Here is a 203,861-nt window from a genome sequence, read left to right as displayed (position 1 = left end):
AATAATCCCATTTCTCTTGGACTCCATTTAAATTGACAGCCACTAGAGGAGGAGTTGATCCTGCAATGTAATTATTGCAGTTTATGAAAACTGCAATAATTACAGTTGCAGGGTTAGGGTAGTGGGAGTTAGCACCCAGACCACTCCAATGGGCAGAAGTGGTCTGGGTGCCTGGAGTGTCCCTTTAATCCACTCCTCCTCCAGCTCAAGCTGACTGTAAGTGAGTGAGTATACTGCCTGTTATTGTGTGCGAGTGACTATATGCCTGGGACTGGACGCTGAAGACTGTTGTAAGGGGCTGAGCAGGGCTTTGGAGGGAGAGGCAGTTTTTGGGAGGGGGAGGGGTGGGGGATGGGGTGCAGGAGTTTGGAGAACGGGGGCAGGAGAGGGGTTTTGACGGGGGAGCCCAAACACAGGATACGCCACCTTATAAGTGAACTTAATAAAGAAGAGAAAGGCTCTGCAATAAAATTGAAACACTTAATGTCACCATATGGAAGCATGCATCATTAATCTGCTTTGTTGATTCCTTTATTTATTGGCTTAATTGCATGCTGATTAGAGGGATTACGAAAGACAAAGCAACCCATGTGACAATATAGGCCAAACAACCTAGATTAAAGAAGAATAGGCATCAGTAGTGTAGGAATCAATTTACAACTACAAAGCATCTAAACATGGCGCGGATTGTCTCTTATTTTGTTTACAAAATTATATATTTTTTTTTATAAACACTGAGGTTATGGGCGAGCTTGCTGCTAGGGGATGGCAACAGCGGGTTCTGTAAGGATGAGGGAGTCAGTTACAGTGAATCCATTGCTGTTCGGCCAGTGAACGAGTGGCAGTTGCAAATTGAATTCACTAGTAAAGGGTCTACAGAGGCTGTTACAGTCAATACATTAGATTGTGCAGAGAGAGAGAGAGAAAGTTACAATGTATCCATTACTATACGGTCAGGGCAGCGAGAGAGACAGTTACAATGTATCCATTACTATACGGTCAGGGCAGCGAGAGAGACAGTTACAATGTAACCATTACTATACGGTCAGGGCAGAGAGAGAGACAGTTACAATGTATCCATTACTATACGGTCAGGGCAGAGAGAGAGACAGTTACAATGTATTCATTACTATACGGTCAGGGCAGCGAGAGAGACAGTTACAATGTATCCATTGCTATACGGTCAGGGCAGCGAGAGAGACAGTTACAATGTATCCATTGCTATACGGTCAGGGCAGCGAGAGAGAGGCAATTACAATGTATCCATTACTATACGGTCAGGGCAGAGAGAGAGGCAATTACAATGTATCCATTACTATACGGTCAGGGCAGAGAGAGAGACAGTTACAATGTATCCATTGCTATACGGTCAGGGCAGCGAGAGAGACAGTTACAATGTATTCATTACTATACGGTCAGGGCAGAGAGAGAGGCAATTACAATGTAACCATTACTATACGGTCAGGGCAGCGAGAGAGACAGTTACAATGTATCCATTGCTATACGGTCAGGGCAGCGAGAGAGACAGTTACAATGTATTCATTACTATACGGTCAGGGCAGAGAGAGAGGCAATTACAATGTAACCATTACTATACGGTCAGGGCAGCGAGAGAGACAGTTACAATGTATTCATTACTATACGGTCAGGGCAGAGAGAGAGGCAATTACAATGTAACCATTACTATACGGTCAGGCCAGCGAGAGAGAGACAGTTACAATGTATCCATTACTATACGGTCAGGCCAGCGAGAGAGACAGTTACAATGTATCCATTGCTATACGGTCAGGGCAGCGAGAGAGACAGTTACAATGTATCCATTGCTATACGGTCAGGGCAGCGAGAGAGAGGCAATTACAATGTATCCATTACTATACGGTCAGGGCAGAGAGAGAGGCAATTACAATGTATCCATTACTATACGGTCAGGGCAGAGAGAGAGACAGTTACAATGTATCCATTGCTATACGGTCAGGGCAGCGAGAGAGACAGTTACAATGTATTCATTACTATACGGTCAGGGCAGAGAGAGAGGCAATTACAATGTAACCATTACTATACGGTCAGGGCAGCGAGAGAGACAGTTACAATGTATCCATTGCTATACGGTCAGGGCAGCGAGAGAGACAGTTACAATGTATTCATTACTATACGGTCAGGGCAGAGAGAGAGGCAATTACAATGTAACCATTACTATACGGTCAGGGCAGCGAGAGAGACAGTTACAATGTATTCATTACTATACGGTCAGGGCAGAGAGAGAGGCAATTACAATGTAACCATTACTATACGGTCAGGCCAGCGAGAGAGAGACAGTTACAATGTATCCATTACTATACGGTCAGGCCAGCGAGAGAGACAGTTACAATGTATCCATTGCTATACGGTCAGGGCAGCGTGAGAGACAGTTACAATGTATCCATTGCTATACGGTCAGGGCAGCGAGAGAGAGGCAATTACAATGTATCCATTACTATACGGTCAGGGCAGAGAGAGAGGCAATTACAATGTATCCATTACTATACGGTCAGGGCAGAGAGAGAGACAGTTACAATGTATCCATTGCTATACGGTCAGGGCAGCGAGAGAGACAGTTACAATGTATTCATTACTATACGGTCAGGGCAGAGAGAGAGGCAATTACAATGTAACCATTACTATACGGTCAGGGCAGCGAGAGAGACAGTTACAATGTATCCATTGCTATACGGTCAGGGCAGCGAGAGAGACAGTTACAATGTATTCATTACTATACGGTCAGGGCAGAGAGAGAGGCAATTACAATGTAACCATTACTATACGGTCAGGGCAGCGAGAGAGACAGTTACAATGTATTCATTACTATACGGTCAGGGCAGAGAGAGAGGCAATTACAATGTAACCATTACTATACGGTCAGGCCAGCGAGAGAGAGACAGTTACAATGTATCCATTACTATACGGTCAGGCCAGCGAGAGAGACAGTTACAATGTATTCATTACTATACGGTCAGGGCAGAGAGAGACAGTTACAATGAATCCATTACTATACGGTCAGGGCAGAGAGAGAGGCAATTACAATATATCCATTACTATACGGTCAGGCCAGCGAGAGAGACAGTTACAATGTATCCATTACTATACGGTCAGGCCAGCGAGAGAGACAGTTACAATGTATCCATTACTATACGGTCAGGCCAGCGAGAGAGACAGTTACAATGTATCCATTACTATACGGTCAGGCCAGCGAGACAGACAGTTACAATGTATCCATTACTATACGGTCAGGGCAGCGAGAGAGACAGTTACAATGTATTCATTACTATACGGTCAGGGCAGAGAGAGAGGCAATTACAATGTATCCATTACTATACGGTCAGGGCAGCGAGAGAGACAGTTACAATGTATTCATTACTATACGGTCAGGGCAGAGAGAGAGGCAATTACAATGTAACCATTACTATACGGTCAGGGCAGCGAGAGAGACAGTTACAATGTATTCATTACTATACGGTCAGGGCAGAGAGAGAGGCAATTACAATGTAACCATTACTATACGGTCAGGGCAGAGAGAGGCAATTACAATGTAACCATTACTATACGGTCAGGGCAGAGAGAGACAGTTACAATGAATCCATTACTATACGGTCAGGGCAGAGAGAGAGGCAATTACAATATATCCATTACTATACGGTCAGGCCAGCGAGAGAGACAGTTACAATGTATCCATTACTATACGGTCAGGCCAGCGAGAGAGACAGTTACAATGTATCCATTACTATACGGTCAGGCCAGCGAGAGAGACAGTTACAATGTATCCATTACTATACGGTCAGGGCAGCGAGAGAGACAGTTACAATGTATTCATTACTATACGGTCAGGGCAGAGGGAGAGGCAATTACAATGTATCCATTACTATACGGTCAGGGCAGCGAGAGAGACAGTTACAATGTATTCATTACTATACGGTCAGGGCAGAGAGAGAGGCAATTACAATGTAACCATTACTATACGGTCAGGGCAGCGAGAGAGACAGTTACAATGTATTCATTACTATACGGTCAGGGCAGAGAGAGAGGCAATTACAATGTATCCATTACTATACGGTCAGGGCAGAGAGAGAGACAGTTACAATGTATTCATTACTATACGGTCAGGGCAGAGAGAGAGGCAATTACAATGTAACCATTACTATACGGTCAGGGCAGCGAGAGAGACAGTTACAATGTATTCATTACTATACGGTCAGGGCAGAGAGAGAGGCAATTACAATGTATCCATTACTATACGGTCAGGCCAGCGAGAGAGACAGTTACAATGTATTCATTACTATACGGTCAGGCCAGCGAGAGAGACAGTTACAATGTATTCATTACTATACGGTCAGGGCAGAGAGAGAGGCAATTACAATGTATCCATTACTATACGGTCAGGCCAGCGAGAGAGAGACAGTTACAATGTATCCATTACTATACGGTCAGGCCAGCGAGAGAGACAGTTACAATGTATTCATTACTATACGGTCAGGGCAGAGAGAGAGAGGCAATTACAATGTATCCATTACTATACGGTCAGGCCAGCGAGAGAGACAGTTACAATGTATTCATTACTATACGGTCAGGGCAGAGAGAGAGAGGCAATTACAATATATCCATTACTATACGGTCAGGCCAGCGAGAGAGGCAATTACAATATATCCATTACTATACGGTCAGGCCAGCGAGAGAGACAGTTACAATGTATCCATTGCTATACGGTCAGGCCAGCGAGAGAGACAGTTACAATGTATTCATTACTATACGGTCAGGGCAGAGAGAGAGAGGCAATTACAATATATCCATTACTATACGGTCAGGCCAGCGAGAGAGACAGTTACAATGTATCCATTACTATACGGTCAGGCCAGCGAGAGAGACAGTTACAATGTATCCATTGCTATACGGTCAGGGCAGCGAGAGAGACAGTTACAATGTATTCATTACTATACGGTCAGGGCAGAGAGAGAGGCAATTACAATGTAACCATTACTATACGGTCAGGGCAGCGAGAGAGACAGTTACAATGTATCCATTACTATACGGTCAGGCCAGCGAGAGAGACAGTTACAATGTATTCATTACTATACGGTCAGGGCAGAGAGAGAGGCAATTACAATATATCCATTACTATACGGTCAGGCCAGCGAGAGAGGCAATTACAATATATCCATTACTATACGGTCAGGCCAGCGAGAGAGACAGTTACAATGTATCCATTACTATACGGTCAGGCCAGCGAGAGAGACAGTTACAATGTATCCATTACTATACGGTCAGGGAAGCGAGAGAGACAGTTACAATGTATCCATTACTATACGGTCAGGGAAGCGAGAGAGACAGTTACAATGTATCCATTACTATACGGTCAGGGAAGCGAGAGAGACAGTTACAATGAGGACCCTGCTGTGTCTTTTTTTTTTCTTGGACACATCTGGATAATCCCTAAATCCTGGACTGTTAGGGGATATTTGAGGACTGGGTTGGGAACCCCTGCTATAAGGTCAGGGCCGAGATGGACAGTTACAATGAGTCCATTGCTATACGGCCGTGGCCCAGCACGGTAGTTGCAGTACATATATTAGTCATCAATGGATGCACTACAAGTGCCACAACTAACATCAGCTTATTTTAGACTACACATTTTGTATTGCATTCTCAAATTTACAGGTTTATTTACTAAACTCTTAATTAACCATTAATCCCAAATGGAAAAAAAAAACAGATGCAAAAGCAGTTCTGGAACAGTTCACCTATTTTGCTATATTTTAAGTTTTACCATTAGTTTACTTATTAATGTTGAGAATTAGTAAAGGAAATATGGAGAATTGGACAGGAAAACTTTGCAATAGATGGAGACATTATTAATATACACTATCAGCCCCAACCTACGTACACGTTGAGAGGTCTTGTGGAGTCTATGCCTCGAGGCATCAGAGCTGGATGGTTTGTTTTATCTGGCACCAAGACATTAGCAGTAGATCCTTTAAGTCCTGCAAGTTTCGAGGTGGGGCCTCCATGGAATGGAGTTGTTGTTCCAGCACATCCCACAGATGCTAAATTGTAATGAAATCCATGGAATTTGGAGGCCAAAGCAACACATTGAACGCTTTGTAATGCCCCTTAAACTAGTCCTTAATTTTTGTAGTGTGGCAGATGCAGTTATCCTGCTGTAAGAGGCCATTACCGTAAATCAAGGTTTATGGTCTGCACCAATCTCTAGGTAGACGGTGTGTGTCAAAATAATCCACATGAATGCCAGGACCCAAGATTTCCCAGCAGTACATTGTCCTTAACATAACATTGACTCCTCTGGCCTGCCTTCTTCCTATAGTACATTCTACTGCCATCTCTCCCACCAGTAAACAAACAAAAACCTGACCAGACCAGGCAACCTTTTATTGCTCCGTGGTCCAATTCCTGACGCTCACATGCCTATTGAAGATGCTTTTGGCAATGGTCAGGGCACTCTGACTGGTACGCAGCTACCCAGCAAACTGCATTGGACTTTGTGTTCTGACACATTTCTACTATGCCCATCATTACGTTGCGTTTTGTTTTAGCAATTTGAGCTACAGTAGATCTTCTGTATGATCAGACTAGACGGAACAAACTCTCTAGAATTGCTTTTCAATGTGTGTCTCCTATGGATGTTGCAGGAATTATAGCACTGATATCTCTTATGCAATAAAGCTAGACATAAAATAGGTCATTCATAAGGTGCCAAATTTCAGCAGGATGTCCACCAGGAAATCTTTGTTGTGCTTTGGCCTATTTACAGTGGTATCAAATTTATAAGACTTTGGATCGTTATTTTTTTAATGCACTTATCTTTTCTGGTTTTGCGGTTTTACTGTGTTATATTTCGGGAACAGCCTTTTTTCTGTTTTTAATCAATATTTTTAAGGGTTCAAGAAGGATTCCCTTTTCTTTGGTTTGCTGCTTTTTTGTTAGCTCAGTAACTTAGTGCTGATCCTTTTCTCTGTTTTCCTTTTTATTGTATTTTTCATGTTCCATCACTTTCTCTTTCTCCCCTCCCCCCCCCCCACTATAACACTTTGTTAGGTGTTTTTATAAAAGCATTAACTAGTTTGTTGGTTTGTAATAGAGGTACCAGTGAGCGTCATTTGGTAAAATCAATGTAGGCTGCTTAGGCGACCTTTCTAGTAGCCGAGGTAGCTACTTTACAGCCTCATTCTTACTCTGACCGACTTTAGTCTCTCAATATTGCGTAATGTAGATGAGATCTTCATTTAATGTGTCATATCCCATAACTTGATCTAGCTAGTTAACATTTATTGTTATAATCAATACTTTGTGTATATCCTCAAGCATTACCAGTTTGACAATGTATTTAGTTTTATATAGATTGTGTATATTTAATCCATATATGGAAATGGACATACTGGCAGCCATTGGCTGTTTCGAATAACCGAAAACCTTCTCCGTTCACATATCCATTTCAGATTGGTCCTTCTATTTTATCCCATCAGTGCAGACGACACATAATTTATTTAAATTAGCAAGGAACTCTTACTAATGTAAATACAGTTAAATCATATACTGATATATAAAAATTTAAAAAAAAAAAAAAACATTTAAAAACAGCTATAGCAATCTTTATCAATCTCTGCACTGCTACTGCAACGCTGACAGCAAAATGGTAGAGTCCATTCACTCCCCTCCCTGACTTCAAATAGTACAGGAAGTTTAAATGGACTGCCTTATTTTTACAATCGGAGGGGGAAATCGACATTTTCAGCAACTTTACAGGCATTTCATTAACTAGTGGCTTCTGACAGAAATTTGGTCATATACAGGCTTGTAATCAAGACTAAAGTACACACGGGGTGAGAAATATTATCAACTAGATTATACAGCAAACTGCATGAAAATAAAAACCATGTTTATACTTGATTCTGGTATTGAAGAGGTCAATGTAGCAAGTAAATAAAATAAAAACTCAAGACAAGATCATTTTAACCGTTTATATACTAAAATTGACATGCTACACACAATTCGAATGTATGTTTTGTATTTTCTTTAAGGAAAAAAAAAAAACAAACAAAACCCCCCCCAAAAAAACAGACACTACCAAGACACGCATAAAACAATAGATTATGCAAATGTTAAAATCATACTAAATACATATTTCCTCCATCTCCTGATACAGGAATGGAAAAGAAAAATCCCCAAATGATTAAGTCTATATAAACTTTTTTTTTTTCAATAGAATCCCATCTTTAAATAAAATCACAGTATGAAGAGCTGACTTTAACTTTAAACTAATTGTAAGTCAAGTCAAAAACTTGTTTAAGGTTGCTTTCAGCAGCAAACAGGTTACCCGAAGTCCATAGCAAAATAAATATAAAAAAAAATAAAAAAAAGTTAAATTATCCCCTCTCCCCAGAAAATAAAGTAAAAATTTAAACATTCATGATGTAGAAAGAGGGAAAAAATAAAATAGTATATCCTACTTTGTTGGATTCCCAGAAAGAAAATCCAACAATCCAACATTTTTTTTTTTTTTTTTAACATAGACTGTCCTGAGACAAGAGAAAGCAGCACTTGTAGGAGGTGTTGCAAAATCTTATTCACACTTTTTTTTTCACAGAAGTTCTGTAGTAGAGAAAAAAGCTAAAAAAAAAAAAAAGTGTCAGTTGTAAAATACTTCCGGCAAAAAACAGTATTTCATCAAAAGCACCAAAGAAGTCCAACATGTTCATTGATGAAAGCCAGTCCTAGGAATGTGTTTTTTTTTTTTTTTTATTTTTTTTTTTTAAAGTTCTCCATAGCCAGTTTGGATGATTAATTGTGGAGAGTTGGGCTGACAAAAAGCTTGTAGACAATTCAGTAAATCATGATTTTCTACAAACACTTTTTTTTTTAAAAGAGGATAAAGTACCATATATTGGATGCAACAGATCATTCGCAGGAGAAAGAGTGTCCAGAAAAAAAAAAAGAACAAAAATAAAATTTTAAAATATGCAGACAGTCAGCAAGCAGGTTATAAACAATTCAGTATAGGTGCAGGTACCAAATAAGATGGGATTATTTTAACTTTTGCACACATTCAGTTGTTAGCTACCATACCACAATCCATTGTTTAGTAAATAACCCATAATATATATGCTATATTCTCTGAAGAGCCACAGTAGGGATACGTATCCGTTTCCAGCGGATGTATACAAAAAATGAAATTCCCAGAAGTTTTAAAAGTATAAATACGTTGACTATATTTAGAACGGCAAAGCATGAATGAGGTTGTAGTTCTAGAACAGGCATAGGCAACCTTCGGCATTCCAGATGTTTTGGACTACACCTCCCATTATGCTTTGCCAGCATTATGGGGGATGCAGTCCACAACATCTGGAGTGTCAAAGGTTGCCTATCCTTGTTCTAGAACATCTGGGGGTCTACATTTTGCGAAGTCTGAGGGTGGACCACACCACACATCTGAGTGCAGGCCAATTTCTGCAGATACGTACTACTTTAAAAAAAATGAATTTTCCCCAAGAGATCTTTTTGAATACATTTAGGGTTAATTACTAAAGTGAATATTGTTGGGAATTCAAAGTTAATTGCAAATTTAAGATCAAAATAGCTCAACTGGAAAAACTCCCCAAGTCAGCAATGTTTCCAGTGTGGCTAGTTTGCCCTTCAATTTTAAAAGTACTTTCTATTCATAACAATTCTCACCACTTTAGTTAATAAACCTGTTAATCTCTATGGAATAAGGCTTTATGTGCACAGTATATTTGAATAGTGAAGGACTCCATTTCTACTGCTTTCCATTTGATTTCTGGATGCCTGCTTGCAGCATAGAATATGTAAAGCGGTATATACTGAAGGCAGTCCTAATCAGTAGATTTATCATTGTTAAGTCTCAAGGAAGTTGCCTACTTGAAATGTTAACCAACACACCCAACTCTCAATGATTACTACAATTTTCACTTCTACTCCTCTATGGAGTAGATCCGTTTTCTTTTGTTTTTTAAACTATTGATTTAAAACAACCAGGAATCTTACAACACCTCATTTTCTGTTCAGATCTTTATCCAAACTTTAATGGTAATATGTTAGGCAATGAGCAATAGTTGCAATGTAAGCTTAGGAGTCACAGTCTATCACTGCCATCCAAGTGAAATGTCAACATAGTCTGAGTGGCAGTAAAGACTTTGGATGTTGGGAGACCAGTGGCTTTAATCAAATGACTCATTTAAGAAAAAACCCACAAAACAGAAGCGGAATTGGTTGTGGGAAAAATAAAAACCACAGCAAAAACAAAAACAAACAAAAATAAAACAACAAACCCCCCCAAACTAAAAAAAACTGCTCTGGCACGGAAAAATATATTTTTTTATTGAAGGAAAAATAAAAACAAAAAAAACCCTGAAAAACAGGACCTTACTTTTAGTCTTAAATGCCACATTTTCTACGTTGTAGTATGCATTAGTTTGTGTCTGGCATCATATTTTTCACAGTTCCCTAGCACGTTAGTGTATTTACGTTTTCTTTCATTCAAAACATCGATTTCTTTTTGCTTATGCAAGTCCTCAAATTTTCGCTTTTTGGAATGAATATCATTGTGGTAGTGATCATCTACATTGCTAGAATCCTCATGGTAGTACTTATTAGACTGTCGTGGAAGAGAATGAGTGTAGTATGGATTATGCCTTGGGCCATAGAAGTGCTCTCGTCCCTTATTTCGATCCGGATACTGCCACCCACTGCGGTAATCCCTGTAGGATTTGTTATGATAGTCTCGGTCATCATAGTGCCTTTCTTTGGCATCTCTGAAACCAGATGAATAATAATCAGAATATCTGTAATCATCGCATCTTCTGGTTTTATCTGGATAGTTTCTCTCATGGCTGCGAGAACGACTGTGTTTTGAATGATCAAACTTTCTAGAATAGTCGTCTTTGTCTCTACTTCTTGACCTTGCCCTGTAATGGCTGTTGTAGTCTTTGTATGAATATGAATTATTTCTAGAGTTGTTTCTATGTCTGTATTCATTACAATAAGATGGTCGGTAACGATCAGGTGTCCTACTTCCTCTATTATGGGAATGACGTTCTTTGCTATGGCCATTTGTTTTAGACTTCTCATCCACCCGATCATTACTATCAGAGCGGCATCTTTCATTTCGGAGGTGTTCCCTTTTAACTCTCTTGGTATCCGCAAAAACAATTTGCTTCTTCTCCGCAATGGCTTGCCTCTCGCTTGATTTATTTTCATGATCGCTAGTGTGTTCAAAGGGCTGTGCCTTTTGAGTTAAGTCTTGGTGCGCACAATATCCGTTTTTGGATAAGCTCACCGAAGTTTCAGTCTCTTGTTTTTGATTTGATTCTGTAAGTGATACAGAACCTTCACTTTCAGAAATATCCAATAAGTGGGTGGAAGACTCACTGCCGTAGCCATTTGTAGACGGGGCATTTATCATACAACCGTCAATTTCAGTACTGTTATTCTCACTTCTTGGTTTCTCCTCAGACCCAGAAGATGATTCTGCATTAATCTTTGCACCATTCTCAGGCTGGACTTTAACATGTTCTGATGCAAGTGAAGACCTTCTGTCGTCAATGGTGTCATTTCCCGAGTCTTGCATGCTGTATACATAGAATGAAAAGTTAACAGTTGACGACAATGGAAAGAAAACAAAAACACAAACACACACCACATTTTACAAACAATTTACCTTTTCTCGGATGGCCGTCCATTTTGTACGTTCGTAAAAGTTGACTGAAATTCTCGCTCTTCTTTAGTCAACTGTGATATAGAATTAACCTAGAGAAAGGAATAGATACAGTTTATGGACCAATACAAACATAAAATAGCAAAAACTCAAAAAAAAAAAGTGTGTATACAGTCAAGTGCTTAACAAATATAAAGTTAATATCAGCTTTAACACTTCTTTGTGGGAAAACGCTTACCTCTACTGCAATATAACCAAAAAAAGTGATACAGTGGAAAAAACGTGGAGACCTATAAAATGTGTACATACAATTGTTTTTATTTTCCTTACCCGGGCATTAAGAATATATCAGATATACATCATAAACATAAAAGTAGGCATCCTGCATTGACCATTTACACTATATTTGTCTTTGTTTTTAAATAGTGAAAGGTAGTAAGATACATTCTTATGGGTCTGAGCCTGAAAATACTGGCTTGGTACACAGCACCTTTATGCTTTTTTTTTTTTAAGGCAGCATCACACTTTCCACAGGATGGGATTCCAAGCTGGAATTAAAAACAGAAAATCTCCAATAGTGTAATATGTAATAACCACTTATTAAAACAAAAAGGGTCACCATAGCCAACAAAACAACTTTAGCTGAATGAAGCAGTTTGTGTATAGATCATGCCCTGGAGTAGGAGTTAAATCACTTGCTTCTGTTTATGCAGCCCTAGTCACAGCTGCCCTGGCTGTGACCAATACAGCCTGCATTGAAACAAAAGTTTCATTTTCGGACATAATTTACTTTAAACGTTTTTGTAAAGTGAGCTTTAATTGCATACGGGAGGCTCCTGCAGGTTCTAGCAATTACAATTTATGGGCATTCAGAAGATTTTAGGAAATGTGCGATGAGTTGACATCATCAGAAATGAGGTGGATTTTTAGCTTAGGAACTCTGCAACCAATGGGTTTAAACAAGGATTTTGAATTATACTTTTTTATAATGGTCTTCCCTTTTAATGTTTTTAACTATTTTTAGGTTTATTTCTCATGTATAATCATGATTATACCCGAGAAATATACATAAAAATTGTAAAAACATTAAAAGAAGACTTATTACGAATCTGTAGACAAAGTTTTGACATACTTTCACATACTTGAGCAGTGACATGTAATTAAGCTTAAAAAAAAAAAAAAAAACACAAATACATTTTATTGTCCTGTGATTTAATATATATATACCGTATATACTCGAGTATAAGCCGACCCGAATATAAGCCGAGGCCCCTAATTTTATCCCAAAAAACTGGGAAAACTTATTGACTCGAGTATAAGACTAGGGTGGGAAATGCAGCAGCTACTGGTAAATTTCTAAATAAAATTAGATCCTAAAAAAAATTTATTAATTGAATATTTATTTACAGTGTGTGTATAATGAATGCAGTGTGTGCGTATGTGTGTGTGCATGAGTGCAGTGTGTGTGTGCATGAGTGCAGTGTGTGTGTGCATGAATGCAGTGTGTGTGTGCATGAATGCAGTGTGTGTGTGCATGCATGAATGCAGTGTGTGAATGCAGTGTGTGCAGGGCCGGTGCAAGGATATTTGCCGCCGTAGGCAAAAAAAATTTTGCCGCCCCCTCCCCCCCCCATATGTCCTGACTTCCCCTCCTCCTCCCTCAGTGGTCCTTACCTCCCCACCCCCGTGTTCCTTCACTCCCCCCCCCAGTGGTCCTGACTCACCCCTCCCCCAGTGGTCCTTACCCTCCCCTCCCCTAGTGGTCCTTACTTCCCCCTCCCCTCCCATAGTGGTCCTTATCCCACCCCCTCCCTCCCATAGTGGTCCTTATCCCCCTTCTCCCTCCCATAGTGTTCCTTATCCCCCCCCATCCCTCCCATAGTGGTCCATATACCCCCCCCTCCCTCCCATAATGGTCCTTATACCCCCCTCCCTCCCATAGTGGTCCTTATCCCACCCCCTCCCATAGTGGTCCTTATCCCACCCCCTCCCATAGTGGTCCTTATACCCCCCCTCCCTCCCATAGTGGTCCTTATACCCCCCTCCCTCCAATAGTGGTCCTTATCCCCCCCTCCCTCCCATAGTGGTCCTTATCCCCCCCCTCCCTCCCATAGTGGTCCTTATCCCCCCCTCCCTCCCATAGTGGTCCTTATACCCCCCCTCCCTCCCATAGTAGTCCTTATCCCCCCCTCCCTCCCATAGTAGTCCTTATCCCCCCCTCCCTCCCATAGTGGTCCTTATCCCCCCCTCCCTCCCATAGTGGTCCTTATCCCCCCCCTCCCTCCCATAGTGGTCCTTATCCCCCCCCTCCCTCCCATAGTGGTCCTTACCCCCCCCCCCTCCCTCCCATAGTGGTCCTTATACCCCCCCTCCCTCCCATAGCGGTCCTTATACCCCCCTCCCTCCCATAGTGGTCCTTAACCCACCCCCTCCCTCCCATAGTGGTCCTTATACCCCCCCCCCCTCCCATAGTGGTCCTTATACCCCCCCCCCCTCCCATAGTGGTCCTTATACCCCTTTTTTTTTATTATTATTTTTTTTTTTATTATTTTATTTCTTATTTTTTTTTTTTTTCGTCCCCCCTCCCTGCTTGATATATGGCAGGGAGGGGGGCTCTCCTTCTCTGGTGGTCCAGTGGCAGTTCAGTGGGGGGAGAGGGGGGCTGGCAGAGCTGTACTTACCTGTTCTGCAGCTCCTGTCAGCTCTCTCCTCCTCTGCGCCGTCCGTGCAGCTCCTTCTGTCAGCTCACAGTGTAAGTCTCGCGAGAGCCGCGGCTCTCGCGAGACTTACACTGGGAGCTGACCGAGGTGCTGAACGGACGGCGCGGAGGAGGAGAGAGCCGACAGGAGCTGCAGGAGAGGTAAGTACAGCTCTGCCAGCCCCCCTCTCCCCCAGTCTGTATTATGGCAATGCAAATTGCCATAATACAGACTCTGACTCGAGTATAAGCCGAGTTGGGGTTTTTCAGCCCAAAAAATGGGCTGAAAAACTCGGCTTATACTCGAGTATATACGGTATATATATATATATATATATATATATATATAAAAAAATTATAATTAAAAAAAAAAAAGTCTATTTCCCTTCCCAACAGCTGCCTTCAGCTCAACTGTCTAACTCTTGCCGCCTGTGTGCCGCGCGGAGCGTTGCTATGGTAATCAGTGGAAACTCTCTGACGGGTTTTTTTAAATTAAAAGTTTAATTACATGTTACTTCTCAAATGTTATTTATGTGGCCTCAAGTATGTGAAAGTATGTCAAAACTTTGTCCACACATTCGTATAGAAGAACACATTCGTAATATTAAAAAGTCTTCCTTTAATGTTACGAGTTTTATGTCCATTTCTCAGGTATAATCATGTATATACATTATACCTGATAAATACACATAAAATGGTAAAAACATTAAAAGGGAAGAAATGGGGTATCATTCAAAATCCTTGTTTAAACCCATTGGTTGCAGAGTTCCTAAGCTAAAAATCCACCTCATTTCTGATGACCAAGACTCCTCATGATGTCAACTCATCGCACATTTCCTAAAATCTTCTGAATGCCCATAAATTGTAACCCTTTTGGATCCCCATTATGTGTTCTTCTATACGTGTGTAGACAACGTTTTGACATACTTGAGGCCACAAAACATTTGAGCAGTGACATGTAATAAAAGTATTTATGTAAAATACAGTAATATATTGTCCAATATATTTTTCATATTAAAAACTTTTTTGTAATTCCATTGTAATTCCATTATTTACAATAAATATTTAATTTTATTAAAACGTTTTTGAAATTGCCTGAAACACGCCTACGTGACTGGAAGGCGATTTTGTATAACCCATAAAACTCAAAAGATTGTCAAATTGAAGGGAGGAAAACAAATACAAATGTAAAAAAGCATAAAGGCGCGGTGTACCAGTATTTTCAGGCTCAGACCCTTGTGAGTGTATCACATTACCTTTAACTATTTAAACTTTCTGCATTGACCATCTACACTATATTTGTCTTTTTGTTTTTACTTTTTGGTTTATGATGTATATTCCTGATATATTCTTAACCCCTTAAGGACACATGACAAGTGTGACATGTCATGATTCCCTTTTATTCCAGAAGTTTGGTCCTTAAATGGGTTAATGCAAGGGTATTGGGGGGGACAAAAACCAAAAACAATGCATGTAAACATTTTATAGCACTCCACTTTTTTTCACACTATCACATTTTTTTTTTTTTTTTAATACTAACATGTGCCCAAGGGAATCAAAATGATGAAATCAGAAATAAATGCAGGAAAATATAAAATGGCACAAGGGGCATTATGCAGTTAACTGTATAAATGTTTAAGTGAATGAACTAAAAATAATACAATCCACTTACATTCTCATTATTGATACTGGGAGAAGCAGATCCTCTGAGATGCTCTTTATTGTGAATTAAGAGTCCATTTGTGTTTAGGTTGGACACTCCATTCCTTACAAAATTTACCATAGAAACAGATACCTCCTCTTTTTGGGTAACAGTTAAGGTTGTTTCATTACTAGGAGTATTATTAGAAGTGCCAAGTCCATTTGTACCAACAGGCTCGCTTGCAGAGGTGCCATGCCATTTCTTTGGCCTATTCAGTTCCTCCTCAGATTCTTCAGACGATTCCCCACCATAAGGAACCAGCATTTTAGAATGACCATTCACTATTGAAGTAGGATAGGGTTTGTGTGGCACTGGTTTATGTACATAAGGTGTAGGAGCTGCTGAGGTAGAGTGCCCTGTAATGGGTTTGGTTAATGTGGATGATGCAGTAGTAGTAGTAGATACAGAGTCTGCCTTTTGAGAGATTGACAAGGAATGTGCGTGGTGGTTCGGGAGCTTGCTTATATTTATAGTGATTTTCTGCTTCTTGGTAGATGTATTGATAGATTGTCTGTTAATGGGCGTGTTGTTAAAGGATGATCTTTTTGGATTCATGCCGTTGTTCATCATGGAATTATTAAGTGCTATTTTTGGTGACCGGTTGCCATTAACAGGTTTTCCATTCTACAATAAAAAAAAAGTTAAAAAGATGTAAACTTATGAGCAACTGGGAATCAGTCTTATTGGCTGAATTCAATGGATCATTTGTATTAAAAAAACAAAACAAAAAAAAAAAAAAAACACTAAAAATGGTTATTGCTTTCCTTGTTTGTAAATTCTAACAAAAGTAACTCTAGAAAACACCATAGCCCAAAATTCTCAATATGAGCTGGGAATCCTATTTTTTTTGAGAGGTCACTATTATGGGATTAAACAAATATTACTGGCATTTGCATCCAATAGGATTCAAAGCACCTCATTTCCGATTTTCCTTGGGTGTGCCAAGATACTGAACACCGTTCCAGTACAGTACTATCCAACGGGTAGTCATGGATTCCCTGTAATGCTATTTAAAAAAAAAAAAAAAAACACAAGAACAGACATGCAGAGGAAGTGCTCTATCACAGCATCACCAAGTCTTACCTTTATCACGTGTGTGGGTCCTATAAAAGATTTGCTGCTGCCTCCTCTCTGGCTACTACTTGGCTGTGGAGAGGTTGGCCGAGCAGTATGCACAGTGTAAACCCCGGATCCATTCTGCGTATTCTGTGAATTCTGAGACCTACAAACACAAATAAAAGAATAATATGTGACGACTGGATATTGAACACAAGGATTCCATTCGTCCCCTTTCCCTCCCCAGCAGAAAATATGAAATGTTTTTTTTTTTTTTTTTTTAACAAGAGCCAGTTAACTACCTGATGTAAAACAGCAAATAAGCCTGTTGGTTTAACACCGTACGGATATCAGCACTGGATACAACGGAATCATTCATTAGATACCACTGGTCATTGCTGGCCTGGGAAGAAAAACAGGTTTATTTGTGAAACTGTACAGGTGATCTGATGTTCCTTAAAGCAATGGAAGGATGTCAATAGTCAACATTCGCTTGATCATAGGTTTTTCTTTCCTAAAATCTAGTTTTCTTACCTTAATGTATGAATAATAATGTCCACCATGGCAACTAAAACCAGTATGAACAAGGACAGCATATAAATGATAAATAATTGGATCGCCATTGGGGTGGGAGGTGTATGGACGGACATCAAGATATTCTGGATATTTAACCTCCTGCAAAGGGGGAATAAAAAAACGGAACAGATTTTAGAGACAAAGATCAAAACCATATCAACTAGAGAAAACTAAAAACCCATTAAAATGAACAAATGATCCATGCCAGTGACAAAACGCAAAAAGGTAATTTGGAGACCCAGTCGGCACACGGCGTGATGACAATACAAGCATGCCTATCATGGAACGAGTTGACTTCCATTTTGTTTGCGCCTTCTTCTGTGACAACACACACACACACACACACACACACACACACACACACACACACACGTATTTGAAAGACTGAGAATGAGTCAGTCATGACTGTACATCAACTACATACATGTACACTAAGGGACAGAAATACTGGTTAACAGGTTTGTGAAACACTATGAAATTTTTTTAACCCTTTTAAAATGGTTGTGCATAAGAATGATATAAACCATGTGCCTTGGGATCCAAGCCCTCTGCACAGTCAACATTCCATAATAAAGCATTATGTGTTCTCTTATCAAAGTTCTACTGTAGTTTAGGATTTCAGTAAAGACTGTACACAAAATGACCCTTGTGCACTTAGTTAGAACAGTTAACAACTAAAGCCATTGCATTTTGGGTTATGGTAATAAAGTTACTGTTTTACTCTTGTAATTAGAATGAAGCAACACTCACTTTGGATAGTTTTCCTCCAGAGAAGCTTGCAAACCTCTTGAGTGACAGAGTGAGCACATTTGATGTTTGGTGGATAGTAAACCTCTTAGAAGCAGTCACCATTTGCTTACACCTGCAAAGTAAAAGAGGATAATTAAAAACACTACAAAAAAAATGGGGGGGGGAGGGACGGGAAGGAAACAGCAGGAACGCTGGAAGTATATATATAAAATGTTCTCATGTTCAACTAAAAAGGAAACTCCAGTGCCAGGAAAATAATCAGTTTTCCTGGCACTGCAGGTTCCCTCTCCCTCCCACCCCCAATCCCCGGTTGCTGAAGGGGTGAAAACCCCTTCAGTTAACTTACCTGAGGCAGCGACGATGTCCCACGTCACTGCTTCTCCCTCCGCGCCGCTCTTCCTGACTGCGTCGGCCGGTGGGTGAGACTGATCCCGCCCACCAGCCGGGGGGGGACCTAATGCGCAGCAATGCCGCGCATGCGCATTGGCGCTCCCCATAGGAAAGCATTGAAAAAGATTTTCAATGCTTTCCTATGGGGAAATGAGCGACACTGGAGGTCCTCACACAGCGTGAGGACATCCAGCGACGCTCTAGCACAGATAATCTGTGCTATAATCCAGGAAGTTCCCTCTAGTGGCTGTCTAGTAGACAGCCACTGGAGGTGGAGTTAACCCTGCAAGGTAATTATTGCAGTTTATAAAAAACTGCAATAATTACACTTGCAGGGTTAGGAGTAGTGGGAGTTGGCACCCAGACGAGACCACTCCAATGGGCAGAAGTGGTCTGGGTGCCTGGAGTGTCCCTTTAATCCCAATAGACATTGCTATAGAACACAATATTACTTACTTTCCACACTTATAAGCGTTATCCCCTTCCAGTTGTTCTGGCTTAACAAAATGCTCCAATGCTTTGTTTATGCTGTGGGAGGACTAGAAAGGAAAAAAAACAACAAAAAAAAAAAACCAGAACAACAAACGTTTAACAGAAAGTACATGGCATCTTTGTAGTTCCTACCAGGAAATGCTATTTGTAAAGGAAATAAATCAATGCATCAAATATCTTTACATGTGCTAGCTTGAGACAAAACAAAACCAAAGAAATGCGGATCCAAATTTGGCTGAATATGCTTTAAAATAAAATGTTAAAAGAAAAATTTCTACGTTTTCTTGAAAAATGTCATTAACTTTTTTTAAACTGAAGATGTATTTATGGTTCAGAACTTCAAGTGTTAAGTAGTAACCGGGTCTAAGTGGTACTTGAAAACCCAAACGCTTGCACGCAGCACTTTGTTTTTAATTTAAGAAGGGACCACAGGGTGTGAATGGAGGGATGCATTGGTATGGAGTGGCTGAATGCCTGGCTATTTTAGTGAAACCCAAACAATGCTAGAGTTCAAAGTGAATTTCACGTATCAGGCCAAAATAGCCAAACTCCTGCTTCTCCCAGTCTCCGGTATGGGATCAGGTAGGTAAAGAAAGAGGTTTTAAACCTTTATTTACCGTGGCGGAAGGCAGAGCGAAGGATGGTGCCAGAAATACAGCTTTTTTTATTACTGCCACTATAATATCCCTTTAAAAAGGTGCAGTGATTCTCTGCGGTTATTACTGGAGGTAAAGTATTCATTACTTACATTTTATTAAACAATGTGGTTCCTTTTAAGAAACACACAACCTCTTCCCTTTTCTAAAAACCAGCATGACTTTTAAAAACCTGATTAACATAAAGATTATATACGAGTTAAGTTCATAGCCAGTGAATTTACACTTTACTTACCTTAATCTCCAGAGTGAGATCAAGATACTGGTCATAGGTGTCTGAAACCGCTTTACAGTTGAGACATTTCACTACAATAGAATAAAAAGGAGTTATAAAACCATGGGAATTTCTATGTTCACAATTAATGTGTTTGTAGCATATAAACTGGGCTAGTAGATTTAGCTTACAAAACGTACTCACCTCTAGAACGAAGATAACCACCAAATATTTGGTTAACAAGAGTTGTTGCTTGTGTGTTTCTACCAAACCTACAAAAAAAAAAACAAAAAAAAAAACAATGTCCATTTGCAACTCCGATATTGGCTTATACCAAACTATTGTTCAAGCACTTTAAAAATAAAAAGGCATTCATAATTTGGCATCTGGCCTCTGAAGACGTAGAGCCAATACGGTGATGTGCTAGAGCTAGAACATACATCACACAAGTTATGCTAAAAGCAATATAAAGGGACATGTTTCTAAATGACTATATCTCAATGCAGTGGTTATTGTGAATAGATGCTATCCCCTTTCTCAGATAATATAAAACACTGTTGATTCTGCGAAATAGCAAGGTTTCCATTTGTCCGACAGTCACTAGAGGCACTTCCTAATATAAAAGGTCTTCACATATGGCATACACCGTATGACATTATGAAATCAAAATTATGCTATTGCCTGAAAGACCGTTACAAAAAGCCGTAAGAAAAGTATTGGAACCAAAGCTTTCTCTGTGCAGATCACTGGCATGATCTGTGGTCATCAAATGCAGGCTTCGTCATGACATCCATGGAGAATCAGGACCTTAAACATGGGATCCAATTTATGCAAGATCTTAAAGTCGAAGGGCCACTGAAGAATAACTTGACCTGCTGGGTCCTCTTACAACACTCTTAGAACAACAGACCAAAACCAACCCCCAACTGTACCCAGGTTTTTGTTTTCTTTGATGGTAGGTGCATAATGTAAATGAGTAAATGAATAAATGACCAGATTGGGTTTTAAAAAAGTATTTCAAAGTGTTTCTTTAAAAGGGAAACTATAAGCACCAAAAAAACTCTAGCTTAATGGAGTTGTTCTGGTGGAAATATCATGCACCTGCAGGCCAAATCATCAAGTGTTTACCGTTTAGGAGTTAAATCACTGTGTCTATGTAGCCCTAGTCAAACATCTCATGCAAGTGACTTAAACAGGCTCCCTACATACTCACTGTAAAGCGAGATCAAATATTGAAGCTTCCTTCATTACAGTGTTTAATTTGACATTTCTAATCTCATTCTCTGGTTAATAACCTGCAGGAAAATGGTGTGTGATTAAAGCCCAATTGACGGAGCAGTAGATAAGTACTTCTAAAGCAACACACTGTGCTGCTACAACCAATTGAAACTGAACAATTTTCTTCATGTTGGCGGTGTGATTAACATCAAGGGGAGATGTAGCTAGGGCTGCATAAACAGAAACAAAGGATTGCAGGGGCATGATCTATACACCAAACCGGTTTCATTAAGCTACAAAGTGGTTTTGGTGCTTAAAATATCCTTTTCATTTTATAAGCCAGGGGCTATTTGGGTACTCAGATGGGACACTATAGAATGTTATAATGTTACAGTGCGCTAGTCACCGTTTAGGTGATCAGGTCCACGCTGCAAGGGTTAGAAAAGGTGCATTTACTCACCTTTGGTCCCTTGCAGCACTGGTCTCCAATGTGCTGCTCTGCCTCTTTGTCTGAAATCATCAAGATTGACAATCTTAGCCAATCCAAAGCTTTACCATAGGAAAGCATTGGGTGGCTTGTGCGCATGTATGGCAAAGCATCACTCCAATCACGTGGTCTCTAGTCTCTTATCCACGCATTTAACACTCAGAGATGTAACTTACCTGTAGCAACCTTTAAGACATGATTTTTGAAGCTCTTCTACCGTAAAACGAAGGAATTCATGTGCATCTTCCTGACTACCGTAACGGAAGTGCTTTGCAATACCTAAAAGAAAGAAAATAAATAGAAATAAAATCGCTTTTCCTGATGTAGCAATTAAAAGCTGCTTCCTAAGGATAGGCAAAGAAGCACATTTGCCGACTTTGAAGTGGCAGCATAAGTTGTAACAGCATATAGAGTAGTTGCATTTACTTGAAGGGATACTATGAACATCAAAACAACTTTAGCTTAATGAGGCAGTTTTAGTGTATAGATGATGCCCTTGCTGCCTCACTGCCATTTAAGAGTTTAATCACCATAGTTTCTGTACCACAAGCCACACCTCCCTGGCTGTGACACAGCCTACATGAGGAAAAAAAATATATATATATATAAGTTTTCATTTTCAGACAACTTGCTTTACAAGATTTTCTCTCTTGCCCTGTAAATTGAGCTTTAAAATCACATACATGTGGCTCCTGCAGGACCCCCTAGTGCCCCTCTCCCTCCCACCCCAAGTTGCTGAAGGGTCAAAACCCCTTCAGTGACTTACCGGAGTCCAGCGCTGATGGGTCAGGCTCCACCTACGCTCCTCCCCTGCAGTCAGGGGAGACCTGATGCGCATCAATGGCGCCACGCACGCCCATTAGACCTCCCCATAGGAAAGCACTATACAATGCTTTCCTATGGAGATTTCTGTGACGCTGAAGGTCCTCACATAGCGTGAGGACGTCCAGCGTCATTTTAAACCACTATGAACACTGAAGGCTCCTAGTGGCTACTAGACAGCCACTAGAGGAGGACTTAACCTGCAATGTAAATATTGCAGTAAATTACACTTGCAGGGTTAAAGGACCACTATAGGCACCCAGACCACTTCAGCTCAATGAAGTGGTCTGGGTGCCAGGTCCATCTAGGGTTAACCCTGCCTGCTGTAAACATAGTTTTAGAGAAACTGCTATGTTTACATATGGATTAATCCAGCCTCTAGTGGCTCTCTCATTGACAGCCGCTAGAGGCGGTTCCGCGCTTCTCACTGTGAAATTCACAGTGAGAAGACGCGAGAGTCCATAGGAAAGCATTGAGAATGATTTCCTATGGACTGACAATGCGCGCGGGGGGGGGGGGGGAAGGACCTAAAGACCACTAGTGTTTCCCTGGCACTATAGTGGTCCTTTAAGGGTAGTGGGAGTTGGCACCCAGACCACTCCAATGGGCAGAAGTGGTCTGGGTGCCTGGAGTATCCCAATAAACAGACCATGCAGCAGAGGAACCTAAAATACCTAGGTCCATTTTCAGGAAGTGTTTAGAAAGGCTGTGGAAGTCACATTTGGGAAGGTGTGACAAGAGCAAATAAACAAAGTGATTTAACAGTCTGAATTTTAACTGATATTTTTATTGAAGGAGCGTGATCTGTACACCAAAACTGCTTAATTCGGCTAAAATGGTTTTGGTGCTCACAGTGTTTGTTTAAAGAAGAACCCAGAACAATATAAGAGCTACAACTAAGCATTTTACAGAATGAAATCATAAATTCTTGGTGACTCTTAAACACAATTTTGTTCAATAAGGAATTAATATTGCTCATTCATATCCTGAATGACAAAATGGCTAACAAAAGGGATGTAGTAGGATATAGTAGTAATATATTCACGTACATTTTAGGTGCAATGTCGCCAATTATTAGTTAATGCATACAAATCAAACCGGTAACACTAGATAATTGACACATGACCCATAACTCCAAGCAATTTGTTATGACTCAGCTTGTCTTTTGCATGATGTTTATGGTATAATTAAAGATAAATAAGACCAAACATCATACACACTTAATGGTACAAAGTATTACCAACAGATGGGAAGTCAGCCTTGTACTCTAGTACACAGTTGAGCTACATAAGAGTTTAGCAAGGTCCTGTTTGAATTCACCTTTCCAGGTGACTGCATGGAATTGTTATTCCCACTGAAAAATTGATACAATTCTGGGCATTGTTTAAAAGATCACTAAAGTGTCAGGAAAACTAGCACTATATAACCTTTAGGTCCCCCCCACCCTCAGGGTCCCCCTCCCGCTGGGAGAAGATAGCGCTCAGGGAGCAGCAAGCTCAGTCACACAAACCTGCTACCCACACTCCCACGGAAGGGCCGGCAGGTTCACAACACGGACGCACGCTCCCTCCAGCAGCCAGAGCCCAAAAATGGCGCAGAAAAAGACGCGGCAACCAGAGGGGCCGCAAACCAGTGCAAAAGACCCAGCCGACGGCGACATCTCACCGCAACAGGGACCCTGCAAAATATGGCATACCACTAAAGCAAGCGGCGCAGACCCTCCAGACTCGACATCCCGCTCCACGCGGGGACCAGGTGCTGCTGGGGCAGCCTGGAAGACACCCACCACACATCACGCTCCTTCCCCACCCAGAGGCAGACCCCCGAGACCAACGAAAGAGCCATACCTGCTTACCGTATGCTATCCCAGAGCACTGAGCAGAGGCATCGGCTGATACCGCCCCACTACCCTGGGCGCAGCACCTGCAATCATAAGGACATGTCCTCTTGTGCTGCACTCCCATACCAGTGTTGATGATGATGCTAATTTAACTTGATCTGATTGCATGTCACACCATAATCGAGGTTCTAGTTACCTGATCCTACCTACACACACTCCATGACACATTTATTTTATTTCTGTTATTTAGCCATGCTCTTTAGTTAAGCTTTGTTTAGCACTCTCATAATAGCCTCCCAATAACTGTATAAGTCCTCAACACAAGCATCAGTTAAACACTCAGAATGCCTGTAGCCTGCTAAGTTAAAGATGACAAGCCCGCCTGCCTGACACTGTTTATGTTCAGTTAAGTAACTTAGCGCATGGGTTAATCGCATTTACTAATCGACTGACGTAATCAATGTTGCGCTCTCATATCTATTTAAATTTTTTTTTTCTCCTTCTCTCGGACTCGAAACTCATGTTTAAATCATACTTATAAACGTGATTGAGTCAGGCAGGACTAGGCACTGTCTAAACATAAGGTGTAATCTTACTCGCTCTCTAAACATTATGGCAGAATGTATAACTTGATATAATCACTTACCTGCCCTTAGCACGAAGTCTAAGCTAGAGTACAGCACCAGATAGCTTAATCCAGCAAAACTTAGCTAATAAGCCTATATCTGTTAAAGTGTAACTCATCTTCATAAAATTAGCCTGTATTCATAAACCAAAAAATGCACTATTGTCAATGCCACGGTTTAGCCTGTTTAATATGCATATATACGCTGTTGTGGCGTGTGTCGCTGTTAATTTACTCAACTGTGCAACAAAAATTTAAAAAAAAAATAAAAAAAACAATTCGACAAGGTTATACGAAGAGGGCTATTCTGTACTCCTGTATTCCAGAGATACAGTTGAGCACTATTGAGTTATTTTTATTACAGTAGCACAAATCAACGGTACAAAATATAACACTAAATTGCAATGTGCATGTAAAAAAAAAAAAGTAAAAAATAAAATACCATAAAACTTTGAAAGAAACTGGTGCCAAGATAGCTGTATAATAAGGCTCAAAATATACTATATGACATACCCCATGATGTCTACTTTCACGAAAAGTATGCATTTATTAAGCAACTTTAACTGCCAAAGAAACCCATCAAATTTGTTAAAATTCTATCTGTACAAACTCAAAAAAGTCTTATATGGCACTGTAATTACCTTAAGATATAAAGGCACACATTTAGTTAAAATGTAATTTGAATGAAAAGAGAAAAAAAAAAAAAAACGAACATGGCAACATGTTAAACCTTATGATATGCCCTGGGGTGTCTACTTTTACAAATGGTAGGCCTTTGAGGTGTAATTTGAAAAATCAAACCGCTGTAAAAATTGCCCTTAAATGAGCTATAAGCCCATCAAATCCATCTCTGAAATTCTAACTAAAAACTGAAATGGTAAAGTCTTATACAACGCTGTTACTTCACATGGAACAAACCTATAGCACAAATTCTGTTACAAGACATTCTTTTAGCTCTGCAAAACAAAAAAAATATATATATAAACTTTGCACCTTCATATACACTACACCTCCATATACTACTCCTACTGGATAGTTACTGCATGGGTGATTATCTTTCCGCTGGCAACAAGTTATTTAACCCCAACTGATGCAATGAGTGGCTTCTCATTTCTTAAACAACCATGGCGAAAGACACATCCCGTGGTCGTGGAAAAGATGTTAGTCTGTTTGAGAAGGGTCAATTCACTGGCATTCATCAAGCAGAGAAAACATCTAAAGAGATTGCAGAAACTACTATAATCGGGTTAAAAAAAACTGTCCAACGCATTATTCTAAACTGAAGGATAGTGGGGAACCACCAGTGATGGGCGCATCAGGGTAAGAAGAGAGGCAGATGAAATGATCACCGATCATGCCTGGTGCCTACTGTACAAGCCTGTGGGGGCAGTGCTATGATCTGGGGTTGCTGCAGTCAGATCTAGGTTCAGCAACATTATGTGCCCAAAGAATGAGGTCAGCTGACTACCTGAATATACTGAATGACCAGGTTATTCCATCAATGGACTTTTTCTTCCCTAATGGCACAGGCATATTCCAAGATGACAATGCCAGGATTCACTGGGCTCGAATTGTGAAAGAGCCATTCAGGGAGCATGAGACATCATTTTCACACATGGATTGGCCACCACAGAGTCCAGACCTTAACTCCAGTGAGAATCTTTGGGATGTGCTGGAGAAGGCTTTGCGCAGTGGTCCGACTCTCCCATCAGCAATACAAGATCTTGGTGAAAAATTAATGCAACACTGGACGGAAATAAATCTTGTGACATTGCAGAAGCTTATTGAAACAATGCCACAGCAAATGCATGCCGTAATCAAAGCTAAAGGCGATCCAACAAAATATCCGAACGTGTGACTTTTTGGTGGCGATTTTCTTTTTTGGCCAGGCAGTGTATTTTACTGCACTTATGTTTCTAGAATTCGCATGGAAACTACTATAATTGTTTCTTCTACTGTTAACTGCATATTTTTTGCCCCCCCCCCCCCAAATATTTTTTATTCTGCATTTGACCTCACATACAAACATGTGGTGATTATATTATAGTCTTCTCTACATTATTTACACATTGCACAAAAATGGAAACGCAATAAAAAGTTCAATATTTCAACCCTTTTCCTTGTGTGGTGTCATACCCTCTTCCCGCCTCTCCCCCACCTTTATAAATCCAATTATAGTTGGTTAACCTATGCAGGGTGGGTTAACTAGGATCCAGTACCTATCATTCTTTTGTTACACACACAAGGAGTGCGGTTTAGTATATGTTTTATGTGTGGCAAGTAGGCAAACAGAACAGCAAATTTTTAGCATATGTGAGGATGTACAAGTTTATATTTAACTCTCTTAGTTCCGTAAAAATTGAGAGAGAGAGAATATATATACACATATATATATATATATACACATATATATATATATATATATATATATATATATATATATATATATATATATATATATACACACACACACACACACACACACACACACACACACATCCAAAATTACAATAAAAAATAAATGTAATATGTAAATATTTAAACAGCCAAAATAATCTGTAGACTTTTTTTGATTCATGATCAAAGTTTCAAAAGAACCCACAACTGGTAAAGAATTCACAGATTTCTGCAAACCTGTGCTAGGTAAACTATCCACTGTCCTCATCTAAGGGTGTTTGCACTCCCCTCCAACATAAGTGCTCAACTGCTGGAACCCTATTTTTCTATTTTCTGATTAATAAGTCAGGTACAGGAGCAGGACCAAAGTCCAAGGATTGACAGTATGTTCTTAAAAACAAACAAGTTAGCATTTTCATTCTGCAGTATTCCTTTAAATTGGAAGTTTAAACGTTAAAACCACTCACGTCTCAGGTCGTTGATCACACTAGTAGGCTTGATAACACCACCTGAGTTAGACAGAGCCTGTAATACATGTGACTGCATCACACACATCAGACAGAAATCCTGATCTCGACCTAGGAGAAAATAAAAAAATAAAAAACAGGTCAGCTCTGAAGAATAGTCAAGGCATAGAAATACACTGCACTTATGGGCATTGGTCAACGACTTTGGATGTCAAGAAAGTCATCTTCTACTCCGATTTAAAAAGGTTTATATTAGTGTTGTATGTGACTGTGCATTCACCATCAATGACGCCTTATGTGATTAAGTAAAGCACGACATACCAGGAAACCGCAGTGGGTCAGATTATCGACAGGTGTAACTTGTCCACACCTGGAACATATAAAAATCAACTGAGCCTATACAGGTTATGCAACAGAATGGATTTTGAAAACAAGCCAGATTGTGTAATGTGTAACCTTTGTACAGTCAGAAAGACAAGATTCACGACTCTCTGTTCTAACTGTGTGGATTCATTTGAGATTCTAACCGTAAACTTACGCTGTTCTTAGATTAGCACAGCCCAGTCCTCAAATAAAAAAAACCAAATATTTTTGTGATCACTGGGCACCACCAATATGTAATGTAATATATGGGTATTACATCTATAGGATGCGGGAAATAAGCCTAACACTTCCTTTGCAACATTCAAATATTGCACCCACCAAACTGTTTGTTTGGATTTTAACAAAGTATTTTGTAAAAAAACATTTCCAGAAGTATTGTCTGTTATTTTTATCTGTATATTAAAGTCTTATAAAAACACATACTTTTATATAAAAACCTCACTTCACTAACTAAATAAAATAAATTAAGGTAGGGCTTGACAAATCTCAGGGGGTCAGGAAGCCATAAGGCCTAAAAATACATCTACTGATGCCTAAATTGCCCAAGTATTTATAAATAGAAAGAGCATTATAGTAGTGTTTATAATAGAGAACTTTAGGGTTTCACCTTTTCTTTAAAGAAGAATAAAAAAAAAAAAAAAAAAAAAAAATCAATCAAGTTGGCTCCTGATTTCTACGAACATGTCAACCCATGAAAAGAATTCAATTAAGCTTAAAATATATATTTTTGGGGGGGAATTTTATTTTTGTTTGAGGAACAAGCCAGATCTTACAGTCCAGTAATATGACTATAACCCAAACGTTGTTGGATTGGAACAAAATTGCAACACAGCCTTTAAAATCGCTGTGTTCCACCAAAAGGGTACAGAATATAAAAAGATTTAAGTATTTATATATATTGTTACTTGTGGTGGTAGTAGTTGTTGGACAGTGATGTGCAGAAAATATATACCTGCCCAAAATGGTGGCTGTATCATCCAATTCCTGGGCTGCTCCGTGAGTCCAGGGCCAAAAAACGCCAAAATACCTTCAACGTGTTGAAGAGCAAGATAACGTGAGTGCATGCTCTCCAGAGACATTGCTCACACTCCCCATTTTAAGGTAGGACTTACAGTCGCAGCACAGCAGGGCAAATTTGCTGACACTGGCAAGGATTATAGTGGACAAGAGTTTAGCAATAGGTTGCAATCTTGCTTGAAGCCGTGCTGCTTAGCATCAAGAAATTACGGCTAGAAACATTAAAGGAAACGGGAGATCAGAGTAGAAATTGAATTGAAAAAGAAAAACCACTTTCCTCCAATTTCCCTCGCTTTTGTGCTTTCCCTCTGGTTCTCAATGTGGGGGGGCAATGGGGCTATTTAACGAATGTTGCAGTAAGTACATAAGAGTAAGCTGCAGGGCCAAAAAAAGTCACAGATTCTGATCCCGTCTGCAGAGTCTTACATCTGCCTTAGGATTCATCTGTGAAACTAAGTCCATAAATTGGCTATACAGACAAACTTGCCTATTGCTGGTTTCCCCTACAAAAAAAGTGTACCATTAACTCTTTGCATGCCGGAGGAGGTACGAGCCATGATTTGTGCCCTGCCTCTGGAATACAAAGGGTTAAACTACACTTACCTAAACTTACCTAACTGCTTAGGGGGGATGTGTATGAAAAAGATGCAATACTCACATGTTTTTGAGTGTTCACGGGTAAGCAGGTAGTTGGCAAGCGGTGCAGTATACGTTAAACACTGCAATACAGAGTTTACAAAGCAAGTATTTCCGAGATTTTGGAGACCAGCTCCAACTTTCTGTATTCTGTGCCACTTCATGGAGATCTTCTCTGTAGGAAAAAGGATCTTTTCCGGGGGGTCAATGCCATCTCCTGGTACCTCCATTGCTGAAAAAACAAACAAAAACAAAACTAAGGGACTAAATACGTCTGTAAGGAGGAAAGACTTCTAAGAATTATTTAGAAGCTTTAAATGCTTTATAAAGACCACTTTCTTAAACAAACAAAAATAAAAAAAATATATATAAAATGTTCAAGTAGAATAGAGAAGATGAAAAAAGAAAGTAAGCATGGTAAAGACAGTCTTACCTGCTTATACAAGATAGACCAAAAAAAAAAAAAAAAAATTATATTTACTTGAAGCTTACTACTCAAGTCCGTTTCAAAATAGCTACCCACAGTGGAAAATAATGGAATAGCCTTTATAGATGCACAGGTTCATCCCAGACGATCTTGTGTGCAGATGTAAACTAGGAGGCCACACTTAGGGCTGTGCATAAACGTGTGTGTTCTATCAATGCACAAATAGATGGCACTACTTTTATGACGGAAACACATTACACACAGAATCTTTTACTTAACTTCCTGACACTATTTTTACGTTTTGAGGGCTTTAGGCATTACTAGCAATTAAAGAAAAAACACTTTCCAGGATTTTAAATATACAATTGATCAACACACACACACACACACTTTCAATTCTAACAGAATAGAACTATAGAATATGATGGCAGATAAGAACCATTCAGCCCATCTAGTCTTCCCAATTTTTTTTTCCCAATACTTTCCTTAGTCCCTAGCCTTATCTTAAGTCTAGGATAAATTGCTGTAAGTTTTATTTCAAAATATCACAAAAATAGTGGGGGCGTAGTTCCAGTATATAATTCCACAAGTCTGTCACAACGGTAATGTACCCCTGTCTTGGAAGGCCTTGCTCTAGCAGCCAATGCCTGCTCGTTTGAGATGAATCCACTTACTTGGGAAATGCTTCCTCCTTGGACTCTCTGCAGGGCAAGGTTAAATAGGGCCTTGGAATGAGGCACCTGTGAGAAGGAGGGGTGCAAATATAACACACATTTAATGAGTTAGTGTGCAGGATTTTGTATGTTATATGAATTGCCCCCAGCAGCACCCTTATAATGTGTGTGTGTGTTCGCTCTGGTGAGCACAGCCCTTTTGGTTTACTATACATCTTGTTAAATGTAATGTAGAAAACGTCTATTTGGCCGGCAACCCTGGTTTTAAGCCTATCAACGCAGCTCAAAGGCATCATTCAATATTCTTGGAATGAAGATTTATTTTTTTAAGTAAAAAAATGTTGAATAGACTTTGAGAAACCATGCATTTATAAATGGATGGACATCTCCATATCGGTCATCCAGTCTAATGTAGAGAAACTGCTAAAATAAACATTGAGATGTGCATTTCTGACAGTGAATGCTTAAAAGGGTCTGACATGCACAAGATGTCTAGAATGGACAGAAATACACATCCAGTGAAGAAGGATATTACTATAATATGCTCTGCACATTTTACATTGAAAGAGTAAGCCAACTGTAAAGTCTTATCACAAAGCTACTTATTTATTATTTATTTATTTATTAAAAATTCTTAAGAAACGCAGTCTTATTACCCATAGGGTCTCGATGCGCATACCAGCAATCAAAAACAAGCAAAACAATATCCAGCACACAACAGCATTATAATCACATGCATTTGAACCAGGTTAAAAATTTCATGTCATCCCGTATGCCTGAGCAAATAAAACTGTTTTTAAGCTCCGGCGGAACTTCAGTAGATCATTCTCAAGTCTTAATGTCAGAGGCAGGGAGTTCCAAAATTGCGCTCCCTGAACATCACTCGTCCTCCCTCCGCACTTTCTTTTTAAAATTTGGAATCTTCAATAAGGCTAAATCAGCCGATCTCAAGGATCGACTGGGAGCATAGCGTGTGAATTTATCCTTCAGATAGTCTGGTCCCATACCGTGGATTGCCTTATATACCAAACAACCATTTTTAAACAGAACCCGTTCACGAACGGGCAGCCAGTGCAGGGCTTTTAAAGATGGAGTGATATGGTCATTGCGGGCCACACCCGTAAGTAGCCTAGCAGCTGCGTTCTGTATCAACTGTAGCTTGTGTATGATGTTCTGAGGCAGTCCAAGGTACAGGACATTGCAGTAGTCCAATCGGCTACCGATGATGGCGTTGACCACCGAGATTTGATCGGAGGGGGCAATAAATCTAAAAATAGACCTCAGAAGCTTCAGGTGGTAGTGGCAAGAGCTTACCACCTGATTGATCTGGGGCTTCAGTGTCATCCTAGAGTCGAAAATGACTCCCAGATCTCTGACCTTGGTGGCAGGACTCGGAGATGGAGAAAACGAGTCCGGCCATGAGGGAAAGATACTATTCACCTCCTGGTTACTGAAGATGATGCATTCAGTTTTGGAGCCATTAAGTTTTAAATAATTGGCTCCCATCCACAACTGGATATCCTGTAGGCAGGAAGAAAGATTGATTTGATCCTCCTTTTTCTTGGCCAGGCGAAAGTACAACTGGGTATCGTCGGCATAGATATGATAGGGAAGCATGTGGCGGCGGATGATATGGGTCAGTGGCCTCATATAGATGTTAAACAGGATTGGAGATAAAGCCGAACCCTGGGGGACTCCACACGTCAGGGCGATGTTAGAGGAGTAAAATGTTCCCAATTTTACCCTTTGAACCCTGTCGTGGAGAAACGAAGTCACCCAAGCCAGCGCCCTGTCATCCACACCAGCCACAGTAAGTAGCCTCTCTGTCAATCTATCATGATCGATGGTATCGAAGGCCGCCGATAAATCCAGGAGTACCAGGGCAATTTCCTCCCCTCTGTCCAAGGCCCACAGGAGATCGTCGTGGACTTTAACCAGGGCAGTCTCTGTCCCTCTACCAGGTCGAAATCCCGATTGGAAGTCATCCAGAATGTAATTAGATTCCAGGTGAGGCTGAATCTGCCATACCGCCGCTCTCTCGATGATCTTGGCCAAAAAAGGCAAGGTGGAAATAGGTCGATTGTTGCTCAACTCGGAGCGTGGCACAGTTGGAGTCTTCAGCAGGGGGATAACCACAGCCTGCTTCAGAATGCCAGGAACAACTCCGGTGGCAAATGACATACTAACAATGTCTGCAATATAGGGGGCCAAAACATCAGCGGCATCCTTCACCAGCTGAGCAGTGCAGGGATCCAGCGATGAGGACGATGCCCTGAGAGACTTGAGGATGATCAAAATCTCGGGTGTACTAACGGGTTTAAAATTCGAGAACATCGGGCCATCATAGGGTGTAAAAGTTTCTGTATCAGGTTCCACCACTATGTTGCTCCTAATTAGATCAATTTTTTGTTTAAAAAAGTGAGAGAGGGATTCGCAAAACTTTTGAGATGTTTCTTCTTGGGGAAGCGAACAGTTAGGATTTGCTAGGAGGTTTGTTGTGCGAAAAAGCTCTGCCGCTGAGTTTTTCGCTTTTGTAATCTTATCTGTGAAATATTGTTTTTTCGCATTTTTAATACTAGATTTATATAATTTTAAGGATTTTAAATATTCCAATTTAAGATCGGCATTGTAATCTTTTCTCCACCGTTTTTCAGCTGCTCGACATCGCCATTTCATCTCCCTGGTCACCTGATTAAACCAGGGAGGGTTTTTATTTACTTGTCTTACTAGACACGTTTTTTTCATGGGGGCTAGAAGTTCTATTGATTCTACAATCACTGAATTAAACAGTAAGATTTTCTCTTCTACTGTGTGGGAATCATGAAATTTAATGGGGTCCATTTTGCTGGAAAAAGTTGTGCTAAGAAGAGGTCTGGTGACTTTAGAAATAACTCGAGACCATGAGCAGATATTATTTCTTTTTGGGATGTGGGGGATTTTCTTCATTTCAACACCTACTGCCTCAAACTTGATCAAATTATGATCACTCCAGGCCGTGGGTTGAGGAGTAGCAGTCGAAGTAATCAACCCATTGTGGAGAATCCAATCTAGTGTGTGTCCGGTTCTATGTGTAGGGCCGGACACTACTTGGTTATACCCTATGGTTTTAGCATAGAGTAATAAACTCTGGGCATGAGAGTCCATAGGAGAATCAGCCCATAAGTTAAAGTCTCCCAAAATGATGGAGGAGGTAAACTTCAGACTTATAGTAGTTAACAGTTCGGATATCTCCTCCATAAAGACGGGTGTACTAGTATTAGGCGGATGATAAATAAGAGCAAGACCTGCCGTTTCCCTCTCAGTGCGCTGCCAAAGGAGAGAGAGAGATATTCAAATGTGGTGAAGGATGTCACCTCCATCTCAATTTCCCTGATTTTAAGGTGTTCTTTAAAGATGTTCTTTAAAGGTGTTCTTTTATCACAAAGCTACTTGTGTTACCATTGGTCTTATTTGTGTGCCCATTCATGGCTTCCCACTCATTAAAGGGATACTATTGTACCAGGAATACAAAAGCTTTTTACTCGCGCATTTGCCCCCCCCCCGCTCCCCCGCCCCACCCCCCGCTGACCCCCCCACCCCCCGCTCCCTCCCCCCCCCCCTCGCTCCCCCCATAGGAAAGCACTGAATCAATGCTTTCCTATGGGGAAAAAAAAAATGTATACAAAAAAAAAAATCTGACACTGGAGGTCCTCATGCAGAGCGTTACCAAAGATCTGTTTCAATTCAGGAAGTCTTTTAGTGGATGTCTGGTCCTAACAACATTCTTAAATTCAGAGTTAGATCTGTATCAAAATGTCCACCGTTTAACTGGTCTATATTACAGAATAATTATATCCCACTTGGTCATAAAGATTATAAATACCCTGCCAGAATATCCTACATATCCAAAGCAAACTTTCATTAAAAAAATAAAATAAAAAACACACCTCTTTATAGTGCTAGGAGAGCACAGGTGGCTCTTCTAGATTACCAAAATGTTTAAACACAAATCAATGGTTCCCCAGGGACCTGAAGCTGCCCACTTTCTGGATTGCCAATGTTAAAATTCTACTCTCTCAATGCAATCTGTTTGTGTTATGTGTAACGGATCGACGGGCACCCCGACTGGGTACCTCCGTTGAAGGATGCTCCTAGCACTTCCTGAGGACTCCAAGCACTGCAGCAGACACCACAACCATGAACCGGAGAAGCATACGAATGCTGTAAACAGCTGAACAGGAAAAGTATACACGCTTACACTCTTGGCAATCAGCATACAATCCAATTCCCCCAATAACGAGATGACACTTCGTTTTGAGGTCAAGCAGAACTGACTGTACTGGCACATACAGCCTCTTTTATTCAGAATCCACAAACCTAGTACTGCCCACAGGGTTTTGAAATACAACCAATCAATCCGTACAATACACACAGACACTCCCACACAAAATCCTCCCCTCTGCCTGTGATATGATTACTGAACACAATGGGTAATATAATTATCACAGGCAGAGAAATACAGTTTATACAAAATATTAATAATTTCCAAAATATACATGCCACAAACATAAACTTATATTCGAACTCCGCACACTTTAATTATTAACAAACAGTCAAAATTCAGCCAATTCCATCCAGGGGTTAAAAAGTTAGCTGGAGGTCCTTTATGACCGATCGCAACCACATTTTCATGCCCAAAACAGTTCCATAGATTTGGGCTGTGCAGTCGGTCTATTTCAGGCGGAAAAAAATGACTAAGTCCCATTCGAACATGCGTTCGAATCTTCAAACAGGACTGCAAAATCATTGTGGGAGAAGGTAAGGGTCAGCGGTGTTCGCGGAACTTTGTGGCAGATTTCAGTTCCATGAATTTGGCTCCACACACAGCTGACCACATTGAATGAACAAAGATGGCTGCAGCCACGTGTTGGTTTGCACGAACTGCGGCCACCCAGCGTTCGGCAATTTACCTACAGCAGGCTCCCAGCCTGGGAGGTAAATTGCCTGCACACTTCCAGTTCTGGGTGGTCCGCCTGTGCAGTGAATGGCTTGGTAAGCCCCAATTACTGAACCATAAGGGAAAAGCCATTTAAAAGTGATTTCCAAAGTCTGGGGACGCAGTCTTAAAGGAGCAGTGTCCCAAACAAGTCTGGGGACGCAGTCTTAAAGGAGCAGTGTCCCAAACAAGTCTGGGGACGCAGTCTTAAAGGAGCAGTGTCCCAAATAGGTCTGGGGACGCAGTCTTAAAGGAGCAGTGTCCCAAATAGGTCTGGGGGACACAGATTTAAAGGGGCATTGTCCCAAATTTTCTCCATGCCCCAAAATGGTTCTTAAAGGGCTAGCAGCACCATACACATCCAATATGCCCAAATATTGTACTTAAAGGGCCATATCTTCCCGGGACCATAATCACATGGCAAGAGGCTGGCAAGCAGTCCTCTCCAGGCACAAGTGGCGGGGCTGTTTCCGCCACATTATGTGCTTAAAGTACCCATAAAAAGAGAGATAGAGATATATATGTCCCCAAGGTGGATTAAACAAACATTTAAAAAGGGACACTATAGGCACCGAGACCACATCGCATTGAAGTGGGCTGGGTGCACATTCCCCTTAACCCTGCAATATAAAACATTGCAGTACTAGAAAAACTTTGATGTTTACATTGCAGGATTAAGACTGCCTCTAGTGGCTGTCTAGCAGAAAGCCATTAGATGCAATTCACTCCATAAAACAATGCTAGACGTCACATGTTGCTTCTCTATGGGTTTTCTGAAGACACTGAATGCCTACATGCAGAGTCAATGCTTTCCTATAGGCAAGACCTAAAGTTCACCCCAAGCATGCACATTAGTATCCCTCCCCTCCTCAGCTCTGACGTCAGAAGAGGCGGAGACAGAGCAAGCGCCGAGGGACTTTGTCATTGGAATAAGCAAGTGTTTTAAAGAGGTTTTTAGCCCTTTAAATACTTTGAGAGCAGGGCAGAGAGACAGTATAGTGTTTCTATAAGGCTGAACAAATTAATGTTGATTGAACATGACCAATTCATATTTTGATGAGAAAGGTGATACTCCCTTATGACATCCCAAGTGGGAGTAGTGGGCACAGAGTGCTATGAAATCAAGCATTTTCGAACAGACAAACCATGGGAATTCATATTCCAAGCTTGCTAGAACCAAAGCCCCAAATAGAAGATAATGTCCCAAAACAAGAAGGAGTTAAAAATTCAGGACTTGTACAACTAAAGGACATCTGAAGTTGTACGACTACAGTACAATATAAGAAATCTATTATAAGACTGTTCCAGGTATACAATTACCTTACAAACTTTGTAAATCAATTCAAGAATGCTTTGGATAAAACCATCCTGTGTTAAAGGAACACTCAGAGCACCATAACAACTAAAATAAAGTTGCTATGCTGCCAGGTTCTCAAACTGTTTAACCCCAAAGGTTGCCTCCCATGCGGGCTCTTAGCGGCACCAGTCTACTGAAATTGACTTTCAGGAAGCACAGAGAGCCTCGGGGCGCAGCCAGTTCTTCAAATCATCATTCTAAGCTCTGTTCTTGAGGGAAATTCTAGCTGCACCCATAAGATCTATCTAGATTTATAGAAGCATTCACGACAGAAGAAACAGATCAGTCACTAACCACAGGACTTTCTCAACATGAGAATAAATCTCTTTAGCTCAATTAGGTTCTGTAGATACTAGAGAGAAAAAATAAAAATTTTAATTTAAAAAGGAAGTCAACCTAAGTGTGTTTTTCCAGTTACAAAGACTTTGTCTTTCAGCAAAATGGAGCCTAACTCCACTTTCCTACTGATGTAGTCACTCCAATCTGCTTTGCAGACTTTTTCACTTCGTTCCTGAACAAAGGAACTAGAATCAATGGGCACAGGCTGTATTTGCCTGGGTTTTCTGACTGACCATCTTCTTTGACACAAAGTAAAGGCAAATCATGCTTTGCATCACCCATGTAAAAGAAGAATGCTTAACCTTCAACATCAGTAAAATGTTTTGGGTAGCTCCGTTAAAGTCAAAAAACGTTCATGTATAGAGCTGGATAAAACTTGGGTCTTACGTGGAACAGTCTGCTCTGAAGGCAAGGGCTCCTCAGGAACAGATGAATTTGAGAAGACAGCAGCACCAGGAATAGGTCCAAGAGAGAGTTTAGCTAGAGCTGTTACTACGCCGCATATTGCACAAGCTGTGTCCATACCTCCAGATGACGGTCTGATGGTGTTGCACACATGATTCTGGCAAGCTGCTTGAGCTGAAGATACTTTGTCTATAATAGTCATGGTTTCTCACTGCAAAATAAGAAGGTAGCATAATCAATGTCTGAGCTTTAGGTTTTTAGCCTTAAACAGGAATGCAGTACAACCACTACAAGTTATTACACTAAAACAAGGAAAGATATTCATACATAAACAACACTCTTTAAAAAGATAGTACAACGTCCTGGTCTCCACCAGTGCAGATTACATATTCTCGTTACTGGCCCTAAAACACGCAACATATCATGGGCAACCCAAGATGGCCACCAAATTGGCTGATGTACAGACCTAGATAGAGGTAAACCAGCAGAGGTGAGAGGAAGCTTTCGATGCCACATGTGATCGCTTCTGGCACAGACTAGAGGGGAGGGCACATTATCCCCCTTTATTGTCAGTTCAGCTGGCTCCTGTTTCTGCTGTGGCAAGTTGTTCCTTATCCCTGCCCAACATCCATATTCCTAAGGGGCTCTTTGTTAAAAAGGGGTCTGATTTGGGACCTTGCTTAAACAAAACGGGGTAATGGCAGTAATCAGATATTCTGCGATGGTTCCTAAACAGACCTGGAGCTGGGAGTGTGCCGGGTCTGAGGGCGCAGATGTGCCTATAACGCTGGACTGAGTCAAATCTGCCCATACAGCTTTCCCTGCCTGGGCATAGGGTAACTAACAAATACCTCCTGCTAGATATGCAGAGGCTATGGTAAAACAGCAGTCTTGGTTTTACTGTTCAATTACGCGAATATAAATTTTTGGCATAGTTTAATTGCCATCAACTACCAAGTTTTGTTTTATTTCCCCATTTATTTTTAAAATTGTGTGAACATCTTATGCAACCTACTCTGTGATATACCATATATGTAGTCAAACTATGCATATACACTACTATAACAAAAGTTACACACAAAAAAAACCAAAAAAAAAAAAAGCACTCCTGGGACCCATTGCTTGATTACACTTTGAACTGATCATACTTTTAAAAGCTTTGTATGAGTCTATATACAGGGCATAGTATGTAGTCCTATACTACTACCCAGTTCTTAAAAGTTACTCTCCACTGCAAGGCATAGAACAGGTGATACTCGAAAAATGTGATTATCGTGCATTTATTTCAGTAATGCAACGTAAAAAGGGAAATATATGAGATAGACGCATTACATGCAAAGCAAAATAGTTCAAGTCGTGATTTGTGCAATGATTATGGCTTACAGCTCATGAAAACCCCAAATCCAATCTCAAAATTATAATATTGTGAAAAGGTGCAATATTCTAGGCTCACAGTGTCCCACTCTAATCAGCTAAGTAAGCCATAACACCTGCAAAGGGTTTCTGAGCCTTTAAAATGGTCTCTCAGTCTGGTTCAGTAGGAATCACAATCATGGGGAAGACTGCTGACCTGACAGTTTTGCAGAAAACCCATCATTGACACCCTCCATAAGGAGGGAAAGCCTAAAAAGGTAATTGCGGAGGAAGCTGGATGTTCCCAAAGTGCTGTATCAAAGCACATTTATAGAAAGTTATGTGGAAGGGAAAAGTGTGGAAGAAAAAGGTGCACAAGCAGCAAGAAAAGGCCAAAGGTGTTGGGGACTTTCACAAGGAGTGGACTGAGGCTGGAGTCAGTGCATCAAGGGCCACCACACACAGCCGGATCCTGGACACTGGCTTCAGATGTCGTATTCCTCTTGTCAAGCCGCTGCTGAACAACAAACAACGTTAGAAGCGTCTTACCTGGGCTAAAGAAAAACAGACCTGGTCTGTTGCTCAGTGGTCCAAAGTCCTCTTTTCTGACGAGAGCAACTTTTTCATCTCATATGGAAACCAAGGACCCAGAGTCTGCAGGAAGAATGGAAAGGCACACACTGCAAGATGCTTGAAGTCCAGTGTGAAGTTTCCACAGTCTGTGTTGATTTGGGGAGCCATGTAATCTGCTGGTGTTGGTCCACTGTGCTTAATTAAGTCCAGGGTCGGGCACAACCGTCTACCATGGAGATTTTGGAGCACTTCATGCTTCCTTCCGCAGATGAGCTTTATGGGGATGCTGACTTCATTTTCCAGCAGGACATGGCACCTACCCACACTGCCAAAAGCACTAAAGCCTGGTTCAATGACCGTGGGATTACTGTGCTTGATTGGCCAGCAAACTCGCCTGACCTGAACCCCATAGAGAATCTATGGGGCATTGCCAAGAGAAAGATGAGAGACATGAGCCTGAACAATGCAGAAGAGCTGAAGGCTGCTATTGAAGCATCCTGGTCTTCCATAACACCTCAGCAGTGCCACAGGCTGATAGCTTCCATGTCGCGCCACATTGAGGCAGTAATTGCTGCAAAAGGAGACCAAACCAAGTACTGAGTCCATATGCATGCTTATACTTTTCAGAGGTCCGATATTGTTCTATGTACACTCCTTGTTTTATTGATTGCATGTAATATTCTAATTTACTGAAGTTGTGGATTTGGTGTTTTCATGAGCTGTAAGCCATAATCATCGCACTTATGACAAATCACGGCTTGAACGATCTTGCTTTGCATGTAATGCGTCTCATATATTAGTTTCCCCTTTTATGTTGCATTACTGAAATAAATGAACTTTTGCACTATATTCTAATTTTTCGAGTATCACCTGTATACCTTCCAGGGCTACATTTTCACTCACCAACGGCTTGTAGAAATCTTGAATGTGGAGACCTGGAGGGATTGACAAGGAATGGGGAAAAGGTGGAGCAGACGTGGGCCAGGAAGCAGTAATGGTAAATAAAAAGTTGAAATTGTGTAGGGGTTTCGAATGTGGGATGCAGTGGCAAAGGTTTTGTGGTTGCGGAAAATATGGAAAGGCAACCATATTTGCATATTTTAAATGTTCTGTTAGGACCAGACAAATCATTAACGTTACAAACAATGGAAAGTTCCTTTCAGTTTTATAATAAATACAAAATATCTGCTTAAAGCAAAACTAAATGAGAACACATTCTGAGGGCAGCACATAGCTACCAGTCACTGCCGGCACACAATGGGGAAGGCCAGTACACCCTTTAACAATATCACCTGCTCCATCAGACCTTATATTTAGTAACCATTTTCATCGATAGCATGTTTGTCAGCAGCATAGTCCAGCACAGGCACATAACTGCTGAGTGCAAGCAATTAAACTACACAGTAAAGAGAAGGTGAAGATATAAGAGAAAACTGGAAGAGAGCAGTGATAATACTGGCTTAGAGAGACCGGTTTTGTAGGGATAAGAGATTTGCCCACAAATGAATCACTTACACGACATATTCCGAAAAACAAACAAGGCTCTTGGAACACCTCATGCCAAGCACTAGCCTACAATTCTGCTAATGCAGAAATTAAATTCTGCGTTATCTTGTCCAACTTTCAGTTACCGGTATTTAACAAATGTGAGATGTCAGATATTCACAGTGAATTTCACATTTAAAGGAACAGGTTAGTTTGAGGAATACAACATGTATATCTCAACACTGTATTCCTCAGCTGCCTCCCCCTCCAGCGTTGTAAAGGGTTAAATATCACTTTATTCACTTAGCCGTTTCCAGCGCAGAGGACTCTTGGCACTGGGTCGCTGCCCGCCACCTTTGGGGGGGGGGAGTGAACAAATCTGCAGCGCACATCAGTCTTTTTACAAAGGAAAGCATTGCCTTAATAATTTCCTATGGTGTTTCTCTAACCCAGGACATCCTCATCCAGAGTGTGAGGATGTCCACTGGCATTTCACAGAGTCAAACCTGGTAGACAGCCACTAGGCACAGTCTTAGTGCTGAAATAAAAATTATTGCAGTTTCTCAATGTAATCATTGCAGTGTTTTACATTGTAGTGCTAAGGACACCTAAAGTATGAAGTACTTTGGGTACCTAAAGTATCCTTTTAGGACCAGAATTGGCAAACGGGAAATATAGCTAACTGGGAGGATTTTTGCCATTTTGACACTAAACATCAATATACTGTCAAATGGAGAAGAAAAATAAACCACTATTTAACAAAATATACTCCAATCAAAACACACACGCTTTCTGTAGCTGTCCAATCGCAGACTTTCCAATGCAGCTCAATGGGAAATATTTGCAAGGCAGTCCCCTCCGGGCAATTGCAGTCTTGGGTTTAGTGACTTCGTCCCATTCTACATGCTCGCACCACTTTTCAGAACTGACACTTTATACAGAAAACCCCACTCTGTTTCACCTCTTGCACTACATATGTTTAATGGCGAAAAGAGGGCAACATTCATAATGAAGACTTCTACAGTTTTAGACCCCATATATTTTCTGAAAATAGAGCAGAACTAAACAGAATATTCAAAATCCTTGACAGATTTCCTTTAATTCTACTGTTTAATAAATAAAAATATAGAGAGAAAGGTCAGCTTTATACAGGAGCATCCCTTGTATTCAGTCTTTAGACAAATACCAGTGGGTATTACCAAAATTGGGCATATTGCGAATACACATCTTAAACTGTGTTTCATACTGAATTGTAGTTATTTGGTACAGGTGCACAGAATACCAATGACAAATCCAGCAATACATTTTTGCTTCTACAGAGCAAAGTCAACATTCTAGTTTAGAATTCAGCCCGCAACAGGTCAGGAATTAATTTCAAACCATTTCTAATGTTCACAAATCATAGGCAACCAAGAAGGTGTTTGTACTTCTGTTGTGGAATCCTCAATCTATTCTATGCTACTGAACTATATTATATATAAATTCTGGAACGGCACTCAGTAAACATATATTTGTCCCGGATATGCTTCAATACAGTTTTGGAATTGAACATATCAGCTGCCATAGAAGATCTGCCCTTCTGACAAAGTATTGGCAACATCCAAGCATTGCAGAATGTTTAGTCTCTTCACCAGAAATTGTAGTTAACCAAAAATATTATGCCAGACCGTTGTATGCTAGATATTTCTCAGCAGTTTGACCCAAAAGCTTGCAATTAACTTGTTAGCTATTTTTAATGAATAAACATCCGTTTGTAAGACCAATATGATGCGTTACATTAATGCATTTATTCATGGAGATCCGAAAATACCGTATAGATATAAAGTATTTGACATTTAAAAGATATCCAAGGGTACATTTCATGAATGATGGGTGTAGCATAATCAAAGCCAGGCCAACAAAACTGCAATTGTAACCAAGCTCCCAACACACCACACTCCTGTATGATAAAGACATCATATAACATATGGAATAAAAGACTTTACGGATTTAGTATCTTCACAAAGCTCAAGTTTACAGAAAGAGAAAGAAAAAATTAAGCATTCACTGACAGAAAGCCATAGAAGCAGAGACTTGGTTCAACCTGCACCCCAAAATTCAAGAATACATGCTATATATAATAAATAGCAGGAACTGTACATGGCCTGAAGTTACTTTCTATTTCATGGAATTTAGCGCATAATTTACACCATTATAGGAAAGCTGAAAATCTGGTTTGAAATTTGGTAAATCTGATGGCCAAGTCCACACAATTCACTGACTGCATTACAACATCTTTAACACAAATAAGGACCACAAAACAAATCTAGTACACTAAAAGGGAACGTAAATACAACAAACCGCGATAGACTATGATGCTATAAGTAGAAGCAAAGGCCAAAACCACATAAAAAGTTTTTAACCGCTAGTACCCTCAACCAATCCAATTCTCTTTGCTCCCCTCCTGCATCCATGCACACCCGCAGCCTCCCCCCAGCATCCATGCCAGCCTCCCCCAGCCCCTGCATCCATCCATGAATCGCCCCTCCTGCATCCATCCCAGAAACCCCTCCCACCTGCATCCATGCCAGCCCCCACTGCATCCATCCCAGAAACACCTCCCACCTGCATCCATGCCAGCCCCCCACTGCATCCATGCCAGCCTCCTCCACCCCCTGCATCCATGCCAGCCCCCCCTGCATCCATGCCAGCCCCCCCCTGCATCCATGCCAGCCCCCTCCACCCCCTGCATCCATTGCAGCCCCCTCCACCCCCTGCATCCATTGCAGCCCCCTCCACCCCCTGCATCCATTGCAGCCCCCTCCACCCCCTGCATCCATTGCAGCCCCCACTGCATCCATCCATGCCAGAATTTTCCCTCCCTTCGCACCCATGCATGCCAGAATCCCTCCCACCTGAATCCATGGCAGCCCCCATACATCCATGCCTCATCCCTTCCTCCTCTCCCCCCCATACACACCAGCAGCTGTCTCCCCCTTTAGCCGTGCACATTCGCAGCTGCCTCCCCCCTCCCCATCCATACCCAGCAGCAGCTGGCTCCCCCTTCATTAACGCAGAGCAGCAGCTGGCTGCAGCCCCCCCGTGAGAGGAAGGTAACCCACATTGTTACAGCGTGTCCTCCCAGGTCCTGCCTGGTATCTGCATCCCCAGTCGCACCCCGTGCCATGCCGGTCCCCCGGCTCAGACAGGGCAGCGCCGGGCCCAGCCAGGAGTGCGGCCCCTCACAGCATGCCAGAAACCCGGTAACGATAGCAACAGCGGCCGGTGTACCAGTCTGCTCCCACCCGGGCCTACAACCGGCACAGCCCGGGACACCGCGAGCTGCATGCCGGGTAACCCGCCCCTTCCCCCCACAGCGCGCCCCCCGGGTACCTGCTCACAGTCCACACCGCTAATCCCGCTCCCGCCGAACCACAGCCGCCATCTCCGACTGCCGGGAATCGCGGCCGAACTACGACATCCTGCGCACACCGCCTATATCCGGGTTACCACGGAAACAGGGCGGGGCCACGCCGGGGGCGGAGTATGGCACGCTGCTCATTCCCGCTCCTTCACTGTGTCAGCCTGGGAATGGGCGGGGCCTGGGAATGGGCGGGGCCTGCACTGCTCACTGATAGAACTGCATTACCCATCCACTAATAATAATAATAATAATAAACCCATCCACTAATAATAATAATAATAATAATAATAAAAAACCCATCCACTAATAATAATAATAATAATAAAAAACCCATCCACTAATAATAATAATAATAATAATAATAATAATAATAAACCCATCCACTAGTAATAATAATAATAATAATAAATCATCCACTAATAATAATAATAATAATAAACCCATCCACTAGTAATAATAATAATAATAATAAACCATCCACTAATAATAATAATAATAATAATAAACCCATCCACTAGTAATAATAATAATAATAATAATAAACCCATCCACTAATAATAAACCATCCACTAATAATAATAATAATAATAAACCCATCCACTAGTAATAATAATAATAATAATAATAAAAAACCCATCCACTAATAATAATAAACCCATCCACTAGTAATAATAATAATAATAATAAACCATCCACTAATAATAATAATAATAATAAACCCATCCACTAGTAATAATAATAATAATAATAAACCATCCACTAATAATAATAATAATAATAATAAACCCATCCACTAGTAATAATAATAATAATAATAAACCCATCCACTAATAATAAACCATCCACTAATAATAATAATAATAATAAACCCATCCACTAATAATAATAATAATAATAAACCCATCCACTAGTAATAATAATAATAATAATAAACCCATCCACTAATAATAAACCATCCACTAATAATAATAATAATAATAAACCCATCCACTAATAATAATAATAATAAACCCATCCACTAGTAATAATAATAATAATAATAATAATAAAAAACCCATCCACTAATAATAATAAACCCATCCACTAGTAATAATAATAATAATAATAAACCCATCCACTAATAATAAACCATCCACTAATAATAATAATAAACCCATCCACTAATAATAATAATAATAATAAACCCATCCACTAATAATAATAATAATAAAAAACCCATCCACTAATAATAATAATAATAATAAAAAACCCATCCACTAATAATAATAACAAACCCATCCACTAGTAATAATAATAATAATAATAATAAAAAACCCATCCACTAATAATAATAAACCCATCCACTAGTAATAATAATAATAATAATAATAATAATAATAATAAACCCATCCACTAATAATAAACCATTAATAATAAACCCATCCACTAATAATAATAATAATAATAAACCCATCCACTAGTAATAATAATAATAATAAACCCATCCACTAATAATAATAATAATAATAAACCCATCCACTAGTAATAATAATAATAATAAACCCATCCACTAATAATAATAATAATAATAAACCCATCCACTAATTATAATAATAATAAACCCATCCACTAATAATAATAATAACAAACCCATCCACTAGTAATAATAATAATAATAATAATAATAATAATAATAAACCCATCCACTAATAATAAACCATCCACTAATAATAATAATAAACCCATCCACTAATAATAATAATCCCATCCACTAGTAATAATAATAATAATAAACCCATCCACTAATAATAATAATAATAAACCCATCCACTAATAATAATAACAAACCCATCCACTAGTAATAATAATAATAATAATAATAAACCCATCCACTAATAATAATAATAAACCCATCCACTAGTAATAATAATAATAATAATAAACCCATCCACTAATAATAATAATAACAAACCCATCCACTAGTAATAATAATAATAATAATAATAAACCCATCCACTAATAATAATAATAATAATAAACCCATCCACTAATAATAATAATAATAATAATAATAAACCCATCCACTAATAATAATAATAAATTATCCAATAATAATGATAATAACCTGGCTCCTTACCACATCATTATAACCAAACAATACTAATATACCAACTTATTAGTGAACAATGATAATAAACTGGCTCATTCTATAGTGAACAATATAATAATCCATCCTATTAACAACGAATGACTGCTCAGAAATCACATAGTAAACCACATCTTTACTGGATTAACACAATTTCTACTAATAAACTGACCTGTTGCTGTCATAATTACAAGAGACCAGACTGGTATTAATCAAATTATATATATATTATACACATATACACACACACAAAATAAATATATATATAAACAAACTGGTGCTTTGAGCAACAATAAAACTCATTTCATTACTGATCAGTACTACTACTAATCTGGCTCATAACTGCACAGCACTAAACAGCTCATACATCTCGATAAACAAATAGTTTAATAGTAAAAATTATTTTAAGAATAAATACAGGAAGTACAACTTACACAACAAGAATTACCATACACACATTGCTAAAAATAAATAAATATACAGGCTTATATTTGTGCGGTGGGTTAGTGAAAGCGGGAGTGTATGTAAATGTGTGCATGGTGGGAGCTCATCCGCTCATCCCTGTTGTGTATGGAGAGCAGAGCCGGGCTTATATTATAACACATTATAATACTATTATTATTATTATTATTAGAACACACAAGCCTCCAGGAAGCGGTTCCATGTTTAAAAAAAAAAAAAAAAAGTTCCGCTTGATGTGACTTTGATTCATTACACTGATAGGAACTCCGGTTGTGCAGCCTCAAAAGTCCCTGTTAACCTCCCTTGTCCCCTCTAAAATTCGCTGGCCAGGACTCAATTTCCACTTGCCCCTTTGCAAGAAAGCATTACAATTGTAGATATATTTTAAATTATAGATTGATTGTACAGATTATATAGACAACATTATCTGCTCATTATTTTAATAGACGATCATCTAGTTAAATCATATACTGCATAGCCAGAGACGACATCACCGAGATGAGCTGGACCTCCCAGGATGTAGAAACTAGTCCACTGTCTTCCAATAACGATATAGAGGAGCCGAGGAGACAGAAAAAGCTGAATTCTGTTTCCCCAGTCGTTATCTTGGCATATTATCACTGGGAAATGGGGCTGTGATGATAGCGACATGTGCTCTGCGGGAGTGTAACAGCCTCCAATATTGGGCAACAAACCCTAAACCAAGTACTAACCCCAATTAAAAAAAATATATAAATCATGTGATATAAATGATACAGAACAATTAAGCAATTTTAAATAAAATAATGAGCCTCACCGTTATTTTAATATAAAATTAGATATATTAATATAAGCAATAAAAACTAAACTGTACTTTTAAAGCATTTTTTTTTATTTTAGGAAATTAAAATGTATAAAAAAAAAAAAAACTCCAAACATTCTTTGAGCTGCATTATACAAAGAGATCAAGGCTGTTCCTGCATCCAAGACATGTTACATTGAATTAAAACTAACCCTATTGTAAATATAGAACATACACATTGTATAACATTTATATAGGATGTTCAAATCCTTCTTAAAATACATCACACTAATAGTGCCAGTGAAGAAAAGGGTAGAAAAAGTATAAAAATAAATAGGTCAGTCCTGAGAAATCATGTCTAAAGAAGCAATGTGTCTCATAGTTGGTCGTCCATGCGGGCAGTTCCAAGGATGCTCGATTTCACCCATGTGAGTCACAAGTTTCCTCATTTCATGAACATTTAAAGCTGTTCCGATCATCACCTGTGCAATGAAAATAGCATGTTACCATGGTTATACCTACACAACTAGAATTAAGAATAAACACTTTTTAGGCATAAACTTAAAGACTGGGAAATGCGCATTAGGTTTCTCCCGCCGGCTGACGTAGGCGGGGGAGGAGTGTGGGCAGAGCCTGACCCAGCGCTGAGTGACATCGGCGCTAGAATCAGGTAAGTCACTGAATGGGGTTTTAACCCCTTCAGCAACATGGGATGGGGGTGGGAGGGATATGTTTTCCTGGCACTGGAGAGTCCCTTTAACTTATAGGAGCCATACAACTGCTGCAATCAGTTAACAGAGCCCGAATCAAGCTTTTACATTATGATTAGAAGGGAGGAGAGAGATAAATTGGTCCAAGCTGTGCGTGTACCCCACACGTCCAACCTGGACAAAATTGACCCAGATAGCCTGGAATTGAGAAGTCTGGCTGCCTGAATAACAGCTCTAAGGGATTGCAAAGTTGTTATGGTGCCTTAATAAAGAAAAAGATAAACTCGAGGCTGTATCTAGGAGATTAAGTAGAGTGATGTTCATGCAATACAAGTACTTGCTATGATTAACCCACATTTTGTCTGTGGGTAAGAGGTGGGTACTGGGTACTGCAGACTGAAAAGCAAATAAAAAACTCAAGGGAATTTTTATGAATATTTTCTTAATGCCATAACTCATACAAGAAAGTAGAAGTGGTTTTGGTGCATTGTGTGTGTCATGGAAGCTCCCGTGCCACAGCCTGCTGGAGAGGCATAACAGCTAGCCTCCTGCCCACAGCCTATGGGCCTTGTCGCAGACTTTAAAATGATATATAGGATGTGGGCTACATTGTGTTAATGTTGAGTTATTATGTAAAATGTTGAGCTGGGTGAAAGCGATTGTGTTAATTATATTATGTAAAAGGTATTGTGCCGTGTGTCTTGGTGTCCAGCAAGAAATTAAATTATCATGTCTTGACCTAATTATGTCCCAGGCACCAAGACACCAGGGAGTGGTTTTCATTGTTCTGGCTAGAGACCCCTGTTGTGTGTAGGGGAATATATATACATGTTTTTTCTCTGAAATAAACAGATCTCTTGTTTTACCCAATACGACGGTCTTGTCCATTATATTGGGGAGTTTTACAAGGTTCCAGAGGGCTATAATCACTGTATTCTGTAGCACAATCCAGGACTAGCGAAGGTCTAGAGAAGCGGTGACCAAGGGACACTAAAAGACCTTGCTACCCGTGACAGTGTCTCTCTTAAATAACTAAAATGCACATTAAAATCTATAAAAACATCCATACATGTCAAGGAATTAAGAGTGTTATAGACACATTGAATAAATTCTAAGGGAGGACATTTTTCTTTTTTATACAGACTGCTGTAGTGAAGGACTTGAGCAACAATAAGTAACACTATTAAAGATGTTTAGTTACTTTATTAATTTTTTATATCTTAACGGTTAACCGATGCACATGTTGCAAAGCATCATTCTTAACTTCATCAGACTTGATATCTCTTTTGTTAGAGATACTTAGTTAGATCTGTTTTGTTAGAGATACTTCGTTGGTAATTTTGTGTATTTTTTATGTTAATTCATAAAAACAAACTGTTTACTTACAGACTTCCTACAGGCACGAGAGGCAAACATTTGCCTTACTCTCGATGGTCTGCACATAACTCCCGGAGAGTCACTCAGCATGAAGATCAGCTCGTCTATATCCTGTTGGCCAAAAGTCCAGTTTTTGCTTGTCGGTAGAGAAATTAACTTGACCCGTTCCATGACAGGTGCTGTAATACAATAAAATAATGATTCTGAATGTCGCTGTCCAAGTTTTATAAATGTTAAACAAATCCAATAGCTTATTGTTATTATTTCAATAGATCTTTCTTTATAGCAGACCACAGGTATTACAGCATCTCATCTAATATATTTATTAATGGGGTTTTTTGTGTGTTTTTTTTTTTTTTTTTTTTACCAAATACAATAATGTATGAACTGTTGTCAAATAAAACTGATAAATAAGTAAAATACACATACAAATTATTGTTTCCTATATAAATGAGGTAAAAAAAAAGTATGTACAGATGTGAAATGGTTAAAGTCCGAATTCTTTTTTTCACACCATCTTCCCACATGGACCATTTATGCTGCAGTATAGTTTGTGAAGGTAGATGGTTCACGGAAAGCTAATTCACATCTTTTATTTTCAAATACTACAGATAAGACTTCACCAACCGGTGGTATAGTGGGTGATATCCAGATTTGAGAGATGATGGAATTTGACGAGATTAAAAGATGGCCTAGTATAATTTGTTTATATCTAGGCAGGTTAGAAGGAATTTGCCTAAAGAGACAAAGACACAGGGATAAAACTACATCGAATTTTAATATTTGATTCATTTGAGAATTTTCAGCCAATAAGATTTAATTTTGCGACACAAATAGAAGTGGAACAATGGACCAGTATGACCGTAGTTTCTCCAACATTTATTGTTTTCTCTAACATTTAAGTTAAAAAGTTTAGAAGGGGTTAGATACCATCGATAAATTAATTTGTAATGGGATTTCAAATGATTTGTGCATTGAGTGATACCTTTTAATGATAAGAAATTATTCCACTCCTCTACGGTGTATATCCCACCCACTTCACCCTCCCACTTTAACCTGTAGTTCAATTTATCATACATGTCACCTGCAAAAATATTATAACACATGGAGATGCTTTTTTCCGAACAGGATCCACTGAATAAATTTCTTCTAGTTTTGTCATATCCAATTTCAACAACTTTGGATGCTGATCGGAAAAAGTGAAATGTTCACTAATTATTGTCACAAGTCTCTCATGTGTTTGGGCATCAATTAAACTTAATGTCAGGATCGTATCCTGACAACTATGATTTTATCTTCATTTATTTATGTTCCTTTAAGAAGTTACAGCTCTCCACCACTAGTGGCCTCCCTAGCCGCTAGTGTCCTCAATCACCTTATCATCCTCACCTGCCTGGACTAATGAAGAGGCTTCATAAGGCTACACCCTGCTCACAAGTTGAAGTTGGTGATTTACCTGTACCACTTCATATCCTGGCTCCTGTGAACCTGCTCCAGACTTAGCTTCAAACCTGCTCCTAACACTAACCTACTCAATCCTTCCACTGCTTTCTCTTAAGTTTCATAATATGTCTAAAATGACTCATAAAGTACCTGAAGTCACCCCTGGCATAAGTCTCCTATCTAAACTGCACAAAATCATGACACTTCATTTTTTCTTTTAGTTGATCAGAAGGCTATTGGAGGAAAATAAATTATCAATATGGACAATCAAATGAGAGACCCAGTAATCTACATTCAATTCAGGTAGAGCATAATGTATAGCTGATAATGGTGTAGCCCTTGACCATATAGCAGGTGGTCAAATTTTTCTGAATAAAAGGTTCCACATTTTAAGGTTTAATTCAGTGGAGGGAAACAAGTCTACCACCTTAGGACGTTGGGATGAAGGCAACCACAATGAATCTTTAATGGAATGAGGTCAAATTTCACTCGCCTCCATCTTTATTACAGCATCTCAAAGTACAAAAGTGCAAATCCAAGGCACATGAAAACCAAGGACTCAGCGATCCAAAATTCTACCAGTGGCTCTCAATTTAACATTATTAGACAAGCTTTTTAAATTATTTAATATTTTTGGATAATGAAATTACTTTTTCTATTATATTAAAAAAATTATAATAACTTCTTATTTAAAAATATATCAATATAACACCATTAAATATTGAACAAGTTTTCATAATATTAAATCATTCTAAAAGTTTATCAAAACATATTAAATCATTTGACAAGCTTATTCAAGAAAATATAAAAAATTGAGGCTATGGTCATAAACATAAATCCCAGATTAATAAATAAAATAAATGAAAACAATAATAAAAATAAGAAATCAACAGAAAATAAACAAATAGTCAGATTATCCTCATTTGTTGTGCACGAGTATTACAACCATGGATCCGTTTGTTTATCAAAGCTGGAAACGTGTGATTTATGAAGTTGATTTTGGATTTAAAAATATAATAGTTAATATGTGGGGTAACAAGTTGTTGTTTCTATGAGACTGCCACTGTACAGAATGTATTTATTTTTACTCATTTTGTGGCTGAATTGGAAATCACTTAAAAAAATGTTTTCCACTTTTTTTAGGTCAGCATCAAATGCTGAACTCCATAAGTTTGAGTTTGTTCAGCCTGTATTACTATTTATCTATATAATTTACTACAAGTCACAGTTAAGTGAATAACAACTTGGAGTTTAGGGTGAGCTAGGTAATCCATTCTATACTTACCATTTTCATCAAATATGAAATCAAATCCATTCTTCTTGAATATTTCTAGGTTGTCCATAAGAACACATTCATTCACAGCCGTTAAGCTCAAGGTCTGTGGCCTGGAAACACATAGAAATAACAATTATACATTTATAGGAGGTACAATAATTCCACTTTTAAAAGGATAATATTTAGATAAGTCCCATGTTTCTCAGTGGAGAGAGAGTTTATTTTTTGCTGCAAATGCTCAGTGATCTTGATTGATCATGAACAGACATTGTAAAAATGGAGGAAGGCCCAATATTTAAGAAACACTCCAAGCACCATAACCACAACAACTCCCACTGGTGCTTCTCCCACTGTACGCAGCCAAACCTTTTGCGAACGATTTCACTTCTTACTTTGGGTCTGTTGGGAGCCCGCTCTTCTTCCAGTACGGAGAGCAAAGCCATTGCGAAGATTGCACCACAGGGCTTAACTCAGGCAGAGAGATTCCAGCTGTCAGGGATGTAGGAGGGCACTCCTAATACCATAACCATGTCATGATGCCTCTCGTCTGCTCTCTGTAACCTCCTCCGTTGGACTCACACAGTGGTCTAATTCATCAACTCATAGAGCAGGAAACACTCTTGACCTCATCTTTACCAAACTCTGTACCACCTCTAATCTCTGAAATGTTCAATTTCCTTCGATTTCCATCTGACCACAATCTGCTGTCCATTGACATCTGCATACCCTGTACCCAAAGTACACCACCCTCACAACATCAGTCTTGAAGAAACCTCCATTGTCTTGACCTACAGCAATTCTTCACCAACCTCCAAAGTCTCCTTTCACCCATCTCAAATCTCACCGGCCCTAAAACTGCAATCTCCCTTTACAACTCCACTCTCTCCTCTCTCATGGCACCTCCTACACTTAAACGCACTAAACACCCTGGCACACCAAGCTGACCCGATACCTCAAAAAATGTTCCAGAACTGCTGAAGGCTGCTGGAGAAAGTCTCACTCTGCGTCTGACTTCCTCCACTATAAATTTATGCTGCGCTCCTACAGTCTGGCTCTTTCCTCTTCAAAAGAAAAACTAATTCAATACGTCCGCACGCACCTCCCACGCCTCCCCCCTTTGTCAATCCCTACATTGGCTTCCCATAAAATATAGGACTCAATTTAAGATCCTGATACTTGCTTACAAATCTCTACACAATGCTGCTCCGACCTACTTATCCTCACTAATACACAAATATGTCCCATCTAGGCCCCTACGCTCTGCCGGAGACCTACGTCTAACCTCTGTTCGTACTCCTACCTCTGATGCTTGCCTTAAAGACTTCTCTAGGACTGGACCGTTCCTATGGAACGCCCATCCCATCTCTGTTAGATTTTCTTTTTTTTTTTTTCATTCAGAGGTTTTATTAAGGTCATGCAATAGTTACAGGTGGGTGTGATCACACAGATGTCCGAGTACAGTGACACGAAGTTCAGTATGGTATACAATGCAATAACAGGTTGAGAGCGTACTGTGCATACATAGTAAATTACATGTCTAACATCGGTTGCTAAGAGAGGTTTTTCCAGTTGATAAGATATTTATGAGGTTATGTTACTCAGTGGGGTCAAGTTGTGGTTCGCAGCCCTTGCGAGCAGCGGGGTTGGTCTTTTAATGAGGTTTCGGTGAGGCCGCTTGGGGCCTATCGTTCAGGGGCAAGGAGGGCGGTAGGGGATTGGCAGTCAGTTAGCATGTGGTGGGGGGGCCGTCTCTGGGGTGTTGTCACGTGTGTGTGTGTGTGTTGAGTGGCGTAGTTGTGTCTCCGGGGGTTAGTGTAGTTGTGTGCATCCTTCCTATGTCCCGGGGGAAAAGGTGGGGGGGAGGGGGGAAGTGTGTGTGTGTGTGTGTGTGTGTGTATCTTGGTGCGTCGGTTGTCTTGTGCAATTACTTGTCTCGGCGTTGCTTCGTCCCTGGCGGGCTGTGTGTGGTCAGAGCCAGCCTGAGGAGGGCGGGGGAAAAGTAGGGAGGGAAAAGGGTAAGGAGGGGTGGATGGGTTTAAGGTGAGCAGGGTAAGGAGTGGCGGAGTGGCGGGGTGGGGGTGGGCTAGGGGGGGTCCGTGTCCCGGTCTCACTCCAGCTCTCCCCGCCCCCGGCCCGGGGTCGGCGGTCGGGCGGAGCCAAGCCACCTTAGCCAGTGGTACCAGGTGTCGTGATATCTCTGTATACGTCCCGCCGCTGAGAGGACGAGCTCCTCAATACATCTGATGTCCTCCACTCTGGTCATCCACTGTCTCATCGTCGGGGCCGTGGTACGTTTCCAGTGTCTCAAATTTGTTTTGAATTTGCTCATGGGGATTGGGGTCAGTTGGAGGAGGTAGGTTTCAGGTGTGAGTTGTAGGTTCGCTTCCGTTACGGTCTCCAGGGTTATGTGGATTTCTTTCCAGAAGGGTTTGATGAGTGGGCAGGTCCACCTAATATGGAAGAGTGTTCCCAATTCTCTCCCACATCTCCAGCATTCCGGTTCGCGGGTGGCTTTCATAACCGATAGTTTCTCTGGTGTGTTGTACCAGTGTGAGGTATGGAGGCCTTATGTATAAGTGTGAACACAGTGGTCCATTGTTCCCCGGTGAGTTTGTGTCCTAGGTCTTTTTCCCAGTATCTAGTGAAGTATGGGAAAGGTGCATCGTTGGGGGGGATGGTGGAGCATGTTCGGTAAGGGGCAGTATTCCAGCCCATCGTGGGGAGGCGAATCCAGACTCGTGTCAGGCGGTTTATGTGTGAGGTGGTGAGTATGACTTAGACGTTCAGTGGGCTAGTTGGCCTTCATGGTGGTGAAGCATGTTTGCCCGTAGGGAGCTGGATGATCCTCGCGGACGGTCGTGGGTTGTCTTCCAGGCGTGTTGCCGTTGCGCAGGAGAGGAGGAAGAAGAGTCAAATAAAAAACAAAAACAAAAAAAACACAAAACAGTCCAACCCCAGTGGTAAAAGAGAAGAGGAGAGGGCTCTTATGCCCCCACTGTAAAGGTGTATGTGCGGTAGTAATTAGGGTTGATGGTTTGCAGGGGTTGTGTGTGCCATCTTTGGCACCAGTAGAGTGGAGTAAAGTCTCTGGATGAGGAGTTTCTACGGTTGTGTCTCAGGCAGGTTGGGTCCTTCGGGTCACAGGTTCAAGGTAGGTGCTGGTCGACTTGGGGAGGTAGATGGGCAGTACCCTCCCTATTCCTCCGGTTCCGCTTGCTGAAGAGGAGCAAAGTCGGTGTTCGGTTCCTGCTGGATGTCGCGGCGGCTTGGTCTGCCTGTGGCGCGTTCGTTTACCGGGCAGTTGGTCCAGTCTAAGATGGGGGTTTGTGGGAGGTCCAGGGCCTCCTGGAAAGTCTGGACATCCCCCCCCCCCTCTGTTAGATTTTCAACCAATCTCCACTCCTTAAAAAAAAAATATCTTTGAAAACATACTTCTTTAGGAAAGCGGTGAACAGCTTTCCCTCCCCGCAACCTGGTTCATCTCCTGAAACTGTCATCAAAACAAAACACTAAGCCCTCAATAAATACTATCCTAGCAACCTACCCTTAACTTTTGTGTCATTTTACCCCACTCCCTCTAGCATGTAAGCTCATTGAGCAGGGCCCTCAATCCTTCTGTACCTGTGCATCCAACTTCTCTGGTTACAAATACATGTCTGTTAGTCCACCCATTGTACAGCGCTACGATTTCCTGTAGTGTATGAATTTTATGTACAGAAGGACGGTACCTTCTATATAACGCTCATCAGTTTGTGTCCCAAATACATTTTGGGTCAATACATTATGGGTCAGAACTTAAGCTGCACCGCCAATAGTACATCACTGTGCAATCTCTACTTTAAAAAGCAAGGTTAAGTACCCAGTACAAAACCAACTGTAACTTACGCAATAAGTCTCTGTCCTTGTAAAACTGTAGTCTGCTGCAAAATCTCAAAGTTGTATTTCTCATCTGTTGCGTGTTGATCAATTATGAATATGTCGGAGTCCATCTTGGTTATTATAAATCCCAAATTGAACTGGCCGATGATTTCCATTTTTGCAAACATTTCTTTACTACGAAGTTAAGAAGTCAGACAGTTAGAAGGCGATGCATTTCCGATTTCCCTAAAATCAGTAAAACACTGTATAAAACTAGAATTATCCATAATGATATGCTATACAAAATCTAAACGAAAGAAAACAGTGCAGAGGTTTAGAAATATGATGGCAAACAGAATACAAAATTAGTGAAAAATATAAAATTAAATTCAAGCATTTGGATTTTCACCATTATCAGTTGCCAGATAATCGTTTGGTAGCCAAAATAAAATAATCTTGTATTTCATGGAATTGTAAGGAAATCACCATAACCACTGCCATGTATGTAAGTAGTGTAAGCGTTTGCAAACGGTTTGACAGCTTATGTTGGGTCTGAAGCGTACTTTTGACAACCTCCATTAAAGCCAATAACTGTCTGCATTTATCCAAGCTCGGCGGTGCAGGGTTTGACCTCTTTACTTGGGGGTCCACTGAGCGTAGCTCTACTTTTCCAATACAGCTACAGGAGAACAGGAAGTATTTACTTTGGAGCTTCTGTTGATCTGCGGAGATAAACCATGCAATGCAGAACTTGCACATTGGTTTAGATCATCCGCGGATTGCGCTCAGCCAAGGCGCTAATACGATCACCACCGGGCTTAGCACAGAGAGAGCTTCCAGCTCCCATAAAGCTGTAGTGGAAGTGAGGAGGGGCACATGGGGGATCCCAGGTAAAGGAAACTGTTTCTTTTATGTTATTTTTACTTCAAATACAAAAATAGAACCTAATTAAGAAGTAGGAGAAACACACTGTAGATTCCTGGTCTCCGCTCTCTTACATTGCCTGTCAGTATAGCAGCATATGAGTAATGTACTGAGATAAAGTGTCCAAATGAATGAGCAAGTCTTATTCTCTTTACCAAGTGCCAATTCAATACATACAATCTGTGGAGTGTGCTGGGAAACAAGTGTTCTATTAGTACTTAGAATACTTTTGAAATACCTGCACCTGCGAGCATATCTGGAGCAATGATTCACAAGCAGTTGAAAGCTTACCATTTAATCACATGTATTTGCCTTGTATGATATTTTTTTTTTTTTTGTCAATCTTTCTTTTATTGAGACATACGAGATGGGGTACAAAATAAAGAGAGGGAAATGCAAGAACGTTTTACAGTATAGGGTTAGTACCTCGTTAACTTGGAGAAATTACATTTCCTGAATAGTGATGCCTCATTTTTTGTTGTTTTGTTATGTCGTGTAGCAAAAACATATTCAAGTCCAACAGTGTAGGAATACGTGATGAAAGTCAGATAGCTCTGCGCTGTATACACCATTCAGTCTAGATAACAGGGTGTGCTATGAGATTTTATGCTATATGAACTGAGGAATAGCGTTATTGTGCTTCTAGTGGGTCAGTGGGAGCAAAGTTAAACGTCAGGCATGCCATGTACTATATAAAAGTTGCGGTGGTAAGCAGTAACAAAGCGATACATCACGTGACATTTAAAACAGCACTTAATAGTAGTGTACAGGTTAGTATGGTTACGCACGTTATGGTACCTCATGACTAGTAAACAATTATATAACATATGAGTCAGGTGTAATGGGTAACGCTTGGACGGGCTTGCTTAAGCTCAGTTTAAATGGTAAGAAGCATTAGCTAGCCCAGGCACTCCCTCATTTGCTTTTATGGGTACCGTTCAGGTACATGTTAATTGTGTGCAGGAGTGTGTTGTGGTATTAGATTAGCTCTGCAAGAACAACAATGCTGCCCAAGCTATAAGATTAGTCACATGGCTAAGATTTGTCTCACAAAGTAAACTTAAAGTAAACAGCACGTCTATGTGGTGCGACATACCAGGAGAAAACAGTGCAATTATAACGTAGGCTGCGTTAAAGGCAATAATTATAAACATAGAGTTTCATCGTTTGTAAGTAGGATATAGAGAAATAAAAAAAAAAAAAGAGAAAGTGAGAGGAGAGTGTTAGAAATCGCTGCGTGTCCGCAAATCAGTCCCTTTCAGCCCATGCCGGTTTGCGGCAGGTTGTCATCAGAGATGGGAAGGCAAAGGGTGTCGGAGCGGCAATTGCGGAGCGAGGACCCCCTCCAGCCCCAGGCCCTTGTAGAGGGTGGCATCGTCTGGCCACTGACTCGAGGGCTCTGTGAGTTCGAGGCATTCCCATATCGGGTGCAGATGGAGCTGGTTTTCCGTCGCCGCCTGCGGCGGGCATTCCTCCTGCAGGGTGGTCGATGCTGTAGAGGCAGTCTCCTCGCGGCCCTCAGCCTGGGTGGGCTGCGTGCTTGCGTGGTTAGCTTTGGGATAGCTCTGTGTACTCGGAGTAGGTCGCCTCTTCCCCCCAACCCCAGCACCAGTCTTGCAGTCAGGCTGCCCTTGCGGTAGTATCTTTCTCCGCTCCCCGTGGGCACGGTCTAGCTTGTACTTATCTGGCAGGGAGTGCAGGTTCACTTGAGGTGCTTGCAGCAGTTTTCCTAGCCTGTGCCAGAATCGGGCAAAAGCAGCATCTATTCGCCGCTTGATGTTGCTGTGATCCTCCGTTTTAGGTAGGCATTTTGGCTCACTTGGAGTGCGTGTCACTGCCATTTTGGGTGCGCCACATGCTCTGCTGCCCTGGCGTTGCGGTTCGTCGAGTTGTATGGTTGGCTCATTACTGCCACTCCAGTCGCTTGATGTGGACCGAGATGACCCCCATCGGTCAAGAGGAGGTGACAATCTCGAGGGATCCATGTCCAGGTCAGTCAGCATGGGGAGCGTCCGTCTCCCCGATCTCTCAGTGCAGATTGTCAGGTTCCGAGGGGGTTACAGGCTTGATTTTGGTATTGGGTGATACCCCTGGGTGTCCCCTTCATGGTAGCTCCTCTCCAGTGTGCGATTGCACTGATTTGTTGGGGGATTACCCCCGAAAAGTGCAGAGTAAGCTGGAGCTGAGGTTCAGCACCGCCTTGTATGGTATTCTAATGTGCTAAAGAGTACATTTATAACATGTAGGCCAAAGTGGACAATCTGGAAAATGTTCCACTATACTATTTTGACCCTAATTTTGCAACCTGGCTGTCATGACTTGCTATATAGTGAATGAACCCCATTTGCGCCTTTCTGACTCATCAGTTATTCATGGGAATAGTGAAGCTCTGCATCGATCATAGAAACATAGAAACATAGAATGTGACGGCAGATAAGAACCATTCGGCCCATCTAGTCTGCCCAGTTTTCTAAATACTTTCATTAGTCCCTGGCCTTATCTTATAGTTAGGATAGCCTTATGCCTATCCCACGCATGCTTAAACTCCTTTACTGTGTTAACCTCTACCACTTCAGCTGGAAGGCTATTCCATGCATCCACTACCCTCTCAGTAAAGTAATACTTCCTGGTATTATTTTTAAACCTTTGTCCCTCTAATTTAAGACTGTCCTCTTGTTGTGGTAGTTTTTCTTCTTTTAAATATAGTCTCCTCCTTTACTGTGTTGATTCCCTTTATGTATTTAAATGTTTCTATCATATCCCCCCTGTCTCGTCTTTCCTCCAAGCTATACATGTTAAGATCCTTTAACCTTTCCTGGTAAGTTTTATCCTGCAATCCATGAACCAGTTTAGTAGCCCTTCTTTGAACTCTCTCTAAGGTATCAATATCCTTCTGAAGATATGGTCTCCAGTACTGTGTACAGTACTCCAAGTGAGGTCTCACCAGTGTTCTGTACAATGGCATGAGCACTTCCCTCTTTCTACTGCTAATACCTCTCCCTATACAACCAAGCATTCTGCTAGCATTTCCTGCTGCTCTATTACATTGTCTGCCTACCTTTAAGTCATCAGAAATAATCACCCCTAAATCCCTTTCCTCAGATGTTGAGGTTAGGACTCTATCAAATATTCTGTACTCTGCCCTTGGGTTTTTTGCGTCCAAGATGCATTATCTTGCACTTATCCACATTAAATGTCAGTTGCCACAACTCTGACCATTTTTCTAGTTTACCTAAATCATTTGCCATTTGGCTTATCCCTCCTGGCACATCAACCCTGTTACATATCTTAGTATCATCCGCAAAAAGACACACCTTACCATCAAGACCTTCTGCAATATCACTAATAAAAATATTAAAGAGAATGGGTCCAAGTACAGATCCCTGAGGTACCCCACTGGTGACAAGCCCAAGCTTCGAATATACTCCATTGACTACAACCCTCTGTTGCCTGTCACTCAGCCACTGCCTTACCCATTCAACAATATTCGAATCCAAACTCAAAGATTGTAGTTTATTGATAAGCCTTCTATGTGCAACAGTGTCAAAAGCCTTACTGAAATCTAGGTAAGCAATGTCTACTGCACCACCCTGATCTATAATTTTAGTTACCCAATCAAAAAAATCAATAAGATTAGTTTGGCATGATCTCCCTGAAGTAAACCCATGTTGTCTCTGGTCTTGAAATCCATGTGTTTTTAGATGTTCAACAATCCTATCCTTTAACATGGTTTCCATCACTTTCCCCACTACTGAAGTAAGGCTTACTGGCCTATAGTTGCCCGACTCCTCCCTATTACCTTTCTTGTGAATGGGCACAACATTCGCTAACTTCCAATCTTCTGGGACTACTCCTGTTATCAATGATTGGTTAAATAAATCTGTTAATGGTTTTGCTAGTACACCACTAAGCTCTTTTAATAGCTTTGGGTGTATTCCATCAGGTCCCATTGACTTATTTGTCTTTACTTTTGACAGTTGAAATAGAACCTCTTCCTCTGTAAACTCACGTGTAATAAATGACTCATTTATCCTTTTTGTTAACAGAGGTCCCTTTCCTTCATTTTCATCTGTAAATACCGAACAAAAATATTCATTGAGGCAGTCAGCTAGACCTTTATCCTCATCTACATACCTTCCTTCTTTTGTTTTTAATCTAACTAATCCTTGTTTTACTTTTCTTTTCTCATTTATGTATCTAAAAAAAGTTTTGTCCCCCTTTTTTACTGACTGTGCTATTTTCTCTTCTGTGTGGGATTTGGAAGCTCTTATAACTTGCTTAGCCTCTTTCTGCCTAATCTTATAGGTCATTCTGTCTTCCTCACTCTGGTTTTTTTTATAATTACTAAATGCTAACTTTTTGTTTTTTACTATTTTGGCCACATCTGCGGAGTACCACAGTGGTTTCTTGAATTTTTTGCTTTTACTGACAAGCCTAATGCAATTTTCTGTTGCCTTCAGTAGTGCAACTTTTAAATAATCCCATTTATTTTGGACTCCATATAAATTGCTCCAGTCTGATAATGACTCCTTTACACATATTCTAATTTTAGAAAAGTCTGTTTTTCTAAAGTCTAACACTTTTGTTTTTGTGTGGTGTGACTCAGTCACTGTTCTTATATTAAACCACACTGACTGATGATCACTGGATCCTAAACTTTCACCTACAGTAATATCTGATACCAAATCTCCATTTGTTAACACTAAATCTAGTATGGCCTCTTTACGAGTTGGCTCCTCAACGACTTGTTTTAGAGACAATCCCAGTAGGGAGTTTAGAATATGTGTGCTCCTGGCACAAGTAGCTATTTTTGTTTTCCAATTCACATCAGGAAGATTAAAGTCACCCATGATGATAACTTCCCCCTTCATTGTCATTTTAGCTATTTCTTCAACTAGTAAATTATCTAACTCTTCAGTATTACAACATACACTTAAAGAGTAACCGTATACTCATATTTACGGTCACAACATAAGAGCTAGCTAAAAGTTAATTATTAAGCTCGGCTTTATTTAAGAAAAATATTTTTTGTTCTTGTGGCGCACATTGGCATTCAATGTACACGTTTCAACGCAAAGGACCTTGAATGTACAGGCATTAATATATTCAGAAAAAAAACCTCCAAAAAACACAGGCATCTGTTCTTCGTTAATAATGAGATACAACCAGCACAAACCTGAAATAAACAGAAAGTTACCTGATTGCTTTCCTTAATTCAGTTTCAGCAGCCTGATTTTCATTTGGGTTTATTTTTGCTCTGAATCTGCGATATTTCTCGGATTCCTCTCTCTCAGTTTGCTGAAGGTTTAGCCTTTTGATTCCTTTAGCTAGATGGCTCATTGAGAACTGCAAGGGCACAGTTCTCTTTGTGATATTTATTGGTGCGTCTACTGTGTCTGCTTGCAATTTGCCTGATGTAAAGTTGACGACGGGGACTGGCTCATCTTGCATTTTTATACGCTTGGAATTTGGAATACAACCATCAATATACAGTTGTCGTTTTTCTGATACACTTTCTGCCCCATCCTCCTTGAATTCAGGTTTCAGATTTTGAGGATTGTCAAGGACTATAGGTGGACCAACTTCTTCATTGTCCACCGGTGAGTCAGAAGAGACAGTCAAAGCTTCAGTGCTATGGTTATTAAAGAACTTAGGGTTACTGCAGTCTCCATCAAAGTCTGGTGCAGTAGTGGTTGCCCTCCCAGAATCACAATCACTTTCGAAAGATACATTTTTTTGTGAAAGTTTTGGAGTCAACGGTTCTCTTTTTTCAGGACTTGTACAGGGAACAGTTTGGGAAACACCATTTTGATCTTTTGAAGAAACACTAAAAAATGCTTGAAGCGTCTTTTGACTTGGAGATGGGATGTGTCCTTTGTCGAGTTTTGCATGTTGTGAGTTACTTGGAGTTTTGTGATGAATGGAGAAGGCCTCTCTTAGTTTAGAGATAGAAAGTTTACCTTTATCAAATGCATTTGTTTGTCCTGTGATGGACGATTCAAAGCTCTCTGAGCTTACATTTCTGATGTTGCCTAATGGAAGAGGAAAAAGTGGTTTGGAAATATTCAAAATGTTCAGACAAGACAAACAGGTGAGTTATAGTTAACTATTTTAAATGTATTTCTCCAGCACCATCAGGCCAACAAGAAAGTACATGGGATATTGCATGTTTTACATCATACATATATACATACACACACACACACACTGGATTAAAAAACAGCAATGTGTTGGCTCTAATCAGTGTTCTTTTGTATTCTCATAACATGAGGTACTAAAAGAAGCAATCACTAGATTTGTTTGGCATACCTATGGCATCCTGCAGAGTCTGGTTCACATCAAGCTTATTCACATTACCGCTGTACATGGCCATCAATGAGGTTTTAAGGACTGCAAGTAACAGCTTTTCTTCTTGTAACAAAATCTGCCGCTTGTCTGGCGTGACATTGATATCAACGCATTCTGCAAATAAAATCACATTCATTTGATGAATAAACAAAACAGGTTCTAAGCGTCTTACGCTATTTGTGATTTAATTAAAATATCCAGGATGTAAGGGACAACTTTAAGGCTCTCATTTTATTATCCTATGGATGGTGAATAATGATTACAGAACAAAAACAAACCTCAATTTTCACATTATCCTCCTATAGTGGATAGAATCCAGCAACACAAGTCATTTCTATGAAGGCATTTTATGGGGCATACACGAGAAATACAATTACCCCATATATCAAACACTAATCAATTGATAAAATGTTATATTTTATTATTCTGTACTGAAAGTAAAAAACTGCTGTCAGAATTCTCTGGTGTAATAAAATTGTGATCTTCAGAACGAACCGATACCAGGATAGCACTATAGATTAGCCTGTAATTTGTCTAAAGATATTTACATAAAATGACAAGACATCTCACCTGAATTGACACAGATATTAAGAACAACAAAGGGATACTGATGCCTGTTGTACATATGATACACCTCATTCACGACCTTGGATACCTTAAGAGATGGAATAGAAGTGAGTAGCTAATTCGGATATATTTCAATGATACAGATATTATTTTTGTACTGTTCCATTCAAATATATATCGTTGATATATTTAAAGGGGTACAGAATAGGGATGTATATTTAAAGATACGGTTTACATTTCCTGACACTTATAACCACCTGAGGGCTGCACCAAAGCCTTTCCCAGCCAATTAGCAGGGGATGTTAGCGGAGGCTTGGAATCTCATTGTTAATGCGGTAAAATACAGCTGTCTACACATTTAATAGAGGGGGGCTTTAACTAGGTCTTCCATACTGATTATTCAAGAAAGAGAGAAACTAAATGCAAGCACTAACTGGCTGACTGTGACTAGGGCAGTTTGCACACTTCAATACGATACGGACATACATGCTAGCAAAGGGATAGTATTCTATTTATCTTAATTAAGTTATTACATTTTTACACCATATTAGTTGTGCTTTTACACATTTCTTCTTTAAAGAAAAGAGTGTTTAAAGAAAAATAAGAGAAAAAAAAATAAAAACCAATGACTGTATAAAAGAAAGGCGTAAAAGGAAACGCCAAGTACCATAACCACGTCTGCAGTTACACATGGTTTGAGAACATAGAGAAAGAAACACTTCTTCATCATGTTAGTGGCAGAAGGTACTTTAGGTTCTGGTTTCCCAAAAACTCTTCTGTCACCAACAAGATAAATGGTGCCAATGAGTACGTTACCTTTACAGGGTCGCATGGTCTCTGGTTAATGAAAAAAAACTGTCTGTCCGTAGAACTCCTTCCTACTCCGTGATCTGAGCGGGATATGTACCCTGTAATGCTGAAACACGTCAAATTGGTATTAAAAGCAAAACAAGCATGTATGCAATATTCAAAGGTTAGTAGATGAATTCAGAATGCTATCTAGGGCACTATACGGTCAATTCTAAATAGTCATATTTAAAACACATACGTTTCTGTTTCATAGAGGACATAGGAACATTTTAGTACGACGAGCAATTTGCATTATTGCAAAATGTATGTTGCTTGGAGCACCCTGAGCCCATTCTCATTACGGAGAGTGGCTTATAGCTGCAGTGATTTGGCCGCTTTGAAACAGTTCACCAAGGCGGTCAATCATGCAGCCCAGGTCACATATATAAGTTTTATACTTACTGTGCATGCAGCATGCGCATGGCACACACACACATACAATAGGAAAGACTGACATTTCTGGAGAGAGCTTATCAGTGGACTGGTGAAATGGATGTCTTGGCTCAAATGGTGAACTAGGCTGTGTGCTAAATTATAGAAGATATTAATTTACAGGGTACCAACAATCATCCTATGTGACCGTGGTAACTGAGTTGTAGAGAAGCGGTTTATTCCATGAAAACCTTCTGGACCGAGGTTTACAGGTTAAGATTGTTCCCCATAGATGAGAAGTTGTGATATAGTGTGTTTCTTAAAGGTAATGCTAAATTGACATATTAGATATTGTGTAATTGTTGTGTTATTAATTGTGTTATTTTAGATTTTGGTTTAAGCCTAGTAGGAGTGTAATTTCTGTATATCAATAAAGCCAATTTTATTTTAAATATCTTATGAATATTGGCCACCACCACTGCCGAGGGCTCCAAAGCATTTTACAACTATTTGTAGAAGATTCTCTATCCGTTGTGGGCAAGTAGAATATAAAGGTAAAACACAGAATCTTTATCCAGGATGACCAGAACATGTTGGGAAACAAATCACCCATGAGTAAAATTAGATTTGGAGCCAACAAAAAGATTGAATATGCAGATAATGCCTCAGCTATAAAGGCTGCTGCGAAGACAACTGATGGTTTTATTCTAAAACTAATTGTATCAATTACCAAGTTATACAATCAATAGACAGCTGTAACAGGCAGACATGCTTACCCAGCATGCCAACCTCTTGGTCTTGTACAATATGTAAAACTAGCACTGTTACTGGCTACAGCCAATTCACAACAGTCTACTCATACCTTTCACACACAAAGTTGAGCACTTGCATTAGCATTATCTGATATGCAAAATTGTTGGAATGGGTTTTGCAAATAACAAAAGGATGAGCAACATTTACAATACAAAGCTGTATTCCTAACACTATAGAGTCCATCTGACTATTCCCCCTCCGCTTCCTTTCCCCTTTCCCTCCCCCGGGATTCAAATATTTAGATAACCCTTTAAACACTCTCGGTGCTGGATCCATATCCACCTTCTCGGACATCATTGCGAGGGGTAACCTAATGCACAGTGAGCACCGCAGGCATATTAGGCCTCCCCTATAGAAAAGCATGACTGTGTGCTTCCCTATGGGGATTTGAAGACCCTCGACTTTCTCATGCAAAAGTGTGAAGACGTCCAACATCTTTTCACTGAGTCAAACTCCATGAAACAGCAGGAAGCGCCTCTAGTGGCTATCTGGTAAAAAGCAACTAGAGGCAATCTTAACCCTTCTTAATGCAAGTCTTTATGGAAACATTGCAGTTCCTCTAAAATGCAATGTTTTCACTTGCTGGGTCAAGGAGACAGGGAAACTGCACTTAGACCACTTCAATGAGAATGCAGTGGTCTGGGTGCCTATAGTGTCACTTTAAAAGGACTGTCATACATAAGTGAAACAGTTTGATAGGAAAGACCATTAGTTTTTTGGTTTTTTTACCAGCTGAGGAAAATTACAATTCCCACAGAGAAACTGCTCCAGAACTACAGGCCCTAAAACGCATTCATTTGTTAGTTTCAATGATAGCATATCAGCGTCAAACTGAGTGATATCTGTGCTACACATGTTCCTTAGTGGAGTACCACAGCAACTTCACATGCGCTGTATTTAGGGCCAGTGTGTCCATAAGGCAATACAAGTGGCCGCCTTAGGGTGCACCAGCCCAGGGAGGTGGGGGGCGCTAGATTAGAGTGACTGGCAGGAGGTGGGCGTACATGCTATACACAGAACGTATTTTGAGTTATTTCAAATTTTGTCACACGAGTGAACCACTGATGCCTGACACGCTTTTGCAACACTGCATCCAACCTAATTGAAATTAAAATAAAAGGCTTAAGGCAGAAAAAAAAGCATATTTAAAACACTCAGGAATAAACAACAATAGGATTGTTGGTGTCCATTAAGTATAATATGGTTGAAATAAAGAGGGGTTGAGACCGCTTGTATGAGAGGGTCTGAGATCAGCCGATTCCTTGGCATGGTAGATGCAGGGCAGGAAGTACTAGCTCGCTGGTAAGAGCCACAGAACGGTAGTGAGGCCAGGTGTCCCAACACCTCCGAACCTCCATAGAGCCTCGCATCAATGGGCCACAGACAGGGGCGCATATATGGCCCAAGTCCTCCTGTATAGGTAACAGCTGAGGATCAGGATGGTTAGACACCTCTGTCGGAGCAGTTGATGCGATGGGAGAGAATCCCCGGTTGCCATCTGCCCAGGTGGAGAGAGGTAGATTGAATCAGACGATTGTGGTCGGTTAGCTCCCTCAGGACCCTCTCTTAGCTGTAGAGTCGCTGCTCTTATTCTAGCTTAACCTAAAAGGCTTGGAAGACTGCCTGTAGATTCTGCAGCCTGTGCCCAATATGGTTACTTTGATCCTGTGGGGTCAGTGTCTAAGTATATCCCTGATGATGGAGTTCATCCGCCATATTGCCAGGATAGATGTATTCAGCCTTGGAGTGAGAGCAGTAGGCAGATGAGGCTTAGGGGCAACACAGTGGGGACAGGGATAACCCTCGCAGGCCCAAAGGTGGGGGGAGCGGAGCAGTGCAGAGTCACTGAGAGCAGGCAGTATTGCGTCAGCCAGGAGATCGTCCGCCTCTACCGCCCAACGCCTCACAAGAAATTCAGGGATCGGCACTATGCAATGCAGATCCATGATATTCCGCTCTGTAGCAGGAATGTCACCGCACTCTGAAAGGGCAAATGAGTCGCTGAAACTAGCAGTTAGGTGAGGATCTCCCTCGACATATGCCAGATTGCCATAAAACTCAGGTCCGGGAGGGGGGGGGGGTCATTTTTTCTCTTAAAATCTATACATTTGCTATACAAGGGCTAAGAAACTCAATTTCAGAATGATTTTGTGAAAGGTCACTGTTGCCCAGCCCAATAAAAAATAAAAAAATTATTATGAGAATTAAAGGTACATGAGAAACATAGAAACATAGATAGAAACATAGTGCTATAATTGTATACTGTATCTTACTTATAGAATCCGTGTGGCAGGTCAGCATAGCTCAATCCATACTCTTCACAGACTGTTTCGCTAGGAGGCAGCTGAACAAAAGGGATCACACTCTGCAACTGTTAAATGACAAGGAGATACAATCTTTAATTGGAAAATCAAATTAAATTAGTTGCTCAACTGCAAGTTTCAGGTCCATGTACACATTGATTTACATAAATTATTTATAGAAACATTCCGTTGTTTAATTGGTTAAAATTGACTCGGAGAGGGGGGCGGGCCGGGCCGCCGAGCAGAGCGGTCGCAGGAAAGAACAGCTCCTGCAAATAACGACCCATTAAGCCTGGAAATCACGATTTTGACTACCCACATTACTCACCACTGCGACCGTAGATGGGTAAGGGCCACCCGGGTAAGGGAGGCTTGCTCCCGGAGTTCTAGTCCCCCGGAGGGGAGATCTCTACTATACCAGGCGGGACCTTTCCTGGCGGTGAGTGGAGTGGACGGCCGCCGCTCCACTATCCTGCTCAACAGAGCCCGACAACCATGCCGCACCTGTGCGGGCCCGGCCCCGGTCCCCCCCGCCCCTGTGCCGGGGGGGTGATCCCGGTCCCCAACTCGCAGCCAAACCCAGAGGCCATATCTTGCCAGGCCGCTGTGAAGGCCCGAAGCCTGAATCCAAGATGGCGGAGGCCGCGAGTGCAAGCGCTGACTCACAGAGCCCAAAACAGGCCGCTGATCCCTGCTGGCAAGACACACGAGGGAACCAGCAGCGAGCAAACACCACGGGGCCCCAAACAGACGCTGACCATCAGTGGCAGAAGGGTGAAGAGGAGGGGAGACGCACAGCACAAGGCGGCGCAACAAACACCGATACCGGCGCCAGGCAACAAGCTATCTACCTTCAAGCGGCTCTGGAGGAGCCCTCACGCCGAGTTCCAGTTCCAAGCATACAGAGTGGGCGTAGGATGACCATCGAGACCTACCGCAAAGACTAGCCAAGCTCTCCAGTACACGGAAGCAGGCTCAGACCACTCTGCCCACAGATGACTTCCTTAACCCACATTAATAGTCTATTTTATCGCCTGAGCGTCAGTCTCCCGCAGATCACCAGTAGCACCAGATAAGAGAGACATTATCTCGAGCCCACAGGGCTCTCATCATTCTCCTAATGTACAGTTGACTCAGGTTAGCCAGCATGTGTAATAAGACAAGAAATACCAAGGTCTGGGGAGTAGATTGTCTTAGCCACTTCTCCAGGCGTAAAGTCACTGCTTTAGCACTGTTTTCAAATAATTGCCTCACTGCGGCTCCAGCCTACATTGATTAGCTTGCCTAGGTCTACTAAACGACAGAAAATTTATACGTTACTGTGGGGTTTTGGGCTAATGAACCGAGCATGTTAGACTCCGGTCTTCTACTTAATATAATTTTTGAAGCTACTATATATGCCAAGTCACGTTACCCTAATCTGTGTGCATGCATCTCTTGCTATAGATGCTCGTATTTACTAAACTTGCGACTTTCTCAGCAATACCTTAACCAAAAAAAAAAAAAATGTGCAGTTTTAATCCTGTGTCACAGTTTGTCACTTTTGAAAAGTCTGTAAATGCTGTTGTGGCACTGCAGATATGCTTGTACCTTCTTTTGCATGACAAAAATAAAGAATTAAAAAAAAAAAAAGAAATATTGACTCGGAGAAACAATGGGAAAGAATTTAATTCCCTGACTGATAAAGATGGATTTGGATTAGGAGTGATTATCTCCTGGGTGTTCTGGGGATGTGATAATCAGCAGACAAGACAAAACAGAAGATATGAGAACACTAACAGAGACATTAGCTACACTTCATCAAAGAGGATTACAAAAGATTCTCTAGGGTTGCTGAATAATTTCATACAAAGAGAGAACTTGGTTCTGGACTGCCCTTTGAGGGTGACCACAGTTTGATATACGAATGGCATAGATTTCCTCGGTAATGGGAAAATACTTGTTTGAGACCCGAACGAGAACCAACTAAAGACAAACAAACTAAAACATAGAGCAAAAGAATGCGGAGAACTGACGGACAACAAGCTTGCCCTTCGTTGGTCCCCGCTAGGGTCTCAAGTTGGTTTTGGTTCCACTTGTGGTATTACAAAGAGAACCCGAACCATTTGCATATCAGATGGATTCCACTCTAAAGGCAGTCCAACTCCAAAATGATATTTGCTCCTACTGTTTCTTACAACCTAATTTAGGTGATAATCACCAAGAGATAAAAGATGTTGGCATCAGCTAAACCGACGTCAATGCTTACTTCCAGAGATGCTTTGTCCTGATTTGACTTATAATGGCATTTTATTTTTTAGAAACCGAATGGGTTTAATACTTTGGATAGTAAAGCGTGGAATGTACATCTTATCCAGCGTGTATGTTGAAGAGAAAAAAAAGCTCCATGATGTACAACATAACTTTTACCCACCATCTACAGCCCGATCACAAACAGCTCTCTCAAATGAAATAAATTGTTATGTATTAATAAGCTTGAGCTAATGACGGTGCAGTTACCTGCTTCTGACCAAACACAGCTCCTATGTTCTCCTTTACATTGCTTGTACTGCCACTGGAACACACCACAAGATTTCTTTTGCCTTGGCCAAGTTGATTGGTACAGTTGATGCGAACCCCAGTTGAGATGATGCAATAGGCCTGCAGAACTTGCACCATTTTGCCAAACTCCTTACAAAGAAAAAGGAAAATAAAATAATAAATATATATATATATATATATATATATATATATATATATATATTGCAGTTGTGATGGATTTAGCAATACCCAGTGACTATAACATCAGGAAGAAGAAACATGAAAAGATGGACAAATACCAAGGACTGAAAGGACAGCTAGAAAGTATATGGAAAGTGAAGGCAGTAGTAATCCCAGTTGTGATCAAAGCACTCAGGGCTGTGACTCCCAAGTTGGGGGAGTGGCTTCAACAGATTCCAGGTGGGACATCTGAGATCGCGGTCCAGAAGAGTGCAGTTCTAGGAACATTTAAAGGATCACTTAAAGGAAGACAGCCACTAGAGGTTGGATTAACCCTGCTATGTAAACATAGCAGTTTCTCTGAAACTGCTATGTTTACATGTGAAGGGTTAAAACTTGAGGGACCTGGCACCCAGACCACTTCATCGAGCTGAATTGGTCTGGGTGACTATATAGTGTCCCTTTAAGATACTGCGCAAAACCCTCAAAGTCACAGGCTTCTGGTAGAGGACCTGAGAATGAGGAATAAACATACCATCCAAGAGGGGTGAAAAAAAAAATCATATAGATTGATGGTGTGAAATGTTGATTCACAATAAAAGTTAAAAGTTAAGCTTACATTTTTTATGGAACCCTAGAGAGCTATCCACAATGTATATATATATATATTTTAGAACTGTTTTTCTGGAAGTAGAAAGGTTCACAAAATAAAAAAATATATAAATAAACCAGAAATGATGTCCCCCTAAAATAGCAATTTGACATATAGAGCGAGAGATAGCTCAGTCAGTCAAATCACCTAAATATCATCTGATCAAACCTCACGGTAACAATGACTATCCCAGCAGGGTCAACTCACCTTTTCCCCCAATGATACATGGTGACTAATACTACAAAGACTCTTTGCTAAACAATGTTACCTTTTTGACATTCCGTTGAAATTCTTTGTGTCGGACTGGAAGAGTGTAAAAGAGCTGCTGGATAGTGACAGTTGTCCCTTGCTGTCGAGGAAATGGGGATTTTTGGACAATTTTTCCATTTTGATCAAACACCAAGCGAGTTCCAACAGCAGCACTTTTGTGGCAGGTACAAATCACAAGGTCACTATTTAAAATGAAGAGCTATTTACATATATGATGTAGTGTGAGCAAAAAAAACCCATAACTAATATACAAAGTAAACCAGCCATTTATTTTCTGAAGAGATTTACAGAGAAATCACAGACAACAAAATGTGTAGATGACAAGCTTCGTTTCATAAAGCCATACAAATAGGATCTATACCAGGGGTAGGCAACCTTTTTCTAGCACCGTGCCAGAACAAGATCTTGATATCCCTTGGGTGCTGCAGTCACTTTGTAGCTTTGTATTGGTGCGTATGTGGGATGTTATATTCTATAAATGTTCATCAGTAGCTTGTGGTATTGCATATGATACCTTTGAATGTGGGCTCTGTATGGGGGCTACTTGTGGAATTACAGGTGAGCGGCAGCTTGTGGGGTTGTGTACGTTTATGTGAATTTTCACTGGTGCTGTTTTTGTATTATCTGTATGAGAAGGAGGCTTCTTCTGCAGCTCTGTGTATATCTGGGAGTGTGGGTGGATTCCCTGGGGTCTAGTGGGGACCGGGATGGCTAGGTACAGTGCTGAGATAGCTACTGTGGGCTGCTCTACTTCAGTGCCGATTCCTGTTCACAAGTGCTGGTAGGAGGTGCTCTAAGTGCTGGGACTCCTGATAGGCCAGGGCCTGTTTGTGTCTGGCAGCCTTGAGTGCTGTTCACACAGACCTTGAGTGCCATAGGTTGCTGACCCCTGATCTATACACTATGTTGGTAAAATCAACAGTAAACCTATCCACTGACAGCAGCAATACTCCATCTTAAAGGGACACAGTAGTCACCCTAACCATTTCATCTTATTGAATTGGCTGTAGTGCTGGAACCCTCTAGCTCCTGTCCTCCATTCTGGGTTAAACCATTGTCCAGTGGTTTAACACTAAAATAGGGTCCTTGGCCACTCATAGCACAGCACCAACTAGAGAGTACACCTTTCCTTCTAGCATATAAATTCATATCAGCAATGGGCACTGTAATAGGTTGAATGTGGTAAGCTGAAACTCTCAGTCTATCACAGCTGATCATTTGTGCTGAGACTAATGGTTGCTCATTAGCCTAAGTAGCATTAAACCATTGAATAGAATTTACCACTGAATTGAAGGATGGCACCAGGGGCTTCTAGACATTATAACCACCTCAATGAAATGAAGCAGTTACAGTCCATGCAGTGTCGCTTTAAATTTGTAAGACGAAGTAGGGTATTATGCACAGTAAAATAAAATTGCTCTGTACACAAAGTCAACATGCTAGATTCGCTGTTCCTGAGAAATCCAAGGAGTTTATAACAATTTTGTACCAAAACAGGTCACTGTAAGAGCAACAAGCTAAATAAAACCATTTATACAAGATGTACAGCTCGCTGTAGTGGGTATCTTCTCTAGAGTTCCATAGCACCATCCTCTAGTTCAATATCAGACTATTTAGGACCGGTGTGATACAAACTGAAGGTTTTCAAGGCAGCTTTGGACCACCACAATTCTTAATTCAGAATAATGGCAGAGTTTAGAATTTCAAGTGCTATGTCACTAGCTAAACGTGAAAAAGTTACTCACCACAGCAAGCCATGCCACACACTTATTAGTGGTCAATTTCTACTCGCCAGTGATACATTTAGACTCACCAGCGGCTAATGATGATTTCAAAATTTGATCCCCAATAATGGGATTTTAGATTACAGAAATAATGACAGCAATGTAAATAAAATTTAATTTCTGTACCTTAATGCACACAAGGAACTTAGAGCTTCTCCACGAAAACCGAATGTTTCAACACTAACGAGATCAGAAAAATCCTGTATCTTGGAAGTGTGATGCTTGAGAGCTAAACAAAAAAACAAAAAAAACATTATAGAGAAAATAAAACACCAAATACCTAAAGAATAGATCTTGTAACAAGACTGTACATTCACTATAACAAAAAAACAAAACTAATGGAAAACTTGTACCAGGGACATACTATAGGACAAGCAAAACAAAGTGCTATGCATTGAGAACAATACCACATTTAATGTTCTAAAACTGGAACAATCAAAAATTGTAGGTCTCTTGATTGCTCAATTTTTAGAATGTCACCCCAGGATAGTACCCTTTATACAAAATGTTTTCCTGATAGTGGTATGCACTTTTGTTCATTTAAATTAAAGGGACACTCCAGAACACTAAAGCACTTGCTGCTTGCTGAAGTTGTTGTGGATCCAAATAATGATCTTTGTTATATTCAGAGGAAGCCCAAATTGTTGTTACAAGTGCACTTGGAGAAGCGAGAATTAGACACCAGACACCTGTTGGTATTCAAAATAAGCCTCTGACGTTTTATTCATCAGCTGGGTTTTATACATTAAAAAGTAAGTGCTTACGTGCAAATACTCAAAGGACAGTAATAGGAAGGGAGTACAGATAAGACATAGGGATGAGCGTCATGTACACATAACAAATAAGTTTCAAGGTAAGAGAGAACAAAAAGATTAGAGAAGAGACATCTCAGGTGGGGGCTCTCTGCTCCCGGAACTTAGACATATATGGTCTTAAGTGTTGTTCAAGCATTTCCTAATTCCAAGTTAGCCAATTTTAATATAGGATATCATTATATGACACCTATAAGCTTGAGCCTTGGAATCAAGATAAATTCTATCACAAGTACTTTATGTGGGAAGTACTTACAAAAATTGCAGAGTTCAGTAGAAATTGGCAATTTTATAAATTTGATAACCTTGTTACACACCCTGGCTGTCAATCTGACAACAGGTCCTGTTACTTCCTGGTTGCTTAGCTCAGTGGAGCTAAACTCAAGAGGCAGCAATCGCACAAAGTGTCTGCCTTGCAAAGACATCTCATTGAGCTAATTTGGGAAGTCTGTGATTAGACAGCCACAGAAAGTCTGGGTGGTGTAGAAAGGGGATGGCTTGCAAAGACAAGAGATCTACATTTGGAGGCCATTTTTAGATACCACCCCACCCAACCCCCATGAAAGCATGTATAATTAATGAAAATGTATGTGTGTGTTCATTGTGTGCACAGCACTTTATATTATTTTTATTTGGTCAGTGGAGTGTCCCTTTAACCCACTTATTAGAAAAGTACTTACTTAATCCTTCAAAATTGTGTTCTTCCACTCCACAGCCATTATCAGAGACTTCTATGAGTTCAGCTCCATGATCCTTAAGTTTTATGTCTACAACAAAATAACATATACGAAACAGTGAGACATAGAGCGACAAATTAGCAATGTCCAATCTTTTTGACAGCATTTTAAAATTTGTATGTTTTTTTTTTTTTGTTTGTTTTTTTAAATTCTTTATTTTGTCGTGCATAAATGGTACATAGGTACCTATCCTGCCACAACAGCAGAAATAGGCTATAGACAGGTATACAGTTTTGTGACATAGAGTTATCAACGATTATACAGCACTTTTTTGTGAGTTTTTGCATTTGATAGGACATGGCCGAGGTTAACTGAGATCTTCCTAAAGTTTGCAAGGCATGTCGTTACTCATGAGTTATATCCTGCTTGGAATTGAGGTTGTGATTGTGGTTCTGTGGCAATGTGCATAAAGAGGGTGCTTGTTTATGGGTAGGTGTCAATAATGTCTCAGAATCATGCTTGCCTCCAACAGTACCGTGTAGGTCCTATGACTGTGCTTAATTCCAGTACGGGGTGTTACCGATCTGTACTTTGATATCTTATTGATCGTGCATGTGTTTGCCATCCCTCCGGGTGCCTTTCTATCTCAGTGTGGTGTTCAGTGATAGGTGTGTACTGTGTGGACTGAGTGGTACCCCTAGGGGGCCTGCGGGGGGGGGGGGGGGGGTTGTCATCTCGTCTATTGGGAGTGTATGTGCTGGCTTGTCGGTAGGTGTCTGTGGTGAATTCGGAGCCCAGAAGGGGGGTCCCCGTGTGTCAGGCAGGAGTAAGTAAGAGACCCTATCGATCGTGCCAGGAATTGAGCTGCTGTATGCTGTGCAACTTGGGAGCAGGGAAACTGGGGTATAACAATCTTTGCTGAAACATGGGTATAAGTCTTCAACACTTGCTCTCTAACTTGAGCTGCGCTATGCTGAGTAGCATTTAAACAGGTAAATAAACATTTAGTTCGTTAGTGTCCGAAGGACCCGGTTGTCCATAGTCTCTATGCAGTGTCCTACGGATTGTTTTTCTCGGCTACCTTCATATCGGCTGTTGGTGTGTCAGGTCGGGGCGTGACATGGAGGGGCCGCTGTTATCTGGGTCCCAGGTGCCCTCTAGGGTTTGTGTGTCTGCCGCTTTCAGTCCCAGCGTTTCAAGAAAAGTCGGGGCTTCTGCAAGAGAGGTAAGCGTATGGGTAGTCCCATTATGTGTGGCCAGTAGCGATCCTGGTGCTGCCCACCTGTAGCTCATGTTGGCTGCTCGCAGCTGTTGGGTCACTGGGTGGAGTGATCGGCGCCATTGAAGGGTTGCCCTCGTTAGATCCTGGTAGAAGGTGAGGTTCGAATTCTCAAATGATAGCGGGGTCTTGTCCCTTAGTGCAGCCATGATCTGTCCCTTGTCTTGTGAGGACATACAGCGGAGGATGACGTCCCGTGCTGTTTGAGATGGAGCCCTTGGGGGGCCTGCGACCCGGTATATTCCATCGGTCACTATTTTCCTTGCTATCGCTGGAGGTAGTATTGTTGCCAGCAGCCTTCTTATATAGTGTGGCAGCTCGTCTGACGTGACACTTGATGGGATGCCACGGATTTTGATATTATTGCGTCTGTGGCTGTTCTCGAGGGCATTCAGGTGTAGGGTTAGGTTATGATGGGACTTTTGGAGCTGTTGCACCGAGGCCTGTGTGTTTGTTAAATTTGTTGTGACTTCTGTCATGTCAGCCTCTGTGGCGCGCACCCGGTCATTTGTGGCCTGTAGGTCAGCTCTGAGTCCTGCAAGCTCCTTCGCCAGCAGTTTGTGAAAATCATGCAGGAGTATCTGCAGGTCATGTTTGGTCGCTGGTGGCGATCCCTCTGGGGGAGCTGGTGGTATGGTGCCGAAATCGGCGCTCCCTGACTGCTCAGCATGGTCCTGTCGTGCAGTTGCTGTCTGGGTTTCTCCTGTGGCCGGTTTGGGCCTAGCGGGCCGTTGTAGCATTGCCCCTATGTCTCTCCCTTCTGTCTGGGTGTTGGCTTTCTGGGAACGGCGTCCCATGGCTGGCATGTGATCCCCCAGGCTGGGATGGGGTTCCGGATACAAGGTGGGTGCAAGGCCTTGGTATACTCCGCCGAGGAGCGCCGTCAGGTCGGGCAGTGGCTGCGCCGAGTAGGCCGCGGTTTTTCGTTGCCGTTTCAGCGGCGTCTTTTTTACAAAGAAGGGCATCTATCGATGCAGCTCGGCTTCCCAAGTCGGGGTGTAGGTCGGGGATGATGGGCTTTATGGCGATTCTCCAGATTTAGACGAGATAAATAAGATTTAGGCCGGAGCTGTCTGCAATGGCGTCTGATCAGCTCGATGGTTAGCTCCGCCCCCCTAAAATTTGTATGTTATACATAGATCTGTATATTTAACATTATTTTCCTGTAAACTAGTGGGCTTTACATCACCAAGAATAACAAACATTTATTATTTATTTTAAGTGTCCCTCAGCAATGTGTACATGCACTAACGTAGGTCTCGGGCTTCTGGTAGAGGACCTGAGAATGAGGAATAAACATACCATCTGAAGACTTTAGTAAATGTCACACTTGAACATTTGAGAAAAAAGAAAAAAAAAAAAAAGAAAATATATCATCTGTAACTTTTTAAGTTAGAAAAAAAATCCCACCCAGACACCCCCCACCAAAAAAAAAAAAAAAAAAAATAGAAATGAATCCTCTCTGGGTATCTGATTTGACAGCCAGGGAGGTGTTTCAGAATTGATTTATAAAAGTTTGGATTTCTGAAAGTTATCTGACACTTTTATTAACTGTCATTGTAATGGGATACTCCATACACAAAGCACTTCACCCAATTATTTACGAAAAGGCATATATTAAAGTATTATTAGTTTCCATGGTTTTTTTTTTTCTTCTAAAAAAAAATTAATAAAAAAATATATATATATATTTTTCTGCATTAGCCCTTCCTCTCTGTCTCTCCCTCTCAATTTGCATGGCCTTATTTTGCTCCACATCATAATAATGTTGTGGTTTCTGGGGACTTTAGTTCAACTGCTGTTTTTTTACAGGTCTCCCACAAACTCATGCTTGATTTATTAACCAGGGTTTACGGGAAATATTCAGTAGGAGAAATGGACACCAAAATGTAGATAGTTACAGAATCATGCAATGCTGTATATATAGAAAAAGTGTAATGTTTTATTTATCTCTAAATGTCCTTACTTGGCACAGCATGATCACACAAACAAAAAATGTGCTTTTTATTTTTAAACGTACCAATACTTGTTGCTCCTGCATCGATGCTGTTTTCCAGAAGCTCTTTCACTGCTGTTGCAAGACTTAGCACCACTTGCCCAGAGCAGATCTGATGAACTGATTTGCGATCTATAGGTTTGATTGCTTTAGCATGTTCAGTACTATAGAAGAAAAAAAAAAAATATTTAATGACTACACATTCTTCAAACATGTCTGATATGGAAACATTTTTACGAAGACAATTTGGGTCCTAAGGGACACTATAGGCACCCAGACCACTTCAGCTAATTTAAGTGGTCTTGGTGCAGTGTCCAGAGAAACTGCAATGTTTACATGGGAAGTGCTTTCAGAATGTTAATGGATTTTTGGTCCGGTGACGGACGCTGGACCTCCTTACGCTCTGCATGAGGACATCCAGTGCTTGTTATTTTCACATAGGAAAGCATTGATTTAATGTTTTCCTATGGGGAGGTCTAATGCATGCACGGCACGCGTCATGCATGCACTTTAGTGCCCCCTCGTGGAGCAATGTCTGAGGAGGCAGAGCCACGACCTAGCGCCGAGGGATATTGTTGCTGGGATCAGATAAGTAAATAAAGGATTTTAACCTTTTTTTTACCTTTGCAGGAGGGGGTTGCAAGGGAGAGGGGAGGCAGAGGGAGCTATAGTGCCAAGATCACAGCTTTGTATTCCTGGCACTATAGTATGCCTTTTAGTAATTTATCCCTATGAAGTGGTCATGGTACCTAGAGTCTGTATGTGTAGCCTTTCGCTATGAAACACTGCACATGCAGAGTATAATCCCTCTGCTGTGAGAGGTGTATCTGCCATCTGCAGACACTTAATTGGGGCATCATTGCACAGATCATAACAAGAGTCAAGTGGCAAATATTAATTCTTCGCATATTGGATATCTGCACGCACAGCAATGGCGTACACCAAAAGTCTAAAATGAAGAGCTGGATATATTTGTTAGCCCGTCCCAAAATTGTTTACGGGATACTTTATGCACCACAACAAATACAGTGCACTGTACTGGTTATGATGCCAGGATTTCCTGTGTGCTGTCTGTAAGTGGCCTGTCAAACTATTTCCAAATGGTTTGACACTTAAATTGCTGTGTTGAGTGAGAACGGTCCTTCTGGTCTCAGTTGATCTGATCTGATAAGAGAAGAATTAACTGCCCTAGATCGGTTTAATTTTTGTCCTCCCTCATTCTTCACATAGGTCTGGTGAATGAGGCCCAGCAAATTATTGGCTCCAGGGTCCCTGTCTAAGCCCTGGGCATGTTCAATGATAAATATTTTCAAGGCAGGTGCTCTGGGCATTTGCGGCCTCTTGAGTTTAGCTACACTGAGCTAACAAAACCAGGAAGTAACAGGTTCGTTTGTCTGATTGACAGCCAGGGGGCATAATTTTATCATTTATAAAAGTGAGAATTTCTATTGAAAGCTGCATTTTTTTTTGTAAAATGAAAAAAACAGCACATACAGCACTTCATCAAGCGAAAGTGCTTTAGGGGTCTTGAGTGTCCCTTTAATACCGCTCTGTGTCATAATCTGGAAGTATGACATTTTTCATTATCATACGACCAACTCATACCAAGTAATAACAGTATTCAGAAGCTGAAAGTCATCATCTGACACTGCATGATAATGCACAGGTATGATTAGATGAACCGCAAGCACTCTTTGCCGGTGAAATCAAACTAATTGAGGCCAATGCTGCTCATTCTTCCCAATATTTGGGACTTCTTGATAACATTTTATGTAACTGAAAATGGAATTTAGAACATGCCTAGAATGTCTTATTAATACAGACGGATACAATAACATTTATTGAAGTTTAAACATGAATGTGGGGTGTATTGCTGTGAAGTTCTGTTCTGCACCCCCAAAGTTTAGAGCTCACAGAAAACGGTGAGATTGAGAAGAGGAACACCAGGTTTTGGGCTTAGTCCCTCCGTATTAGGAGCAGTTGGGAGCTATGCCTGTAGCTGCCATATGACATTATGCTCATGCACTGAGCATGCATTCTGGAATAAGCTTTTGCCAAGTTGCCATAACTCACCAGCCGTCCTCCATGGCACATTAATAGCATGAAGAAGGTGTATTCAGTGAACTGGCATGGGGGTCAGCCAGCTGCAGCCTCCTGACCCGGTCCCAGTCCGCTTCCCAGCTCACAGCCAGCCAATAACATGCCCCTGGTACCCTGCGCTTCACACCCAGCGCCACAAACAGAGCGGAAGTCGCCAGCGGCCATCTTAGATGAGGGCAGAGAGTAAAGTGTAATTCTAGCTCCAAATGGGGATACAAGCTTCAAATAATTTATAACTACACTCCATGCAATATGGCAACCACCACTGCAGACCTGCCTCTTATGGTGCACGGTAGACCCTTTATATTGGGGGTGAGGGGGGGGGGATCATAGCTGTGGGGCAAATTGCAAAAAAAGAAAAAAAAGTGGATATTCCACAGCAACAGGCTTTTTGCTTCCAAGGTAACTGCAACAGTTTTGCACCATAAACTAATCACCCACCAATGTAGCCGGCTGTCTGTAGAAAAAATAAATACATGATTTTTCTGACCACAGTGGACCTGTCGGCAAAGTATATTCCAATCTAAGGCACATTCTTGCTATCGAATGTATTTTTCTTTTTTGCATACTCAGGAAAAAAAAAAAAAAAGTTATTTATTTATTAATATTTTGCCAGCAATAAAGATGGCCGCCGTGCGTTCCATGGCTGTAACCAGTTTGCGTTCCAAATGGAGTGTCCACTCAGAGGCTTGGAACGCTTGGAGTGGGAGACAGGCTGACGTCATCTCGCTGTGGCCAGCGGGTGTTCGTGCTGACTGTGCAGCGTGGCTGAGGATCCCGCAGCGATGCCTATGTACAAAGTGCAGCCGTTCGGCGGCGGGGAGGTGCAGATCGACCTACCTACCTGTATGTACCGATTGCCCAACGTGCACCAGGTCCCCTCCCAGCATCAGGATGGACAGGTACTGTAATGGGGGGCAGCCAGGCTGGACCCCCAGGCCTTCTGTCCTATTTCTGTCATTGTGTGTAAGCGTATCCTCAAATACCTCCTTGATCTGGATCAGCTTACAAAATACCACTGTTAATAATAACCTAAAAATATAAATATTGAATGGCCACTATTAATAAACATTTATTATTACAGGGTATTTAATAATTTCTCATTTTTTTTAGTAGATATTTCTGTGGCAGATGAATAATTTCTACAGTTCTGTACACACAATCTTTTAATATGTCCACAATCTTAGAAACATTTCCACCCAGTAACAGATGGCGTTTAATAATGCAGTATTTTTTTTTTATATATATATTTTGTGATCAGATACCACTCCTGCAGAGATGGGCTACCATTCGTAAATTTTCCTCAAACTATAGTATGTGTTACCAGATAATTTGTGCTAAAGTAGTTAAATAATATCACGTGTGTTAAATAGATTTATTGATTCTGTAGGGTTATTTATTTAAGTGTAACATTGTCAGGTCCTAATACAAATAAAAAAATTAGAATATATAACAACACTTTAGATTTTAGGAAAACTAGATTAACTGAAATATATATATTTTTACATTTAATTTGGCCTAAAATTTTAAAAACCTTTTGATTTCCCTGAAAATAATACTTTAAGGAGTAACCCTGTTAGTATTGAACTGACAGCTATGTCATGTTTCGTGTATATCTTTTAAAGGAACCGTGCTACATCAATTTGACTCCATTTTAAAAGGCGGTTTGTGTATATGACAGATGACTATATCAGGGCTCAAAGTGACTACAATCTCGCCCTGTCAAGTAGAAATTTGAACCCTGGTAACTGTGTCATGGATCCTCCAAGCGTTCTTTGAAAAGTGACTTTTAAAGCCTTTCTAGTAGTGTAGGACTTGAGATTTTAAGCCCTACCATCAAGGGAACATCAATAGTGTCAGATTGGGAATAAGAATGTCTGTCTGTATAGAAATTCTGTGTCTAAAATATGCCTGTGTTCTAGAATGTTGAGTATCACGAGGCCCTAGCAGGAAGTGTATGTGACTTAAATTGAAGCTAATGGGGGAAATTCTTGTATTTTTTTTCTTTTTCTTCAAGTGAATGATTAACTCTGAGATGTTCGAGGACACATTCAATCATTTTATAGTGAATGAAACACTAGCATTCATGCACGTTTCACAAATAGATAGTTATGGGAGGTCCAGGATTGTGTGACAGTCGTCTGGTTATTTTGTGCCTGAGGATGACCTCGATAAAGAATCAGCAGGGCCAATGTATTTATCTAAAACAATGTAGATTTAGTGGGAACATATATTTTGCCACAGGCTAAGGAGTTGCCGGACAACATTCCAACAGTGCTAATTTTAAAATGATTTCAACTTCAGCAAAGGTTTATCACAAATGGATGCTTAATCATTTTGTTAAATATTGTCTGAAAGTAGGGATCTCATTATAAATGTTACAAGAGTAAGGATCATTAAAGCCTTTATATAAAAAAACAATTCATCTTCCTTCCTTCCTTTTTATTACAGTTGTGTCCATCTCTATAATTTTATTTATTTTTATTTTCACTATATCTACTTGCCATCGGTCTCTATTTAGACTCTCCTCTGCCCCTTTTACAGACCTGTGACACCCTTCCCTCTGTTCTTGCCGGTTGCTTCCCAGCCTATGTATCTAATGTGGATGCTTTGTGCCATTGGTTACCCTGCTCCGCTGGCTTTTGTTTAGATCTGGACTTCCATTCCTGTCACTGCTATAAACACTAGAGAATGATGCACATTTGCTATAAGCATTTATGCACACTGTTGCCAATTAGCTCTGGTCTGTGCCGGGCTTGCTGAGCCACTGTGGTGATCTCTCAGTGCATGGGCACATTACGCTTGGTTTTGCCTGCAAGTTGATAAAATGCCACCCACAGCTCCCCTTCATGTGGGGCTTGAACAATTCTTTGAGCAATGCCCTTATTTGTCTTGTGTTGTTGAAGAAGGACCTATAGTATGTTGCTCACGCAGAGCACATCATGAAACCCTGGTAATGATCCGTTTTAATATATATTAGAATATGTATGTCTGTTTGATTGGCAGCACAGGATTACTGCCTTGCACCTATTTCTGTTTGAAATATTGCTAAGATCATGTTTTAGTTAGGTGAATATGAGATTGTGAGGCTAGTCACTGATGTTATTTGTAGATCTTACTGTAGTCTCATTAAACTGATGCAGGAATGGAAAAAATTTGTTCAGCATTTCAAAGCAAAAAGGCTACACATACAGACTCTAGGCACCATAACCACTTCATATATATTAAGTTGTTATGGTGCTTGGAATAACCCTTAGAAGGGGAAATGTCACCATCTGGGGACTTTGTATAATTTGAAAAATCGCAGACGGAGACATCACCATTGTGAGGTGGGGGAGCAGGCAAAGGTGAGTATTACTTACCTGAACCTGTCCCTCGCAGGCGTCGCCATCCTCTTACTGCCGTTCCTGCCATGAGCTGACGTCACTGGTGTATTCTCTTGCATTAATTTCCCTGCAACTGTCACCGATGATGGCTGGGGGAAATGATACAGCTTGATGTCGATTGCTCGGCCTAGTGTCAAGAAGTGTCAGGCGGAGGGATATTACTGAGACAAAGTAGTCCCTTCTTTGTCCCACTATACCTATGACTGGGTGGAATGAAATTTCAAAGAAATTCCAACACAGGAAATATTTGTATTGTATAAAGAATCTATCTTTTTGAAATGCCGCTTTAAATAAAGCCACAATCGTGCATGCCTATGGATTGATTTGAGGTCTGTTTTGCAGTGGGAACTAACCAGTGTTTGTGTGCACAGTTTAGAACACCCAGACCCCCATTATTTACCCAGCCACTCCAGTGTAGAATGCAGAGTTCGTAGGTAGCAACTGAACTGCAAGAGACTGATCCAAATGTCAACAGTAATTCACAAATCTGCATGTAGGGTGTTACAGGTTGATGAAACGAAAGTGAATCAATAATCTGTTTGCAGCTGACATGAGTGTTGTACCTCTCCCCTCCCTTCCCTGTCACTTAGTGTACCACTCCCCTCCCTTCCCTGTCACTTAGTGTACCTCTCCCCTCCCTTCCCTGTCACTTAGTGTACCTCTCCCCTCCCTTCCCTGTCACTTAGTGTACCTCTCCCCTCCCTTCCCTGTCACTTAGTGTACCTCTCCCCTCCCTTCCCTGTCACTTAGTGTACCTCTCCCCTCCCTTCCCTGTCACTTAGTGTACCTCTCCCCTCCCTTCCCTGTCACTTAGTGTACCTCTCTTCCCTCCCTTCCCTGTTCCTCAGTGGTCCTCTACCCCCCTCTCTCTTACTTCCTGTCCTTTAGTACATCCACCCTCCTTCCTTAGTGGTCCTCTCCCCTCCCTGGTGTGCCTCATTATCTCTCTTGTAAAGTGGCCGAGCGCAGCGGACCGCGGTACTGGAGCTTCAGTTTCCTCTCTCAGTGAGCACTTCCTGTCTGTCCGGCCGGACGGTTACAGGAAACTGAAGCTACTGTACAGCTCTGTTCTACTCAACCACGCTTCACTAACAGGTAACAGGTAGGGGGGAGCACTCTGTGCTGCCTTCCTGACAGTCACTCCATTCTTGCGCCCTAAGACTGCCGCCTTAGGGACGCATCGGCCCTGTGTGCACTGGGCCACTGCCGCCTCTCACATTATCGGCAATCTCTGTATCAATAGTGGCTGATACTGATATATAAGTACGAAATATCAGCCAAACCGATTATCTGTCTATCCCTACTATCTTTGCAATGAAGCAATGGTTTAATGATGCTTTGACTGACAAATTGAAGCAGGTATTGCATTCAAATAGATCTGGGAGTTGAATGCCATCAGCATCTGGGTAGACGGGGAGGGCCCAGAGTTTGAGATCCCTGTTTTAAAAGAAACCAGACATGCATATAAACCTTCTGGCAAGTGTCCATAATGCGAATATGAATAACTTACAGTATGCCTGGAGACACAGTTACTCAGGTTTACACATTGTTACTCTGTCCATTTCAATCTTTCTTGCTTCCTGCTATTCTGGTGATCAGACCTCTCTATCTTGTCCCAATGGCTGTATATAGATACATGTATTGATTGGGGCTGCTGGCTGTGTTCAGCTATTGTAGGTAGGAATGTAGACTGCTGAACTTCAAAGATCAATGCAAGAGCTTTCACAGGCATAGGAGGAAATGTGTGGCGGACCCCATGTAAGTTGTCAAACATTCTCTAACAGTTTGACTACTTAATCTGGGAGGGTGCCAGGGCTGTAGTGGTTCTGTTGCTTGAAGATCTCCTTTAAGGTGTTAAAGCATTTCTGAACAACACATGAAGTATAATTATATTAACATTTCAAAACTTGGAACTTACACCGATGAGCCACAACATTAAAACCACTGACAGGTGAAGTGAATAATATTGATTTTATTGTTACAATGGCACCTGTCAAGGGATGGGGGATATATTGGGTAGCTAGTGTACAGTCAGTCCTCGAATTTCAAGTGTTGGAAGCAGATAAAATGGGCAAGCGGAAAGATCTGAGTGACTTTGACAAGGACCAAATAGTGATGGCTAGACGAATGGGTCAGAGCATCTCCAAAACGACAAGTCTTGTGGGGTGTTTTCAGTATGCAGTGGTTAGTACATACCAAAAGTGGTGGAAGGAAGGACAACTGGTGTGCTGGTGTCAGCATCATGGGCGCCCATAGCTCATTTGTGCAGATATGGAGTTAAGGCCACCCTGTCTGTTCTGATAACACAGAAAAGCTACTCTAGCTCAAATTGCTAAAAAAAAAAACAATGCCGGCCATGATAGAAAGGTGTCAGAAAACAAAGTGCATCGCAGTTTACTATGTATGGGGCTGCGTAGCTGCAGACCAGTCAGGGTGCCCATGATGACCCTTGCCACCACCAAAAGCACCTTTAATGGAAACGTGAGCGTCAGTACTGGATCATGGACTAAGGCTGGTCTGATGAATTATGTTTTCTTTTAGACCAGGTGGATGACCGGGTATGTGTGCACGTCATTTACTGGGGCAGCAGGCCAGTGGAGGCAGTTTTATGCTATGGGCAATATTCAACTGGGAAACTTTGTGTCCTGGCATCCATGTTCATGTTACTTTGCCATGTACCACCTACCTAGAGATTGTTGGAGGCCATGTACACCCCTTCATGGCTATGGTGTTTCCTGACGGCAGTTGCCTCTTTCAGCAGGATAAAGCACTCTGCCACACTGCAAAAAATTGTTCAGGAATAGTTTGAGGAAAATGACACCCAGTACAAGATGTTGCCTTGGCCTCAAAATTCCCCAGATCTCGATCCGATTGAGCATATGTGGGATGTGCTTGAACAACAAATTTGGTCCATGGAGGCCCCACTTCTCAACTTGCAAGGCTTAAAGGATCTGCTGCTAATGTCTTGGTGCAAGATACCATAAGACATGCTCGGAGGTATTGTGGAGTCCATGCCTCGATGCATCAGAGCTGTTTTGGCAGGTTTGACACGATGTTAGGCAGGTGGATTTAATGTTGTGGCTGATCAGTGTAAAACGATAAAATGGACTTTACATTTTTTTTTTGGCATTATAATAATTTTAGTTTTCTGCATATTTTAGGAGTCTGACCCAGCTCTACAGGTTCTGGAATCCCGTCAGGAAGACATATTAAAGCGGTTGTATGAACTGAAAGCTGCGGTCGATGGGCTTTCAAAGATGATCCAAACACCCGATGCTGACTTGGACGTGACCGACATCATTCAGGCTGATGAAAGGGCAGCCCCAGCCTCCAATGTTGCTGACCTGGACTTTATTCTTGGAAAGGTAAGTCCAGAGCTGTACAATAAAGATGTATTTATTTATCAGTTCTAAGACACCTCTTGCATGTATTAAAAAAAAAAAAAAATATATATATATATATATATATATATATATATATATATATATAATGTATATGTATTGTATGTATACTAAAAGCCCAAAAGCCTTGCACTCCTACCAAAAAAAATTATAACCCGGTGCTTGGTTGCACAATAAACATGAAGCCAAAAAAAGACCAGCACTCCCAGGATTTTATTGTATGTATGTATATATATATATATATATATATATATATATATATATATTGTATGTATATGAAAGGAATGCAGTACCTGTTGGGTCGCAGGAGCAGGTGATTAGCTACTGAGTTTAGCTCAAAATTGGATCAGGGTCACCAATTCCTGTAAATGCACGATAAGACAAACTATATCCACTAGAGAAACTAGAGGAAAACCCATGAGCGAATACTCAGACTAAAAAGGGTAATACAATTTAAATAAATAAATAAAGATATGGGAAGGGAGGGGGGGAATAATCTCAATAAAACATAGAACTAATGTTATAAAATAGTACATGAAAAATCACTATACTGTGTATATTAAACATGTATATTAAAATCCAGCTTAATTAATATCTCAATAACCAAAAAAGAAATATGAATAAAATATCGAACTGATAAAAAGTCTAATTGTGCAATAAGTCCAATAAATGAGTCCTTAAAACAATATGGCAAGGATGTCTGAATGCTACCATAACCTTATTGGAGGTGGCAGTCGGGCAGCCCAAAAATATAGCTGACCTAAAACAGACCCACTTGCTATAACTGTGTGAAGAAAAACAGGCGAGTACAGTCAACCAGTATTGCAGTCCTATACAGTGTAATCCAAATACATGCAATACAATAAAATTCCACTTGGAGGCTTGAAATACCCGCAATGAAAAAAAAAAAAGTAGTTTTCCTATTTCCTAAACTCTGGATTTCCTATCCAGAAATGAATGTCCTATTCCTGGTATAGTCTCCCTCCAGAGAACTAGACCCTGCTGTTATGTCTTGTGCTTTGTCTGTGAAACTCACTGTATGTTTGCTTTCTGCTTGCAGGACTACGGAGCACTGAGGGACATTGTTATCAATGCAAATCCATCTGTGCCCCCTCTCTCCCTGCTGATTCTTCATAGTATGCTGTGTGAGCGGTATAGGGTGCTGTCAACAGTCCACACGCACTCCTCGGTCTCTAACATACCAGAGCCCTTACTGAAATGCTTTGGAGATCAGGTCCATAAGAAATCTCGACAGGAGTACCAGCTTGGCTTTACACTTATCTGGAAAGATGGTAAGCGACCATACATGACCGTTGGAATAAAGACTTATTTTCATTTTTGATACAAATCCTGGGAGTGCTGATTTTCTTTGGCTATATCTATTTAGTGCAATCTAGCACCGGGTCTACAATCAAGTAAGTTGGAGTGCAAGGTCTCTTTTTCTTTTTTTTATATATATATATATATATATATATATATATATATATATATATATATATATATATATATATATATATAAGCCCTTTAACTTTGTTAGTGCTTGAAGTGTGCGAGGATGTCCCAGTTGCCTTCTTACCTTTTAGGGATTACATTGTTAACAAATGCCCCTTCACTTTCTCAGACCGTCCGAGGCTTCAATCGTGAATCATCAGCTGACACTTTCAACCTATCGGCTATACCCGAACCACTGCCCAAGGTGGAATGTCACCATTTTCCAGACTTTGAGGGTAAACCATTCATTAAGGGATGGTTCTCTGCGCCAGCATGCTATAATACATATGCACAGATTTAACATCAGCTGTCCCAGCTCCACGTTGGGTAATGATGGTGTAGAGTTTAATACGGAAACCCTGCACATTCCAACTGCAAGCACTATGACCACTTCAAATCAGTGACCTGCTCATGGTGCTTGGAGTAACCCTTTGATACTGAAGCAGGCTTCAAAGTTTTATTTTACTTCTGCTTCAGTGATCGGAGCAAATGTTAAAACAATGCTGCCACAGGATAGGTGGGTAGTTTGTTTTACGCTCCCTAGCCAGCTGGCTAATTGAGGCAATTTCAGATGACGTCATAGCATCCTCACCGCTCAATCACAGGAAATCCTGAAGGCGAACTCAGTGAGAGACCCTCATCCATACATGTAATCTGTACAGTCCCAATTGGTCTCCCCTTCTATATTTCATGTGCAAATTAGTCTTCCCTGCAGTTAGTGATTGTAAGCAAATGGACCAGGCCTGCAAATGGGTTCGTTCCTCCCAAAGATCTACTTAAAGTGGGGTGACATACATGCCATTTCTTCTTCATGTTTGTTCTTCAGCCAAATATTTGTATAGTTAATATGAATTTTGGGTTTTAATATAAAACGTTTTCTTTTTAGTGCCCAAACCACAGATGAAATTCAGCATCCAGAATATGTGTCCAATCGAAGGTGAAGGGAACATCGCTCGATTCCTATTCTCTCTCTTCGGGCACTCCTTTAACGCAGTCACTGCAACATTGATAGACAGCTGGGTCGATACTGCAATTTTTCAGCTCAGGGAAGGAAGCAGCAAAGAGAAGGCTGCCGTTCTGAGAGCCCTGAGCACAGCCCTGGGCAAGTCTCCCTGGCTGGTAGGCAACGAACTGACCATAGCCGATATCATTAGTTGGTGCGCCATTCAGCAATCTGGCAACTCCACTGCTATCCCACCCAATGTCCAGAAGTGGATGAAGTCTTGTGAAAATCTTACATCCTTCAAGGCGGCTCTTAAACTCCTTAAGTAACCAAATTAAAGTGGTGACCACTGCAGGTTCCTAATTTAACAATAAAATGCCTGTCTAGACCTTTTTACCAAGTGGATTGCATGTAGACCCTTGCAGTTATTTGTGTATTGCATTCAGAATGAAGTCAACCAACTTCACAAGGTGCCTTTATAAAAAACCCAAACTGTTTATATTGGCATATACTATAAAAAAAAAAGTAAATATTTTACCCATTCTGGATTTTTTCTTTCCATTTAGTTCTGCAAGGCTTTTTCCCTTCATTATGTGAGAAATGTAAAGTACGTTGCCAGTTGTCCTGACCTTATTCAAATGCAGAAGCTTGATATGTTATGAATAGGGACATAGAATATGTAATATTCTACAAAGACAATAATATAAGGAAGAGATGTGTGTTGGCAGTACAATATCATGCTGCCTTGTCAATAAAACTAAAAATCCACTCCTTTCCTTTTCCCTTCATATAAAACAGAGAGTCCTCTTGCAATATAATCCCCTCAGTAAGTTTCCTTGGAGTAGAGGTTGCCAACCCAAACCACAAAGAAAACCAGTTCAAGAATTAAGTTTCCCTGTTGCTTTGAAGACCCTTATAAAACCTGGATCTGAGGTCTGGGAACAGCTCTCTAACAGGGCTACAGTGTGATATCAAAATAACAGTTGCCATTTCCCCCATGGGAGCAGCTAACGTTTAAGATATGTACTCCATATCAGTTAAAGGTTTAACCATTAGTGATGTGTTCTCACACGTTGTGATGGACGTCATCCAATCAGAAGGAGCATAATTAGAGTACAGGTGGAATAAATCGATCACAAAGTGTGGTCATCTTCTAACAAGCCTAAGAACAATGGCTGAAATTTTGTGAAATATAACTGTTGGTATCACATTTAGAAATCCAAATAAATGTATTTGTGGATAAAATGTACCCTGCAATAAAACACATTCTTTCACTTTTTTTCTGGCACAGTAGGCAGGTTGACTCCAACTGGACGATTTTTGTGAATAAAAGATACTGGCCGCTAAATATAAGTGACAGATTTGGGGAGAGTAACAAGATTAAATGGAATAACCTCCTACAACTTGCATGTGTCGTCTGAACATGTTAGGAGCTGAAACATAGATAGGGCACCCATAAGAAGCACCACAATCCAGAGTGATCACCTCTACATATATTATGTGCAAGACTTGAGAGATACTATCAATGCAGTGCAGGCTCATACTAGACCCAGTTCTAGAGCTTTGCCATATTTAAATTAAAGATTGTCTATAAGACTTTACTTTGTACAAACTTTATTACACAATAGAATGATCATTTAAGGTAGGGAAAATTTTTTTTTAACTTTTTTCCTTCCTCATCTTTAAATTGAAATGACAGCTGACTACCTGATAGATTGTAATCTTGAGGTCTTGGGTGTCAACATCTTTTTGTGAGAAGCCTTATTACCCGAAATGGCCAGTGAGATAAGCGGTTTAATTTTATAATGCAAAAATGAAGTACTAGAAAAATATACTAATTTGACATGGTAAGTAAGGTACTGTGCCACAGGTTTATCTGCTTGGACTGATTGAAGAGAACTGGCTCTATTTATGTGTGTTGCCACGGCAAAGCTGTATTCATATATAGGACAGTGGATTATAGGGGATGCTGGGTGAGAGTCGGACATCTTTATGGTCACACTTGGATGTAGGTCATATATTTTTACTTATGTGAATTTTACATTCACTACTAACCTAACAATCTATAAACTGTCATTTTTATAGACAATTCCTGAAGCAAAATAAATTGTTAGCGCAGGACTCCCTTAAGAGGTTCTGCCTTCACTTAGCCAGTAAGCGTACACTTTAATGGCCATTGGAGTGATACTTCCAGTTATTTAGATGTGCATAGGAATTTTTCACAAGTAACCTTTTCTTTGCTTTTTATTCTATGTATTGGGACTGATGTGTACTATAGTAATTGCTGCCGCCCAGTTGTAGTGGGAGTATGAGTGCATGGCTTAGTTTTGTATGTTTGTATACCCCAAAACAGCTTCATTAAGCTAAAGTTGTTTTGGTGCTTAGAATATCCCTTTAAATATGTTTAACCAAAATTGAACCAATTAATAATAACCAGACACCACATTTGCATAAATACAGTTTATTACAATAAAATATTTCAAAACACAGGTAAGGGAACGGTTTGGCAAGAATTTTTGTACTGTAATTTACAGAATAATTAAACTGCTGTGTCTTTGATACCAGTATGTTCCCTTGAGGTTGAAGACAAAGTCTGTTCTTGCAGCATCTGTTTTAATTTTGCATTTTCTTCTTCCAGGTCAAGCACCTTTTTTCTCAGATCCTGAATCACCTGCCAAAAGTACAGAGCATTGGTTTTAAGGAGTCTTGTATTATCAGTGTTTAAAGGGTTACTCCAAACACCATGACCAGTGATTTGAAGTGGTCATGGTGCCTGGAGTCTGTGTTTGGGAATTTAAACTCTCAGCTGTAGCATGTGTAACTCTAGTAATATCATTAGTAATGTCGCAGGATGTCAGCAGACCCTCTGTCAGTGAATGGTGCCTGTCGCAGCTCTGCAGAAACCGGAAGAATGTTACGGGACCACCAGTGAGTATCAGAGCCTAGTTAAGGGGGAAAACCTTTCCTAAGCGGTTTGCCCCATTATTGGAGAACCGGGCCAGGGTACTCCTCCGATCATGACAAGTACAGTGGGCTGTAGGGGTTGTGATAATTGGAATAACCCTTTAATAATTATAAGTAAGGCTGAACTTGATGGACGCAAGTCTCTTTTCAACTATGTAATAAGGAAAGCATTAACAGCTATGCACTATGGGGAAAATATAAAGAGATTTATTCACTAAGCAGAATGCTTTGATCAGCTGACAAATTTGTAGAGGGAAACAATAATTTATGATCAACACCAAGTACCATAACCACTATAGACTGCTGTAATGTTAATGGTGTCAGGAGTACCCTGGCACCGTCCCAGTATTAGTCGCCAATATTAGACAAAGTATATGATATCCACTGGGCTAATGTCACAGATTCCCATGGAGCTGAAAGCTGCTACAAGGATCTTCCAATGACCTAATCTGGAACCTGGAATATGGTTGGCTCATAGAGTGAGTGTTTGCTGACGAGCTCCGCTTTGCACTGCCAGGCTTAGCTCAATGCAGAAGCATTCATCCCTGGATAAGGTGGCTGTAGGTGAACATACCTACAGCTAAGTTGTTTACTCTGGAAGGGCATCAGGACACACCTACCACCAAAACCACTACATTACAGCAGGTTTCTCCCGTCACAGTACAGCCATAATACATGTTATTAAAGGGAAACACTCAGGCAACTATAACTATCTCTATGAATTGATTATAGTGTCTGGAGTCAACTGGCGCTGTCCCTCCATACAGTGTTTAACCATTTTTGAGCAGTTTAAAGAACTATGTCACCAGAACAACTATAGCTTATTATATTTGTTCTGGTGAGTAGAATCATTCGCTTCAGGCTTTTTGCTGTAACACTGTCTTTTCAGGGAAAATGCAGTGTTTACATTACAGCCTCATAATGATGCCACTGGCCACTCCTCAGATGGCTGCTGGAGGTCCTTCCTGGGGCAGTACTGCCATTCAGTGTCTCCACATGCAGACACTGAACTTTCCTCAGAGATGTATTGATTCAATTCATCTCTATGAGGAGATGCTGATTGACCAGTGCTGTGTTTGACTTGTGCTGGCTCTGCTACTGATCGGCCTCCTTGACAGTCTCAGCCAATCCTATGGGGAAGCATTATGATTGTCCCATGCCAGCACTTCTGATAATGTCAGCAGACTGCAAACAGGTCAGAGGCAGAGCCAGCAGCTGCAGCCTTGAATACAAGTAAAATGTTACTATATTTCGGGGGGGGGGGGGGGGGATTTAACACTCTAGGGTCAGGTTTGTATTGAGGGTCACCCACAGCCTGGCCTCTACTGAAGATATGAGAGATAATATTATTCCTTAGATATACCAATTCATACTAGTAATGGGTGATGTGATAGGCTGAAAGCACAGAGCTGGCAATCTCAGCCAGTCAGTCATTTTTAGGCAGTTCGATCCATGAGCAAGATTCTGAGATACTTACATTTTTCTCACCGTAGAACAGGTCACTTTCCAGAAGTTGTGAAGCAGATGGACGCGTTGCGCAGTCTGCACTGGTCAGAAGTTTGATGTATTTACTTTGTGTAGGCCATTGGGTTTCAAATGATTCTGGAAACATTCCACTCCTCAGAGCCGTCAAGACTTTCTCCCTTTCCATTTCAGTTCCAAACGGGTGAAGGAGTTCCAGTAATATGATGCCACAACTGTACATATCAGACTGCAGAGCAGACAGATAAACACCATTAACACATTTACTACATCATTGCCAGAAGGGTGTAGTAGAACACAGCAATAGGTTTTCCCTGATTAAGTCAAATCAGAGATTCAAGGACTCTTTCACTAGAAAAGAATTGAAAATCGATTGCAAAATACAAGCCAAAAAAGGGAAGTAGAAAAATTTGTCCAACATCACTTTATTCAAAACCTCAATTTTGAAAAGGTTAAAATGCATTATTGAAAATTTTCATGCTGCAACATGACAACATGTACTTTGCACACAGTCTGCCTGAAAAAAAAAATGCTGCCCAAGCATTAGAAATAACCCAAGAGCACTCATCCCCGTCCCTACGGCGACTGCATTTGTCACGAAAAAACCTTGGTACTGCTACACAGGACGTTTAGCCTGGCATTAATTAAAGAAGAGGTTTAAGGCCTTATATGTCAACATTCAGACAAAATAGCAGATCGCAATCTATCAAAGTGAAAGCAGAAAGAATTAATGTACGGTCGATCCACACGGTACCATGCCGTTAATTTATTATCTTACCTTAAAGTTAGAATTAGATCCTTCTAGCTGTTCTGGTGCAGCATACAGACATGTGCCTACTCTCTCTGTGCGAGTTGATTCTAAAGAGAATTGAAAAAAAAATTTTTTCAAAAACATTAAGTGTTCCATTCAGATCATGAAGTATCTTTTTAGACTGGCACGCACACAAACAATCTAACATTAACATATCAACTGAATGTTAATCTCACTGCAAACATCAACTGAACTGGTTTCAAGGTAACGCACTAAATCTTTCAACAGGGATAAAATGTAATCACATAGAGCGTTATTTTTCTTAATGAAAAGCGTAGCAGTGATTTTGCAATTGTCCAGACGTATACTACAATCTACCACACAAGCTGCAACCAAAACCTATAAAAAGGTCCTACCCATTCTACAGTCCAAAAGACGGGTCACGTTGATTTTTCACTGCTTGCAGGTAATGTCAGTGATGGTGCAAGGAACCTAAAAAGCAGATATATCCAGCAGTGTTCAAAGAAACATATCTGGCCCGTGATCTGCCAGAAGCTGGCCAGAATTTTCACCTTAAGACACTGCTTTTTTTAGGTCAATGCCCCCAACTAAGGTGAGCGATTCTGCGTGGAGAGTTCTAAAATATATATGGACTTGTTTGCCTTCTACCCCCAAATGTTCTTGTTTTAAACATGCCTATATAGACTTGGCACTGCAAGATTACTTACCGTTGTCTCCATCTTTCTGCAACCAGTGGTCTCTGGAATGCTGTAGAATAGCTCCACAGGCAAGTCCAAAATCTCCAATGCGTACATGGAGATCAGGGCCATGTAGAAACACATTTCTAGGCTGCAAAGAACAAAGTTGTGTTAAATCATGTTTTTAGATGATACACAAACAGCGTACAATAGTACAGCTATACTGGCACCATTTTTAAGAGTAATCCTCCATTCACTATTTGGTAAATACAGAAATCTAAAGCCACCAGTTACTTAGACGGTGTAACCGTGGCTGGTTGCCTTATTTACCACTATAATGTCTTAAAGCATAGAAGTTACTAGGGCTAACCATACAGATATCTTTAGCCATAACATTATATAGTCAGTAAGAGATCCTCTATTTAAAGTATATAAAATTATTTAGAATACAATATAAAATAAGGATTGTCTTGAAAGCAATAAAGGTTTGTCTTTTAGATATTTATTATATAAAAATATTAATATAGACATAAAAATCCATTACAATAATTTATAGCAGAGTTTATAAGATTAAACTATATGCTTGCAATATCATTAATAGAATAACACCCTCTTGAACATGTCATGTCAACCTCTCTGTCATTATAAGATGGAGCAGCGTCTGTCTCCAAATCTCCCCTCTCTGTGTTCTCTAATATTTAAAAGTACACCTCTATTTATACCTTAGGTGTCTTCATTTTAGAGTTACTGTAGTTCCTATATGAAAAAGTAACTTTTACTTTTATTCATTTTAGGACCTCTCTTAACTTGGCAATAATACAAGGCCATAACTAAAATGTAAGGGTGCACACTTCATGGGAAATTCCCTGACTTAGGACAAGATGGCATCTTAAAGTCTGAACATATTTATCTAATTAGGGTTACCGCAGTATATTATGTACTGAAAGAGTCGTAGCATAGCCTTGAAGCTTGTTTATGTATTATTGTTATTGTGTTTCGTCTGGGACAAAATAGCGTAAACATATTAGGCACTGAAAGTAGGTAAAAGGTTATTGCTTAAAGAAACATGTATGAAAAACCATATGTTCCATGTCAGTTTGCAATATCTCTTAAAGACAAAGTAAACTGTTTGAAAAATACAATATTTGTATTTGCCCATAACAACGGAGAAGAACCATACCTAGCAACTCTATAGTTTATAGGCCAATGTCGCCAGACAGTAGCATTTTCTCTAAGGAATATGAATGGTGTACTTCCTAAACATTGCTCTAATACAATGGTTCCCAACCAAGTCCTGAAGTACCCCCTAACAGTCCAGGATTTAGGGATTACCCAAGGTGTTTTTAGAAAGAAAGAAAAAAAACACTTTAGACACAATAGGGTAATCACTAAATCCTAGACTGGTAGGGGGTACTTGAGGACTTGGTTGGGAACCCCTGCTCTAGGCAAACCATACAGACCCAAATGCCACTGCTACAATCAAAAATAATAACAAATATCAGCTTTGTTTAAAAGGAGAATATTTAAATAACATTGTACCAATTATAACCCTCACCCACCACCAATTGGGAAACCATTCAGTAGGTCCCACTAGGTAACCTTTTTTTTTTTTTTTTTTTTAAATTGCCATCTGATGTTCATTTGAGGGGGAGTGGCAGCAGGTAAGAAATTAAACCGCACACTCCATTTTTAACCCTCTCATCGTCAACATATGAGTGAGGAGAATAAGACTGACAACTGAGCTGGTGCACATGCACGGTGAGTGCAGTGTGCTCATTCAAACTTTCCCCTGGAAAGCACTGAGTCAGTTTTCCTATATGACTTCTGTGTAACATGACTGAGTTTTACTCTGTCTTTGCAATCAAAGCAACTCTAGTGGCTGTAAACATTGCAGTTTCTCAAAACCCACAATGTTTTACATGCTGGGTTAAGGGAACAGGAACTCTGTACACAGATCACTTCACTGAGATGAAGTGTTCTGGGTGACTATAGTATTCCTTTAATAACATTCTAGTGCCTGCAGGAATTTCAAGTGTGTGATTAAAGTTCAGATAAAAAAAACAGGAGATACAAACTTCTAAAGTGAACACATTGTGCTGAAACGATTTTCAAGCAGGCTGTGTGAGTCACAACCAGGGGAGGTGTCAAGGGCTGTACAAAACAGCAACAAAAGTGATTTAACTCCTAAAAGGCAGAGAATTGAGCAGTGGGACTGCAGAAGAGTGATCTATACACCAAAACTTCTTAATTTAGCTAAAGTTGTTTTGGTGCCTAAAGTATCCCTTTAAACATAAATAAGAGGTACAAATGCAGATCATAATGTGCAAGTAAGAATCTGCAGATAGAGAGGTTGCTTGCCTTAATAACCATGATATTTCTTAGGCTTAAGTTAAAATAGAGATAAACAGGTTTAAATGTTTACCCAAGATGTGCACTATAGGTTGTCTTACAGAACGAAAATTGGTGAAACGCCTTACCTTGAGATCTCTGTGCAGGACTTTCATTGAATGGATGTATTGTACCCCTTCTAGAAGCTGATAAAAAATTCTCATTGTGCACCTGACATCTACAAAATCAAAGCAACCTGAGAAGAGATCAAATGACATTTTATTTCTATGTATGCTATATTGAATGTCACAAATTAAGCATTTCTAAAGACTGGTCAATGGCTGTAGGGGGGGTGGCTGTGTCTTACAACGCAAGTTCATTATTCACATGTTACCAATAGCACAAGCCCGGTATGGTTTATTGACTAAAACCCATAAACACATAGTTTACTTAAAAAAAATAATAATAATAAATCAGGACTTTAACCTTCAATTTAGAAGCCCTTGCCAGCACATGCACCATTGGTCATCACATAAATAAAAATGAAACCTCCAGTGATAGCTAATCCAAAGCTAATCCAAAGCATTGGGATATGATGTGTGCATCCAAGCTTCCCATTAGGAAAGCACTTCTAGTGGCTATCTAGCACACATGCCTGTCTTACCCATAGGATTTCTTTTATTTTAACTTGCCTAAAATATTCCAAAACTGGATCTCTTTTATAGCCTACTGTCATTATAGGTTTTCTACTCGAGTGAGAGAATAATAAACCTCAAGCTATATACAGATGTGCACTGAAACTCTTTTTAAAAAAACAACAACATTTTCCCCATTAGTTTTGAAAACTTTTTGGTTTGTCTGAAATTCGTTATCGTTTGAATTTCCGATGACCATAAATCTCTATGGAAATTAATGAATCCTGCCTGTGAATAAGGATTAATGCAAAATGAAAGCAAAATAATATATTCGTTTTAAAGAAAGGCTTTGCAATGCATGCATACGCATGCACACACCCACATCCTTATAAAATAAGAACTGGACATGAGTAAGGGGCAAGACCCCACTTTTATTTGAGGAATCACAATTGACCTACCACGACTTAATTATAGCCACACTATAATGGCAAAAATCTCTTGCCCCACTAACCAGTCATCTATGCTCAGCAGGTATGACATACAGATGGAGGTCACTAAGATCCCTTCTCATTAATCACAATGGGACTACCCACAAGATCGCCACGATGGCCGAAGCACCCACTATGCTTGCAGCGCTGGGAATCGTAGATTCAACTGTGGCTCCGCTTGACCAGCACTCCACTCAAGTGTGGGACCCGTCAACCCATGTGCCATTTCTACCAAGAACCGAACGAGAGGACTCACTAGCCACTTGCCTCCCACGGATGCCAAATTTAACCTCTCACTTATGAATGGAAGCTTCGTTGCTCTCACATGTTTCAGTTTTACTTCCCTTCTATGGAGTTCGGTTACCGAACATTGTTTTCTGTTGAGTTCACACATTACAATCTAGATGTCTCTTTGTAAAGCCTCTCAGGCTGCTGTAGTTTCAAGTGCCTTAATGTATGCAGCGCTGGTCCGGCGTCACCTAAACACTCAGAATTCCACTACTTAAAGGACCACTCTAGGCACCCAGACCACTTCAGCTTAATGAAGTGGTCTGGGTGCCAGGTCCAGCTAGCTTTTACCCTTTTATTTTATAAACATAGCAGTTTCAGAGAAACTGCTATGTTTATACTGAGGGTTAAGCCAGCCTCCAGAGCCTCTAGTGGCTGTCTCATTGACAGCCGCTAGAGGCGCTTGCGTGCTTCTCACTGTAAAAAACACAGTGAAAGCACGCAAGCGTCCATAGGAAAGCATTATGAATGCTTTCCTATGCGACCGGCTGAATGCGAGCGCGGCTCCTGCCGCGCATGCGCATTCAGCCGATGACGTCGCGAGGAAGAAGAGGAGGAGGAGGAAAGCTCCCCGCCCGGCGCTGGAGAAAGAGGTAAGTTTAACCCCTTCCTCCCCCCAGAGCACGGCGGGAGTGGGTCCCTGAGGGTGGGGGCACCCTCAGGGCACTCTAGTGCCAGGAAAACTAGTATGTTTTCCTGGCACTAGAGTGGTCCTTTAACACTTAATCACTCTACCCCCTCCCACCCATATTTTAGGCCCCTACACTCATTTACGTACCACACCTTCTACGGAAGGGACCCTCAACATTATGGCCTACCTCTATGGGCTCTTTATACTACGTATAGTACATACATTCAAACTCTGTAGAGCGGAATTGGGTATAAACTTGCTCATGGTTAGCCGCCACATCTTTCCCTAACCCGAATCATGCTTAAGCTACCACTAATCTACCTAGAAGGGGACAAAGGCACCTTACGTAAATGTTTAAATAGCTCACCAAGCGTTCTATGACTAACCTCATGTTTACAATAAATATAAAAAGTGGAGCATATTATCAACATTGTATAATCAGAGTCTCTTGTAATATCCTTATCATTGTACTGTTTTGCTATATTTGCATGTTGATTACGCATTGCACGTCAAAGATACAGAATTAAAAAAAATAAAATATATATATATTTTTTTACATTAAAAAGCCCCTACAGGGGAATATTCATTCATTCAGAACAGCAGCACAAGTTCAATGAATGAGTAAATGTCGCCAAATGTTCATTCGACCATTCATTTATATTCCGATCGTTATTTGTTTTGAATAAAATGAAGAAAAAAATAACATTTTTGTTCACTCTGCGGTTTGTTAAAAAATGAATTCCTAAGTCTAAGGTCCACAGAGATTCCAAGCTCAGAAGCTTTCACTTTCATTTTTACTGCTTGCCCCTCCTCACACTTCGTTATTTGTGCAGATTTTTATTTATTTAATTTTCTTTTGCAGTGGAGAAGAGGTGTGTTAGACACAAATTCACAGTTTTGAGAGCTGTAAATCCATGCATCGGAGACAATATATCCTAAATAGAAAAAAACCTCTCTAAAATAATAAGACAGAAACCTCTGGGTGGGCATGACATTGTGAATGGATTAATGGAATTAATTTATCAAAAAATTAAAAAATTGCCAGACTATACGACCTCATACTAGAGAACTAAAACTTGATTTAATTTAAAAAATAAAAATGCAATAATAATAAATAAAAATCCTGATTTTTCTTCCGGTGGACTGCCGACGGAAATGGCAGCATAACGGAGGAGCTCCGTCCCACTAAGCTACAATCAGCGCACTTCCACAGCCTCAATCCTACCTAATGGGTCGCACCAAGAGGTCTGACTCCCATCACGCACAGAAGGGACAGCAGGGAACGCTGCAGACCGGACCGCTGGACGGCTACCTCAGCACACCAAGCAGGCAGCCGCGTGAGATACCCGGCCCCAAGATGGCCGACAGCCAGCTCCCGCCGACACCACCCGACACACGTGAACCCTCACTGGCAGACATCCGAGCCGACATCAGGGCTCTCACGGAAGCCATGGTGACGAAAGCCGACCTGCAGACACTGTCAGCCACACTGCATGAAGCTATGAGGTCGGAAGTGGCCTCACTTCAAAGGGATATAACGGCGCAAGATGGCCGACTACAGCCCCTAGAAGCTACGCACCTCACCTCGGTAAGCAGACTAAATGCAACTGACGCAGCAATAGCCAGACAGGGCAACATGCTCATACAATTAAGGAGGCAGACTGAGGACCTAGACAACCGGGGCCGCAGGGCAAACATCAGGATCCGCAACCTGCCTGAATCAACTGGGGGAGAGGTTTTGACAGACACCCTGACAGCCCTGTTCAGAGACATCATGGGCCAGGACAGCGCATAACTTTTGACCGCGCTCACAGAGTGCTACGACCGCGCAACTCAGATAATGTACCCAGAGATGTTATATGCTGCCTCCACGAGTTCAGAGTTAAAGAGCTGATTATGAACAAGGCCAGAGCGCAACCAAGTTGGCGGTTCCGAGGAGCGGAGGTAGCTTTATTTCAGGACCTCTCTCCCCTCACACTTGAGGCCCGCAGAGCGCTCCGGCCAGTAACGCAACTGCTTCGGACGCGCAACATACCGTATAAATGGGGCTTCCCCTTCTGCCTGCTCGCCAGACATGCCAACGAGTGGATACCCCTAAGATGGCCTGAGGAGGTCCCGGCCTTTCTCCAGCACCTGGGCCTGCCACGCACGGAGGTCCCCGACTGGATTCTGGGCCAGCAAGAGCAGAGGCCTAACCAATTGGCCCAGAGAGCACCGCGGAGACGCAGGGAAGACTCACCGCACGGAGAACCGGCACGCAGACCTCAGAATCCAGCACAACACCCAGCACAAGCAGGAGAATAACACCCTCCGCGCCCTGCAGCGGTGATCCCGTCAGGAAGGCAGGAGACCCCAGGAGGATGACAGGAGACAAGCGGACATACGACATTGGGCATCGAATCCACGAGACATCCAGATAAGTACATTTACGCAACACCTGAACTTTACCTAGACCGCTAACGGGGACACATACCCCACTTTACTTGACAATAATCAGCACACTGGGACATCACTTGCACGGCCTTGCAGAAAGTGGTTGGAGGGGGCAAGTGATCTCGTCCAGGAGATGCAACACGGGGACTGATACGAGTAGCTACGTTTAAGAGTACATAGCACCTGACACGCACCGAAGTGGACCCCCCTGCGGGGACTGTTATTTGGGGTGGGGGGAAGAGTTATGTTCATGACCCCAAGGGACCCCTGCAATACTAAGAGACTCGGTGCGATTACTTTTCTGATGCAGGGGCCGGTGCATTGGCCACGGTGTTCATGAGACTGTTGGCTTCAAGCGATAGGCAATAAACTCACATACAACGAATGTCGGGTGGATGGGCGGGGGGGGGTCACACACACATGGCTGACACGGGATGGGGGGAGGGGGGTGTGGAGCGAATGCACAGATTGGAGTACGGGACGGGAGAATGGGAAAAAATAAATAAATAAATAAATAATTCAGGTGAGACATGGAGGGCCATACCACAGCAGCCACGGCATTAGACAATGACACGAACCCCAGAAGCAGCAGTATAACTTGAGGACACGGGTTTCAAGGTAGGGGGAAGGGACACTTACACACACTCGGGTAATGGGGGATATCTCTAGGGATATAGAATAATAGAATTGTTGTTGATAACTGCTTGTACTGCGACAAAGTGTTATATCTCAAATTGTGTGACTTGTCTCCCCTCTCCCCCCCCCCCCCCCCCCCCTCCGCCCCTTGTGCCCGACATTGCAGGGGGAGAAGGCCTGGGCAGGGAGATCCCCGGCACGCTACACACCAGCACATAACGAGGGGGCCCAAGACTGAGATCCCGTTCGAGGGCATAATGGCTCACCCGTAAATCCCTCGCCAGACAGCCACAGGAACACCCACGAGAGACAGATAGTGACGCAACCCAGAGGTAACCCACCTGAAGGACATGTGACTCCCCAAGCTGCTCCCATGGCAACATTACCCACACCCTGCAACCCCGCAAACCAGTATAGGAGCCCGGAAGGTGACGCACACACGCAGACCACAACTCACGGATGTAATGCACCTCGAGCCCAACATACCGCCCGACCTTTACGATTGTCTTCCCTCCGAGGGGCTGACTGCTAGACGGGAGAACCGCTGGGAGTACTTGGTGACCCAACTAACGAACCCGTTACCATGGACTCACGCTAGCACAACACATACCAGCACACAGTGCCACACAGTTAAGACCATAACAGTGGGGCTGACGACACTCCTGACATGTTTGGATTAACCCACATCCCACTTGTCCAAACACTGCAGTAGCAGGACACACCATTGGGCCCTAGGCCTCCATCGGAACCGACACCCGTGTAGACGAACCCACTGGGGGTACCACTGCCGACGCCCAGCCGGTTCTATAGAACGGGGGTACGGCACTGGTTGACCGCCCAGTTACACGGGGTTTCCCCATTTCGGGATAACACACACAATCACCCACACCTCAAGAGGAGAAGACACCACACCTACACCACACTAGCGTTCCTTCTGAGGAACCACCTCATCGAGAACTAACGCCACACGACAACACTACCCCATCCCTCCCTGACCTAACCCACCCACGCACCAACCCCAGACTCACCCAACTAAGAGGGATCCCACCGAGACGCGTCCAGGCCCACCCGGTTCAAGTTCAATAAGATAGAACTAGCAGACTCGGGGCGGAGCGAGCACACCAGCACCGTTGACGGACGAAGACATACCACACATGGCGTACACACCGGCTCCCCTGGTGATCAGATCTCAAAACTGCAGGGGCCTGAACACCCCAGAAAAAAGAACACACCTATTGCGGAGCCTCAAGAGACAGCAGGTCTCCATCGCCCTCCTACAGGAGACACATCTCAGAGAAGTCTCGAACGCTCTACTGAAAGACAAGAATTACCCAGTCAACTACTTTAGCAATCATCCAACGTCACGCAAGGGAGGAACCGCGATACTCCTTGCTGCCCACTTACAATTCACGTCCACGGACACGATGATTGACGACGGAGGACGGTATCTCTTTATCAAAGGTGAAATAGCGCGGAAAACATATACCATAGCCACGGTCTATACGCCCAACACCGGGCAAGCTAGCTTCCTCAGACGAACACTGTCAAAGTTATCAAGATTCACAGAAGGTATACTCATACTTGGCGGGGACCTCAACATCCCATTGGATCCACTCATAGACACCACCACGGGAAGCAGCAGCATACCTCACTCGGCTATCAGAACGGTACACAAAGCCCTCAGAGATTTGAGACTGGTGGACACATGGAGAGCGCTACACCCCGACGATCGGGATTACACGTACTACTCCACAATCCACGACAGGTACTCCCGTATAGACTACCTCTTTATCCAACAGGAGGGGCTCTCATACTTGCAAAAAGCGGACATCCTCACCACACCATGGTCAGACCATGGGGCAGCACAGATAACGCTACTATCGCCCCTGTACCGACCCACCAGGATCTCATGGAGACTCAATGATGCACTCCTGACGGACACGCTCCTCAAGACGCAAATCGCGGAACACCTCAACCACTACTTCGCTGAAAACGCAATAGAGGGGGTCTCGGATATGACGATATGGGAGGCACACAAAAGCGTCATCCAAATGGCCACCAGGAGGAAACAGGACGTCGGGCACCAAGTAGCCGACCTGACACGGAAGATCTCTGAACTGGAAATGGCCCACAAACGAGACCAGCAGGACCAAACCAACAGGGACCTGATAGCACATAGACGACAACTTTCCGATCTACTTGAGCACAAACACGCCAATAACACCCGACGGTCGCGTGCATTTTTCTACATGCATGCCAACAAGAGCGGAAGACTACTGGCACGGATGCTACGGGGTGAACAGGGACGAGCGCAAGTCCGCGCCATACGCACAACTCGGGGCACAACCACCCAGTTCCCGGAAGACATCGCAAACGAATTTCACAGGTTTTACTCCCAGTTATACAACATACGAGGAGACGAGGACGACCCGGTTCGGAATGCGAGGAAAGAGGATACAACACGATACCTAGAGAGCTTTCAACCGGACGCCCTCACCCAGGAGGAAGCGGAAGCATTGGAGGCACCCATCACCGAGGAAGAAATTAAACTGGCACTGAAAGCAGCAAAAACCGGAAAGGCCCCAGGACCAGATGGCTTCCCGATGGAATACCTCAAAAAATTTGGATCCATCCTCATACCACACCTAACTAAGGCCCTCAACAGCCTGCGGGAAGGTACAAAGTTCGGCAGGGAATCACTGGCCGCCATAGTCACGGTTATCCCCAAACCAGGCAAATGCCCGGAACAAGTAGGCAACTACCGCCCAATATCACTCCTTAACACCGATATAAAACTCTTCTCCAAGGTGCTGGCGATGAGACTTCAAACGCACCTGAAGAGACTCATACACCCCGACCAGACAGGTTTCATACCGGGCAGAGAGGCTAGGGACTGCACCCTCCGTCTCTTCGCAGTACAACACTTGGCCAGATTAACAAAGACGAAACTACTCCTACTCTCCACAGACGCCGAGAAGGCTTTCGACAGAGTAGACTGGCACTTTATGACGGAGGCGCTACGCAAGATGGGCATAGGACTGGGTATGCTCACATGGATTACCGCATTATACAGTGGACCGAACGCTAGAGTCAGAGTGAATGGGGCCCTCACGAACAGCTTCGACATTCAAAACGGCACAAGACAGGGCTGCCCGCTCTCCCCACTCATATTTGCCCTCACCATGGAGCCGCTTCTAATTCGCGTTTGGAAAAACCAAGGGATCACGGGCCTCAACTTCAGATCGCACGAACATAAAGTCGCCGCATACGCGGATGACATGCTGTTTTTCCTCCGGGACCCTACTAACTCCATCCCACGACTACTCGAGGAATTCGATGAGTATGGAAGCATCTCAGGACTGAAACTCAACTTCACAAAGTGCGACATCCTTAACATCACGGTACCCGAAACTGAATGCACACAACTGAGAAGACAATTCCCTTTTCACTGGTGCCAAGATCGGATGAGGTACCTGGGACTGTGGATAACACACGAAGCAAAAGACTTCTATATGTGCAACTATCAACCCCTACTGACCACCATACTGGGGGACCTGAAGAGATGGAGCTACGCACACATATCATGGCTGGGAAGGATAGCGGTAATTAAGATGAACATCCTGCCCAGGATTTTATACCTCTTCCACGCGGCGCCCCACCCGGTACCTCCCGCGTTTTTTAAGACACTGAAAACGGCGCTTATACAATATGTCTGGAAGGGGGACAGAGCACGAATTAGCTACGAAAGACTCTGCCTCCCAAGAAGATGGGGAGGGCTAGCTATGCCGGACATTCGAAAGTACCACCAAGCCACCATCCTCCAGAGAATAAGAGAGCTTCATGTGGCCCCTCCGGACAAGCGATGGGTGCGACTGTGGAGAGACTCCACAGATCACCGAATACACACACTGCTGTGGCACAGGGATGATACGGCACAGGACACCCTAGGGGCTGACTCACCAGTGGCACACACGCTCAAACACTGGGATAAGCTGCGAACCGACCAAAAGGATTTCGCCCAAACCGAGCCCACTGATACCCATAACCCACAACCCAAACCTGGGGGACAGTCTCGCCCAGTCCGCATGGCCACTAGCTCATCAAGACGGATACATACCGATACATGCTGTGCTCACAAATGCAGGAGTGAAATCACTAAGAGAACTATCGGAAGATAGACCACCCACGCTCCTGCACCAGTTTCACTACGCCCAATTGCGACACTATTATTTTAACCTTCCGCACAGAACCAAAATTCATAGAGAACTAACATGGTTCGAGACACTATGCTCGCAAACACCGGACTCAGACGGGAGAGTCTCAGTTCTATATCAGACCCTGATAACCCACCCGAAAAACAACCTGTTCAAACGTCCATGGGAGGAATGGACAGCCAAGACCTTTTCGGACGATTAATGGGAAAAAATCTTAACCCTGCTGCACAAGAGTTCCTCTAGCACACACTTCCAGGAGGTCAACTACAAGTTGCTAACACACTGGTACCGCAAGCCAGCCCAACTCAACCGATACGTCCCGACTATCCCCAACATCTGCTGGAGGTGCCATGACGGTGAAGGCACGCTACGCCATATTTGGTGGGATTGTCGGAAAATTAAAACATACTGGAGGAACATTGGACAGGAAATAAACATCATACTAGATGAACCTCAGGACCTGACAATGGAAGGGGCCCTCCTACATTACACAGAAAAACCCTTGCAGGTTTACAAAAAAAATCGATATTGAGGCACCTGCTAAATGCAGCCAAATCCTTAATCCCACTTCACTGGAAGAAGGAGGACACACCCACGATGGAACACTGGAAACGCACAGTGGAGGAAATAAGAACGTCCGAAGCACGGATAGCAGATCTTCAGGGACGGGGAGAGCGACATACGGAATCCTGGAGGCCATGGCTATTATTATACATAACGTAGGAGATCACACAAAGCGGATGACGAATTGGACCCCACTGAGTGATGCGGGGAACGGACCTGGGCGCGCCGAGGATGCGGAAGCATACCCGAGACCTCATGGTCTTCCCCCCCCCCCCCCCTACCCTCCCCTCAACCTCTAATTGTTCCCTATACCCCTACCCACATAGGACCCGCACACAAACACCTGCACTCACAACACAACAAGACACAAAACATTCGACACCGATGTCGCCCGGAGTGCGACTGGTGATGAGACTTGAGACACGAGACATGAGAGGAGTACACCTCATGGCTTAGACCGACTCACCACTGACATATAGGGACATGACGCCTCAACACGCCATATGGAGCCTAGGCTACAAAGTACAACTAAGATTCACAGAACATACCATCACCAAACACGTTACAGAGACTGAGGACAACCACAGATACACATCAACCAACACAAAGACGGACCGCTAGAAGACCGACATTACACCCAAGGGACCTAGAGAATACCCACACTTAGCCTAACGACCTCATGGACACACTTGGAACCCTACTGAACATACAGACAAACATTGACCGCACACGACAACACTGGGCTGTTCCCGAAGGGAGACCAGCAATTACAGGGCAACCTAGAAGACGATGTCATCCAGCATGGCCTACTGGCAGGCAGATACGCAAGGGAAGAGCACCCTTTATTAAAAAAAAAAAAAAAAAAAAAAAGACTAGGGAGGACTGACCACAAAACACTCGAATAACGCTGCACAACTACCAAATGCACACCGGACACATTGGACAGGCCTTAGATGTGACGCCTCCCTGAAGAGCCGACAACGACTCACTTTATGACACGAACCCGGGACCCAGAATAGGGACCATATATCTTACATGGGAACAACATTACAACCACAAATTCCCTACGGAGGTCCTCATAGAGGGTCTTAGCACACCAACCGACGACACGTACTACCCTAGCTAGACGACTCGCAGCCAGAGAGTCACGGTCATTCACAATGAGCCAGCGGGACCGATTAGGATACTTACCCAGAGAGGAGCCCAGAAGAGGCAAGGGACCCGAAAGGGAACCCATTACCAAGGGTGCCTAAGAAGTTGAAACAGGTAGTCACACAATAGGCAGGGTTGTATGAGCACAAACCCGAGACCTGCGTGGCCTTACGCTCACACAATCTATTACAGTATACATGCTTCCCCACACACGAAAATCGTCTTACACACCAGCAGAACACTGCCAGGTCATGCTGGAAGGGCATCGAAATTGTTACCGTGCATCAATGCAAGATATATGCATGTTGTCTGATGAACACTCAGTTTACCTTGAGACCTGTGTGTCCCCCTTACCATGGTTACACATGAGATCTGCGTATCTCGATTGAATAATTACTAATTGTTTTTTTTTAGTTCATTTGCTCATCTGAAACCTGCGCGTTTCTTAGCATTTCAACCTTTCTTGTTAACTATTCGGAGAATCTTTTCAATAAAAAGATATTTACAAAAAAAAAAAAATCCTGATTTTATCCAACTTGTTGTTGAAGAATAGGTTTATCTTAAAGGGTGTATAAATATACCGGTACATAAGCTGGAATGTTTTGACAGAAAGTCTTTGAGACACTGCATAATCACTTAGGATCTGTATTACATGTGATTCATTTGGTGATGTTTTCACAGACTTTGTAATGAACATGTCATTGAACAGTGTCAATTTTCTAACACGGTCTCAGAGGAAACAAAGTTAAGTTAAGTATTTTTTGATATATAAAGAGCTGTAGTGGTTTTGGCACCCTGGAGATGTCAAACCATCGTTTTAGAATGTTTGGATGTCTTACCTGGGGTCCACCAGGAGCTGACTCAGTTTTAACTACTTATGACAGAGAGTCAGAAGCTCCTGATTAGGAACATTACTTGGTTCTCCTGAACGAATCCCTGCCATGCAGGGAGGTAAGCTCATTGGCTGAGAACATCAGCTGATCACTATAAGCATTACCAGCCAATGACAGGCTTAGTTCAGACCCTAGGTAAGAATCCAACCAATCGAAAGCAGATTAAGTGGTTATGGTGTTGGGAGTGTTCCTCTAAATTACCTTGCAAATCACATCCTTTTTCAATGACAGATCTTCTCTAATTTGCGGAGTTAGGGCTATGCACGCAAAAGCAATAAAAAAGCGAAACTGAAATCACTCACGGGTAGCATCTTTGGTCTCTCTGTAACGAGTATTGCGCTCTACAATCCAGTCCCACAGCGATTTTTCACACAGTTTCATCTGTATGTGCAGCATTAAATGATACTCTATCTAGAAAAGACGTTTATTACAGACTGCAGGTTATTCATACATAGAATAGCAATCTACACAAGCATTTTTCTAACAATACAATGTTTTGCATTTGCAAAAAGTGATCATCCATTATGTAACATAGCCAGCGGAAAAAACATCTCAGGGAGAACCATAACTGATGTATGGGATTATCTGCTAAGAAGACAACCTATGCATGATTAGATTATTGGTCAATGAATGATCTACAGTTCTGTGGAAACAAAGAAAGTCATTAAGAATTTTGATAACGTTTGTACCAGTCTTTTAAATACTACATTCTACAGCTCTTGCATACTTAATTTAAGTTTCAGCCATATACAGATTGAGGCCTGAAGTTAAAACATTTTTTGCATACACTTAAAATTATTTTACAACTTTCCAAATACGTTTCTTAAATATCAGAATATCAAAATATATATCGAAAGTAAAAAAAAATAAAAAATTCGATATATCTCAATCCAAAAATATCAAAACATTAGAATATAATATTTTTTTTTTTAAATAATATTAAAAGCTTATCCAAAAAAATAAATTAATACAATTAAAAAAAATCAAGGCCAAAGTTTGTTTACATGCAAAGAAAGACCCACTTGGTCACCTGGTAGGATAAAATATATACAGGAAAAAAAATCTGATACTCCTTTCAATAAAACATGCACGCCAACACTTTTATTACCTCAAAATGTCGATGCAAACATAATTCCTTTTGTGGGCATTCTTCATCACTGGATGAATCACTAGAATCAACCTCCTCGTCCGAGGAGTCTTGCAAAGAGATGTCTTGAGGTGGGTGGAGTTTACTGCAAATGTGCGCTGAGGATGTCAAGTTGGAATTGGTGTCTTTGAGACTTTCAGACAGAGCATTAGAGACTGGACAGCCATTCCCTTCCTTTGGGGTTGGGGTCCTCGGCTTAGTCACGGATGACACAGACATACTGCTTCCCGAGGAGGCACGAGTGTTATTTCCATCGGAAGTCTCTGCAAATGTGATAAAGGAACCACTGCTTTCTACACTTTGTATCCCCCTGGTATCCCTGTGGAAGGAAACAGATAACATATAATGACACACAAATGTTGCCACTACCAACGTCATCATTAAAGAGGCACGGTCACCCCTCCCAGGAATAATTAGTATATCCTGCTCAGGATGTCACTCCTCCTTGGATCAGCTCAAACAACAAGCAGAGGGTAGTGACAGGAACAGCGCGAGATTCGGTTGCAGCGTGGATCTGAAAGTGTAAGTGCTTGGCCCACATGGTGTCTGTCATAAAGAGCGCTATGCATAGTTTGTTCCCAGTCTGTCGGTTAGAAGGGAGCAGATTGGGAACAAGCATACATTTAACAGGTAATGCCAGTTACAAAAAGGTGAAATCTGCTGGGTGTGTAGGTGTGTGTAAACATCGTAAACTGAACAACAGGTGGTCAGATCTGACCTAACAAGGGTTTGCAGCCAATTAAAAAATAGATATACATACAAACAAATACAAATATATATATATATCTATAAAAAAGGGAAAAAAGCAAAGCAGATAGTTTTTAAACATTGCTGGATCCACACTTCACAATTACCTCTATTTTTTATGTATGTATTTTGATGGTGGTGCACTTTCACAGAAATATATAAAGCTTTTCATAAATATTATATTTTTATATAATATTGTGACTTATATAGGTTTTTTTTTCTGTTTTGTAAATTTGTGACTTATATCGGTTTTTTTTTCCTCCTGTTTTGTAAATGTTATCGTTTATTAAAACAAATGAGACACTTACTGGTCAGAACTCTGTGCAGAAGACCCTCTAATAGCCGCCAGCTGAGGAACAGACTTGCCTAAAAACACACAAATATATGTATCATTTCAGTCAGTGAAACCAAACAGCAACAACAACATTCACATCAGTGAGGATGAACAAGCAAAGGATCAAGCAGGTAAATCTCTCCTACGAAATGTAATATTAACCCTTTAAGGACCAATCTTCTGGAATAAAAGGGAATCGTGACATGTCACACATGTCATGTGTCCTTAAGGGGTTAAAGGAGTACTCCAAGCACCATGACAACTTTTTAGTGTTCATGGTGATTTTTAGTGTTCATGGTGTCTGGAGTCTGTATTTACAGCATGTTGCTTTGAAACGCTGCAAACACAGAGTTTAACACCCGTACATTTCTTCAAGATCAAGAAACATCTGTGACATGGTACAATGGCAAGCAGTCACTTCCTTATACTTTCCAAATCAATGACCTTGTCAAAGTCGTCCAAAACAAAGTATATATTGTTTCACACTATGGCACATATGCAATTAAGTAATATAAAAATACAATAACTACTACAGATCATTGTTCCTTTGAGCAATGTCTTCCTATTTTCTAATTGAAGAAAAAAAATTAATCTCTCCACGGCACCCACCGTTTGGAGAGCCTCAACCACTGCGGTAATGAGAGAGCTTCATGCATTACCTGTCCGCTGCTGTCTAACTTTAAACAGCAATAACAGGTCGTGAGAGCAGATCGCTGCCATCCAATTTGGTAGTGAAACTTTAGCATTACGAGAGTGGTTATCCTGCTGGATATTTTAGTCAAAATGTTTGGTGTTCAACACCCTCCACATCTCTCTGTCTGTTTAACAGACCCCCCCCCCCCCCCCCCAAACACCTTCACCATGAAGCAGTAGAGTAATGTAAAGGTTAGAGCTAGCGATCGGAAGAGAACGATGTACATTTTGAGTTTGGAGGCTGAACATGTTCCATCCAAGCAGTGTGGTAACCAACAATGTTCGGGTGCTGGAGCCCTGCCAAAACTTTGACTTCACGGAGTACCTGCCAAAAATAAAATAAAAAATAAAAAAAAGGGATTAAGCCACAAAGGTGCTTTACATAGCAATGCTAATCATGAATTTAAAAAAACAACAAAATAAAGCTCAAATAAACATCACTTTTGTGTAGATTATATTAGAATACGAACCAATGCATAATAAGAGAACATAAACACACACATATATTCATTTCGCCCTGACGAAGGTATACACGCTTGTCAGCTGTTTTGTCTGTTCGCTTGTGTCTGGCACTTATCTGCACTAGGGGTATCGTGTTTTTCAAATTGTAAATAGCTATATAGGGCTGGTACTCGTTGGGCATGGCCTTTCAGTATGCCGAGGTATACAGAATTAATGCTTGTATAGATCTCAGTCAGTTTGGACAGTATTGCTAAGCCATTTAGTTTCCCTATATTCAGAGCGCAGACTCTACATTATTTCTAATAGTGACCTGCTGTATGTAGGAGCACCCACTCTCTAAGATGCACTGAGGTAGTCATATGCAAGGTATTTTTGGTTGAGACTTTAGGTTTTTCCTTTTCTCTTTTCCTACCAGGACAACTTAATTCGCATTTTCATTCAGTCTACCGGCATGAATCACTTACGTCTACCTTTGGCCCATTACATTCATACTTTTATGGCCATTGAGGATTGTTGGTAGACTAAAAGAATGTTGTAGCCTATTTCCCTTTTAAAAGGGTACTTGCTACTTTTTCCCCATATATGTTACGAATGTTTTTATTTATTTTTTTTAAATTCTTTATTTTCTTTGTGCATAGTGGTAACACCCGTTTGCACTGCCACAACAGCTGGTGCAAGCAGATACATAAACATCATGAAACATTAGTATGGCATCAAAGACAGTGCACATTTTTAAATTTTTGAGAGTCAAGACATACGGGTTACAAGCACTATAATTTAGTTTGCGCATGCGAAGTTACATAGATCATTCTTTAAACTGTTAAACTAATGAGACATACATTTCTATCTTAGCTAGAACATACGACTTTAACTGGTGTTGATCTAGATATTATAACACATCCCCTCTGTACGACACGCTGAAAGTGCTAGCGATACTTAAAGGCTATAGGTCGGAGTAGAGTAGTCTGTGTTGCCGTGGTGTGTTCAATATAGGTGCTCTTCCGTTTAGAGGGAGAGGCTGTGTTACCCAGTTGATGGTGAGTCTTATCTAGGCAGTTATGTTCTTAGATTTTAGGTATAGGGAGGAAGGGAAGGGGGGGGAGGGCTGTCTGTTTGTGGTCTAGTTGGTATGCTAAGGTGCTCGCGAGCGGGCCTGTGAGGTTCTAATGTCTAATAGCTACCCCCAGTTCCCTAGAGTAGGTTCAGAGATAGGCTATTTAAAGGCCACATATAGAGCTGCTATATTCAGGAGATTAATCAGGCAGCCTGTGGGCTTTTCCCAGAAATGGGGGTTAGCAGGCCTATGGGCCGTCGTCTAAGTGCTAGCGAGCCTGTTGGTGAAGCGAACGTTGCTTTCAATAATTTGGCGTATAGCTCGCTTGTAACACATCTTAATACGTTGTAACCTTAAGAACAATAATACAGACATTTAGAGAGCAGTCAAATCAAAAGAAAGGAAAAGAAAGGGGAAAAATCTTGAGAAAGTTCTTGAGAAAGTTCTTCCAGGAGGCAGGGGTGACTCTCAGCTGGTCGTTTTGCCCCGCTGCCGTAGCTGAGTGTCATACAGTCCCGGTTAATGTGGGTTGTGTGGGATGGGACTCTCGAGCCCTCTCAAGCTCCGGTATCCTCAGAGGGAGCCTGCCTAGGTCTTCGTGGCACAAATGTCTTGGTGCGCTCGGGGTCCCATCTGAGTGGCTGGGTCGGATGCTCCCGGGGTGTCGGTCCAAGTATGGTCTCTCGGGGTATTCCTAGGACGTGCTGTAAGTCTTTTGCGTTCTGGAGCGAGTGGACCACAAACTTGTCTTCGCCCTTCAGGACAATGAGCGATCTGTCAAGGCGCCATCTATATTTAATGTCCTTTTGCCTGAGGAGGGCAGTGAAGGGTTTCAGCGATCCCCGCCATGCTAGCGTGCCGCCTGTGAGGTCAGCAAAGAAGGTTAGAGAGTGGCCTTCGAAATCGACCTGGGGTCTGTTTTTGAGTGCTGCTTGGAGTGCGGCCTTATCTTTGCGGTGGGTGAAGCGGACTATAAGGTCACGAGTGGCGGTGGTCGGGGCTTTAGCCGGTTTTGGGACCCTGAACACAGACTCGATGGGGATAGCCTTGGCCTGTTTCGGCGTGAGTAGCTCCGTCAGGAGTCTGCGGACATAATGCGGCAGCTCCTCCGCCGGTACATCTTCCGGCAGCCCCCGTACCTTTATATTCGTGGCTCTGCGCTCTTCTTCGGCAGCGAGGGATCGCCGGTCTTGTTCTTCGGTTTTGCGCTGTAAGGCGGTGATCTCTGCCTGCATAGCAGTGATGTGCGCGTCTCGTGCCGCAGAGGCGTCCTCCAGGGTTCCCAGCCTCCCAGTTATGCCCTGTAGCTCGGTGCGTAGGGCGGCCATATCCGCCTGTAAGGTGGTCTGGAGGCCTGCTAGTAGAGATTTAAGCACGGAGGTGGTCACCGGAGCGTTGTCCGGGTCCAGAGGCTTGGTCACCGGATTAGGTAAGCGTGCAGTAGTCGGCATGTCTTCTTCTAGGTAGAAGTCGTCAGAATAGTCGGAGTATGTGTCCGCGTTGTCGGCCATTTTGGGCCTTGCTGCCTCCCGAGCCTGTCTCCATAGGGCCCCAATGTCTTGGCCCTGTCTCGGTTGGTCAGGCTTCACTTTCTTTGTTTTGCGCCCCATATCGGTTTCGCCCTCTTTTCCCGTATCTTTTGATATTTTGGGGGTGATATAAAGGGCTGGAAACGCCAAATATTCGCTTTTTTCGCAGGAGCTTCAGCTGCATGCGACCTCTCTGCTTCGTGGCTTGGCTCCGCCCCGAATGTTTTTATTACACACGGAAACTTTCCTATTTGAGTCTATATAAAATTAGAAGACAGTTTGTAGTCCTTGGATATGTTTTTTTTATTCTAATAAAGTTATTTGTTTTTATTTATTCATTTCTCCCTAATCTTGTTGTTTTTGGACTATATGTTCAGCTACTACTTCTGTCTTGTCATGTATGATGTTTGGGTTATGATTTAGGAATAATGACTTGTTTTTTTTGTTTTTTGTTTTTTTTTACTTTCCTACGCCTGTGTAACCAGTTCAAGGGCATTAGAGTAAAGGAAACTAGGCTATTCGTTGTTTTCTTATTGTTTTACCCATAGAAAAGGCTATACCCATTGTGAGGCTATTGCGCAAGCACAGCAAAACGCTACACTGCGCCAATCTGCAGCTCCTCATAGAGATGGATTTAATTAATGCATATCTATGGGGAGCTTTCAGCAGAGCGTGGAGACGCTGAACATAGGTACTGCACACATTGCAGCACTGAGATAGGAAGCACATCCAGTGGCCGTCTGAGTGACAGCTACTAGAGGTGTTCCTAGGCAGCAATGTAAACACTGCCTTTTTTCTGAGTGTTTACACTGAAAAGCCTACAGGGACAGCCTACACACACCAGAACCACTACATTAAGCTGTACACAATCCATGACTTTGCAGAAATGTGAAAGACAAAATATTTCTAATTTGCAAGAAGCATACCTTTTTGCAATCACTCCTTGATACTTTTTTAATCAGGATTTTTTTAACGGCATAAAACTGGCCATCAAGCTTGTTTCTGACCTAAAAAAACAAGAGCAGAATGAACACAGCACTAGTGCACATATTTTTTTAAAATCTCCAGTGACTTCAAAGAGGACATTTTTTTCTCATTAAACATTTCTACGTGAATAGAGTTTTTACGCACTGTCTTTTGCCTTGTGTCAATCCATTTGAGCCAGTTAAACAAAAAAAAAAGAGCTTACCCAAGCCCTTCTTCTACAGCCTAGATACTGCAGAGTGAAAGATCCTCAGCCTAAAACACTGGACACCGAACTGCGAAGACTGAAGCAGACATACTCCAGCACCCAAAGCCTAAATACTCTGCCTAAACAATACAATGAGCTGTTCACTTTCAGAGGCTTAAGCGTGTCTTCTTTAATAGAATACACACAGGTAGGATTTTGTATAAAGAGTGGGGACTAGAACTGAAAGAAATATAACGAGATGATGAAAGAAGGGATATTCAAAAAATAGTTTTAACAGCAAAGGCTGTAGATTCCAGCAGGGATGATCACAAACTAATAATTTGAAAAGCTCAGAATAGTAAGGAACAAACACACAGTTATGCTGAATTAAAAACCAAACCACACAGTCTGTGCTTACAACACGTGTAGGCTAGATGGGCCAGCTGGCTTTTAGACGCAGTCGGAATACAGATTTCTAGGTCAATGATAACATTTTCCCGACTGGAGAGAAACCAGGCTACAACGTTACTCTTACATAGAGCACAGTGTGTAAACGTTTGCACTTTAATGGAAGCAGTGAGATTACCTTGTATACTCTCCCATAGCCACCTTTACCAAGCTGGGCAAGCTCATCAAACTCATTCAAGTAGCGCGAGGTCTGTGCATCAGCAAGCATGTGCTTTGTCCTGTTACACAAGATATATGGGTATTTTTCACAAGTTGCACATTTTGCTTTAGAGTATTGCAAGAGATATTTCCATATTAAACAACCCCCTTACATTCTGAGAGTCCACTCACATTTCCTAAGTCTACAATTATTATTATTATTATTATTATTGCCATTTATATAGCGCCAACAGATTCCGTAGCGCTCTCGAATTCAGAGAGAGAATAGATTTTTTTCGTCCAAGCACCAAAGGGATTGGTTGCATAGTTTATGAAATGGAAAACTACCCTGTACCAGCTCTCAGCTCCGAAAGTAACTGTATGGAAACAGCCCTCCAGAGCAACCATTATACATTTTGTCAATATTGTGCATGTGGCTTACATATTACACACAAAGAAGACAAGTTGCAGACTGCTAAAAATCACCTCAGAAAGGCACAAATGGTAATATAAATTTTAGTCTCAGAGTGGTTGTTTATACACACACCAAAATAAATCTTAATGTGTTTCCTTTTTATTATTATATAGAGTAATGCAATAAATATTGATGTGCCTCACTGATCCAGGTTAGTGCTGAAGAGGGGTTACTGCCATTTACTGTAATTTAAAACATCTAATATGATAGATACCTTGTCAGTTGTGCGTTCCACTCCCCAGTGGATATTTCCTAAAGAAATGAAGACACGTAGAAACATGTAAGGATTTCTGTGCAATTGTGTGCAGACAAGGAGAGAACCACAGGTCTTAATTGACAACATAACACTAGGACATGGGACTCATACAGATTTAGAGTCGTTTTCCCCCCCAGAATTAACCTGATGCTCATATTGCTGTAACGTGCATTAAACAAATTGCAATTACCATTATATAACCTACTGTATACCTAGCACACAAAAAAAATGAGTATGAGAAAAAAATGAGTATGAGAACTCTGAGAACGGGCAAAAGCTTAGAGAAACTTAGTAACCTGCCCTTTGGTTAGTTCCCACTCAGATCTCAACACGTTTTCCATTACAGAGAGAAACTATACCATTTGCACATCAGACTGTTCCCACCCATAAGGGCAGGATAATTGTTTTGGCCTTCTTGGGGCCTCGTCAGCGAGGTGTAGCTGTTACCCCTCTAGGCACAGTGAGCACGGGATCCTGGATACCTAGCACTACTCCTATTTATAAAAAGTTCTTAGTGTATTGTGGCATGGGCAATGTGGTAATGGGTAAGCCGGCAGCTGCAAGAAGACCCCTTCCTAACCGTGGCTAAATGGCACAGGGAGTCAGGATAACAAATTAGAATGATAGAAGGCTCAGAAAAGCTCTCTGCCCACTCCCTTGTAGCTCCCTAGGTCAGTTGAGAAATATTTGTGATATCTAGACTGACAGCAAGATAAATTCTCAGCACCAGGTCTGAGAAATGTGTGGCGTTGGGAACTGAGACTACAAACCAATTACCCAGTTTCCCAGACAGCAGAGCCAGAAAGGGAAACTAACATTTATATATGATCCTGGCAAGAGAACATGGCTATTCCACTGACCAGTGTAGGAAGACTTACCTCTTTATACATGTGCCGTTTAGCAGCATTGAGCAGTTCTGTGATTGCTGTGCTGTGCTGGAGTCTCACTGAGCTGAACTCATCGCTGAAGGCAAATGGTGTTAACAAGCCCATTTTGGTAAAGGTCTGACACAGCACTGGGGGTAAATAAATATATATCAAATCAACAATAGTACATCATTCACTAGACAATATAACCTCCCAGCATTCTCTTCACTCACTTATGTGTTACTAATAGGTAGAGTTTAAGGTTACTAATTAATCAGGCATTACAGAGTAACAGGAACAATCTTGGGGAGCATTTTCAGGTTTCCTCTAAATGCCATGGGTAAATCCTTGGATAGGGTTTCTTAGACTGAGCTGGCAATGGCAATGCCTGTGAAGGACTTCCTAACCATTTAAACGAGAACCACTGGAATTTTCTATATATTTATTGTTTCTCATGCCATATATTATGGCAATAAAAAAAAAAAAAAAAAAAAACAACAGTCTTGATTGTTGGAAAATGATAATGTCACTCGTGCCATATTCTTGTATCATGAATTCACAATAAAAATGGTTTGGGGAAAAAAACAAAACCCAAAAAACAAATAAATATATATGTTTTGGACTATACGTCCCATAATGCTTTAAAAGTCATAATGCTGATGAAGCATCAGGGGAAATGTAATCTATAACATCTGTAGTGCCGAACATTGCCCACCGCTACACCACAGGATAGTTTAAATACCGGTTATGTTATGTAAAACCTTAGGAAAGCTTTGCAGATACATGTTTCAGTCCAACATTCCAATGATCAGGTAGAAGAATTCAGAACCCTCCCACCAGCAAAGAAACAAAGTTAGGTTTCTAATGCTAGGTCTGAGATACAATAACGTACAGACCAATATAATATTATATTTTGTAGCAAAAAATAAAAATAAAAAATCAAATCTATTGATCAGGCAGCAACTTTGTACCCACGACTCCCAAGGCATCAGACCGATAAGCTGAAGTGGTCCGGGTCCCTATAGTGTCCCTTTAAGCTATTCACTTTCCCTTTAGTTATTACCATTGCTGCCTGTGCACTATATGTAGATTTATCATTACTGTGAATGTACTCTGTACATTTTGACTTCTTACCCAGGGTGCCAGAAGTTCCTAATTAGCCCTGTAGCTAAGCCCTGTATAAACTTAGCTCAGACAGAGATCTTCTGGCTCTGAAGGCTCTATTGGAGGTAGGGAGCAACTACCGGTGGACCCTAAGTAAGAAGTCAAAATGTTCTAAAATGGTTCGTCTACTTACACTGGGGGGGCACATCACATCACTTCAGGCACCATAACCACTGCAGCATGCTGTTGTGGTCTAGGTGCTTGGAGTGTCCTTTTAATACTTCTATTAAATAAAAAGGGACATAATGGAGACTAGATTCTGGGCTGCCTATGCATTTATGATTTGTAAGATACAAGGTTGGTTTATCATGGGAATCCAGAGAGTGCCTGGCACCATAACCATTTTAATAAGAATGGACTGGATGGACTTGGTCCCCAGAGGGCTACAGAATAACTTTTTGCCTGAGAGCAGGCCTGGTTCCAGCACAAAAAAGAAATGGGTTTTGTTTTTTACCCCCAGTATAAACATTTAATCCCTTAATACAAGTTCACCTAATAATTTTAAATTTGAGCTTTTGAAGACTACATTTCCCAATATGCTCAGTCATCAGCGCATTTACGGAAAATAAAGCCCATAATTGCCAAATCTTAGTTTTCACTGTCTACAATATGTGCATCATAGCTCTTAAACAGTGCTAAATGTTCAAGGATAGCTCAAGGCTTTGGCTGTCTGACCCAACAATAAATTCCTTAACATTTAACCATTTGAATGTTAGATGGTAAGCATCACATAGCAACCAAATGTGAAGCAAACCACTTTGTCATTTAAACAGTTCGCCCTTCCGTTAAGCCTTTTGGCTAACTCATTTCACTTTGTTGACCCTGATACTTTGCTGAAGCAATCAGTGTGCACAAATACTGACATTTGAACAGATACTTGGAGCGCTGAGGGATTTGCTCATGAACACAGCAAAGGTGCTCAAGCAGAGACACAAGCAGGAGCTGACTGGGGATGGCCGTCACATTTGGGAACCGTCTTTTGCCATTCATTACTAGACGTTCAGGTGGAGAATCAGTTTCTGCAGAGAGAAAACAATGGAACAAAAAAATTAGTCAATTTATAGTTGGCAAATCAGTGTTCTTTAAATATGTTAGGTTATATGACTAATCAACAGTAAATGACAAAAGGATTATTCACTAGATTGTGTATTATCAGGATTTCAAAGAGGGTACTTGTAAGGAATGGACGCCTGATCTTCTAGGTCCGAGAACCAGCGCCTGAATAAAGCTACAGATAGCTTGAATTGCACCTTAGGGGCAAGCCAGTAAAACACGAATGACCCTAAACATTCTCGATCTGAAGTGATCTTCAAACACCGACCCCTTTGCTCTTTCAGCACGGAGAGGAAACACAGAAGCATCTATAAAAGGACCCTGTCGGACGTTCTAGACTTCCTAACGGCACTAAATCTCCCCCGCTATAGAGGTAATAGACTGGGAGACCTGTTCCACATCTGACCAGTCCACTATCAGACCTCCCGAACTCTGCAGATGATCATCTCTAAGGATGGACTTTCCATACCTACCAGCACCTCCACCTGCTAGACCTGAGGAATAGTTCCCAAATTTCAATCATTATGTAAACCTTGGGTACCTTGTATAGTATTGATGCAGACCTACGTTCACTTGATATCTAATCGAAATAGGGAAGGGGGACTGTTGTGTCATGGGAGGGGGTGTATTGGGGAGTTTTAGCAGATGAGGGAGATTGAGCAAAACTTGGGAAGGGCGGGGTTCTTTTGTGACTAAATTTCTTATGATGTGAGACATCCTGATGGTTATCTGAGCTTCAAACGGAATGATGACAACAACGTATACAGTCACAAATATCAGTTTGCCATTATGCATTCCAAAATGGAATAGTAGGGGCTGGAGACACTGCTATGCTCATGGCCACCTCCTACTCCTCCTATGTGTTTATAAGCCATCATATAGTAGAGATAACTTGACCAGAGCATTTCAGAGATTACTCTGGGAGAATGTGCCAATATTTCACACCCTCTCAGTGCTGCTAATCGAATACATACTCAGGGCATCATGGGATACAGCCTGGCTTTCTCTACTTTTACACTCAACAGAGATAGCACTAACACCATAGGAATGGTCAGGGATACAAGCACTCAGTGCCAAGACCAATTTATGAGTCGTCATGGTGACCTGGCACCATGGATTCGTCATTCTATGATAATATTTTAAAACCGTTACCTGGGTCCCACTAGAAACCTGGGGCCTCCGATAGCCCCATCCTGTCTTCTCCAGTAGGAGAATTCAGATTGCTCAATGGGGCAAACGAGGGCCATGAAGGAGCCCTTTAGGGCTTCCTGATATTCGATTTATCCACGATGTACATATCGCCTGTGTAACTTGTTCTGAGCTCTCCCTCCGGGAAGGAGAAACCTGTTGGTCAAGTGTTTATGGATAAGAAACGACCCAACCAACCAGAAGTAAATGCTCCAGATTGAGCCTACTACAGAGTGCATCAGCATGGAACGATTGACAGTAAACAACTTTTTTTGGATTTTTTTCCCCATACATTATTCTAAAAAATGTAGGGTCATTTTCTATATTTATCTTTAGAGTTTCCCTTGTAGGAGTAGTAGTTCTACAGCAGTTGGGGATCTCCCTTTTGGCCATTGACCATTATCAGGGGCAAGTTTATGCACAGTAAAAATTCACAGAGAGACATGACGTAATCACTAAACATTTATATAATCCTGGAGAGAGAATTCTCAGCAATAAGTGGCTTTGGTACAGTTTGCATACATGCTGATTTCAAATAACAAGCCAGGGATAGCTGATAAGGCTGGGTCATGTATTCCTCAGGCAAAAGAGGATTTAGTTTGAGATTAGGCGGTAACTTTTTCTCACTGATAAGACAAGGAAAGAGCTTTAGTGTAATCGCACAAAATACCAGAGTATTTAAAAAGAAAATAAACTCCTCCCCCTGAAAAAACAACAAAAAAAAAACAACACTACTTTATCGCTCAGTGAAATTAGGTTTATATGGTTATAAAAGCTTCACGTAAGGTAAAACAAAATTCTAATTAAAAGATGTATTTTGTTTAAAAGTACACACCAAGCAGACAATTTGTAAAAATACATCTGAGAGCGTTTCAAACAAACATTCTCTTGCATAAGCACAAAACTATTTTTTAGCGAGTGGCATAATCATTGATAGGAGTATTATTTGATGCATTTGTGTTACAAGTATTTGTAGGGGTTAAAGGACTGGCTATAATATTTCCTGACTGCAGATAGGCTAGCCAGATATACAAGCTCCAGGGCACATAACGTTTGTCTTTGTAATATACAAGATTCTAAATTGCAGGAAAATAATCAATTCAAGGCATGCCCTTTGGGACTGCATTGTGATTGTTAAAGGAACACTATAGTCACCTAAATTACTTTAGCTAAATAAAGCAGTTTTAGTGTATAGATTATTCTTCTGCAATTTCACTGCTCAATTCACTGCCATTTAGGAGTTAAATCACTTTGTTTCTGTTTATGCAGCCCTAGCCACACCTCCCCTGGCTATGATTGACAGAGCCTGCATGAAAAAAAAACTGGTTTCACTTTTAAACAAATGTAATTTACTTTAAATAATTGTATCTCAATCTCTAAATTGAACTTTAATCACATACAGGAGGCTCTTGCAGGGTCTAGCAAGCTATTAACATAGCAGGGGATAAGAAAATCTTAATTAAACAAAACTTGCAATAAAGAAAGCCTAAATAGGGCTCTCTTTACAGGAAGTGTTTATGGAAGGCTGTGCACGTCACATGCAGGGAGGTGTGACTAGGGTTCATAAACAAAGGGATTTAACTCCTAAATGGCAGAGAATTGAGCAATGAGGCTGCAGGGGCATGTTCTAAACACAAAAACTGCTTCATTAAGCTAAAGTTGTTCAGGTGACTATAGTGTCCCTTTAAACTGATTGATCACTGGCTGCATATGAATTATACAAACCGCAGGGCAGCAAAACGGAGATTTATTGCCCAGAAAAAACAAAAATAAATAAATGTAAAAACGTGGCTTTGGGCAACCATAGGTGGAGGCTTGACATTTCAAAAGGTCAAAAAGACATTCAGATGTGTATTATCTATTTATTTTCAATGCCATACCTGCATAATTCAGGGAGGTAACAATTATACTAGTAAGAAATGTTTTATATATATATTATATAAGAATCCCTTGCAGTAGTGAGAGCACTGTTAAAGTGAGATTGCTGTGGGAAAAGCAAGTCTTATGGCTTGACTGGTGTGTGTATTTGCGTTTAACAATGTATTAACTATCCACTTACTTCAGGTAGAAGGGGTTTTCATCCACACCTCAACTCTCTGAAAAGACAGCGTTTACATTGAAAAGGCGACAGAGACAGGCCATAGGCACCAGAACAACTACATTAATCTGTAGTGGTTCTGGTGACTATAATGTCCCTTATAGAAAAAGGGCTCCTAACTTTTTCTTTCAAATTTGTCAAGCTCTAAAATATAGATAGATAGATATATGAAAACAAGGGGTTGGCTGCACTGCTGGGGGCCAATAAGTACAGTAAAAGTGAAAATCCAGGGGCGGAGCCTGGCATCCAGACTGAGCAGTTGTGCTGAACCTCAGCTCCCGCTATACTCACCACTTTCTGGGGGAAATTCCGCCAAAAAACGGCACAATCGCCTATTGGAGGGCAGCCATAATGACGGGGACACCCGGGGGAATCTTCCGACACCAAAATCAAGCCTGTAACCCCCCGGGGACCCGACCACGCACCCTGAGGCCTGTTGGAGGTCGAACTGCGGGGAGACGGCCGCTCCCTGCACTGCCTGGCCCAGACACGGATCTCTTGGGGTTGCAAACACCTACCCCCCCCCCCCCCATGGACCGACGGGGGTTATCTCGGTCCACGACAAGCAACAGAAGTGGCAGTCACGGGCGGATCACAGAGCCTACTGCGACACAGCACAAAAGTAGCCGAGCACATGGAGCACCATAAATGGCGGCGACATGCACACCAAGTGAGCCATACTACATGCCCGTAGAGGAACCCCACAGTGAGGACGTGCGACGCATAGAGGCCGCTTTTGCCCGATTCTGGCATGCCTTAAATGAGCAGCTGCACGTACATCAGGAAGCACAGCACACCCTGCCGGGACCGAGTGAGCGGCGTCGCCCCCCCGTGGAAAAGCATAAGGTACCACAGCACAGAGAAAAGGGGCACCCTGTGTCGTACAGAGCCATTGCCCTCAAGCTACCAGCCCGACAACTACCGCGCAGGGTGAGAACTCACCGCCGCTGGAGGCGACGTCGCAACAAGCAACCCGGCTATCCCTTGCCACAAAGAGAGGCAAAGCAGCATGGAGGGGGATCGCGACCTCGACGGATGAAGCGGGCTACATCACAAGCGGGTGCCTGCCCAGGCCCATCAGAGTCAGATAAGGCAAGGCAGCCTTGGAGGCTGCTGCAGCTGCTCACACACAGTCCCCGTCCCATATGCCTAATTGAAGGGACTAATTGCAGGGAAAGCTGGGTCTCTCTACCTCTGGGCATCGGCTAGGTGCACTTTTAAATCTTACCTGTGGACTACTGGTTAATAACAACGGATTGCTGCAAACCTACCATATATAGATGCTACTGTGTGGATACCCTAAGCTTATAGTTCCACATTGTGATTGTCGCTCATAGTATACTTAAATCTACCCTGCTATATCTTAGTCAGTGTGTATATAATATGCTTTCTTACCATTGTTGACACAACCACTGGCTAGATCTCGCACCTCTCCTCAAGAAGGTCCTGACGGACATGGCTAGCTGGTCCTACCCGCATATCACGTGGCATGGTAGGGTGGCAGTGATTAAAATGAATGTCCTACCGAGGATCTTATTTCTCATGCAAACTATACCCCTTGCCTTACCAGCGACGTTTTTCTCGTCCCTAAAGACGGGAGTGATTAAATACGTCTGGCGTGGGAGCCGATCCCGAATACGACATGACATTCTGTGCCGACCTAGGACACTGGGCGGATTGGCACTACCCGATTTTAAAAGGTACCATCAGGCAGCGGTATTGCAACGCGTACTGGACTGGCACACGACACCGCCGACCAAACAATGGGTGACTCTGGACAGGGGCCTCATGGGCCGGGCAATGGAAATGAAGATTTGGGGAACACCTGGGGGACGACTCACCTCAGCGACCGATGAAGGATTGACTCTACAAACCCTGATTACCTGGCAAACACTGAGAGGGATGGAACACATATCCCCAACGCCCAGCCCCATGTTGCCAATCACACATAATGAAAAATTAGGTGGAGGGCTCCCTGCGGGAGTGTGGCCCATTGAGAGCTCGCGCGATTATATCCCTATATACACGGTTCTTGCCGATGGAAAATTACGGGATTTCTCCTCATTGCTGGCAGACAGGCCGCGGACATCTCTTTTCCAACTCCGATACTTGCAACTGAAACATTACCTCACCTCCATACCACACAACGAACGTTTACGCAGAGACCTTACATGGTTCGAGAGACTCTGTGACCAGGGGACCGTCCTCGATCATGCACTATCGGCTCTATACCAACACCTGCTGATAGGAGGCACCCCTACCCCGATGGCATTTAAAAGGCAATGGGAAGGCCAACTGGGGAGAACCATCACCACTCGACAATGGGACTTAGCGTTGCTATGGCAACACAAGAGCTCTATGAGCTCCTACTACCAGGAGATGAACTACAAACTCATATCCCTGTGGTACAGGACGCCAGTGTTCTTACACCGTATTCATTCATCTCATCCCTCAGATTGCTGGAGATGCCAAGAAGATCGAGGTACCATATACCATATCTGGTGGGAATGCAGAGTTATTGCCCCCTATTGGGACCTGATCAAAAACACAATAGAGCTCATTCTGGGAGACATACCGGAATGGAATGCGGAATTGGCCTTGCTACACATCTCCACTCAGCCCATTTCCGTATACAAGAAATTGATCTTACGACACCTACTTAATGCCGCTAAGGCGAACATCCCAGCCCATTGGAAGAAGACCACGGTACCGACTGAACACGAATGGATACGCAGGGTGGAAGAGATCCAGGGGGCAGAAGAGGCCCATGCCACCATCACAGGCCGAGGAGCCAAACATGCAGAAATGTGGGCCCCGTGGTTCCTATACATCGCTAGATATAGACAGAAAGCGGACGCTCGAGAGAATGCTCCTCAGACTATGATGCTCCCCCCCCCTTAACTTTCTCCTCTTTCTTTTTCTTCTGGATCATTAGGAGATCGGCTCGCCCGGGCTCGGCACTGGTAGAACCATATACGGAACGGGTAGTAGACGACATACGAACTATGACAGACGGTAACATCAACCGATAATAATCCTCGGACAGAGATCTGATGTGGAACTCTGGACCCTGTTTACTAGCCCTGTTTTCGGGGACGTGTTCCACCATAACTAATACGCAAAAAGGACATTATGGACTCCCTGACGTCCCGATCAACAGATACATTTCTTAGGCACATAAACCACAGCAACTCACCGCTGACAGGACGCAAATATTGTAGCGCCCCTATGACACAGGGTGAAAATGATGATATAGAGGCTGAAACACCTAATGTACGACTCTCGAGCTCCGCTACGGGGGATGGACACGGGGGTTGGGCAGGCTCCCGTTACTGACACGGCTCTTACAAAGAGGATACTTACTAGTGGGGGATGCGGGTTGAGGAATGGGGTTCGAGGGGTATAGAGAACTGGGCCGATAATTTCAGTGGAAAAGGATACTTAAGCATCATACTACTGATGGCCGCCCGCTTAATATACGCCCTAGACGCTGAAGAAGCCTTAACTCCGATACACGGGTATACACACCCGACCTTACCCAACAAACCCCCTGACCATGCACTGATAACATTCTACCTTCCTACTCCAAGCCGACTGTCACACAAAAGCGAGAGTAATTGGCCCTCCCCCCTTTACGACTTGACACTGAACGATTCACCCTGTATACCCATAGCGGTGATTGTATATATGTTAAGTCCGCCGTGCGTAAAACGAATGGGTAGTAAATACAAGCAATGTCTGATACATGAGTGACAGTAAGACGGAAATATACACACGTATATATAATCCCTGTTCTGATATGGGATTGGATTTATATTATCTTACATTATTATTTAAAACTTGTGTAATTTTACTGACTGCTATGAACGAAACGAGTGCTAAGACCTGCTATGCATACCCACTTTCATAATTTGATACTCGGAAATTTGGAACATGCTGTAACGTGTTAAGTTTAATGGTGTTTACTAATTTGTGAACGTTATTGTTTATATTGCCACCATTTGGAAAATACGAGTTCCTTTCAGGCCTGAGAGCCAACTTGAAACTGTTGTTACACTTCAATAAACAGATTTACAAAAAAAAAAAAAAAAAAAACCACTGGCTAGATCAACTTAAGCATGTTTCATACAAAATACATTGGCAAAGCTTAAACTGTATGTGCTCATCAATATGTATAACACTAAGGCCACTGTAAACAACGTTAAGCATTGTTTAAACTATTTAAGCTACTTTATAATCTTCTAGTTAATCATATTACCTAAGCTATCTCTAATCACCATTTATGCAATCAATTTATCATTTATTGTGTAAGCGTGTTCCTATTATTTTAGTTTAATTTGCGCGACATGGAAATACTGAACCTGCGCATCTATTCTGTACAAAGTTTGCGCACTTAATCCCTCGCAACTAGTTAATGTTAAGCTAATTCAATTGCATATAGACTAAACCTGTTTACAAATGCGACTTTAAATCATTATTTATAAAAAGAGGTATTAATGCTGAGGGAATGTTAGATGCCATTGTTATTGATCCCTATACTGTATTCGAATTGCAAACTTCCCTCTCTTTATTCTGTACCCCATCTAATATGCCTCAATAAAATACAGATTGACAAAAATGAAAATCCAGCAGCACAGGCCACCCTCGGAGTAGACTCACCGGTGGCACACACGCTCAAACACTGGGCCATGCTGCGGAATGACCGACAGATCTCGCCCAAACCGAGCCCACTGATACCCATAACCCATAACCCAAACCTTGGTGATGGACTCACGCAATCAGCATGGCCGTTAGCTTGCCAGGACGGATACATACCGATACACGCGGTGCTCACCAATGCGGGTGTGAAATCACTAAGAGAAATATCGGACGGTAGACCACCCACGCTCATGCACCAGTTCCACCACGCCCAATTACAACACTACTATTTTAATCTACCACACAGAACCAAAATTCATAGGGACCTCACATGGTTCGAGACACTATGTTCACAAGTACCGGAGTCAGATGGGAGAGTCTCAGTGATGTATCAGGCCATAATAACAGGACACCGCTCAAAAAACAACTTGTTCAAACGCCAATGGGAGGAATGGACGGCCAAGACCTTCCCGGACGAACAGTGGGAAAAAAATCTTAACTCTGCAACACAAGAGCTCCTCTAGCACTCACTTCCAGGAGGTCAACTACAAGTTGATGGTACACTGGTATCGCACACCAGCCCTACTCAGCCGATACATCCCGACTATCCCCAACATCTGCTGGAGATGCAATGAAGGTGAAGGATCGCTACGCCACATCTGGTGCGACTGTAGGAAAATTAAAACATACTGGGGGAACATTGAACAGGAAATAAACACGTAGGGCCCGCACACGTACATCTGGACTCACGACACGGTACACACCTCAGCAGAGAACAAAACACATGACACTGAAGTTACCTTGAAGGTAACTCAAGAGGAGACTTGAGACACAACAGGGGAACGCCCCCTGGTCTAGGTAGGTCCATCACAGACACGTAGGGCCACGACACCTCAATACGCCAAGAGAAGCTCAGGATACAACGCACAATAAAGGGACACACTATCCACCATTACCACACATAAGACTGGAGATAAGGACAACCACTGACACACATTGACCAACACAGGGGCGGACCGCTAGAAGACCGACATCATACCTACGGGACCCATCGAACACCCAAACTTAACCTAATAACCTCACTTGGAACCCCAAATGAGCAATCACACAATTGTTAGTCAAGACTACACACGGCAACATTAGGCTTTGCTTGAAGGGGGGCCAACAATGACAGTACAAACGAGAAGACGATAACAGCTGACACGAGCTACTAGCAGGCAGAAACGAGGGGGAAGAGATCCCTGGAAAGGGGAGACACCTAAAAAACTATGGAGGACTGAGCACACAATAATCAGGTAACACATTACAACTAACAGATGCGAAACGCACACATTAGACATCTTTTCGACGTGACGTTCCCCCGAAGAGCCAGTGAAGTTCCATAGTACGACACTAGCCCATGACCCGGTAAAGTGGTCATAAATCACGCATGGGAACAATACTACGACCGCAAGTACCTTACGGTTGCTTATATAGAGCTCCCTAGCTTGCCAAACGACGAAGCAACCTACCCTGGATAGACGACTCGTAGCAAGAGGGACACGGGAATTCACAAGAGACAGTGGGACTGGATAGGATAATAGCCATGGGAGGGGTCGGAGGGGGCAAGAGAACCACAAGGGAACCCACTACTATTGGAGCCTGCGAGCCCGTAAAATGTTGTTATACCAATGGCATTGTTGTATGAAAACATACCTGAGACCTGCGCGTCTTTCTGCTAGATCAGTATGTTAAAGTATATATGCTTTTCCAACAATAAAAATCATATTTACAAAAAAAAAAAATGAAAATCCAGCGCACTCCCTTATCTACTAAACAGCTACCTTGGTGCTGACCAATTTTGCTAATTTTATTAAAAACACCTAATCTAGGCAAAAAATGATGGGGGTTTAGTTACATTATATGATCATACATTGCATAAGCCTGCTACAATGTCAATGTAGCCCATCTTTGCTTATGCAATGTATGATCATATAATGTAACTAAACCCCCGTCATTTTTTGCCTAGATTAGGTGTTTTTAATAAAACTAGCAAAATCGGTCAGCACCAACGTAGCTGTTTAGTAGATAAGGGAGTGTGCTGGATTTTCATTTTTACTTTATATATTTATTTTTTCTTTTCATGTCACCACGTATAGGCTTTTTAAAAGGCAGATTACCTTTAAGACAAATACATGTCAAGTTGTCTTGTATGTAGAATCCTATACGCTACACCCAAAATTTGCTGATAGCAGCTATCTACAGCCGCCATACTTCTGAATACGTTATTTAAATATAAGAAGACGGACTGATGCCAGAGGCGACTTGCAAAGTCACACCCCAGTAATAACACGTACAGAGATTACTTGAAGTCATTGGTAACACTGTCCCTAACGGTCTCAAGTATGAACGCTTGTTTGGATTACTTGGGTTTTTTAAGAAATTTACAATTTGGCCCAGTATTTTTTTTAAGCATTATATAAAAGAGAGAGAGTTGCATACCTCTAAAAATGTGTCCCTTCGAGCACGGTATAGTGGGTCTGTCTGCGGTCACAGATAGATCCCTTTTACACCAGCAAGTCTACTAGGAAAATTTTTATCCTATAAATCTTTGCCGTGTTTTATCCTCAAGTGCAGCAATAATCAGAACACAGAATGATTTAAACTCCTTCATAAACTGCAATATTTACCTTGCAGGGTTAACTCCTCCTCTAGTGGCTGTCTGCTAGACAGCCACTAGAGGGCACTTCCGTGTTAATAGCAGCTATAGCGTCGCTGGACGTCCTCACACTATGTGAGGACCTCCAGCGTTGCTGAAATCCCCATAGGAAAGCATTGAAAGCATTTTTCAATGCTTTCCTATGGGGAGGTCTAATGCGCATTAGGTCTCACCCCGCTGGCGGCCGTGCATGCTCAATAAGTCTCCCCAGCCAGGTGACATCGGCGGGGTAGGAGCGTGGGCGGACCCTGACCCAGCGCCGAGGGACATCGGCACTGGATACAGGTAAGTCACTGAAGGGGTTTTAACCCCTTCAGCAACTTGGGATGGGGGGTGGGAGGCAGAGGGGACCTGCAGTGCCAGGAAAACGGTTTTCCTGGCACTGGAGAGTCCCTTTAATTCATATCTCACCTTGCCATGGCTCTTTCAGGCCTATTGACTGAAGTGTGAATTACTGGGAATTCAAAAAAAGGTTATTCACCTCCTCTACCTAAATTGGCTACCATCATAAAACTAAAATCTAGCACGAACACGTACACTCTCACCTGGAAGAGAGGATCCCAAAAGCCACCAGATGTCCGTGGCCAGGGTCAGGCTGAATGCCCCTGAAGACACTGAACAGGTTTATCCAAAGGGTACTGTAACAACATAAGACATGAATGTCCCAGAAGCCGGTAACTCCACTCCATGCACCTGTCTTATGCACCGAAACGCGCGTCGGGCTTCTCCATATTTCTCACAGGGCACTTTATCACACAAGTGCAGGCAGCCAGCACCCTAAGCATGGCTCTGCACTTTAGCACTTAATTTTATTTTAATCTTTCCTTCTTTATTTCCTCCTAATCTGTCTCAGACTTTCACTCTGGAGAGTTATTCACGTTTTTTTGTGCATGTATAAGGAGACAGGGGCAGTTAAGAGTGTTGGTTGATACGTCTGTTTTGCATTGACTTTTTACGGACTGAATCAAAGCCCTTTTTTAAAAAAAAAAAGCTGATACCATAGATACGTTGTTGCAATTGTGTCTAACAGACTTTTGCAACATTATCTAGATTCAGCCTCACTGTGTGGCTTGTTTGATATTATTGTCCACACAGGCATCTCCTCTCCATTTACTATCACAATGTATAACCCTTTATTTATAGGAAAGAAGAGAGAGCTCTCATTTTTCTTTAATTCAGATTAGTAGAGCCATCTTTTACTGATAAAGGGTTTTCTGATTAGTCCAGTCTGGACACCGTCTTCTCTGCTCACATACAGAATATGTTTCCACCTCAGACATTGACCACATTTATGCTATTAAAGTCTAGAGTTTGGTGAAAAAGGGGAACTACTAAGCAGGGCGATAGGAGGATTAGCCATTTGGCTTTGGTTGTTTTCTTTGTTTCTGGTTTTTTTTTTTAATTCTTTATTTTTGTTGTGCACAAAAAGAACAGTAAAGCCCTGGTGCGCCACAACAGCGTCATCAGAGTAAAGTTATAAACATTCACTTTACAAGTTGTGGTTATCAATAGTCAGGCACATTTTTTGGTTAAAAGGAAAAATAACATAAGAAGATTGCAACAGTATAATATTTCGATTAGCTTAAACATTGAGTTGTGTAGCACTATGTTTTAGTATACGCACTTCTAGCGCAGTGATGCAGCGTCAGAGGTATCGCAATAAAATGTAAATGTTTGTTGTATGGCTTGTCTGGGTGATGCCATATGGCGAAATGGCTTAATATAGGCTGTGTGTTCTGGGAGTTATGCTGTGCCTGTTGTGGGTGAGATATGACCGTCATAAGCATTGGCCATTAGTTACAGCTCTAACTTGCTTGTATACATGTTTAAGGTTAATTACTGTCAGCATTGTTACGATGTAAACTACAAGTAAAGTCTTCCCTGTGTTCTCCTGTGTGAGTCAACGTGAGAACATAACTTAAAGGAAGGATATTAAGAGTCTACAGACAATGTAGTATAGGGGGTTAAGCAGGAGTAGGTCGTTAGCGGTCATATCATTGCTATTAGGTTTGAATACTGGTAAGCGTGGTGAGTAGCATGTCAGTGCAGGGATTTTGAGAGGTCAGGGACCATTGGGTCATCGTGTGAAATAGTTATGCTCCATTAGGTTGACCAGTAGTGTGTTTAAGCTTTGCAATACAAGCAATAAGCCATAAAGATTTCCCAGCGTGTTGCGCAAAACAGTATAGGATAGCATAAACCATATAACAAAGTCCACTGGGTGTGAGAGTGCATCCTATAGGAACAGAGGGCCCACACCTCTGTGCGGGGGTGGCTGCGGTTAGTGACCAGCTTAGCCTATACCTATCGGAGAAGGCACAGTGTACTGGTTGTCATGTTCGTCGGGTCCCAGTCCTGTTGGTGGCATAGGTGGTACACGGGCAGAAATGTCCAGGTGTGGGACTGTGGCGTCACGCCATGTCTGAGCTCTGCTCCAGCCTCCGGTTTGTGCCCCTGTTCTGTAGGTTGCAGCTTTATTAAAGGTCAAGTCCTTGTTCCCTTTGCAAGGGACGCTGCTTTGGGGTGCTTTGTGTCTTGTCGGCTGCCCGCTCGTGCGTAAGTGCGGAGCGTTGTTAAGTCCCTTTAAGACCCCCAAGCCTGAGAGAGCGGTTTCGGGTATTTGGGCTTGCACGGCCTGTACGCCGGTGGGGAGCTTGGGGTCTCTGCTTGGGGCGCTTGCGTGGGTAGGCCTTAAGTGAGGTTTGGAAAAGCTTGAGGTGTGCATCGTTGTGTGGTGCCTGGAGTATCTCACTTACATGCTGCCTTTTCGTCTCCACGTGCTTCTGTCGGCTTTGAGACGTCTGCCATGGACCTTTTTCCATCTTCAGGCTGTGCTGAACAACTGTGGATCTTGTCTGTAGCTTATTCCAAAAGTCCTGGAATAGTGCGTCCAGCCTGGATTCCAGGGTGCTTTGGTTGGGCCCTTGTGGCTGGTTGCCGGCGTGCAGTTCCTGTAGGAGAGCCTCCGCCATCTTGTGTGGTCCGGGCGCTGTTGGATGCTTGCTCAGGACTGCAGTCTGGAGTGCCACAGTGTAGTTTGCAGGTCTGTTCACCCAGTGGAGACCGGGATAACCCCCACCGGTCCAAAGGGGGAGGGGGGTAGGAGGCTTGTAAAGTCGCTTGATGAGTCCAGCGTGGAGAAAGCGGCCGCCTCTCCCCAGCTCCAACTCGAGTAGGCCGCATGCGGCGTCCCGGTCTCCCTGCCCCGACGGGCTCCCAAGAGGTGTCACTCTATTCCGCAGTGCACCCGGAATCTCAGGAGTGCACCACGGTATGTTTTGCGGCTATATAGCTGCCGCTTGTGCCGCCAAGGTGTTTCGTCGGCCAGGAGCTCATGCTGTTCGCGTCCGCACAGCTCCGAGGTCAGGCTCCGCCCCCCCTTTGTTTCTGTTTTTGACCACTACATTTGTTACGGAACAAGTTGGATAGGCAATAATTTTTCTATCTATTTATCCCAAGATTATTTCTTAACGATTAACAAGATATCCAGTTGTCACTCTCCTGCTGAATTGTCAGTCCAGCAGAAAGAGTGTTCTTTATATTTATTGGATCATTCTGATAGGGGTCAAGTCCCAAGACACTACTGAAGTGTCTGGCTGGTGATACAGTTCATTAGTGGGGAGGGCAGATTTTTCTGGGGACCACCACTTAGTAACGGTTAGTTAACTGAAAATGATCCCTTTAGTTTCTAGTGAATAACCCGGTTTGAGTTCTCAGTAAATCACACTTCAGTTAATGACCCTGAATGAGCTGGCTGAGATGTGAATTAAGGCTAAACAAAGCGTAGGAGCTGGCTATTCTAAATACTCATGCTAAAATGGATCAATTTAAAGGGGCAATTATTCGATAGGGTATGACGTAAAAGGCTCTCTACAACAGATCCTTTTCAAACTGTCCATTATTGAAAACGAGTACATAAAACTAAAATGATGTGTTCTAACAGATTAACATATGAACTATGCAAGTGCATGTACTACAGGGAGTGCAGAATTATTAGGCAAGTAGTATTTTTGAGGATTCATTTTATTATTGAACAACAACCATGTTCTCAATGAACCCAAAAAACTCATTAATATCAAAGCTGAATATTTTTGGAAGTAGTTTTTAGTTTGTTTTTAGTTATAGCTATTTTAGGGGGATATCTGTGTGTGCAGGTGACTATTACTGTGCATAATTATTAGGCAACTTAACAAAAAACAAATATATACCCATTTCAATTATTTATTTTTACCAGTGAAACCAATATAACATCTCAACATTCACAAATATACATTTCTGACATTCAAAAACATAACAAAAACAAATCAGTGACCAATATAGCCACCTTTCTTTGCAAGGACACTCAAAAGCCTGCCATCCATGGATTCTGTCAGTGTTTTGATCTGTTCACCATCAACATTGCGTGCAGCAGCAACCACAGCCTCCCAGACACTGTTCAGAGAGGTGTACTGTTTTCCCTCCTTGTAAATCTAACATTTGATGATGGACCACAGGTTCTCAATGGGGTTCAGATCAGGTGAACAAGGAGGCCATGTCATTAGATTTTCTTCTTTTATACCCTTTCTTGCCAGCCACGCTGTGGAGTACTTGGACGCGTGTGATGGAGCATTGTCCTGCATGAAAATCATGTTTTTCTTGAAGGATGCAGACTTCTTCCTGTACCACTGCTTGAAGAAGGTGTCTTCCAGAAACTGGGAGTTGACTCCATCCTCAACCCAAAAAGGCCCCACAAGCTCATCTTTGATGATACCAGCCCAAACCAGTACTCCACCTCCACCTTGCTGGCGTCTGAGTCGGACTGGAGCTCTCTGCCCTTTACCAATCCAGCCACGGGCCCATCCATCTGGCCCATCAAGACTCACTCTCATTTCATCAGTCCATAAAACCTTAGAAAAATCAGTCTTGAGATATTTCTTGGCCCAGTCTTGACGTTTCAGCTTGTGTGTCTTGTTCAGTGGTGGTCGTCTTTCAGCCTTTCTTACCTTGGCCATGTCTCTGAGTATTGCACACCTTGTGCTTTTGGGCACTCCAGTGATGTTGTAGCTCTGAAATATGGCCAAACTGGTGGCAAGTGGCATCTTGGCAGCTGCACGCTTGACTTTTCTCAGTTCATGGGCAGTTATTTTGCGCCTTGGTTTCTCCACACGCTTCTTGCGACCCTGTAGACTATTTTGAATGAAACGCTTGATTGTTCGATGATAACGCTTCAGAAGCTTTGCAATTTTAAGAGTGCTGCATCCCTCTGCAAGATATCTCACTATTTTTGACTTTTCTGAGCCTGTCAAGTCCTTCTTTTGACCCATTTTGCCAAAGGAAAGGAAGTTGCCTAATAATTATGCACACCTGATATAGGGTGTTGATGTCATTAGACCACACCCCTTCTCATTACAGAGATGCACATCACCTAATATGCTTAATTGGTAGTAGGCTTTCGAGCCTATACAGCTTGGAGTAAGACAACATGCATAAAGAGGATGATGTGGTCAAAATACTCATTTGCCTAATAATTCTGCACACAGTGTATAAGGGAGGAAAAGAAAGGTTCTGTTAATGTCATAAAGAATGACCACTACCCAACAAGCTATTATCTTCTCCAATACATGGTTAGTGCATACATACATATACTAAATCATTACTGTATGTTATATTACACTATAGCTAGAATATCAGAGATTGTTGTTGCCTGTCATTCACACACAGATATAGGAAACAGTCTACTGTGTGACCTCATATTTCCATACAGTGTATCTCTGAACAAACCCTCATAAAGTTGTATGGTTCCTCTCCTAGGTTTACCTTATCAAGCAGTATCAACAACATATTTTATGAATGAAACTACTGAAAAATGAAATATTTAAATTATGCCTGCAAGGGGCTTTTCCAGCCTGTAGTATATTTGGTGCCATGGATATATAAAAGTTTTTTCCAGAGACACCAATTTGCTATTTAGAAGAGTTGAGCAAAATTATTCCATAAAGGGAAACAAGAGTTGTTTAGCAGGCACTATAGCTCCATATAGTGCTTTGCTTTATAGTGCCAATTACTACTGCAGGGTTAAGGGACCTGGGACACTGCACCCAGACCACTTCAATGAGCTGAACTGGTCTGGGAGCCTATAGTGTCCTTTTAAACCTCAATTCACAACAGAGAATTGCAAAACATTCAACGGCCAGGACTTTCAGCAAAATGGATGTCGGAGGACATCAGAAGGTAAAGTTATTCATTTTTTTGAGACCATAAAATTAAACACACACGGCACGTGGTAGGCTCGAAATATATTGAAATTTTCACTTCATGTGAGATGTGATAGTGTTGAATGGGGTGTGCCTCAAATTGGAAGCGGAATAATGTCGTGATCACATAAACAGTTCACAACCAGGTACTAAAAATAAGTTACATTATATGTGCACACATAATATAATAATAGTATTAACATCTGTATTCTATGTGTACACATGGCTGTAATATAATATTAATATCTGTATTCTGTGTGTACACATGACTGTAATATAATAATAGTATCTGTATTCTATGTGTACATATGGTTGTAATATAATAATATCTGTATTCTATGTATACACATGGCTGTAATATAATATCTGTATTCTATGTATACACATGGCTGTAATATAATATCTGTATTCTATGTTTACACATGGCTATAATATAATAATATTATCTGTATTCTATGTGTACACATGGCTGTAATATAATAATAGTATCTGTATTCTATGTGTACACATGGCTGTGATATAATATTAATATCTGTATTCTGTGTGTACACATGGCTGTAATATAATATATGGCTGTAATATAATATTAATATCTGTATTCTGTGTGTACACATGGCTGTAATATAATATTAATATCTGTATTCTGTGTGTACACATGGCTGTAATATAATAATAATAACTTCTATGTGTACACATAGCTATAATATTAATATCTGTATTCTGTGTGTACACATGGCTGTAATATAATACTACTATCTGTATTCTGTGTGTACACATGGCTGTAATATAATATTAATATCTGTATTCTGTGTGTACACATGGCTGTAATATAATAATAATAATAACTATTCTATGTGTGCACATGGCTATAATATAATATTAATATCTGTATTCTGTGTGTACACATGGCTATAATATAATAATCTGTATTCTGTGTGTACACATGGCTGTAATATAATAATATCTGTATTCTGTGTGTACACATGGCTGTAATATCATAATATATGTATTCTGTGTGCACACATGGCTGTAATATAATAATATCTGTATTCTGTGTGTACACATGGCTGTAATATAATAATATCTGTATTCTGTGTGTACACATGGCTGTAATATAATAATATCTGCATTCTGTGTGTACACATGGCTGTGATATAATATCTGTATTCTGTGTGTACACATGGCTATAATACAATATTAATATCTGTATTCTGTGTGTACACTTGGCTGTAATATAATAATATCTGTATTCTGTGTGTACACATGGCTGTAATATAATATAAATATCTGTATTCTGTGTGTACACATGGCTGTAATATAATATAAATATCTGTATTCTGTGTGTACACATGGCTGTAATATAATATAAATATCTGTATTCTGTGTGTACACATGGCTGTAATATAATATAAATATCTGTATTCTGTGTGTACACATGGCTGTAATATAATATAAATATCTGTATTCTGTGCGTACACATGGCTGTAATATAATATTAATATCTGTATTCTGTGCGTACACATGGCTGTAATATAATATTAATATCTGTATTCTGTGTGTACACATGGCTGTAATATAATATAAATATCTGTATTCTGTGTGTACACATGGCTGTAATATAATATTAATATCTGTATTCTGTGCGTGCACATGGCTGTAATATAATATTAATATCTGTATTCTGTGCGTACACATGGCTGTAATATAATATTAATAGCTGTATTCTGTGTGTACACATGGCTGTAATATAATATTAATAGCTGTATTCTGTGTGTACACATGGCCCTAGAAGGAGCACCAGCTGTGTGCAGCACCCCCTCCATGTCTGGGACATTGCATCAGCTCTTGCAAGGACAGACTCACCATCAAAGTCCAGCTCTGGGTCTTGTGGAAACTCAAAGTTGGGGTTCCCCCCGGATTTGATCAGCACTTTGTTGCCATTCTGGCTGGCTGTGCTCTCAGACATGGCTACTGAGCCAATAACATACACACAGTGCTGGTAGGAAACCCTGGCAGCTTATTATTGGGAGTACAGCCTGTCCACCGTCACCGGGGGTCCATCACAGCACCCTGAAAGAAGGAGCCCGAGGTCAGCCGAGACAACCCCAATCTGCAGCCGAACATTCAGGCAACTTCCACAAGCTCACCATAGAGTTGCCAAGGAATGGGACAGACAGCAAACTACCGGAAGTGTGATTCCTACAGGACAAGACGAATTAGCCAATCAGCATACACAAAACTCCTGTCTACCAGGCGAGTGCCTTACTCGCGGAGCATCACGGGAGTTGTAGTTTAACAACCGTCTCTAGGATTGGGATCCAAAAGTTATATAGTAAAAGTAATAAGAAGAAAAAGAAAAACGAAATAATTAAATCTATAAAGTCTATCAACCTTTCCCTTACAGCTGCCAATGAAAATACGGATTTCACCAAGAATTATACCCATGTATTTTTTTTTTAAAGAATACATGAAAGCCACTAGCCTTTTCCTTTTCACTAGGTGCCTAGGATGGCTATGCAGGCAGGTGTGTATTCTTTGTATGGGCTACTCCAGGCTATTGTGCCATATTTTCATACCATAGCTGAGCATAGACACTGAGATCCAGACACCTTTGAAAGTTCTTGTCTCCTACTCATAGGAGGTTCTATTTAACCATTCTTGGATTAGAACTATCCTCTGGTAAAGTTCCAGACTATTTAAATAAGCTGGTGGGCATTTGCCAACCACAACATGGCTGCCAGGAGGCGTTCCCAATGGAGTAAATGGTCTTATGTGTTTTAGGTGCTATGGTTACAGAGCCACTTCCGGGACGCTCACCCAGGCTCACTCCCCAATCTTTCCAGTACTTATTACAGTATGTATGCCATTCTGTACATTAGGTTTATAGCCATATGTATGGATTTACCATGTGATGGTTTATACAGTATATTCATATACTTGTAAATTTACAATATAAATGCATTACTGTATATTGAATATGTCAATGGCTACAAAATGTTTGTTTATTCTGTGTCTTGAAAAGTGAACTAACATATCTATATATATATATTTTTTTAATCCTAAATGTATGCTTGTGTGATCAGTTTACTCTTATAATCTGCCATAGTGCAACAACGTTTCAGTTCCCAATCGGAACTTTCGTCTGGTTAAGGTGCAAGTGCAATAAGAAATGAATATATACCAAACATAATCAATATCAATAATTTTTTTTTTTGGGGGGGGGGGGTTGGTAGATGGATTATAGATCATTATTCTGCTAGTGTGTCTCTCTCTATATTTATTAGATCATAGACTGGATATATTGTTTCTTTTTATTTTTGAGTCTATGACTATAAGCAATTGATTTACCAGTAGGAGTTGTTTACTATACATATAAATATCTATTGTCTTGGGGTGTATGAGTACTGTACTGATTGTATATTAAGTACATAATACTTGTGGTCTGTCCTTGTGATTTACCCTTATGCTATACTATAGTAATTGATTTTGGTGTCCATTTCTTATTGCACTTGCACCTTAACCAGACGAAAGTTCCGATTGGGAACTGAAACGTTGTTGCAATATGGCAGATTGCTGAATAAAGCTAAGTTTATATATTTTTCTATTTTCTAAAAGTCCTTGGAGTGCTATTTTTATACAGTCTGTTATATATATATATATATATATATATATATATATATATATTATTTATTTTATTTTTTGTAAAGGTGCTACTGATTACAGGCGTTGAAGTTCGAACATGGGGAAAACTAAGAAAAAAGAAATTAAGAAAACTGAAAAAATTACGCTAGAGATCACTGAAGACAACAGTTCCAAACTTTCACCTGTTTCTATAAGCCCTATAGAAGAGCTGTCACCACAGCCCCTCATTTCTCTTCCCCCTGATGAACCCATAAAGCAGGAAGAGCCTCCTGTGAGTGAGCCTGTTTTGGAGGTCTATGAGGGACCGGTTCTTGCTGAACTAATTGTGGAAAGGTAAGAAAAGCTCCTGAATTGTTTTGATCAGATCTTCACATTATTTGCAGACCCCTTTACAAAATGCGTCATGCAGGGTAGCATTGACAGCAATTAGTCTAGCGGTATATATATATTTATTATCATGTTTACATTTTTATTGAGTCACACAGCACTTTAAATAGAGTTGATTTGCACAGAGAGGACAACATGTCAAAATACAGGTAGATTCAACAAGTTATTGATGTCATAACATATCAGAATTGTAGTTCACTGGTACAAACAAGGATGAAGGAGACAAAGATACACACAATTCATAGCAATCTTTGGTTGTTGTATAAAGTCTACCATTGCCGTTCCACCCAGATATACATTTGCTATACCTGTACTTTTTTTTTTTATTATCTATAGTACAAAGGCTATTCATATAGTGGTAAATATAATTCTGGTGCTGGAGCATATACAAACTTCGTTTCACACCAAAATTAGGCATAAACCTTTACATATTCTATAAAAAATAGCATCATATTTTCATACCCATTAATTCCCCTAAATCTGAACTTAAACTGTGGGAAATCTGTTAACCTAAAATCAGACTTTGGAAATGCTGTAGAGTAGACAGGCCCCCATAAATAATGCACCATCAAATGGCACTCAAATTACTGGGGCTGTAGTAACAGGCCATTATAAAGGTAGAGTTACTACAAAATAAAATGTAAGTGTGCACTGTTGATTTACATAGTTACAAACTGGATAATTTGATGTAATATGAAAAGCACGTCGGTTAGAGCACGTCAAAACCCCATAGATAGTCATTTTATTTGAACTGGGCCTTCTTCACCTCTGAATGTTTATTTTCTAGAATTGTAAAGCCCTGTGGAATATGTTGATACCAGAGGCGGTTCTATAATTATGCCAGTTAAGCGACCGCACAAGGCCTCACACTTGCTGGGGTCTCACCTCATGCCCTTCCAAAAGTCTTGCTATCACTGTGTGTGCATCAACCAGGGCTTCCTATTCGGGTTTAGCCTAAGGCCTCGCAAACTCTTCTCCTCCTCCTCCGTTTGGTGCTAAATACATGCTTATAATATTATCTTGTTGCAATATAAAAGTGGTACATTTTAGAATTTCTAAGCACCTGGTACAGTTTGATGGTTTATAAAGGTTGACTTTGACATTTTCCCTGTAATTTTAATAACTGTATTATTTTCAGAAATATTACTGTACCGTTTAAATTTTCTGTGGGTATCCTATTAGGACAAATTGTTCCAGTTAATTAATCTCTGAATAGGACTATCTTTAATCTGACAGCAACTTTGTCCCTTTTAATATTCTATATTTATTTATATTATTTATATAATTTTGAATGTTTGGTACAAGAAGTGTACATTATAAAATAGACAATACGAGTTTAAACATATAAATGCATAGGGTAATATAACATTTGTGGTTTAAAAGAATACTAAGTATGCCTTGTTAATTTTGAGTGAGTCAGTAGTTATCTGTGGATCACCAAACCAGGATTTGCCAATGGCGTGTTAAATTTTCAGGCCATATGTTATTTGAGGTGTTCATTAAATAGCATGATTGGTGATGCCCAAAAGTCCTTCCTTAAGAGGTGGAGGTGCCACCAGGCCTCTCTGTCCAGCCCCACTCAGGGTAGACCATGCAGAGAATGCTGCTGTAACACTCTCTGCATGGTCCTAGTGCCCTCTTCACAGGCTCATTTCATGAGTGATGGCTGGGGATAGTTCCCTATTGCCCTTGGATGGAGGGCTCAAGGGGACAGAATTATGTGGCATTACAGGATCCTAAAATTGGGGTGATCCCTCAGGATTCAGGACAGTTGGATTTGGGGAGGGGGGCATGATTTGCGTATATGGAAGGAGAGAAGGACTGAGCCTTTTATACTTCCAAAGCCGATACAATTAATACATAATCTTTGGATTAAAGCATCATTATAAAGTAATTTGAGGAGTTAAATGCCCTATACGCATGGGGAAAATTTTATTTGAAATAATTTTTCAAAGTATTGTTTTTTTTTACTGTTACTCCCAAATTACAGTGATGTTTAATATTGTGATACACAACTATCATTACTAGAAGTGTTATTGCCATGGAACTCTGTGATATGTTTATATTGCACCTTACTGTTAGTTGTATTGCTCTATCATACATACAAAGCATTCTAAGGACATGTCACAAAGCATTCTAAGTCACACAACTGCGTGCCCTATCCAATATTATTAAACAGAATTATGTATTTCTTTTTATTTTGATATAATATTTAGTTATTAGTAAAATATGATCATTTCTATTTTATTTTCTAGGTATGAAGGAGACATGGTACATGGGATGTATGAAGGAGAAGGTGTTGCATATTTTAAGGATGGAAATGTATATAAAGTGAGTTTTTTTATTTAAATGTATATGACCTTTATATCAGATGTGACTCTGATACTAACTAATGGTACTTTAGAACTGTAAAATTAGAAGTACCCAGTTAAAACTCTTTGTTTAAAGAAACTGTGTGCTTACCTGCAAGACGGGTCTTAAAGCTTCAGAGACCTTACACTGATCAGCCACAACATTAAAATCACCTGCCTAATATCGCGCCTCGTGCTGCCAGAACACTCTGAACGTGTCCTGTGGTATCACCAAGACATTAGTCCTGCAAGTTGGGACGTCCTGCAAGTTGGGGCCTCCATGGATCAGATTTGTTGTTCAAAGTATTTAACCAGGAAAGGTATATTCAGGTATATTCAGATTACCCTGGTTTTCAACTACCTTAGCCCAACATCCAGGGATTGTTACTATTACCCAATCTAATAGTACTCATTTTATCTACCTCGGAAGGATGAAGGGCTGAGTCAACCCTGACAGGATTTGAACCTGCAACTTAAGGGTTGAACAGATTCTATTGATGATGCATTAGCCCACTGAGCTATCTCACCGAGATCTGGGCAGTAGCGAGCATTACTAAATGCACACAATCAGTTTTTATTTTCATATTTTTAAATATTTTCTCTTCTCTTTTTAGTTTTGCCTCTTCATAAAGTAAACATCTTGGTTAATCAGTTTTTTCAGTGGATCTACTGAAAGGATTTAAATAGTGTTTGTGCCTTTAAATGTACTCGTTTAAAATATCATCTATCCACATATGTGTACACAGTATGTATGCATATGATACAAAAGATAAACTATATATATCTCTGAATAGGAAAGTCACAATATATTCCCCTTATTTAGAAACCGTATCGATCCATTTGCACTGCAGAGTAGTGTCTATCTGCGTACACTATGCAGAGCATTGCATTCCCGCTTCCTGTCTGGTTTTAAAATGACATTTTGTTAAGTGACTACAAATACATTATATTATATGCAGAATACACTGTAGCACTTTGATTGCAGTGCTCATTAACGTAGATCTTTCTAGGTCACAACTTCCTACGTTTCTATAGGACAATAAGAACGTATCTATGTCGATAGAGAACCAGGATTATAACATTTCACATTATTTAATCACAAAATCCTGTAATGTTTTCGTTGTTTCGTTGTTTCCATTCCAGTCCTGCTTATCTTATTTTCTGGGAGGTATTTTTCCCGTCTGTACCAAGTACATATGTGGCATGTTCTTACGCAATCAAGTGTAAAACTCTCTGTTTCTTTATGGTACACCGATCTCGCTGTAATTCTAGGGGGTGGCTTCTCCTCTTATTAAACAATAGCATCTTTTTTTTTTTTTTTTTTTTTTTTTTTTGTGAATATATGGTGGTGTCAATGCAATGTGAAATAAACTTGTATTTCTAACCTCAAAAAAAATAAAATAATAATTATCTAATGGTTCCTACCTGCCCTGTTGTGGTCTTTGCTTACTACTATTGCTACTGAACTTGTGTTTCTGGTTACGTACTCTCTGGCTTGTTAATCTGACTTTGTGACTTTCTCCTACCCTTTGACCTCGGCTTGTTTCTCGTTATTCTGTCTTCTGGTTCCCCCTACTCGGCTTGTCCCCTGACTATTCCTTGTGTGCTTAGCCCGGCCACTCTAAGGTCCGGTACTGCACCTTTTCTGTGTGTGTGTGTGTGTTAGCGTGTTGGGTTCCCTGAATCGTGACACTGACGCTCACGTTCCCATTGAAGATGCTTTCGGTGGTGGACAGGGGTCATCATGGGCACTCTCATATGCAGCAAACAGCGATGTACTATGTGTTCTGACATCTATCTATCATGGCCAGCATTTGGTTTTTCAACTAGTAGCTCTTCTATGTGATTGGACAAGAAGGACTAGCCTTCGCTAACTTACGTGCATCAATGAGTCTTGGGCGTCCATAACCCTGACGCCGGTTCCCCAGTTGTCCTACCACTTTTGGTAGGTACAAATTACTGCATACCAGGAACACATGCACTTGCCATTTTTGAGATGACCCAGTCGTCTAGCATTCACTATTTGGCTCTTGTCATAATCACTCGGATCTTTTTTCTTGCCCATTTTTCCTTCTTCCAACACATAAAATTCACTTGCTACCTAATATATCCCACCCATTGACATGTGCCATTGTAATGATATTATCAATGTTATTCACTTTACCCGTCAGTGGTTTTAATGTTGTGGTTGATCAGGGTATAATGTACTGTAAATGTCACAACTATCCAATGCAATACACAAAAAGGAAAAACTAAAAAAAAAAAACACACTTAACTGAAGGACACAAGAATGTTGTGACTAGGACTTTGCCATGAATTATTCTCTGAAACTGCTATGTTTGCATCTGAAGGGTTAAAACCTGAGGGACCTGGCACCCAGACCACTTCATTGAGCTGAAGTGGTCTGGGTGACTATAGTGTCCCTTTAAAAACAGGCAAATAAAGGATACTTTAAAAGCCTGCGTGACCACTAGGAGTCTTCTGTTTCCTGGGTATCACCGTCTATATTTATAGCAAAGGCAAAAAATGACAAAAATAAAATGGGCTGGATCTATTAAATGTTGATTCCTGGATGCTATAACTGCTTACTATTGCTTTTGTATTGTGTTATGTATAATACATGTTTTATAGAGCTATTTATTTATCTAGGGCACATTTTGTGAAGGGTTTATGCATGGAAATGGAATTTATACATGGACGGATGGGCTGGCATATCAGGTAACACAACTTCCTTTTGTTTTATTCAGATAGAGTTAGTTGAATAATTCTTGTTTCTGTATATGTAAGAACATACATATCAGGCATAGGCAACCATCGGCACTCCAGATGTTTTGGACTACACTTCTCTTTGCCAGTGGGTGTAAGAGCATTATGGGGGATGTAGTCCACAACATCGGCAGTGCCGAAGGTTGCCTATCCCTGATATATATGTTATACATCAGATAATACTCTCTCTGCACTGTTGCCTTTGCATTCAGTATGTATTGTGCCATTATTGTATTACTGCATCACCTGTAAATCACTTGACAAATATCTGCAGTACAATAATTACCAAGGATACAAATGAAATATCTCACAATCTCTTCCACTGTTAGAACTTTGACCCAGAATTTCTTTTTAAAAATAGCCCTTCTTTTATGAAGGTTGCTTCCTACAGCATTGGTTTTTTAAGGGATAGCGAAGCACTATTGGTGTTTTTGTAATCCATTTTTTGAACGAAAATGTCTGTTTGCGCAATGTTTCACAAATATATGTAAAATGAATCTTGTGTACGTTGGAGAAAATGGGGTTTATTCACTAAACAAAGAATTTAATTGAAAATCTATTCAATCAGCTATTGTTGGCTTAATTTTGCAATCTGGTTTTTAATTCACAACAATTGTGGTTTAGTGAATAAATCCACTGTATCATTTCATACACTATGGGAGACTGACATCCATATACGCCTCTTTCAAATACTGAAAATGTTTGGGGGAATAGTCTCTTTAGGAAGCCAGTCTGATTGTTTACAGTGAATATTCTGGCATACAAAGTATCTATGCCTTCCCAAACTGCACTGTGAACTGATGCATTGACTGTCACACATAATGTGCCTGGTCTTTAACACTGTACAGTATATTGAATTACAGGGAGAATTTTACGTGAATTGTCCAATCGGATATGGTATATACAGGTGGCCCAATGGCAGTCAGTATGAAGGGCAAGTCTACAAAGGAATACGACACGGAAGGGGCATCTTCATTTCAAGTAACCAACAGGTTTCTTATGTAGGGGAGTGGCACAAAGGCGCAAGGCATGGAAAGGTAAATCCGACATAAGACAGATAATAGACATTTTATAAAGAAAATCTGCTGAAATCTTCAAACATTGCATTTACACGGCCTCCATTATTTCATGTAGGCCATGTGAGTTACAGGGAGGGAAGTTGTGGCTAGGGCTGCATAAACAGAAACAACGTGATTTAACTCCTAAGTGGCAGAGAATTGAGCAGTGAGACTGTAGGGGCATGATCTACACTTGAGGTGCCCAAAAGGTTGATCCCCAGATATTTTAAAACTACTGCTATCTTGACCTTGATGATTTGTCACTATAAAGCATTCTAAAGGCATGCAATGCATAATGGTAGTTGTAGTTCTAACATCTGGGGAGCTACCTTTTGGGCAGCCCCCGATCTATACACTAAAATTACTTCATTAATCTACAGTTGTTTTGGTGCTTAGAGTATCCGTTTAAGGGAGATGTGTTGCTTGTTGTAGTGTAACAGTTTACATAAGCTCACATTTTGAACCCTGTGAATAATTAACTGGTAATTGAACTGGTAGTCTTAATGTAAGGGAATCATAAAAACCATGAAAGGAACACTATAGGGTCAGAAACACAAACATGTATTCCTGACCATATAGTGTTAAACCCACCATTTAGGAGGCTTTCCCCCACCCCTTAGCCCACTTAAAAGTCAATAAAACTCACCTTATTTTCAGTGCTGCACGGGTCTGCCGGTGCTGGCCCCATCCCCTTGGTGACATCATCAGAATTGCCGATTTTTAGCCAATCCAATGCTTTCCCTTGGAGAAAGCATTGGATTGGCTAAAATCGTCAAGTGGTAGGGGGGCAAACGCCATTTTGGTCAATCAGAACCTCACCTAATAGAGATGTATTAAATCAGCGCATCTCTATGAGGAAAATTCAGCGTCCCCATGCAGAGCAGTGCAGTGCTGAGCTAGGAAGCACTTCCAGTGGCCATCTGAGGAGTGGCCACTTAGGGGTTGGCCCTAGGGGAAATGTAAACACTGCCTTTTCTCAGAAAAGGCAATGTTTGCTTTAAAATGTCTGCACATAATGATTATACTCACCAGAACAACTACATTAAGCTGTAGTTGTTCTGTGACTACAGTGTCCCTTCAATATAGAGGACCTTGTGGAACAGAGTAAGGCATCACATATTATTATTATTGGCATTTATATAGTGCTACCTTATTCACCAGCGCTTACAATATACATTTGTGATGTGTCTACAGTTTATAGGCCACTACACAGACAGCAAGAAACATTATGCAATCCTGACAAAATATTATACAATAAGAGCTTAATATCTTAAGGCAAGATAAAATATATCCCTTATCTAGGTTGCTTACCCCAAAAGCTTTTTCTTATAGGGTACAATTTACTACAATGCAGAACAAACATCTTGGTATGAAGGAGACTGGATAATGAACACCAAAGAGGGCTGGGGAGTACAATGGTAAGTAATAATATATGTTTTACTCCTGGAACCCGCAGGTCTCATTCTGTAAAATATACAAATTGTTGGGGTGAATCATCAGTTTGTATATTAGGATATCAAGTAGCCAATGTTTTAGGTCACTTAATGCTCAGAGTAAATTGACTCACTAGATATAAATTCAACAGCTGTAGCTTGGTTCGATGTCTGTTTCATTTTCTGATGAGTAGTGAGCCATTGATCCATTTTCCTTGTCAAAGATCGATATTGATGGACTTCAAAAAAGTCACTGCAACCATATTAATATATTATTATTATTAATAATAATAATCAAATCATATTTTCAAAAGATCTATATTTGATGGCTATACGGGCAGTGTGGTGAGTTTGGTCAGTATAGACTTCATAGGTGTTTTTGATTAAATCAGCCAACTCACATGAAAAACATTTTAGCTTCAATTATTCTCCACGGACTTAACGTGAATCTCCAAAGTGTCCAATCTGTGTCCAATTGTACATTATTCTGTGTCCAATTGTACATTATTAAAAATTCTAGAGGAGTGCACGAAGAGGCCGTATAAACGTTTGTGTTCTTTGATTAAAAAAAAAAGAATTGCTATTTCTAATCTGTAAAAGTAAAATGTAATTGATTCTAATTGCAGCTTTAAATCTGGGAACATATACGAAGGTCAGTGGAAAAACAACAGATTCAATGGAGAGGGATGCATGAGATGGCTGTCATCCAATGAAGAGTACATGGGACAGTGGGTGAACGGGATACAGGTACCATTCAATTTTATCTGGATAATGGGTTTATAACAAATTTCCCCTCTGACACACAATTTAAAAGAAACTTTACACCTAAAATCAAGTCTATATTACATAGTAGTTCAGAAAACGCTGTCTATATCTCACATTTACTTTTTTATTAAATAGCAAAACAATTTTTATTTTTATTTGAATTTCGATTTAGCTACCTTGGAACTTGCTATCAATTTGACATAAAATACATACTTTGTTTGACCAATGTGAATAGAGTTGTTAAATGTTCCCTGCATTTAAAATATTATTATCCAACTCAATGATACTTCATTTATCAACATCGGGAGGGTGAGAGACTTATATGTCTGTGCAAGGAAAACAATTCTCAAGTTTAAACAGTTGGTGCATTAACTAAATGAGTTATCTAACCAGCTCCAGTTGTACATATACTAAACAGCCCATGCCTTCTGCATCAGTTATATTAAACAGTAGCAATTTGTATAGGGATATATGAAAAGAATGGCTAAGGAGCGCAAACCACTCTTGAAACACCAACTGGAAATATATATAGAGGACTGAAACTTTGACCCGAATTTGTTATATCAAAATTGCACAATAAAAGATTTAAAACATCATCTAACAGAGTCCTGTGAGTGCCCTTTTCTTGGATTATATATGGTATATATATAACTTTTTGCCTTTAGTTTCTGTGACTATATGGTAAAAGACTAGTGTACTTTTTCCATTGTAGGTGCCCTTGAAGGCACAGAGCAGCTATATACCAAGCTTCTTTATTTATTTTTCTCCAGCACTTTTATACTGCCTAATAGTGATAGTGAATAGTAACACAGGTGCCCTGGAAGGTACAGATCAGGTAAATACTAGCAGCTGTATCTAGTTGTACTCTGGTGGAAAAACGGGGATCTAGGATATTGATAATGAGACAGCTATGTCTATCTCTATAGACTCCGGACAGGAGCCTTCGGAAATACTGTTGAGACCTCAGACTGATTTAACCTTCCGATTCCCTACCACTGGTTCACCTACCTTTCTTGACACATTAGTGCTTTTCTTTTGTCTGTTTATAGCACTCAGTCCTTTTTAGGACTCTATTGTATAACTTTTTTTTATAGTGACACCTTTTCCTTACATTGTTGCAACTCAACTCTAGTGCTACCACCATTTGTATATTTATTTCTTTCTTTATTAATATTTTTTCTTCTCCCTTATATTTTTGTTCACTGTATATATTGTGTGATTTTTTTCACTTAGCAACATTTAGACAGACTTTTCATTTGTTCTAGTGCCGTTATATTGCCACCTTCTGGCCACATGATAACCTATTTTACAGACTGCTATAATAAAAGTTAAGTTTTATCTATATACTTAGGCTAAGATACTCTGTTCCTTTCCCCTTCTTTTCAAGTTAATTACTCCTGTGTTCATGCCCTACGCCCTTAGCCTACAGACCTCATGCTGATTCTCCCACCCCCTTTCTCTTTCTTTTAATATAATAATAACAATAAAGTATTTAACCAGGAAATGTACATTCAGATTACTCTGGTTTTCAAGTACGTCCTGGGGATGTTTTCATGCCCAACATCCAGGGGTTGTTACGATTACCTAATTTAATGGTACTCATTTTATCTACCTCGGAAGGAAGAAGGGCTGAGTCAACCCTGCCGGGACTTGAACCTGCCGGGATTAGAAACTGCCGTTCAGCGTCTCCACACCCTGCATCTGGACGCCGAACTTTCCCTATAGAGATGCATTGGTTCAATGCATCTCTATGGAGGGGGGCGGGGCCGGCCGCCGAGCTGCCTGGAAGCAAACTACAGGAGCTCCAGGCCTCAACAAACAAAAAAAGGCTTTATAATGCCCACAGAAGGCACAAAGATCTGATTACCCGCTGAAACAGGGTGGAGGAAACCACCAGCTTTAAGATGCTACCAAACGGAACCCAAAAGCAGGCTGGAAGCACCGCAAACGATCTTCAAGGCCTACCCACGGCCGCAAGCCCAGACTCGGAGGACCACGAGTCGGTCTGTACGCATGCCGATCCCCCGCGTCAAGAAATAGACACAAAGCTGAACCCTACCCTGGTGGCAGATGCTGCTGGCTCGGGGCACGGCCCCGCTCCCCCCCCCGGCCGGTGGGGGTCATCCCGGCCTCATGGAGGGGACACGGGCCGAGACGGAAGTTCCGTGCTGGGCCCAGATCAACCTCCTGGACTGGCAAAGGCTGCCGACAAGGAGCCCGCCAGCAAACGGGGCGGAAGAGGTATGAAGAAGCCCCTGGACAGAGACTATGGTGACAGGAGATAAGAACTTAGGCGCAGCTGCACTCTACCGACATCGACCTCACCACAACCGCACAGTTACTCCCGGGTAAAGATGGGGTGCTAACCTGGACAGCGCGGGTGGCCAAAGATGCTGCTGGCACCCGGATGGACTCCCCCGACTGACGGCCCACTGGAGGAGTGGGAGCCCTGACCGGCCGAGTCTGTGGTGGTCCTTGGCTGGACCTGCCCCGGGTGCTGCGAGCCCGGTGGACCGGGGGCGTGTGGGCCTTTTCGGCAGACCGGTGGCCTGGGGAGGCGCGCACCCCCCCCCCCAAGTATGTGGCCGGCGCCAGAAGGGATGGGGGGGCACACACTCCGCTGAGGCTTGAGAGGTGCTGGGGAGGTGCAGGAGGCGGATGTTTCTCGGACTCTAGGTGTGGGGGTCCTGCAAACAGACTCTGCCTCTGAGTGCCCACAGGGCCACGGAAAGCCTTGCCGGTGGGCTGAGTCCGGAACGGGAAGGACGGAAGGAGACCCAGCACACTGGGGTCACACGGTAGCTGTGTCATGGACGGCCCTAATCTGATCACCACAGAGTCCTAGGCTATTGCCATCTTGGTTGTTTAGTTTTTATTTCTTTTCTCTTTTCTTTTCTCTTTCTTGCCACTTATTTTGATTGCTCTATATGTTTTAGCTATAAATACGCAAGGATGGTATGGGAGCGTTATCTGCATCAAAGTACCCAGTATTGCATAAGCTCCGCTAGATGGTTGCCACCTATCTCGCAGGCCAACTACAATTACTTTTTATACACAGGCTGCATAAGTGTTGGTTTAATTTCTATGCTACATGTTAACTACGTATAAGACTAGAGATTACTTACAGTTTCTCTACGCTATTAGATTTCTTTAAATAATTATTCAGGCATATATATGTTTAAGCCCAGAAAGCGTGGCTACAAGCTACATAACCAGGAAACCTACTTTTGCATACTAGTTCACCAGATAGCTGCATAATGTATTTCTACACAGCAGTTTCATTTACAGCATATTAAGCCTGACAAGCAGCATTGCCCTTAGAGGCCAAAGAAAGTGATCAATTACATGTTTAAATGATGGTTCAGCATACTCTGTTGTATAGTACTAGAGAAATATAAAGCATACACTATGCCCTAGAAGGGAAGTATACGAAACACATACTTAGATATATTAAGTCAGGTCGCAGTACATTAATTGACATGATAGACGTGCCTATGCACAGGTAACAACTGGCTTAGGCCGAGTGTCTACGCCGCGCCCATGTTGACATGCTACTAGACGTAAAAAGAGCCTTTAAGTCAGGCGCAATGCTATCAGGCGCAATACAGACACGATTTGGGCTTTATCTGAAAAAATAACTGTTATGAAGATTATATACACTTAATTCAATTAATTGCATGTTTAATAGATTACATACATGGCTACCCACGCTGAAAGCGCCATATCACGCGCAGTTAGACATGGGTATTGCTAAGAGGACTAATAAGCCTGTAAAATGCGTTACTATATCTGTCAAATGCCTTAGATAAACCAAATGATGCGAAGTCGATGTACATCTTTATTACTCTATTGCTTGTTTATTCTGATTTATCAGCCTCTGCGCAGGCAACCATATGTTATTTTCAGATTCGTAAAATGTCTGCACACGCTCTTATGTTTGCAACATCAATAAACATATTTAAAACAATGCATCTCTATGAGGGGATACTGATTGGCCAGGGTGGTTTTTGGCTCCCGCCCCTCCCCCCCCCCCCCCCCCTTTGGCTGACGTAATCAAAATTGTCAATCTCAGCCAATCCAGTGCTTTCCTGTGGGAAAGCATTGTAATTGGCTGAGATTATCAATAAGGTGAAGTTTAACCCTATGTAAGTGGTCTAATGAGTGGCTGGGGACCTTAGTAGCGCTTTTAAAACCATAGGGTCAGAAATACACATTTGTGTTCTCGACCCTGTAGTGTTCCTTTAATTAGTTGACTTCTGAATCAACAAAAAATTGCTGCATCAAACATCCTGAAAGCCCAGTGTGTTTTTAAACATTTCCGACATCATTGCTGTAACTTTTCTCCTGCTTATACTGTACAGAATGGTCATGGGGCCCACACATGGTTTATAAAGAGAGTGGCAGGTTCTCAGTACTCCCTTAGAAATGAATACGTTGGAAACTTTGTCGATGGACAACGCGAAGGTCACGGGGTGTTTTATTATGCAAATGGAGCTATGTATGATGGAGAATGGAACAACAACAAAAAACATGGCATGGTAAGTCAATTTGTATTGAGGTATGATTCTTCACAAAGTGTAGGACCAGCTTAAATAACAGAGACAAAAGTATAATGAACATATTGCCAATCCTAGGTATGGGTGGGCCTCACAGCAAGATGCCTTCCCAAAATGGGTAAGTGTAATCTAGAGAAAGGGCAAACTCAGGGCACGAGAAATCAGTGGGTTTGCTAACACAGGTAGACATACACCAAAAAATAAATACAGAAAGATAAGTCTTGCGCTTACTCCCATCACCACTGGGCCGGCAGCAATGACTACAATACACATCAGCTCCAATATATGGTAAAAACCAAAGAAAATAAAAAGTTACCTGCGCTCTCTCCTTAATCCCTATGTATATTTAGACAAATGGAGGTCATTTAGTTGCTCCAATGGCCATTGGAGGCAATGCCCGCCTGCCAACGTCAAGGCAGATGTAAAAAAATTCCCCAGCATAGGCATTCAAAATATCCCTTCGTTTTGAAAGGGATTGATCCATAAGAGGAGATGACGAGGAAACAAGCATTTGAATATGAAAAATTTGAATACCAAAAGGACCAAACATCAAATTTGAATATAAAAAATAATCCAGGCACTCCAGCGAATTCCAAAGCAGAGGCAATTTTTATTGGAACCCGGAACCAAAAGGCAACGTTTCGACCCCTACTTCACTAGCTTGACAAAGGCCCTAAAGGGTCGAAACGTTGCCTTTTGGTTCCTTGTTCCAATAAAAATTGCCTCTGCTTTGGAATTCGCTGGAGTGCCTGGATTATTTTTTTATATTCAAATTTGAAGTTTGGTCCTTTTGGTACTGGGACTTATCCATTAGAGCACCTTTAATTCCACGATGAAGGATTGAGTGCACTACCATCATCTACATGATGAAACAGGCATTGTCCAGAATGCATTAGTGATAACAATAACTCCTTGAAGAATGTTCACAAGCTCTCATAGTTAAAAGAACTCTGCGGCTGATAAAAAGATAATTTCCCATTTCAATAGTATTTATTTTATTGATAATAAATGGATGTAAGGCTCAACAGTTGGTACACGAACCATGTGAGCTATCTGACTGGGCTGGGTATATTTTGCACAACTATCCAGTAATGGTTTGTTAAAGTTGATTTCTTCTATTTTCTTTACAGGGGAAATTTGTTTTTAAAAATGGTAAAATCTATGTCGGTGAATTTGTTGCTGACCAGATAGCGGAGTTCCCAAATTTTAAGTATGACCGAGTTAATACTCCAGATCTGAGCGGTATACGCACCCGCAGTCCATTAGGTGAAGGTAAGCAAAGGAGATTTGTATTGCATAATTTGACATATACCTGGCACTGCATATTTTAAGAAGCACACTAAGTAACAAATCATACCACTTCGCTGTAGTGGTTATAGTGCTAAATATCTATGTCACTTGTGCGCTTTGGAGCACAACTAGTCAACTACATCCAGTTTGAATGACAACCAGTAAATGTAGAATGCAAACCCAAAAATGTTCAACACTACTCAATAGGTAAAAAGATTTATGTAGGTTCAGCTTGCAGTGGGGACCTCAATAAATTTGGAATGCTTTTTCTTATTCTAATGTGTGCTAGACCTTTCTTTCTTTCTTTGTCATTCAGGCTAGATGGAATTGTACGTCTTGATGTGGAAGTGTAGGTTCTGTATTATTACTGTGGCTAAAGAGGAGGCATCTCTGGATACCTTCTGGAACCTCGTTATTTTATGAAACTGCTCCAAAGTGTTTTGACAAATAAAATGGGGCATGGCGCTCATAAACTACAGTGAGCTGTAGTTGCTATGATGCCTAGAGTGCCCTTTTTATATACTTGCTGTTACCTTGCATTTTATTTTACGTCATGTGTTAAACTTTTTTCTGGTTTCTTTTTATGTTTACATTGGCAGAAAAACTCAGCGTCTCTAGATTTAATTCTGGTATTCCAAGCTTAGCAGGATCCTACATTGAACTCGACATTTCTTCCCTACTGGACAAGTTTCCCGAAAGTGAACAGCTGGAAGAACTAAAGCAGGTTCCTATACATAAGATTTTATTCAATTAAGAATATAAAGAGGGATTTTTATTTTTGTGTAGTGTTCTGGATTTTCTACACAAAACCTGCATAAAAAATGCTTTCCTATTTCTGCACATCTTTAACATTCTAAGGTTAAAAATAAATATGTAGGCTAAAAATAAATATGTATTTTTTAACTTTAATGTACTTTTATCTGTTTACATTATCCATCCCCCCCCCTCCCCCCCCTCCCCTCGCCCCCCCCTCCCCTCCCCCCCCGGGTGGATCCTGGTGTCGTCTCGGTCTTGATGCCTCTGTTCCTCTTCTAAGATTGCCACAAGTGGTGATCCTTTTTCAATTCAATACTTCTTATAGAGAGGAATTGGAACAAGAATTGGAGCATGCAGCGCCATATGGTCAAAAAGATCACCATTTAAAGGAACACTATAGGGTCAGAACACAATCATATATTCGTATAGTGTTAAAAAACAATATTTAGGTGGCTTGCCTCCCTTAAAAGGTAAGAAAACTTTCCTTATTTCCACGCCACGTATGTCCACAGGCACTGACCCCCACCCAAGATCTGTCTCCTTGGCTGACATCATCAAGAATTCCCATAGGGAAAGTATTGGATTGGCTGAGATCATCAAGGGGGTGGAGCCAAACATTGGCCTGGTCAATCAATATATGCTTATAGAAATGCATTGAGTCAATGCATCTCTATGTGTAAAGTTCAGCCTCTCCATGCAGAGTGTAGAGACGTTGAACGGCAGTGCTGCACACTGTGCAGCACTGACCCAGGAAGCACTTCTAGTGGCCATCTGTGGAATGGCCACTGGAGGTGTCCCTAGGTTTTAATGTAAATGCTAAATTTTCTCTGAAAATACAGTGTTTATTGCAAAATGCCTTCAAGGACAGAATATAGAGATCAGAACAAATACATTAAGCTGTTTCTGTTGACTATAGTGTCCCTTTAAGCTATAATATGTTGGCAGAGAAGTGCAGAAAGTACTAAATTCTATATATGTTTATAAAGTAATTTTTATACAACATATGTTGTTTGCTAGACTCTGTTAATCTTACAGAATATAAACAACATCCTTGGGTAGCTATGTCCCAACATCTATTTGTTCCATGATTTTTATTTAAATGACAAGAACCTTCAGGGGTTTGAGGGTTAGCACATATTTACACTGTAATCCTTACACCATAACATATGCAATGGACAATAACTTGTATTAGATAGCAGCTTTAATTGTGTTCACTTGCAATGTCTTAGGTTGAATATGCTGTTCTGCGGAATCTGACTGAACTGCGCAAGATATACAAGCTATACAGTAGCTTGGGAAGTGCGAATTCCTTTGACAATGCCTTTGTAATGACAAGAATGCAATTTTGGAGATTTCTCAAGGACTGCCGGTTTCATCACTATAATTTAACACTAATAGAAATGAATCGTTTCTTAGATGGTTAGTAGGAAACAATTGCCTGATTTATTCTAAACCGATTTGTTATCTTTTAATAGAAACAAAAATGAAAAAAAAATCTTTAATTTGTCCCGTAGTTTCAAATTCCTGGTTATCAAAATCTAAATAGTAATTTCACACCCAACTTTACTGTAAATGGTAATGGGGAAGAATATCACGAATACATCATGCTTGAAGAGTTGTTAGTAAAAAGATTTTTATTATATTTTATCAAATGTAAAAAATATATGATCCCTACATTTTCAATCAGTTCTCAAAAATGGTATGCCGACTGTAGGAAAGCATTGTGAGGCGGAGCGGGAGAACCCATTCTACAGGCAATTCTCAATCTTTCCAGTAAAGCAACTACAGTGCATTCGTTGTAGTTGCTGTGATTATTCATCTAGTAAACACATCTTGCACTTTGCCAGATGATAGGATTGGAGTAATTGTTGTTAATATGTCCTAATGCTAATCCACTGGCAGTGAACCAGGGCCAACCAGTAGCATGGGGGGTAGGATGCGGGTTGTAGCAGAGGCGAGTGCATTGTGGTATTTAAGATTTTTGCGTAAGCTTTTTAAATGATTTTTTATTTTTTGATAAATGTTTAAAATGGTTGATTAGTTTGAAAAAATATTTTTATTTAAAAAAAATTATATATTGATTTTTTTATTTTAATATTGTATAAAAATCATTTAAAAAAATTATCATAAAATGTTAAATAATTTGAAAAGCTTATCCAAAAATATTAAATTGTAGCCCAAGTATAAAATCATTCATTGGGAAAGATATTCTGCTTTTCTCACTCACATCAGAAATACAGCAAACAAAACTCGATCCTAGTACGATCTTAAATAGGACCACCCAAAGTGCATCTCCACTTTTCATTACTAGTGCAATCAATGACGAGAAAAATGGAGAACACAGAATGTGACGGCAGATAAGAACCATTCGGCCCATCTAGTCTGCCAAATTTTCTAAATACTTTCATTAGTCTCTGGCCTTATCTTATAGTTAGGATAGCCTTATGCCTATCCCACGCATGCTTAAACTCCTTTACTGTGTTATCCTCTACCACTTCAGCTGGAAGGCTATTCCATGCATCCACTACCCTCTCAGTAAAGTAACACTTCTTGATATTATTTTTAAACCTTTGCTTCTCTAATTTAAGACTATGTCCTCTTGTTGTGGTAGTTTTTCTTCTTTTAAATATAGTCTCCTCCTTTACTGTGTTGATTCCCTTTATGTATTTAAATGTTTCTATCATATCCCCCCTGTCTCGTCTTTCCTCCAAGCTATACGTGTAAAATAGAAACATACATAAATAAACGTGATACTCCAAAAACACTCTGAAGAAGGAATATTTTGAATATTATTGTCTTTTACTTGAGAGAGCTAGACTAGACTCATAGTCACTAACTGGTCTGTGTGTCTGGGACCTGGTGAATATGATTTGTCTGTCCCAAAAAGAGGGATAAATTGAAATTGCAGGGCGACCCAAATCTGAGTCCCAACCCAAGTGTAAAGAATCACTTCTATAATTCCCATGGGCTGTTTGTAAAGTAACAAACAGTAATGATATGTTTTTGTTGTTTCAGCAGACAATGTAGAAATTGAGAAGATGCATTCACCACACACAACAATGGTGCTTCGGACATTTTTGAATAACATTATATATTTGGCTTATCGTATTGGTAACAAAGAAATACCGTAAGTTCAAAACTTGTTTCTCTGTATAACCAAGACTCGTGTCATTTTGTAAAAGCTTATTGTCAAGTGTAAAGGCATTATGAGACTGTTATAGTTATGTAGTGAGTTGCAGTGGTTATGGTGCTTGGAGTGTTATTTGAAACACTTATGTTAATTAGAAATGAAATGTGAGTTTAATACTTGTGGCTAATTAGGCACACTTCGAGTATGTACGTGAATTTGAAGTGGAATGTCTTCTGAGAGAAGACTGTAGTATTTATCGTTATTATTATTATATCTATTTGGAACATCCCCAAGCACCATATCCACTGTAGCTCACTGTAGCGGCTATAGTGCCAGGAGTTTCCTGATGCCCCCCTTTCTAAGGAGATTTTATTATCTTTGGGATGAATTGAGGGAACTAAAAGTAAATTTTATATATAAGGCCAAAATATCTGAATTATATATTCCAGAAGTCCAATATATTTTTAGTTAGGTATTTTGGCACATAATTATAAAATTCACTATTACCAACAGTTCACATTTTAATGAATAACCCATATATTTAAAACACCAACAAATTCTACAGAGTTATAAAAATGGGATATATTTTATATTGCAGACAGAAGTGTACTTCCATCGTTGATTGTTTTTCCAGAGTAATGAACGAAAATATATTGCCCCACGCAAGAAATATCAAAGGTGCGTCTGTCAAACAGCAACTGTGCAAAAGTGCCATCAAATCCTGTCTTCTGATCAAAAACATTGATCAACTTGTTTCTTTTTTTCAGGGTTCCTATTTAGTGTACCCCAAAAAACTCCACATGCAATGTGTTATTTTGAGAGGTGCTGGGACATCTACCGGATCTACTGCCAACCAAACGCTGCTGCTCCTCATGAACCAACCATGAAAATGCGGCAGTTCATCTGGCTAATGAATGTAAATATTTTACAGTTTCTTGTAGTAGATGTAAACCTTTTTAAGGGGAATCCAACACCGTGAAGTTGAAGTCTGCTTCTAGTGTATATGGGGTCAAATCATCAAACATCAACTACATGTCTGAAATTAGATTACTGTGATGCTCGATGCCAAATGATCCTGGAGTAGAGGTAGAGTAGGAAATCCATTTGCCCCACACATAGATATTCCCGGATCCCACCATACATATGCTGTATTATTCACAGAGTAAACATGAATATAGTGTTCTCACAAGCATCCTTTGTCTATCCCATCAAGGCACGAAAGGGGGCAGGATAGCTCTTTGAAGCGCTTTACTCCCCTGCTCCCCATTAGATCACCAAGGATCACCAAGGATTGCTGTGCTATGAATCTCCCTATTTTTGCCCACAATAAGTGGATGAGCTTTGAGATGACAATAACCTGTGTGACAAATTCCCCTTCTCACGTGAGTTTGCCACAAGCTCCTGGAGGAGCCTCCTGCCAACGGACTTTGGGCCCTGCACAGAAACCTGTAAAAGACTGTTTAAATGGCTTGGTTCATGTGATTTCCCTATACAGTTCGGAAACGAACAACCGCAATTCGTATGAACAAGCACAAGGTGGCGGTCATCTTGTTCGCAAGAACGCAGGCCCGCGTTGTTTGGTCATCAAGTTCATGAAACTAAAATCGGACACTGAAACTCCCGAACACCGCTGGACTTCCATCATCGCCTGCATTCGGTTCTGTAGATCCCAGAAGAACACTGTGCTGTGGAATTGTTCGTCTGGATGAGGGGAACAAGCTCAACGGTTCAAATAGACTACGTTCGGTATTTTTTGCGCATGGAACTCCCGAAGTTGACCGCCAAAAGCACCAAACGCCGTGGAACTGTTTTGGTCATAGGACCATATGTGCAGCCGGTCTGAACTTTATCCCGGTGGCTTTTCGGCTGTGTTCGTGGGATATGAGCGTTTTTTGGATATGTTGGGCCCTCAGATCCAAGCTATCCGGGGATATATAGACTGTTGGGGTTCCTATGTGGGAAACATGTATTTTGGTGTGTTTTTAATGTTTTATAGCTGAGTCATGGTGACACTGCACTTTGGGGACATTTTGTGGGTGTGTTTATGGGAGTGCCCTGGGCGTGTTTACTGTGACTCTGTATAAAAGCAGGACATCTGGCCAGATTAAAGCATTCCAGCTGATACTCCCAGAACTATGTGTTGTCTGGTTACTGGGAGGGGAAAGGGCTAATCACTGTTCCAGCTTGTTTCAACTTGGAGGATTTAGCAAGGAAAGACCTTGTAGAGACTCCAGCTCCCAGGACTGTGTGTCGTCCAGTCCCAGGGAGTGGATAGAGCAAGTCCCCTAGCCTGCTCCAGGACAAAGAGGTTCCAGGACCCCAGTCAAGTCACTGCAACTGGGGGCAGAAGCGCTGAGGTTTTTCCCTAGTTTCAGAAGCGGTCACTTGGTTCCTATGCACAAATAACTGGAGTTTCTTTAGTATCACTCCAATGGCCATTTAAGTGTAAGCTCACCAGCCGCGAGTGCTGGGAGTTTGAGTGCAGAGCTTTATTTTGTATGTTTGTATTAACTTTTTTATTACACAGTGATGTTACAATGCTGTCGCCCACCCCATGTGTTCCCTATTAAGAGTTCCTAAGGGGTTCCCTAGGTTTAGAAAAATACCCCTCTCTGTCTCATTAGAGATTTTGCCTTGTAGCTGTAGACAGCAAGGTGAATTGTTAGTGTAGGTTTTGCCTTGACGTGGCAGGTGGGTTGACACTTTAATGGCCATTGTAATGATACTAAAAAGCCTCCAGTTATATAAATGTGCATAGAGATTTGGGATAATGTGCAAGTAACTTTATTCTTTGTTTTTTATTGCATGTATTGGGGCTCACGGGTACTATGGTCAAGAGTAGTGGGAGTCTATTATTTCATTAATTAACCCGTAAGGCTTAGGCAAATGACAACAAGCTTCACATTGCACATGCTGGTGAACTACACAATCAGCCGTAAAACCTAGCTGATTATTATGGGAAATATAGTTTACAGACATCTGTGGTGCCAAGGTTAGCCATCAGTTGTTTAGAATACAGTAAATATTTTAGATTTTTTTTTTTTAACCCTATTGGGATAACTAATTGTTTATTCTTTTGCAGGATTTTAAAATTACTGGCAAGGTACTTACTGTAACTCAACTAGTGCACATTCTAGGTTCTGATGATCCCAATGTACGCAGTTCTAATGAAATCAATCTTGAACTGGAGGTAGGTATCTTCCACACATGATTAGATAGTTGCAGTTAGAGGTATTATAAAATGTAGGACATGTTTGTAACATAACCCTACCGTGGCTAAGTTTAGCACTATCAGAGTTATTTACTAAAGTGAGAATTGTCAGGAATTCAAAGTAATTTCAAAATGAATTTTAAATGTAGGCCCAAAATAGCTGAATTAGAAAAATTCTCTAAGTCAGCTATGCTACTTGGGTCTAAAATGTGAAATTCACTTTGAATTACCCTTTTTGTAATTAATCTTCCTAATAAACACATATCGGGAATTAATGCATTAAGAAGATGTATCTATACAAGTGGGGTAAGAGGAGTACAAATGGGGTAAAATTAAAGTCATGTGACATGGTAACTTTACTGAAATCTATAGTGAATACAGTGTGTGTGTGTAGAAAAAGCTGTGTAAAATATTACAACAAACCAGAAATTGGTGGTCAATTAGCCTAACAAAAAACATCCTCTGAGTAACCTGGGAGCCTACGTTTCCCTCTTTGTACAATTTCACCTATAACTGGTACAATTGATTGGAATACCAGACATATCCTGAATAGTTTGAAACAAACTGAGGTTACCCCACGCACCCTTTGTACAGGCTTTTGCTCATCGCATTGCTAATGCGAAAGTTAGAGTTCCTTGTTAGCAATGTTAATTCTTTCAAATTTGGATAGCATTAATTAGTTGATAGCATCAGCATGACCTACTTCTGCTTAGGAGCATCTGTTAGCTCTTCTGAGCTAAGTCCTACAGTGCAGGTCTAGCCATTGGCCAAGAGCGTCAGCACTGTTGCATCGCCAGCTTAAAGCAGCTCTGTCACGGTCTGGAGTTTTTGCATTATTTGCAAAGACCCCCCAACAATGATTGCTCTGCTGGCAGTGTGGTGGCAAAGTAGTACAGGGAGAGGTGAGTTATACTTACCTGAACCACTCCCTCTTGACCGCCACTATCTTCTTCATGCTGGTTCTCTTCAGCTGGTGGCTCTTCATTTGCCAAGAGCAAACATTGAGGTCTATAGAGGATCTTGCAAAATCTATTGCACTGGTGACGGCTAAAGGCTTGACAAGGCATGGCGAGTTTTTTGTCAAGCTTTGTCAACTGTAGGAAAAATAATAAGATAAAGTAGTCCCTACTTTGCCTCAGTATATCTTTTGACTGTGTTGAGATTTCAGTTAAATGTCAACAAAGTCAAAGTAAGTAAGTGTTTATCTTTTTTGAAAAAATCATTTTGGATGGGGATGTGACAGTAATTGATGCACAAAGTGGCACCCGGAAAATCCCAGGTAAGCAACCAAACTAAAACCAGTTCTAAACAGTTTGACTACTTATGTATCGTACCATTTTTGAATTAAATAGGACCTATAATTTCCCCCCTCTGCAGCTTACAATCCTTGAGTTCTTTGAGGCACTCCTTGGCTGTGCCATGCTAATTGTTACCGATGAACCAGCAGACTTGCCGAACAAGGAAACATATAAAGATGAAGAAAGCCAGAAAACCATGTTTGATGTCCCCAGTGATGTTTCTGAGAAGCAACCAGACAATCTACCACTGGTATGACATGTTTTGTGTTTATTAAGAAGATTTTTTATTTTCTACTTTTTTTTCTGACTTTGACAATGCATCAACATTTTACAAAACATACCAGACAGGAGCACACTATATAAAAGGTCAATAAACTTTATTATATCATACAAAATGAAACATATATATAATCCAAAAACAGAATATATAGACACCAGGTAATAAACAAAAAAAACATATTAAATGAAGAGGTAATTACAATACCTATCAAATAGCAACCTCCAGCACAACAATCAATAGTGTATTGGAAAATTGCACACCAGAAGCAATATGCTCACAATGGTACAATGTTCTGAGAGGATTCTGATACCAAACAACAATACCACCCAACGTTTCGGCCAAAATGATCCTCTCTTGATAAACGCATTTTTTGCGAAACGTTGGGGGTGATTGTACCATCTAGAGCTTATTGCTTCTGGTATGTAATCCTGTTTGTTTATTTTATATTATTTGTATAGAATTTGTTGTTGGAGTTTGCTATATTGATAGATATTGTGATTATCTATTTATTGCATTTTCTTTTCCTACATTTATTACCTTGTATTTATATATTCTGTTTTTGGATTATATAAATTTTTATTTTGGACTGTCTAAAAAAGTTGGATTGATCTTTTATATAGTGTGTTCCTGTGTAGTCTATTATGATTTATGTACTTATTTAGGTCTGGAGAGAAACAGGGTATGCACCTGTCTGTATTGTAGATTTTGTTTGCTTGGTTTTTGAGTGCCTTCCACTATATTAATTCATCAACATTCAACATGAGTGATCCTTCATCATTGTCACTTGGAAACAGGTCACAGGCATTTTCAAAATTAGGTGTCCAATTTGAACCTATACTCTGCCTCAGCCCCAGTTAGCACCAATTTTGGAGTGAGACATTCTATAACGGTCCAGTGTCGCAAAAAGGACCCTGTGCGTTCTCCTAGTGTCAAAACTGACGCAGACTGCTTCACTCTTTATTTGCTGTTAATACCAAAGTTACACAGGCATGGCGTCATTTTGACTTCGTCATTCTATGATGTTTTGGTGTCGCTCTGATGATGTACTGACTCCAAAATGAGACCAGTGCCCTGTTGTGATCTTTAATAGCCCTAGAGTGCATTTTGATTTGTATTTGGTGTTTCTGGTTATTGACTTTGGTTTGTATCTTAACTATTCTGAACTCCAATACTGACCTATGGAATCAGTTGGTGACCTATCCTTATAGTACAATGAAACATGTTCAGAATAAACTTTATTAAACCCATCCCTTTCTTATCAGAGAGGAAATCGTGCCAGGTTACAGTTTATTGTAGTAGACGTTGCCTAACAAATATGATTCTTCAGTTCCATTTAGAACTGACTTACTAAAAATAACATGTAAACAATAACCATTGCAATAGGAGAATGATACATTTTTGCAAGCGGGGGGGGGCGGGGCCGGACCGCCGAGCTGGATGGCTGGATGGCTGCAAGCTAAAGCAGCTCCTGCAACTCACTTGAGAAAACTCTCTAAAACCATGTTTTACCACCTAAGACTGGACCGACAGCGAAGTAGCCTAGAGCTGAGGAACTGCTGGACCTGGGGAGAGGCTGACTCGTCGAGCTTCAGTCCCCTGGGGGAGAAATCTAAGTTGCCCCAACCGGGGCCTTCTCCGGTGGAGAGTGGGGTGGACGGCCGCTGCCCCACTATCCTGCACAACAGACCCCAGCCAGGGGTACAATCTGGCGCGGATCCGGCTCTGTCCCGTCCCCCTATGGACCGGGGGGTGATCCCGGTCCTCACCCTGAGACCCAGACACCGCAAACGAGGCTCTTACCTCCCGATCCTACCACTCAAAGAGGCGGCAAAAATCGTGCTTAATCTCACAGCCATTCAAGCCTGTGCTGAGCTACTCAGGCGACACAAGTAAGCAGAAAACAACGGCTGCATTGAGGAGACGGAATACCGAGAAGCGACCATTCCCGCCTGGGGCGATCACGCCAAACACCATGCGGAACATCTCTACAAGGAGACGGCCCTGCACTCACATACCTCCCAGCCAGCAGCAAGACGACCAGTAAAGTGGCAAACTCCCGCGGGAAACACCCGGCTCCAGACCATGGTGGACACCAGCCTGCGGAAGACCGCAAGTGGCAAGCTCAGCAAACAAAAACGGCAGCGGGGGAAATCCAGTGAAGACTGCAGAATACCTGCTCTGATGGACGATTGCCCCTTGCCACACAGATACGGCAGAGCAGGTATCGCATAAAAACGGGACACTCCCTATCAGAAAGGTTAGATGTCCACCAGGATGCCGACTCCCTCCAGCTGAGGCGGCTTGGGAAAATCCGATCAACCAGGGTGACAGCCTACTTAGTCTCTCTAATATCTTTACTATGTCCTAACTAGACCCAGCTTAAAAGTTATACTCTTACTAGTCCTAATAAGCAACCACATGTTTGTAAACCATATATAGCACCCAGTCAGCTGTTATGCCTGTTTCCTAGCTAATATGTCTAGCATGCAAAACACTAGTTAGTACTATCTCTAAAACTTTAACTCATGAGGTCAGCCAGTATAGCCTAGGTCTTATCATTTGCAGAGTTATAGCACCCCTGACTATTACCTTGTTTTAAAAAGAGAAACACAACCTTATGCTGTTAGGACACCCAATCTACCCAACCACGCTAAGCTAACTCGCAACTGAACTATCTCATGTTATGTATAAGCTTGATTCACGTTTTCCTAAATAACTTTAAAATGTGCATATATTCTTGATTACCCCAATGTACCAAGCGATGATATCCAGCGAGGGGAATGCCGTTGGGGTACCCCAAGCCTGTTGTAATTATTCTCTGCACAGCAAAAAAAAATTTTTTTTTAATTTTGGCAAGCTGACAGTGCTTAGTCCAGATCAGGTATCAACTTGCTGTTCTATTTTGGCTCTATAAAACTTGGGATTTACTGAGCAAGAATTCTCTGTTATCCAGTTAGGATATCACTAATCTGTTTTATTTTGCGTTTGTAATTTTCAGGTTAAGTCTCCTTGTGTTCCGGAGGACCAAGCTCCAAATAAAGATATGTTGGCAACAGGAAGAAAACAGACGCCATCTACACCAACATATTCTACAAGTGAGTATTTCTCAGTCACATTAAATTGTCCACATTTTTTTTTTTAAAGGCCATTCAAGAAAAACTCCATTCGAACTTGGGTGTTTTTAACTTTTTTGTTGTTTTCTTTTGATTCCCGGAGAGGCCTGTTGAGTAGAGCAGTCCAGGTCTCTACACAAAACACAAAACACATATAAACTAATCACGCGATTATGTAAAAACAAAAGGGATAAACTATAAAATCAATACTTCCAGGGTTTATCTACCATAACCATAATCATTCGTTTTTCCTTATTGAATGAGCTATATAAAGTACATTGAAAGTGATTGCAGGTAAAAAATAAAAAATCAATGGTCCTGCAATACTATTTGTGGGCATTAGATATCAGTATAACTTCACTATTCAGTTTACAGAAAGTTTGACTTTTGTTGTTTGTTTTTTTTAAAGGGACACTACAGTCACCAGAACAACTAAAGATAAATATATTTGTTCTGGTGAGTAGAATCATTCCCTGCAGGCTTTTTGCATTAAACACTGTCTTTTCAGAGAAAATGTAGTGTTTACATTGCAGCCTCTGGATAACTCCACTGGCCACTCCTCAGATGGCTACTAGCAGGGCCGTCTTTAACGCGGGGCAAACGGAGCAGCTGCCCCTGGCCCATTTACTCCTGGGGGGACCAAAACAGCTGCCCCGTGGCCCCGCCGCCCATAGCCTGCATAAGAAAAATTTCCTTCCCCACCCATGGGCCCGCGGTGCTTGTATTGCGGCTGCACCGGGGCCCATACTCTAAGGGGGCTCACCGGGTGGCCAATACACTTAGGGCCACCCGGTGAGCACTTTTCAGCAGGGGCCCGGTAAGATGCTGTGGCCCTTTAACAGCACGACGTGCCTCCTGCTTTACAGCAGCCTGGGAGGAAGTGACGTCCGCGAGTCACTTCCTCCCTCAGAGATGATGAGCCGCGCGGGAGGGAGGCTGAGCCAGGAGGCAGCGAGGAGGGGGACTGCGCAAAGAGAGCCAGTCCCCAACTCCCAACCACCCAAGGCAGCACACTGAACCCCAGGGAAGGTAGGAAACTGGAGGGGGGCTTTACAGTTTGCCCATGTGTATGTCAGTATGTGTGTGTTTATGTCTGTCAGTAGGTGTGTGTGTGTGTCTGTCTGTCAGTAGGTGTGTGTGTCAGTTTGTCTGTGTGTCAGTGTGCCAGTATGTCTGCCTGGGTATAAGTATGTCTGTGTGTGTGTGCCACTATGTCTGTCTGTGCTTGTGTGCCAGTATGTCTGTGTGTCTGTCAGTAGGTCTGTGTGTGTGTGTCTGTGAATGTATGTCAGTATGTCTCAGTATGTGTCTGTCAGCATGTCTGTCAGTGTATGTGTCTGTGTCCATATGTCAGTATGTATGTGTCAGTTTGTCTGTCTATATGTGTTTGTATATCTGTGTGTCTGTATGTGTATCAGTGTGTATCTGTATGCTGTCTTTGTGTGTTTCGGTGTATCTGTGTGTGTCTGTGTATCTGCATGTGTGTATATGTGTCTGTATATCTACATGTGTGCCAGTGTGTATATCTGTGTGTCTGCATGTGTTTCAGTGTGTGTGTGTGTGTATATATATCTATGTGTGTGTGTGTATATGTGCATACATCTCAGCATTCACACACTAACACTACGTACAAACACACGTCTGTGTTACACACCAAAATTATATGTAAACACACCCCTACATTCAAAAACCAACACTACACATAAATACATGCATGCAAGTACGCCAACACCACATACAAGCATATTCCATACAAAAAACCTGTTTACATTCAAACACATAAAAACAGCTTAGTGCTAAATACAAACCTTCAAACATGGGTAAATGGTAGAGCCCCAGCTGTCAATGCAATGCTGGAGTTGCACGACAGATGGGGGAACTACCTTTTAATCACCCGTGCGATTGGGAGGCTCAAAAAAAATCTTGCACCTCTCTACTAGGTCTGCCACTGCGTTGGGATGGAGGACGTGATTGCACACCTGGGGAGAGGGTACCAGGGCTCCCAAGCAAATGCTTTGCCCAGGGTCCAATCAATATTAAAGACGGCCCTGGCTACTAGAGGTGCTTCCTGGGGCAGTGCTGCACAGTGTGACTGACATTCAGTGTCTCCATTGTCTGAGTGGAGACACTGAACTTTCCTGATAGAGATGCATTGATTCAATTAATCTATGTGAGGAGATGCTGATTGGCCAGGGCTGTGTTTGACTGGTGCTGGCTCTGCCCCATATCTGCCTCCTTGACAGTCTCAGCCAATCCTACGAGAAAGCATTGTGATTGGTTCAGAGAATCACTTCTGATGATGTCAGCCAAGCAGGCAGATCAGGGGCAGAGGCAGCAGCCGCAGACTTAATTACAAGTAAGATTTTACCATATTTATGGGGGGGGGGCAGGGGGCTAGATGGTGTTTTTAACACTATAGGATCAGAATACATGTTTGTATTCCTGACTCTATAGTGTTCCTTTAAGTGTATATTTTTTATTGAGACTTTCAACAAAATGCAAACCAGGCATACATTCGATTTTGAGCATTGAGAAACATGGAGAGCATACTGAGAATATGCAAACTAGTCAGTACATTAGCAGTTGTGCATACGTACAATCATACCATGAAAGGACAATGAGGAGTACCCATCCCCCTGGTACAGCGGTACTCAAGCAGCCCCAACAAAATCCCTGTAAATGGTTGGGGGGGGGGGGGGGGGGAGGAGGGAAGGGGGCATTTGATCTCATATAGTGCAATGGTCAATAAACCATTTAGGGGGAACTGGCAGACTGTTGATTTTAGGAAGGTCCAGAATTTATGCAGAACATATCTTTCATGGAGCTTAGATCATATTATTATTTAATTAACAAACTAAACCAATGAAAGACTGTTGGAGAATGCAAATGCTATAAATAAAAGGTAGTAGTATAATACCCTTCTAGTGGAAGGTAAAAACAGTAAAGGATGTGAAGAATGTTTGGGATGTGAATAAAAGTAAGTTGAAGAATTAATAAAGAAATTCAGTGTGTGGTCAAAATTGATAGCTAAATAGGTTATCTTCTTGTGTCACAGTCTCCATATGCAGATATTATGTAAGTGGTGCAATAATTGGTGTGATGATATCATCTGCATTACACCACGCTTAATTTAATTTTAACATATGTTGTTCACAATTATCCATGAATATGTAAAAGTATAGGTTTTCTCTGGAATTTTCACGTTGCATGTATATTTGATGAAGATCTGCAAAACAACTGCTTAAACCCAAATGACGTTTAGACCTTTGCTTTATCATAACTTTTTATCCCTACAGAAAATCTACAATCGGAAACTGCAACCAATAAATGGTTTTACCAAATCAGTCAATTTTTCATGACAATTTTCTTTCCTGCACACGAGTACGCAGAGCAAGTACAGCAAGAAATCCCTAAAATCAGAGAGCAGCAGGCAGAACTGGCTCGGATTAGGCAGATTGAAGAGGAAGCAAGGTATAAATGTATAAGTTCATTGCAAAGGAGGGATGGCAAGGGGGATTCAGGATAGCAAATGCCCTCACTGGCGTAAAAAAGCCCTTTCCATTTTCACATTAGGGGGACACTGCACGCTGGATTTGACCCAATTTTAGGCATTCTACAAATCGTGATTTAAAACATATGTAAAAAAAAAAATACATTTATAGCTCCCAGAAGCCTAAGTCATAGCATCATGTACAGCAGTATTTTTAGAGCAAAAAAAGAGAAAATTTAGGATTAAAAGGAGGGATTGCCTTAGAGGGGACCCCTCCTAGAGGGGGACATGATTTCTACACTGTTGTTGCTTTTACTCATCTCCCATCCCTAACTCTGATTGCTCTGTGAATGGGAAAGAGGGCAGACCTATGGATGGTGGGTGGGCTTGTGATCATATCTGGGGCATCCTCCATACTTCTATTGGATGCCCAATGTGACACAACACCTGGATAAGATATCATGATGCACATGGTACTGAACTGGACTGAAGTGCAAACACAAATAATGGCTCCTTCGCAGTTGTGTCTGACTTTCACATTATCTTTTGTTTAGACGACAAAAGCAAGAGGAAGAGGAAGCCATTAGAAGTGCACAGATGGAAGTAGAGAAAGCAACTGCTAGCATGGAAAAGGTGCAGGTCACTCAAGAAGTGACAGAGGATGACAAAACGTCTCAGCGTCCCGTAACCCCTAAAGAAGAACATCCATCTGCTCCCCAAACATCAAGCACAAAACCCACTCCTGGGACAATGAAAAAGCGGAAGAAATAGATATATAAACCGCTCGTCTTTCAAGTATTGGGATGATGTACAACTTAATGCATTGCTCTCCCTGTTAGCATTTAATTGACCCATTGGCACTGAACGTTTAGAAAATAAATACACATTCTTAAAATTTATCATATAGAATAAAAAAATCTGGATTGTGTTAACCAGGTTTTTATTTTAATAAGTTATAGGGTAAACATGGATTAAATTCCAAATGCCACATTCTCCTGCAGCACATTTGGAATCATACACCCAAATCTGCTGAAACAAATGTAGATCAGATTATGTGTCAACAGTATGTGGTCTTGATATCCTGAGTTTGGCAGTAGAGCCAAAACGGTATAACCCACCTCTAGATTTTGGTTACGGCGGCCCAGAGTCTGGGAGGTGCAACCTGCCCTCAGTGCCAGGGGTTGGGGCAGTCTTCCTAGAGTTTCATGGAGGGTGGATGAATTGGACTATGTTACTTTGATCCAGCTGTTTGTATATAAAAACTATTGGCAGTACATTAGGGACACTGTGCCTTCAAATAAGAAGCTTTTTTTTTTTTTTAAATAATAAACTGACAGCTCTTTTATTGTAGTGTACTGGCTCTGTATGCTACTGTTAATACTGCTGGTTAGCAATATGTTTCTTTCTTGTTGAATTATGCCTTTCCTTTTTTAGTTTTTTTTTATTGCTAATTATTTTAACTCGTGGGCATACCGATAGGCATCTCTAAGTCCGCCTTTTCCCTCCATCTCCCCCTTTTCTTCCTGACATATGTAACCGTTATTGTTCTTGAAGCCGTTTTTTTTTTTCCTATAATTTATTTTTCTTAAGGCTAAAATTATGCCTGAAATGCCCATCTTTCACAGATTACTTGATTGCTGGTCCTTTATTCTTGTATTACATGTTCATTATACGGACGCATTTGAATGCATTTATGTGCTCTGAACAGTGCCTGAAATCTATAAAAGATAAATTAAAGAAGAAAAAAGACATTTCTGTATTTTCTTTTTATTATGATTATTACATTCACTTTTTTAGTTTTTTGTTTGTTTTATAGCTGTAGAGTATATTCTGTTGATGCAGACCAGTAAACACAAATAATAGTTTATTGTGGTTAAATCGGTGCCACCATTTGAATGACCTTCACATTCCCATTAGTCCTTACAGTTCACTGTCGGGCTCATGCAATAAAATGGTAATTATGCAGATCTGACGAGGAGATGGCAAACTAGGTTTCCAATTTTGCTACGTTGTTCTAAAATGTTTAATTCCATTGTATATTTTTCACAAATATCAATTTAGCAATAGCAATTCATCAGAAATCGCGCCATTTGCAGTTATACACCGCAGAAACCTACAAGCTTATAAGGAAAACAAGAGATTATCGGAAATGAACATCATATTACCCATTGGTTGCTTTTCAGGAGCTAGCTAGAAAAGGATTTACTGATATAATGCAAATGTAAAAATAACTAGCTCTGTGTTTGCCTGGAGCCAAGCTGGGTTCCACTAGTTAGCTTCTGTCTGAAGAGTCTGATATCCCTTAATGAATTCACATATGTAATAATATTGCCGTCAATTTAAAACCCTGTGCTGCCCGTTGGAGCAGGGGTGGTCAAAAGGTCGAAATATTGGACACCTACCCTAAACGAGGGTCGTCTGGTCCTTTCCTTACAATAATTGTATGTTATATCCAATTCATATAAATATATGGATGAAAAAAAACAAACAGAAAGAAACAATAGTGTAAATCCGTATATACAGTTAATATCTAAGAGTGGGAATGTAGATTGTCAACTCACATGATTTAGAGCCCTAATTAGGATAGGCTCAAGTCTCTTGCGCTTGTGTGCCGTATGGTGGCACCTTCCCCTTTGGGTGGACACAATGATCTTTGCTCGGTACGGGGAGACAAAAGATGACACCGCAGAAGACACTATTGTGGTATGTTTGAAAGTAATATTATGAGGGGTATAGCTTTAAGTGATTGCTTATCTTGTTTAGAGCCTAAATGCCTGGCTCTAGGTTACAACAGCATGGGTGTCAGTAAAGAGGACACCACCCTTCTTGGAGCAGGTGTCAGAGGACCATGGACGGACTTGTGCAAAATGTAAATGTATTCTTGAAATAAAACACTATTAGAACCAAAAATAAATTAATATAAAATGAGTCCAACAAAGTTCCTTGTATCGTTTGGGGAAAGGGCTATAGTCACTTGAGCACTTTCTTTTTCAGCGAGAGGGGACTTTTGACGGAACTCAGCCGGAGTACTGGAGCTCCATCGCATTAGTATTTTTCTAGTTTGGACATCATTTGTAAACGTCGTTAGGCATATAAAAACCAGAGGTTTCAATATCTCGGTTGTGTTCAGCTTACCCTATATGAAGTAGAGTAAAGTCACACAATATGTGAACGCCAAAATGAAAACAGATTGCCAGCTTTAACCCCTTAAGGACACATGACATGTGTGACATGTCATGATTCCCTTTTATTTCAGAAGTTTGGTCCTTAAGGGGTTAAAACGGATATTTAATTAAGAGCAACACTTATATCAGTGATCTACTGAATACATTATTAGTAGTGTAAGAGGTGCAGAAGCTTTTCAGGGATTAGACATGTTATGGTACTTTTTGAAAGTAAACCAAAATGTTCAAATGTCTATCTGTTCCTGTCCAAATCAATAAAATTAAATTGCGTATATACGCTGAAGTAATTAAGTCTGACACACAAGGTTCAGGTTAAAATAACTTCGAGAAAGTTTATTGGCAAGTGAAGTAAAAGCGGGCGCGCAGGCCCTTTTAAGAGGCATTTTGCGTCATCATTGATTATTAGAATATCAGCAAATAAACATCATCAATTGGATTAATTGTTAAGTGTCGGTGTTAGTGTCTTACCTATTGGTTCAAAAAATTAAGAGGTTAGTCCCGTGTCCACCCACCAGAGGTGGGATTATTCTGGACACGGGTGGGGACAAGGGGGTCCTAAGCGTCATTTTACACGGTCAATGATATCAGGCTTCATGTCCAGGTGCAAGGTCTCTTATGAATAGAACATTTCATTACTACTGTGTTCTGTGGCCTTCAAACTATACTATCTTACAAGTTCTAAGGAGTAGCCAGCAAGTCTTAAGGAGTAGCCAGCACCTCCTGGTACTTGTCCTTGCAGGAAAACACAGTCTTTGTCTACCGTACTAATTGGGTTGAGAAGTTCAGTCACGTAATGTAGCTTTAAAATGAACAAGTTAAGTCATGAGGACAAAATGGAGGATTGAAGAAGTCAGGTTAGGAGGACAAAATGGAGGATCATCACAGTATAAAGTTAAAATGGAGTTAGTACAATAATTCAATACAAGTACAATAAAGATTTTTTTTTTTAATAATCCCACATCAGTCCCCCCTATGAAATGTTAGATTCTAAGAGATAAAAACTTTATTATGTTAGTATCAGAAGACGTGTTAACCCAAAGGCACAGAAACCCCGTGGCCGCTAGCTAGGTGTTAATGCAAAGTGCAAGTCTGTCCCTAGAGCTGACCCTAATAGGCTAACTCATCCATCAGTATGGCTCTCGAACACTTCACACCCATGGGTGTCCCATGGCAGCTAACCCACCACTTCTCCACACGGGGCCTTTACCATTCACAGATGCTGTCCCTAAGCTAGTCCCTTCCTAGAATTCCTGCACTTTATCAACAAAAGGGATCGTTTGCAGCGGCAGACAGGGTGAGTTGACGTCTTGGAAATCTTGGTCATCAACTTCGAGATGGGTGAAAGTGGGTGCCGCTTGGTCAACAGTCTTCATGAGGGATTTTCTCAGACATGGGAGGATACAACAAAAGAGAAGAGCAAAAATAAAAAGAAAAATTAGTATAGCCATACCAATCTGCATTAAAGCCTTTTGCCATCCTGTCATCCAACCAAACCATCTTTCCCAGGGATCTTTTACCCCAGAATTCCTTTTTAATTCTTCAGACAGGTCATTTAATTTTTCTATGGCTAAGGTAACTTTACCATTAGGGCCTGTATTTTCTGGGATATAGGTACAACATGTCATGGTGTCGGGCAAAATTTTACAAACCCCTCCTTTTTCGGCTAAGATCATATCTAGGGCCATTCTATTCTGGAAAGCCATTTGGGATGTGGCCTGCAGCTGTTCGGCCAACCCCTGGAGGGCGTCTCTGGTATAATTAACAAAACGCTGTTGATTATAATAAATGTAATTTATCCAATTTAAATTCTTGTTTGCGGTAACTATGGTAAAAATTGATTCAAATCCTGCGGCAACTTCATCCCTGGCTTTAAACTCATTGGGTACCCCCCTAGGCACTCCAATGGCATCAATATACACATGAGGATCAAAACTTCCTTTCACTGGGGCGTCACGCTTAACCTTAGTGTGTTTGGACCCATGGGTGACGAGGTGTGTGTCAGAAATGATATGTATAGGCATAATAGCTTTAGCTAGAGTACACTCCCCCCACCACTGCTTGTCCATTCTGGATCTTAGCTGTAAATCCCCACACAACCAGTAAATATCCCCTAATGACCTGGTGTGAAACTGCAACAAGTCCATAGAGACATTTCTGTAGGTAGCACAATACCCCTTGGAGAAGTTACCCAAGAATTTACCTATTCCATCGTAATTAGCATAACAAGTGTAATTACCTTTATACACGGTAATACCATCTGGGGGTTTGACATCCTGGGTTAGGAGAGGATACTCCTTTGTCCATGCAATACATATGGACCTGTTAAAATTATAGTGATAGGCAAAAAGGCTTAAAACACATTCTTCTATATCTACTGGTAGGATTAAAGGCACGGTACCCAGGTGAGGCCGGGCACCGCCACACACATAACATGCAGTTCTATTATGCTTATTAGCATTATATTTCATCCATTCTAACCACAGATTTACATCATTAAAACCTGTTTCAGCGGCCATGGTATCTTCAAAAGTGGGGTTAGCAATGGCCATCATGTCTTGAAAGGTCTGGATATGAGGTTTTAATGGGTTAGGGACCATATGGGTGGCCCCGTGCCACTCAGAAGAGTTGCACATATCTTTAAGGTAGAAATGCCCTAACTTTTTATAGGAACCCTTTTTCCAATACATTCCCATCACATACTGGTCCGCATCTGTTGGGCTTGGATGCTCAATGTTAAGAATTAATTTCATTGGTGTACTCCCCCCAGGCTTTCTCAAAGTCATCCTCTGGAGGAGGGATCTACCATGATCATCTACTTTAGATACGGCACTTTTTGGTTTGTAACCCCAGGCAGGCCCGGCATTCCATCCCGCCGCCCCCCAATGGTCGCAATTGTGCCCCCATTGCTTGTCGGCTACACAAACATATGGGTCTTTCGAATGAGGAATATCTCTATAGATGCTCTGGATTTGTGGTGTGGGAAATGGGCATTCTACAATATCACAGTAGTCAAAGGTATAAGTAGCCACTTGGGTGCACGATGAATTATACCAGAAGGTGTACCCACTAATATCTTTGGTAATGGCTACTTGCTGGGCCTTCATAAGGCTAATTAAGGAGAAGATGTACCAGAGATACATGTTTGTGCGCTATTCGCTTCCTCTGGGGCAGGAGATTTCTTGCAGTGGGAAGCGTGGATCCAATTTGGCCTACCGGCCAATTTGACGGAGGTTGCGGTAATCAGGAGAACTTGGAATGGACCGTCAAATCTCGGTTCTAGGGTATTTTTCCGCACAAACTTCTTGACCAGGACCCAATCTCCGGGAAGTAGGTTATGGGAACCTGTATCCAATTCGGGATCTGGAATTGAAGAGAAAACTTGGGCATGTATTTTGTTCAGGACACTTGCAAGTTCAGTTACATAGTCTACTAAAACATCTGATTGGAGTTGCAACTGCTGCGGATAATAACAACCTAGTCTGGGTGCTGTCCCAAATAGAACCTCATATGGGGACAGTGAATGCTTCCCTCTAGGTGTGTGCCTAACACTAAATAAAGCTATTGGTAGGCTTTCTGGCCAGGGCATCTTTGTTTCTTGTGACATTTTTAACATTCTGGTTTTTAGAGTGCCATTCATGCGCTCCACTTTACCACTACTTTGTGGGTGGTAAGGGGTATGGAAGGCTAGAGTCACCCCTAGAGCAGTCCAAATTTCTTTAGTCACCGTTGCTGTAAAGGCTGGGCCTTGATCACTCTCAATGACTTCTGGGAGTCCGAATCTACATACAATATCTGTAAGTAGGCGTCTTGCGGTTGTTTTTGCAGTGATATTGGCCACTGGGTAGGCTTCTGGCCAGCCTGAGAACATGTCCACTATTACTAGTGCATATTCATGGGGCCCACTCTTGGGCATTTGGATGTGGTCAATTTGAATTCGCTGGAAGGGGTACATGGGCTTTGCCAGGTGTTTCGCAGGCACCTTAATTGGTCTTCCTGGATTGCATTTTGCACAAATGACACAGGCCTTGCAGAAGTTATTGATCAATGTTGTGATTCCAGGTGCTTCATAATACTTCTGTATGAGGGCGGCCATCAGTTCTTTTGACAGGTGTGCAGGCCCATGTGCCCATTGGACAACTGCTGGATACAGATTTCTGGGAAGACAAAATTTGAAGTTGTTGTAATATATTCCGTCCTTTTGGACAGCTCCTTTCTTTTTCCATTTCTGGATCTCTTCAGGAGTGACTGCAGCTTGCTGTTCTTGTAAAATTCGCAAATCAGTAGGAAGAGTTTGCAGAGCAAAAATAGGGACTTCTTCTTCTTCTTGTCCGGACACTTCTTCATCCACTTCCTGCAGATCCCTGGCCGCTAGCTTAGCAGCCTGATCAGCTAAATGGTTGCCCTTTGCTTCATCTGTATCCAATTTCCCATGGGCCTTGACTTTCAAGACGGCCACTTCTTCGGGAAGTAGGAGGGCATCCATTAGCTCCTTGATTGCAGTGCTGTGTTTGACTGGTGTACCGGCGGTGGTAAGAAATCCTCTTGTCTTCCAAATTAGGCCGAAGTCATGTGCCACACCCAGAGCATATCTTGAATCTGTATAGATGTTGGCTCGTTTTCCTTTGGAAATTTTGCATGCTGAAGTCAGAGCCTGTAATTCAGCTTCTTGCGCAGACATTGCTGGCGGTAAGGATGATGATTTGATGACTTCGTCTGTTGTGGTTACGGCATATCCTGTGTGATATGTTCCTCCTTCATCGGCATATCTTGATCCGTCCACAAACAGGGTAAAATCCGGATCTGGTAATGGATTCTCATGCACAGTTGGTAAGTGCACTGTTTCCATTTTCATCTGTTCAAAACAGTCATGAGGTGTTTCTGGGTCATAATCATTCTTTATGACCAAGTCTTGAAATTCCTTTTCCAGGAAATGGCGTGGCCATGCTTCTAGAAGGTCAGTTGTTGGGTATTTGGCAATACCATTTTCCTGTAGCTGTTCTTCATTCATGGTGGCCCATAGTTTTGCCATGGGCCCAAGATCATTCCATGACCTTGTCTTCAACTTGGTAACAGGAATATGTGGGATAGCGGTATCCCAATGGCGGTAGAGGTAGTTGAGTTGTTGAGGTAGCTGGATCAAGACCATGCTATTACCTTCAGAGTCACAATAGAAGTTTTGTGCAGTGAGCTTTACATCGGTCCAGTGGTAAAGCTCATCTTCATAGCAAGGTTCGGGGGAAATGTTTGGCTTGTACCACATGGTGCAGAAGGCGTAATCCGGGCCTTCACAAAGAGGTGTCTCATCTTCATAAAATGACAAATGTGGATGCATGACTTTCTTGATACATCCACAGAGCAGGTAGATGTAGGTTTCATCTGTGATAAATCCATAATAGATACCCCCCTCAGGGAGTGGAAGAAGAGTGGACGGATTAAGCACTTGACATCTTTGGATGGAAATGTTGTCAGGCAAAAGAAGATGACACTGTAGGCGCAGGTGTCTGGCTGGAGACACGTGCTTGAGCTGGACTTGGTTGATAATAGCAGAAATGTCATGAGGGGCCAAAACAACCAGAGGGTGGCCAAGGACCAGGTCCGAGGTTCTTTCTATGAGCTCTCTTGCGGCAAAAACAGCCCTGAGACAGGAAGGAGTCCCTCTGGCCACAATGTCTAGTTGACATGAGAAATATCCAATAGGCCTCTGGCGGCCTCTTAAGTCATTCGTTTGGGTGAGAACTCCTGTTGCGTGGCCTTGTCTTTCAGAGACAAATAATTTGAAGGGTTTGGAGTAGTCAGGTAGGCCCAAGGCAGGAGCAGAAGCAATGGCACGTTTTAAAGCATCGAAATTGTCCAGAGCTTCATTGGTCAGACAGAACGGGTCAGACTTAAGAGCATCATAGAGAGGTTGCATAAGCAGAGAGGCTTCTGGGATCCATGCTCTGCAGTAGGAAATGAGGCCTAGGAAGGCATGAAGAGACTTTGAAGTCCTTGGAGGTGGAATGTCCAGAACAGCTCTTACCCGGTCCCGAGTAAGATGTCTGGTACCTTGAGATAGGCAATGTCCAAGGAAGATCACTGAAGATTGACAGAATTGCAGCTTGATGAGTGAAGCTTTGCATCCCTGTTCTGCCAAATAGGAAAGAAGACTAATTGAACACCTTTCAGTAGTGGGTATATCATCTCCGCACAGCAGTAGATCATCCACATACTGAAGCAAGACAACTTCTGGGTGCTCAGCTTGCCATGGGTCAAGAATGGTACCCATGGCCTTTGCAAATTGACTTGGAGAATTTTGTGCCCCTTGGGGCATGACAGTCCAGGTATACTGTTGCATCTCATGAGTGAAAGCAAACAGGTATTGACAGGATGGGTCCAGTGGGACACTGAAAAAGGCATTGGCCAGGTCAATAACTGTGAAGAATTTTGCAGATGGTGGGACTCCAGAGAGCAGAGTATGGGGATTTGGTACAAGAGGGGTGTCCAGGACGGTAGCTTCATTGACAGCACGGAGATCCTGAACCATCCTGTACTTCTCTGGCTCACCCTTTGGAGTTTTCTTTTTCACAGGAAATAACGGGGTGTTGCATTCAGATTTACATTTCACCAGGGCACCCTTCTCCAAGAGTGCCTTGATGTGGACAGAAATTGCAGCAGACTGTGCCGGTTTTAATGGATATTGTGGTTTTCTTGGTAATTTAGCTCCTGGAATAAGTTTTACCACCACAGGGGGAACATTTAGGTGACCTATGTCCTCTGGGCCTGAGGACCATAACTTAGCGGGCACCTGTGTTTTTAATTCCTCTGGGAAATTGGACCTTAATTCTGCTGCTTCCTCACGGGGCTTTTCCAAATGCAGCATCAGAGGCAAGGAGCACAGGGCTGAGGTGTCTGATACAGATAGAGGTGTGAACATTTCTACTTGCCCGTCTGGGGTGAAGGTGATGGATGCTTGCAGACGTGAGAGGACATCAGCACCTAACAGGTTAATTGGGCATGTGGAGGATACCACAAAGCGAGCGAGCAGGCTAGAACCAACTCGTAGTGGAGTTGTTAGAGGGCTATGTCTCGGCTGGCCATCCACTCCAACACAAGAGACATCAATATTTGACAGAAAAGATGGGTCTGGCAGGTCTTGTTCTCGCAGAACACTACGGGCTGCACCTGTGTCAACAAGGAATGTGGTAGGGTGGCCTTCAATGGGCAAAGTCACTGTGGCAAGTGGCCCCCCTTTATCCCCTGTAGACACTGCCATTACAGGGGTTACAGACACAGGCTTGCCAGTTTCCTAATCATCTGGTTCTTCAACAATTGGAACCTTTTTCACGGTCTTGGGGCCTGGGGCAGGCTTGGAGAACTTTTTGGGTGCCCCTGGTTCCCTTTTAGGTTCCGGACAATCACTTCTGTAGTGTCCCTGAGCCCCACAATTAAAACAAATTACATCCTCTAACTTGACTCCCTTGGTGCCAGAGGTGATGGGGGTAGCGCGGGCCACCATGAGGGGAGCTGGATTGGGTCTCCTTGGGGTCTGAACAGATTCCAAACCTCTAGCAACTAAAAGCAGGGTATCCAAGGGAACAACCTTATATTCAGGGCGTGCAGCAATGATTCCCTTACGAATAGAGTCTTTAACACCTTGGACAAACGCACCTGACAGCATTTGTGAATGAATTTTGTCAGTAAGATCAAATCCTAAATCTGTGAACATTTGATACAGTCTTGCATGGAACCTTTCTACTGATTCTCCTTTATCTTGAATAACATCAGTGAGGCCAGCAGCCTGATCTGCAAGTTTGTCTTTAGCCCATTCTCTTAATTGGGTGCAAAAGGTTACCCCGGAGGGGTAATCAACATCACTGGAAAGCAGATCTGTACTGAGGTGACGGGCCATACTCGGCCAGTATGCATCCCCTGCTTTAATAGCACAAATGCTCAGCAAATCACGCCATGCGGCGGAATAGGTCTTTTGAATTTGAACTATCCCTCGGTAAAAAGGCATAGGCTGTTTTTCTGGGTCGGGGAGCGATTTCATTAATGCACTAGCTTGAGTGGGGTTAAAAGCAACATATTTAGGAGGGGCCCGTTCTCCCCGACCCTTGTGTCCAAAGGGGTCATCGATAGAACGATGAGTTGAGGCTCCTGCAGCGGCTCCTGCAGCCTCCAACGAGTCCTGGGATAACCTATCCTCTTCTCCCTCATCTAATTCTATGATCTGAGCTCTTTTACGGGCAGGGCCCGAGTAAGGTGACAGGACCGGGGGATGAGAGGGGGTCCCAGATGCAGGGGTGGCTAGCGGATCATAACCAGATAGGTAGTCACCGGGAATTACCGGCATCAGGGCTGTACTGGGGGCCGCCATATTGATGGCCGGAAAAGGTACTGCATTAGGGTTAAGGGAAGAAGTGGCGGCCATATTGGATGAGGGTACATCCGGGGCAGACTGTGCCGGACTGGGCATGATCGGAACCTGGGGAGTGGCTTGGGGAAGGGGTAGTGGATATCCGGGATAGGGCAGGGTCATGGGATATGGGAAGGGGTAGGGCCAGGCTGGGGAGGGGAAGGAGGTGGGGTATTGGACTGGGGTGGAGATGGGAGGGGACGGAGAGGGATTGGTAGGGGTGGGTGTAGAGGGAGGAGCCGGGGCAAGGGTGGAAGAGGTGGTTAGCTGGGCGGATGAAGAGGGGAGGGGATCATCAACGGAGAGAGAGCGTAGGGAGGGAATGGCAGATGAAATGTTAGGGAGAGGTACAGCAGGTAGCGTAGGGATGGATGAGGATGATGGGAATGTTAGGGACGGGGAGGGGGAAAAGAAAGATCCATCAGAATTCAGGACCGGGCAGACAGGGGAGGTGGCGGGATGGGTGTTAGGAGGATTGGGAGTGGGGAACATAGTTAGCTGGCTATCACCTACTGCTAACTGAACCTTGGGGATAGACGTCCCTTGGGCGCCACTTTGGGGCGCTGGCTGAGGGTAGACCCCAGCAACACAATGCTGATGATACACAAACAATTTCACACCTTTGTGATTTATCTCTTCCTCAACCCAACCTTCTAACTGAATAGCCTTCGCTACTCTGTACCATGCTTCAGCAGTCTTTAATAAACCATTATCTGTAAGCTTGCCTTTCATTTCTGCCAGTAACTTACGCCAACTTTCTGGTTGCAATCTCCCACCCGTTGGTACAGTAATTTTACATACTTTTGCAATCTTTACAACACCTTTAACCATCTCCTCACCCTCTCTGTTTTCTACCAAATCACATGCTAACCAGCCCTTACTGGGCTTGCTTAAATCCTGCCCCATAATCCCTCTACCCCTATACCAGCGTCCTAGATAGAGAGAGAGAGAAAACTGAACAAGAACATCTACAATGCTCGACTGCCACCCGAGAACCGTGGGACTCTCTCTGGTGCGTCTTCCCAAAACGTAGACTAGTCACTGAATCCGCCTACCCGGGGTGGTAGACACGGATTGGAGCGAGGTGAGAAGTGTGTGACCAATCACTTCTCTTTAAAGAGGAATGGGAGTGGATAGTATAATAATATAGGAAGTATAGAAAAGATGAAAGGCAAGGAAAATCCTTAGAGACAGACACAGGAGTTCATAAGACTCCTAATTAGACAAACAAGACAACAATACAATTGAAATACAGTGCATGCATCACAGTTCAAATGAAATCAACAATAATCCCTTTCCCTTTACATGTGCCTACTCCAAAGTCACCTCCCTCAACCTCGTAGTGTCCCCGTTCGGAGAGGGACTTCCTCAAGTCACACTACCACATGATGCGGAAAACAAGCAATGCCTACCTGAATCCCCCCAGGAAACTGAGTCCCCTGCCACAAGGCTAAGTCTCCTACCACAATTAAATAATCAGTGAACCTTCAACTCAACTAGAGCCGAAGGGTCCGGGTCAGGACGTCCCCAACTCAACTAGAGCTGGATGGTCCGGGTCAGGACGTCCCCAACTCAACTAGAGCTGGATGGTCCGGGTCAGGACGTCCCCAACTCAACTAGAGCTGGATGGTCCGGGTCAGGACGTCCCCAACTCAACTAGAGCTGGATGGTCCGAAAGCGCACAGTGAAGCTAGCTAGGCTATCAAAGTGACACAAAATTGGATCACAGGAAACTATGATTCTACACAGATCCCACAGTTCCACAAACTTCTTTTTCCATACAGCCACAGCCACGAGGCTCCTAAAAGAAGTAAACAGGCAACAGAAGACCCCCAGGAACACATCCACAGGTCAACCCCCCCCTTTATCCCAAAAGAGGTAAAATACAAACAGATAGACAGACACACTGAAGACCCAGGCAAGTCCCCTCAGGTCCACCCCCCTTTATCCCAAAAAGGGGAAAACAAGCAAGACAGAACCCCAGGCAAATCCCCTGCAGGTCCACCCCCCCTTTATCTCAAAATGGGGAAACAGGCAAACAATTCAAACACACCCAGGCAACAGATAGACTAAAATGCAGGTAAACAAGTGAGTAACGAGGCACCGGGCAAGATATTACCTGTCTTTGATGTCCTCCCGGGAAGCAGTCACAGACACGTGGACGGGTCAATCAAAGGGGCCGGAACATACCGGTGGCTCTGCAGAAGTCTCTACCGTGTACCTGGAGGTGATCAATCTCCTTTCCTTCCCCCCGGATTCCTCCGTCCACCCTTGTCTTCCTTAGGACGGCTCACCGGCCGGACATAGCCCGATGCCCCACGTTGGGCGCCAAGTTGTTATGGTACTTTTTGAAAGTAAACCAAAATGTTCAAATGTCTATCTGTTCCTGTCCAAATCAATAAAATTGAATTGCGTATATACGCTGAAGTAATTAAGTCTGACACACAAGGTTCAGGTTAAAATAACTTCGAGAAAGTTTATTGGCAAGTGAGTAAAAGCGGGCGCGCAGGCCCTTTTAAGAGGCATTTTGCGTCATCATTGATTATTAGAATATCAGCAAATAAACATCATCAATTGGCGGCTCACAGCCTGTGCCCCTGCTCATAATGCAGAGACTCTCGTTACCCGGAGGCAACAAAAGTTTACTCAGTTTACTCAGTTTTAATCAGTTAAATGTGTGACCAGTATACTTATGCTTCCCTCTTTTATTTTATTGTATCATAATAAGGTCTCCTGAATCCCTCCTGTATAGAGGAAAATGTATGCCACTCATAACTTTTACCTTGCATGTTGGGGTTACTTATGTTTATTCTTTGAGATGTTAATCCACAGCCTGTACTCACTGGGCCTTTAAACCCTGTCTAACTCCCTGGATGACTCATTAAGCCCAGCTACAAGCCCATTTTAAAGGGGCTACACTGTAAAGTTAAGCTTGCTATCTATATAACTCAAATCTAAAAAACCCAATACATGGAAGCTTTCCCCCACCTAACATCTAGAGGGTTGAAGCCTGTTTACACATATCTTACGAAAAAGTGCATGCTCCTCATGTGTCATTTACTGCTTGAAATATGTTTAGTGATCCGTGCCCATGATGAGGCGACATATGATTAGCCTATCTGTATAACTTTTCTTCACTGAAAACTAAAATGTTAATCTTTGTTAAAATATATCCTTAAAAATGTGCCTGTTCAACGAATGCCACAACATGTAATACAAATGACTGCTATCTTACCCTGATGTCGCTGTTGTGGCGCACCAAGGCTACTTGTTGATTTTGTGCACAACAAAAATAAAGAATAAAAAAAAAAAAAAAAACATCATCAATTGGATTAATTGTTAAGTGTCGGTGTTAGTGTCTTACCTATTGGTTCAAAAAATTAAGAGGTTAGTCCCGTGTCCACCCACCAGAGGTGGGATTATTCTGGACACGGGTGGGGACAAGGGGGTCCTAAGCGTCATTTTACACGGTCAATGATATCAGGCTTCATGTCCAGGTGCAAGGTCTCTTATGAATAGAACATTTCATTACTACTGTGTTCTGTGGCCTTCAAACTATACTATCTTACAAGTTCTAAGGAGTAGCCAGCAAGTCTTAAGGAGTAGCCAGCACCTCCTGGTACTTGTCCTTGCAGGAAAACACAGTCTTTGTCTACCGTACTAATTGGGTTGAGAAGTTCAGTCACGTAATGTAGCTTTAAAATGAACAAGTTAAGTCATGAGGACAAAATGGAGGATTGAAGAAGTCAGGTTAGGAGGACAAAATGGAGGATCATCACAGTATAAAGTTAAAATGGAGTTAGTACAATAATTCAATACAAGTACAATAAAGATTATTTTTTTTAATAATCCCACATCAGACATAGGGATGAGAAGGGAGCATTAAAAAATATAGACAGCTGACAATGTAGAGAAACTAAAATGTATCCTCTGTATTAGGTTTAATTAATTCCAGCACTTGTTCTGTCTTGTATTTGAGTTACTGGTACTTTCACAGTATTTTGCGGTTTGGTAGGCTCCTAATTTATAATTCTCACATGCTATTCCATCACTTTGCACAATAACCATACACGGCAAGTGTGCAGGAGGATAATTTGATAAAGGCTGGTATTATGGTAGGTTTGTTGGCATCTTGTCTTGACCTCTGTTAAATGCACCTTGTCTTAGGTTTAGCCAGGAGATAACTGCAGTATTTGAATCTATAAATATAAAAATGAGATCCTTGAAAAAGATAAAAATGGAACAAAGCAGGAGAACAGAAGGTAGGGTCTGAGTGAAACTGAATGGGTCTGAAGAGGAGTGAGGTATGATGAGGTGGGTCTAGATTTCACCAAATAATGTGATAGTTTTTCTTAACACTTTGATGTGTCTCCCCCAACTGTATGAATTCATAAACATCTGCACACAAAATGTTCATTTGCATGGGCTCAGCAAATTAGATTTAGTAACAAGGAGCACACAGGGTGTAAATATATATTTATTTTACACATATATATATATAGTACATATTTGTGTCTGGTGCTGTAATTATGCCTCATGGAAATGGACATAGACCCCCATGGAGGTTAAAATATTGCTGGGTCATGTTTGACTGAATAAAGAATTCTTACCTGTATACGAATCTTGGATTGATTTGTTTTGTTTTATATTGAAATCATGGACAAAAAAAAAAATATATATATATATATATATATATATATATATATATGGAATGTGACAGCTCTGTCTTGGATCTTGAGACAATTTACATTATAAAACAAAAATAATATATATATATAGTGGCTAGTTGATACAATGTTAAACAAAAATCTGCACACCAGTCAAGCGACAAGCGATAAGACTTGCTTTTCCCACAGAAATCACAAAATTGCAGTGATGTTACTACTGCAAAGGATTCTGGGTGGGCATATGCAAATTAGTTTAACCCCTTAAGGACACATGACGTGTGAAATGTCATGATTCCCTTTTATTCCAGAAGTTTGGTCCTTAAGGGGTTAACAAAGAATCGCAAGGTACAAGGTTTGCGTTACCTGCTCTTTGGTGGTAGGGTCGTGCAGTAAGGGTTCATTAACCCCTTAAAACCGGAGGGCATACTATTGCACCCTATTCTAAGCGGCTCTAAACACTGCAGGGCGTAATAGTACACCCTCACGGTTTTTGTTACTTACCCGGTCGCCGGCGATTCCGCGCCGGAGATCGGGGTTGGGGAGACTCATCTGGGATCCCAGGGAGTCCCCCGCGGCGGATCCTGCCTCCTCTGGCCGTCCCCCGGCCATGTGAGAGTGAGGTCCTTGCAAGGACCTCACAATCACATGGCCGGGTTAGCTGGCTGCTGCATTGCCAGCAGGGAGACTTCCTGTTGGGACTTCCAGTGTACAAAAAAATAAATTATATACTTAGATCATATATATATATATATATATATATATATATACATATATACATATATACACACACACACACACACTGTCTAGGTGTATTTTACTATTAATATATATAGAATTATATATATATATATTAATATCAAATTACACGTAGACTGATACTGATTAAATATATATATATAATTATTGTTATATAAATATCAATATATTTAGCTCCTGCACTCCAACCATAAAACAATTAGAATACCCGGTGCTCTGGGGGCTAGGTAGTATATAAGAAAAAAATACCGGCACTCCTGGGATTTTCAAAATACAGTCTTCTTTATTCAGAGAAACACCATCAACGTTTCAGCTCCACTTATATATATTTATATATAATATAAAAAAAAAAAATAATTAAAAAAAATATATAGATGTGTGTTATTTCGTTCTAACTGTCTTGTGATATTAATATATATATATATACCTATATATACCTATATATAAATAAAAATATTTGTAAAAAAAATTATATATACATTTTTTTAAAAAATATTTCATACTTACCGTAATTTTCTTTTCCTGGCTATTATTTATGGCAGCATATACACATGGGTTAGCTCCTCCCCTACAGCCGATAGGACAGGAAAACCACCAAGGTTTTAAAAGGAGGCTCCATCCCTAAAGTCAGTTTACAACAAGCTCTACAGTACATAAATAGAGACATTAATGGGTGGGAAGTATATGCTGCCATGAATAATAGCCAGGAAAAGAAAATGACGGTAAGTATGAATACATTTTCCACTTTCCTGGCTAATCATGGCAGCATATACACATGGGGAATACCCAAGCTTACAAAGGGAGGGACAGAATAGCCAATCAAATAATCAGAATAATTCAACCTAGATAGAAGAATGAACTGAGTTAAGTACTTGAGTACCAAATTGTGCATCATAGACTGTTTTAACGAACAGTATGAAATGCCAGACAAACGTGTCTAAAGAGGTTCAAATGCTAGCTTACAAAAAGTGTCAGCAGAAACCATTGCCATGGCAACCCATGATGCTGCAACAGCATGAGAGGAGAGTGCCCTGATACCCTCCAGCACAGGTAGAGAACGGACGTGATGTCCAAATTGTGCCTCATTAATTGCTTCAATGTCCAATATGTAATGCAGGACAAACTAGTTCAAAGAGGTCCAAATGCCAACTTTACAAAGTTTCAGCAGAGACCATTGCCATGGAAGCCCACGAGACGCTGTAACCGCACTAGTGGAGAATGCCCCAAATCCTTTGGTACAGGTAGAGAATGGCATTGAAAGGCTCTCACTTTAGGCAGGATCTCTGGTGCTACATGCAAGACAACCATATCCTGTTGAAATTCAGTGAATGGGGGTACACAGGATCAAGCCTGGATTTCACACATTCACCTTAACATCATGGAAGCTCCTGCTAGAGGTTCAGTCAGAGTCCGTGAGACCAGTGGTACGTCACATATTGGTTTCAACACCCTCAGCGGAGGCTTGAGTTCAGTTGTTGCTTACATGAAGCAAAGCACCAGGGGCATCAACGCTCAATCGGTACCCTTCAGTACAGGTAGAGAATGACATAGCTAAGCATTCACCATAGGCAGGATCTTCAGGTGCCAAATGCAAGATGACCATATCTGTTGAAAAGTAGTGAAAGGGGATTCACAGGATCAAGCCTGGAGTTCACCCATTTTCCTTGCTGGGGTACCAGCCACCAGCACTTTCTGTGCTACCACCATGGAAGCTCCTTCTAGAGGTTCGAATAATGGTTCAGTCAGGGCCCGTGAGACCAGTGGTACGTCACATATTGGCTTCACCACACTCAGTGGAGGCATGATTTCAATCAATGCCTATATGAAGCAAAGTGCAGCTAAGTGCTCCTCTAGAGTGTTATAACACAGAACCTTTCAAGGCCTGAACGAGGAGTAATTCCAACAGACAAAAGCATGTCAAGCTTAGTAAAGCCTGTATAGGATTGTAAGAGGATCTCAATGACCGTCTCAGGGATGCCTATACTAATATGGACTCCCACATCAACACCAGAACTTGAGGATCCTGGTGTGTCATGGGGCCTTGTAATAGGTCAGGATGTACTGGAATTTCCCTTGGAGGTTCCAGAATGATCTTATTCATCATAGGAATTAGAGTCGACACGGTCTTCCACGGTCACCTTTTGCATTGCCTTTTTAGGAAAGTCGAAAACAGGAAAATATGTACATCAGACTAAAATTCTAAATTTGAGTCAGTGTATCCTGAACCTGAGCATTCTTGTCCTAGCATGTAAAAAATACTTTTGGACCTGGTAGTTCCAAGAAATGGCTATCAGATCTATGTAGGGTATCAGACAATCTGCGTCAACCCCGAGGATACGTCAGGACCTGGTTGCCAATACACCTTGTCCACAGTTATTCGGCTCCAGCAAACAGCCATTGTATTCTGAGCCCCTGGTTGTTCTTCTGTGCCCTGATCATTATGGGCTGGAATTCCATCAATACATATCTGTGAGACCCATTTTGATAGATATAGGATACAGTTGCATTGATATTTGAGCAAATTTGGACCCACTCGTTCTTCAGCAAGCCTCTGAAGTGAAGAAGAGCCTTGAACATGACTTAATTCCATACAAATGAATGGAAATATTGTGCAACATGGTCCAAACACTGTGCAACCAATCTTAGAAAAACTGGAATTCGAGCCAATAATTGACCAATGAGGTTCTGTTCACTGGAAACTCCGATCTAATCCCTCTTTTCAGCTACCAGGGTAAGGTGTAACTCCACTGATGGGGACATAGTAAGTGGCTGGCTCCAATAATCTTTCTCTTGTTAGACCAAGATAGGAAGGATCTGTAAGGAATCCAGAGATGCCATTGGGCCCATCTGACAAGTCTGCTGGTGGAAGCCATGATCCCTAGTAGTTGCATCTATTTTCTTGCTGTTACCAAGCAGAAATGAAGAAACTGGGAGAGAAAACCTTTACAATCTGTGGAACTGTTCCCGAGATAGGGAAAAGCAGAGCATAGAATTTTCCACTCGGGAATGTCAACCACTGAGCTGGTCTGAAACTGCTTTTCTTGATATTCATCAAGCAGACAGACTTTAGGAGTTATGAAAGAACTATATACCTCTGTGTGCCTGCCTTCTGAGGGTCTAAGGCTATCAGAAGTAGATCCTCCAGATAATGGAACCACGTGGAGTTCTGGACTCTCAATAAAACTATAAGCACATATAAAGATTCTTGGGGCCGCATTGAGGCCAAATGGTAGGGCACTAACATGGAAGTTCTCTTCTGAGCTAATGCCGAAGATCTCTGCAGATTGGACTGAAAGTAAGCATCCTTGAGATATATAGAGGTAAGGAAATTATCCTTCCAGATTGCTTGAGATATGGATCTGATTGACTCCATCCTGAAGACTCTGACATTCAGCCTCTTGTTGGCCCCTCTTAGGTCCAGTGTAGGCCTTCATGTGCTTTTCCTCTTAGCGCCAGAAGAGAGGCAAAACTTGTCCCTGGAACTGCTCTTGTTCTGGGACCTAAAAAAAAAAAAATCACCTCTTCGTCCAGAAGGCATCTTCCTTCAGTGCTTTACCTTTTGATTCATTGGTCTTAATACTCCTGTTGGTATGGAGATTCCTGTGCCTGAAGAAAAAAACTCCAGTTTATATCAATCTGGACCATGGATACCACTCAAGCCTCCAGAGTATGACAAGCCCAGGTATGTGTGATCAGAAAAATGAGGCTCCTAGTACTGGAGGAGATATGTTCATTGCTGAAGAGCAAAACGACTGCTTAATAGCTCCATTAGATCCTTGAAAGGCAGGTTTACCAAATGCAATGAGTTACCTGTGGAGTATTCCCTGCAAGGCCAGTAGTTCCATGTATCTCAGAAATACTGGTCCCTGGAGGTTCTCCGGTCAGACTATGAGGAGCTGGGATCCTTGGAACTTCCGTCCTGAGGTACCAATATCTTGCAGCCCTCATTTGCCTTGTCAATGGAATTATCCAAAGTTTTCCCAAACAGCACCACCCCTTCAAATAGAATGGTGTAGAGGTCAGACTTGGAGGATGAGTCATCATCACAGAAACAGAACCATAATGCTTTCTTAGCTGCTATAGATAAAGCCATTTGATCCAGAGAATATCCTGGTTACATCTAGGGAAGTTTCTGTGAATAAGTTAGTTGTAACCTGATGACTTCAGACTGCCTCTTCAATCTTGGCTTTTAATATCCCTCTCCATAGTAGGCTTTGGATCTTTAATCACATATTTCATGTTTGTAGAAACAGCAGTGGAAGTCACAGCTGGCTGGCCTCCTGCAATGGTAGGCGTAAAATTTTGGACAGGTCTGCGTCCACCTATGATCCATAAGTGTGCAACTTAGGTGGTGTAGTTCTGGGGTTGGAAATAACTTCATCCACAGGGTAAAGCCTGGCCTCTTTTCTTACCCCTAAGGCCTCTGGAACTTACTTTGTAAGCCCTGCCCGCATGTCATGTGGCTGCACAGTGATAGGTCATGCTGAAGCGACAACCTTCTGGAGGAAGTCAGTGCATAACCGATTCCGGCCACTGTTTTCTCCTCATAACCAGATCCTGGTGAAGAATCAGACATCTGACAAATAATAACTAAATATTACCTGAGGTAAAGTATTAAGAAAAAAAAAGTGCACAGTTAAATTCTATAAGAAACCAGCGAAACAGCTTTAAAACAGGCTGAAGACAGCACTTATCCATGTCTGGAGACCCTGCAAATACTTACCAAATAAGTTTGGGATGTTTACTGTAATTTTCCCTTTATTTTAGGAACTTTCTGGCAATTGCCCTTATCTAAGATGGCTGCCACAACTTGTATTCCCACAATGCAAGTCATCTATATTAGGACAATAAGGCACAAACTGCACACATGTGGGCCTAATCCGAGTGTGTTTGCTGTTTAGAGACCAGGGAGAGGACTCTGTCTGGAGCATACATGGCCCCTAAACACCCAGGGAACTGGGAATAAATCACTGGGACTGAGGGGAAGCAAAATAGATAACAAAAGTGCCTGCAAGGGAGTTTAAAAGGCAACCACGTGCAAAAAAGTCAAAGTTTAAAGGCATCACAGTCTAAAGGCCTCAAGGTATAAAAGGTAACAGTTTCCAAAATGTATCACAGTTTTTAAAATCTATCAGTCTTCAAATACACTGCAGTTTTCCAAATGTACTGCAGTTTCCAATGACTTGCGGTATTACATGCAACAGTATTAAATGCAAATTTAAATGAAACCGTTTTAAATGCCACACAGCTTAAATGCTTCCTAGTAAAAGCACAACCGCATAATGTACCACAATCTTAAAGATAAGGTACAGCTGTATAATGCACGAGTTTAAAGATATCAAAGCTTAAATGCATCACAGCACAACTGCATAACGTACTACAATAAAACAGGCAAAATAAGTAATGAAGATAAAAAAAACAAAAAACATACATGTCCGTAAGTAAAGGGAGCAAATTGCTCACGTCTGTAACGGACCGTTTCAGCAGACAAGGGGTTAAAACTGCTTAGACGATAATCCCCTTTTCAGAGACAGGCACAGCTACTGAAGAATCACCAAAACTCACGAATTGGATATACCGTATTTATTCGAGTATAACGCGCACGTGTATAACGCGCACCCCTAATTTTCGATTAAAAATCGGTATAAAATTTTATACCGATTTTTAATCGAAAATTAGGGTGCTTGTTATACTCGAATAAATATTCGAGTGGGTGCTCGATAATACCGACCGCCGGGCTCATTACGAGCCCGGCGGTCCTGGGGGGGCGGGCAGCAAGCGTTTACTCACCTCCGTGCAGCTCCTCCAGCTTCCCAGTGTAAATCTCGCGAGACCCGTGGCCAGCTCTGACGACGTCAGAGCTGGCCGTGGGTCTCGCGAGATTTACACTGGGAAGCTGGAGGAGCTGCACGGAGGTGAGTAAACGCTTGCTGCCCGCCCCCCCAGGACTGCCGGGCTTGTAATGAGCCCGGCGGTCCTGGGAGGTATATTTATTCGAGTATAACGCGCACCCCTAATTTTAAATAAAAAAATCGGTAAAAAAAATTGCGCGTTATACTCGAATAAATACGGTAAGTGAATGCACCAAACTCCCGAACTGCATACAAGGGAATAAGGTAGCACTCCAAACTCCCGAACTAGAACCTCACAAATAGCTGCTAGCAGACGAACAGGAAAAGCTCCCAAGCGGCTTACACTCCTGGCAATCAGTCTCTATCAGCATACAGTGAATCCCCCCCAAGAACGAGACAAGGCTCCGTGTTAAGGGTCAAGCAGTGGTCTGTTTATTGAGGGCTACCTGCCCCTGTATTTATGCAGGTCTCCCACCTGGTGGACACTCCCCTAAGGGACCAGATGGAAGACTGTGACAAAAGACAGACATGTATCATTTTAGGACATACAGTCACAATACTTTCCACAATGCATCCTGGCTTCCTCCCCTCTGCCCTGGAGATAATTAATGAAGTAATTCAATTATCTCCCAGGACAAAGGCAAATCGCCATTATGCACATGGTGAACACAAAGACAGACTATCACTTTACAATACATAAAGACACATTTTATACATAAAACACAAACATGTCACATATCCCCAGATAGCTAAGATCTGAGCGCACAAAACTACCGAATAGCGTTCAGATACTATTCACACAGTTCAATTGCCATGGAGCCAAAGTCTTTCATTACACAAATTGGCTCCATGGCTGTGCTATCTGGGTTAACATTCACATATACAAACTACCGAATTAACATGTATTCGGTTAAATATGCACGAATAAGAACCAGGGGGCTAGAGGCTCAGCGGTGCCTGCATGTAAAAGTGTCCACTTTTAGTGCACTGATTCTGGGCTGAGCACTGCTGGCCATCCGGGGAGCTCCATAACACCGCCACCTAGCGGCCGCTAAGTGTAACCGTGGCCACCCAGTAACAATCAATTAAGCTGCGCTTAACCGCAGCTTCAGGGAGGTAAATGGAGGGCACACGCCAGCTTCTGGGTGGCCAATTAACGGTGCCTGCCGGCTCCCCACGGCTCTGGGGAGGCTAAGAAAGGGCTGTTTGTTCGGTAGATAGAATCTACCGAACGGCTGTGCAGAAAGGAATGAATAACTCTTTCTGTACAGAAAAATTAACCCTTTAACTGCCGGTCCATAATCCAAAGGCAGCAGGCGGGCAACCAGGCTCCTCCAAGACAATGTGGCGAGATTGGTCTCGTCACAATGTCCTAAGGGCTGTAGGACAGGAAAAAGACTGAGGACCTTAGGGATGGAGCCTCCTTTTAAAGCCTTGGTGGTTTTCCTGTCCTATCGGCTGTAGGGGAGGAGTTAACCCATGTGAATATGCTGCCATGATTAGCCAGGAAATATATATACATATATATATACACACATACGTATACATATACATATATTAAGTCTACATATATATTTATGTAATATTTTTACATAATTAGGTATTTTAATTAATTACAATTAACGGGACATGCCTGACAACCCATGCCAAAAGTATAGGGAATTTAATGTGCTAGCACTATATTTAACCCTAGAACTTTCCAAGACACCATAAAACCTGTACATGGGGGGTACTGTTTTACTCGGGAGACTTCGATGAACACAATTATTAGTGTTTCAAAACAGTAAAATGTATTACAATGATGATATCGCCAGTAAAAGTGACGGTTTTTGAATTTTTCACACACAAACAGCACTTACACAGACGATATTATTGCTGTGATACTTTTTACTGTTTTGAAACACAAATATTTGTGTTCAGCGAAGTTTCCCGAGTATAACAGTACCCCTCATGTACAGGTTTTTTTATTTTTTATTCTTTATTTTTGTTATGCAAGTATAACAGTAGTACTTTCTTTGCCCCAACAGCAGATGCAGTACTTCGGGTTCAACATGAGATTAACAAAGGTCGGGCATTGAGATACAGCATATTTTATATTGAAAATAAAACACAAAATCAAACAGTAAAAATAAAAGCAAGCACACAGCAAGTTTGCAGGCTAGTGAGCGACTGTCAGCGTTGGAAACTACAGAGCTTTGCTGTGTGGTCTGCGGTAGTGGCTGGGCGGTCTCTCACCTCTCAGGGGGGATTATGTTGTTACATGTATGGGCGAGTAGAGGCGAGTTGGACCTTTTGTCTCCCGGTCAGGTGCTAGTTTGCTGGCATAGAACTGGGCATGGGGGAGGCTATCACCCTCTAGTTAACCCAATGTGCATAGTGTACAGGCTGTGGGTGAGTAAGTGGGGGGGGGGGGGGGGAGCGAGGTGCAGTCCTTAAGTCAGCTAATAAGTCAGCTAGTAATTCAGCTAATAAGGGGGTTTACGTGTCAGCGTAAGTGTTATCCATCTAAAACCTTATGGAGGTAACAGAACTAAAACAAAAACATTGCGGATATAACATAGCGTTAGATAGTCCTGGAGTAGAGAGGTAGTGTAATCTAACCAGTCTCTCAGGTGGTAACTGCCGGTGTCGAAGTGAGTCGTTTGGCAGCTGGTACAAAGGATCGGATCCTGGCTGGGTCCCAAGTGTGAGGTTGAGACTCTCGAGTCTCCGGTGTCGAACCTGCCTGCATCATGGGTAGTCCCAGGTGTTGCAGAATGTCATTTATTTCCGTGGCCTCTTGGACTTTTAAGTTTCCTGCTTCTCGGGGTATCATCAGGCAGTTTGGGGAGCCCCATTTGTAGGGGATGTGGTGCCGAATCAGTTCTGTCGTTAGTGGTTTTAAAGATCTCCGCCACCCCAAAGTTGCTCTGGAAAGATCTGGGTAAAACGTGAGCTTGTGGCCTTCAAAGTCGTACGGTGCTTTGTTCCGTAGTGCTGTGAGTAGCGCTTGTCTGTCCGGCCCATTCTGGAACCTTATGATTACGTCTCCGTATACTTCAGTGGAGCGCGCTGTGGGTGTCGGTAGCCTGAAGCACCCGTCTAGGGCCATCAGTTTTGCTTGCTTGGCCGAAAAGAGGTGGGTAAGTAGCCTTCGTATGAGGTGTGGGAGTTCAGCGGAGCTTATCTGGGCTGGTATGCCCCTTATTTTAACATTTTTCCATCTCCTCCGATCCTCCATCATCGCCATGCGGTTCTGGGTCTGGGCCTGCTCACGTCTCAGCTCACGGAGCTCTTGTTCCACTTTGTCTAAGCGGGTTGCGTGTGCGGCCGTGGATATCTCTGTTTCTTGGAGGCGTCTCGACACTCCTTTAATCTCCTCTTTGAAGGAGTTAATGTCGGCAGCCAGATTGCGTCTGAGGTCGTCCAGGAGAGCCTTTAGTGTGCCCTCTGTCACCGGGGATTATGCAGACCTTTTAGTCGGCATGTCCGCTTTCTGTTTCCTGGCGTTGGTGGCCAGCTCCTCCAGGTCAGGGAGTGATGTTTCACTGGAGGAATAGGATAGCTCGTCGGAGAAGGGCGCCATGACAGGCTTCATGGCTCCCTGAGGCCTCCTCAGAAGTTCCCCAATGTCGGCTGTTGTCGGGATTTTGTCCGCTTTATACTTTTTTGATTTTCTCCCCATCTTGGGTAGGTGCAGCCCTCTCGTGCAGTGTGCTGTTTTGGGCTGAAAAATAAGGTTTTAGGCTGTAATTTGCTTGTTTTTGTCAGGAGCTCTCTCTGGGTGCGTCTTGTCAGTCTCATGTACAGGTTTTATGGTGTTTTCAAAAGTTGTAGCGTCAAATATAAGGCTTGTGTTTCATTTTTTCACACTAAAATTTGCCAGATTTACTCCCCCTCAGTAAAGCGTCCCCTTCCCCTCGTCTTACTACCCCTCGACCGGAACCCCTAACTGACGTTTCTAAACGAAGCCCCATACTAACCCGACAACCGACCGGTGCCCTCCAACCCCGACATTATCAAATGCCTCTTCGACTGACACCTGGCCCGACACACATACACCGAAAAGCCTCAAGCCATGACGGATTTGTTTACCTCCATAGTCCAGACACATAATCCCACTTGGGCTGATTGCCAGCAACTGCTTATGACATTGTTTAATAACGAGGAAAGGACAAGGATAAACCAAGCGGCAATTAAAGCGCTGGAAGAAGTGGCCCGTACACAAAATCAGGCCAACCCGGCAGCATGGGCCGCAGCACATTATCCAAACACTGATCCGGAGTGGAATATCAATGGCGCAGATATGGCCCATTTAAAAGCATACAGGGACGCGCAGGCGATTAATATGTCTAAGACGGCTGAGGTATTACAGAAATGTGATGAATCGCCCAGTGTCTTTTATGACCGATTATTGGAGGCATACCGTTTGTATACCCCCTTTAATCCAGAGGCTCCTGAGAATTCCCGAATGGTTAACTTTGTCAGCCAGGCCTACAGAGATATAAAGCGCAAGCTACAGAAGTTAGAAGGGTTTGTAGGGATGTCTATAACCCAACTAATGGAAATAGCAAATAAGGTCTATATGAATAGGGAGACAGAGACGAAGAAGGAGGAAGAGCGAAAGATGGTTACTTTGCTGCAGAGGGATTTAGATAGACTGGAGGACTGGGCACTCAAATGGCAGATGAAATTTAATGTTGAAAAATGCAAAGTTATGCACTTCAGCGTAAAGAATACACAAGCAACGTATACACTTAATGGAAGCGAATTAGGGATAACAACACACGAAAAGGACTTGGGAATTGTTATAGACAACAAACTATGCAACAATGTGCAATGTCAATCAGCAGTGGCCAAGGCCAGTAGGGTATTGTCGTGCATGAAAAAGGGCATTCATTCTCGGGACGAGAATATCATTTTGCCTCTTTATAAATCACTGGTAAGACCACACATTGAATATGCTGTGCAATTTTGGGCACCTGTTCTAAAGAAGGATATTATGGCTGTCATGGGCATGAAGGGGTGCTGCCCAGAGACAGCACTATCCCTTTAAATGTAGGAACCAATTTAGCAAAGAATAAATGCAAAAGACACAATGAATAGTGCAAATAAAGAAATATATATTAAAGAGAATCAAAGTACAAAAAGATAACAAAACAACATAATAAATCTATACAAAGTCACAGAACAAAATGTATACAACGATATAGGATAAGCATGAATAGTGCTGGCAGTGAATACTTAAATAGTCCTTTGGCATGAAGGCAGGATTGTGCAGGCACCACTAGTAATAGGTAGGACACAGTTCCAAAGATCACAAGGCAGATATACCAGGAAGCAAGACCAAAGGCAAAATAAATGAACCAGGCTGCAGGGTCAGGATCACTGGAAATAAAGCAGAGATCACGGAACTAGGACACAGGATCGGAGGGCACAGCAACGAAGGACCAGGAGGACACAGGATGAAGACCAGGAGAACACAGGAACAAAGAACAGTATGCAGGATCAAGGAGCCAGGAGGCAGGGGCCAGAATCATGGGAAACCAGGAACCAGGGAAACAGGAGACAAGAAACAATGATCTGGCCAGGAGTGAGGGGAGAACCCAAACTAAATATGTGCTAAACAAGGATCAGGTGAAGTGCTAAATGAAAAGAAATGAGGAACAGTGCCAAACAGAAACAGTGGTGAGTATGAGTACTGCACGAGGGCAAATCAGCTAAGGAGTGGCGTGACAGTACCCCCCCCCCCCCCCTTTAAGGAGCGACTCCTGGTGCTCCAAAACCCCAAGACCCCCACGGGTGACAGAAGAAAAACAGGGTCACCCAACCAGTAGAGGAAAACAAGGAGGAGGTTCAGGAGGAATGAGAGGTGGAGAATCCCACGGGAGAAACCAACGAGGCAGAATAGAAACATACGAAAGCAAGGACTGTAGAGTACCATTTAGCATCAGAAGGGCAGACACATACGATAAGAAATACTCTTTACCAGTGACCGACAAATGTGCTAACCCACTAGATCTGGGACTATTGCTGGGAACAGGTGCATCACTCAGAAGTCCTGTGTCTGACTTGGTTTCTGGCTTGTAAGATCCTCGGAACAAAGACTGCGATGCAACTTCAGTAGAAGGGAGAACAGTCTCTGCGTAATCTTGGGTAGGTACCACTGGAATCAAACGAGGAGAATCCCCTGAATTAACGAGTACAGGATCAGGAGCACTCTGCGAGCCCTCCTCCTCAGACTGCAGATATGCATCAAGGAATGGTTCCCCCAATATCTCCGAGCATGGGGCCAGCCGAAGCAGGGACGACTCTCTCTCGAATTGAAATAATTCTGTAACGGCTAGTGATACCTGGTTACAGAAATCATTTGCTTCTTCACTTGTGAGCTCAACTTGAGGTAGTTGTTTACTTGTCGCAGAAGTACTTTCAACAGAAGGCAAGTCTTCTTTTAATACTTGCTGGAGTTTAGGTGGTGTGACAGACATCATGGATACTGATATGTCATAGAAGGAGCTTCCTTCATCATGGGAATAGGTACCCCCTTGTTCGGTTTCACTCACTTCTTTTGGCGTTTGGTTAAGCGGCTGATTTGAATAATCTTCGGCGCTTGGTTCAGGTACAAGTGTGGTAGTTGGTGTTTCCTCTTGCAGTAGAGAAATTGTTCTATCAGAGCATGTAACTTGAAGAACGGTATTATACTTGCATAGAACTGTAGAGTCTTCTTCAGACTGTGGGTTCAGAACAAGCCTGGTCTCATTTAGATCCTTTACTTTGGCTTGATCCATCACGGGTTTGTCATGTTGCACCAAGTCTGACTCTTTGTCTTCTTTACTTGGCGACAACTCATTTTTCACAGTTGCGGTTGTGAGAGAGGTGCCAATCTTCGAACCCCCAGAGGTAGAAGGGTTAAAATTGGAATCAAGCCTCTCCACATCAAAGTCATGAACTGCCTTCGGCACAATAACCTCTTCTTCCACGGGTTGCTCTGAAGCTTTCACCTTAGGTTTTTCAGCATTCTCAGACAATGTTTTGAAAGAAGTAGGTCGCTTACCACGCCTCCTACGTGGTGGCCTTTTGGCAGGAGGATCACCTTCCACAAGGTTGGTTTCCAATTTCAATGGTCCAGCCTTGTCGTCACTTGCATCACCCGGAGCAAATTTTATAGGTGACTCTTTCAGATCAGATCCAGTCAGCTGGTCAAGGTCACTGGTGATCTCCTCAATAGGCACTGTGAGGGAGGAATTAGTATCTCTGGTTGCAGACTCAGGGGAGTCTGTTTCTGCTTCGTGGCTGGGCAGACTTTGCTTGAGACCAGGGGAGGGCTGGCAGCCTTAGGCCTGGGGGGCAAAACCAGTCAAGTGGCACATTGCGCCACCAAATCAGTTCACCATCCATGCCCACCTTTTTTCTGGTTTTATAACGGATATTGATGTTATGCTAATCAGTAGCTCTTTGCCATACCCACTCCTTCACGGCTCTGACTTTCAATGTTGTCAGAGCACAGGCTGAGAATCTCTGAGCCTGTGCTCTGACTCACTAACTGAGCGCCGGAACCACGAGGGAGAGGATATGATCTGACTGCACCTACTGCTGGTGCGCACCAGTGGACCGCCAGCGAATCGTTTAAATTAAATATGCTGGTGTACCCAACTTGTGAGCTGTGTTGGCCGCCGGGCGCCTCTGTTGTCATGGCATCCTGCGTGACCGCACAGCTTGCCCACCCCAACGGCTGGCCCTGCTGACACACACTGATGTTACTACTTAGACATCCCTCAATATTAATACAGAGATGAGAGTAAACACCAATAAACTGTGGAAACAGAGCTGATCCCCCCAAATTTATAAAGGTTTGCTTAGAGGATTTATTCAAGATTAAATCATGCCTCCTCCTCTCTCCCCCATGCGCTGCTCTGTAGGCTGGGAGGAAGTGAAGAGTAATCACAGTCTCCCAGCACAACGCCACCTGTGGCTGCATGGGGAACAGCTGTTTAATGTAATGCTTGCAGGACGGCCAGCTGCCGCAGAACCTCTTTGTTTCCATCTCTGCAAAGGGCTCCAGGCACTGCTTGTTGTGAGTGTGAGCCACTGTAAATTAGGGG

At 41.7% G+C, this 203,861-nt stretch overlaps 5 protein-coding genes across 11 annotated transcripts; 2 read left to right on the top strand and 3 right to left on the bottom strand.

Annotated features, from left to right (window-relative positions):
- Nucleotides 1-10,333: 10,333 nt before the first annotated feature.
- USP42 (ubiquitin specific peptidase 42) lies at nt 10,334-45,191 on the bottom strand. 7 transcript variants are annotated; one of them, XM_063430350.1, is made up of 15 exons: nt 45,101-45,191; nt 38,300-38,528; nt 30,163-30,372; nt 28,104-28,214; nt 22,129-22,231; nt 20,452-20,519; nt 20,269-20,339; nt 19,342-19,424; nt 18,496-18,607; nt 17,704-17,844; nt 17,472-17,572; nt 17,197-17,335; nt 16,084-16,737; nt 11,717-11,805; nt 10,334-11,627 (listed from the first exon to the last, which is right to left on the bottom strand). In XM_063430350.1, exons 2-15 carry the CDS (start codon nt 38,517-38,519, stop codon nt 10,451-10,453), a joined length of 3,279 nt encoding a protein of 1,092 aa, XP_063286420.1. In that variant the 5' UTR covers nt 38,520-38,528; nt 45,101-45,191; the 3' UTR covers nt 10,334-10,450. The 7 variants fall into 7 exon arrangements, with proteins under 7 accessions (XP_063286420.1, XP_063286422.1, XP_063286421.1 ...); XM_063430352.1 differs by having other exon boundaries at nt 38,438-38,528; XM_063430351.1 differs by having other exon boundaries at nt 45,118-45,143.
- A 3,441-nt stretch (nt 45,192-48,632) lies between these two features.
- On the bottom strand, nt 48,633-81,727 carry PMS2 (PMS1 homolog 2, mismatch repair system component). The gene is made up of 15 exons (XM_063428871.1): nt 81,583-81,727; nt 79,534-79,673; nt 76,238-76,324; nt 74,872-74,974; nt 72,960-73,143; nt 71,839-72,009; nt 69,310-69,407; nt 65,819-65,918; nt 65,006-65,090; nt 64,397-64,549; nt 63,285-64,119; nt 57,191-57,358; nt 53,315-53,415; nt 50,596-50,765; nt 48,633-48,981 (listed from the first exon to the last, which is right to left on the bottom strand). The coding sequence occupies exons 1-15, from the start codon at nt 81,594-81,596 to the stop codon at nt 48,838-48,840; spliced, it is 2,553 nt and encodes an 850-aa protein (XP_063284941.1). The 5' UTR covers nt 81,597-81,727; the 3' UTR covers nt 48,633-48,837.
- Nucleotides 81,728-82,306: 579 nt separating this feature from the next.
- Nucleotides 82,307-91,598, top strand: AIMP2 (aminoacyl tRNA synthetase complex interacting multifunctional protein 2). Its single transcript, XM_063428870.1, has 4 exons — nt 82,307-82,511; nt 88,157-88,360; nt 89,457-89,688; nt 90,774-91,598. Exons 1-4 carry the CDS (start codon nt 82,395-82,397, stop codon nt 91,157-91,159), a joined length of 939 nt encoding a protein of 312 aa, XP_063284940.1. The 5' UTR covers nt 82,307-82,394; the 3' UTR covers nt 91,160-91,598.
- Nucleotides 91,599-93,275: 1,677 nt separating this feature from the next.
- On the bottom strand, nt 93,276-141,594 carry EIF2AK1 (eukaryotic translation initiation factor 2 alpha kinase 1). Its single transcript, XM_063430349.1, has 15 exons — nt 141,263-141,594; nt 122,355-122,510; nt 120,340-120,476; nt 119,420-119,457; nt 118,711-118,810; nt 117,880-117,960; nt 114,134-114,233; nt 113,190-113,247; nt 112,096-112,453; nt 111,290-111,398; nt 99,203-99,309; nt 96,756-96,876; nt 96,055-96,134; nt 95,272-95,505; nt 93,276-93,501 (listed from the first exon to the last, which is right to left on the bottom strand). The coding sequence occupies exons 1-15, from the start codon at nt 141,363-141,365 to the stop codon at nt 93,370-93,372; spliced, it is 1,914 nt and encodes a 637-aa protein (XP_063286419.1). The 5' UTR covers nt 141,366-141,594; the 3' UTR covers nt 93,276-93,369.
- Nucleotides 141,595-142,210: 616 nt separating this feature from the next.
- On the top strand, nt 142,211-173,924 carry RSPH10B (radial spoke head 10 homolog B). The gene is made up of 19 exons (XM_063428869.1): nt 142,211-142,253; nt 143,107-143,374; nt 145,684-145,759; nt 148,429-148,497; nt 149,409-149,582; nt 150,936-151,021; nt 151,663-151,783; nt 156,163-156,339; nt 157,488-157,629; nt 158,247-158,371; nt 159,633-159,822; nt 161,419-161,530; nt 162,132-162,211; nt 162,301-162,449; nt 164,616-164,723; nt 166,122-166,292; nt 169,321-169,417; nt 172,732-172,906; nt 173,480-173,924. The coding sequence occupies exons 2-19, from the start codon at nt 143,139-143,141 to the stop codon at nt 173,694-173,696; spliced, it is 2,505 nt and encodes an 834-aa protein (XP_063284939.1). The 5' UTR covers nt 142,211-142,253; nt 143,107-143,138; the 3' UTR covers nt 173,697-173,924.
- The last annotated feature ends 29,937 nt before the right edge of the window (nt 173,925-203,861 follow it).

This window comes from Pelobates fuscus, chromosome 8, assembly GCF_036172605.1.
Source record: "Pelobates fuscus isolate aPelFus1 chromosome 8, aPelFus1.pri, whole genome shotgun sequence".
NCBI classification, from domain to species: Eukaryota; Metazoa; Chordata; class Amphibia; order Anura; family Pelobatidae; genus Pelobates; species Pelobates fuscus.
The sequence above is the reverse complement of the archived record's forward strand: the minus strand, read 5'-3'. Positions and strand labels throughout refer to the sequence as shown.

Coding starts and splice junctions, on each gene's coding strand:
- AIMP2 (XM_063428870.1), top strand. CDS start 82,395: ATGCCTATGTACAAAGTGCAGCCGTTCGGCGGCGGGGAGGTGCAGATC. Junction 82,512..88,156: donor CCCAGCATCAGGATGGACAG/GTACTGTAATGG, acceptor TGCATATTTTAG/GAGTCTGACCCAGCTCTACA. Junction 89,689..90,773: donor TACACTTATCTGGAAAGATG/GTAAGCGACCAT, acceptor TTTTCTTTTTAG/TGCCCAAACCACAGATGAAA.
- EIF2AK1 (XM_063430349.1), bottom strand. CDS start 141,365: ATGTCTGAGAGCACAGCCAGCCAGAATGGCAACAAAGTGCTGATCAAA. Junction 122,511..141,262: donor CCCAGAGCTGGACTTTGATG/GTGAGTCTGTCC, acceptor TTCTCTCTGCAG/AAACTGATTCTCCACCTGAA. Junction 96,877..99,202: donor TCCTGCACAGAGATCTCAAG/GTAAGGCGTTTC, acceptor TGTTCTTTGCAG/CCTAGAAATGTGTTTCTACA.
- PMS2 (XM_063428871.1), bottom strand. Junction 74,975..76,237: donor ACACAATTTTGAAGGATTAA/GTAAGTACTTTT, acceptor TTTTTTGTTTAG/CTCTCAAGCATCACACTTCC. Junction 73,144..74,871: donor AGTTCCTTGTGTGCATTAAG/GTACAGAAATTA, acceptor CATTTTAAATAG/TGACCTTGTGATTTGTACCT.
- RSPH10B (XM_063428869.1), top strand. CDS start 143,139: ATGGGGAAAACTAAGAAAAAAGAAATTAAGAAAACTGAAAAAATTACG. Junction 157,630..158,246: donor CCGCAGTCCATTAGGTGAAG/GTAAGCAAAGGA, acceptor TTACATTGGCAG/AAAAACTCAGCGTCTCTAGA. Junction 158,372..159,632: donor AGCTGGAAGAACTAAAGCAG/GTTCCTATACAT, acceptor GCAATGTCTTAG/GTTGAATATGCTGTTCTGCG.
- USP42 (XM_063430350.1), bottom strand. CDS start 38,519: ATGACTATTATAGACAAAGTATCTTCAGCTCAAGCAGCTTGCCAGAAT. Junction 22,232..28,103: donor TGTGATCAACGACCTGAGAC/GTGAGTGGTTTT, acceptor TCTTTCTTTTAG/GTATTGCAAAGCACTTCCGT. Junction 11,628..11,716: donor GGACGGCCATCCGAGAAAAG/GTAAATTGTTTG, acceptor CTATGTATACAG/CATGCAAGACTCGGGAAATG.